Raw genomic sequence first — 288,358 nt, forward strand, 5'->3', positions numbered from 1 at the left:
CCAAGTTTCCTCCAAGTTTGTACCATAATCCATATTCTTCAGTTCCTTTCAAGTATCTCATGATTCTTTTGATTGCCATCATCTAATTTTATTTTTGTTTTGCTGAGAATCTTGCTACAATTCCTACTACAAGGGCAATGTCTAGTCTTATGTGCACTACATATTGAAATTTTCCAATCATAGATCTATACAATGTCCGATTTACTTCCTTTAATTCATTATCCTTGGTGAGTTTTAATCTAGTACACATAGGAGTCCCAATTGGTTTGCAATCTTCCATATCAAACTTTTTTAGTATCTCCTTGATGTATTTAGATTGAGTGATGTAGATGCCATTCTTATTCTATTGAATTTGAAGACCAACAAAGAATTTGACTCACCAAACATTGACATTTCAAATTCATTGTTTATTTGTTCAATTTTTTTTTTGCAAAGATCATCATTTCCTATGAATAAAGTATCATCTACAAATATTTTTGCCAAAACAATCTTATTATCTGGTCCTTCCTTTATGTAAAAACTTCTATTTTCATTAGTTCTTTGAAAACCAATTTGAATGAGATAGTTATGCAATCTTTCATACCATGCTCTAGGGGCTTATTTTAGACCATATAATGCTTTATGCAACTTGCAGACCATGTCCTTCTTGTCTGGATCAACAAAACCTTTAGGTTGCTTAATGTAAACCTCTTCCTCCAATATGCCATTGAGAAATGCTGACTTGACATCCATCTGATAAAATTTGTATCCTTTGAATGCAACATATGCAAGTAAGGTTTTGACACCTTCCAATCTTGCAATAGGAGCAAAAGTTTCTCCATAATCTACACCTTTTTCTTGAGAGTATCCTTTGCATACAAGTCTAGCTTTGTTCCTTGATACCTTACCATCTTCATTTAGTTTGTTTCTGAATACACACTTTGTTCCAATCACATTCTTGTCGTTGGGTCCAGGTATAAGAGTCCATGTTTTATTTTTCTCTATCTATTCTATCTCTTCATTCATGGCTTCAATCCAACTTTCATTGTCTAGTACATCTTTGATATTTCTAGGTTCAAAATTAGCAAGTAAACAAGTGCCTTTCAACTTACTTCTTGTTATTGTTCCTTTTGATTTACCACAAATGATCTGATCTAGTGCATGATGCTTTTTGACATACTTGGCTAATACGGGCTCTTTTCCTTTTGAATGACTTGCATTGTTACCCTTCTGTATCTCAACTTTTGGTTCTAATTCTACTTGCTCGGGCTCAGTAGATGCTAACTCAGTAGCTTCTATTTGCAGCTTGGGTTCTTGTAGCTCGGTAGATGCTAACTCGATTTGAACTTCTTGTGACTTAATTAATGAATACTCGAGAGTTGAAGATTCTTGATTAATAGGTATACTTGGTATTGTATAAGGTTCAATGTAAAAAAATCTTCTATAGTCTTTAGGTTCCTTCTTGCTTTCTTCTTTTGTTCTTTTTGCAAACTCATCAACTTTCACATGTGCACTTTCTATGACTTTGTGAGTAGATAAGTTCAAACATCTATAAGCTTTGCTTTTGCAAGAATATTTGAAAAATATTCCTTCATCACCCTTTACATCAAATTTACCTTTTCTAGATTCTTTCAAAATGTAACATTTGCTTCCAAATACTTTTAGGTAACTTACATTGGGTTTGTAGAAATACCATAATTCATAGGGTGTCTTGAATGAGTCCTTTTTCAACTATACTCAATTCAAGGTATGAACTGCAGTGTTGATAGCTTCCTTCTAGTATTTGATAGCAATGCTCTTTTCAATCATTAGGGTTCTTGCAAAATCCATTATATATCTATTCCTTCTTTCAACTATTCCATTTTTTTCAAGAGTTCCTAGTGCTCAAACCTATCTTTTGATTCTCCTTTCAATGAAAAAGTTGTTGAATTCATGTGAAATGAATTCACCACCTCTGTTAGATCTTAAGAATTTCAGTATTTTGCCCGTTTCTTTTTCAACTCTAGCCAAATACCATTTAAATTTTTTGAATGCCTCTTATTTCTCTCTTAGGTACATGACAATCACCATTCTTGAATAATCATCAACAAAAAGAATGAAATATTTTTCACCAGTATAACTTTCAATGCCAATAGGTCCACACAAATCAGTATGCACAATTTTTAGAACTTCTTCAGATTGATAGTTCTTGCTTTTGAAACTTGTTTTTCCCATTTTTCCAATTTGATAGTTTTTGCATAGACCAACCTCAATTTTCTTGATATTCGAAATGCCTCTTACTTTATTGAATTTACTTATCTTTACTAAGTTGTCAAAGTTTACATGACACAATCTTCTGTGCCATAACCAACTTTCTTCAACTTGAGCAATGAAACATGAACATTCACCAAGTTCAAGATAAAATAAGTTACCTTTTGTTTGAGTGCTTGATCCAATTAGTTTTCCTTTGTCATCCAACAATCTTGCTTTTCCATGCATGAATTCTACCTTAAATCTATTATTGAGTAGCTGTGCCACACTCAACAAATTGTGCTTTAGTCCTTCTACCCAATATGCATTATCTCACACAAGTTCCTTGGTTAGAGAGATTCTTCTTTTTCCTCTTATACAACAAGGTTCATTGTTACCAAATCTTACACTACCACCATCATATTCTTCAAAGTGTTCAAACTTAGTTTTATCACTAGTCATGTGATGAGAACAACCACTATCTATAATCCATGTATCATTTCTACTCAATGAGAAATAAGTGCCATTTCCTCATCATTGTTAGACTCATCTTTCACAGCAATGTAAACAATTTAATCTTCTTCTTCATCATCAGAATCATTAGAATCTTTAGCTATAAAACATGTTTTCTTATGTTTATCCTTGAATTATTTGAAGTCTCTTTTCCCATTGTACTTGTGACCTTTCTTCTCATCCTTGTTTTGCTTATTTGGGAATCTAGTAGCGATATGTCCAATTTCTTCACAAGAAAAATAGATTAGAGGAACCTTACCTTTGTATTTTCCTTTTCCTCTAGAATATTTCCTTGCTAGTAGAGCTTCAACCACTTCAAGATCACTATCTGAACTCTATTCAGATTCTTCATCACTATCTGATTGTAGATCCTTCATCTTTTTCCCTTTTTCTTTGAGTGAAAGCTTGGCTTCAAATGCTGATTCAACATTTTTGGCAGCTCGCACATAATTGTCAAAGTTGTCTAGCTCAAATGTAGTCAATCTTCCAACTATGGCTTCTAGATTTATCTTATGATTTGCTTCACATCTTCTTTCTTGAATTGCAGAAACTATGATTGCATAAATGGGAAGTAGAGTTCTAAGAACTTTACTTATAACTATCTCTTCCTTGATATCTCCTCCAGATGCTTTGATTGCACTGACACATGCTTTGACTCTTTCAACATATTTTGCAATGTTTTCATCCTCTCTTATCCTCATCTGATCAAATTGTCCTCTCAGATTTTTTGCTTTGGCTCTTCTTACATTATCATCTCCTCCATATATTTCTTTTAGATTTTCCCACATTTCAAAGGCAGATTTGTAGTCCTTGATGTCATCAAATTCTTCATAACTTAGAGCAGATGCTATGTCTATCATCATAATGTTGTGAGCCTTCTTTTCAGCAATATCATTAACAGATAGTGTACCAACTAGTTCTGCATATTTTTCATCAAGGTATTTTATCCCTATATCTCCAATAGAAGCTAGATGAAGTCTCATCAATCCTTGTCATGTTGAGAAGTTGTCCTTGTTAAGTCTTGGAATTTCCCTCTTATAAGACATCCTGATCTTTGGCTTAGATCCTTGAAATATTTTCTTATAAGCACCAAAAGCTCTGATACCAATTGTTGGAATTAATGATAGAGTAACTGAGAGGGGGGGTGAATCATTTACTCACAAAAATTAATCCACAAATCCCTTAGATGTCTCAGTGAACTAGTTACTGCTGATATTTGGTAAACAGATGTTGCAATTTGGTAAATTAAGCAATTACTTATCCTTAAGCATTAATACATGTAACTGAAAACAAAATGAACACAAGAGACACCAGATTTAACGTGAAAACTTAATATGGGAAAAACCACCAAGTAACTAGTCACCAATTTTTCACTCTTTTGAAGTGAGCCCTGTCAAGAGCTAACCCTATTAAAGGTTACAATGCACATTATTAGGTGTGACCTTGTTAAAGGATTTAATCACCCTATTAGGAGTGGCCTTCCTAGAGGTCTTTAGAACAATTAAATTGAACTATCACCTTATTAGAGGATTTACAAAATGGCTGTTAAACCAACTTTGTTAAGAGATTTGAAATCACTGCTACAATGGTTAGAAAGCAACAATGAATTAACCTGAGCAAGATGCAACTAAATTTGTTGGATACAAGTCTTTGGTCAGCATCATTAGATCCTCCTTAATCAAATATGACTCTACTGCTCCTTAATGATCTCTGATCATTCTTCAAATTTGCTTTCACAATAATCAATCCTCATATCAGATTTTCTTCTCATATCTCCATCCATTCATCTTTAAATTTCCAACTTGAGTTCTTACTTATACCATTCAGATTGTCAAGTCGGCTAAATTTACATGTTACATTTTATCAATAAACCATTCATCAGTCAGGTACATATATTATTCTTAAACAAATAAATGTCCTTTACTGGCTGACCCTACTTGGTAAATATTGCTTCCAAGAATTTCTAGAGTTAACCCTCTTGGCTCGGTTAACATTACAATATCTCAAAAATCCTTTGGCTACCAAGTTAGCTTGGTAAGAACTAAATCTTCCAAATTTCCTTTGATGACCGAGTTAACTCGGTAAGAGTTGTTCCTGTCATATTTTCTTTGATTACCGAGTGAGCTCGGTAAGAACCAAATTTCTTTGATTACCTTGAAAGCTTGATAATCAATTGTCTACTTGGTAGATACTGCAAACTATCTTTACTAACCTTTTGAGCTTGGTAGACACTATTATTTGCTTTGTTGACCTTCTAAGCTTGGTAGACAATGTCCTTTTCTTTGCTAACCTTCTGAGCTTGATAGACATTGTCCTTTTCTTTGTTTACCTTCTGAGCTCGGTAGACACTGTCCTTTGCCTTGCTGACCTTCTGAGCTTGGTAGACACTGTTTATTGTCTTGCTAATCTTCTGAGTTTGGTAGACACTATCTAATGATTGATATGACATTTGTGTGACATCAAAGACAACACACAATTGAACAATTGTATCCAACAATATATATATATATATATATATATATATATATATATATATATATATATATATATATAAGATCATAAATTTGATTATATAATATATCTTTTTTTTAGGTTCTTATTTTGTTTGTATTTATATATCAAAATAAAAATCTTAATATTTTTTTTTATTCTTTTCCATACTTTATTTCTCTAGAATGAGCAACTTTTTATTCTTGAATAATATATGCATATTTATACAATAGATTGAGTCGCCAATATTCCTAAATTATTTACAAATAGATTGACAACAAATTACTTTATGGTTGACAACACGCAATGATCTTGACTTCTGACTAGATATGAGAGACACATCTACAATTAGTCATTATTTACAACTCAAACTCTTTACCACATATACAACACACATAATCAAATATGGGTAAGTGCACCAAGTTTTGGTGCCAAAAGGAGGATATAAGTCGACACCTTTTTTTTGTAAGCAACAATTTTTGAACTTTGACAAGAATTTGAAGATGGCTATGCTCAAAATTTTAAGTTATGACAAAAACAAAAGTAGTAGTCCTTTGAATTTGGTTTCTAAACTACTAATTTTTTTCCAAAATGGTTTAGTTTTAAGTCCTTGAAAAAGGGGGCCATAGAAAGTGGTACTATTTATTCAGAAAAAAATATAAAATAGTACAAAGTGTGGCCCCCCTTAAAATTTTAACCCTTTTTTTTTAAATTCATTAATTGCTCTGGTCAAAACTTACCTAACATTGTGTAGTTTTACCCAAATTTTTTGGGTAATTTTATAATGTGTTTTTTTTAATGAATTTTTTAATTGGACACATCCAAAAAATATGAAATATCTGTGTGCTTCCCCTATAAATGATTGAAAACTAATCTAAAATCAAAACTTTTTTTTCAAAGTGTGTAGAATGGAGTCTAGTTTTTAAAAAACTAAGTTGTGAAATTCGATGAATGAGCTAAAATCTACAACCCAATTAGTACACATTGGTTTTTGATAGAAAATGGACATACATTCAAAAGAAATTATAGCTGAAAGGCTTAAAATAGTTCAAATAAAAAATAAATTATATGGTTATATAGCTAACACAGAGACCCACAATGTCATGTAACCTAATTTTATCGATGTTCAACCATGAGGAAACTTGAAGCAGAGAACACAAGAAAAATCAATCATATTTTGTATGTTTACAGAAAAACACATCTCAGACCAGTTTAGAGACCCCAAACCTTTGGGTTGGATAACTAAGAAAAACCAAGCCTTAGGCTTGGTAGAATCCAAAGCTTTAAATAGTGCATGTGTGCTATAGTGTGCACACACTATTTAAAGCTTTTTTTAAGTTTTAGGCCTTAATAGTGCATATGTGCTTTAGTGCATACACAATCTTGAATCCTAAATTTCAATAGAGAGGGAAGGAGAGAGGGAAAGAGGGTAGAGAATGGTAGAGAGAGAGAGAGTAGGGGATCAAAGAAGGTGGGATAGGGATGAAGAGAGATAAAGAGAGGGTAGGAGATGGGAGTGTGTGTGAGAGAGAGTAGGAGATAGGAGAGAGAGAAGGGAATGGTTGTGTAGGATTGGAGAGAAAGTAGAAAGAGAGTAAGGGATGGTAGACAAGAGAGAGAGAGAGAGTGAGTGTGTGTGTGAGAGAGAGAGAGAGAGGGATGGGATTGTATGTGTGTGAGAGAAAGTAAGGGATGGGAGAGAGAGTGGGAGGTGGTAGAGAGATAAAGTAGGGGATGGGAGAGAGAGAGTGAGAGTATGGGATGGGAGAGAGAGAGTAGAGAGTGGGAGAGAGAGAGAGTAAGAGAGAGTTGGGGTGGGAGAGAGGGATAGAAAGAGTAGGGGATGTGAGAGAGAGAGAGAGAGAGAGTAGGCATTGGGAGAGGGAGAGTGAGAGAGAGAGAACAGGGAGTGGGGGAAGAGAGATTAGTGGGTGGGAGATAGAGTAGGGGATGGGAGAGAGATTAGGGGGTGGGAGAATGAGAGAGAGAGAGAGTAGGGGATGGGAGAGAGAGTGAGAGATAGTAGGTAGTGGGAGAGGGATTGGGAGAGTGAGAGAGAGTAGCTCAAGAGAGATAGAGTAGGGGATGAGAGAGAGAGTGAGAGAGAGTAGGAAATGGGAGAGGGGGAGAGAGAGTAGGGGATGGTAGAGAGAGTGTGTGAGTGAGAGAGAAGGTAGTGGGAGAGGGAGTGATAGATGGAGAGTGAGATAGAGAGAGGGAGATAGAGCAAGGGGATGGGAGTGTGCGTGAGAGAGAGAGAGAGAGAGTAGGGGGCTAGAGAATGAGAGAGAGTAGTGGATGGGAGATAGAGAGAGTGAGAGAGAGAGAGAAGAGAGGGAGAGAGAGTAGGTAGTGGGAGAGGGAGATGGAGAGAGAGAGGGGGGATGGGTGTGTGAGAGAGAGAGAGTAGGGGATGGGAGAGGAGAGAGAGAGTGTGAGAGAGTATGGGATGGGAGAGAGAGAGTAGGTGGTGGGAGAGGGAGTGGGAGAGGGAGAGAGGGAGAGAGGGGGATGGGAGTGTGTGTAATAGAGAGAGAGTAGGGGATGGGAGATGGGAGAGAGAGTAGGGGATAGGAGAGAGAGTGAGAGAGAGTAGGGGTGGGAGAATGAGAAAGAGAAAGAGTAGGGGTTGGGAGAGAGAGAGTGAGTGAGAGTAGGTAGTGGGAGAGGGAGAGAGAGAGAGAGAGAGAGTAGGGGATGGGACAAGGGAGAGAGAGGGGGGATGGGAGTGTGTGTGTGTGTGTGTGTGTAAAATAGAGAGAGTAGGGGATGGGAGACAAAGAGTGAGAGAGAGAGAGTAGATAGTGGGAAAGCGAGAGAGGGAGAGAGAGGGGGGATCGGAGTGGAGAGAGAGTAGGGGATGGGAGGGAGAGAATGAGAGAGAGAGTAGGGGGTGGAAGAATGAGAGAGAATAGTGGGTGGGAGAGAGAGTAGGTGGTGGGAGAGGGAGTGGGAGAGGGAGAGGGAGAGAGGGTTGTGTGTGTGAGAGAGAAAGAGGGTAGGGGATGGGAGAGGAGAGAGATTAGCCCTAGAGAGAGAGAGGGGGGGAGAGGTAGTGGGAGATGGAGTGGGAGAGGGACATAGAGAGAGAAGGGGTATGGGAGAGTGTATGTGTGAGAGAGAGTAGGGGATGGGAGAGGAGAGAGAGAGAAAGAGAGAGTAGCCTAGGAGAGAGTAGGGGATGGGAGAGGAGAGAGAGAAGGAGAGAGTAGCCTAAGAGAGAGAGAGTAGGGGATGGGAGAGAGAGAGTGAGAGATAAGAGGTGGTGGGAGAGGGAGTGGGAGAGGGATGGAGAAGGAGAGAGAGAGGGAGAGAGGGGGGGATGGAAATGTGTGTAAGAGAGTAGCGGATGGGAGAGGAGAGAGAGAGTAGGGGTTGGGAGAGAGACTGAGAGAGAGTAGGGGGTGGGAGAATGAGAGAGAGAGTATGGGATGGGAGAGAGTGAGAGAGAGTAGGTGGTGGGAGAGGGAGAGGGAGAGAGAGAGAGATAGAGAGAGAGAGCGAGAGGGGGGATGGGAGTGTGTGTATGAGAGAGAGACTAGGGGATAGGAGAGGAGAGGGGAAGGAAGGAGGGGGGGGAGAGAGAGAGAGAGAGAGAGAGAGAGAGAGAGAGAGAGAAGGGGGTGGGAGAATGAGAGAGAGATAGTAAGGGATGGGAGAGTGAGAGAGAGAGTAGGTGGTGGGAGAGGGAGTGAGAGAGGGGGATAAATAGAGAGAGAGAGAGAGAGTAGGGGATGGGAGAGACAAATAGTGAGAGAGAGAAGGCGATAGGAGAGGAAGTGGGAGAGGGAAAGAAAGAGAGAGAGTGTGAGAGAGTAGGGGATGGGAGAGGAGAGAGAAAATGAGAGAGAGTAGGGAGAGACAGAGTATGGGTTGTGTGAGAGAGAGAGAGGGAGAGAGAGCAGGAGGGATAGGAGTGTGTGTGTGAGAGAGAGGGGGATGGGAGTTTGTGTGTGTATGTGTGTGTGTGAGAGAGAGAGAGAGATGGGGGGATAGGAGTGTGTGTGAGAGAGAGAGAGTAAGGGATGGGAGAGTAAGTAAGAGAGAGAGAGTAGGGGGTGGGAGAATGAGAGAGAGAAAGTAGGGGATGGGAGAGAGAGTGAGAGAGAGTAGGCTATGGGAGAGGGAGTGGGAGAGGGAGAGTGAGAGAGAGAGTGCGAGAGAGTAGGGAGAGAGAGAGAGAGAGAGTAGCAAATGGGGGAGAGAGAGTAGGTAGTAGGAGAGGGAGTTGGGGAGGGAGTGAGGGAGTGAGAGAGAGAGAGAGTAGGGGCTAGGGGAGGGTGGGATAGAGAGATAATTTTTCACATAGTGCATATGCACTATAGTACGCACACACTTTATAGTGTGTACATGCTATAGTGTGTATGCACTATATGAAAACACCCAAAAAATGGTCATAACAAAAGTTTGGGTCCCTACTCATCCATATTCTATTTTTTGTCTATTGTGTGCTTTGTTGTTTTGATAGAAAACATAGGTTTCATGCTATTGGAAGTTAGAAAACACCATATTCAATCATTAGATACACTATTTGAAGGCTTTTTGAACATTATTTCATTCTATTTGAAGCTAGCAAACACCATATTCAATCATTGGATACACTATTTGAAGGCTTTTTCAATATTCTTTATATAGAAAAGGTTAGTGCAATCTTTTTTAAATATTCTTTGTTACTATATAGAGACAAATTTGATTATAATTTGACAAGTTGTTTAATATATAGTGAATTCATTGAAAATTGTATGTTTGAATGAATTTTTATTTGGAAATGGTTAGAAATTTAAGAATTTGTTTAATATATATGATGTATTCATTGAAATAATTATAATTTGTATCTGTATTTGAATGATTTGTAATTTGAAAATTGCAACTAAATCAGATGTTTAAATAATTTGACATATAGAAATCATCATCATGCCAAGAAAAAAATCAAAAACTTAAACAATGGAAGAGAGAGAGACAGATTTGGAAATTAAAAGAGATAAAATAAAACTACTACATGAACAAAGAAAATTGCAAAGCAATAATGAAGAATTATCTATCCAAGAGGAACAAGAACCACCAATATAAAGAAACAAAGAGGAAGAATTGGAAAGACAAAGAGAATGAATGAAACTGTTATGCTCAAGAAGACAATTGAATTGTAAAGCTACACCATCTTCCAATGTTGGAGTCATATCATCATCTCATGTTGAAAAGATGCTAATTTGTACATCTAATGATGTACACACTCTATCATGTCATGTTGAAGGCACAACATCAAAATATCAAGTAGGTGATATTCCATCTTTTGCATCTTATTGCCAAGGTATGTCATTTTCGGTTCAAGTTACGCAAAACACTCAACCTTATGTTGATGTTCAAAATGTTGAGGGAATGGAAGAGATTATAAGACCTTCTACAATTCATTTTAGAAGACCAAAATATTTGATTGATATTGATACTAACATTTTGAAATCAACATATGAAAAGATTAGCAAGCATACTTGTCAAAGAAAAGTTAATCATATGAGCAGACTATTCTTTGAAAAATTAACTATTATAGGCCAATGCCTATTATTTTTTGAAATGATGAAGAATTTGAAATTTAGGCCAATCATGAAGATTCTTGGGCTAAGAACAATGGACAATTCAAATGAAAAAAGCATTGTAAAGAATCTAATGAGTGTTTATGACAAAGTGGGTTCTAAATCATAGACCAAAGATAGTAATATTTGAAGGATTTGAGCAAATATGCAGATCAAATCCACGAAACCCTTGAATACCTACATGCATAAAACCTATCATAGAGAAGAAAAATACAAGAAGAGGCAATAGTTTTCTCTAAAAACACAAAAAATGTATATTCAAATGAAGAAGAGATAATGAAATACAAAGAGATCAATACTTATAAAAGGAGATTGAAACCATAAGAGGGTAACTTAATAAGTTACTAAAGGTAACCTAAATGTGAAAGCTATTTAATAATTACTAATTAATTATTAAATAGAGAAAGCTGAAAAATGCATAAAGTGAAATCTTAAGAAAGGATAAAAGATAATTTAATAAATGAAATGAATTTATTCTTTTTCTCTAATAGCTCCCTTAAGATGACCAAAAATCTAGCTACACACAATATAGAAAGAGCAAGGAAACTACAATGCTAAAAGCAAACTTGGGTTTCAACAACAAGGCCTGATGAGATAAACAATCACAAAAAAATCTTTATGAAATAGAGAAATAGAGAAAACCTAGTAGGAAAAAATCTACTCCAAGAAGAGATATCTGAAAACCTAGTGAAGGACTGAAGAAGCCTCCAACTAGAGGAATGTTCCATAAAATAGGAACAAGGAGTGATCATGAAGAACATCACTGAAACATGTAGAAGCTGCAAATCTTTGTCAAAATAATAACTATTGACCTAAAGAACCTCCACTGAAATATAATTTGACTAGGTACAGAAGACTATAATCCACATTGAATGAAAAGGCAAACAATTAAACTTGAAAATGGAGATGGCATAGAACACCAAATCTTGAAGAGTTGATCAATCAAACCAAGGAAGGTTGCAACCAAAAGTAGGAATAAACAAAAGAGTGTCTATATGGTAGATGATCCATCTCACCAAAATGTATAGGTATCTAGCCACTGTTATCACCTAGTACATAAGATCAAATAGTGAGTACATTTCTCACTCCATTAAACCAAGCAAGCATTAGAAACAACAAAAGAACCCCAACCCCCCTCCCCCTCCATATGTAGGTATGGTGAGGTGACAAGAAATTAAGAAAGTAGACCAAAAAGAACTACAAGTCAAGGAACCACAATCAAGATGCTCAAAAGAGTACATAAGTGTGTACTGAGGTGATTAATCTCAGACACATCATGAGGCTAATTCCATGAAAGGGACACTTACTAGAGAAAGGAAGATGACAAACAAAGGAAAAAATCAACACCCCCCCCCCCCCCATTGTACTTTATAAGAGTAGTGAATGTACAATAAGGCACAAAACATAGTGAATCCCAAGAATAGAATAATCTACACAAGTGTCCTCAGATGAGACTACTTGAATTAGAAGGCAAAATAACGAAAAACAACTGAAACACAAAATATAGATGTAGCATAGCACTTTATCTTAGTGCATTTGCAAGAATGCATACAAATGATGACTAAATAGACTAGAAGAGACATAACACTGATATAAAAGATAGTACAAGTCATGACAAATCATTTGAAGTAACAAAATTGATCCCTAGACCTGAAACAACTAAGATATCCACTAGAATACAAAAATGCAGAAGACTGAATAGAATGTGCTCAGAGAAGAATCTAGAAAAACAACTAGCATCATTGGAAAGAGCTAAAAAAGAGCTTTCCAACAATATAAAGAATTCCTAAATTGGAAATTAGATGCTCAAGATATGTCCCCTAGAGTGCAAAACTAAACATCTAGATTTGACTACCAAAACAAGAAACTAAACTACATCAAAACCCAAAAATAGATGCACCAATGTCTCCATCGTAGAACCAGCATTTTGGTACATTTTTTTGATCAAAATAATACATCCATATGCTCAAGTTATAGAAAACAAGCTAATAGGGCCCATAAAAATGCAAAAAAAAATAATGATATTTTTCTTAAAAAGGTCACCCCTACACTATTGACAAAATAACAGTCGAGTGGTAGGAGGCAAGTGGTGGAAGGATCCACCATGACAGAGTTACTATGGAGCCACCGTGGCACCACTCGTAGCCAATGATAGTGAAGCCATAGTGGCCACCGAGCCACAACAATCTATGGACCACTTGTAGTTACCTCTAACTACTAGTGATTTTCCTAACTACAGTGGAAAAAATTTCAGAAAAATTATTTTTTTCTTTTTTATTTTTCACCTTGGAGTGTGTGCAAAGGTCGTATGGCCCTTCTGGGCAAAAATTTTTTTCCTCTCAGATCAACATTATCTAAAACAAACAAACTTTATATAGAAATGGGGGTTTGACACCTTCTAGATCCATCCTTGAAGTTCATTCAGCCTCAAGCTACTCCAAAAATTAGTGACCCCACTATTTTCTCAAGAAATACCCAAAAAAACTCTAGATCTATTATGTCAAACCCTCATTCTCCTTATTCTCAAAATACCAGAGAAGCTACAATAGATCTGGCTCTGATACCATGAAGGATTTGAAAAAATATACAAATCAAATCCATGAAGCCCTTGAATACCTGCATGCAAAAAACTTTTCACAAAGAAGAAAAAGACAAGAAGAGGTAAGAGTTTTCTCTAAAAACATGAAAAATTGTATATTCAGATGAAGAAGAGATAATGAAATACAAAGAGATCAATCCTTATAAAAGGAGATCGAAATCCAAAAAAGGTAGCCTAATAAGTTACTAAAGGTAATCTAAAGGTGAAAGCTAGTTAATAATTACTATTTAATTATTAAATAGAGAAAGCTAAAAAAATGCATAAAGAAAAATCTTAAGGGAGAAAAGGTAATTTAATCAATGAAACTAAATTATCCTTTTTCTCTATGAATATCACAAGATGAGTACTTACATCGACAGTAGTAAGTACCCAAATAAAGCAAGCTTGACTCATGAGAAAGACAAGAAAAATATTGAAAATTGGTAGAGATACTCTAAGGAGAGCCATGCTAAGGTGTGAGAGATTGGAAGATCCAAAAAAAAATGAGTTATGGACATTTAGAATTAGATTACTATGAAAGGATAAATAAATTAGTGAAGCTTTTAAATTATTGATCAAAGATTTTTGGACAAATAAGACATATTTCTCTTAATCAAAGAGATGTTGTAAGGAGGATTGGTAGCCAAAATTGTGACCCACATGCAAAACATTTTTTCGACTCAACTCAGACACATTTTTTTGCAAAATTTATTGGTATGTATCCTCAAATTTGAATAAGTCAAAGATTTTTTGAGATGGGTAAACCTTTTTATGTGAAGATAAATCACACACACACAACTGCTTGTTGTAGGATACATATTGAATTTTCTAACCATTTTAATGTTTTTAGGGATATATGTGTGTTTTTACATTTTAAGTTTGTTTTGTAGGATTGTGACATAAATGAGCCACCTAGATCTTCAAGGGAATTCATATCCAACATTTTATGTGAAATAGGGGATGACCAAAAATTTTACAAGACATTATGCTTGGATGGTACATGCTTATTTTGTGGTTCTTTGCAACTTTTATCAAATTGTGAACATATGGATAGTACACATACAATTGAAAATGAAATAGTAGATTAAAAAAAATATAAGAAAGTGATATATGCTCTAAAAGATGGGAAACAGGGTAAAAGATGTGATTTAGTCATCAAAAAAATTCTAGTGTATGAGTTCATGAAAATTTTTTGTGAAAAGATTATTTATGAGTATGCAAGGCATACACATAGAGTTCAATGGATGAATTTCCAATTCAAGTTATGAAAGGATATGTTTCCATTGGATACTATTATTTTAGTTGTATAATTTGTAGAGAACTACACACTATAACCACAAAATGAGGTGCAATTAAAGTATTATACTTCTCAAGAAGTTTCCATATTTGTTCACATATTATTCATGAATTCACCTACAAGTATAAAAGATGAAAGGAAGATATTGAGGGAGCACCATTTTTTATATTAGTGATGATCAATCACATTCTATAGAGTTTGTACATGGTTGTTTTCAACTATTTTATGAAGATTTGGCTAGCAGGGGTATACCATATCATCAACACATTATTTGGTCAAACTATTGCACATCTAAATTCAAGAATGCATAGATATTCTATTAGTTAATCAAGATGCACAGTTCGTCTAGAATTCAATATATGTGAAATTTCATAGAGGTTGGTGATGAAAAGGGAGAGCACGATGATGTAGGCACATGCATAAAAAGAGCCTTAGCTCATGAAGAACTAAAGTACAAAGATGGAGCAATATTGACAGATGCAAAATCCATTGTCTAGTAGTGTAATACTACAATAGCTCCAGGAAAGGAAGGTGAGTCTATAGTTTGTAAATTTTTTTGGTTGATAGATAATACTAACATTGCACCATACAAGGATTGTTGCCCAGTAACATGATCAAGTGAGTTTCACTCTTTTAGAAACTTTGATTTAGGTTCATGGAGTATCCACACACAAAAAATGGCATGCTATTATCCATCATGTGTAGAGGAAAATTAGGATGAGTGTGAGTTGACTAAATGGGTGGACAAATGGAATATATGGGTTTTGGACCCAATTGACACCTATCATCCCCTACAAGCACTAGAAATGGTAGAGATAGATTCATCCATTGAATTTGACCACTTGTCTAATCTAGTGCAACTCATTTATATATATGTAAGAATTTGGTATGGCTTTGTTACCGTGTAAGAATTTTCCTAAGGCAATAATTCAACACCAAGATCAAGAAGCTCAATAGATAGGAAAAGAGAGACTAATAATGATCAAAATGATAATGGATATCAGATAATTGGATTATTAGATATAAAATAATTGGATAATTGGATGAATACATGATAGAGGGTGCCTATATATAAAGAAAATTGATATGTCTAGAAGACACACAAGAGATAAGGATTACAACTCAACACATGTCCACCCAAGGTTGATTATCCACCATTGAGAACAAGAGTGTTTGCGATGATGAGAGGATAAGTTTACATAGGTGTATCTCATAAAGATATGTTGTAGAAACCACATGTTCTAATAAGTTGCTAACTCCTGTGTTGTTACCAAGACAACTCATATGACTATGCATATTCTTAATTAAACTTAAGTAAAATGTAATAATAATTAATTATTTACACTAACACCCCCCTTAAGTGCAACTTAGGAGAATGCACTTAAGCTCACAAAGGTAAATGCAAGCAAGATGCAATGTTGGTCCAAAATACTAGGTCATGTTAGGTACCCATGTACAAATGCAATGCAATGCAATCTCTCTAAAAATGGAGAAAGAGGAAAAACCTCATGGGAAAAACCTCCTCCAAAAAGAGATATGAAGAAATACAAGATGCATGCAAGGATGGAGTAATCAAGACCCCCTATTATGACATACATCATGCATGAACAATAATATATCCCCCATAAGAAAAAATACATGATGGTATCCCCCCATATTGAATAATCTTCTACAAGGATGTCATGAAGACAAAAAAGTATCCAATGCATGCAAACCACATTTCTCCCTTTAGGAAGAAGATGCACCAAGTATAGGTGCAAGTATACTTCCCATTGTGGTCAAGATGATGGATGAGGAATTCATACGTAGTATGCTATGGATGATACCTCTGAAGTTTTCTCATATGTTGACAAGTCTTTGATGAATGTAGATGCCACAAGCCAATTTGATGGATGCCCAAAAAAATAGGGAAAATAAGGTAACATGTCCATGTATGAAAGTGAATCAAACTCCAAAGAATCAACCTTACAAGAATATATGAGAAGAGAAGAAATGTGGCCTCCCCTCAATGATGAATGCACACCAATGAAAGAAGCTCCTTGATGACTGAAGAAGTTGCACCATGAAAATTGAATGATGTTCCTCCTTATAGGAAGAAGTGGTGCCATAGGTGTAGTAGAGAATGCTCCCCAACTAGTAGGAAGAATCCTCAAAAGATATGATATCTAAGGAAACTAGAATGCAATCTCCAAAGACTAATATGTCTCCTTTGAAGTAAAAGAGTCCTCCTCCAACTGCTAAAAAGAAGTGCTCACAATCATTTCAATCTTAAAAGAAAAATCAAATGTTTGAGGGTTAGAGTGTTCTCTCACAACAAGTGAAGAAGAATTCTCCTCAACAAAGAGAAGATGGATGTCATCAATAATGTCTCCCACATCTTCAATGTAAGACTCCACAAACAAAACTACAATGTTTGGAAGGAAGTCATCCCATGAAGCTAAAATAGGAAGACATGGTGTTTCCTACTACACTAAATCAAGAGCATCTATGGTTGGAGTTGGATCACTAGAAGTAATAGGAGCATCAGGAGCTATGATCTCAACTGGAGTGATTGGAGGTAGAATGTCCTCTAGTAATGGAGGGACTCATGGATCTTCATATGCTTTCCAAAGACACATCCAAATGTCATAAGGACTACTTGTCTTACTAAGAGAAGCAAAAGATTCCTTACTCAGACTATTATACATAAAGTGAAGAAGAAGAGAAAGATGTCCCAAATTAGTATTAGGTGAAAATTACTTCTCATATAGATAAGGAAACACTTCCTTATGTTCTCTTAGATGATCAATCATCAAATCACTCCATTTCTAATAGTTCATTTTTGTCAATTTGAATCTTAAACCAAAGTGACACTTTTGACATGACTCCATGAGATCAAATAATGTGTGTAACCCCAAAATACAAAAAAAATCAAAGAAACCCCCCAATGCATGATTTGGCACTTTATATTTAGTGCAATTATAATGGCCACTTGCTAATTTAGGGTGTAAGTGGACTTCTAATTTTGATGGTTACAACAACAAATATGAAGCTATATCAGATTCAATAAGATAAGACATAAGACATCTCAAGGATCTAATTAATTACAAGTGCCAACAGGCCAAAATGAGACCAAAATTTGAAAGTACTATGTCTACTCAAAATTACTCCAAACTAATACTAGACCTAGAAAGTAGACAAAAAATCATGCAAAAAAATAGCACCTAAATATGTGTCCAGATGAGCCCGAATGAAGCCTTTGAAGTTGTAAAAATTGGGATTGGTAATTTTCAAAAAAATTCATGAACAAAGATCACAAACAACTGCACCAATGTGTAGATCATGAAATTCTACCCCAAAAAAAAAAATTGCTTGAAAAAGGAGTTTGTATGAGGGAGATATCGTTGTTTGAAAATCACCTTTGTAATTATTTTTCCTGAATCATTGCCGTCACACCTCCAAAAATCAAATGACTATATATTTCACCACAAATGTCCAATTTTGATGAAGCAAAAGTCAATTTGGGGGTTTTTTGACCTTCTAAATGTGATGCCAATATCTGATTTGCACCAACAAGCTCCAATCTTGACCTACAAAAAAAAAAAATCTCTCCAATGGCTATGCAATGAAACTCCTATGCCTCTGATACCATGTAAAATTTTTGTATAGCTTTGATACCATGTGAGAATTTTCCTAAGGCAATAATTCAACACTAAGATCAAGAAGCTCAATAGATAGCACAAGAGAGACTAATGATGATCAAAATGATAATGGATATCAAATAATTGGATAATTAGATATGAAATAATTGGATAATTGGATGAATACATCATAGAAGGTGCCTATATATAAAGGCAATCGATATGTCTAAAAGTCACATAAGAGATAAGGATTACAACTTAGAATATGTTCACCAAAGTTGGATTATCCTCCATTGAGCATAGGAGAGTGTACAATGATGAGATTATAAGTTTACATAGGTGTATCTCATAAAGATATGTTTTAGACACCATGTGCTCTAATAAGTTGCTAACTCCTATGTTGTCACCAAGATAACTCATATGACTATACATATTCTTAAGTAAACTTAAGTAAAGTGTAATAATAATTAATTATTTACACTAACAATATTTATCTTTGTAATTTAAATTTGTAACTTTATAACTTTTATCTAAGCATTTTCTGAATTAATGACTACATTTTGTACATTTATCACTTCAGGCCATGTTTTTGTTGTTATTACACCTGAAGACAATGAAGTAGGGACATATTATTATTTTTGTCATTGTGTCCATGCCAAAAATAAATTGGATCACTCACTTATAGAGGGTGAAGGTTTAGAGTACCATATTGGTGGTTGTAATCAGCACATGGCTTAGACAATATTCTATGAAGAACCCTAACTTATGGTTATTCGAGGATTGGCAGACAGAGAGGAATATTCTTCATTATTCAAACCTTTTTGTCGCACCAAATGTCCTCTTGATAAAATATGGTGGAAAATCACATAATAAGACTCTTTGGAAAGTTCACGAGTTAGACGATGAGGTAATATTTGAGAAATTAAAATGTAGAGTAGATCCAGTTAGTTCATTAGATTCAATAGAGAGAGAGAGAGAGAGAGAGAGAGAGAGAGAGAGAGAGAGAGAGAGAGAGAGAGAGAGAGAATAGGGGATGCATGGAAGAGATGCTACTCTTGATGAGATGTCAAAGAGACACAACCCTCCAATAGGTAATAAATAGTCATTTTGAGAATCTAAAGCAAGTACATCCAATAAAGGAAAGGAACATCATTGAGGGATCTATATGCATATATGAACATTAACTAGTAAAAATATAAAGGAATATCAATATTGAGTATTGTATACAACAAATATTTTTCCAAACCAAAGGCAATAAGTCATTCATAATAGTCAGACAATTAAGAACCAGATATATATATGAACCAAATTATTCTTACATATGTATACAATATTATTAACCAAATCAGAATTAGCAAAATGATATTGCACATAATCTCCATTACAAAAACTTATGGAAGCTTTGCAATGTTAATAGTTATATTCTCTAGTCCCAAAAATGGACATTACAAATATTGCTCACTAATCCTTTACAATAGAAGATGTTTACAAAAAATGGCATGTACTTATATGAGGACATTATATATTACAAAAATCCCACACCGAAGCAGTTGGCTAGCTGCTCAAAAAATAGTAACTGAATGCAAGTGGGATCATAAAGATACTTTAATAAACTAGTATCCCCTTTACTCAAGCAAAATTTTTGGTCATCTACTTGATTGGGACATGTTTGGGAACTAAAAATCTCTTTTTAAACTCAAGTCTCCATTTAAAGGTGGCAATGAGCTTTTTTTTGTTTTGTTAAGATCATTAATATATTTTGATGAGAACTTTGAGGGATTGTTCCCAATTTGAGTATCCTGGCTTTCCAAGTCCTATAAATACAAGCCCAATGATGAATAGGCATTTCTAATTTAAACATCTGTGGTGTTGGAATGAAGTGTGTAACCAGATTCTTTACTTACTAATGAGCCAATTTGAGGCTTCACTTCACATTGCTCTGCAGATAATTCTATAGCACTTGTTACTTCTCTATCTAAACTTTTTATGTCTATGTACATGTGCACTCTTTCCCAATAGTTGTAGATTGTGTCTCTTCATTCTAAGTAATTGGCATACCTTGGATGTAGCAAGATAACCATTTTCTTCTAAAATTTCCTTTTCTCTCAAATTAATCTCTTTATTAAGCAACTTTTCTATATCCTCATCTGTATATTTAATAGATGTAGCTGCAATTTCTCTGTATATTAAGCTTTCCTACATAGGAATGAGAAGGCATGTGGATTCAAGCCAAATATTGATCACTATATTAAAAAGGTAGTTCTTGGCCATGCTACTGATGGTAATCATTTCAATCTTATTTTTAGAATAGGTACCTCATTTGTCTTTAAAGAATAATATATATGTTTTTAATGTCTTTGAAATATTTGTCACTGGTAGCCAATTTCTTATGCATAACCTTTGAATATTCATGGGGAACTAAGGTATTTGGTTAACTAACAGGTCCTAGGAATCTTAGCTAGGGTCATAGAATAGTCCAAGATGGACCCATTTGACCTAAATATGTAAAGAGCAAAAATTGCTCAAAAGTTGCAATGTTGCTCAAAAGGTTGCTTGAGCAACTTTTGCAATTTTTGCAAAAAGTTTCAAATAAAATTTTGGGAAGTTGTAACTATCCATGCTTGGGTATATGATCATGGGAAACATATTTTTGAAGGTTAGAAGGTTTCTAGTTAGATTTTCATTTTTAAGCAACTTTTACAAATTTTACGATTTTGCACAAAAAGTGCAACTTTTGTAAAGTTCACTTGATTTCACTTTTAGGACTTAGAAAAGGTTCCAAACTATTAAAAAATAAATAAAAACATCTAATCCTAGGCTATCTTAACCAAAAAATAAAAAAGACCCAATTTTTCCTAATTAGCAACTTTTGTTCATATCTTGCACAAAGTGGCCTAGGCATACATATCTTGCTCATATCTCTCTCATCATTCATCATGGGATCAAACTATCTATTCTATTAGCACCAAGTGGCTAGGTAAACCCTAGCCCTAAGATCCTCTCATTTGGTTGAGTGCTTGAACATTCTCGGGCACACCAAACTAAATCATCCCTAAGAGTCACTAAATGCCATAGGGAAATGATATTTGACATGGCATATCTCAGAGCTCATGCAAGGTATGGATGTGATTATAGGTGGTAAAACACCATGTTGTAGAGACCTAAAATGACCTCCCTCATTTTTTGGATATCTTATTCTATTCAGATTTTGTAGCCCCATCTCGGGTAATGTTGAAACTTGTAGTGTTGGCCAGTACAAAGTTGCCAACTACTGAATCTCCCTCACTGTTCATCATGGGATCAAATTGTCTATTCCATTAGATCTAGGTGGCTAGGTAAACCCTAGCCCCAATATCCTTCCATCTCATTGAGTTCTTGAAAGTTCTTGAGCACACCAAACTCAATCATTCCTAAGAGTCACTAAATGCCATAGGACAACAATCTTGAGTAATGCTAAAACTTGTAGTGTTGGCTAATACAAAGTTGTCAACTATCAAATCTCTCTCACCATTTGTCATGGGATTGAATTTCCTATTCTGCTAGCTATGGGTGGCTAGGTAAAACCTACCCCCAAGCTCCTCCTATCTTGTTGAGTTCTTGAACATTCTCAAGCATGCTAAACCAAATCATCCCGAAGAGTCACTAAATGCCACAGGGAAATTTTTTTTGATGGGGCATATCTTGGAGCTTGTGCAAGGTATGGATGTGATTCTAGGTGATATATGACCATGTTGTAGAGACCTACAATAACCTCTCTCACTTTTTGGAGATATTATTCTATTTTGATTTTGCAGCCCCATCTCAGGTGATGCTGAAACTTGTAGTGTTGGTCAATTTAAAGTTGTCAACTGTCAGATCTCTCTCACCGTTCATCATGGGATTGAACTATCTATTTTTTTAACTCCATGTGGTTGGAAAAAACCTATCCCCAAGCTCTTCCCATCCTTTTGAGTGCTCAAAAATTATTGGGCATGCCAAACCAAATCATCCCTAAGAGTCATTAAATGCCATAAGACAATAATTTTTGATGGGGCATATCTCAGAGCTCATGTGAGGTATGGATGCAATTTTGGGTAGTATAGGATCATGTTGTAGAGACTAATAATAACCTCTCTCACTTTTTGGAGATCTTATTATGTTTAGATTTTGTGGCCCCATCTCAGGTGATGCTAAAACTTGTAGTTTTAGCCAGTACAAATTTTCCAACTCTCGAATCTCTCTCACCATTCAGCATGGGATAAAACTATCTATTATGTTAGGTCTGAGTGGCTAGGTAAACCCTAGCCCCAAGCTCCTCCCATCTTATTGAGTTCTCAAACATTCTTGGGCATGCCAAACTAAATCATCCCTAACAGTCACTCAATGCCATAGGGCAATAATCTTTGACAAGGCATATCTTAAAGCTCATACAAGGTATAGATGTGATTCTAGGTTCTACAGGAGAATGTTATAGATACCTACAATAATCTCTCTCTCTTTTTGGCATTCTTATTCTATTTAGATTTTATGACCCCATCTCAGGTGATGCTAAAACATGTAGTGTTGGCCAATACAAAGTTGCCAACTATCAAATCTCTCTCACCATTTATTGTGGGATTGAACTACCTATTCCATTAGCTCTATGTGGATAGGTAAACCCTAACCCCAAGCTCCTCCCATCCCATTGATTTCTCAAACATTCTCAAGTACGCTGAACTAAATTGTCCCTAAGAGTCACTAAATGCCATAGGGCAATGATCTTTGATGAGGCATGTCTCAGAGCTTGTATGAGGTATGGATGTGATTTTGAGTGCTACAAGACTTTATTGTGGAGACCTGAAATAACTTCTCTCTATTTTTGAAGATCTTCTTCTATTTTGATTTTGTGGCTCCATCTCGAGTGATGTTGAAACTTGTAGTGTTGGCGAGTACAAAGTTGTCAATTACTGAATCTCTCTCACCGTTCATCGTGGGATCAAACTATCTATTTTATTAGCTCTGGGTGGTCAATTAAACCCTAGCCCCAAGCTCCTCCCTTTTTTTTGAGCACTTGAACATTCTCAAACACATCAAACTAAACCATCCCTAAGAGTCACTAAATGCCACAAGGCAATGATTTTTGATGGGGTATCTCTCAGATCTCGTGCAAGGTATGGATGAGATTTTGGGTGCTATAGGACCATTTTGCAAAGACCTAAAACAACCTCTCTCTCTTTTTGGAGATCTTATTCCATTTTGATTTTGCAGCCCCATCTTGGGTGATGCTAAAACATATAGTGTTCACCAGCACAAAGTTGCCAACTTTCAAATCTCTCTCACCATTCATCATGGGACCAGTTTATCTATTATGTTAGCTCTAAGTGGTTGGGTAAACCCTAACCCCAAGCTCATGCCATCCTATTGAGCACTCAAAATTTCTTGAGCATGCCAAACTAAATCATCCCTACGAGTCACTAAATGTCGTAGGGCAGTGATCTTTGACAGGGCATATCTTGAAGCTCGTGTGAGATATGAATGCAATTCCTAGTGCCATAGGACCATGTTTTGGAGACCTAAAATAACCTCTCTCTCATTTTAGAGATTGGATTCTATTTTGATTTTGTGACCCCATCTCGGGTGATGCTGAACTTGTAGTGCTAGCTAGTACAAAGTTGCCAACTACCAAATCTCTCTCACCATTCATCATGGGATCAAAATATCAATTTTATTAGCTTTGAGTGGCTAGGTAAACCTTAGTGCCAAGCTTCTCCTATCCCATTGAGCACTCAAATTTTCTTAGACACACTGAACTGAATCGTCCCTAAGAGTCACTAAATATCATAGGGTTGCTATCTTTGATGGTGGTAATTGAATATGTCATCTCATCCAATGATGGATAATCATGATAGAAAGTAATGGGGTGATCATACACCTTATTTTGAACATTTTTTTTTTATGGTAATAAGGTAATCCTTGTTTGTAAGGTCAAGAAACTTTAGGTCACCTATAAACCCAAGTTGCCTTACTCCTAACAATTTTTTATTTTTTGTTGTTTTTGTTAATAAGTTGACTCAATAAGTGTTCTAAGATTCATTACACCTTATATAGGTCCTATGTGTTACCAAAAACCACTTGGATAAGTTATAGGAAGAATTAGTGCAAAAATTGCATTTTGTAATAAAAGTTGCTGACAACTTTTTGGCAATTTTAGCATTTTTTTGAAAATATTGAAATTAACCTTGTAACCAATCAAACCAACTAGCAATTGGTTGGAATGGATGTCAAATGATGAAAATACTGTCTATGAATTTAGAGGAGGCATAAGGTGTTGGTGATTACTAAGTTCTTTTTATATGGCAAGGAATCATTGTTGATGTTAAACTTGTATATAGGATCATTGAGTTATTGTCAAATATCATTACTTCTTGTTTAGAATAGAAAACTCATACATTTTTAGAATGAAACACCACTTTAGTTGCATGTTATCACTGAATGGAGTCAGTGGAAGATGTTAAGGATCTCTTGGTTGTCTTAATAGTTATTTCATGGATTTGAAACATAATCACTTCCCTTTGTGAAGAGTTGTCTAAAAATTAGCAAATTACATGTTGTTGCAAAGAAAATATAGTCATAGTATGTTGGAAGATTGTTTTCACTCATAGGATGTTGAATATTCTCTTGGAAGGATGGAATAGATGAAAAAGTGAAGTTTGTGAGATAGTTATTAGGTGTTCCTTGAAATGTCTAATGTGTTAGTTTGAAACAAGAAGTTGATTATGATCCATTTCTCAAATTTTCTCATTTTTCCCTTTTTGATTCCCAAGTCTTGAATAGGGAAGTGATTCAGTAGTTTTGTGAAGTTGGGTAAAAGTTTGTTCAACATTATAACCAATTTGGAAATTCTTTGAAGACACTTAGGAAGGTGTGAAATGTAGTTTTCCTTAAAAGTGTTCTTGCTAGGAATCCACTAGCTTTTGGTGTGAGCACTCTCCATCATTTTGGATGCAAATTACATTAAAATGAAATACATGAAATGTACTTAAAATATAAATAAGAAAAATAAGATATATATTATGATAACCAATAATGTCATATTTCTAATAATTTCATCCATCAAATATATGTCATACGTCAAATATAAAATTTCATATGTACATCAAATGTATATCAAATATGTCCATTAACATAAAATCCAACATATATGTCCACCAATGCCTATATATGTGTTTCTATCCCTATATCATGTCCTTTCCATTGGGGGAAGGAAACAAATCCCTAGAGGTCTTTGGTTATTGTGTGGAGGGAGATAATGGGGATGATGGGGTCTTCCTCACACGCTTGCTCATCCCCTTGTTTAGGCTCTTCTCTAACTAAAGCTAATACAAACAAAGTAGATATGAAACAATAATTATTATACATTAAAATTAAATATATGTACACACAAAATTAATTAATTTCTTACCACCATCAAATAGTCATTCTATATGTCCACCTCAAAGGCTCATAGGTGATTGGGTGTAATAAGGCCCTACAAAAATTCAATCAATATAATCACTTATAAATAAAATTTGAAATTTCAATGCTAGCTATTATAAAAAATAGTTAAAACTAAGAAAATTATTTCATACTTTGGTCAATGGCTCTAAACTAGCCATCGCTGCAGCAACTCCATGATCAATGGACTGACAAAGATGAGGAGGAATCTCAGATGTCAATAACTGCATGTCATATAATACAATTTACATATAACTTGAAACATGAAACCAATATAATCAAATGAATTAAATTAATATGAAACAAATGTACTTCTATGAAGCTCATATCATGTCTAGACCCAGAGTCCCTTGTGAATGTCGATGGTCCAATAGAGAACTGATGCACATAGATTAAAAAAATTGTTAATCCTTCATATGACTACTTAATAAATATATGTATTAGTTTAAATAATTAAATCAATACATACCTCTTCACTCATCAAAAAAATGTTAAATGGGGTCAGAGAATTTGTACTAGGATCATCAACACTCTTACCCTAAATTTTGAACAATGTCAATACATGCTAATTAATTATTCATTCACTATACATACAACATGTGATCAAATTAGTTTATTAGGGTGTCAATTCCAAATGTGTCACTCAAGAACTCATTAGTGACTAGCCCATCATCCATACTATCTCCAACATGACTGCCAAATGTGCATAAGGATCTACATGATGTGCACATGTGACTGCGACACACAGAAGGCTCCTCCTCAACTAATGGACTAGTGCAATAAATGAGGGTCTACATTAAAGCATTGATAGTCCCTACAGTGCTGGTCTCTACATGTTCTTTCACAACTGAAGGAATAATCACATGCTCACCCATGGCTTGACAACAAGCACCCTAACTACATTAGGGTCATGACATGACCCCAACCTCTCAAATGATGACCCCCCACCTATACCCTTAGATTCTAGTAGATCAAAATAATTGGGGATCTCCCCAAGGAAAAATTCACAATACAATTTCTTTAAGAAATACATTGGAACCTCATGATTATTGCAAGAAGGGGCATCAAAGACCATTGACCATCTTTACCAAAAGTTATTTCTAATATCATCATGTATGTACCAATGGATGGGGATCCTTTTAGTTGTATGTTTAATAGTTTCTTGTTCTCAAGGATTTTTAAGCAATGCACAAATGCTAGCTTTTGCTATTTTCTTTTTTTTTACATCTTTATAGGATAATTTTTTTAGATAATATCTTCTTTATTCATCTCTCTTAACACACAAAATATCCAACTAGCCAGCAATAGTAGCTACATGGGTCATAATAGACTCAAGCGAGGATGTCAATTTTGCTCTCATAGGATTGGTTTTTTCCACAAGCTTTCAACCTACCAATGAGTGCTTCTAATTAAATTTTTCCTCTTTTTATTTCATTCATTATATTGTTTTGGGTGCCAAGAGGAGATCTTCTAATCAGTGGAGGTTGCAGAATTTATTTCTCTTCTTATGTAGGGTTTTGATTTTCACCTTGTGGAGGGTTTTATTTGGATCTTGTGAAGGGTTCACATTTTGATTTTGTTGATTCGGCTAGGGATTTGGTGGTTCACTATTCACATTTCTTGATAAGAAACTAATTGCATTCTAAATAAATAAATAAAATTAAAGCAAAACTTTAAAAACCTACAAAACAATGTAAAAACTTACAAAAAAATGCAAAAACAAGAGTAGAAAACATACTACATGATCTTGATCTTGATCTTTAGTGATGAGGAGGCATTTTGAGGAGACGGGTGACAAAATTCTTCAATTTTTGCAACCCATGTGCACACTGTTGAGGAGAAAGAATGTAATAACAAAATTAAATGAAACGAGTTGTGGGTTTGCAGCCCATATATAAAAATTTAAAACGTCAAAAAGTGCGTGCATGTTATATTGTGTACATGCTATAGTACATATGCACTTTTAGAATTTAAAAAATTGATTTTGTGTGTCATTTTTTTGGCACAACAACTTGGTGCACTTACCCATATAATTTATTCACTAAATTTGGAACATTAAGTCAACACTTCTTTTCTCATCTCATATCTCACACATTCTTTCTTCTACACTCTTCACAACTACTTCAAATTCACACTTTCTCTTGACATTAGCAATATTCCTTCATATTAAATACACTCTTATTCATAGCCACATTGTTTCTTACTTCATGTTCTTCAGATTTCTCTATTTTTGAAAATAGGCCCTTAACTATTTATGTGGTATATATAAAAGAGAATGTGACTTTTCAAATTTTAGAAGTCAAATCATTTAATCGCACTTCATAAAGTCAATAATAAGTTTTCTTATCCTTTATGGTATTCCACAGTTCATATAAATTCCAATAGTTATCACTATCCAAAGATTATCTTTATAGTTATTGCCAAGGCTGGCACATAAATGGTGATTAAACTTTTTAGCCGAAGATAATAAGATGCTTTCATTTATTTCTTTGACAATATTATTTCCAATTTTCATAGTAAAACATTATCTAAGTTTACCCTGTAACTCCCTAATGTGAATGTTGGCACTATGGCACATTTCTACTACCTAGACATAAGGCTTCATAGGTTTTTATGTAAGAGAATGTGCTAGTATCAACACTTTAAGTGTTGGAATTATTGTTTCTCTAGAGTAACATACCACTTGATGTGTTTTGGAAAGAGTTGAATATTTATGTGCTAGATATGTTTTGCAGACTGATGAAATGATTGTTAACAACAATATTTTATTGATGTCTTCTAGCCTTAGCTGATGACAATGCAAGAAAATGCATTGTCTTCTAGGTGGCTTGCACTGCATTAAAAGAGTTACACATTAAGCAAGATCTCTTTTAATTTGAAATAGATTAGTGTCAAACAATCTATATAATAAGTTCCTAAAATGGTAGGGGATCACATCACATTTGAGACAATTTTGAGTTTTACAAATCTTATTTGTTTTTCAAAAAAGTACACTTGGAAGCATTTCAAGCTTTCCTTGTAACATATCAATTCAAAGCCCATGTGTCCATGTTCAAAATAACTTCTAATCTTTTCTTTGAAATGGAGAGATGCTTGGTAACATCCCATCTCTAGAAGATCTAAGTATTTTCATGCTACTCCATTCTTTGATAGTTTTAAATGGCCTTTCTTAGTGTTGGAGTTGTTATCAATAGTCTATGCTTTCTTAATCGCTCTCATGGAGAGTTCCTTTTCTATTGGACATTCCATAACGATTTTTATTTTAGGTTTTGGTACACTTTAGAGTGCAAATATGTGCATACAAGTCTTAATTTTTTTTGAAGAGATATAATAGAGTTTCCATTAGTTTCCTATGAGGAGTCTAAGAAGGATCCAAGAAAACACAATTATGCATGGCAACATGAGGACACACCTATGGTAATGGCTTCTAGAACATGTGAAAATTACTATTGTAGCCACTGATTATTAATCTCCTATCATAAATGATTATTAAATTGCTGAAAATAAATTCTTAGCTAATATCAAAAAATAACTCAACTACAACTTCACTTATAAAATATAGAAAGAAATTCACAACACAAAGAACACAATATTTTTGGACAAATTATCCTTGGAAAAACCCCTAAGGGAAAACCAGTTCTACAAATGAGGAAATTATATTAACTTTAGCAAATCAAGAGATACAAAATTCCTTGCCTCTCACTGGAAGAAATTAGACAACCTCCTAATTTCTCCTACTGATATTCCTTCCTCGTTATCCCCAATGCTATCATTGTGCCCTTGGTAACACTACAAGACTATTTTCTATCACTGCAAACTCATCTGCTAACACTACAAATGCTTCTACAAACTTCTTTCTTATTCTTCCAAATGCCCCCAAACCTCCTTTTATACTACTCCTATTGGAAGACAAATGGCCAAGATTGATTCATAATTGATGGTCGAGATTAAAACTACTTAACAACCCTAACCAAGTTGGTTTCTAGTTGCTTCCAAAAGTGGTCAATTAATTAACAAATATTAGTCCCTAATCTAACAAATTAGTTAGAAAAAAAATTACTTGCTAATTAACTACATATGGATGAACATCTACCAAAGCTACCAAAACTAACACTCCCTCTTAGTGAGGAAGTTGTTCTGCATGACACCTAACTTATCTTTGAAGAAGATGAATTTCACCTTCCCTAATGCCTTAGTTAGAATGTCTACTACCTGCTCCTCTACACATATTGAAAAACACCCTATTGTACATGATGTCCAATGAAGTGATAACTGATGTCTATATGTTTAGACCTATCATGAAATACTAGATTTTTAGATAATGTTACGCAACTCTAATTATCACAGTGTATCATAGTAGTCTCAACCTTATGATCAAACAACACTACTAACAACTTTCAAATCCATATAGCTTCACATGTCACCATGCTAGCTGCTATGTATTCTACTTCTACTAAACTCAAAGCCATAGACTTTTGGTACCTATTAAACCAAGATACAACTCCTGATCCCAAACTGAAACAACAACCTAAAGTGCTCCTTTTTTCTATTGTACTTCTTGCCCAATCTGTGTTAGTATAGCCCATCAACCTAATACCTTCACCTCATACATATCTAATCCCATACTCAACTATAACATGCAAGTAACATAGTTAATGCTTGGCTATTGTCCAATGCACTATCTTTGGTTTAACCATGAACTGACTAAGTGAGTTCACTGTAAAAGCAATAGCTGGCCTATTTTTGACCTAGTACATAAGTGAACCAATCAACAACCTATATAAAGTTGGATCTACATCCTTTTCCTTAGATGTATTTACCTTCCTCCAATTCATGATCATGGGTGTAGACATGGCTTTGCAATCCTCCATCCTAAATCTCTTCAAGATTTCAATGCAATATTTCCCTTCACCAAGAAAAATCTCTCCACCTGTCTGCCACACCTCCATGCCTAGAAAGTAGTGCATAAGTCCTCAATTCTTCATCTCAAACTCTTTTGCAAGGTCCCTCTTGCAATCCTCTATGAGGCCTAGTGCACCTGTAAGAAAAGGTCATCTACATAAGGAATAAGAATGGGAAATTCACCCCCAACCATCAAGTGGTAGAGGTTAGCATCTGCTTCACTCTTCACAAAGCCCATTTCCTACAAGTATGTATCAATGCACTCATACCATGCTCTGGGAGCCTGCTTGAGTCTATACAATGCTCTCTTCAATCTACACATGTGGGTTTCTTTGTTGTGTGCTAAAAAGCCTTCTAGTTGCTCAATGTATACCTCCTCCTTTAACTCATCATTAAGGAATGTAGTCTTGAGATCTATTTGATGGATCTGCCATCCCATCTATGATGCTAATGAGATCACAACTCATATAGAAGTATACATCACCACTGGAGGAAATGTCTCTTCATAGTCTATTCCCTCCTTCTAAGAAAACCCCTTAGCCACAAACCTTGCCTTGTATTTCTTGATGTTACCATCTGCACTATGCTTTATCTTATAGATCCAACATGATCCAACTACTACTCTATCTATTGGTCTAGGCAATACCTCCCACACATCATTCTACATAATTGAGTTATACTTCTCAACCATAGCATCTTGCCATACCTAATGTCATGTAGCTTCCTAATAGCTAGAAGGTTCACTATCTACCAATTGACTAACTAATGCCACATAGTCATTGAACTTGGTTGGTTGTCTCTGCTCTCTAGTACTCCTTCTAGGAGCTCCCAAAAACTCCTAAGTATTCCTTTGTGTCTCTTGAATATTATGGTTCATGTTGCCAATTATAGAGGATGAAATATCAACCTCTAAGTCTTCTAGATGCATTTCTTGTTGCACCTGTTGCTCCATTCTTTGTGAAACTTCACCACCTGAGCCTACACTTGTATTGGTTATTGTACTTGTGCTTTGCTACCCTTGACTAGGCCTTAGAGCTTTTATTGGCTGCTCACTTTGATCATCTACTAGAAAATCTCTAGACCTTCTAAATGCCTTGTCCTCCATGAACTTGACATCATGTCTAATAATAGTTTTTCTGATCTCAGGGATAAAAATCATATATGCCTTTGAGGTTTCACTATACCCAACAAAGTACCCCCTCTCCACAGTCTGATCTAACTTGGTTTGTGTATGATAATATGCCAAACTCCCAAATATTTTGAAATGGATAACATCGGGCTTCTTACCTATGAAAGCTTCCTCTGGTGTCATCTTCCCTAGTGCCTTGTGTGGAACCCTATTCTAAATGTAGACTATTGTACTACACGTTACTTCCATAAGTAGCAGGGCATATCCTGGTCATGTAGCATGGATCTTGCCACTTTTGATATAGAATGGATCTTCCTCTCAACAACTTCATTCTATTGTGGATTGTAAGGAATAGTCCACTCTCTCTTGATTCCTTCTCTGGTACACAACTCCTAGAAGTTATTTCCTTTGTACTCGCCTCCATTGACTAATCGAAGAACCTTTATCTTCCTTTCTATTGAGTTCTCCACAAGAGCCTTAACCTCTTGGAACTGACTAAAAACTTCATCCTTGGTCTTCAAGAAGTATATCCAGGTCTTCTTGGAGAAATCATCAATAAAAGTACCATAGTACTCATATCCTCTGAGAGATTTTGTAGAGATCAGTCCACATACATCTGAATGTACTACATCAAAAACACCTTCAAATTTGGTGTCACTTCTTGGAAAAGATTCTTTTACAAATTTCTCCAACATACATCCCTTACATACATCATCATGCTCTATACTCACTTCTGGAACACCTACACCATCTTAGGAAGCAATTTGAGTGCTCCATGATGAATATGGCCCATTCTCCTATGCCATAGCCCTCCAAGATCTCTAGGATTACTACTTCTCATGAGTTCCTTAGGAGTATCAAACTACAACCTATAAAGGTGACCACTCCTAACTCCAATAGTTATGGGTGATTTCCAATCCTTGTGCTTAATCAACACATGTATTCCTCTAAAGAGTACATTATACCCCCATCCTAATAAATAGATATAGAAATCAAATTCATACCTAAGCCTGGCACATGAAATACATCATGAAATGGAATTATCTTTCCATTCTCCCTCTGAAACTAAACAATCTCTTTCCCAACTAAGTTGAGTTTAGACAAGTTTCCCATAGAAATATGGATATTGGCGTTCTCCTCCTTATAACTGGAGAAGCACTCTCTAACTCCTATCATATGAAATGATGCCCCACTATCCATATACTAGATAGTTCTTGAGGTTGAGATCACCATACAAGCTATAAGTGTAAACTCATCTTCTAGTCTACTGGAGAGTTCTTCTGCACTTTTTGAAGCTGTTGCCTACTTCTTTTCCTTCTTCCTTTCTAGGTAATCATTGACATAGTGACCATACTTGTAACATCCAAAGCACTTGACCTTAGAAAGATCCTTCTTCTTCTTTTTACTTTGTGAATTTAATCCTTTTCTAGACCCCTTCTTTGCTTTCCCTTTCCCTGCTAGGGCAATGTTTTCTTATTCCACCTCACTTTTCTGAATCTTGTCAGCCCCATTGATAAGACTTAGCCTAAACTCCTCTTGAGTGACATCAGTCCATAGTCAATCCCAACTTGGTAAGTTATCTCATCCACTAACAACTTGAACAAAGACACTCCATTGTTTAGTAAACCCATTTAGGGCTATTCTCACTAGCTCGTCATCACTAGGGGTATCTCCAATAGCTGCTAACTTTTCCTTGACAAGTCTAAGCCTGGTGAGGTAACTTATGATGTCTTCTCACTAGTTCATCTAGGTATTCTTAAACTTCTCTTAGAGAACCATCTTCCTATTGGTGGTAGCATTCTAGTACATATTCAAAATGGTGTCCCACATCTTCTTTTCTATATCTAGCTCTGAGATATGTGGAACAATATGATCCTTGACACCATCAAGGATTATCCTCCTCACCTTGGCATCTTCCTTCTTGTATGTTGCAAGTTGTGTAGCATATGTAAGTACAACTATACCAGTGGTAAAATAATCTTTGATACCATTCTCTTCCAACAATAAAGAAAGCCAAGCCTTCTAGACACCAAAATTTGAGGCACCATCCAATTTGTCCTTATCTCTCAAACCAACTAAAGCCTTCTCAAGGGATTAAAGCAATAATAAATCTAAAGAGATCAGTCTAGGTTTTATAAACCCTTAATTTCTTTCCTAGGGAAAAGTCTTCTACCCTCAACAAAGCTCTGATACCATTTTAAAATTCCTATTGCACTCATTGATTATTGATCTCCTATCGTAAATGATTATTAAATTGTCAAAAATAAATTCCTAGCTAATATCAAAAAATAACACAACTAAAACTTCACTTATAAAATACAAAAATAAATTCACAACACAAAGAGCACAATATTGTTGGACAAATCATCCTTGGAAAAATCTCTAAGGGAAAACCAGTTCTACAAATGAGAAAATTATATTAACTTTAGAAAATCAAGAGATAAAAAATTCCTTGCCTCTCACTAGTAGAACTCAAACAACCTCATAATTTGTCCTGTTAATATTCCTCCATTGTTATCCCCAATGCTATCACTGTGCCCTTGCTAACACTGCAAGGCTATTTTCTATCACTACAAACTCATTTTCTAACATTGCAAATGCTTCTACAAACTTCTTTCTTATTCTTCCAAATGCCCCATTGACCTCCTTTTATACTACTCCTTTTGGAAAACTAACAGCCAAGATTGATTCAATGGTCAAGATTAAAACAACTTAACAACCCTAACCGAGTCAATTTCTAGTTGCTTCCAAAAGTGGTCAATTAATTAACAAATACTTTTCCCTAATCTAACAAATTAGTTAGCAAAACAATTACTTGCTAATTAACTATATATGGATGAACAGTTGTCCAAAGCTACCAAAACTAACTAAACACTCTCCATGTATTGCTTATTTTCTATTTCAAGTAAAGTCTACATGACTTTTTGAAAAATAATCCTTTAAAAAAAAAAAAATGTACCATTTTGTATCTGGATTTGCACATCTGCATTTTTATTTAGTATTGAATTTTTTGTTTGCAGTTTCATAGTGTTCGAGTTGACTCTTCATATTTTGTGCATTTTTAGTGTGTTTGAAAGAATTGTTTACAGTGTGTATTTTGTTTTGACTTTTCATTCTACATTTCTTGTTCTTATATATATTAGTGATAGATCTTCAATCTTGATTCAAAAACTATTCTAGGGGAGACGAGACGTGAGATAAAACTATATTGTTAATAAATTATAGTTCTTTTTTTAATATGTATATTTTATAGTTTAGGCTTGACAAAAGTAATGATTTCTATTTGCTAAGATAGATTATAATTAGTTGTTTTGATCATTAAATTTTATAGATATTCAGAGTTTTTGATTCGACCATTTTTAGATGGCCATAGGTTTTAAAGGAGGAAGCATTATTGTTCGCCTAGTGTTTAAGCAAATATTCAACTATTGGAGTAATTATTGGAGTACATCTACAACCATTATTTTCCTTGAAAGTAAAGAATTTTATTGTATATTTAAAAATAGGAAAAGTCATTAAAACAAGCTTATTGCTGAGCAAGAGCCTACAATCAAAAAACAAAAAAACAAACAAACAAACAAGATTATTGCCAATAAAAATAAAAAATTACATAGAACAATCAATAAAGTATCTCAAAATTCAAGAAAGATAGAGTCATGCAAGAAAAGAAACTTTGAATTAAGTTGGTTTTAAAAAATTTCAAAAGCTCTATAGTAAAAAGCAATGCATGGAATACCTTGTCCTATGATTTAGAATAGTTTTAAAATAAAAAGGTTTTATGTTTCAAAATATGTTCTAATATCAAATTTTTCTTAACAAAACTTAAGCTAATTTTATTTTTTAAGTATATTTAATAAGATTGATTAATTCATTATTAGTTAATACATATGTATTTATTAAGATGTAAATGTTTAGTTTGATTAGTCTATTAACTAATTACAATGAAATATTAAACTTGGCCATGTCCCATCTTTTTGCATCAAACTTATTTGTTAGAGCAAGTAGAAATTTAAAAAATATAACATTATAAATATCATAACAATAAATAAAAAATTAAATGTTAGTTTCTTACATGAATGGAAATTATTCAAGTTTTGATCAGTTTTATTAATTTATGGCGATCCTCCAAATCTCTGGAGTGTTGCACACCATCTCTCACTTGCAGCATGTCAGACATAAAATTAGATCCCCCTGAAATGAGTATTTTCTAGGTATGATTTTGAGTGCTGCAACAACTTTGTGATAGATACATTTTTACCATGTATGTTGTGTGTTAATGGTTTTGTTTACTATCTCTTCTATATTTTATTTTTAGTACTTGTCGGTAGGCTAAGTACTATTGTGAAAATTTTTGAATTTCATGTGTTAACTAGCAATTAACATTTTTTCATTTTGACTGTTAGAATTAATCACTTTAAAGTTTTTTTTATAATGCTTATAGCATAGATGCAAAAAAATTAACTTTATAATTTTTACAAAATATTTTTATATTATTTGATTGGATGAATCCATTTCACTCTTATATGGGCACGATTTCATAAATTTTAAAACATAATACTTTTTGAAAGAGATATTTTTTATTAATCATATTATGACTTATTAATATTTTATAATTTTAGATGTGCTAAGTTAGTTTAAATTTTGACTATGTTAGTTAAGAAATAACTAAATTGTCATTCAATTAAAAATTCTAAAGCAATAATATATACTTTTATATTATATAATATTTTAAGATATATTATTATATTTTATTATTAGAAAAATATTTATTATTTTGATATTATAATTTTTTATAATATAATATATATGCAATATAAAATATATATCAAATATATTTAAATTTAAATTTAAATTAATTATATTTTATAATTAACAATTGGTAATTATTTATATAATTATAAATAAAAAAATCTTTATTAATATATTTATAAAAATATATAACTATACTATATTCTTGATCTGGGAATATGTAGGACAAGATTCATTAGTGTTGATAAATACTCTCTCTTGATGAAGTATTTTGTCTTCTGCATCCCTTTTTTGTATTAGGCAATGACGAGAGTTTTTCTTTTCTTTGGGAGCTTTTTTGAACCAATTATTATTATTATTATTATAAATATAATATATTGCCAATATATATATATATATATATATATATATATATAATACTTTTATTACTTTAAATATTTTATATAATATAATAAATTTATTAAATTAAAATTAAATTTATATGGAAAGTAATAAGCCAAAACAATTTTATAACTATTTATGGCTCACTTGTCTTAAAATATGATAATGGAAAGCATAGAATCAATCCTTTTATCCTTTCAGAAATGACCATGGAAGAATACATTCTTTGCATATTGTCATATATCTTGATAATCAATGTTTTTATCCTTCCAATTTGTAAACTAGAAATGATTGGAGAAGGAAAACACATTGTTTGGATATTATTATGAAAGCCTTTAGTTTCAAATGATTTCTTATTACTATAGTGTAGATTACGTTATTGATTGAATTTTTTTTTGATGAATATTCCTTTTGTATTAATAATTAATATACTAAGATTACAATTCACAAAAAAGGGCTAGGGAATACAAGATCACCCTATGAGAGTTCACACGGCCAAAGCCAAAATCACATACTATTCATTAAAAAAGCATATAATGCAACCTCAGGTGGCTAAAACAATGCCTGTTGAGGGAGGTGGCTCATCATGATCATGAAAACCCCAATCATCTTTGGGATTGGGGGGTGAGGTAGGAAAATTCTAGCCATCATTGGCAGCAATAGCAAGATCAATTGCCTGGTCAGCATCTTTTATCTCTTGTTGTAGATGAAAAATTGCTAGGTCTAAGCGAGGCCATTTCCCAGAGAGCACCCATCAAGCACCAAGAGGAGGAGTCGGGGACCACCCAGTGCCACCATAGGGCAAGGAAGCTGAACGACACTTCCAACCACCATTGTCGTGGTGGTAGGAAGCCTGGGAGTGTGTGGTGTACAAATGGCAACCTGAGGAGTGGCATTGTTGGTGATGGCCTCTAGGCATTGAAGTATCCACTGAGGCATCAGGAGGAACTTTGGCAACAATGCAAGGGGCATTACTTCAATGGTTAACTAACTCCTATAGGTGAGCCACCTTCAAGGCCACTTTGTTTTGCTTGAACTTGAATCTACATAGTTACATTATTACAAATGCATGCCTTAGTGTACATAGAAACATTAATATCAAGAAAATTGTGAGTGAAAAGAACAACATTTCTATCTTTCCATAGAGTGAACAAAATCTCCATCCTAAAGGTATGCCAAATCTGAAATTTTTTTTTGAGGGATTCTAGGAAAATCACCCAAGATAGCCATGTGCTAAGAAAAGAATTCATGCCTAAATGGCTTTAAAAAGTCATGAAGCTAGTATCATTTATTTTAAGCACATCGACAAAACTAGAAGGCATGCAAGAAAGACTCTAGTTTCCCACAGAAAGGGCATGTAGGATCTAAAACCCCAATATGCTTGAGTCAAGGTCCCAAGGGAAGACCTTGGAAAGCTAGGCACCAAGAACAATGGGAAATCTTGGGTCCTATAATAGCACTCCAAATAGTGTCAAAATGCTTTCTCCATTGAGAAAGAGAAGATTACAAATGCCATCTCTAGTTGAGTGTGTCCACCATGTAAAAATGGGGAGAAAGCCATCTATAACCCAAACTTGGTTTGTAATTGGTGAAAGGAGTGACATGATACAACTTCCAATCATGCCATCAAGGTCAAACTAACTAAATACCCACTTTATGAATTAAGTGAACTAGAATTGCAAAGAGCAATAAGTCAAAAGTCTGCCGATCTAAACGAGCAAGATGGTACTTGACTTGCATATCTTCCAAAGATTTTAAACTCATGGAAACCCTAGAGAAGAGATCTTTAGGAGTCTTGATGCCTCATTTAAAAAAATGCAAAGCACTAGCACCTTGAGTCTTGGAAAGGGGGGTACCTTGGATAGAAAATAAGGGAGACCACCAAATGTTCTACTGATGCAAAGAGAGTCCATTGTGGAACTCATCACCAAACCAATGAAGCCAAGGCTTGATAGCTTCCTAAGCTTTCCATATGCTCTTAATGTCAAAAGAGCCTTGTATGATCACTAGAACCCACATGATGAGGAGGGTGTGAAAGCTAATCCCTTTCCATGCAGGCCTATTAATAGGAAATTGAAAAGAAATGCAATGTTGAACCAAAATTTTCCAAGCTTCATCACCAATGATGGCATGAATAATCCATTTGGAACATAAAGCTAGGCCCTACTTCTATATGGAAAGTAGGCCAAGGCCTCCAGACTCTTTTGGAAGACAATAAAAATCCTAAGCCACTCTATGAAAGTCATGATAATCTAAACTAGAAGCCCAGAGGAAATTACAAAGCAATCTTTCCAGATTTTGATAGGAGGCTTTAGAAGGAGTCCACAAGATGAATAATAGACATGAATAGCTACAAGAACATTCAAGGAAATCTAAAATTTTCCCACAAGAGAAAGCAGTTTCATAAGCCAATAATCAAGCTTCTTGGTAATCTTGGCAAGCACTTCATTCCAAAGATCAATAGGTGAAGCCTGAAAAGAAAAGGGAATGCCAAGAAAGTAGAAGATCTCCCTATGAGCAACCCATTTCCATTGAAATTGGCTAAGCCAAGGTGGTGCTAGCAAGAAATACTAGTGGTAGCAAAGTGTTTCATGCCATTGAATAGTAGATCGAGAGGCTTGATAAAAAGTGTCAAGGAAAATTAAGGAATCTATGATGTTTTCTTCATCCTCCAAAATAGTGAGAAAGGAATCATAAGGAAAATGACCATTGGCCAATTGGGAAGATGATTCCGGAAAAGAGATGCCACGAACCAGTCTTGAAGACATGAAGTAGGCTAGCCAATAGCCAAACCCTTAAGCAACAAGAACATAAAGCACCAGAGCTAGAGGGCAACCTTGCCTGACGGAATGAAAAAGCCCAAAGGCATTAGATTGGGAATTATTGATAGTTAGCATCACCAAAGAGCATTTCCACATACTATAAGAAATTGGGACCAAAACTGCGAGCCTGGAGCATAGCCAAGATAAAAGGCTACTGAATGCGATTATAGGCTTTAGCAAAATAATCTTAATAAAAATAGCCAGCTATTTGGACTTACGAGCCCTCTCCATTCCTTCCAAGACAACAATAATGTTTTCAAGAATGTATTTGGACTTGATAAAGCCAGTTTGCTTAGGTCGTACAATTAAAGACAAAAGGTGGTGAATTTTAAGAGAAATTTCCTTGGCAATAATCTTATAAGAAACATTCAAAAGGGTAATGGGCCTCTAATTGAAAATATCCTTAGGATCCCTTGCTTTAGGTATGAATTTGATATTTCCTTTATTGATAATAGCTCCTAAGATTTTAGAATGATAGGATTCAAGATAAACTTTGTGTAGATTAGGCCCAATATGCTCCCAGAGGTGGTTGTAAAATTCACAAGGAAACCCATCACACCTAGGGGATTTATCATCAGCCATAGAGTAAACTACCTCCTTAAGGTCCAAAGCATAAGAAGTTTCTCACAAAAAGCAAATTGCTCAATTTCTAGGTAGTTTGGAGCAACAGATATACACTTTCTGAGAGCTTCCTCCTGAGAAATCGAATTTCCCTACAAGGAAAAAACATTCTCATAGTGATGAAAAAATGCCTATAGGATGTTAGGGAGACTGGAGAGAATAGAAGTGCCATGCTTGATTTTTTTCAATCACATGATTGGTATGAGGGCCTCAATTTGGGCTTCTCAAGTGGAAAATTTTGGCAAGCTAGATTTGTAAATCCACATCAAAGGGATTAAGGGTGAGAGCCTCAGAAACGTTTTTGAGCATAAACAAAGTGGAGTCATAAGACCGCTTTCTAAAAAATGCCAACAGCCACCCATAGATGCACAAAAAGTAAGTAGTTCTAGTAATGGCACCATTCCACCATTAGATCCACCCTATCTAAGAATGTAGAGGTGGCTCTAGATTCTAGACATGTAAGATATGAGCAATGATGGAAGCATGCATTAGCACAAACATGTTGAGGAAGAATTGCTACTTGACAACTTTCTGCATAGTTGTTTTCCATTAAAAAAACCAAAATAAATGGGATAGTGGTCAGATAACATCACATCTAGTAGAGGAATCATAGGTAAATCATGATCCTTAGAAAAGGAGAAAAAATATTGCATAGTAATAATGGCATGATCGAGACCCTTTAAAATGCAATCAGGTCCAACTCAAAAGTTGGACCACATGTGTCAAACCCCACTATGCTGGCAGTGGTTAGTATTAGAATAAAAAAGGCCCAATTTATTGCACATGTAGTACTAGGATTCCCTTTCCCTAGCTTTCCAATGAAAGGGAAAATGTCATCTTTTTTAGAGGCCACTTCAACCATATTAAAGTCACCACACATAACCCAAGTAGCTGGAAAAAAATTGTCAGCCATCCAGGCCCACATCTAGGATCTTTCCAGAGCATCATTGGAAGCATAAACATTAATGATTCCAAAAGAATGATTGTTAATGGAAAGAAACAGCCAAATAATTCTATGCATGGGGTCAAAACCATACAAAATAGTAGTAGAATGAAGACGAGGTGATAGGAGAGTAACTACACCACCTCTCCCAGCTTCGCGTTGAGAGGAAAACATAATGTCATCTAGCCAAATGATGCGACATGCAGAGGAAAACATGAAACCAAAAATCTTAACTTCTTGCATATAGAGAAAACCTAAATTGCTATGTCTATGACAGTTGTCCCAAACATAGTACTTTCTGGAGAGGTCTATAAGAGATTGTACATTCCATGATAGAAAATTCATGTCCATATCGTCGTCACACTCAAAAGAGGAATAGATATTCTTTAAGAAGGTAGAATGCTTGTTAAAGTTAGAAGGAAAATCTTCTAGACTAATGGCCTAAGGTTTCATGTCTAGTTTCTCTACATGTTCAGAAGGACTACGAGAATGCCTCACATTCTAAAGTGCAATGGAAGAAGTAGCAAGACGGGTTCAAACTAGAGTCGAGGCATTAGCCTTGGTGGCTACCTTAATCCCCTGTGGGCCCATAGGGTTTGAAACATGCAAAACCCTCAAGTTGGGTTCTAAATAAACCACTTGCATTCCTAAGCTAGTTGGGGTTTGTGCTCCTGTAGAAATAGGAGGAACTGCAATCACTACCACATATGACTATTTAGGAGCCAAAGGAATCATGGGAACCTAACCTTTCACTTGCACCCAACAATGACCCATTCTTCTTTCTTTCCTTCGGCTAGCTTGGTAGGGGCTCTTTTAGGTGGAGATTTCACCCTAGGCATAGCCAAAGGGCAATCCCTGATCTTGTGTTCCACTGATTGGCACCTATAGCATGTGTTGGGAAGGCTCAAATAAAGCACCTTTTGAGAGAAGGTTTGAACCCCCACCTAGATTTCCACAGAATCCTTAAGATCCTTGGAAAGATCCACTTTGATGCAAATGTGTCTCTAAGGGTGGGTGTTAAAAAATTTCTCATGTTCCTTTGTGATGATTTTGTTAAGGGTGTTGGAAATGGACTTAATAAAAGGCCAACATGGCAAGGGTAAACCTAGGAATTCAACCCACACAAGAACCCTAAGCTTTTTGTCATGAGAGACTATGAAGTCTCACGAGTATTTTGAAACACAAGCAGGGAAGAACATGTAGACCAAAGACCATTGTTAAAAATCATGTCTACTTGTGACGAGTTGGTGAAGCAAAATTAAAAAAAAACTTTGGTATGGTTTTGCACAACATCAAAGTAGACTCCATGAAGAGTCCAGCTCTTGTTAACCCATTCTTAGAGCATAGCTTTAGGAGGAGTCCTACCCACAAAATACCATATAAGGTATGTTGTTGTAACCAATCACAAGTAGCATCAAATTCTTGTAAAGGAAGGATAATATCAGGATTACCTCATGAAAAATTTTTGGGATGAATTTCTAGGGTGTTTGTTCTGAGGAGGCACCATGGAAATCTGAAGCAATAGTGTGAATGCCAATAACAACTGGGTCACCACTAGCTAGGGCCATTATAACCTAGCCCAAAAGCTCCTGTAGTAAATGTGGTGTGACAAGTGGAAGCCACAGAAGGAGAGCTCAAAGAGAGAGTTGTATGCAAGAAAATTGAAAGTTTGCATGAAACCCTAGCAGAGTGAAAAAATTGAACCCTATGATTGGATTATTATTTGAGCCTATTTGGTTCATTAATTTTGTTACATCAAGTAATAATAATCCAACACATATAATTTTGTAAATTAGTTGTATAAAAAGTTATGAAGTTAGTTGTCAATTTAAGGCTGATGTATTTTAACAAATTAGAGTATTATTACATGTATTGTATCTTGAATATTGTAATTTACAAATTAATTTTCTTCCACTCAATTAACAATATTATATATACATATATTATATAATCTTTTAAGAAATACTATTATATATTAGTATTATAAAAATGATATATAATATTTTTATTAATTTAAATATTCTATAGAGTATAATAGATTAATTAAAAGAAAATTAAATTTTTACTAAAACTGTGGCAAGTACTAAGTCATTATATGGCACTTGTTAATATGTTGCTACAAGAAAAAAATTGAATGAAGTCTATATAGTTTCATTATTTGAAAACATATTGAGTATGTTTGTTCAAGTATTGTCAATGCCATCATACAACATGGAAAACCTTAAACCTAAACACTTGTACTAAACATTTGTGTGCATTATAGTCCATTCTTCAAATTCAACACACATTCTTTGTAATACATGTTCCACTAATCATAAGTAATGTAATCATATGGATGAATGAAAATGGATAGAATAATAAATATGAACCTGATGTTTTTTACTCTGATTGATTCTAGAGAACATAATCTAAAAGCAATAATGGTTTTTGCATTACAGTCCATTCCTCAAATTCAAAACACATTCTTTGTAATATATGTTTCACTAACCATAAGCAATGTAATAATATGGATGAATGAAAATAGCTAGAATAATAAATTTTAACCTGATGCTTTTTACGCCTGTTGATTCTAAAAGCATAATTTGAAAGTAGGAGCATAATATAATTATTTTAGTTTCAACATGCCAATGTTGACAAAGGATATATGCAATGCTTCTATCACTAAAAAGTTTTAGGCACCCAGTATTGTGTAACAACAAGCAATTACATTTGTATAATGAATAGTGTATGTTAAATGAAGATGAGAACCATAAAATTTTGACTAAACATATGTTTCCATAGCTTTCTGAGGTAACCCCTCTATAACATACCTATTTAAGTCATCAAACCATGCACCAAACAACTATTACATCCGTTGATTATAGAAAATTATAAAATGGGTTGTCTCTTCAAACAGAAATCCAAATAAAACATAGAGTTGGTGTTTATCTTTCTTAACTACAATTGGCTAGATTGGTTAGGTTTGCTAACAACATTGGAAACAAAGTGACTAATCAGGTTGGTTAGATTATCAGATTTTGTTTATAAAAACTATTATTATCATAATAGTCCTTTGAATTATCATAACAACTCTATAATCTTAGATAGATTGTGGCTTCTCCTCTTTTCCTACCTTCATTCCAAATAATTTACAATTCACTTCTAATGTTTAATCAAATAAAATAGCATTGTTGCATCATTCATCTTATTTGGAAACTATAACCACGTCATTGCTAATGAAGTTCTTTCTCTTGTCAAGATTAATTATCATTTCAATTCTTCTTTATTCATTCACTTAAATTCTTTCAACTATTTGAACTATTTTGGGGCTTTTTCACTATATTTTCTCAATACACATATTCACTGGAGTTTATTATTTAAGAAGTGAAGTCAACTATTTTTTTGATCATCAAATGGAAATGCATAAAGCATTATAACTAAAGGGAAATGAGAGCACCCAAAAAATTTATCTAAGATTAGTATGCACATCCTATATGCAATAGTTCATTGAATAACTTCTAATAAGAAAATACAAGTGTATACTACTATGCCATAAAAGTGGAAACAGACATAGTTGATTTCCCACGATTATAACCTTAATGGAAAATAATTGCAATTTACCGATGTAAATAAATTTCAGCAGCATTATGACATCCAAATTATTATTCTACAATCATAGAACTAGAAGAATGAGATGGACTAGAGAACACATATATACATGAGGAAAACCTTTCCAAGTAAAAATCCCACCCTCCAAACCATCAAGCTAATGTATTATTTAGTGACAAGTTACGATACATTTTCAGCGTTCACATGGAGATTTACATCTTGCTCCATTCAAGAGAAAATCTAACAGCATAACCTTGTGCAAATAACTTCTCATCTCTCTCTTTTATTCTCTACAACAATGCTTGTACTTATAGAGTTTTCATGCAAGAGGAAATAGTTTCTAAAGTGTCTACATTCAATGCATCTACAAATTATTTTACAAACTTCCTTATGCACAACTCTTGCATAAAAACAAAGCATAAGAGAATAAATCACCAAAAAAAAAAAGATTTCTATTTTTCTACTCCAAGTCTTTTCTTGTGGAAGAATTTAGCTTCATTTAGCAACTTTTCAAGAAAGAAAAAATAAAGCAATAAATTGTGGTAAGGTTGAGTCACCTTATCCCAAAAATATCCCACTTGATGAAGACCTTACAAGATTCAAACTAATGAAACTATATCATCACAACCATTCATGAAACCACATAAATCATAACATATGCTATCGTGCTCCAACTAGAAACATGTCCAAATAACACAAGCATAAGATCCATGTGATAAAAAAGGCTATGCACACTGCCACCACTCCATTGTGCTCATGAGCTACATAGAAGAATAAAAAACATCAACTTCTTAGCCCAAAAAAACTGTGAAGTCATCCTCTAGAAAACAAGATAAAATGTCAACTAGAACAACAACCAAACTGATTGGTCCAATCCAACTGATAAACCCATGAGATTGAAAATAGCATCCATAGTAAATGCTAACCCATCCAATCACCCATACCTCAAAGGTATCCTACACAAGAAAACTCATGCTAGCAATATAACCAACCTATAAACTACAATCTAAAGCTTTTTATGCAAACTAATCGATGAAGATCAAACACATACAAGAAATCTCACTACATGGGTAACCATGTAGTACCAAAGACCATCCACAAAGATATACAAATCTTGTAGCAAAAACACTACAAGAAACATCTCTTTTGTCCATTCTCCACAACTCTCCCATGTTCTCCACATCCAACAAAGAAGAGAGATAAAGAAACCACCTTGTCATCACAAAAAAAATGAAGTACAAGTGATAACAAATGACCACAAAAGAGTAACCAACATAGCTCCAACAGATCTCAAAAAAAATGTTATGTGAACCAAAGAAAGAAACTACAAATCATAAGCATGTAGGATGTCCTTCTACAGACACTTCTAAATGTCAACTGTGCCAACTATGATCTCCTTCACAACCCCAAGAGAAAAGCTACAACAACATCTAGAACTGTTCAACCTCAAGAGATCAAACATAACATGATATCATAAATCTACATGGATGTAAGCCTCTCAAAGATGATCAAACAACTCCATTCCCATTTCAAAAAATCAAGCCACTACCATCTCCTATTGTCATCATAAATGAAATTACACCTCAAGAAGGTAATCATGTTATCCATCTCTCACAATGAATCTTCCAGAACCATCTAACTACAACTCAAGATCCATGAATATGAAAGAAAAGATAAAGCACCTAAAAGTAACATTGGGCAATACCTCTGAAGTGATAAACTACCGAGTAGACCAAGAGTAGGGAATAAGAATGCTCCTCCAAGATATGCAAGTCATTGTGTGCCTTATCCAAGAACAATCTCCCCATAGGTCTCTATATAACTCACGCCCAACAAAGGTGTAGGCTCCTCGGACTTTCTATTGAAATCTCATCCAGAGTATACATATCAACAACATATCTATCATCTCAAGAGAACTCTAGCCTCACCTTAGTCTCCAAGTATCCACAAGCACCTGTAATCAATCACTCCATGCAAAACTCCACTGCAACATAACACTGTCATGAAGTATCAAGCAAATGATTAAAGTACTCAATACGAAGAAACTAAACCAAGATAAATGTCAAAGCTCCAACCATGGAATTAGGAACATAAACATGACATCATGATCTAAACCATCTCCTCCAAAGAGATAGCATGCTTCATGTGATCATATCAAATAACTGTATCATGTCACAACTCTAAATTGGTAATAAAGAGAGAACCATGACATAATAGACACCATGATAAAATTTCAAATAAAAGCATAAACAACATCTCTACCAAGGACCCCTTGAATCCTAAAGATGTCAACATCTTCAATCACATGAAGATACCATCTCCAACTAGTGAACTAACAAATGTGAAGGACCCTTCTACAACAACAAGATCTAAGGCATCCTCCAACATCTACAACACTAGAGAAGATCATCCATCACCATATGATGGAAAATATAGCCACTGCTAAAGCTCCCACTGAAGCGTGATACCAATCTCTCCAAGCATATGCCACACCATCCTCCAAATCTAAAAATCATCTAGGCCCACACATCACACTGGGTGAAACCAAGATCTCCACACGAAGGAAATTCCCCAAGCTTTAGGACTCCATAACTGACTATCCAAGTACTCAAATATCATCCATCCTCACATCCCAAATCAACCACACAAATGCACAAGTGACCACAAACAAGGCCATCTAACAAGTCTGTACCAACACTAAATCAAATCTAGTGGATATACAGTCCACATCCAAATTATCCCACTACAATTAAATGGGTGGCCTACCTATCTAACGACATAACTTGTAGATCCAATCATTGAAACATGCAAACCCACTATCATTTTAGTGACATTTATAAATCAGATCAAAGAGAATAATCATGTAGACAACATGACTCAACACTAGATCAAGCACAAATTTGATTTGCTAATCATGTCCAGATTGAGCACCATAGTCCAGGAATCCAACAAAGCATCACCACAAAAATGTTGAGTAACTAATCACGTACCAACATCTCCATGCAGAGAAAGAAGAACACCTCCTCTCACCATGCACAAAAAATGCATGCATGTAGAACTACAACTATCTCATCTGGTACCAATCTAAAGGAACAAGAGTCCAGAAAATAACTCCTCAGTAGATCCACAAAAAACTACAAGTTTTTATTTCAGCATGCAAAACCTGCAAAAATATTTTGTTTAAGAACACCCATGCACATCCACACCCACTTCTCATCTGGAAGACTCAAAGTATAAATAAAATACCAAACAATTGAACCTAGAATAATGGATTATCATAGATGAACATTACCATAGTTTTTTTAAAGAAAATCTATAAAACCCTTAGATCCAACAGACAAGAATCCAAGCCATGCATGTATAAACATCCAAGAGGAGAACATAGTATTGGAACTCCAAGCCCACTTGTAGACCAATCCCACAACCACTACTAGTATATGCATCTGAGAGAGATAGGATATCTAGAAGCTTTCGAATCATCCAATGATCAACTATATAGCCTCTATGCATTCCAAGTAACAAAAGAGACACCTTCAATTACCAATGCATCAATAGTTATTCTATTGTCAACCAAGAGCTCTAGATCAATGTCATTTCAACATGACCAACTTTATTTTCTCTGTCTTCACCATCCTTCAAGAAATGTCCACTATCTCCTGAAAGAATAAATCAATTGCAAGACTTCCACTCATCAAAATATTAATTATCAGTCAATTTCTTCAAAACAAACTTCTTCAAGCTCTGCAAGCTAAGAAATATTAATAGATGAAATACCTAGTACTAGAAACTTTGTGAATCCTCACATGCAACAACATGCAATTCACAAAATTGAGCTTTGATACCAATTGAAGGGAAATGAGAGCACCCTAGAAAGTCATCTGAGATCAGTATGCATATCCTATATGCAATAGTTCATTGAACAACTTCTAATAAGAAAATACAAGTGCATACTATTATGCCATAAAAGTGGAAATAGACATAGTTGATTTCCCACAATTAAAACCTTAAAGGAAAGTGATTGCAATTTATTGATCTAAATAAATTTGAATAGCATTATAACATCCAGATTATTATTCTACAATCATAGAATTAGAAGAATGAGACAGAATAGAGAACACAAATATACGTGGGGAAAACCTTTCCAGGTAAAAACCCCATCCTCCAAACCATCAAGCTAATGTATTATTCAGCAACAAGTTACAATACATTTTCAGCCTTCACATGGAGATTTACATCTTGCTCCATTCTAGAGAAAATATTGCAGCATAAACCTTGTGCAAATAACTTCTCATCTCTCTCTTTTATTCTCTACAACAATGCTTGTACTTATAGAGTTTTCATGCAAGAGGAAATAGTTTCTAAAGCATCTACATTCAACGCATCTAAAAAGTATTTTAGAAACTTGCTTATGCACAACCCTTGCATAAAAACAAAGCATAAGAGAATAGATCACCAAAAAATAAAAGCTTTATGTTTTTCTACTCCAAGTCTTTTCTTGTGGAAGAATCTAGCTTCATTTAGCAACTTTCCAAGAAAGCCCAAATAAAGAAATAAATTGTGGTAAGGTTGAGTCACCTTATCCCAACAATAACATCCTTTAATATTGGCTTGTTATCATTTTTCCTTATGATGACACAATCTTCAACCATGGTCTATGATAATCATCTTGTTTTTGTATTTTTCAAAATCTCCTTCAATCACTTATCGCAGCCTTCACACCTTAATTAATATTTTATGTCATTTGAACTTATCATACATATTGTTGCTTCTTATCATGTGGACACAGAATATATATGTTCTATCATGCTTTATGACATGGCATAGGTGACTCACATCACTAGCTTATAAACATATTTATTTATTTATAGGTTTAGATATGCAAAGTTTCCTGCCATCAATTATATCCCTGTTTCTTGTAAATTAATATCATTGAATAATATGAAAAACTTTTCAATCCACACCCAAATCATATTGATAATATTTATCTTATTCAAGACCATCATGCCTTTGTAAACTTGGTTCAGTATTCAATCTCTGGATGTGGAGAAAGTGGATCTAAATCTCCACATTTAAATCTTCTAGTCATTTATGTAACACATATGTCTTTGGCAATGATAATTTCTTCACTACTTTTAGTGATCATATTATCATATCATAGGTAGGAATAATCTTATGCCTTCATTTTGACATCAATGAAAATATTTCTATTACATTTTACAAGCTCCCTTTCATAAAGTCATCACAATAATATCTATCCTACCCTTAATTTTTAAAGGTCCTTTACATGAAAATAACAATAATTTGATTTAGGAGAAATATCCCAAAACATTGTCCCTTCTTTAATTATATGGCACTCTTAGTAGCATGATATGAATTTGTATCATAATTCACTAGATACTTAGATAAATATCTCTTGACTAGGAATGCATTATTCATTTTTCATATAGCATTTTTAGCATCTAACAAAAAATAAATTAAACCCAATTATATATGTAAAACTTTATTTTGTTTAATACAATAACATCACCATAGTTGAGCTCTCGCTAGGTTATTTATTACATTAAATATTTTTCTTATTGTAGTTTTTGGACTACATGACAATCCACTCTTCCTATACCAAATAAAATTAAATGAAATGTACACAACTACTCCCAAACAAATCTCATATTACTTTACACAATCACATTGAGACTACTTTGAATTGAACAAAGATCTACAAATATAACTCAATTTGTTTGCATGAACTAAAAGCTATCAATAGGTTCTTTTATAATAAATAAACTTATCACACTAATTACTCCAACATTTTTATTTTATTTTAGAAGGCTTTACTAAAGAAAAGCACCTACTACCTATCGAGCTCTATCGAGCCACTATGGAGGTTTTTGCTAAGAGTTATCATCAAGTACATTCCCCTTGACATGAGATTCAACCACCTCTGCACTCATCATTTCATGCTTCTCAACCATTTCAGGTATGGGGTGATGATTTCAATCTCTTTTTTCCTATATTCATCTATTAATGAGGATATCAATGACTATAGGGAGAAGCACATAGGTAATCCATTTCCATGAGGGGCTTTTGTTATTAATTTATGAATTTTTTAAGGCTAGGACTTTGTGGAAATAAATTAAGAATAGGAAGGTGGGAAAGGAGAGTAAAGATGAGTCAGGAAAGGATTATACCCCATCTAAGGACAGCCAAGAGATGCATTCAGATACAAAGGAGGATACCACCCCTCAGCACAAAAATGGGAAAATGAGAATAAAAATGGATAAAAAGAAGAATACTGATCCTAAATAGGGCATTGAGTTTTTGTCTAATAGAGACTACAATGAGAGGGTGGAGGGCATGGATACAAAGCATGACAGTGTTCATGGGGAGCAAGATACCAATCTCAAGAAGGAGGAAAATGAGAAGAGGATAGGTGGAAAAAGAAACATTACTATTAACATACCTACCAACAGAGAGGAGGATTATGCAAGCAAGCCTTTTTAGAGGTTGAAAAGAGGGAGATATATTGAATCCAAGGAGGAAAGGCAAGAGGAGGGGAAAGATAGCAATGAGGAAGATGAGAAGTAGGGGAGTGGGGAAGAGGAGCAAGATTTTCAGGAATTTGGGTCCAGTCACTATACATGTATGATTTTAGGCAAAGATAGGAATGTGGTTTGGAAGAATTTCAATAATGTTTTTGTGAGGATGGGGCTCAAGAGAGAGATGATTAAAACTCTGGTTAAGGAAAATAAGGAGGGAAAAATACAAATGGAGTTAATTAACCCTACCCTTATTATTTTGAGTGACAACACAAAGGAAAACCCTTAGATGGATGTGCTTAACAATGTAAAAAATAGTGTGATTGATAGTTATTGAACCACTAAATGGACTTACCATGAAATCTAGGAGCTTAAATACAAAGTGGGTAGATTGGAGAGGCATAATTGCAGCATTCAGAATAGGAAAATCGAGGAGGAAAAGGATATGGAAAAGAGTGGAGGAAGTAAAGAGTAGAGTTCAAAACATGGAGGGCACTTTGTAGAAAATTGCTAAGCAAAGCTATAACATTCTTAAAGTGTCTAGAATGACAGCATTAAGGTTCTCATAAACAAAATTAAAGAGCATAGGGTTAGTAAGGACAATGACCAATCTTTCAACAACAACCAAGATAAGTCTCCTAAGGATGGATCGAGGAAGAGAACCATATCCAACACAAAGAAAAAGGACATCCAAAAACCTAATAAAGATCTTTCAGACTTGAAAGAGGTAGCTAGAAGAATGTTTGAGCTAGACATTCAAGCTGCAGAAATCCTTAGAGAAATTGTTTGAGTTGTTCTCCTATTTTTTGCGTAATTGCTTGAGAAATATTAATGTAGATAGGGTGTCATAGTCACATGCATTCTTTATTATTTAATTAGGTCTTCAAAGTCTTTAAAGGTTTCTTTAAAAACCATCAAATGTATTTTTAGTCTCCATGATCATAGTAAACAAAAGAAAAAATCATCATAATTATTTAGAAGACCAACATGTAGAAGGTTTGAATATTATTAAAAATGATCAATCATTTTATTATAAAAAATCTTGTATAATGGACTTCTCATTATATTTACTTTCTTCTAAACTTTCATATTGACATTTTATAAAAATACTCATATTCCCAGGGAATGGAATAGTGTTGCTGATTGTTTGGCAAAGTGGGCTTCTGACCATATGTGTAATTGGAACTTTGTTGATAAGACTCAATTTCTGATGGGCTTGTCCCATCAACTTGATCACTTGATTGATCTTGACAAGGTTGTCTGATGCCCTTTCTCTATTTGTACTTGTTTCTCTTTCAGCTTGAATAAATTTTCACTCCTCCTTTATTTCAAAAAAATGAACCCTTATCTTATTCAACCCATATTAGTCAATTTCCTCCTATAGTTTTAGAGGAAACATATACAATAATCCCATGCCATTATATATCTAGCATTTTTAGTTGACCTATAAGTGCACTATTTATCATCCATTAAAACACTGTTTTGACCAATTTGTTACGTTGATATTTCTAAGTTTGTCATGGCATACAAAAAAAAATAATTGAACAACTAAAATGTAAAATATTTATCAATTAAATACTTTTAAATGGGGCAAACGAATCCATTAATTGATTATTATGATTTTTAAATAGAGCAAACAAGAACATCTTTAAATGGATTTGTTGTTCAAAAGTTACTAGATTATATTGTTCATTTAAACTAATTTTGTTTGTTTAACTTAATCATAATTTTGTTTGCCCATTGCTTTCATAACCTTACAAACTTTTTTGTACTAAACTTACAATATGTAATGAAATGGAAAAATATATTTGCAAATTGATAGGTACGTGAGAGAAGTTAGGGGATTTTGCAAGAAGAGGGCTAATGTTGTATATCTTGTTGATTTAGGATGTGGCTATGTTCGTTACAAAATGTACAATTGATCAAATTTCAAAAAATTAAAAAATGGTAGTTTTTTTGAAAATTTCACCATTTTTTCTTCATAATGTGTATATTTCGTAATCTAAAATAACAAAAAGAAAATTGAAAAAAATCACTATATTTTCACTAATCTGTTAAAAATCGTTTCAATTTTTTTTATCTTTAGTATTTTTTATCCAGAGATTAGACATTAGCCAATGTCATTGATTTATGTAAAAGAGAAAATATAATGATTTTGGAGGAAGGGAACAAGAACGGCATACATAACACAAATATCCATTGGAGACACATAACACGAATATCCAGTAAAGAGTTCCAGAATGGCTTACATGATGTTATAAATAGCATTCTTGTAGGCAGTTTCATATACACAGCCACCAAGGTCTTCAAGTATTTTGGTTCATTCACTCATTCTTTTATATTCTAATCTATTTCATTTCCCTACAATCGATTAAGAGTAGTAACAAGATTTTCCATTTTCAAAGAAATGCCCAATGTTGTTAAAAAAAGTCGAAGACATCAATGTCGAATAACTATTCCTGTGGGAGATTAAATAAAAATAATAATAAAAACAAGAGTTCTTTTAGGTGGGAGCCTGCTTATAGAAAGTAGGAGGATCATATAGTGGGTAAGTAATCGGGCAACAAATACTAGAATATGATTTTTATTTTTATTTATTTTTCGGTATGTTCTTGCAATTAAGATAGAATGGAGTAATTATTGGTATGTTTGCTAAGGACTAGGTTGTTATGGATTAATATTTTGTATGGTTATTGGTTACCAAGTTTCTTTGGTGGAGTTGTAGTATTTAATGTTTCTCTTGTCAATTTGTAAGATTATGGTAATGTATCCCAGTTTATTGTAAAAATTAAATTATTTAAATTTTAAAAAAAATTAAGATAAAATCTAATTTATTTAGGAAAATGAGAGGAGCATTAGTTGAAGAAAAATCTACTATGACTATTTTGGAGTGCCTCCTTTCCTTCAACTATGTTTGGAAATTGCCCCTTCCCTTGCTAGGGGGAAAGGGCTCCCCCTACCCCTACTATATTTCTAATAAATGAGAGGTGGACAACAAATTGTCAAACTTTTACTTCAGTAAAATTTTAATAAATTATAATTTCATATATATATATATATATATAAAAGATGAACTCAACAATTTCATTTCTATTAGACCTAGATTTCTTTGTGTAATCACCAGAAAATGGTCATTTAGACTATTAGCCCCTTTTCTAACATTTTTGCTAAATTTATTAAATTTATCATTTTCATCAAACCTTCAAAAATTAACTTATTTGATTTTATTCCTATAGTTTGACCACTATGTCCTAAGTTGCTAGTTAATTAAAAGGAACATGTCCCCCTTTAATTAAATAAAAGACACCATTCCCCACTTATCCTAAGTTGTGCACACATAAAGTATTATTCCTACTTTAAAAATAAAATAAAAGACTTTTTTGTCTCACATGGAGCATACAAGTCAACTCTTCATTACGATTGGTGGAAATGTTTGTGCGCATGGATTGCTCCACTTTCATCCTCCACACTTGATTAGATCCATCTTGCCTCATGATCTCCACCATCCATTATTCTTTAAAAGGGAGAACTCTCTCCTTACTTCACAATCCTCTCATGTTTGTACTAACATTATGTTGCAGGAATTCTAGATACTATTTGGAGCTTTCAGAGATCTTATGGCTTCACTTCTCATTTGCATTGCACATTAGTTTAATGTCATACTTGCATTAGTGTAGGTTTCCTTTTTACTTTAGTTTTATAGGAACAATCTCATTTCTTGTTAGCTAGTTTGCATTTCTTACATTCTATTTACCATAGTTTCATTTTACATAGCATCTCATATCATAGAGTTTCTTGGACATGTGCACTCTTTCTCTCATCTTTGAATCTCTCATTTCATGGTGCACCTTACAAGGGGTTGCATAACTATGCTTATTTAAGAGCCAAACTATTTATTTTTGGACCCTTTGAATGTCTTAATTAGAGAGTTCTAAGATAGCATCTAAGCTTCTCAATTCACGAGATCCCTTGGATAGAAGGATCTGGAGAAGTGCAAATTTTTTAGTGCACATTTTTGGCACCCACAGTGGGCAAAACAACCTTGCTTTTCCTTCATTCTTGCATTTTTGTCATATTTATTCTTGTTGTTCTAAGTTTTTTATTTATTTTGTAGATGAAACTATCATGCGATACCTTTCCACTATTGTGCAATAGTTTCTCCTGCTATCGTGTGATATTTTGTTAGTGTTGTATGATACTTTCTGCACTAGAATGCAAAACTTTATCGATAAAAGTATCATGCACCTCTATACATTATGTCACATGTGTTAGTTATGCAGTCAATCGTATGTAGTGACACAGAGTATCACATGAGCAGGAACTATCACCTCGTTATCTATAGTGAAGTGTTGTATGATACTTTTGTAGCTATAAGTATCACCCAACTAGTCTTGGTTAGCTAACTCAAGTTCTAGTTTGCATTTTTTGGTTTTAGGGCTTCTCATTTCTAGTTTTTGGTTTCTTGATAGTCTGATTAGTGGACTTGTAGTGCTTATTTCATATTTTCTAACCCCTTTTGAAGCCTTAACTTGGTTTTTGGGTAGGAACTACCTATTTTCTTGCCAAAAATCCTAAAAGAATGCATGTCAAAGAATTTTATTTGCTAAAAGGGGCTACTAATCTTTGTTGTAGGGCTTCCCAAAAGCAAGAAAAACAAACCAAAATCTTTTGTGCATTTGATTTCATTTTTATGTGCAACATCTACTAGTTGTTTCATTTCTTTAGACACATAAAGCTCACAAGTAGGGGTTCTTTGTTGGTACAAGACTATGCTCTTCACCCTTTGGGTGAATCATAATTCTTGACCTTTCATTGGATCAAAAAAAGTGAGTAAGGTACTCCAATTTTTATTTGTTTTAATTTATATGTTTGGCATGTTTGGGGGAAGCACAAAGGAATAGGAGTATACGCTCTTCACCTTGTAAGGTAAATAAAAAATTTTGACTTCTTTGGTGTGGATCCATTTTGTTTCAATCTCTTAGTGAGATTTTAACCTTTAGAGGGCTTGCTAATGGTGGAAAGATACCAATAGGAATGACCCAAAGTGGGAATGTCATGAAGGGTGCTCCCCTTAATATCATAAACACATAATAGAAATAAAGAAACAACAACAATTGCAAAAACAAAATATGGGCTTCTTATTATTATCACCAATGTGGAATACATAATTCATAATTAAAATATGCTAACGCACATGGGCACCTTCATTATAGTAATTTGCAAGAAAATGTTGTGAACTATCTGTTAGAGTAATTATTTGTTTGCACTTATTAATTAAATCACTTTGATTTAATTAATTAAGTTTCCTATTAATCTAGTTTGCTTAAGCTATCTTGTAGGTGCATATAATTAATATTTTATTAATTATATTGTGCAACCTAGCATTTTTAGGCTTTAGGTTACCCTTTTTAGGGTTTTGATCTCCTTTTATAAGGATTGATCTCCTTTGTATTCAATTATCTTTTCCATTTCTGAAAATACATTAGGTTTGCCTCCTCTTGTCTTTTTCTTCTGTGACAGGTTTTTGCATGCAGGGATTCGAAGGCTTTGTGGATTTGATTGGCTTATTTGCTCAAATCCTACATGGTATCAGAGCCAGATCTGCTGTAGCTTGTTCGATGTTTCAAGAAATAGGGAGAACAAGGGTTTGGCAGATTAGATCTGGTGTTTTTTCGAGCTTTTTCTGAGAAAACAGGGGGTCACTAATTTTCAGAGCAGTTTGAGGCCAAACAGACCTCACGGATGGATTCAGAAGGCGTCAAAACCCCCATTTTGATATAAAATTTGTCCGATTTGGACAACATTGATCTAGGGGGCAATTTTTTTTGCCGTATAGGGCCGTACGGCCTCCTGCATGTGGATCGAGGCAGAAAAATTATAAAAATTGCAAAAAAAATTCAATTGCGGCATTTTTTGGCTGCAGCGGTCAATTAACCGTAGTGGAGCCACTAGCGGTCATCGTTGTGATCACCGCTGATGGCCACCGCTAGCGGTTACCGGCCCGTAGCGGCTCCACCGGTGGCCACCGCCAGTGGCTCTGCCCAGCAGCGGCCCTCCACCCTCCCACCGCCCGGCCATCGCTCCACCGGCGGTGGTGATTTTTTTAAATTATTTTTTTATTAAAAATAAATAAATTTTTCATGCATTTCAGAGGGCCTGGTGGTTTTTTCTCCGTAACTTGAGCATACGGATGTATTTTTTCGATTTGAAAAATGCACCAGAAAGCTGGTTCCGAGATGGAGATATTAGTACAGGCTTTTTTGAGTTTTCATGCAGTTTGGTTGCCTGTTTTGGCAGTCAAAGCTGAATGTTCTATTTTGCACTCCGGGAGGTGTATCTTGAGCATCTGATCTCCAATTTTGGACTTCTTTATATCGCTGGAAAGCTCTTTCTGTGCTCTTTCTAGTGATGCTAGTTGTTGTTCCAGATTCTATTTCAAGCACATCCTATTCAGTCTTTTGCATTTTAGCATTCTGGTGGATATCCTGTTTGTTTTAGGTCCGAGAATCAATTTTGTTGCTTCAGTTGCTTCGTTTTGGGCTCTACCTTCTGTTGTTTCAGCCTTTGTCTTTTCTGATCATTGTTGATATTCATTGTAAGTATTTTTATGCAACGCACTAAGATAAAGTGCCACTCTTGCGTTTTGGGATCCTTTTCATCATTGTGATTCATTGTACTCGCACTATTTTATAAAGTGCCATGGGGGGGATAGTTGTTTGCTGCTTATAGGCCCTCTCTCTCTTTTGTCTCATGTAGTGTCGATGACACGTGCCTTTATTGGTGTCTGTACCTCACTCTCGATGTATCTAGTTCCTGTGTTGGAGGAGATTTTTTTGGCCCACCTTTTCAGCTACCTGTCACCTCACCTACCTTAAGGGGAGGTTATATTATTGTTCTATGCTTCTTTGGTTGATGGTTCGTTGGTGTGAGCTATGTATTTAGTACCTGATCCTACATACTAGGCAATTGCAGTAGCTAGCTACCTATGCATTTCGGTGAGATGGATCATCTACCATATAGACACGCTCAGTTCGTGCCTTCTATTTCCATGGAGGTTCTATAGATCAACATTTTGACAGAGTTTTGTGGTTCTTCATGCTTCAATGATTCTCTTCTGATCTCTTTGTTCCTTCTTCTAGAACATTCTTTGCTATCTCTTTTTGGAGTAGGGTTTTTCCCATGTGGTTTTCTCTATTTCCCCTCTTTATAGAGATTTTGTTGTAATTGGGTACCTGATCTGGCCTTGTTGCCGGGACCCAATTCTCTTTCATAGCTGTGCTAGGTTAGCTTCCTCCCAAGCTTCGCTTAAGGGGGGGTGTTAGAGTAATTATTTGTTTGCACTTATTAATTAAATCACTTTGATTTAATTAATTAAATTTCCTATTACTCTAGTTTGCTTGAGCTATCTTCTAGGTGCATATAATTAATATTTTATTAATTATATTGTGCAACCTAGCATTTTTAGGCTTTAGGTTACCATTTTTAGGGTTTTGATCTCCTTTTATAAGGATTGATCTCCTTTGTATTCAATTATCTTTTCCATTTTTGAAAATACATTAGCATATTTTTCAGAGCAAAACCCTTTGCCTCCTCTTGTCTTTTTCTTCTGTGACAGGTTTTTGCATGCAGGGATTCGAAGGCTTTGTGGATTTGATTGGCTTATTTGCTCAAATCCTACACTATCACCCAGAGATGTCCTAGAAAATGTTTGGGCATTTCTAAAATAGATAATTTTATGCCATCCAGGAAGGTTCTAAACACTCAAACTTAATACCTATGGCTGAGAGACCCTAATAATACATATACAGTCAACCAAATACATTTTTGACATTTATTTTGGACATTTTGGTTGGCCCAACTTTAGAAGACCATAACTCTCAAATCGTTGCTCCAACTGGCTATTATAGCCACTTTTCAAAAAACTTGGCTATTGATCTACAAGCAAAAATGGGTGCAAGTGCCCATTTATCAAGTTTTTGGGCCTCATCAAGGCCTCCAACAATGAGCCTAAATTTTATATATCAAAATTACAAATAAAAAATCCACAATAAATCCATGAATACACATGATATGGCACTAAGACTAAAATGGTAAGCTGATATATCTAAGATGAATATTCACCTCTAAATTAGGACATTTTGAACCTGTATGATTGAGTTTTTAAGTAGCGAGCCTCCATAGACAAGAACTCTACATTAAGGCAACCCTTATTCAAACAACTGAAATGAAATATTTTTGGGTGATGCAAGATTGCTCTTACACCTAGGATGTGTTGGTGTTTTTCAACTACTAAACAACAAAATGCTCAATACCAAGATAATGACACTCACAAAATATAAGGATTAGCTAAATACCATTAACAATTATGTGTGATACTTACCTAGATCCAACTTCAACAAAACCAAGATTGGTTTTCTACTTTTTAGGGACCGTAAAACCAAGGTGGGGATAGCTAAGGGATGGAAGAGTTTTCAGTACAATATACACACAAGTTTACTTGTCCCATAACACTTCACTACAGCACACATCCCCCAACAACAAATTTGGTCACAATTCTCCTCAGGTTTGAAAATATTTTTGACAATAGTAGCTAAGTATGATTCAGAGATCAAATGCAAATGAGTGCATACCAACATTAATAATCTTCAAATAGTGAAATAAAATTCATTATGAATTTAAACCTAATGCTTATCTATGACCTTTCCATTTGCAAATTGAATTAATTAGATCAATGCCTTATCCATGGGGATTCAAAGTTTATTCAATTCCAAGATCTGATTGATTGCATTACAACCAATACTATCAATAGCTCTCACTAAAAATCTCATACTTACTATCATCCTTTCTACTACCATGACAATCCTATCAACATCACTAAAGCATTTACTTAATTCATTGAATTAAAAGCAATAATGAATTGACATACAATTTGATTTAATTGCATTTAATTTCATAAGCTTTTTCTTCTACAACTTCAAAATAGCCAAATAATAGAATTGGAGACAAGATTCAGCAAGAACATAAATGGGGATAGTCCATTCTTTTCATTAATTTTATTTGAAAATTGTATACAATTGGATAAGACTCAGAATGACTCAAGAAAAAACATCTAAGAACTACCAAAATGATGTATTCTCATAAAATTTGCAAAGAAAACATCTCATAAAGTATACATCAAGAATATTGGACTGAACAAGCTCAGTAAAAACTAACAGAAACAATAATTCAGACCCTCTCTCTAGCCCTAGAATCTCACTTATATAGTAGGAGATGCAACAAGCTTTAGGCATAGAGAACTAATAGCTATCCTTTTGACAAAAGATATTTACACTTTGTAGCTATCACAAAAGGACAAAATTGTGTGTAACAAAAAACTTTACATCAAAATATTCTTTTAGGTGGGCCACTTTTCTGTTACACTTCCCAAACTGTGAAATTAATGATTTTTTCTTTTGTTATTCTAATTCTTTGGAGTACGTGGCTATCAGACTTGCTAGTGATGTGACCTATTCTAGTACCTACAGGTTAACCTCAACTTGAGGGTTCTCACTATCTTCATCATGAACTGTTAAGGTAATAGTTACCTCTACATCCTCATCTACCCCATAATCTTTTGCCACCTATTTTGAAGACACAAATTCCTCTTTCCGGAAATAGTGTCATTAGGCCAATCAAAATTCAAGATTTCCCTCTGCACTTTTATTACAAAATTCCCAACTATTTCTATTTCAACAAGGTCCTTTCTAATAACATTGTAAAATATTTTTACTTTGACTAGCTCTTCATTGGTCATTGCCCATAGTATATGCCCCTTTTCATTTACAACATTATTCATTCTTTGGCATAATAGTTCATCTAATTCCTTTCTCCATTCTTCTTTTTCTTTTATTTTATCAACCTTTTAAAGAGCACTGGAAAAAAGCTCAAACTTAATTTTTAGCTATGTACTTGGAAAGACAAATTGTTATTCTTTTCTAAATAAAAAACTCATTTCTCATCAAAGTCCTTCAGCTTCCTAAGTATATCAAAAATCTTTTCTATTTAATGACATGGCAATTGGATGACAGATATGCACATAACAGTAATATCATAATTCATTTCACTCCATTTATGTATAGTGGGTCTCAATTTTTCTTCATCTACTTTTATTTCATCTCATATATTTATAATTCTTGCCAACTGGTCATAAAATGTTGGCCATTCAATTTTATCTACCAAGTACAAAATTGCTTGCCTAAGCTTTTCTTCATACTGGTTATTCAATTCTACATGCATTTCCCATAATTTGTTTTTCTCATTTTCAAATTCTTCTATAGTATAGAATTTAGGCCTTTGTGGGGTGTCTAGTATTTCAACAATAGGAGTGGATTTAAATGGCTCAATTGGTGGCTGAGGATATACAATTCTTGTCTTACTGGATTCTCCCATCTTCCTTTTTCCAAGTTGTTTATCCATTTGGGATATTTGATTTTCTAGTAATTGTATCTTTTTTCCTCTATTCTCATACGCCTTTAGTACTTCTTCAAACTTGGCATTTAGTTCTAAGAATCTACTTTGTTCTTTTCTAGACACCACATCCCCAAACTCTAGCATTTCTTTAGCCATTCTAGTAATCTGTTGACTACCCACTTCATCAGCCCTATTTACTATAAGAGTGCCAGTATGTTCTACACTATAAATTTCTTGTATTCTAGTCTTATTCCTCTTTTCAATTGACCAAATAACCAAGGCTTGATGATCATTACTAAACTTTATTCCCCTATGTGCTTGTAATATTTCTTCCTCTATTTTATACTACACATCTTTTTCCTTTCTAATTGAATCAAAAATCATAGCATTAGCTATGTCCCACTCTAGCAAAATTAAGACTCTTGACTCCCTAACTAACTGCCTCCTAGCCTCAGGTGTTAATTGGGCAAAATCACTCAAAAATTTTGATTTCACCTCTTCCTCAATGTCAAAATTTGGTTTTCCTGGCTATTCTTCCTTTATTTTCTTACATATCTCCTCAAAATTTCTTATATTATTTCTCCACAAAAATTGTGTAAAAGCTCTACATTTAACAAAACTCTCATCATCTATAAAATTTTGCAAGGCTTAAGCAATAATTGGATCTATCTCCTTACCTTTTATAATCAACAATAATGAAGTCCAAGGAGGGCATAGGAGACACTACTCTTAACATTTTAGTACAAGTAACAACTATATCTCCTTCCCCACCCATTTCTCTTAATTGCTCTCTTAAGGATGCTTCATCTTCTATTCAGATTGGGATTTGAGTTGGGGAATATTCTTCCACACGAGAAGAGGATCATTGTTCCAATTTCTGTCTTTTTGGTGCACTAGTGGCAGGTGGACTTTCTAGTCTTGGCCTAATGTGAGGATTAGTATGTTGTATGTTCTGAACCACAATATATCCTACCCTCTTATGTAATGTGTACTAGTCTGGAGCAACTATCATCCAGTTATTTATCCTTCTCTCCACCTCTATTGCTCTATCAAGATAGGTTTTAACATATGTAGCCTTCTTCTCATTCATAGTTTGCATCATTACAACAAAGCTATTCATTAATACATTCATTTTGGCTCCCCAATACTTCTTATCTTTCAAGGGATTTTAATCAGGGTCAAAAGCATTAATGAATTCCAAAACTTTTTTGAATAATATCCATTTTTCTTTCCTAATTTCTTGTTCCTGTAATGAAAAGATATTTCTAATAATATCTTTAGGGAAGTATACATGTGAAAATGATTTAGCTTTTTTCCTCTCCCTTAGATGGTCATAGAATCCTTCTGGATTAATATACCTTACATGGGATTCTGCCATGTGATATCTATTCAAAAATAAACTAAGGTTTTTCCATCCCTTCCTTACAAAAAAAAAATCATGAGCCAAAGTGACAAAGGGGAAGAAAGTACCTTTACCTTTACCAATCATGTCCCTTTCTTCAATAGTTCCAATCTACCATAGTAATTCTGTAATTCCTATTGTCAGAGGTACTTGGAAAGGTAGAACATGAGGTTTTCCCAAAAAACCATAATCTCTAATCACTGTAAAACATTGTATGGGATTATATCCCCCCAATTGTGATTGACCAAGAGTCCTTTTGCATGGTCTTTAGGTTTGATCAATTCTATTAGAGGCTGTGGAATTCTTGGGCTATCCCCTCTTAGGAGCAATTTGAGTTTGGATGCAAAATATCTATCAAATCTTACATAACTAGCATCCCTGGTTTCCCAAGTCATATCAACACTCCATAATTTACCTTAGAGAAAAAGGTAACTCCCTTATAGAGACATATGCGCATCAACATGGAGTACTAGCAAAAGGGTCTAATTACCTTTCCTTGAGATATTCCCACCAAACCATTATGAATCTCTTCTACAAGAAAAGTGGAAAAATCAAGAATGTTGCTCATTCCAAATTGTCATGTCTGATAATAAGAACAATGGAACCCAAGATGTATTCCTCCTCATCCATTCCAAAATTTTTGCAAAGAGTGAAGTACAAAGGTTGAGCTTTAGGATTGAAATATGTCCTCATCAATGATTCTGGGGTACTTGGTGTGACCAAGGGTAGTTACCCAATCCTAGCAATATGCTATTGTAGTGGCCCTGCTCTTAAATACATTCTCTGTGCATCATATCTTTCTTGAAGGTCATCCATGTCAATTGGCTCATGCACAACATGGTTAGGGTTAAGGTTAAAAACATCACTAATCAATTAAAGTGAAACCCTAAAGAGATTGTCTCTAGCATAGTTCTTCACAAATTTAGTGATATGGTCATACTTTTTAGCTAAATCAATCAATAGATCACCATCAAAGAAAACCCCAAGGAATACTAAATTACCAATATTAAATTCCTAGACATTACTCATAGGGGTACCTAAGTTACACTGGACAAATAATTTTTAAAACAATTCTAACCCTCCTACAGAAACCTAGGCATCTCTCAAGTAATTGGCCTTATCATAGAAACCCTCAACCACAACCAACCTAGGGTTTTTGGGAATAAAATTCCTATCTATTTCTATTTCATTTATAGAGTGTCGAAATTGTTCAAGGAAATCATCATGTACCGACCTCTTCAGATAATTAGTGTGATTGAAGAATTCCTTTCATGGAGGCATCCTTTGAGAAATTTAATTTCACACAATTCTAATTTCTTGATTTTAATGGTTACAGATTACTTACCCGCTAAATTGTCCTTATTTTTAAAAAAATTCTATAATTTACTGAAAACTTGGCATAATTTTGTGCCCTAGCTCTGAAAACCCTTGCACTCTAAAAATTCTTTACAATTGTGTGATTCAATAATGGTGAACTTACAAATTATACCAGGGCTTTAAGATCACATGGATTTCTGAACTACAGTAATTTCCTTTAGTCGTTAACTTCATGTCATGCTTCAAGTTTGAATTTCATCCGTTGATCTCATAACATCAAACAACTTTGGTTTAAAAAGAAAAACTACTTTACAACTTTAAAAATCCTGGTCATGTGTCAAACAAGTGCTTCCCCACATTATTTAAAGTTCTTATATCTTGACAATGTGGGTAAGCACCAGTGGTTGATCTACCAAAGATCAATGGTCCTAAAAATCAAGCATCTTTGAAATAAAACCTTTGATAGTGAAATCCTACTAGCATTATACATTAGCACCTTTTTCCAACCTGGCACAAGTTAGCACATTTCCATCATAATTGGTCCCACCTTGCCATGCATCAGATTGGTGCTTGCCTACATTATTTAAAGTTCATGCAACTTCATAATGTAGGTAAGCACCGACCTTTTATTTTGAATAGATCAATGATCACAAAAATTTGCATCTTTATAACATCCAGTCAACTAGTTAAACTAATAGAAATTCACCTTTTAAACCAACATGTTTTGACAAGTGCCACAATAGAGATGTCATTATTACCTTTGAAAAGGGAGGTTCCATGATGTCATCACCTGCTATGTGTCACATTGGCACTTCCCAACATTATCTAACTATCGATCACTTTCTTAAAGCGGGTAAGTGCCAGCCATTGATCTTCCAAAGATCAATGGTGGAATAATCGACATCTTTTAGATAGTGTGAAACACTAGCCATTACATTAGCATGGATCAGTTTCGTTGAGGTGCTTGCCCACATTATTTAAAGATCATGCAATTTTATCAAGCAGGAAAGTGTTTTCCATTGATCTACCAAAGATCAACGGTGGAGCAAACATACATCGTAGGGTATCAAATCAGAAACTTCAGCCAATGAATATATCACACCTATTGTACTAGTATAGAACAACTATCAGTAGCAGTGGTTTCTTTTCATAGAATGCGACACTAACATCATCATGGACACGTGTCCACAAGGTTCTTCCCCACATTATTTAAAATTCTCTCATCTTGATAATGCAGGTAAGCACCAACTGTTGATCTACCAAAGATCAATAGTGGATAAGAAACCCATCTAAGATTTGTGTGTGACATCTCACCTATCTTCACTTTGGACAGGTGTCAACATATCACTTGACCACATTACTTAAAACTTGATCAACTCTATATTGTGGTAAAGCATTGATCATTGATCTAGCACAGATCAACAGTGCATCAAAACTAAGAAAAGATTAACCCACTTGGAAAGAAATGACCAATGAGATCAAAAGTAAGTGGAATATGTTATAATTTTACAATGTGAATAGAATCCACTATCAACAAAATCTACATGTCAACACAATGCTTCCCCACATTACTTAAAGTTCTTGCAACTCCATCAAGCAGGAAAACGCCATTCGTCAATCTTACTAAGATCAATGGTTGGCACAAATTACTCATCTAAGCTTTAAAAGTTTCACTATACTACTTAGGAAACATGCCCATGGTAAAGGAAAGCTTAGAAAATAAGAGGTCAAATCGTGGAAAATAAAAATTTACTGATCTTTATGAAAAGAAAACTTAGTGTAAGAAGTATTCCCATGTTATTTGAAAATGACAACCTCTTTGAAAAATAGGGCACAAAATTGAGGGTTTTAATTTATCATTTGGGTATTTTGGAACTAGGATTTTTACTAAGAATTACCAATTTAACAAAATGGCCCTAGGTTCTTTAAAATGGGGCACAACATATGGAAAGAACAAAAGACCAGGCCAACAGGATGCTTCTGCATCAGACACCCAAGGTAATTTCAGAAGTGAGTCTCATGTATTCAGAGGTAAACCAAGATGGTTAACCTCCTCCCTTGCTAGACATGATGAATCCTCTACTAGCCCCCCTTTCTATTTGACCATGTATTCTTCATAAGTTTTGTTCCTTGTACTTTTCCCAACATGACTATCTAGTATCTCCCTAATCTCCTTTGTAGTTGAACTAGTTGTTGGAATACTCCACTACGCTTCTGCAACATCATCTCCATCACCTCCTTCATAATATGTTGTCAAATCTGATATGTATAATGCCAGTGAAATATTCAATTTAGTAGGCAACTCCACTTTATAGGCATTTCCAGAATCATGTCTTTTCACTATCTTGCATACTCCAAACTTCTTCATCTTCAACTTATTATATGTACCCACTGGAAAATACTCTTTTCTCAAATGAATCATGATTGCATCCCTAATCTAAAATTTCTTATACCTCCTTTTTACATCTATCTTAGCTTTATATTGGGTATTCATCTTTATAATGTCGTTCTTCACCTCCTCGTGGATGTCCTTCAAATGTTTAGTAAATTCTCCTACTTTAGCATTACTTATCTCTCCTTTATCCAACTATCACAATCCAAAAGCATATCTAGGACTATTCCCATATACAATGTAGAATGGTGATATACTGATACTCTTGTTGACAGAATTATTATATGAAAATTTTGCATATGGTAAAATCATATCCCATCCTTTTCGCTTGTCATCAACCAAGCATCGCACCAAATTTCCCAAACTATGATACACAACTTCTATCTTTCCATTAGTCTATGGATGATGTAATGAACTGAACTTCAACTTTATCTTTAATTTCTTCCATAATATATGTAGAAATACCCGACAAATTTGGTATCTTGATCTAAAACTATACTCTTTGGCAAACCATGTAGTCTCACCACTTCTCTAAAAAATAACTCCATCACATGAACAAAATCACTAGTCTTCTTGCAAGGAATAAAATGTGCCATCTTTCAAAACCTGTCAACCACCACAAAAATATAATCATGCCCTTGTTGAGTTCTTGGTAATCCAAGAACAAAATCCATGTTGACATCCTCCCACAGCTTCTTTGGTACAAGTAATGTCTGATACAACCACATATTCTACTTCGCTCCTTTGGCCATCTAACATACTTTGCAATTCTATACAAACTTCTTTACATCTTGTTGCAATTGTGTCCAATAATAGTTATTAGCAACCAAAGTAATGCTTTTATCTTTACCAAAGTGTCCAACCAATCCTCCACTATGCTTCTCCTTAATGAGATTCTCTCTCATTTAACTTCTTAGAATGCACAACTAACTTCCTTTGAACAACATGCCATCTTGGATTATGAAATCCAACCACTTCACCTTGTCAAGAGTAATAGGTTTTATAAAAGCCTTCCATGCTTCACCAAAATTAGGATCCTCTGGATAAAAATTATTGAGTTCCTTGAACCCACCTACCTCAATCTGCATTTTTGTCAGTAAAATTTGTCTTCTACTAAGAGCATTTGCAACTCTATTAGAATTCCTACTCCTATGTTTCAAAACAAATGTATAGCTCTACAAAAACTCAACCCACTTCAAATACCTTTAGTTTAATTCTCCTTGACTATTCCAATATTACAAAGCTTAGTGATCTATATACAAAACAAACCCCTTAGGAAAAAGATATGGTCTCCACTTCTTCAATGCCTAAACTATATCATAAAATTCTTGATCATAAACATAATAGTTTCTTTTGGCATCATCCAACTTCTAACTAAAATAAGCAATAGGTCTACCTTCTTGGCTCAAAATAGCTCCTATTGCAATACCACTAGCATCACAATCTTCTTCAAACACCTTGTTAAAATTTGGAAGTACCACTAGCATCACAATCTTCTTGGAACACCTTGTTAAAATCTGGAAGTGCAAAAATAGGATGCTCTATAACTTTCTGTTTCAACAGATTAAAACTCTTATCTACTCTTATAGTCCACTTAAATTATTTCCTATCCCCTCTCATTGTTTCTGTCAAGTGTCCACAAATATTGCTAAAACCTCTTATGATCTTTCTATAAAAAGTAGCCAGTCCATGAAAAGATCTTATCTCTATGGCACTCTTAGGATTGGGCCATTCAAAGATAGCCTTCACTTTCTCTAGATTCATTTTCAAACCTTCTACTAAGACTAAAAATCCTAGGTACACCACTCCTTCACAAAACTGTAGTTCTTTAGGTTTATCAGCAACTTTTCTTCCTCAACTTATCAAACACCTTTCAGATATGCATTAAATTCTCCTCTAATGTCTTAATAAAGATCAAAATATCATCTAGGTAAACAATGACAAACTTACATAGAAACTCCTTTAGTACCTCATTCATGAGCTACACAAAAGTGCTTGGTGCATTAGTTAGCCCAAAAGGTATGACTAACCACTTGTACATACCTTCCCTTGTCTTGAAAGAAGTCTTCCACTCATCACCTTCTCTGATGTGAATCTAATGGCATCTACTCTTCAGATCTATCTTTGTGAAATACATGGCTCTACTCAAATAGTCCATAATATCATCCATCCTTGGCAATGGAAATTTATAATTGATTTTGATCTTGTTAATAGTGTGTGAGTCTATGTACATCCTCCATTTTCCATTCTTCTTTGGTGCTAATACTTATGGTATAAAACATGGACTCAGACTCTCTTGAATCAACCCCTTCTACAATATCTCATGAACTTGTTTGTTCAACTCTTCACTTTTTGTTGGTGTTGTTCTATGTGCTACCTTGTTTGGAAAACTGGCTCCTGAAATCAAATCCATATAGTCATTGATCTTCCTCACTAGGGGTAATCCATTAGGTATATTATCTAACACAATATCAAAAAACTCTCCCAACATATCTAAAACTTTTGCAAATACCTCCTCAACTTCTTCTTTACCATCTTTTGGAATTACAAAAAAAGATGTACACTCACACTTCATACCTTGGACAAACTCCTTTCCATCAAAAAAACATATTTTTGTAGCACTACATACCTTTTCTTCTTTCTTCTTCAATGGATTCAACTTATGTTTCACTCCATCCTTGGTTAGAGTGTAGGTATTTTCTCACCTGTCATGTACAACATGCCTATAAAATTTCCATGACCTACCTAGTAACATATGGCATATGTCCATAGGTGTGATATCACAAATTATCTCATCTTGGTAGCTTCCAATCTTGAACTTCACTGAGCATTTCTCACTAACCATGACCTCGTGGTCATCTTGCACCAAAGCAATACGATATGGGCATGGTTGTTTCTTTCTCTTCAGCTTCAACTTTGTGAACATCATTTCTCACACTAGATTATTAGTACTTCCAACAATAATGATCACATCAAAATAGTTATCTTCACATCTACACCTTGTGCAAAAGAAAGTTCCTTCTTTGATCAGGTTCATTCTCACCATTTAGTGGGAAACTTCTATTAACTAGGACTTCTCCTCTTTTAGCATCTTCACAATGTGATGATTTGGCATCTTCATTAACATGTACAACTCTGGCCTATCCTTCTATTCTTTGATCTATCCGTCCTTGGCACTGGGAAAATTCAAATGTTCTATGCCCTTCTTCTCCATAGTGAAAACATTTCCCATGGAAGCCTCCTCTTCCGGATCCTTATGCTCTACCCCTTCCTCTCTGATATTTATTTTTTTTATCATGAAAATGATTAGAATTATTTCCCCTTTCACTACTACTTCTAGCCTCATCCTTGTTCTTTTGGTAACATTTTGACCTCCATAAGATCATTCACCAAATCTTCCACCGTGACCTCTTCCACTATTCTTGTTGTCAATTTTTTTGCTGAGTTTCTCCTCAACTGTTAGGAAAAACTGGCATACCTCCTCAATACTAGTCATCTGAACTAGACTTAGTTTGTCTTGAATACTTAGCCTTAACCATTAGGATAATGGGTGAATTTCTCCTTATCAACTTCTATATGGCCAATTCTAATGAGAACTTGATAGAACTCTTCAATATGCTCTTGAAAATATTTTCCCTCTTGCTTCAACCCTTGCATTTTCTTGAACAATTAAAGCTCATTATCCATGGAAATGAACAATCACTTTATTTTGGCTACCACTCGATCACATCTAGTAATTTTTTCCTTTCATATTTTGTTTTGATCCAACTAGATCTCCTCCCACTAGATCTTTGTATGACCCTTTAGTTTGGCCTTCACAAACTTGACCCTATCTGGACCTTCAATTTTATCATATTCAAAGTACTCTTCCAATTCATTGATCCAATCAATCAATTTCTCTGGGTTCAAATTTCCTGAAAATGTGGAAACATGAAACTTAGGTCTTTTTCCAATACTAGAAATGGCCTTAAAAATCTTCACCTCCTTTGTTTCAAGAACTTCCTCTACTCCATCTTGTTTCGCATTTCTTCTTCTTCTATTTCATCCTTTCTTTCATCACCTCCTATGGAAAGATTCATTCCTTTATGCATATGTTCTTGCATTGCTTGCATTTGCCTTTGGAGGGTTCTAAAATCCTCAAGTGTAACACCTTTGACTCTTACACAATGCTCTCTTCATGGTTGCATTTGTGCACTTCTACTAAAACCCTAGTGCAAACTACCTCATAATTGGTGATTTTTCTACACACTCTGCTCAAACCATGAGCCTAGTGCAAACTACCTCATAGTCAGTGATCTATCCACACACTCAAGAACTCTAGCTTTGATACCACTTGATGAAGGGTGCTCCTCTTAATACCATAAATACATAACAAAAACAAAGAAACAACAATAATTGTGGGAACAAAATATGGGCTTCTTATTATCGCTGCAAATGTGGAATTACAGAATTCATAATTATAATCTGATAACCCACATGAGTGCCTTCATTATAGTAATTTGCAAGAAAAAGCTATGAACTATCACCCATAGCTATCCTAGACAATGTTCATGCATTTATTAAATAGGAAATTTTATACTGCTCAAGAAAGTTCTAGACACTCAAACTTAATACATAGGGCTGATAGACCCTAACAATACATATAAAGTTGGCAAATACATTTTTGACATTTATTTTGAATGTTTTGGTCGGCCCAACTTTGAAAGACCATAACTCTCAAACCATTTCTTTGATTGGCTATTCTAACCACTTTTTGCAAACCTTAGCTCTTGATTTATAGGCTTGAATCGATGCAAGAACCCATCTATCAAGTTTTTAGGCCTCATCTAGGCACTTTAAGGTCTCTAACTATGAGCCTAAAGTTTACATACCAAAATTATAAACCATAAATATGAAATAAATCCATGAATACACATGAGATGGCACTGGACCTCAACTAGTAGGCTGATATATCCAATATGAATATCCACCTCTAATATTAGGATATTTTGAGCTTGTATGATTGACTTATAGTAAGTATCAAGCCCCAATAAACAAGAACTTTGCATTAAGGAAACCTTATTCAAATAACTAAAATGAAATATTTTTAGGTGATGCCAAGTTACTCTTTTACCCAAGATGCTCTTGCATCAAAATGAGTACAACCTAGCTAGTCCAACCCACTGTAATCACAAACCCCTTGACCAAGGCCAAAGCCTTGGTGGGCATAACACTTGTCTTTATCTAGTGGAAGTACTTGTGGGGTTATGAAAATTAGGGAAATACTAGATGAGAATGCTTAAGGTACACTTATATCTATGAGGTCTATTACTTATTACAAAATAAGGTGTCTTGTTATCAAGTGCAAGAGAGGTGTTGTGAACAGGGCCCTTTTAAAACACTTTAGGAATTAGAAGCTATCTTTATTATCCACTCAACATCTTGGTACAAGGATCAATGATAGTGGACTACTTAGATCACCCCAATATTTTGCACTCACCATTTGTGTCCTTTGGTCTTATTAATAACACTTTCATGACAAATCCAACATTTATTATGTGAAACCACTTTATGTGAGGTGAAGGGGCATCAAGTGTTGGCCAAGTTATTGAGTAATGAGTTGTGGTCTCTAGCTAGATCTTGTTTTATGTGTTCTTGAATTTGTTAGGCCCATGAAAATATTTGAACATACATATGACGATAGCATTCATAAGGTTTTTATTTTGAAGACCTCACATATGCTTGTATTGGAAAGTTTTCTTTGTGCCTTGTTCAATTTTTTCAAGACATGTGTTTGTAACACTTATTTTCTTCCAAAACATTACATTTTTCTACTATAAACTGGAAAACACTATGTCTAACTATCATTTGTTCAAACAAGTAAAAACTTGAGTTGAAACAAAGATATTTTTAGTACAATGTCACTAAGTATCATTTCTCTTGAGCTTGTATCACACCACTATTGTCAAAAATATCATACAATACTTCTAGATTGCCAGAAGTATCACATTTCCTCATAGATTATGTCATACTGCTATACTATAGATTGTCACACAATCTTTTAGAAACTATCATCTATGTATTGTAGGAGTTTTTGTACAATTCTTTTTGTTGCACTTCTATTACTTGGCTTTTTGTAAATTTTTCTTTGGTCTTATTGCTTGCACACTCTAGTCTTTAACTACATTCGCACTGATTAGGAGTGTTTCTACTTGGTTATCTTGTGTCTCTAGTCCATAATCTACATGTTTGGTCATGTCTTAGGCTGACAAAGATGAGGTTAGCTTCTTGAAGGAAAACATAGTAGCTTGGATCATTCACTCGTCAAAATTGGTTACCTTACTTCTTGGCTATTTTCTATTGGGTTTCTTGCCCTGTTGTTTGCTCGAGACACTAGTGTTGTAAATTTATTGGGCACTTTTGACAAGCTACTCTCTTTTTAATATTTATTTGACAAATGAATACCTTTACTATACAATTTTGATTCTCAATAGGATTTGTGCAATCCTATCACACTAAAGACTTACTCTTACATGTCAGTTGTGGCTAGGCTATAAGTTGGCCAAGGAAACCATCCCTCTTTTAGTTTTGAGAAATTGCATAGACTCCCACTAGGCATTTGCGTAAGAAAACCTTTGAGGGAGAACCAATCTTTGACAAGAAAACTTTTGAAAAATTTGTCACCCAACATGATCCTCTTAGCTACCTAGGCAATTCTTTTGATCTTCATCTCAACACTCCTAGAGCTTTGAACAACATCTCTCTCACTATGATCCAAGAAGAATGAAGCCACTATTTAGAGGATTTTTTTGTGTTTAAGAACAAGCTAGGCTCAAAAAAGAAAGGCTTGAACCTGCTAGAGATGTGGATGCTAAGGAGTCATCTATCTACATGCAGAGACTAATACTCACAACAATCAAGGCTTTGGAGATGCTCATGCATATAACTTTGAGAATTGACATACAAATACCACTTACAGTAACCCTTTTGTAAACCATCCACTTTTTGGCAATAATGGAAACAACTCACCTCCAATATATCATAGATCACACATTAATGGATATGTGCCACCACCTAGCCACTCACATCATTATTATCATGGAAGTGAGATAGATAATGAGGCTAACAATGAAGACCTCATAAAGTTTCATCAAGATGAATATCTCTTAAAAATTATGCTCAAAGATTTAGTGAAAAATGGAGATCAATACTTCACATATAGAACAAGTAGAGGTTGGAGAATACCACATGATTTTGATGTCCAACACATTATACAAAATAATTACAAAGATGGAGATCATTACATTCTAGATATTCTCTTCAAATCCAAAAAGGTGAAAAGATTCGCATCTTTTTCAATACTCTTTTACCAAGATTATAATTTGATGTTCACCTCGTTGAATTACATAGTCAAAAGTGTATACTACATCGAAGATGTTGTAATTAGGAAGGGTGATATTGTTCTCAACAAAGATAAGAATGGTAATGGTAATGGAAAAGACCAAAATAAATCATGAAACATGAACAATTATGTTTTCAACGATGGAGTTTTTGAGGTCCCTAAGATGATAGGACCCACCTTTCATTTGACCAATGCTATCTATGCCACAAAGCAATAAGAGAAAAAAAAGTCTAAGACTTCAAACAAATTCCAATCTTTTGACAAGTCTAAGAAGCCTTCTAGACCTAGATGTTCATATACTCCAATGGTTGAGTCATATGATGTGGTTTTGAAGACCTTTCTTGCCAACAATCCCATTACACTACCTCACAACTTGTGATGCTTTGATCCACCTTTGAAGCCAAATTGGTGGAAATATAATCAATTCTACAATTATCATAGAAACAAAGACCACAATACTGATAATTTCTAAAAACTCAAGGATGTCATTCAGGATGTTATTGATGAGGGAAATTTTTCCACTGATGACTTAGTTAATAATGTTGATCACAAACCTTTTAAGAAACCATTTCCTAAGTATGAAAAAGGAGAGACATCTAAAGCTAACAAAAAGGGTAATTATGCTAATATCAATTACACATATGCCAATATAAAAAATGTTATCATCATGTTGTAAGATATTGACAATATCTACATGATGGGTCCCAAGCTTGTGAGGAACCTAATTATGACACTGACAATGAAAATCTTAAAGTGGTCTTGAGAACACACAATCCCTATCAATATTTCAATAACACTAGATCTAGGGCATCCCTTAGGATGGAAGATTCCTCTTCTTATCATGGAGAGACCTTAAATGTTGTCACTGGGGGGGAATCTAAGGTTGTTCTTAAAGTGGCTAATGATCCCAAACATGCTTCCTCCTTGAAACAACTTGCTACTTCTTTCATGTCTACCTACAATCTTATGAGTCAATTACATATAATTCGTACTGATATCTCCATTTTTGAGTTGCTAGAGTTAGATCTTTTGTATAAGGAGATCCTCAAAAAGGCCTTATATATAGCTATTGTCCCTATAGACATTGATATAGACAGGTTCCAAGTTATGGTAAACTACATATATTTTCCACATTATCTTTCTAAAGAGCATGACAAATCATTGAGTCATCCCCATAAAATTTCTCTCCATACCAAAGTCCAAATTCATTGTACTCAAGTCAAATGAGTACTGATAAATAATGGTATAGGGATAAAAATTTATTCCTTTCATGTGGTCAAATAGATGGGATTATTTGAATTTGTCATTGATCCCGAGTGCAAAATTACTATTAAGGCTTATGACGAGGTTGAGAGATCTTCTAAAGGAATTATTATATTACCTTTTTGGGTTGGTCCTATAGAAATAATGTGATCTTCTAAGTGCTAGATATTATGATTTCTAATAACCTTCTATTAGTGATGCAGGAGCATCTTTGGTTGCACTTCTATCCTGCATGTTTTCAGTTTTTATTTTGCTACTAAAACTGCATTTTCTAGTTTTTTGGTGCCTATTGAAGACCATGTAACTAATTTTATATAATTAATAATGGGCTACACACATTAAGAATTGAATAGGACCTAGATTACTATCTATTTTCTAGAGCACAATGCCTAACTCCTTATGAGTTGGGAGATGTGGCAATTCTCTCATAACATCAATTTCTTGCAGTTCTGCATGACAGTTTTATGTGCTCAACTTTCAGAATGGATGCACATTTTTCCTTGATGAATCAGAATTTGTGCACTAAATAATTTGTAGAGGACCTATATATCTTCCCATATCTTTAAATGAAAGTTCTAACTCAATCAAAGCTAGGAGATATCATGATTTTCCTTAAACATCAATTTCAGGATAGTTAATTGCTTATGCAAGCCAACTTGTGTATTTAATGTTAGGTTTATTTTCATTTAATACTTACTGAGAGCTAACTTGTGGATTCTCCATGTTCTAAAATGATCTATAATCCATTTTATTTAGTATAAATAGAGTGTTTAGGATTAGAGCTAGGGCAGTGAAGAGTTTGAGAGGTAGTTTTGAAGAGGATTGTAGAGTAGAACTAGAAAGCGTGAATTTGATGTTGATCTTTGTGTATGAATGTATTTTGTATCTAGTCATAACCTAGAAGGCCTCATAGTTGGGAATGTATGTTGAATATTTGAAGAATAAATTAAATATTTTGTCTCTTCTTCCTCCTTTGGTTGTTGTTTTTTGTGTTTTCTTCTATTGTGTTAAGTCTTGCAGGGTGCTTTGGAGAGCTAGGTGTGCCATTAGCCCTAGTTTTCCCTATCCTTCCTTATGTCAAGTGGTATCAGAGCTTGTGGTTCATCCTTGTGGTGATTGGATCATGTAGAACCCTAATTTGGATTTGGTTATAGGGTGGCAGATCTATGGATTTGACCTATAACTTGCAGAGGGTTATGATCTTGCAGGAACCTGATTTGTAAAGATGGTTTGTTGCAGAGGAAATATTGATAATGCTATATTTGATCATTTGAGACAAATTACAGCTAGATTAGATGTTGTGGAGATAGCCCAAAGGAGAGGATCACATCTTGATGATGTAATTAATGATGAAGTAGTAGCACCAAACCATTATCTAGAACCTGAAGGTCTAAGGAAAATTCAAAGCCTATTGTAGAAGTTGTTCCTTACAATCGAAAACTAGATACCAATGTTGTGTTAGATTGGATCTTAGATATGGAGAAGCTCATTGAGTATGAAAACACTGCTAATAATGGAAATGTGAAGATTGTAGTTACTAGGTTGAAAGTTCATGCTTCATTATGGTGAGAGCATTTGCAAACTGATAAACAAAGGAGAGGAAAGGAGAAGATCAAAAATTGGCTGAAGATGGTGAACAAGGTAAAGAAAAAATTCCTTCCTATTGATTACCAAGTTAGATTGTTGAGAAAGATGCAAAATTTGAAGTAGAAAGACATGACTTTGAAAGAGTATACTAAGGAAATCTCTAGATTGGACATCAGATCTAGACATGTGGATGATGATGTTGAGAAAATAGCAAGGTACACATATGGATTGAGATTTGGAATTCAATATGAAATAAGTTTTCTGAAGTTGGAAAGTGTGGAAGAAGCATATCAATATGCCTTGAAATATGAGGAGATCTTGACAAAGAGGTAGAGGTGGTAGATTCTAGAGAGGTAGAGGTAGATCTTATGGAGAAGGCAGTAGATCTGATAGTTCTATACAGGATAAAGGCAAATCTAAATGGAAGAATGATGACAAAGACAAGACCAAGTGGAAAGGTGGTAGTTCATATTGAGGAGGTACTAGATCTTACCGAGGAAGAGGTAATTCTTATACTAGAGGTGGTTTTCATTGTAATTATTTCAAATGTGGTAAAGAAGGACATAGATCTTTTGAAAGTGGGCAAAATAATAGAAATGTTGTGATTCAAGAATACATTGAGAGTTCACCAAGTGGACCTAAGGCTGAAGAAATTTTTATGGTGAGAAGAACCTTATGTAATAAAGGTAATGATGAGGAACCTATCCTTAGAAGGAGTCTTTTCAAGACCAAATGTAAGATGGCTAGAAAATGTTGCAAGGTGATCATTGATAGTGGAAGTTCAAAAAATTTGGCATCAAAAGAGCTGGTTACAGAGTTGTAGTTGTAGAGGTGGAAACATCCCAAACCTTATCATGTTTCATGGATCAAAGATGAGCATAATATATTGATAAGTGACCAATTCCTTATGAAGTTCAAAATTGGACATTAATTTGATGAAGTTTTCTATGATATTATGCCCATGGATTGTTGTCATATTTTTTTGGGTAGACCTTGGCAATATGATAGATATGTTGTACATGATGGAAGATTCAATCAATATACTCTTTGGGTAAATGGGAAGAAGCAAATATTTTTACCTTTGATTGAAAGTCCAGATGAGGTCAATTGTATTGCAATAAAAGTTTTCATGGTTAATGGAAAGCAATTTGAAAAATAAGTAAAGAAGAATATAGACTATTTTTCCATAATTTCTAGAGAACTGAGTGTTGGTAGTAATGAATAAGTAACAGAAGTTGGTAATGATAGAGTGACAGCAAAAATTAAAAAATTCTTGAATGAATATAAAGATATTGTTGTTGATGATATTCCTGATGGTTTACCTCTAGTAAGAAACATAAGTCATTGTATGGATCTGATTCCTAGTGCTAGCTTTCCAAGCAAAGCACTATATAGATTCACACCTATACAGAATGAATAACTTAACAGAAAAGTGCATGAGTTGCTACAAAAAGGATATATCAGAGAAAGTTTGAGTCCATGTGATGTACCTACTATATTAGCACCTAAAAAGAATGGATAATGGAAAATGTGTACTAATTCCAGAGCTATTAACAAACTCACAGTGAAATATAGGTTTCTTGTGCCAAGGATGGATGACATAATGGATTGTTTGAGTGGAGAAAAATATTTTACCAAGATTGATTTGAAGAGTGGATATCATCATATTAGAATTAGAGAAGGTGATGAATGGAAGACTACTTTCAATACAAAAGATGGTTTGTATGAATGGTTGCTTATGCCTTTTGGTTTGACTAATGCACCTAGTACTTTTACGAAGTTGATGAATGAAGTTTTGAAAAGATTCTTAGGTAAGCTTGTGATTGTTTATTTGGATGAAATTCTGATATTCAGTAAGATTGAGGAAGAAAATCTTGAGCATATTAGACAAGTATTGGAGAGGTTGAAAGAGGAAAAGTCATTAATTAATCTAAAAAAGTGTTCTTTTTTGCAAAAGGAGATTGTGCATTTGGGATTTGTGATTTCAGCTAATGGTTTGAAGATGGATCCTGAATTTTGGAATGGCCTACACCTAAAAATGTGGTTGAGGTAAGATCATTTGATAGTTTGGCTAGTTTTTATAGAAAATTTATAAAGAATTTAAGTTTTGTTTGTAATGCTATGACTGAAACAATGAGGGGAGATAAAAAGGAATTTAAGTGGACACATGGAGCTGATAAGATTTTTGAGACTTTGAAATAAAAAGTTGTTGAATTACCTATATCAGCTTTACCTAATTTTAACAAAGCATTTCATGTTGAATGCGATGCAAGTGGTAATGCAATAGGAGCTATATTAGGTCAAGAAAGTAAACTTGTTACTTTCTTTAGTGAGAAGTTGAATGATGCTAAAAGGAAGTATTCTATGTATGATCAAAAAATTTATGCTATTGTTCAAGCTTTGAAGAAGTGGAGACATTATGTGATTCCTAAGGAGTTTGTGTTGTATACTGATCATAAAGCTTTACAATACTTGGGAAGTCAACATAAATTAAATCAAATACAAATGAAGTAGGTTGAGTACTTGTAGAGTTTTACATTTTTCATCAAGCACAAGAGTGGAGTTACTAATAGATTTGTTGATGCGTTGAGTAGAAGAAATTCTTTGTTAACTGAAATGAAGGTTGAAGTTCTTGGTTTTGATGAAATGAAAGAGTTGTATGATGTTGATCCTAATTTTTTTGAGGCATGGAGAGAGTGTAGAGTACCAAATCTGACAAATCACATAAGTAAGTATGATGAGTATTTCATTCAAGAAGGTATGTTATTCAAAGTTGTTTAGTTGTGTATTCTTAGAGGTTCTATAAGGCTTAATCTGATTAAGGAAAAGCATAGTGGTGGATTGACTGGACATTTTGGAATTGATAAGACATTGAGTTTGTTGAAAGAGAAGTATTATTGGCTACAAATGTATAAGGATGTTTAGAAATTTGTAGAGAGTTGTGGAGTTTTTCAAGTTGCAAAAGGAGTGAGTCAAAATACCATTTTGTATACACCTATTACTATTCCTAAGAAACCTTGGAGTGACATTAGTATAGGTTTTGTTCTTGGATTTCCTAAGAAAGTGAAGGGATATGATTCCATATGTGTTGTAGTTGATAGATTTTCTAAGATGGCTCATTTCATACCATGTAAGAAGACATCAGATCCTAAGCATGTTGTTAAACTTTTCTTTAAAGAGATTCTGAGATTGCATGGATTACCAAGAAGTATTATTTTTGATAGAGAGAATAAGTTTGTTGGTTATTTTTGGAAGACTTTTTGGAAGAAGATGGGTACTGAGTTGAAGTTTAGTTCTACATTACATCCATAGACAAATGGATAGACAGAGGTTGTGAATAGAAGCTTGGGTAATTTTTTGAGATGTTTAGTTGGGAATAAGCCAAGTAATTAGGAGATGGTATTGGCTAAAGCTAAATTTGCATATAATAATTCTGTGAATAGGAGTATAGGAAAGACACCTTTTGAGATTGTTACTAGAATGAAGCCTAGAGGAGTATTAGATTTGAGAGATATTTATAGTGAAGAAAAGAGAAGTGTTGTAGGAGAAGAATTTTATGATTTTATGGAGTCTTTGCATAAGGAAGTGAAGTTGAGGTTGGAATAAAGTAATCAGAAGTATAAGGAGAATGAGAAGACATAATGATTTTCAAGTTGGTGATGAGGTGATGGTTCATCTGAAGAAAGGAAGATTTCTAGTTGCAACATATAGTAAGTTGAAGATGAAGTAGTTTGGACCTTGTAAGATCTTGAAGAAATTTGACAGTGGAAATGTTTATGAAGTTGAGTTACCTAATCACATGGATATATCTCCTATATTCAATATTGCTAATTTATACAAGTATCATGAGTAAGATGATGAAGTTTCTATATCAAAGGACTATCCTAATAAGTAGATTAAAGAAGGTTAATAGATATTGGATCAAAGAATTGGTAAGAGCACAAGGGGAAAAGATTATTAGGAATATCTGGTGAAGTGGAAGAATGGACCTATGGAACATGCCTCATAGATTTCTCAATCTGAGTTGGATTTAGCTCAGGTTGTTACATATCAATGATTTAGGATAATCTCTTCCTCCAACCATAGTTGTGTGATGTATTATCATCCTAGTTTGTACTTCTATCTTGCATGTTTTTAGTTTTTATTTTGCTGCTAAAACTGGGTTCTGTTGAAACTGCACTTTCTAGTTTCTGGGTTCCTATTGCAAACCATGTAACTATTTTTCCATAATTAATAATGGGGTGTGAAATTACAAGGTTGAAGAGGGTCTTAATTACTATAATTTTTCCAAAGAAAACCTCCTAACTCCTTATGAGTTGGAAGATATGACAATTCTCCTAGAACATCAATTTCTGGCAGTTCTTCGTGATAGTTTTCCATGTTCAACTTTCAAAATGGATGCACATTTTTCTTGATGAATTAGAATTTGCACACTAAATGGTTTTTAGAGGACCTAGATATCTACCAAAAATTTGAAGCATGAGTTCTAACTCAATTAGAACCAGGAGATATCATGATTTTTCTTGGACATCGATTTTAGGACAGTTAATTGCTAATGCAGGCTGACTTGTGTATTTACTGTTAGGTTTATTTTCATTTAATACTTGTTAATAGCCAACTTGTGGCTTCTCCATGTTCTATAATGATCTATAATACATTTTTTCTAGTATCAATAGAGTGTGTAGGCCTAGAGATAGGGAAGTGAAGAGTTTGAGAGGCAGTTTTGAAGAGGATTGCAGAGTAGAACTAGAAAGTGAGGAATTTTCTATTGATCTTTGTGTATGAATGGATTTTGTATCTAGTTGTAACCCAAAAGGCCTTATATCTGGGCATGTATGTTTAATATTTGAAGAATAAATGAAAGAATTTTTTTCTTCTTCCTCCTTTGGTTGTTGTTCTTTTTGTTTGCTTCCATTGTGTTAACTCTTGCAGGGTGGTTCAGAGAGCTGGGTGTGCCATTGGCTGTAGTTTCCCCTATCCTTCCTTGCATCAATTGGAAAGACCATGAATCCATGAGATGAAGGCCATGTCATCAACCTACCATCAATGCATAAAATTTCACTTTAATGGTGCTGAGATTGTAATTTTGGAGGATAACTCTATGTCAATTAATATGATGACTATTATTGAGTCCTTAGTAACACATAATTGACTTGTGAGTGAGATCAAAGACTTAATTTTTGAGTGTGAGAAGAAGATAAAAATTATGAGTATTTTCATAGGGGAGTACACTTTACACTCTATTGTGGCACTACTTGTTTCTCCATAGTCTTATTGAAAACTAGCTAAGAAAATGAAACTAACCTCATTGGCTATGACTATCTTTGGCACCTTTGTTTAATCTTCAATTACTTTAGAAGATGAAAAGGAAGATTGATCCATTATAGATTGGATATATATAGAGGAAGAAGATAATTATAAATTCATACTCACTACCCCTATTTCTCCTAAGAGATGTGGAAAAGGCTATCAATTTTCATAGAAAAATGGGTTATCCCAGACAAGGACCTTTGAATTATAACAAGAATTCTCTTGTAGAACCTATGAGTCATAACAAGGGGAAAAAAATTCAAGATACTAAAAGCTTAGGGCATAGTGTTGATGATAAACTTTCAAGGTTTGACAAAGAAATCACTATAGGTAGCAAGTTTAAAGATGAAATTCAACCTACTGATGTTCCTTTACCACATGAGGAAGATTTTACCCCTTCTACTTACCTTCTTTAGGGGGAAGACATGTTGTTTAATGATAACATTATTAAAGCATCTACATCTAGGAACCTAAAATTTGATGAGTTGAATATTGAAGACCCTAATCAAGAATAAGTTAGAAGAAATATTTCTCACCTATGTTGTAAAGTAGGGATTAATTTGGGACATGCCTATGTTAACCAAACTAATGTCATTGTAAAGTCTCCCATGGGATCTAATGAGTTTAGTTCAAAAATTGCTTTAGTGGATCACATTAGTGCTCCTAGGATTATTCCCACTTTGTATTCCTTAGAATATTTTCTTATAGATTATGAATTGTGCATCACCAGAGATAACTCTTTCTGCATTAACAATCTTAAATCTCCCTCCTCATTATTTCTTATACACCCCAATCTCATTGATTGGTTTATACAAAATCAAAGACCTAAACTCCCATCATTCTAAAATATCGACTATGAGATGGCTTTCTATTTGAATGATGTTGAACTAGTTGTTTCTTCAACTAGTGAACCATCAATTAACATGACTAAGTTTGACATCAAGTACCTTAGTCATAAGGTAAAAATAGAAATGAAAAAGAAAAATTCAAATGGAGAAAATCACTTTGTGGCAGTGTTTGAGCCAAAAAATAGTAAAAATAAAGATGTGTCTAATGGTAAAAACCTCTTCGAGGTGCCCAAGGATGAGGTACTTGATGGTCTACCCAATTATTTCTAGGGTAGGTCATTACTTTTGATTGAAAATAGACATCCAGTGAATCTTGGTATAGAGGAATCTCACACTATCATACATTTGGATCAATCACTCTTAGGTGAAGAGAGATAACAATTCATTCAATTTATCCAAGAGGAGAAGATCAATTTTGCATGGACTTATGTTGATATCACTGGGATTGATATTGATCTTATTATGCACCATCTCTCCATAGCTCCTAGCATTAAGCTTTTTAAACATAAACTAAGGAAGTTGCACATACATGTGGCTCTACTTTTGAAAGTTCAATTAGAAAAAATGTTGAGTGCCAAATTCATTTGAGTTATTGATTATGTCGAATGGATCTCAAACATTATCTCAATTTGTAAACAAGAAAAATTTATTTTGTTTGCATTGATTTTTGAGACCTTAATAAATCTTTCCCAAAGAATTACTTTCCATGACCAAATTTTGATATGATCATGGATATGACCATAGGCTATAGAATGTACTCCCTCATGGATTTCTTCTTAGGGTATAATAATATAAATATTGCTCCCAAGGAATAGGATAAAATAACTTTTACATGTGCATGGGGAACCTTTTGTTGGAACGTCATGCATTTTGGTCTCAAAATTGTGGGTGCTACACATCAGAGGGATATGACCAATATTTTCCCTAACATGATGCATAAAAACATGTAATAATGTGTTGATGAAACCCTTGCCAAATCTAAACAAAGAAACCTCATCAATCTAACTTGAGTTTGATACTAGACTGCATGCAAAGGTTTCAACTTAAGATTAATCCCAAAAAAATGTGCTTTTGCTGTCACATATTTAAAATTGTTAGGTTACATTATATCAACAAAGAGCATAGAATTGGACCTTGAAAAGATACAAGCAATTATGGATATGCCACCTCCTAGAAATATTAGTCAATTAAGGAGTCTACAGGGATGCTTGCAATCTATTAGGAGGTTCCTTTCTCAATTGGTTGATACGGCCCAACCATTTAACAACCATATGCATAAGGGATCTACATGTGTGTGGAACAAGGAATGTGAGAACATCCTAACTTAGATGAAAGACTACTTGGCTAAGCCTCCAATTCTCATGCCTCGTATTCTTGGAAATCCCTTGATATTATACATTTTATCTACAAACACTTCTTTAGGGGCTTTGTTGGCACAACATGATGAAAATGGGAAAGAATAAGATATGTACTTCATAAGTCAAACTTTGGTTTCTTATAAGATGAATTACAATAACACACACACACACACACACACACACACACACACACACACACACACACACACACACATATGGAGATTCCCATCTTATTATTTAATTGTAAAGAGATTGTTGTTTTCATTTACTCTTTAGATGCCCAATATTCAGGAACAAAAATTGATTACAATAGTTGGGAATTTGTTACTAAGTTACTAACTTCCCTATAAATTCTTAGATACAACCCCCTTTTGTATTTATAATTTGCAATGAATTATGTTTGTTCCTAACTCTAAATTTTGTATGTTCTTAAATTGGGAAGAGGAAAGGTGAACCAAGTTAGACCTAAATAGGAACTAACTTAGATGAGAATTTCAGTCTTAGGATTAGTCAAATTTGTGGATTCACACATCTTATAAACCCACAAAGTTCAACAATTCAGCAATGAGTGCTATCTACAACTAAGCACACATCCACCAGAAGTGGGTTATCCTTCATTGTGCATGAATGTATGTGCATCAATGCGAGGATAAGTATGACAAGGTGTATCTCATATAGAGATGATGAAGACACCATGTGTTTAAAGTAGTTGCTAACTCATGTGTTGTCAACAAGACAACTCATATGAGTATGCATACTCCTAGGTGTCTAACTAATAAATAATAAAATAATGCATTAACCTATGTAAAATTAAGTAAGTGTAAATAGTAATTAATTATTTACACTCACACCCCTCTAATTGCAACTTAGGGGAATGCACTTGAGCTTACAAAAGCTATGATGGGTCCTAGCTACTAGGCCATGTTAGGTACCCATGTACAAATGCAATGAAATACATACAATGTAATGCAATGAAATTTCTCTAAAAATAGAGAAAGAGGGAAAAACTCATGGGAAAAACCCTCCCCCAAAAAGAGAGATATGTACAATAGAGAAAGATGCATGTATGGATGGAGTAATCAAGACCCCCCATTATGCATTTAAAATAGAGAATCCCTTGATAAAATCCTCCCCTTAGTGAAGGATCTCTTGATAATAAGTGTTTGAAGACAAAAGAGAATCCAATGTCTACAAACAACAATTTTCCCTTTGGGAAGAAGATACACCAAGCATAGGTGCAAGTACGCTTCTGGATAGGAATATGGGAGAGGGATCCATATGTAGTATCCTATGGATGTTGTGTCTGAATTCTACTCATATGTTGACAAGTCCTTGATGAATGTAGATTCCATAAGAAAATCTAGTGAATGCCCAAAAGAAGGTGGCATACAAGGTAACATGTCCATGTATGAAACTAAATCAACCTTCAAAGACAATGAAGCATTCTAATAGGAAGATATGGGAAGAGAAGCAATGTCACCTCCCATCAATGATGAATGTACACCTATAAAAGAAGCTCCTTGATGACTGAAGAAGCTGCACTATGAAAGCTAAATGGTGTTCCTCCTTCTAGGAAGAAATGGTGCCATAGGTGTAGTAGAGAATGCTTCCCAACTAGTAGAAAGAATCCTTAGGAGATATGATGTCTAAGGAAATTGGAATATGATCTCCAAAGACTGATATGTCTCCTTTGAAGTAAAAGAGTCCTCCTCCAACTATTGTAAAGAAGCCACAATCAAGTCAGTATCAAAAGAAAGATCAAGTGGTTGAGGGTCAAAGCATTCCCTCGCAACAAGTGAAAAAGTCTCCTCAACAAAGAGAAGATGGATTTCATCAATGATGTCTCCCACATCTTAATATAAGACTCCACAAAAAACACTACAATGTCTGGAGGAAGTCATCTCATGAAGTTGAAATAGGAAAACATGGTTTTTCCTGCTGCAATGAATTAGGAACATCTATTGTTGGAATTAGATCAGTAGAAGCAATAAGAGCATTAGGAGGTAGGATCTCATTTGGAGTTGAAGGTACCATCACTGGAGTGACTAGAGGTAGAATGTCCTTTGGAAATGGAGGAACTATTGGATCTCCATATGCTTTCCAAAGAGCCATCTAAATATCATAAGAATCATTATGTTTATCAATGACATCAAAGCAATAAGAATTGACACTTAAATAAATGACTGACATAATTATTTTGATAGGTATCTGATCATCAAAGGGCAGTTCTTTGGAACATAGAAAAGGAAATACTTCCTTATGCTCTATTCTTAGATGATCAATTATCAAAGCATTCCATTTCTAATAATTCCTCTTTGTTAACCTTGGTCTAACACCAAACCGACATGTGAAACAAAAATCCATGAGATCAATGTAGGCATCCCCCAAAATGCAAAAAATCAATGAACCCCCCCACCCCCCCTAATGTATAATTTGGTACTTTATATTCAGTGCAATTATAATAGGCCACTTGCCAATTTAGGTGTAGGTGGACTTCTAATTTTGTTGTTTACAACCTCCTTTTGAAGTTCAAATCTAGCACTTAGCAATTTTTCTTAGATGTACAACAATTTTGAAGTTTTTTCAAAGGAATACAATGCAAAAGAGGACCTATTTTTGAAAGTTGTATTTCTATTCACATAAGCTTATAATCTGATTGCAAATCTAGAAAGTAGACAAAAACTAATGCACTTTCAAAAAAAATTGAACCTGAAAATGTGTCAAGTTGAGCCTAAACTAAGAATTTGAAGTTGCAAAAATTGAGATTTATGATTTGCAAAAAAATTAGGAACATAAATCTCAAACATCCTACACTAATGTGTAGATCACAAAATTCTACTCCAAAACAAAAAAAATTTCTCAAAAAAAGGAGTCCGTATGAGGGAGATATTGCTGTTTGAAAATCACCTCTATTATTATTTTTCCTAAATCACCACTATCACACCTCCAAAAATCAAATGACTCTATATTTCACCTCAAATGTTTGATTTTGATCAAACAAAAGTCAATTTAGGGTTTCTTTGACCTTTTGAATGTGATGCCAATATTTGATTTGCACCAACAAGCTCCAATATTTACTTGCAAAAACACTCTCCTATTAGAATTAAAGGCTAATCATTTTGTGGAATTTGGGAAATAAATTGCAAATCCAAAAAATAATTGTAGATCGAAAAGGAGATGCAAATGAAAAATATAGATCTAAAAATTAAAAGCACAGATCTCAAGTGATCATACCAATTTCATAAATTAGGCCTTTAGGTTTTGATTTGCAAAAATCTTTTGCCTCATATTTGACTATAGCCTAGGGTAGACAAATTTATAGTCAAAATTCACCAAATCAACACTCTAGACATAATGGCAAGGTCTTCTTTAACTCTAAATGCTCCCAATAACTATAGATACTCTGAATCTTAATCATGGTCCTCCAAGAGGTGAAGCAAAAATGGTCTCCAATGGCTATGAAATGATGCTCCCTCGGTTCTAATACCATGTAAGAATTTGTCTTAAGGAAAAATAAAGCCAAGATCAAGAAGCACAAGACAAAGCACAATATGGAACAAATAATGTATTATCATAATGTTAGAGTAAATTATCTATTACTCTAGGTGCTTTAGCTCTCTTAGGTGCATATAATTAATATTTTATATTAATTATATTGTGCAAACCTAGCTTTTATCAAAGCCCAAGTTTCAACATTGGGAGCTCTGGATATATTTGAATGCCACTAGTTGTTAACTAGTTGAACAAAAATGAAAACTTTGAACTATCATGTGTATCTCTTTCAAACTGAAAACTTGAAACTAGGTGAACTGAAACAGAACATAAAACTGCTACTTGCATATTTTTCATACTTCAACACTTAGCTTTCAAAACTGAAAATTGAAACTTATTATGTTTGCAAAACATGTATCCTTTATCTATGTTTTAAGGTAGTATGCCTTTGTTTATCTTTGCGAGAATTGTGTCGCTCTTGTTTAGAATGTTTTAGGGGATCTATTTTAGTAGTTTTTAAAAGAGCGAATGTTGGAACAGTATGGTTTTCTGTTTACTATTAAACCAGAATCATATTGCTCTAAGTGTGTTGTAATGTTACCAGTGGAATCATATTCCCCTATAAAGGGAAAGGGTTTAATGGGACCCGCATAGTGAGTAATTTAGTTTTTCATTCTTGCAGGCTTCCAGGAGTAAGCCTAATTCTAGGGGGGGTGGATGTAGTGCCTACCCCTAGGTCACATTTTTATTATCATTCTTGAACTCTTTTAGGTCTAGTTTTATGTTGATAGTTAGCAGCATTGTTTTGAGACTATCAGATATTGTGCTATGGATTCAGTTGATATGTGATGAAATTACTTAGAGTCTACATTTCATGTATGCATGATGATTATTACATTTCTTTCAGTTATTGATGATGATTAAATTAGATGGTTTATTATCACATGTTCTTTCTTATGGATACTTACCCCATACTTGCATGTGTATGGTGTGTGTGTTTGCTTTTGTATGGTGTTTTTGATGTGGTTAAGGAAGGGAGTCATAGTCACCTACTAGTTAGGATCTACATGATGCACCACTTCCTGCCATTTCCTGTTTAGCTTAGCATTATATATATTGTATGTACATGCATGGTTTTTATGTAGTTTGTAGGTACCGGGTATCGACTTCCCTGAATTGCCAAGATGAATGCACCCTATCACATTATCTCAATGGTAAGAGAGTGGAGATAAATTCTGAATTCCAAATCCCAACCCTTTAAGCCATTTGTTCTAATTGGAAATTAGGACAAGTATCTAAGTTGAGTACCCTCTGAATGCGTCAGAAGACGTAATTCATGATATCAACCCTTTTGGTTTGATTTTGTATGTATTTTTGCTATGATGGGTTTTCATATTTTATTTTATGAGTCTTTGGTGTATTTTCTATTATTTAAGCCTAATTAAAAGATTTAATTAATGGTTTAATTTAATGAAAAATTAATATGGTATTTTAATATTTATTTTATTTAATTAATTAGGAAATTAATTAAATAAAATAATTAAATTTGAACATGAAAGTTAAAATTTTAAGGTTGGAATGTGATAATATTTATTTAAGTTAATAAATATTTTAGCAATTAAGTTTCAAAAATAAATTTAAGAGTGGAAAATATATTAAAATTATTAAAAGATTCTAGATTTCATGTGATTAAAATATAAATATATTAAGGTTAAATAAGTGGAATTATTAAAGTTAGTGCATGAGATTTAAAATTTAATAAATTAAAGAGTAAAGTAAATATTATATTAATTATTGTGCATTATTTTAATATTTGTTCACATAGGAGTTTTCAAATTCTCGAGAGTTGTCATGTAGACAACACAAGAGTTTGCACTCTAATTATGCACAAGTTGTCTACACTTAGGAGTTAGCATATTATTTGAGCACATGGTGTCTACAACCTTATGACTCATCTAGAAGGTTGGAGAAGACTCATGCTTAGTTGTCATACTTATCTTCTAGTTGTTTCTAGAGACATTCTAGATGCATCTTAGAGGCATTTAAATAGAGGCTCTCCTAGTGTGTTTGAACAAGCTTCAAAGCTTACATGCATTTGAGAAGCTCATATGCTTCTACATACTCATATGTTTCTACATGCTCCTATGCTTCTTCAAGCACTTCTAGTCACATGGGGGTTTTGGTTGGCTTGGATCTTGGAGGGATTGCGAATGTGGAGAAGGAAAGGATTTTTCTATGGACTTCTGAGGTGTGGCAAATTAGCATCAATGTCCAGGTGCACTCACGATTTTTGCTTATTCTATTTGCACTCTTTCTCTTCCTATTTTCATCATGTCGGTTATATGTGTCCGAATATACTCCATGAATGAATCTTTAATCTTGAAATTGGAATCTAGATATGTATGTTAATTTTAATCATTTGAGGAGAAAATAATAGAAAACCCTAGTTCCAATTAGGAAAGAAATTAGTTCTAAATCAGGTTTGGGTTCGAGTTAGAATCGAATTGAGAAATAGATTTAAAAAGGGTTTTAAATTTTATAATCAAATCGATTAGAAGAATTAATGGATTAATTACCCTTTTGGAGAAATTCTTAATTCGTCTAAATAGAAAGCCCTTCTTGTATAAATTAGATATATATGTTCTCTTTTTATATATACATATGAAATTTGCATACATACATACATACATGTGTGTGTGTGTGTGTGTGTGTGTGTGTGTTTTATTAAATACTATGATTCTTGATAACAAACTGTGTATATATATATACATATACATATACGTATATACATATATAAATGCATATACATATATACATATATGTATATAATTGTCTAAGAAAATGCAATGGAAAATCCTTTTAATAAAATCCGAAATTGCATTTGTTAAAACGTTTATAAAAATAAAATCGTTTAAATTGAGGAGGGGCAGGATTATCCACCCCGTACCCCCCTCTATTTCATGCACCAGTAGGTACTGTGGTCGTAGGGTACCTACATACCACAGGGTACCCGCAATGGACCATTTTTACTGTCGCATGGTGGATGTACTAGAGGGCAGCTTTAATTTGTGTTTACCGATTCATAAATCACCCAAAACTTTAGTCACACACAATATATGTCATATAATTTGGAATTTGATTAAGTTTTAGGTTGTAAGTAATATTTATTATCAAATGTTAATGTTGTTATTAACAATGTGAAAATAAATAGCAGTAAAAATCGATTTTGTTTATAAATTGATGATTATGAATATTAATGGTATTAAGTAATTTAAATTTAATTGAATATATTTAATAATATATATAGCTATCAATGGTAATATATGTTGTTATGTAATATAAAGTCATGACATAACATTAATATTTGTAAAGTTACAAATATTAATTGTTATGGTCAATATGTTGCATTGGCTAATGTTATAATCACAATAATGTTAAATATGGATTATTAATAATAATTTGATAATTATCACTAAATTGGAATAAGACATTAGTATTCATAGTGATGAATCTAGTATTATAGAATTTTCAATAAGAAAAATAATGTAAATTTTTATTGAACCACCAGTATGAGTATTAGCGAGTTGGATTATAATTGACTTTTAATATTAATTTTATATTAAATAATTAAGAGACTTTGAATTCATTTAATCTAAATATGAAGGGATTAGAAAATAGTTGACTTTTAATATTAATTATTTAATGTATATTAAATATTATTTAATATATGTATTAAATAATTAAGAGATGATAATTTATATTATGTTGATTTAAATTAAGAGACTTTAATGATATTGGATTAAGATGTACTTGACAAGAAGTCATTATTACATCGTTATAACATTGCTATGTTTTGAATTGTTATGTTACTGTTAATACGTTATGTATTATTAAACAAATTATTGATATACCTTAATAGTGTTAAGAGTTAGTCAAATATTAACCAATGAAGTTTTTGTAAGGTTTCTCTAGATCGATTAGTTGTAGAGTTTATTATTTATTAATGTTTGTTGGGTCTAGCAAATCATTAATAAATAATAGTATAATGGTCTAAATGATTATCATCAATACGAATTTGTTAAGGAAATATTAGTATTCATTAAAGAGTGATGAATGTGGTCATTATATAGATTTATTGATAAGATATAACTTGTTATTTATATTAGTGAATGGGATTATGGTTGGCCTTTAACTTACAAATTATGACTAGTTATTAATTGGGTCATTGATATGGATATGTAATTATTAATTAAATTAATTAATTAGAGTTGATTAATTTAAATAATAATTAAGTTATGTAATAGAGTTTTAATTGATATGCTAATATTGATTCTTTTAGTGAAGTTGTTAGGTATTTACATCGAAGTTGATAAGTCTTATTCTAATAACTTGAATAATGACCTTAGATATTTTAATGGTGAGATTTAGTAATATTTAATTGAGAACTATTAGAATTTTAAAAAGGTCATGGATTGTGTACCTATGTTAATTGATCATTTTAATAAAGTTGTAATCTTCTTATTTGAAAATTGATAACTGCCTCTCTTATAATTTAACGAATACCGATCCTTTGTTTATGTTGAGAAGTTGAAGTAACATTAAGGAAGAGTTAGTCAATTAGTAACATTGATCTTAGCAAATGAAGAAAATAATTTAATTCAAGGTCAAAGAAGATCAGTTTAATGAGTAAATATTTATCCTTAAGTTATTCTTAGAATATTATGGTGGAAAGAATAATGCTATCGAGGAAACAAACGGGTTGACTTGTAGGTCAAATGATTAAACTTAGACACTTGAAGTATACATGTTAACATAAAACTGATACCTCCATACTCAATTCAACTATGCAATTTTTAGTAAATCAAAACATATAATTTTGCATTGTGTTTTCTCTATGCTTCTTGTTTTCGGTTTTGGGTTGACTAGTGTTGACCAGTTATAGGATGTCTACCAGAGGCTCGAGGGGTTATGATTGTGATGGAATGTTGATGTTATTTGATCTCGATCTTTATAAACCCAACCATGGTAATGTGATGTCATGCTCTATGAGATGTTTGTATTTACTGATTGTTATTGTTCACCAGTCTTCTTGAGTAAAGCTAAGTTATTTGTATTTCAGACACTTGACTTAACCATTTTTGAGCCATCAATTAGTTTTCCTTGGATTACTTTCCAGTCACCATGACAGGACTAAAATGTTGATTTATTTCATGATGATGTCATGTTGTGACATGTTTGACTCAATCATTTTGGAGTCTTTGATCAGTATGATTTTGAGATATATTTTGGTTATTGAGAACCAATGGATACTTTTGATTATCAGTGATACCTTCAGTTGCCAATAGAGAACTATTGTGGTCATGATTATCTATGGATGCTTTTCAGATGCTCATGGAGATTTGATGCTTTTATTGTGGATATTTGATGATTCTTATTGTGGATTATCTTTTGGTATTTCTTTCCAGTTGCTTGTATAGGACTGGGGCGATTTTATGATTCCATGAGCTTAGGGTAGGTTATCTACTTGTAGTATTGGGAAGTGACTTGCAATGGGGGCTAGGGCTCTAAGTGACTACCAAGGTAACTCATTGTAAGTTTTGTTAATAAGTGAAAACATTTACACTAAATGGAGATTAAATGAAGCTAAAAAGATAATTGTTGATGTTCTCGCCCATGCTTCAAGTGCTAGTACAGACTAGGATGGGAGTAGAGAGAATGCTTGGTTGCGACCTTGCATTCCATAGTATGCCTTGTCAGTATGAGAGGATATTAATGGCCGCATAAAGATCAGTAGGGACCCATGGAGTTGTAAGCTAACTGCCAGGGTAACTTTTACATGATATATGCAATGACACTTGCCTGCTTATAGAGTAGGTTTCCTACATGTCATTGTGTGCCTTTGGAATTAGATGTTGGTTTTGTGATTGGAACCTTTGAGTTAGTATACTTTTAAGATTACTAAACTTATACAGATTTATGCTATGTGATTTGGATAGCCTATTTGGAACTTGAGATTATCTCCTCAGCGTGGTGGGAGTGGACCATTTAGGTTCCACGTGGTTGGATGGTAGTGCTTTATTACTCTTATCATTTGAGATCTGTCTAGGACAGCATGGCTAATGCATTCATTTTTAGCATCTATCTTCATGGATTATGACGGTGGACTCATATCCTTATATTGATGATTTTCATATGTTAGATGATGTTATCTTATGTTTTACTTTGCATGTTAGTAGGATGTTTTAGGAGTGACATTCCTACTATGATAATACTGATGATCTCTTTAGTGCTTTGGGATGTTACACATGGAGGGATGGCTAGGATCCATGATGATATAATGATGCTATTTACGGTTGGGAGGAACCGTGCACTTAGTTTATTATGTTTGTAATATATGATTATCTTTTATGATGAATGTTTATAACTTTTGTGATGATGTATCATGTAAGGTTTATGGTTTCATTTATGTTATTGCATCATGGATTAGAGTTAGTATGATGATGTAGTTTATTTACACACATGTATATTCTTTTATGCCTTTCATACCTTGTGACATGTACAGTGGATGATTGAGCAATTGAAAATGTAATTTGAGAATGTTGGACTTTTCATTATTATTTTATGTGGATGTAGTATTATATGGAAACATAAATAGTTATGATTAGATGTGATTCAACGTTAAGGGATCCTTAAAGAATGTAACTTGTTATGTATATCATTTTTACTTTCATTTGAATTGTTGCTATTGCTTCTTCTATCATGTGAATGATGTAGATGGATTTACTTTCATGTTTTAAAACAAAATTTGCTACCAAACTTAGGGAAACTTTAGGTTAATTCTTTGGATCTCTTGGCAGGGCATTACAGCTTTCTTTCCTTTAGGGTTTCGTTCACCTTAAAAGGCTGAACTTTTGTATTTTGTTTTCACAACTTAGAATATATTTTTTGCACTCACATTTGTGAGAACTTCTAAGCTCTACTTTTTCCATTTTCTAGCTTCTCTTCATTGCAGGATATTTGCATGCAGGTGTTCTTGAGGGTTTGTGAAGTTGGATTTCTCAACTTCTACATGGTATTAGAGCCTCCTTTCTACTTGCTCGTTTGAAGATTCTCAAAGCCACGATTCACAGTTAGAAACCCTAGCTTTTTTAAAGTTTTTTTCTTTAGAAGGGTGAAGGGTGAATTTTTGGGGCATTTTGGGCTCAAACGGATGCTGCCATTGGATTTGGAAGGTCATTTGCAATCAAAATACATAAAAAAATTGCTATTTTTGGCCTCAGGACATCTAGGAAATTTTTTTTGCCCCTCCAGAGGCCGTACAGACACATTTTTCGAGAAAAAAATTTAAAAAATTAAAAAAGGGTAGCTTTTGGGCCGCTCTACCCACCGACCACCTCGCGACCACCGGAGCACCGCTCGCGCTTGGCCCCAAATCCGCTACCGCCAGTGTGCCACCCGCGGAGCAACCTCTACCCTGTCACCACCAGCAGACCACCAACCTACCACCTCCTCTGACTGAGCCACTAGCCCAGCTCCAGCTCCACCCTTCCACCACCAACAATGCCACTATAGCTGCCACACTGGTTGACATTAGCATCTCGACTGCTGACATCACAAAATGGTCATTGACGTCACTTGCCAGTAACATTTTTTGACGAATGTTGATGTCACCTTTATGGTGGATAACATCATTTTTAGGCCATCAGATTTTTTTCCTGGTGATGTCCTAGAGATGGCCATATGGGCGTCAATTTTAAGCTCATGTCTGTAATTTTTGAAAGAGCCTACCTTTTGGAGCAGCAATCAATTTTTTCCTCATAACTTGAGCATACAAATGTATTTTTGCGATCTAAAAGAAGCACTGAAATGCTGACTCATAGATGAAGACAATAGTGCTAGTTTTGTGTGATTCTAAGCTCATTCAGGCTTCCAAATTTGGCATTGAAGTAGAGGCTTATGTTTTCCTCTTCTCTGCATCCGAATTCTAGGTTCTTTTCTCAATTTTTTTGTTTTTTCATAGTTGTTGTTTTGGTTTTGGGGGATATTTTTTATTCATTATGGGGGGGGGGAGCATTTTTTATTCTATAATTTGCTTCAGAATCACACCCTTCTACTTCTATCTTTTCTTTCTCTCAATGTCGGATCCTTCTGCGATCCGACTCACACCGCACAACTATCACACCTGGAAGACGCAGATGACTAGGCTTCTCATGTCAAGAGGCTTATGGTCCTACCTCGATGTGAACCAACTAGTTCTTACACACCCTTATGAGGTTCTTTAGCATAGAAACAAAATGGATGAAGCCATGGGACTAATTGCACTAAACATCTTTGATAGTCTACTATTTCATTTGGATGGTTTGACCACTCCATGGGCTTATTGGTTCAAATTTTAGACTTTGTTTGGCCAAGTGAATGAGTTTCAGGCACTTCAACTTGATGCAAAGTTGACTTCTTTGACACCTAACAACTTTCCCACCATTGAGGACTTCTTGATGAAGTTCAAATCTCTGCGTGCAGTTTTGCAAGGATGTGGTAGAAACAAAATAGATGATGAGTGTATTTTCTTGATACTCTTAAAGTTGTGAGGACAGTATTAGATCTTTTCTTCTACTTTCTACTCCACTATGGATGCCATAGGTAATTGACATTAGATGCCCTCTTTTGAGATTTTTTGTGACAGGTTAACTTGTAAGTAATCCAAGCTCACTTAGATGGATTCACTTACAAGTTCACCATCACAGGCATTACTTGCCAAGGATACATGAGCAGAAGCCAAAGTAGATATCTGATTCCTCTTCTCAGCACTCTACTAATTCACCCTCTTCTTCTAAGAAGAAGGAGAAAAAGAAGACTGAGACTCCTTATTGTTCCTATTGTCAGAAAGGAGCTCATAATGAGGCACATTGTTTTTAGAAGAGATTTGATGGCTATGAGAAACAGATTGCAAATTTGCAAGCCCTTCTTCAAAAGAGCTCTATTTCATCCCCATCCTCTTCTACCTCACAGGGGTCTACTTTTCGGTCTTCTTCCACCTCTTCGACATCTTCACCAAATTTTGGACAGGGTCATGCATTACGGGCTTCCATTTCCTTCCCTTCCTAGGTCCCTTTGATATTGGATTCCTGTGCTTCTCACCATATGACATCTTCTCAAGAGGTCTTCTTCTCTATTGAAGCTTCTCTGATTTCTCATATTCTCATGGGGAATAACACTGCTCTAACAGTCTGTGGGAAAGGTTTAGTTTTCATTGAGGATGGCACATTCCATGATGTATTGTATGTTCCATCTCTCTCTACAAACCTTCTCTCGATGTATCAGATTACACATAGTGGATCAAGGAAGACAGTTGAGTTCAGTGTAGATTCAGTGTACATTTAGGATAGTGCAATAGGAGGCCTTATTGCTTCAGGGATAGTTGATCATACCACCCATCTCTACACCTTCTTGCACTTTGGTCCACCATCTCCATCATTGGAGCATACTTCTTCTCTTTCATGAGAGCATCATGTGGTGCAGTCAAGACACATGAACCTTTGTATTGTTCCTAAGATCACAACACCTCATTGCATTGAAGTCTTTTCTTCTTCAAATCTATCGGACTCTCTAGCTCCACTCATCGAGCCTTCAGGAGCACTTGTTGCAGATTTCATAGAGGACGTTCATCTCCTCTTTCATGATAGTGTTAGCACCCCTACTTTGGGGATTCCTTTTCAAGATCCTCATGTCTACTCCTTTGAGCATCAATTAGGCCTTCCTATAATTCAGTGGTTTCCTTGTTCTGTGCCCTTGTTTCTTTCGCATTGGAGTTCCATTGGTTTGTTTATTTCTACAAGGACTTCATCATTCTGGGGGGGCTTTGTTGTCTCATCTCTATCTCATGGGGGGGTTGTTTATGGTTTTGAGAGAGTCTCTTAAGCCATAAAATTTTTGTTATTTTTTTAGCATGTTTGTTCTATCTCTTTTTGGAGAGGGGTTTTTCCCACTGGGTTTTCTCCTTTGTCTCTGGTTCATAGAGATTTCCTTCTATTGGGTACCTGATCAAGCCTTGTTGCCGGGACCCATTTTTCTTGCTTTCATAGCTTTGCTAGGTTAGCTTCCTCCTAAGCTTTGTTTAAGGGGGGTATTAGAGTAAATTATTTATTACTCTAGGTGCTTTAGCTCTCTTAGGTGCATATAATTAATATTTTATATTAATTATATTGTGCAAACCTAGCTTTCTTTCCTTTAGGGTTTCGTTCACCTTAAAAGGTTGAAATTTTTTATTTTGTTTTCATAACTTAGAATACATTTTTTTCTCTCACATTTTTGAGAACTTCTAAGCTCTATTTTTTCCATTTTCTAGCTTCTCGTCATTGTAGGATATTTGCATGTAGGTGTTCTTGAGGGTCTGTGAAGTTGGATTTCTCAACTTCTACACATAATATTGATATGAAAAATGAATAATGTCTAATTTTCTCAGATGATTCAATACACACTAGAAGTGCCTATATATAAAGGCCTCTAGAATGCTTCTAGAATTTCTAGGAATGAGAAAAGAGATAAGCTCAACAACTAAGCACAGGTCCACCAGAAGTGGATTATCCTCTATTGTGCATGAATGTACATGCATCAATGGGAGGATAAGTATGACAAGGTGTATCTCATATAGAGATGTTGTAGACACCATGTGCTTAAATTAGTTGCTAACTCTTGTGTTGTAGACACCATTCGCATAAAAGAGTTGCTAACTCCTGTGTTGTCAACAAGACAACTCATGAGTATGCATAGTCCTAGGTGTCTAACTAATAAATAATAAAATAATGCATTAACCTAAGTAAATTTAAGCAAAGTGTAAATAGTAATTAATTATTTATGCTAACATCTACAACATAAAGTATTTTGTACCAAAAATTAGCTGACCTTTTATTAATAATGCATTCCAATACATATAGGATTCTAAGATAAACATTTCAAAATGGGATAAATCATTTCATCTCTTTAGAATCAACAAATGGCAAGAAGTAGATTGTCAGTTACAATTCTCACAACAAAAATGCAAAAGGGTGGGATAAGTTACTTTTCCTTCTTCCTTTTTTCTAACTTTTTTTTGTAGGTTTTAGCGGCAACAATGATTGGGATCAATTCCTCATGTCTAAGAACATGGACGTTAGTGTATCTTAAAAGCCACTTAGAATGCTCCCTTCCTAGATCTTTAATGACACTTAACTACTCCTACATCTCTCACATATTCACCTGTATACACCCACTAAGCTTTTGGAGATCTAAAACTCTATTCTAAGGAGTGATAGATTTATCTATCAAAGTGTTGAGATAACTAGAGAAGTTCTTCTTCATCAAAGAAACTCCCACTAGCCCTTTTCCTTGTCCACTATTTTGATAGTTAGTATGCAGGCTCTTCAGCAACACATAATCCTTCTCTTGCTCCCTTTTTACTTTGATGTTTATTTCCTTTAGCCTATCCTATGCTACCATAATCATCTTAACCTTAAATTATAGACACTACACCCATTCAAATAGAGGCTCATCTCCCTTTGGTAGGACTTTAATTCTATTGCTTCCTTCATCTTCATCTAAATGATCATATTTAGGAGAGAGATACAATATTCACTTTTTACTCTCTCAGCTAATAAGGTGTGTCTATTAGTAGAGATATTATCTATCTCCATCTCTAACCTTAATATTGCATTTCCAAGTTGCTCAATAACTTCAACTCCTTTACACTTAATTTTCTCACTTTGGGTATGTGCAGGATCATGGTCAACCAAACTATGGCCTTAAGTGGCAGTGAAAAACTAGCAAATCAGGGTTATGTCAACTTGACACATAATTTTAAAGTGGTTTAGGGCTTTATATCAAAAATTTGTAAGAAAATAATCTGTAGGAAATTGAATGTAGTTTCTAAACTATTAGCCCTTATTTGGAGAAAAAATATTTGATTGGTCAAAAGTTTGGATTTTAATGCAGTACTACGAAAATTTTAGAGTGAAAATAAAAAGTAGATGTATGTTTGACCACCTTAATCAAAATCAAATGACAATATTTTTTAATATAATTATAGATATAAAAAGTAGACTCATGCCCGAATGTGACGCATATTTTTTGGTATTTGTATTCCAAATAAATAATTAAATATGAATTTTCTACTAAAAATTTTTTAGAAAAAAAACTCCCTTGTCTGACCACACTAACTAATTGAAAACTTTACCAAACAATTTTTTTTTTCCTTATACTAGGTGAAATATAGAATGTGACATAACTTTTGGATTTAAAAAATGTTATACCATTTGAAAGTTATAGCTATTTTTCAATCAGTATTTCAATCAATACTTTATAATCATCTTCATTGAAAATTAACTAATAAATACTTATCGAACTCAGAATTTGACAGCAATTATATCGATGGAATCTCGAGTGTTATAAAAAAACCCTTTTCATTTAATTCAATTTTAATGAAAATAACATTGTCAAATGGCTACCCGAAGTCTGAGTGTCAGTGAAACCCTTCTAAAACACATTTTTTGGGTTGACCAAATAGGCTTGGTAAATACCGAGCCTAATCAGATACCCAAAATCAAATTGGGTATATGATCTGTAATTGGATACCTGATATGAAATTGGGTATCTGATCACTACAAGATTTTCCAATTGCAATTTCGGAAGGAACTTTGAGAGGAATGATTTTGCAATTGCAATTTTAGAGGGAGGAAAATTTGAGAGGGAAACATTAGAGGGTTTTAGATGGAAATTTATTTGGGGGAAGTGTGGACATTGATATTATTATTACATATGATTATGATTATTATTATTAACTATTTTTTTTAAAGCAAAAGTGGCAAGCCACTATAATATTTTATTAAACTGATTCAATGAGGTCAACGAGGAAAGAATCAGTAAAGAAAACCTAGTATCATACCTATAATATACATAATTTATATATTTGAAAGAATAATTACAAAGGGTGAGGTTACTACCTCCCATCAATACATCAAGACCAGAGTATAAATCCATAAAAAAGTTCTATCTATTCTATACATTTAGTAGGATCATCAATATCCAAATGATATAAACAGAAAAAAGAGATCAAAAAACTAAAATACATATCCATAATATCATTCAATCATATCATCAAAACCATGAAAGAACTTACTATCAGCATCTGGTAACCCCTCCCAAACTGCCTAATTACCACCTTTTGAATAGCCATGCCCATCCTGCCAATCCCTCCTAGAATCAGAATGAGGCCCCCAGCCAGAGCATGTATTTGAAGTATTTTGGGACCAACCTAGATCAGCATTAGGCTCAAATACCGATCTCCAAGAATATTGCTCATGCAACTATAAGTTAATATTTCCCTCACTTGAACCCATGGGGTTTGACAAGTTGGAAACCTGTTGGAGATATATAAGGGCATGACCCACCTTCCTAACTCTCTCTTCCAATTGCAATCCAAGTGAGCATGAAGTAGCTTACAATGCATTCTTCATATGGATGAAGCTGCAATTTTCAATCAATATTTTGATGGCTTCAAACACAACAAAAAAATCATGTTTGTGTAGAAGCTTTGAATGTGAAAAAAAGCCACAAACTAGTGCCATACCATTCCATAAGTCATATTGCTACATAGCCAATGATAGTTTGTTACTAGCAAGGAAATGAGCTCATATTACCTTTTGGGCTAGAGAACAAAGCATCACAAGATACTGCATGAGATCCATGGCATTTGAGAGGAATATAGAAATGATTTGTGATGGATAGAAGAATAGGGGCACCAAGGGACACAGGAGCTCTTCACCAATTATGTGACATATGGCTCTTCTTACTATGCATGAATGCACAATGAACATTTGATCAAGCACCATGTCGGTAATATCACTGGACAGAACATCTTCCTTAGAAACTAGTAGTAACTAGATGCGAAAGTTCTTTGGCAAGATGGCTCAGTGTTGTTTATGGCACAAATCATAGACCAAAGCAATATCCCACCCACGATACATCTTGGATCACAATTGCAGACCAAAAAAGTGAGAATTTTTATAAGAGTGTGGTTAGAAGGTGAGATAATATGGATTACTTTCTATAGCCCATAAATTGCAGAGTGAAAAGTGTCATAAGCCATGTGATTTCACACATATTATGTCCTTGAATAAGCTGGAATTAATACCATCAACACCACACCATAATGACTCGGATATTGCCACACAAAGAAAGATTAATTCTCAACATGCAGATTGAATGTTGATAGTACAAAATGTGCCCTGAAATGACCAATTTGTATTCCTTAAGTCATGTCAACTTAAAACTTTGAAAATTCCATATGATATGTGAAATATTCAGAATTATTAATGTGAGCATGATCCAGCAATCATAACTTCCTGAATAAGATTTTTTAAAACAACATGTTTCTTAATTATGGGTAAAGGATGAAGTGATGAAACAGTAAGCCCATCACAACCAAAATTTGATAAATAATCTACAACTTGATTCCCTTCCTAGTAAGTGTGTGATATAAAAACATCCCTACATTCATCAAGAAGCCTCCAAATTTGGTTAACCATATATTTTAATTTCCAAGATAGGATATGCCTATGGATACAAGCATCAATAATGATAGAAGAATTCCCTTCTATATGCAGCCAATGGAAGTTACCTTGCTTTGCTAATATGAGACCAACTAACAAGGCGTGTGCCTTTACCATGTTGTTTGTGTTAATAGGAAAAGGGGATACTATGATTGTAATAACCTCACCAATTGAGTTTCTGATACATGCACCAAAACTTGAAGGACCTGGATTTCCTCTAGATGCACCATCAAAGTTCAACTTCCAAAACCCATTGACTAGGGGTCTCCAACTAGTATTCTTATGGATTAAGGAAGAAATGGATGAGTTACTAATTTTCCACCCATCTGGTATGAATATATGTTTCCGATTTTGGACAATTTGAGAATCCCAATGAGTAACAATTAGATTAAATTTAGTCTTTTTCAAGCTAGAATTTGTCACCTCTGAGATAGATCTTTCAATTCCATCCAAAAAAATTTCTAATGGATGACACTCCTTTCTAAAAATATGTTTATTTCATTACCACCAAATAGTCCAAACAACCACGGCTGGGATACATTTCCAAAGGTTTGCAAATAATGAGCTTTCATAAAGAACTGGCCAAGCTTGAAAAAGATCCCAAAGGTTGTTTTGTAGAGGAGTAGAATAGTTTAGTTTCTCCAAAACAAATCAACATCATTGATAAGAAAATGTGCATGTGACAAAAAGATGATCCACTATTTCTTCATGTTCATCACAAAAAACACATTTGAAAGAGGGAGCAATATGTAATTTGTTTAATCTATCACTAGTTAAAATCCTATGCTTTAGAGCTAGCCATGAGAAACAGCCTGCCTTAGGAAGCCCAACATGATTTCGATAGAATGAAAATGCCCTACAAGTAGTTTTATTCAAATCATTTTGCTCGAAAATTTTGTACCCCATTTTTATCGAATAATTGCCATCCTTGGTTGGGGCCCAGAAAATCCAGACTTAGGTTCTAGAAAAAAAGACTTGTCTAGAATTCAAAATTTCATGGAATTTGACAGATTTCTTCAGGTGAGAGTGGTAACATAGTTGGATCCTTCCAAAATAATTTTCCTAAAAATTCACAAACATATGCCACATATTGATTAAGTTGAGTTCCCCAGTGAAGTTCAAACACTTCAATAATATTCAATGAAATCCCACTATTAGAAAGGAGAATTTGACCATTCTAAGAATATTTCCAAAAGTTAATTCTAGAACCACTATTGACTTCCCAAAAAACATAGTTTACTACAATATTACGAGAAGCTATCATGAAATCCCAAATAACTGAACCTTTTGGAGGATCTAAAATAGTGAGAATTCTAGAAGTATCATTATTATCTAGATACTTTTGCTGCATGATTTTGTATCAAGTGGATTGAGATTTGTTGTACATTTGCCAAACCAGTTTCCCACCAAATGCTTCATTTCTTTTGGAAAGATCATGTATTCCTGCACCTCCAACTTGTGGAATCTGTGACATGTCTCACAATGAAATAAGCAGAATCTTGCAAGAGTCATCCATATTTCCTTTCCAAAGGAAACCATTAAGCATTTTTTTAATTTGAACCAAAAATTTGGTAGGGAGGGGTGGGGGGGCTTTAAGAATAGCAATAAAATAGTTTGGGATTGCGGCTAATACTAATTTAATCAGCAATACTCTCCTAGCCAATGACAACCATCTAACTTTCTAGGATGCAATTCTACTCTGAATACATGGAATGACCAAAGACCAATACAAAGACTTATTTGATTTTATTTGAAACCATTTTCTTTGTATTAAAAAAATAGATCTTGGATTTCTAAGCATTAATGGCTTGACCAGAAACTGCTGAATATAGATTGAGAATATAAAGAATATGTCGAGCCTCCTTAACATTTGCAAAGAGGGAATGTGTGATAGACATATTTGTACTTGAAATAAGAGCACCTTGCCATTTATTAAGCATATGTTGGTGTGAGATATTCTTGCTAAAGGCTTCAGCCATAATAATAAAAAGAGTTGGGGATAGAGGATCCCCCTGTCTAACACCTTGAGTAGAAGAAATGAAACCCACAGGTTTACCATTTATTATCACTGAAAACAAAGCACTCCAAATACAAGCCTTAATCCATTTACACCAATTTTTTGAAAAACCCATTTGGGAAAGTACTTGAAGCAAAAATTTCCAGCAGACTCTATCATATGCTTTTATCATGTCAAGTTTAATAAAAAAGTTTGAGGACTGATTTGAATTTATGGAATGGAGAACTTCATGTGCCACTAGATCCCCTTCCATAGTTTCCCTTCCCAGAAAAAATCCTCCTTGCTCTGGTGAGATAATACGAGGGATAAGATGTTGCAATCAAAGATATATAGCTTTAGTTATAATCTTTTAGGACAAATTACATAATGAGATTGGCCTAAAATCTGCAAAAGTTTGGGTATCCTTAATTTTTGGGATGATTGAAATATTGGTGGTGTTGAAATACTTAAGCATGCTTTTAGACCTTCTAGATTCTTCAAATGTTGCCAATAAGTCCCATCCAATGATATTCCAGTAGCTTTGATAAAACAAGGTAGTGAAGCCATCTGGGCCTGGGGCTTTATCTGGTGGAAAAGAAAAGACAACCTTGCAAATTTCTTGAATAGTTAAAGGTGGCATTAGCATATCATTGTCTTCGGGTGTAATCATCTTTGGAATAGAATCAAGAAGTTCATGAACTTGTGAGATAGTAGGAGAGGGCATGATATCAGGTGCAAGAAGACTCTTGAAGAATTTCACCCCTTCATTCCTAATAAGATTTTCATTAGTAAGGAGATCACCTGAAATAGCATCTTTGATATGAAATATTGAATTATTGACTCTCTCTTTTTTAGCTGATGCATGGAAAAATTTAGTATTTCTATCCCCATCTTGAAGCCATAGCTCTCAAGATTTTTGTCTCTAGTAATTTTCCTCTCTAGCATATAATTCCTCCCATTCAAGTTGTAGATTCTTCTAAGAAGTATATGTTTCTTCTTTCATACCGTTTTGAATGATCTAGTTATATAATTCATCTAATTATTTTTTGACTATAGCCTTTTGAGAAAACACATTTTTGAAGACTTGCTGATTCCAAATTCTGATTTGAGACTTGCCACATTTCAACTTCAAAGCAAATTGATGCATTTTAAATCCATCCACTGGAGCTTCATTCCACCACTATTGAACATTGTATAAAATTTTTGGGTGCCTAGTCCACATACTTTCAAATTTAAAGGATGAATGAAAATGTTTCTCACTGCATTTGTCTTTGAAGATGAGATTTAGAGATATAGGGAAATGATTAGATCTTGGCAATGTGAGAATCTCTGAAGAAATATCCAAACAGCTCAATTTCCAATCAAGAGATAAGAGAAACCTATCAAGATGAGAATTAATATGTGTAAACCAGAATCTCTTATTTGTCCATGTAAACGATCCATTTGCTAGATGAATATTTATAAGATTATTATTATCCACAAAGTAGCTAAAGTCTTGTAAATTTTTAATATGGGGAATGATACCTCCTATTTTCTCTGTTTGAGATAATAAAGCATTAAAATCACCTCCTATAACAACTTGCTACTGATTTTGATCTTGAAGAGAATGAGTGATAGATTCCCACAAAAATGCTTTATCCAGAGATGAAGAAGGTCCATAGATGTTAATCAAAATAAAAGATATGTCAAATGAAGATATATGTATCATCTACCAATTGTTATCTTGCTAAAGGAGTTGTGCATTAATTGTAAGAGGATACCAAAGAACTACTAGACCCCTAGAAGCTCCCATTCCCTAAACATGAAAAGAATTCCATTTTTTCCACTTTGCAATTGTTTTATCAAAATTACCTTGTGACAACTTGGTTTCCTACAATAAAATAACATCTACTTGCATAGAATCAATGACTTTTTTGATTCTCTACCTTTTGTCAGAGGCATTGATATCCCTGACATTACATGAATTGTTTTTCATTGTGGACAAGGAGAACACCATGTTCTCCTTGTCAATCTTTTGGTGATAGAAAAACTACTATCAAATGTTCTTTGAATACCTGCTCCAATTTCTATTTTAGTTTTAGAGCCCTTTGGTCCGCCTCTCAACTTAGGTGTTTTAGCATTGGGAACTATTGTGGATGGAGTTTGCAAGATTGATAAGGGTTGAATCTTAAGAATTTCTTGAGCTTCAATAGTAGATACATCATCCTGCAAAGATTGAACTTTCTCATGCTGATAATGAGAATCTAGAGGAATCAAATCAATAGATTTTTGCACTTGTTGTTAAATATTGGTCTCTACCCATAGAGTCTTCTACAATTAAATATTTACCTACTACACCATTGGACTGAGGTAAATGGATAAGATTTCTCTTGCTATCAGAGATCTGACTTGATATCAATTTATTACAAAATTTGAAATTCTCAAAGCAATTTATCAATCACAGTTGAAATATATTCCTTTTCATGGATACCTTCTTCTTTTACAATGCCAAAAATGATAGAAGTGGAAATTTTAGATACAATTTGATCACAAATAAGTCTCAATACAACAAGAGAAGGTTGGATGGTTAGGTACTGAGTAGGCCATATTGATAATGAGAAAATTCTATTTTGGAGAGTGATAAAATTTAATGGCTTTGGAACTAATAATTTATGAAAATCATGCAAAGTAGATGATTTTGAAATCACATCTCTAGAAGAATCCAAGATAGAAGATAGAGCATCCAGTAGAAACACTTTATTGCTCTTAGAAAACCATAATCCAGAAAATATGTTGAAAGTGAATCATATTCCTATGGTTAAATGTAAATGGGTTTTACATATTTAAACCATTGTGCATATATGTATAATCATGTTCACCTAACTTTTCTTATATATTATGAAAATAAGAAAATATATAATCCTCATCCCCTGATCTAGAATGAATGTTCTTGGGCTCCAAAGTACAACGATCATCTAGCTTATTAGTTTTTTGAGAACAATTTTTGGGACTAGAACAATGATCTAAACATACTTTTAAAACATCCACTTCACCAATTTGGCACATATTGCTAAAATGACCAAGATTAGCTTGGAATTTATTGACCACAGATGCATCCTGAATCTTAACTAACTGTGACCAACTACCCCACTTAGATATGAGAGATATAGAGGTAGGAAATGGTTTGCTCATATCAAGTAGTAGACAAACTCTAACTTCCAAGTGAGGGCATTCAAAAGGAATAAGATCATGGTATTCCAATAGTAATTAAGGAAAAGAGATCCAATACGGAAAAATTGGATAGGTATATCACCTAGATTAAAGTTTGGGATCCACAGCAAGGTATATAGTCTCATTCCATGAGAAAACCAACCCTTCTGCTTATGAACAACATCTCTCTCTTCTTTTGTGTTAAATATAGCAATAAAAAACTTGGACTCCAAATCAATGTAAAAAATATCCTTGAGGCCAGACCAAAACTCAAAATCCTAGTGCTTAATGTTAAAAAATGATAAGGAATAAGAGGAAAGCTTACCTATAAGGGCTTATTGTTGAAGAGTATCAATCAAGTTTTGGAGCATATGAGTAGGGAAACTGACATGCAATTGTGGATCATGTTTAGGGTTCTATGGAACTTGATCTGCATTGCTCTACACTTTCATTTGCCAAATCTTTTTTGGAATGAAGGGGGCTCTTGAGGGACCATTTGGAAACACTTTAGACTGCCTACCCATCTTGTCTTGGATCAAACTCTCTTGCAATTGATTAGGCAAACCGGGAGGAGTTCCCTCACAAATATCAAATATGGGTTGTTTTTCAAAAACCATGTGATTATGCCTTCTTTGTGCCAAGGATTTATGTTTTCTTTTAGATTTGTACCTCTTTCGTGGTACCTCTAATGCTTCTCTCTATGCCTCTGATGTTTTATTATTAACTATTATTATTATATATGATTATAATTAGTAACATATATATTAATATGTATGATTATTATTATTAAATATAATATAGTTATAAATATAATTATTATTAAATATATATAGTAATATTATATGACTATTATTATATATAATAATATATACGATTATTATTATTAAATCTATAATCTAGTAACATATATGATTATTATTGTTATATAATCTAATAATATATTATTCTTAAATATAATATTATCATGATGAATTTCATGACAACATATGTCCCTAGGGGCCCCTAGTGACCCCTTTCAACACATTCCCAATGGGTCCCTAGGGGTTCTAGGGCCTCAAGGGACATACGTTGTCATGAAATGTCTTGAGGGTGGCTATAGGTTAACCTATCAACCCTCTTGATGCATTGGAACCAACCAAATGCATCACTCAAGGCCCTAGGACCCTTAGGGACATATGTTTTCATGAAATGTGTCTAACCTATGACCCCTCTTGATGCATTAGAACCAACCAAATGCATCCCTAGGGGTCCTAGAGCCCCTAGGGACATATGTTGTCATGAAATGTGTCGAGAGGGATCATTGGTTAGCCTATGACCCCTTGCCATGAATTAGAACCAACCACATGTGTTGCGAGGGGTCCTAGGGCCCCTAGAGATATACGTTGTTATGAAATACATCAAGAGGGGTCATAGGTTAACCTATGACACCTCTTGATGCACTATAACCAACCACATGTGTCCCTAGGGGTCCTAGGGCCCCTAGGGACATACGTTGTCATGAAATGCATTAAGAGGGGTCATAGGTTAATCTATGACCCCTCTCAACATATTATAATGAACCAAATGTGTCCCTAGGGGTCCTAGAGCTCCTAGGGACATACATTGTAATGAAATGCATTGATAGGGATCATAGATTAACCTATGATTTCTCTCAATGCGTTATAATCAACCACATGCATCCTTGGGGTTCTAGAGCCCCTTGGGACATATATTGTCATGAAATGCATTAAGAGGGGTCATAGGTTAACCTGTGACCCCTCTTTATGCATTAGAACCAACCACATGCATCCCTAGGTGTCATGGGGCTCCTAGGGACATATTTTGTCATGAAATTCATTGAGAGGGGTCATATATTAACCTATGACCCCTCTCGACACATTAGAACCGACCACATGCATCACTAGGGGTCCTAGGGCCCCTAGGGACATATGTTGTCATCAAATTCAACACATTATAACCAACCAAATGTGCCTTTAGGGGTCCTAGGGACCATAGGGACATACATTGTCATGAATGACATCAAGAGGGTTCATAGGTTAACATATGACCCCTCTTGATGCATTAGAACTAACCATGTGTGTTTTTAGAGGTCCTAGGGCCCCTAGGGACATAAGCTATCATGAAATGTGTCGATATGAGTCATAGGCAAACCTATGACCCCTCTCCACACATTAGAACCAACCACATCTGTCTCTAGGGGTCCTAGGGCTCCTAAGGACATAGGTTGTCATGAAATGCATCAAGAGGGGTGATAGGTTAACCTATGACCCCTCTCAATGCATTAATACCAACCACATGTGTCCCTAGGGGTTCTAAGACTCCTAAAGACATACATTGTCATGAAATGCATTGAGCAGGGTCATAGGTTAACCTATGACACCTTTTGACACATTAGAACCAACCACATTTGTCCCTAGTGGTCCTAGGGTCCCTAGGGACATACATTGTCATGAAATGTGTCAAAAGTGGTCATATGTTCACCTATGACCCCTCTTAATGCATTATAACCAACCAAATGTGTCCCTAGGGGTTCTAGGGTCCCTAGGGACATACATTGTCATGAATTATGTTGAGAGGGGTCATGGGTTAACCTTTGACCCCTCTCATTGCATTAGAACCAATCGCATGCATCCCTAGGGGTCCTAAGGCCCCTAGGGACATAGCTTGTCATGAATTTTGTCAAGAGGGCTCATGGGTTAACCTATGACCCCTCTCAACACATTATAACCAACCACATGCATCCCTAGGGATCCTAGGGCCCCTAGGGACATACGTTGTCATCAAATTCATTAAGAGGGGTCATAGGTGAACCTGTGACCCCTCTCGATGCATTATAACCAACCAAATGCATCCTTAGGGGTCTTAGGGCCTGTAGGGACATACATTGTCATGAAATGCATTGAGAGGGGTCATAGGTTAACCTATGACCCCTCTCGATGCATTAGAACCAACCACATGCATCCCTAGGGCTCCTAGGGCCCCTAAGGACATACATATTCATGAAATGCATTAAGCATCGAGAGGGGTGATAGGTTCTTGATGCATTATAATTGACCAAATGTGTCCCTAGGGGTCCTAGGGCCCCTAGAGACATACATTGTCATGAATTGGATCGAGAGGAGTTAGAGGTTAACCTATGACCCTTCTTGATGCATTAGAACCAACCTATGACCCCTCTCGATGCATTGGAACCAACCAAATGCATCCCTAGGGGCCCTAGGCCCCATAGGGACATAGGATGTCATGAAATATGTTGAGAGGGGTCATAGGTTAATTGATGACCCCTCTCGATGCATTGGAACCAACCACATGCATCCCTAGGGGTCTTAGTGCCCCTAGGGACATATATTGTCATGAATTGTATCGAGAGGGGTCATATGTTAACCTATGACCCCTCTCGATGCATTAGAACCAACCACATGTGTCCCTAGGGGTCTTGGGGCACTTAATGACATAGGTTGTCATGAATTACATTGAGAGGGGTCATAGGTTTACTTATGACCCCTCTCAATGAATTAGAACCAACCATATGCATCTGTAGGGGTCCTAGGGCCCCTAGGGACATGCATTGTCATTAAATGCATTAAGAGAGGCCATAAGTTAACCTATGACCCCTCTTGATGCATTAGAACCAACCAAATGTGTCCCTAGGGGCCATAGGGCCCCTAGAGGCATAGGTTGTCATGAAATGCATCGAGAGGAGTCATATGTTAAACTATGACCCCTCTCGATACATTACAACCAACCAAATATATCCCTAGGGGTCCTAGGCTCCCTAGGTACATATGTTGTTATGAAATGCATCAAGAGGGGTCATAGATTAACCTATGACCCCTCTTGATGCATTGGAACCAACTAGATGCTTCCCTAGGGGCTGTAGGACCCCTAGGGACATAAGTTGTCATGAAATGCATCTAGAGGGGTAATAAGTTAACCTATGACCCCTCTCCATGCATTGGATCCAACCAAATGCATCCCTAGGGACTTATTTTGTCATGAAATGCATCAAGAGGGGTCATAGTTTAAGCTATGACCCCTCTCAACACATTTTAGAACCAACTAAATGGATCATAGGTCATAATAATAATATTAATAATAACAATAATAATATATGTGTATATATTTAATAATAATAATATATATTAACAACATATATAATATATTTATAGATAGTAATAATAATAATAACATATATTATATTATTACATTCAATAGTAATAGTAAAAATAATAATATAATATAATAATTTCATATATATATTAATATATATTATATATTTATAGATAATAATAATAATAATAACATATATTATTATAGTCAATAATAATATAATATAATAATCACATATATTAATAATAATCATAGGTCATAATAATATATAATGCATAACAATTATCCTAAATAATATTACTCATTATACATTCCCCTTAATTCCCTCCAAAATTTTGGCATGAATATCAAATATCTGATTTATTATTGGGTATTTGATCTTAGATCAGATACCGAATTAAATTGGCATGATTTTACCAAAATATTCTTTATGACTGTTGTAGACGCTTAAAATCGTCCCTAAAGAATATATTAATTAATTTTAATATTTTTTGTGACAATTGTAATTAATTATTAATTAATTGATTATATTGTTCACATTCTTCTACTTATTTAATTATATTAATTAATTAAATAAGTTCATTCTCTTAAGTATTTAAATTTTATTTAAATACTTCTAGCCTTAATGTGTTAAATTAATTTAACACATAACCCTCCATCTTTTCCCCTTTTAAATAAATCTTATTTATTTAAATTCCTCACATCTCATTAATTTCTCTAAACTCATGATTAAATTAAATTTCGTTTAATTTAGTCTTAAACCTACCCTAGAGCCTAGTCTACACCCATCATTTTCATCCTCTTAAGCCTAATCCCACTAATCATTCCTAATTATCTCCCTAATCCCCCTCATTAGCCTAAGGGTGTGCTCACACATGTGTGAGATGACATGCCTACACAACTTGTCTCCCACTCTTCTTCTCAAGTTTGCTCACACATGTGTGAAAAAACTTTGAATTTTTGACCATTTGCATAGCTTGCATGTCACCTTATGTGGCACTTACTTGGATGCCACCTCACCAAGCCCTCCCTCAAGCCTATAAATAGAGGCCTTGTCTCAAGCATTTGGTATCTCCCATTGTTTGCATTGTTATCATGTTGGTTTGAGATTTGAGTTTGCATTCATAGTTTGAGCTTTCATGGTAGTTTGAGTTGCATTAGTAGGGTCTCATAATGATTTTGAAGATTCATACTAACAATTTGGTAGTTGATTTGGTTTATATTATGCATTGTTAATCTAGTTTCTACATGCATTTGTAGCTTCATTTTAGCTTGCATTTTTATCATAGTTTTGCATACTTAGTTAGATCTTTCATTACATATCATCTTCATCTTTGAATGTCTTCAAGAATGACTCTCTCCATAGCCATTTCTTGAAGTGTTCTTCATATCATTTAGTCTATATTCATACTTTACTTGCATACACATTTGCACTCACTCACTCAAGAGATTCACTTATTGTTGTATTTGGGAGAGCACATCAAACACCCCCCATCTTACACACACCAACAAGGCCTCTCATGGGTGTCCTTGTTGAGTTATAGAGGTGGCTGGAAGGTTGGATTTTTTAGTTGCTTAGGGTTGCAAAACTCAAGCAAGCATTAGTTGGTATTTGGTTCTTTTCATTTTGATAAGTCTTTGATGCAATTTAAGGATTTTAAACTAGTGTTTGTTTGTTAACCCATGCTTCTTGTAGGTCACTTTTTTAGCACACATTTTGGTACGCCCGGTGAGACCCACGTCCCTGGTTTCATCTCAAAAATTTACAAACAATCTTGGTTCATTCGCAAAGCATCGCATTGTCGTCTCTGAAGGTCGCAATGTCGTCTTTGATTGTCGTTTGCGCATACTAGCATCTCCGCTAATCAGCGTCTTCACAGTGGTTTAAAAGTTTTTTGCTTTCCCGCGTAAACCATTCTGTCATCTTCATTACCAGTCTGTCATCTGCATTTTTAGTCTGTCATCTCCAAGTTTTACTTTGTCATCTACGCCTTTAGTTTTGTCATCTTGGCATTTAGTTTTTTCGTCTACGAAGTCAATTTGTCATCTACGAAAAGAATTGTCATCTGCATTGGCGACTGTAGCTATTTTGTCATCTCCGAGTTTTGGCATCTCCAATTTTCAAGTTGTCATCTGCGCCTGAAATTGCTTTTTCACCTGTCGTCTACGAGTTTCAACATCTGTGTAGTTTAGCGTCTTCGAGTTTCGTCATCTGCATGTTTTGGCATCTGCATAGTTTGGCATCTTCGAGTTTCGTCATCTGCGTGTTTTGGCATCTGCGCCTATATTCTGGCATCTCCGCGTTTTGATAGAATTGTCCAATTTTTAATGATAATTTTAGCTAACTGGTTGACTTGCAGGCTTTAACTAACGGTTTTCATGTAGAGAAGTAACCTTAAAAAATCTAAAAGCAAAAACCAATAGTGATTTTCATCACTAAAGGAGATTTGTAGTGATTTTTATCACTTAAACCTCAAAGGCTAATGAACTTGAATGGATTAAACACTTTCATTTGAATGCATGAATGTCTAGATTAACAAACATTTGGACTGTGGTGCTTAAAATTGATATGAATGCGTAGGGTAGCAAACATTTGAACTTTGGTGCTTAAAAGGGACATAAATGTTTAGGGTAGAAGACACATTTGAATTTGGTGCTTAAAAAGAATTCACACCATCTTGAATGCTTTAAAGAAAAATGGACATGTATGCCTAGGCTAAACAATATTTGGATTTGGTGCTTAAAATGGACATGTATGCCTAGGCTAGATCACATTTGGGTTTGGTACTTAAAATGAAGTCATACACTCTTGAATGCCCTAAGGTAAATTGACTTTATTTCTTACATTTTTCTTTTCATTATTTTACTTTCACATACTCACTTTACTTTTTTGTTGATGAACTCATGTTTCATTTACATTTGCGCTATTTTAAGTTGGAAAGAACCTTGCATGTTTTAATCATGTGTGTCTTCAAGTAGATAGATAATTTAAAGCTTCATTGGGAAAGAACAAGTGTGTTTTAAACCCCAAGACCACTTATGTATTCTCTCCCCTCGTGCCTTTGGGTGATCTTGGGTGCATAAGAAATCAGTGGTTTTATTTTTTATTTTTAGGAGGCCTGCTTGGGGATTTCATCACCCCTTGGGATGACCTCAACTCTCGTGTTCTAGCAGAGTATAAAAATTGGGAGGTGAATCGAAAGACACCTCTCTTGGAAGTGGAATATCACTCTTGGCTAAGCCCCAAAGAACTTTATACCTTTGGGAAGTGAAGGAGGAGATTTGGGTTACCGTCTCCCCCTGGCTGTGTGGTAGTATTTCTTTTCATCTAAATATTTGGGCCTCACATACCTTGTGTATATCGAGGACTCTCCCTAGATAAGCCTTGTTCATCCTAGAGATAGCCTTATTAGGGTTGTTGGTGTGTTCAGCGTGCTTGTTCAAACATTCAAAAAACCAAAGCCAAAACATCATTCGAGTTCTAAAATGAGTGAAATTGTGAGGTAACCTTTCATTGAGTGAGATAGGTTAAGTGAGGTCTTCTTGACTCACGGCTACTTTTGGTCATTTGTATTTTGAAATTGGTTGAGTCTAGTCACATCTTATTGCAAAGTTCTTGGGTACTTGAAATTTGAGTCTTGTTTTATTCCTGCCATGACCGATAAAGTCAACCAAGTCAAACATAAGAAAGTGAAGTTGTCCAAACCACCTATCTACAAGGAAAGGAAGAACCTAACATACGGTGACAAATAATTTCGATATGCTATCAAAGACATTCAAAAAGAAGAAGCTAAATAAGACCGTTATGATAGAATTGAATACAATGCAAAACTTCAAAACTGGTATGTTTTCCCAGGAGTGAACCCAAAGTTTTTATTTCTAGTAAACGAGGATTGAGTTAACTACATAAGTAACCACAACACTTTCATCTTCTATATCTACCTTCATCTTTCCAAACTTCTCGTCTTCCATTTTCAAATTTTCTTCTAAGGGAGCTTGAACCTTAAAACACCTTTTGACATTTCAACATTAGACCTTTCATCTATAAGCAAACATTTATCCTAATCACACTTACTTATTTGGGATCACAAGTCCATCTCTGAATAGTGAGTAATCAATTTGGTGTCCTATCTTGCTTACAAGATCACTTGGCTATCTTTGGTAGGAGAAAGATACTACTATACTCTAATCACACTTTGTTTGCTAAACCAAGGTCTTTTGTTCACACTTGGATAGTTGACCCTTTAATCACAAAAGGTCAATAGCTCTCATCCTCATTTTCTTCCACAATCTTCCACCCTTTGGTTTGGTTACTCTTGTATGGTACACACATGATCAGGAAGGTTCACATTTAATCCCCAGTCACATTTGTGGGAATCATTGAGGCAGTCAGAGATGGAGAATCCTTTTCCTCCACTCACAACTTCATTAGGGAATACAATTCCCTCTAGTTCGAACCTTGGTATACCCAACTCAACATCCACATGAGAACTAGAAGATCCCTTCCATAACACAACTTTGGGGGATGATGAAGAAGAAATATACCAAGACGAAGATCCTATTGACCCTAACGATGTACCTAATGATGTCAAGACATTCCTTGCAGACCCCTACAATGTGGAATTGATGGAAAAATCCATTAGGGCAAACAAAGCTGAGATATTCCTAAGTTTGGTCAAGGATGGTGTTAATGTTCCCCCAAGATTTGATGAGAACACTTTGTTTAGATAAATTACAAAAGGTGGTGCACCCGTGTTGCCCACTTCAAATGCAGCTCCAACTTCTAGCAAAGGGAAAGAAACCATGATGATAACTAGTGCTATGCCTACATCTAGCAAATCAACACAAACTACATTTCAATTGAGTGCAGAACATATTAAACAGATCATTAGTGCCATGCCCAATGTTACCACACATGCTAGTATTCCACAATCTACCTTGACAACTTCAACTGTGGGATGCTTAGGCATTGGAAAAGTGCCTACTTAACCAATGGCAATTTTGACACAACCAATGCATTCTACTTATTCACAAGTGTCGACCACTATGGTCAAGACATCCGTGCCAATTCCAACAACTGCATATCAATACATTGGCCAAAGTGGAGTGCCACCTCCCACTACATTTGGGACTCCCCATAATTTAGGAGGTGGATTTGTGAACACCCAACAATCACAAGTACAACCCAATCAAGATTTGGCTCAACAATTACAAGAATTGAGAAATTTGGTCCTTAACATGAACAACAAAGGGGTGAAGGATGTCTCTTTTGAGAAAATTTTTCCTTTTCCATTTGATAAGTCCATTAATATGGTGCCATTTCCAACCGGTTTTGAAATACCTAAATTTGACAAGTATACGGGAGAGACATGCCCGTCACCCATCTCAAATAATTTTCCACTTTGTGCCAACAGGTAGCCTACAGTGATGACTATCTTAAGAGACTCTTCGCACGAAGTCTTGGAGGCCCCACACTTGAGTGGTTAATGAATTTACCTAAGGGCTCCTTTACTTCATTCAATGATTTGACAAGCAAGTTTATGGCACAATACTCTTACAACATTGAACATCATGCCTCATTGAGTGACTTGTGCAACACAAAACAACGAAACGGAGAAACTTTTGCCAACTTCCTACAAAGGTGGAGACATCTTGCTAATCGCATGCCATATAAAATCGAAGATTCCCATCTTGTGGATATATTTATCAAGAACATGATACCCAAAATGTCCTTCCACATGAAAATGGCTAGCCCCGAAGATATTTCCACTTTAGTCAAAAAGGGCAAGAATATTGAAAATGGACTTTTGGAAAAAGGTACCATCAAACATTATAATTCATCATCATCCAACAATGAGTCAAACAACAATAGCAAACCCAAAGTCTGGTCCAAGAATAAGGGTGTTACACATGATGGTGTTACTGATGTCAAAAACCTTCAAGGAGGGAACAACAACAACTACCGCAATCAAAACAACAACAATTCAAATCATGACAACCAAAGCAATCAACAATCTAGAAATCAAACACAATTCTTTCCACACAACAACAACTACAACCGTGACTATGATCAAAATAGAAAGTTCACTAACTTTCGTGAACCTTTGGAGACCATCTTTCAAAAATTAGTGGATCAAAACTTGATGGTATTTCCTAACACACGTCCTTTTGATGAAAATCAACCAAAGTCAAAGTGGTATAGGGAAAACGAATACTGTAAATACCACTGTATCAAGGGACATGACACCAACAAATGTATCAAGCTCAAAGTTTTTATCCAAAATCTTGTTGATGATGGGGAAATTGAGGTGGAAGGAGGTCCCACCTCTAAAAATGCTAAATTGAAGATATTTCAAAAACCATTCCCTGATCACAATAATGATAACAACAATACCAACAATGCAAATCAAGCCTCCACATCAAATGCATCACCTTATGATTATTCCACTAACCACATATCAGGGTTTGACTCCTTATGTGGTCACATTGAAGAAGTAGACACTCATGTGAATACCCTTGTTTTACAAGAAGCTGATTTTGATGCCACCACTTGATGAGGAAGACTTACTTTGCAAGCTACCACTCCCAATAACACTAATCCCCCAATGCCACATGCACCCGCTGCGCCATCCACCTCACAAAGGCCCGCTTCTCACTATGATGTGTTGTCCTAGCTAGGTAAGACCCCTACACAAATCTCCATTATAGAGCTTCTTACCACATCACCCATCCACAAAGAGATCTTAGAGAAGGCTCTTTTAGAGTCTCATGTTCCTAAGAACATTAATGCTTCCCAATTCACTGCCATGATTGGAAACCTTGCCGCTCAACAACACCTTGTCTTCACAGATAAAGATTTTCAAGGTCCTGATCCCCACCATAATTTGTCGCTCCACATTGAATTCCTTATACATGGACATAAGATTAAAAGAGTCCTTATAGACAATGGGTCCACTTTGAACCTTTTTACATTGAAAATGATTCATTTCTTGGGACTTCTAGAAGACCTCCTAGATGTTAATAAAAGGATCACAATAAAAGCATATGATGAGAGGGAAAAAGAATCAAAAGGAGTTATCATGTTGCCTCTAAAAGTTGGACCAGCCATCATAAATATTGAATGCCATGTCCTAGACTTGGATTTTCCATATAACATCTTGCTTGGTAGACCATGGATACATACACTAAAGGCAGTCCCATCCACTTATCATCAATGCTTGAAATTTCCCCACCAAGGAAGAGAAATCAGAATCCTAGGGGATCCCACCCCTTTTGAATTTTGTAAAAGATTGGAAGGTGCACCAATAAATTTTTGTCCAATAAGTGAGTTTTCCAAAATTGTACCTAAATATCTCACAACAGTACCAGAATTAGCTAATGAGGATTCAAGCTCCCACAAGGGAAAAGAGAAGGGTTGGAGATACTAAAATTAACACCACAGGGAAGAAGGTCACTTTTGCTGATTTAGGAATGGGAGAGTATAAGTTTGAAAATGCCTTGTGTGTGGGACAACTACCACTCTCCCCTCGTTCCTTTGGAAAACCTTCTCAATTGTCACCTTCTACTAGTAAGGAAACCATGCAAGTTAGCAAGACAACATTTGAGCGTTGGGGTTCACTTAGTGATGAGCACATGGAAGATAATATCCTAGATTGGCTATATTATGATGGAAAAGATGAACCTGTAGAGTTTCCTAAGGATAAATATGTCAAGGCACCTCCCATTATTGAAAACATGGGATATCATGGTACCGGCCTTGGACCAAAAGAAGATGGAATTAGACAACCCTTAGAAGCTAATAGCTATCCTAAGGGACATGGATTGGGCTCCATTAAACCTAAGGTATCATTTGCTGACAGCTATTGTATGGTTGAACTTGATTCTTAGACTGAAGAGGAGGAATTCTTTGAAGTACCTTTCCAATACATTGAAGATGACCTAGATAATTATGTCCACACCATTACCATAAATGACCTTTCATCCATTAACCTACCCCTCACCAACCCCAACATGATAGACTAGGACCTTCAAGATACACCACCAGCTCTCGATATCTGTAAGTCTGATGAAGCAGTGATGGCACTTTTTGGCCTCAAGAATCTTCGAGATTACGAACATGAGATCTAGTACAATGAGGAAGCCTACTTTGGTAGCTAAGTCAACTCTCTTAGTCGCAAAAGTGAAAAAGAAAATAAAAATGGAAAAATAAAAGAAACATCCTCTAGTGAAAAATCTTCTAGGGCACTTTTGGATGAAGAAAAAGATAAAATAAAGGATGCATCTTCTGGTGAAAACCTCTTAGAGGTGCCAGAAGAGGGAGAGCTTGACTTTCCATTTAGATCCTTGCCACCAGAAAAGTCACCTATTTTGAATGAAGACACAATTTCAGTCAACTGGGGAACAAAGGATAGTCCACAAATCACCTACATTGTTGCTACCTTAAGTCTTCAGGAACAAAAAGCCATGACTGAATTATTGAAAAAAGGAAAAATCAATTTTGCATGGACATACAAAGACATGCCTGGCCTAGATACAGATTTGGTTGTGCATCATTTAATAGTTGATCCCAAGATTAAACCAGTAAAGTAGAAGTTGCACAAAATGCACCCTAAAGTAGCACTCCTAGTCAAAGCAGAGTTGCAAAAAATGTTAGAGGCAAAGTTCATCCGTCCTATTGACTATCCTGAGTGGGTCTCCAAAATTGTTCCTATAGGAAAAGCATCTGGGGGCATCCATGTTTGTTCAAATTTTTGAGACCTAAATCTTGCATGTCCTAAGGATGATTTTCCACTTCCTAACAGAGACATCATAGTGGATTTGACTGCTGGACATGAAATGTTGTCTTTGATGGATGGATTTTCCGGTTATAACCAAATCAAAATTGCAAAAGAGGATCAACATAAAATGGAATTCACAACCCCATGTGGAACCTTCTATTATCAAGTCATGCCTTTTGGCTTGAAAAATGCCAGTGCTACTTATCAAAATGCAATGACTACCATATTCCATGACCTTCTACATGTCATAATGGAGGACTATGTTGATGATATCCGAGGAAAATCCAAGACAAGAGAATCCCACATTGATGTCCTTACCACTATTTTTGATAGATTGGAAAAATACAAAGTGTGTCTTAATCCTAAGAAGTGTGTATTTGGGGTCAAATCAGGCAAATTGTTAGGCTACATTGTGTCAAGAAGAGGTATTGAGGTAGATCCAACAAAAGTAAAGGCCATCATGGATATGCCTCCACCTACCACATTGAAACAACTCCATAGTTTTCAAGGAAAGTTACAATCTATTAGGAGATTTGTGTCACAACTAGCAAATAAGGTCCATCCACTTCAGCATTTTCTTCGCAAGGGAAACAAGTTTCAATGGGATTGCCTATGCCAAAAAGCATTTGAAAAAATTAAGACATATTTGGCTAATCCTCTAGTTTTAGAACTTCCAGCTACAGGACGACCATTGATTCTATACATTTCAGCTACTTCAGTTGCCTTAGGAGCACTTTTGGCACAATTAGATGATAAGGGGAATGAGCAAGCCATATATTACCTCAGTCAAACACTAGTTGGCTATGAGTTAAACTACACTTTTATTGAGATAGCATGTTTGGCTGTAGTCTTTTGTACGCAAAAACTATGTCATTATATGGTTAATCATACTACATATCTCATTGCCAAGATAGATCCACTCAAATATTTGTTATCAAAAGCTGCCCTCACTGGTCGAGCAGCAAAATGGGTCTTAATTTTAAGTGAGTTTGACATTGTTTATAAGGATCGTAAGGCCATTAAAGGACAAGTAATTGCATACCAGCTTGCTGAAGCTGCTCTTCAAGGTGACCATCCCATTGTAGCCAATTTTCCAGATGACACAATTATGACCCTAGCCCCTACTACACCATGGAAATTGTTTTTTGATGGATACTTTACACAAAAGGGATCGGGGGTAGGAATTTTGTTTGTGACACCACAAGGGGATCTCATTCCTAAGTCTTATAAAATCTCATTCCCTTGCACAAAAAATATAGCTAAGTATGAAGGTTTAGTCACACGACTACGTCAAGCTATCAGATGGAATATCAAAAACCTTTTTGTCTTTGGAGACTCACAATTGGTCATTAAACAAGTCACAGATGCATACCACACCAAGGATGAGAAATTGTTGCCCTACCGCAGAATAGTTGAGGATCATAAACAACATTTTACAAAGATTGTTTTTCAGCAGATTCCAAGGGCTAATAATAAAGCAGCAGATGCCGTGGCTACTATTGCCTCTATGATTGCCATGCCAGAATATAGTCCTAAATGTGAGTTTCTCGTTGAGAATCTTTTTACTCCTGCTTATGAGAAAACTGATTTAGAGTTGGTGTGTGAGATTGTTGGTCCTGAGTCTCCATGGTACGTTGACATATTTTCCTATTTATGTCATAGAACCATTCCCATAGCCCTCACCCCAAATCAAAGCAAAACCTTCATCCACTGAACCGCCCGCTATACCATCATAGGTGATACACTTTTCAAAAAACACTTTGATGGAACCCTCCTTCGATGTCTTAGTTCAGATGAAGCCCGAACGACTTTAGAAGAGGTTCACCAAGGGATTTGTGGCACCCACTCTAGCGGCCTTATGTTAGTAAAAAATCTTCTTAGGACAGGTTACTATTGGCCCACTATGGAAGTAGATGCATATCAGTTTGTGAAAAGATGTGTTCCATGTTAGTAGCATGGTGATTTGATACATGCTCCTGCCCAAGACCTTCAGCCCACCATCACTGTATGGCCCTTTTCCCACTAGAGATTCGATCTTGTTGGTCAAGTATACCCAAATTCCTCAAATGGCCACAAGTACATTATTGCTGCCACTGAGTACTTCACAAAGTGGGTTGAGGCTATTCCATTAACCTACATCACTGAAAAATAGATTTCAAAGTTTATACTGAATTACATTATTTGTCGCTTCGGTATACCTCAAGATATCATAACTGATAATGAAACCCCTTTCAAAAACCAAGAGGTTGCCACCCTATGTAGGAAATTCAGAATCACCCAACATTTTTCCACCAGATACTACCCCAAGGCAATGGCCAAGCTAAAGCTACCAATAAAACCATTTTGAAAATCCTAAAGAAAATCGTTGATGCAGCTGGTCGTGATTGGCACATCCAAATTGTTCCCGCCCTTTGGGCCTACCATACCTCCATCTGAACCCCCACAGGAGCCACCCCATTTTCCCTTGTTTATGGTTTCGAAGCCATCTTGCCCATCAAAATTGAGCTCCCTTCCCTCATAATCTCTCTCAAGAACCTCATATCCAAAGAAGAATACTGAGTTGCTCACTTGCAAGAGCTGGCACTCCTTGATGAGAGACGACTCAATGCCCTAAACCACCTCTACATGTATCAAAATTGCCTTCAGCTTCAGTATCATAAGAAAGTCAAGCCACGAGAATTTGAAATGGGTGACTTAGTTTTGCAGCATAACATGAAGAATCTCTAGAACCATGAAAAGAAAGAAAAGTTTGAGGCAAATTGGCTAGGATCATTTATCATTACAGCCAAAAATGGTTCTGGGGCCTATCAGATTGCTACTCCAGAGGGAGATCCACTCCCTAAGCCTGTAAATATCCAGCATCTCAAGAGGTTCTATGCTTGAGCCTTTGTAGTTCTTGTACAGTGTTTATAGTCTCGAAAAAATCCAAAAAAATTAGAAAATCAGAAAAATCCAAAAAAAAATTGATAAAATGTTTCTGAAAAAAGCCCTAAAAAGCAAAAAAGATTCCTGAAAAAAGTATGGATTCATCCATTGTCTATAAGGCTCATTTTGTTTCATTCCATTCCACCATTCCACTTCCCTTGTGAAAAGTCTTATCTAGCCTTTTGCATTTCATGCATCTAATAAAAGACCTCTTTTTTGTGAGGCTCCATTTCACTTCCATCTTTTGAAAGACCTCTAGTTCGCGAGGCATTTTCTGTCGAGTGATTCTCATCCCATTATACTGAGCTTTTTTACAACAGTGACCACACTTGGACTTACACAAAATCACCATTTGAGACTTAATGCTTCAAGAAACTTGTTCGCTTCAAAGCCCTTGCCGAAAAAAAATAGTTTTATGATCATTTGACATTTCAACTTGACACACTTTCATAGGATGCATCCTTCCTATAGGTGACATTGTGACATTCACTTCTCGACCTAAGGTTCTTGGCAAGAACTGTGGATTGACTGACTACTTGGTCATGAGGTTTCTTTTTGGTTGATTTTATTTGTGTGTTAGTGATAGCCTTTTATGGTGCACCTTGATCTTCCATATTTTGGTCATACCAGAATAGCTGTCATTAACTACACATGTTTTTGTGGTATGATCTATTTTTGAGACTTTACTTCATGTGTGTCAGTTTCAGGTTATGTTAATGCATTGTGTAATGGGGGCAACGAGTTAGCACACATCCCATCAAAGATCCCTAAAAGACTTTGGGTGTGCCCAGACCTCTCTATTGCATATATGACATTTGATCCCTCATGACTATGCAAACTACACCTATTGTTCTAAAGTCTCTATGCTTTTGTATGTCTAGTCCATGCAAAAGAGTCATGTCATTTATGCTTCTATAGCATATAATGCATCAACTCATTTGCAAAATCAACTTAACGTGTGCTCTCCATATGAACACAATGAAATCTCTTGATCTCATGTAGTTAGGATGCATGTAGTCTAGGGTTTCATTTGAGTCATGCTTGAGACAAGGTCCTATTTATTTCCCCCCTCTTATGCTATGCTACTGGGTTTTTATGAGTGATAGTTATGACATATATCAATTCATTAGTTCATTTTCATTAGGTTACATTAGCTTCCCACTTTTCGCATTCATTCATTGCATTAGTATTTATTTCATTTTATGTTCATTAGACATTTTTAGTTCATTAGATTGCATTAGTTCATACATTCATTTTAGTGATCACATCTAGGGGCATATACATTGTAATCACATCTAACATATATATATCATGCATCCATAAAACAATGCATACATCTCATAATTGCCAATTAATATGCATCACACACATGTTAGGCATCATGTACATATGCATACATCATAGGAAATATCACATAGCATCACATCCTGCATCACAAGTATTAGTATCCATATTATAAATTCATACATATGCATCCATACACACAAAATCATCAACTCATGTCATGTATATATCTCAAAAAATAATGTCTATACAGTCCATATATAAATCATATAGAATTATATAATACAAAGGCATCATCAAAAATTGCTGCATCTGCACATATCTGTCAAAATATTGATCACTATATGAAACCACGTAGCCGGCTGTGAGGGCCTTGCCCCCCCTGTATCCCCCCCTCGAGGAGGTTTCTGCTATCCTATGGACTGCTCTGGTCTGGCTTTGCCCCCTGAGATCCATGAGTTGGCTCCCCTCTCAAAATCTGTTTGCTACTGGTCAGCAGGCATGACCTCTTTGTAAAGTGACCTATAATAGGCTGCCTCTCGTATGGCCTGCGTCTCTGCTCGGCTAGCTGTGAGGGCCTCCTATAACACTATGATGGCTGCCCCTAGCTATACCATCTGCATGTCTATGTCTCGCTGCCTACAGTATCCATCTAGCTGCACTTGATGGGTGGCCCACTCGGCCCATAAGGCAGTTGTCTCTGCTTGAAGCCTCTCTACCTCTACCCGATCCTCCACCACTGTCTGGGTGCCCATCCCTACAAACTCCCTAGCATCCACCCATGCCTGTAAGGCTACTAAGGTCTCTTTTGCACTATCCCCCCTGACCCTCTGCACCTACAGCTCTGCCTGTATGGCCCCCATGGTCTGCTCTAAACTATCTACTCATGTCTGTTGTACCTGTGCTACCCCCTATAGACGGGCTACCTCTATCCGCAAGCTGTCCCTCTTGGCCCTGACCATGTCAAGGTCCTCCCTTTGTCCCTACGGAGGTTCCTGCGATGGTACTTGTGCTTGTGCATGTGCCTGTGCTTGTGCCTATACCTGGGGTGCAATCTGTGGTGGCCCCTGTGCTAGTACTAGCCCTGGCCCTCTCTGTGCTCAGACTCTGCGCCTGTGCGGTCCCTCCTGTGCCCCCTAAGCTGGTGGTGGCATCATGGCTGCTTGCCCACCATCCCCTACTCCATCCCCCTCTCCCTGTGCCTGCTCTTCTGGAGGCGGTGCCCCTGGCACTGTCAGCCTGACCCGCCGGTTGGATGCCCACCACTATGTGTACGCTGGTGTCATACCTACGTCTCCCCTATCCTGGCCGTGCACCCATGGCACTTCTATCATCCCCATCCATGATGCTCAGGCCAATCGTATTGTGGTCTCGTGTCCCCATATCCGGCCATACTCATGTGACACCATAGGATATAAAAATCTATCTGGCACTGTATCCTGTACCCTGCCAAACTACCATTGCACTCGAGAGGGCATGTAGTGCATGATCACATGCATGGATTGGCCTATGATCTAGTAGTTTGTCTATGTATATGGGAGGTACATCTGATCCTCTGTGTCATCCTCACCACTTGCTACTAGTGTCTACCCCCACTGCTCTACTCTATCATATAGAGTCCACTTGAACATGATGATCTCATTTAGGCATCAACGCCAGAACCCCACAGACTTTTTCGATGTATACTAGATTGGAGGTTAGTATCTGCAAGCATATGGCTCCCTAGGCCACCTGGTCTTACACCGAGTAATCAACCATGTGACTCCAATATGCTGCCATGACCAGACCATTAGTAGTGTCAGTCCTAGTCCTACCGTGCGCTAGGCCCGATATGCACACATATGCAAATCATGATACAACTCAGCCAGGATAGTCTGTCCCCAGTAGTAGACTGCTCCATCCTCCTATAGCAGAGTGCTCAGCACTCGCGCCCACTCGATCAGCCACCCGTGTCTTGCATGATCTAGCAGCATCTGCCATATTGGTGAGGTTAGGTATACTATCAGCCTCGGTAACCTCTGCTCCAATGCACCCCTCCATGACAACCATGATCGCTAGATGGGTAATCTCTATTGTCATCGGCCAAAACACTCTCTCAAGAATGGATCTGAACCCTCTAGTACATACTCTAGGTATGCACCTCTGATCGAAACACACAAGATCTGCCACACATCTAGGAGCATGACTGAGGTCTCCCCTGTCGGTAGTTGGAAGCTCCTAGTAGGTGTGTGCCAACACTCTATGAGCATCAATAGCTGAGCTGAATGGCCCCTCAGATCTGGCCACTCGTGAACGTGCTCTAGCCTGCATAGTTGCATGTGCCCCCAGTTCGCATCTGTCAGCCTCTCTTGTATCGTCATGGTTAGAGGATAGTGCTCCCTTGACCTAAACACCACTGTATCCTCCTGCAGCATAGACATGCAGAGCATCAATTTTTCTAGCCTTTGATGTCCCTACACTAGGGCAGCTCCCATTGCCTCCCCCTAGTTTACCCTATTTGGCGTGACAACTTTTTCTCGCAGACGCCTATTGACGGAGACACTGATCGATGGAGATGTTGATCTGTGCAGACACCAATCAGCGAAGATGCCAATTCTGAGCATTCTATCATCTACGAAGATGACTAGGCATCCTTCGTCATCTCCACTGCCTTTTGTCATCTGCATAGACGACAGACTAAACCCTGTCGTCTCCATGAACTATCTTGCACTTTTGGCATCTGTGCAGATGATAGGATGTATCCTGTTGTCTCTGTGGGCGTTGAAGTCACCCAACTATCGTGTGCGCAGACGACAGTGTAGAGACTGTCGTCTCTGCTCGAACTTCCTTTTTAGCACATTTATGGTCTAATAAATGTGCCTCATCTAACCTAGTCTACCAAAACACGAAGAGAATCAAATGACTTACTAGTGGGCCCATCTCAGATGCTCGCTGGTACTCCTGCATGCGCTCACCAAGCTGCAATCGATCAATGGGGTCCATGTTCACTTTGGATGCTTTGCTTGCGGTGTGACAATGACCTTCCTTGGGCCCCTTAGAGGCTTATATAGGGTCCCTGCGAACCTTGCTTGAGCCCATGCCTTCCCTAAGCCGTGCCCATCCCCTTTCTATCCGCAAGCCATGCAAATGTTGTCATTCATTCCCCTTTTTTATTCTTTTTCCTGTTTCTTAAGACCTTTTTCGCTAAAATTGCCAAAAATTTATTTTTTGCGCAATTTTCGCGAGGGGACACCCTCCTCCTCTATTAACGCCATAGGGCTCCTTCCTTCTCTAGGGCAACCTATATTTTATTTTCTTTGATATGATATCATTTTGACATCACATCAAAGAGGGGCAAAATGTAGATGCTTAAAATCATCTCTAAAGACTATATTAATTCATTTTAATATTTTTTGTGACAATTGTAATTAATTATTAATTAATTGATTATATTATTCACATTCTTCTACTTGTTTAATTATATTAATTAATTAAATAAGTTCATTCTCTTAGGTATTTAAATTTTATTTAAATACTTCTAACCTTAATGTTTTAAATTAATTTAACACATAACCCTCCATCCTTTCCCCCTTTAAATAAATCTTACTTATTTAAATTCTCCACATCTCATTAATTCCTCTAAACTCATGATTAAATTAAATTTCATTTAATTTAGTCTTAAACCTAACCTAGAGCCTAGTCTACACCCATCATTTTCATCCTCTTAAGCCTAATCTCACTTAATCATTCTTAATTATCTCCTTAATCCCCCTCATTAGCCTAAGGGTGTGCTCACACATGTGTGAGATGGCATGCCTACACACACTTGTCTCTCACTCTTCTTCTCAAGTTTTCTTACACATGTGTGAGCAAACTTTGAATTTTTGACCATTTGCATGGCTTGCATGTCACCTTATGTGGCACTTACTTGGATGCCACCTCACCAAGCCCTCCCTCAAGCCTATAAATAGAGGCCTTGTCTCAAGCATTTGGTATCTCCCATTGTTTGCATTGTTATCATGTTGGTTTGAGATTTGAGTTTGCATTCATAGTTTGAGCTTTCATAGTAGTTTGAGTTGCATTAGTAGGGTCTCATAGTGATTTTGAAGATTCATACAAATAATTTGGTAGTTGATTTGGTTTATATTATGCATTGTTAATCTAGTTTCTACATGCATTTTTAGCTTCATTTTAGCTTGCATTTTTATCATAGTTTTGCATCCTTAGTTAGATCTTTCATTACATATCATCTTCATCTTTGAATGTCTTCAAGAATGGCTGTCTCCATAGCCATTTCTTGAAGTGTTCTTCATATGATTTAGTCTAGATTCATACTTTACTTGCATACACATTTGCACTCACTCACTCAAGAGATTCACTTATTGTTGTATTTGGGAGAGCACATCAAACACCCCCCCATCTTAACACACCAACAAGGCCTCTCATGGGTGTCCTTGTTGAGCTATAGAGGTGGCTGGAAGGTTGGATTTTTTGGTTGCTTAGGGTTGCAAAACTCAAGCAAGCATTAGTTGGTATTTGGTTCTTTTCATTTTGATAAGTCTTTGATGCAATTTAAGGATTTCAAACTAGTGTTTGTTTGTTAACCCATGCTTCTTGCAGGTCACATTTTTTAGCACACAACTGCAAACCTAACAACATCGCTTTTTGTGGGCCATTTTCATGGGTTTTGGGAAAACTCATGTTTTGGGGCCCAAACAATTGAAAAAAATTTGATAATATATCATTAGGTGTCTGACATTGTCATTTGAATTGGGAGTAGTATTTGTCAAAAGGCTAAACACAAAAGGAAGGTATCCAATGCAGACATTGTGGCATATAGGGAAAGGGACAAGGTGAATCACCAAAAGAAAAGACATGGTATGTTAAATGTGAATCAAGTTGACATTGAATTAGTTGAAGGTGAAATCATAAAGTCAGATAATGAATATGTGAAGTTGGGGAATGAAAATGTACCAATTGATAACAATAATGTTGGGATTGAAAATTTAGAGAATGAAAATTTGGAGGATGAAATGCTACTAGGTCATAATGTAAATTGCATGATTGACCATGCTAAACATGACAATGCATAGGAACCTTACATATCTCCTAATTATAATCGACATGAAGGTTCTAGAAAACCAAAATGGATAATTGAAATTGATGAAATGATTATTACAAATTTGGAAGGGAAAAAATTAGAAAGAACCATTCAATTATGGGCTTCAAGACTAAATAAGATGTTTTTTAGCAACAACACAATGGTGGAACAATGTCAACTTTTTATGCACTTATTAAAGATGCAAAAGATGAGACCTATGCTTTCCAAATTTAAGATTTTGTCAATAAAAAATTGGAAAGAAATGCCATTATTATGAAGAATCTTTTTAGTGCTCTCAATCATATTGGGAAAAATAGCAGGGAGAAGGATAAGAGAGCTGCTCGAAGGGTTATTACAACCTCTTTGGTAAGTCATCATTTGAGAAAGGGTAGATATATGAGACAAACTTGCATTGACTTGGACCTAAATCATACTGCTTTGAGAAGAGCACTTAGTAGATGAGAGAGAATTGATGATCCTCTTCAAAATGAAACATGGGATTTTGGTGGGAGACTTCAATGTTTTGAAAAGAAATTATCTGATAATGTGAAGGAAGAAATTAGACAATTTTGGCACTCTAGCTCAAGAGTATCACCTAATCTAAAGATGTGTTAAAGTTAAGAATTGGCATTAGAGACCCTATGCCACATCCTAAAAATTATTTGAAACTATGTTTTTAAAATAATTTAGAGAGAGTCATCCAAGTCTTCATATATCACAAAGGGCTTTTAAATCTTTGAAGCCATTTTATTATGTGCCGCTTAAAATTCAAAATACATGTTGTTTCAAATATCATGTTGAGTTTTGTATGCACCATGAACTATCACACTCCATCCACTCTACTATACATAGTAAAGAAACATTGGAGAATTGTGGTTCTAGTGGGCTTCCAAAATCATCAATAGACTTGCTAGATCAATTTTTATGTCGTAGAGTTGATAGTTGTTTCTTTTATAGAAATGCTTACTTAAATGAGAAGTGTTTAAAATGTGGTGGCTTATCCAAGTTTGACACATTTCCATGAGGGGTGTGAACAAGATCTTGGAAAGAAAATAGTGAAAAAAAGGTATATGAAATGGTGAAATACACATTAAAGAGTGGGGGTGATGGCTCTAGATGTGAATTGGTTGCAAAAAAAATTAGTGTGGCTAGTTTTATTTTAGATTTCAAGGCAAATCTTTTCTACAAGTATGCAAGACATAATCACAAGTCTCAGTGATTGGATCAAAAATTTAGAATATGTAAGGAGACATTTTCTATTGGCACTATTATATCAATTGTTGACTTTGCTGAGAACTACACATTACAACCTCAAAATGAGATGCAATTTCAATATTACAACTCCATTCAGATTGCTATTTTAGTCCACATAACATATAGCCATGCCCTTGATAATGCGGAAGATAATCAGAATATTATTAGAGAGTATCATTTTTATATGAGTGATGATCGATAGTGTTGGTTTTATTTTTTACAATATAGAAAAGTCCTAATATTTGGGTGAAAAATCATTTAAGTCCTTGAATTAGGAAAATTAGGGTTTCCTTTCAAGTAATTCTAAAAATTCTTTAGATTACCCTAACTATGCCCTGTTTCATGTGTTTTGTTATCCTTTTAAACTCTCAGGGTTTGTCTCTCAGTTCACCTATAAAAAAAACCCTAAGTGTGTGAGAAAGCCCTTATACCTTTGTTCTTCGTTGCTTTGGTTTTAAAATTTTCAAAAGTATTATTTCAAAAACTGTTTTAGCGGGCTTGTTCATCCTAGGGTTTTATTTATGTCAAAATACCTTTTATTCTTTATGACAAACCTTAGAGTTGTTTCAATTGCAATATTTTATCTTAAAAGGCGCCAAGTTGAAATACTTTTCTAAGCACCATTGATCTTGTTCAAATCAATGATGCCAGCATTCTCAGATTATGAAGTTGCAAGGTTTTTTAAAAATGTAGGTAAGTAGGCTTTTGCCACATGGCCAGGGTGCTGAAATCTTTAAAGGTGTTTCTGCTTTTCAAATGAAGCCATCTGATCTGTGGGAAATCAATGGACCAAATTCAAATTTGGGATATAGCAGAATATTGAAATACTAAAGGGTATCAACAAAAAATCATATTTTCTAGGCTGAGCGCTATGTTGCTATCAAAAAATTTGTAAGTTCCATCATTAGCGACATGGCGCCTTCATGAGAAATATAAGTGGTAGTATTTTTTTTAAAGGTTTTTCAGCAACCATGAAATTCCCAAGTGGCACAGTGGATGTGCAGTTTTACTACTTTGTCAGAAGAATTGATGAGGATCATCATGACCTTGCTTACCTTTATCTTACCGGCCCCAAAATTTTGAGAAGTCATCGGAAGGCGCTATGTCACTATCGATAAATCTATGTTTCTTGTCATTAGCGACATAGTGCCCAGTCGAGAAATAAAATCCGGTGGGACCCAAGCAGTGTGGTAATATAACTAAGATTATAATATGATTTTATTTGTGCCAGCAATGTAGGGTTTTCTCACATCATCAACAATTGGACCCATGCCCTATTCACAAAATATATGAGAGATTATGATCGTCAGATTAATCTTAAATCAATGATAGGCACTATGTCGCTATGGAGAGTTTCTCAAAAGTTATGATTGTGACATAGCGACAAAGGGTGCACCATGCTTTTCTAAAGTAATGCATCAAATATCATCTACATGATCAAATCAGGATCAATGATGGGCACTATCTCACTATGGCAAGGTGCTCACTCTTTATGATAGCGAGATAGCACCTAAGTGACATGTGTCCTTAGAGTTCAATAGGGTTCATTTTGAAGTGCAAATAAGGAAGGAAAGATACACATGGTGAGTTTTCATTGGTTTGATTGCCAACTTGTCAAATGGAGCGTGAGTCATTTATGCTTTATGTCCCAGGATCATAGGATTTTTTGAAAATATATGGTGTGAATTTGAATGAAGAAGGTGATGCCACCCTATGCATTAATGAGAAGTGGAAGCTTCGTATGTGAGAAAAAATAGAGTATAACATAGAAGGTCTTCTTAATCCCACCTTATGCGAACAAAGATCTTGAGCATTTCTAAGAAGAAGGAGAATGGAAGAAAGAGTTAAACGAGGTTTTTTTTGAAAGAATAAATAAAATTGTTAATGAAATAGGCTATTTGTTATGGGCGACAACAAATGAGGAGTTGGTGAAAGTGCAGTTGTTTTACAAAACTATTAGAAAAGATTTTGTTGATATTAAGGCAATTGCAACTTCTTTAATAACTGTGCAAAGAGAAGTCATGAGTTTTGATTGGCTAGATGATGCTATTTTTAATGAGTGGAAGGATCAATTTGTGTTAGAAGAGCAAGCTCATAGGCTGATGAGGCAGATGATGATGCTGAGGTAACTACCACCCCTGTAGGTGATGATGAAAACAAGGAGGATCCTAAGACAAAGAGACTGAAGGTAACTCATCACTTTCTAACTTAATGGAAACTTACTCTAAGGATGAAGAGTAAAAAGAAATTAGATCATAAACTCTTGTTTCAACAAATGAGAATATAATAGAAAAGGACCCATACAAGAATTTTTGATGTCTTTGTCTTTCTATTATCTGTAGTTTTGTCCTTTTATGATAGGTGAATGTAAGTTTCTTTTGAAGGACACCTGTCAATCATAATTTCTCTTTGCTTGTTGCAACTCATGCCTATATAAATGAGTTTTCAAGGCATTGTGATGGTTTGAAACATGTGCAAATTTTTTCTTTCAAGAAAAGTACATTACAGTCGGTCCAATAGTATGCAGGGGATTTGAGTTTGCTTCCATTGTATTTTCTAATAAGAAAATTGAAATGACAGAAATAGCAATCTATTCTGGGTATTCAATTGGTTTTCTACTGGTTATTGTATTAGTCATATGGAAAGGATAATACAAAGGGGTATTTACACTATATCTGTGTCATCAATTTCTATCTCCAGTTTATGGGTTTGTTTACTTTGAAGTAGTTTAAATAAGGTTTATTTTCCTGAATGCAGTTTGGATGGGTTGTATGTTGGTTTTATTGTTGCTTTTAATTCAAGAAATTATATAAATGCTTCAGTAAATCAGTAGGGTTTATGAGTTCATAAAAGAGATATTGCATAAGAATGGAGATAGGTGATTGCAGTTGATTAATTCTTATACAAGTTATTTGAATTAGATCTCCTGCCAATAGTCAATTTCTTTCCCAATGGATAAGGCATTGGTCCTATAAATCAGAAGTAAACAAGGATGAATTTTTCTACTGCATATCAAATCATCTTATAAAATCAAAATTATTTTCAATCCTATTCAAGAATTATAAATGCTGGTCTCAACTCATTTATATCTAATTCCTGAGTCTTAGGTAGTTGTTATTTCCAAGAATATTTGTAAATTTTATGAGAATTATGACCAGATCTACTGATAAGGGATGTGTATAATTTTGAGAGCATTAAAGAATTGAAGTGAGTTGTGTATGTATGTGAGGGTAACTGATGAGAATTAGAATGAAACTAAGATAATTTCATACACAGTTGCATCAGAATTATCCCTAGGTATACCCGCCTTGGTTTAGCAGAGCCAAAATAGTAGGAAACCATCCTTTGGTTTTGTTGAAGTTGAGTCCAAATGGGTTACTCATACAGTTGATTATAGGAATTAGCTAATCCTTAGGTTGTGTGAGTGTTATCTTCCTGGTATTGAACATTTTGTTGTTTAGTAGTTTTAAAACACCAACAAAATGGCGACTCTACTGGGGAATACATTTTATATTGTTATAAACCAGTACATTGTTTAAGATCTGTGTTCACCTTGGGTAGAGTTTGAAATAAGTGTTTTCACGTGGGTGTTTCCATGATTTTTGAGAATTATTTACATTTTTCCTAAATTCCAATAAAGTGATTGTGATCTTTCCACAAATCATTCCCATTTTGTTAGGGTGGGTGGCAACTCGAAAGTTTTTAACTAGTGTCATTATTTAGAATGTTGTTTTCTCAAATTATGGAACATAAGAAGAATACTTGAGAAAATGTGAAGAAAAACCCAGGATTTAAATTCCAAACTAATCTTCCTCCTAGGGGAAGAAAAAATTGGGTAGTGAAGAAGTCTCAGATGCATAGAAGGGACTATCCTCAAGAACAAGTGAATAGGGAAGAGAATACTCATTTTTTTGCTATGGAAAGGAAATTATCTTACCAAGGTTCAAGATCCCATCCTGAGTTATCTGGTGATGACTTCTTTAGTACTCCCAAATTAGTGTGTGTCATGTCTCCTTTTCAAATAATTAAAAAATAATAATCTTTGCAAAGGCAGGCAGGCCCAAGAAAGTGAAGTTTCGGAAAAAGGGGGTTAATATTTGGAAACCGTTGGACTAATAAATGAAAATTATTATTAAAATATGTTTCATTAACCCCTCTTGGACGCGATTTATGGTAATGCCCTCTTTTAAGGGGTTTGGAGGCATTTTGGGCTGATTCCATAACTTGATTTTTGCTCATTCTTTGTTATTCTTCAGAGGCTGCCAAACCTGTGGAGAAGGAGACCCAAGAACAGGAGTTTGCAGGTTTCTAGGGAGACCCAAGAATGGGAGTTTGAAGGTTTCCAAGAAGGCTAAAGATGGGAGTTTGAAGCCATTCCATGTGCATGCTCATACAGAGTTTGCCTTTGTGCTGAACAGTGCAGATTTGTGGGTTTTCGGGTGTGTTTTTTGTATGAGTTTGGTGTTTTCAGTTGAGTATTTCATATCAGTTTGGGTTGCTGTTATATTTCAGACTTTAAGGTATTAAAATAGATCTGAATATATGTATTGGGACGTGATTAAAATTTTGAGATAGATTATTAGTGTTTTTGTGGTGTTTCCGAGCATTTTTGTGTTAATTTCGAGAGCCCGATGAGCATAGTTTTTTTCCTACATTTGTGAGCTGTTGTGTAAAGTCTATATGGAGCTGGAAATGTCATTTTTAGGCTTTTATTCTGCTGAAATTTCTGTAAAAATGTCCATTTTTAGATTTATTAATAATTTGTGAAGTTGTGAAGCTTTTAACACTATTTTCAGCATACCCGATTTGCGGTTTCTTGAGAAATTTGGTGGATCTTTGTGATATTAGTTGTTTGATCTTGAAAATCTGATTAGAGGCATGAAATATCATGAAAAATCAGAAAAGGGAAATTTCAGTGGTATCAGAGCCATGATCTTGCCAGCCTAAGGGTTTGTAGAAGTTTGCATGTCAGTTTTGAGAACTACCCAAATTTTGCATGTCATAATTTATGGTTGCATGTTTCTTCTAATCAGCTGCATGTCAAAATTTATGGTTGCATGCTACTTCTAATCATTTCCATGTTATTTCTTGGTGAATTTGGTGGTTGTAGAAGTTTGCATGTCAGTTTTGACAACTACCCAAATCTTGCATGTCAGTTTTGACAACTACCCAGATCTTGCATGTCATAATTTGGTGGTTGCATGTTGCTTCTAATCAGTTGCATGTCAAAATCTATGGTTTCATGCTACTTCTAATCATTTGAATGTTATTTATTGGTGAATTTGGTGGTTGTAGAAGTTTTCATGTCAGTTTTGAGAACTACCCAGATCTTGAATGTCAGTTTTGACAACTACCCAGATCTTGCATGTCAGTTTTGACAACTACCCAGATCTTGCATGTCAGTTTTGACAACTACCCAAATCTTGCATGTCATTTTTGACAACTACCTAGATCTTTCATGTCATAATTTGGTGGTTTCATGTTGCTTCTAATTAGTTTCATGTCAAAATCTATGGTTGCATGCTACTTCTAATCATTTGCATGTTAGTTCTTGGTGTTTGAAGAAGTTATATCCTATTGGGGTTACACTCTACTTTATCCAAAATGGACAGGTATAGTACAGAGTCTCAGAGGACACAATCTTGGACAATTGATAGCCAGAGTCAAAATAGTAGAAAGGATGGTTATTTAGACATTCAAGATAAACTTATGAAAATAAGCCATGACATGTCTGAACAGTTGGTTGAGCACCACCGTATAATGAATGACATGTTGTTCGACCCAGCTAAGGTGGATAAGTTGACTCGATTTCTATTTGGCAAATTTTCTCACAGGACAGATAACACAATTCCCAAGAACTTGCATGATGAGTTTGAGAAACTAGCTGATAGCCAGATAGAGGTCTCAGATTCTACTTTGCCACAAGAGGTGGTGGGAAAGGATATTACACAGATTGATAGTAACGGTCAACTTGATACTCAAATTGAGACAATTTTTTATAGGTCGTCAAAGGGTGATGCCATAGGTATTCAGGATGGTATAGTTACAACAGGCAGTGACTACAGTATAGTGGGTTCAGATGATGATTATGAGGATGTTGTTGTGCAGGATGGTGAGATACCTGGTAGAGATGAGCAGACATTGAGCATTCATGACTTTGCTAAGAAAGAGTACCAGGAATAGTTAGATGCTTCATCACATGAGGTTGAGGCTGGTAATACTTCACATGATTTGTCCAGCCAGCTGAAGGTGAACAAAGATAGTATTGTGACTTCATTATCTCATCATGACAGGTATGTGGAGTTAGTTGGTATTGGTCATATTACTCAGGTGAGGAGTTTTCTTGAGTTACCAGTTGGTTCTAGTTTACGGATATGGACTCGAGATTATTATATTGGCATTTGGGATTTAGTTGACTGGAGATCTTTAACACTTTTTGGTAGCAGTGTTTGTTTGGGTGCTATCATGGATTTGATTAGTAAATTACACGGTGTTGTCTTTTCTTGTGCCAGTATCTTGTCTGATGTTGGTATTAGTTTTTATACACCAGTGTTGGGCTTTGTTCATATATATAGTCGACCATACTTGCTAGAATGTGTTGATGATATTTCATATTTGGTAGTGTGTATAGATGAGTCCTGGGATCATATTAGCATTGACGACATCCAGGAGGATGTAGTGGGCAGTTTTGAAGACTTAGTTTCCTTGGGTATAGAGGAGTTGGACAGCAATGCTAATGTTTTTGATACTTCGTATGTTGATATGAGCTTTAGATTTGATTCACAGGATATGGATGGTAATACTCTAGAGACTAGTAACTTTGAGGATACTCCTTTAGATAGTGCATCAGAGGAGGTTTGTAGGAGACAGTTAAGCCAGTGCCATCATGTGTCTAATCAGTTGAGAGTTAGTGACCGAGACATTGCTATCACTTACCAGCATTTTGATGCTGCTCGTCAATTGTTAGTAGTTTATGGATGGGGTTCTCCTACTAGTGATGAGCAGGAAGGCAGTTATCTTTCCTTGACAGAGATCCACTCTTTATGGGAGGCGATTTGGATTTTGAGACAGAATTATATGTAGTTGGTAGCCGACAAAGACTATCTTATGGAGTGGGGTAGTACAGTATATGATGCATTGTTGGCAAAGGAAGATGAGGTGAGTGAGCTTACTGAGCAGCTTGAGGTGACTTCTGAGATTCTTGAGAGTACACAGTTGGCTTTCGAGGAGTCACAGTTTCATTTGGCTAAGGTGACCATGGAGTTAGAGCAACTACAGTCTTTACCTAATTCTATACAGTCACAAGCTATGGTGTTTGGTGATCCGAGGATGTCCATGGCTGAGATTTTCAGAGACAGTGGAGATGGGGATGCATCCATCCTTGATACTAACATTGGCATATCAAGTTCATTCCCACTAGAGTTAGGTTCAGTTGAGTTGGGTGTTGTAGCAGATTGTTGTATGCCTGACATGGTGGTGGCCCCTAGTACTGATGGCACAAAGACTAGAGATGTATCAAAGATCATGTGTGATGTTGGTGAGTCGGTAGTTGGCATGGTTCCTGCTAGTAATACTACTCCCTTGGTGATATCTGCGGAGGTAGTAGTCAGTTCCAACATGGTTAATGATCAATTGCAGTTAGTTTCATCTAGATTATAGTCTGAGCCACTAACTGAGATTGGCGAATTCTATCGGCATTACACTGTGAGGTACACTCATCAATTTACCTTTGATGACCATGTTGATGAGATGATGATACAGAGATGTACTTTGGTTCCTAGTGCTTATCATCAGTTATGGGATAGTTTGATGCCTCAAGATGAGAGTTGTGATGGGCATGACATGGTGATAGGTTTTGTAGTTGATAGCTTGATAATATGTGACTTAGAGCAGGAGTTTGGGAGTGATGCTTTAGTGGGTGTTGTTATTGATTCTACTCCTTTGGCTATGACATCTCCTGACTTTGCTAGTGATTAGTCACAGTGGGTTGTATCACTTGTTCATGGTGAGCTGTTGACTGAGGTTGGTTTTTTTAATCAACATTATATTGTAGGGTATGTACATCAGTTAGCATTTGATCCTTGTTTTGAGGAGTTGATGGCAGGAAAATTTGGTTTGGATTCCATTTCTTACTCTTTATCTTGTAATGTCTTTTCACCATCAGCAGTGCATGGGAGTTATGGTTATGAGATAGTGGCCGATGATTTGTAGAGTTGTGTTGACTGTAGGAGTTGTACAGTGTGTGGATTCTCCATACTTGGTACAGTTTCATTCGAGAGCATTCACCATTGTTGCAGAGTTGGATTGTACATTCCTTATAGGCCAGTGGGATGTGTTGATGGTATTTACTGTGTTGGTAGTTTGATTTGTCCACTTTACTTGGGTTCTGATGTTCTAAGAGTTTGTATCTCATGGGTTTTTGACTATGGTAGTGGTGATTTTGGAGTTTGGTTGAGCTATAATTGTCAGTTTGATTATGGATTCCTCTTGGTCATGTTGCAGAGGATATTGCAGGAGCCTATGTTAATTGGTAGTAGTATAGTTCATGACTACATTTGGGATCCAAGTGGATTGATTGGTCTATTGTTCAGCCGTTGCTTGAGGACAAGCAATTTTTGGGAGGGGAGGACTTGTCATGTCCCCTTTTCAAATAATTAAAAAATAATAATCTTTGCTAAGGCAGGCAGGCCCAAGAAAGTGAAGTTTCAGAAAAAGGAGGTTAATCTTTGGAAACCGTTGGACTAATAAATGAAAATTATTATTAAAATATGTTTCATTAACCTCTCTTGGACATGAGTTATGGTTATGCCCTCTTTTAAGGGGTTTGGAGGCATTTTGGGCTGATTCCAGAACTTGATTTTTGCTCATTCTTTGTTATTCTTCAGAGGCTGCCAAACCTGTGGAGAAGGAGACCCAAGAATGGGAGTTTGTAGGTTTCTAGGGAGACCCAAGAATGGGAGTTTGTAGGTTTTTAGGAAGGCTAAGGATGGGAGTTTGAAGCCATTCCATGTGCATGCTCATACAGAGTTTGCCTTTGTGCTGAACAATGCAGATTTGTGGGTTTTCGGGTGTGTTTTTTGTATGAGTTTGGTGTTTTCAGTTGAGTATTTCATATCAGTTTGGTTTGCTGCTATATTTCAGACTTTAAAGTGTTAAAATAGAGCTGAATATATGTATTGGGATGTGATTAAACTTTTGAGATAGATTATTAGTATTTTTGTGGTGTTTTCGGGCACTTTTGTGTTAATTTCAGAAGCCCGATGAGCATAGTTTTTTTCCTACATTTGTGAGCTGTTGTGTAAAGTATATATGGATCTGGAAATTTCATTTTTTAGGCTGTTATGCTGCTGAAATTTCTGTAAAAAATTTCATTTTCAGATTTATTAATAGTTTGTGAAGTTGTGAAGCTTTTGGCACTATTTTCAGCATACCCGATTTGCGGTTTCTTGAGAAATTTGGTGGATCTTTGTGATATTAGTTGTTTGATCTTGAAAATCTGATTAGAGGCATGAAATATCATGCAAAATCAGAAAAGGGACATTTCAGTGTGTCAAGAGACTGTCAGGCAGCCAAGTGCACCCAATTTGGATGAGAGAAATAGTAACAATATTTTCCAATGAAGTGCAAACACTTTTCTCTCTAATGATTCTCTGGAAGAAGTGAGACCAAGACATTTGGAACCTAAAAGTTTCAATGATGAAAAAACTACTAGCTCTAACTTTACAATTCCTGATCTTGATGAGATTGAAGTCTTGAAGATGCAACTTGTTGAGCAAGAAGCCATAAATAAGAAGTTTTAGAAGGAAAGGGAAGAGAAAATCATGAAAGCCTATGAAGAGAAGAAAGATCTACTTAGGTCAATAGCTTCTCTAAAAAAGAAAAATGATATAGCAGCTAGTGCTTGGCAACCAAAAATTGTGGGATGAGTTGAACAACTTAAGAGGCAGGAGCAGAATTTGCTAGAAACTCAGAAGATGAATCTAGAGGGACCTGTAATACAACAAGTTAGAAACTATGCTACTCAAGAAGTTGATAATAACAGAGTAAAAATTGTGGAACCTGTTATAGGTGCTAAAGACAAAGGAAAATAGAAGGAGATTGGCATTAAGATCAATGAACCTGTGAAGACAACTCAGATCCATGATTCTATGTCACCTTCTAACATTGAATTAGAGAAGAGAAGAAAGGAAAGGAATGCTTTAGCTAAGAGATTGGAGATTGCAGAGAGTGAAGCTACCATAGCTGAAATGAATAATAAGATCAAATTCTTGGAAATTGCTAAGAAGCAATCTGCAACTTTTCCTAAAAATGGTGATGGATCTAATGATGCAAATTAGAATACTGTTAAGGTACCCATTTCTTCTTTACCCTCTATTTCACAAAAGGTAGATCTAAATAAGCCATCAGGTGATGCTAGCACTAGTACTACCATGCGTAATGTTAATAGAAATGTTCCCAATCAGCCCAAGATTGATTTGCCAAGAAGGCCTATTCAATTAGAAGGTTATAGGTAGATCCGTTTGAAGGAATCCATGGGTTTCCTAACCCCATCCCTCAAGAAATCAGAAAAAGGTTGCCTAAGTTTTCCAAAAACAATGCTATCACCTGTGAAGAGAATTTAAGAAGTTTCTTAGATATGATGAGTGACTATAAGGTAAAAGTTGAAGATGTCATCATGAAATTGTTTGTTCAATCATTGACTGAAGATGCTAGGGAATAGTTCAAAAGACTTCCAGAAATGTCTATTACGGATTGGAAGGATATTGAATATTTCTTCAAAGAGCAATATGCTGACAAGCAAAATTTGAGTTACATTTTGAATGAATTTAATAATATCAAGAGATTGCCTAATGAGTTTGTCATTGAATTCAACACTAGATATCAAAAGAGAATGTACAAGCTGATGTAGGCTATGTGCATTGATGACAAGGTATGTCTAATTACTTATCTAAATGCATTTGGCATATCAACTTAGGGACAAAGAACCTAGAACCTTAAGGGATGCTTTCAGAATTGCTATAAATGTAGAGAATAACTTAAGGATCTTAGGGAGGTTAGAAAGTAAAAGGGATGACCCTAGGTTGTTTGGAAATAAAGGAAACAAGAAAGAGGATAGCAAGGGTGTAGGTGGGAAGAAGAAAGAGCCTAGTGAGATAGCTCAAGTTTTAAATACTATAAAGAGTCTAAATATTCCTCAAGCAAAAGGTGATAGGAATTCCACTAAAAATAGGGCCCCTTATCAATCTAACTTTGATAGACAAAATAGGCTGCAAAATTTCCCTTACAATACCACTTGGAAGAATGGTCAGCCTATTATTCCTCCTAAGAATAACAATAGCAAGGTGACCCCAAATCCTCTAGCTAAAAACTCTATAAACTTAGTGGATGATCCTAAATTTACTATTGAACCTACATGGTGCTCTGTTTGTCAGTTACCTCATGCCCCTAAGTATTGTGCAATGAAATTATCATTTTCTAGAAATTAGAATGTAGTGGAAGAATGCCATTAACATGAAGAAAACCAAGATGATGTAGGGTGTAATATGTTTGATTCATCTTGTGAATAATCTGATTGTGAAGATTATGATAGAGATGTAAATGAACAAAGGTAATTTCAAAGTAAAATGCAACAACAAGTATTCTCTGATGAGAGTGATATTGAAGATAATTTTTGTAACATGGTGAGTACTAAAGAGGAGGTAACACTGAGAAAACCTTCCAAAGAAGAAATTGACCAAATTACTGCTAATATGATAGCTCAGGTTTAGACTAGGAGCATGGCTCAGAAAGATCAAAATAATAAGGTAGCTAGTATCTTCATAAAAGGGGCTGATCTTAAGAAGGGAGAAATTGTTAAACCTAAAGAGTCCCCTTTTGTGAAGGTTAAATTTGCAAATAAAAAATGGGAATCGAGGAAAAGGGGCAATATAGAGAATGCAGAGTGCTCAGACAATACCTCCAAGAAAAGGGATGGAAAGATGTCATAGAATATCACTGATCAAGACAAGACTTATCATAATCCATTGACCACTCTAGGTAAGCATGATGAGAAAGGAACTATGAATAATGATAACATCTCTAATTTTTCTATAGATATGTTTGCTATTTTGTCTCAGATAAATATTAAGGTTCCTTTGTCTGAGTTGCTAAGAATCCCAAAACACCGAGACAAAGCCATAGCATGTTTGGGGAACACTGAGGTAAAGGCAAGCCAATAATGCAATGAAAATCATGTTCTTAAGGAGTAGAAAAAGATAAAGATAAAGGAACAAGACACTAAAGTGGTTGTGTCTCAGATTCCCCAGATGTTTTTAGATAACTTTGTCAATGAATGCATGGGAAATGTTGAGCCATTTTTCTTAAGCATCTTAGTGAATGGTAAGACATTAAAAAATTGTATGATTGATTCTAGTGCTTCTAGCACTGTCATGCCTTATGAGATAATGAAAGAATTAGGTCTAAAAGTTGACACTACTCAAGGAAGGTGTTGTGCCATGGATAAGAGGGAGGTTACAATCATAGGCACTTTTAGCGCTCTGCCCTATAGATTGACAGCCTATCCAGACAAAGAAATCACCATGAGTGTATTGGTTGTTGACATACCACCTCAATATGGAATGTTATTGTCTACAAAATGGAGTGCTACCATGGGAGGAAGTTTACAATGTGATTTATCATTTGCTACTTTTAATATTGATGGAAATTTTGTAAAGATCAACAAAGAACCAAAAAGCATATATATGATAGTGGAGGAAGTTGAGAATGATATGACAAAGTTTGTGGATATAGATGTCAATTCATCTAGAGCTGAGGTCTTGACTCTGAAGAAAAGAAAGAAAAGATCTTAGATAGAGGTGGAAGTTGGTACAAAGACAGATAAAGGTGACTTATGGGCCATGTTCTTTGACGGTGCTTATTGCAAAGATGGAGCAGGTGCAGGTGTTTTATTAATCTCTCTTGCTGGGATAACCTACAAATTTACTTTCACATTGAATTTCCCTTGTACTAATAACATAGAAGAATATGAGCGTTTGTTGTTAGGACTTAGACTAGCTCATAAGCATGGGATAAAGTGTTTACATGTGATAGGGGATTTTGAGTTAGTTGTATCTCAGGTGAGAAATATTTGTGTCAAAGAGTAAAAGGTTAAAATAGTATAGAAATGCGGTATGGGATATGATTGAGTGCTTTGATGCATTTGGGATCATTTGGAAGGATAGATCTAACAATAAGATGGCTGATCTACTTGCAAATATAGCCATAAAACTGATGATGTTACATTTGTTGGTATATCTAAAATTGAAACTCAGGTCAAGCCCTCCTTTCCTGATAATGTCCGAAATTGGCAATTATTTGAGGATGATAAAGATATTCTAAGGTTTTTGAATTGTGAGTATATGTTATTAGGGCAAGAAATTGATTGTGCAGCATATGTAGAAAACATAGATGGAAGAGATACTATTTTTGGACAAGAAGTTGTGCAATTGAAAAACAAATAAAATACCAAAAGGTTTAGTTGTCCTGGAAACTATCTTTGACAATCATGATAGATCTCAAAAGTATACTAGTGAATATAATGCTAAAGATTTGGAGGAGATAAATTTGGGAACTAAAGAAACCCCTAAGAAGGTGTATATTGGTAAAAAATTGTCTCCTAAGATAAGACAGGGTTTGATAGGTCTGCTAGGAAAGTATAGACATGTGTTTGCATGGTCATATGATGACTTAAAGGCCTATAGGGAAGATCTATTTCAACATGAAATCCATTTGAAATTAGATGATAAGCCTTTCAGACAAAAGCAAAGGCCAATAAATCCAACCCTGGCTCCCAAAATGCAAGAACAACTGATTAAGTTGAGAGATGCTAGCATCATTAAGCCTATCAGACATTCTTCTTGGGTATCAAATCTAGTACCAGTAAGAAAGAACAATGGAGATATAAGGTTATGTGTTGATTTTAGGAATCTTAACATCTCTTTGTTAAAGGACAATTATGGTTTGCTAAATATGGAAGCAATGTTCCAAAGGGTCACTGGTTAAGAATTCATGTCCACGATGGATGGTTTTTCAGGATACAATCAAGTGGTTGTCAAAGAATCAGAACAATTTAAGACTGCCTTCACCACTCCATGGGGTACATATGTCTATGTCAGGATGCCTTTTGGGCTTACTAATGCTGGAGCTACTTTCCAAAGGGCCATGGATGTGGCTTTTGCTGATATCATTGACAAATTTATGGTTGTGTATTAGGATGACCTTACTGCCTACTCCAAGGATGAAAATGATCATTGCATGTACTTAGAGAAGGTATTTATCAAAGCCCTTAAATATGGAATATCCTTAAATCCAAGGAAATGTAATTTTGGTGTTACTGAAGGAAGACTATTAGGACACCAAGTTGGAAAGCATGGAGTGAGGATTGACCCTGAAAGGGTAGAAGCAATAGATAAGATCCAGAAACCCAAGAATGTTCAAGGTATCCAATCATTCTTTGGACAGATAAATTTTCTTAGGAGATTCGTGACAAATTTTGTAGAAGTCAGTAGGCCTATATCTAGAATGTTAAAAAAGGGATCTCAGATAAAATGGGAAGGTGAACCTAGTATTATATTTCAAAAAATTAAGCAAGCCATTAAAGATGCCCCTATTCTCAGAGCTCCTAATTATGACACACCAATGCACATATTTTCTTTTGTCTCATTTCACACTATGGCTGTAGTATTGTTACAGAAAAATGAAGAGGGTTATGAACAACCCATTGCATTCTTTAGCAAATCATTGCAAGTAGCTAAGTTAAAGTATGATATTAATGTAAAATAGGCATATGCATTGGTCAAAGGAGTTAAGGCCTTCATATGTTATTTAATGGGTGCTATAGTTATTGCTTTTGTCCCCACTACTGCTGTGAAAGACATTTTCTCACAGCAAGAAGTATCTGGCAAGAGGTGTAGATGGATAAATAGAATACAAGAATTCAACATTGATATCTAGATTACTAAATTTGTTAGAGGTCAAGGTTTAGCCAAGTTGATGGTAGAGAAAATCTAGAGGCAAATCAAATTAACCAATTGGATGATAATTGTAGAGAAGACCTCTGTGATATGGACATATCTGATTGTTACAAAGATGTAATCTATTATTTTCAAACAATGATGTCCCCACCAGAGTTAACTGATAATCAAAGGAGATCCCTTAAGTTGCATGCTATAAAATATGTTAGAGTACAAGGACAGTTATGGTGGACGAGCATGGAAGAAGTACTTTTGAAGTGTGTAGATGAAACTGAGGCTATAAGGATTTTGAAAGATATGCATGAAGTTGTGTGTGGTGGTCATTACATGGCTAAAACTACAGCCCACAAAGTCCTTAGATCTGGTTTTTGGTGTCCAACACTTTTCAAAGATGCTCATGAATTTGTTAAGACATGTGATCCTTGCCAAAGATTTAGTGGAAAGTTGAAATTTTCTAGGAATTTTCCATTAAGACCTGTAGAAGTATAGGCACCATTTCAGCAGTGGAGAATTGATTTTATAGGTGAAATTTTGAATAAGTCCAGTGGTGGACATTCATGGATTCTAGCATCAACTGATTATTTTACTAAATGGGTTGAAGCAATCCCTACCAAGAATGCTACAAGTAAAGTGGTGATCAATTCCATTTTGAACAACATTATAACTAGATTTGGTTTCCCACAGAAGATAATTACAGATAATGCTATGTGTTTCAGATCTGATGAATACAAAGAGTTTTGCAAAAAATATGGCATTACAAAATATACATCCTCACCTTATCATCCTCAAGGGAATGGTTAGGCAAAATTGAGCAATAAGAGCATATTAAAGATTATCAAAAGAATTCTAGGGGAAAACAAGAAGGCATGGGATTCAAAATTGCCACTAGCCCTATGGGCTAACAGGGTTACTGTTAAAAAAGCCACTGGTTGTGCCCCATTTGACCTGGTTTATGGTATACAGGCTAGAATTCTCCAAAATAACCTAAGGGAGATGTATAAATTCTTTCAGTTATATGAGGATGATATCATTGATGAAATGCAACTTAGACTGGATGACATCAAATAGTTAGAGGAGGCTAGAAGAGATTCCTCTATTTAGAATGCTAAGCTCCAATCACAAATGAAGCACTTATATGATAAGAGGGATTTTGAGAGAAAGTTTGAAATAGGAGATATGGTATTGATGTGGAATGCCAGGATGGAAGATAAGGGAAAACATGCAAAATTTGACCCAATCTGGCTTGGTCCATTTAACATCTGTGATAAGAATGGAGAGCATTGATATTTTTTGAGGGAATTAACTGGAGGTATTCTTGAATTGCCAGTTCATGGACAATTCTTGAAGAGGTACTTTTCTTAAAAGTATCTTTTTCCATGAACAATAATCTTAGGTTCCCTTGTACATTCTGTATTTTAGTAAATTCCTGTGAGCTTCCTTGTATAGTTTGGTTTCCTATTCTTGTGTGTTATTTTGTGCTCTCTGAAGAAGTTGTCATGTTTGTACCAAGTGTGTGGTCTTCTCTTCCATAGATTCTGAATTCTTGCATAGACTCAAGTAGTCTATCATCCCCAGATAGAGCCACTATTGGTCTAATTTTTCACAGTATAGAAAAGTCCTGATATTTGGGTGAAAAATAATTTAAGTCCTCGAATTAGGAAAATTAGGGTTTCTTTTCAAGTAATTATAAAAAAAATTAGATTACCCTAACTATGCCCTATTTCATGTGTTGTGTTATCCTTTTAAATTCTTAGGGTTTTTCTCTCAGTTCACCTATAAATAAAAAACCTAAGTGTTTGAGAAATCCCTTATACCTTTGTTTTGTGTTGCTCTAGTTTTAAAATTTTCAAAAGTATTACTTCAAAAACTATTTTGGTAGGCTTGTTCATCCTAGGGTTTTATTTATGTCAAAATACCTTTTATTCTTTATGAAAAACCTTAGAGTTGTTTCAATTGCAATATTTTATCTTAAAAGGTGCCAGGTTGAAATACTTTTTTGAGCACCATTGATCTTGTTTAAATCAACGATGCTCACATTCCTGAATTATGAAGTTGCAAGGTTTTTAAAAAATGCAAGAAAGCGAGATTTTCCCACGTGGCCGAGGCACTAAAATATTTAAAGGTGTTTCTGCATTTCAAATGAAGTTATCTAATCTATGGGAAATTAACGGACTAAATTCAAATTTGGGATATAGCAGAATATTGAAATACTAAAGGGTGTCAATAGAAAATCATATTTTCTCAGCTGGGCGCTATGTCACTATCGAGAAATTTATAAGTTCCGTTGTTAGTGACATGGCACCTTCATGAGAAATATAAGCGGCAATCTTTTTTTTGAGGTTTTCTAGCAACCATGAAATTCCCAAGTGGCATGATGGACATGTGGATTTACTACTTTGTCAGAAGCATTGATGAGGATCATCATGACCTCACTTACCTTTATCTTGCTAGCCCCAAAATTTTGAGAAGTCATTAGAAGGCACTATGTCGCTATTGATATATCTATGTTTCTCATCGTTAGCGACATAGCGCTCAGCTAGGAAATAAAATCTGATGGGAGCCAAGCAACATGGTAATAAAACTGAGATTATAATATGATTTTTTTTGTGCCAGAAATGCAGGATTTTCTCACATCATCAACAATTGGACCCATGCCCTATTCACAAAATATATGAGAGATTATGATTGTTAGATTAATCTTAAATCAATGATAGGCACTATAATCGCTATGGAGATTTTCTCAAAAGTTATGATAGCGACATAGTGACAAAGGGCCCACCATGCTTTTCTAAAGTAATGCATCAAATGTCATCTGCATGATCAAATCAGGATCAATGATGGGTGCTATCTCGCTATGGCAAGGTGCTCACTCTTTATGATAGTGAGATAGCACCTAAGTGACATGTGTCCTCAGAGTTCAGTAGGGTCCATTTCAAAGCACCAATAAGGAAGGAAAGATACACATGGTAGGTTTTCATTGGTTTGACTACCAACTTGTCAAATGGAGCGTAAGTCATTTTTTCTTTATGTCCCAGGATTGTAGGATTTTTCAGAAATCTATAGTGTGAATTTGAATGAAAAAGGTGATGCCACCCTGTGCATTAATGAGAAGTGGAAGCTTCTTATGTGAGAAAAAATAGAGTATAACATAGAAGGTCTTCTTAATCCCACCTTATGTGAACAAAGATCTCGAGCATTTTTTACTAGAAGGAGTATGGAAGAAAGAGTTGAACGAGGGTTTTTTTTTTTAAAGAATAAATAAAATTGTTAATGAAATGGGCTATTTGTTATGGGAAACAACAAATGAGGAGTTGGTAAAAGTGCAGTTGTTTTAGAAAACTATTAGAAAAGATTTTGTTGATATTAAGGCAATTGCAACTTCTTTAATAACTGGGCAAAGAGAAGTCATGAGTTTTGATTGGCCAGATGATGTTGTTTTTAATGAGTGGAAGGATTAATTTGTGTTAGAAGAGTAGGCACAATAGGGTGATGAGGTAGATGATGATGCTGAGGTAACTGCCACCCCTGCAGTTGATGATGAAAACAAGGAGGATTCTCAGGACAAAGAACAACAATAGGTGACTGAAGGTAACTCATCACTTTCTAACTTAATGGAAAATTACTCCGAGGATGAAGAGTAAAAAGAAATCAGATCATAAACTCTTGTTTCAACAAATGAGAATATAATAGAAAAGGACCCATAAAAGAACTTTTGATGTCTTTGTCTTTCTGTTATCTATAGTTTTGTCCTTTTATGGTGAATGTAAGTTTCTTTTGAAGGACACTTATCAATCACAATTTCCCTTTGCTTGTTGCAACTCATGCCTATATAAATGAGTTTTCAAGGCATTGTGATGGTTCAAAACGTGTGCAAATTTTGTCTTTCAAGAAAAGTACATTACAGTCAATCCAATAGTATGCAGAGGTTTTGAGTTTTCTTCCATTGTACTTTCTGATAAGCAAATTGAAATGACAGAAATGGCAATCTATTATAGGCATTCAATTGGTTTTCTATTGGTTATTGCATTAGTCATATGAAAAGGATAATACAAAGGGGTATTTACACTATATCTGTGTCATCAATTTCTATCTCCAGTTTATGGGTTTGTTTACTTTGAAGTCATTTAAATAAGGTTTATTTGGCTGAATGCAATCTGGATGGGTTGTATGCTAGTTTTATTGTTGCTTTTAATTCAAGCAATTATATAAATGCTTCAGTAAATCAGTAGGGTTTATGAGTTCATAAGAGGGATATTGCATAAGAATGGAGATAGGTGATTGTAGTTGATTAATTCTTATACAAGTTATTTGAATTAGATCTCCCACCAATAGTCAATTTCTTGCCCAATGGATAAGGCACTGGTCCTATAAATCATAAGTAAATAGGAATGAATTTTGCTACTGCATATCAAATAATCTTATAAAATCAAAATTATTTTCAATCCTGTTCAAGAATTATAAATGCTGGTCTCAACTCATTTATATCTAATTCCTAAGTCTTAGGTAGCTGTTATTTCCAAAAATATTTGTAAATTTTAGGAGAATTATGACCAGATCTACTGATAAGGGATGTGTATAAGTTTGAGATCATTGAAGAATTGAAGTGAGTTGTGTATGTATGTGAGGGTAACAGATGAGAATCAAAATGAAACTAAGATAATTTCATACACAGTTGCATCAGAATTATCCCTAGGTATACCCACCTTGGTTTAGCAGAGCCAAAAGAGTAGGAAACCATCCTTTGGTTTTGTTGAAGTTGAGTCCAAATGGGTTACTCATACAGCTAATTATGGGAATTATTTGATCCTTAGGTTATGTGAGTGTTATCTTTCTGGTATTGAACATTTTGTTGTTCAGTAGTTCTAAAACACCAATAGATAGATCTCAATCTCATAAGTTTGTGCAACATTATTTTGAGAATTATTTGTATTTCTTACAGGAGCATGTAATTTCTATGGATAGACATATCATTTGGTTAGATAACTGTATAGATCAATTCAAGAATTCTCACATGTTTTATTGGTTGTGTAGGATGCACACAGAGAGGGGGGTGCCTCATATTTCAAGTTTTTTTGAGTCTATCCATGGGAAAGGGAAACATGATAGAGCAGGGGCATGTGTGAAGAGAGGTCTATTAAGGAGAAATTGAAGATTTTAGGAGCAAAGCTTCTTGATGCTCATAGCATTGTTGATTGGTGTATCTTAGCATTATCACAGGGGGGAGACTCTTGATTTAGTGGTACATAGGTTCTTTTGGTTGGTTGAGGAAGGATCCATAGGTGATAGATCATATTGTTCAATAGTGAGAGACTCATCAAAAATGCATTCATTTCGGAGCTCTGATTCTAGTACATGGATCATTTGGACATGATAGCTAGCTTGCTTTTGTCCTAGTTTTTTTCATTGTGATTGGGATCATTATGAGTTGAGTGAGTGGGTGGAAACATGAGCACCACATTATTTCACTCCATTTTCTATCATACCCTCTATCAAAAATGATGGCATGGAAAGTTCAGATGAGCATAACCATCTATCAGATCTTCTTTAGCTAGGACATGTCTTTGCATTGGTTGCACCACAAAGGAATGATGAGAAATCTTATAATTGGTTAGCACATTGTGTAAGAGGTAAATAAAAGCTTGCACAACTGATCACAGATGATCATGGATTCACATATCCTACTAGTTCAGTGGTTGTCATTGGAACATGGCTGCAGACATACATGCTTAGAAGGAATGAAATTCTTGCATTTGAAGACTATCAGAAGCACAAAATAATTCTCATATATTTGCATCTTATTATATCAATAAATGTAATGTTGTTGAAGCATCAAGGAAGACCAAAAGTAAAATAATTTTTTACTATTGCTAATGTTGATCATGAAGCTCTGTTGGAGACCCTAAAACAAAGAGAGGATCCTATTGGAACACTCAACTAAGTATATTTACTTCTTATGTTGTTTTTCTTCATAATGATTCAATGTACTAATGATTATCTTGTTTAATACAATAAGGTACTAATATTTTCTATGATATTGGAATGTAGGTACATCATGAAGAGTAGCCATGCATGAAGATAAAAAGCTAAATAAGGAGCAGAATGAAGAAAAATCTATTCTATTTTTGACACTACAATTTTTGAAAATACTTTTATTGATACTACTATTTTTTACAATACTATTTTTGACACAACATTTTTTGGTAGTTGTGTATTGAAGTAATAATGATGAAACACTTGATATATTGTAAAGGTAAACTTTTTGATTTAATGTAAGAAACAAAGATGATTTTACTTAATACAATTTATGTGGTGGGACCTAAAAAAAGATGATTTTAATACATATTAACATGAAACTTGCTATCAATGAAAAATAAAATTCTATAGCATGGTGATGTTGAGGCCTAAAATAACCTATCTTATTTTTGATAGATCATATTACATTTGGATTCGGCACAATGATCTTGCCTGATGCCAAAACTTGCAGTGTGCCTTAGTTCATAGGTGCACAATAGCATAACTTTGAAACCACTAATTTCTTGGCATTGAATCATTAAAACCATTAGCTTTGGATGGGCAGGTGAATCCTAGTGACACCCTTGTTCTAGCCATGGAGACCATCCATCATCCAGGGCCAGCCCATACCAAGTAGTCTCCAAGGTGCTCTAAGTGCATTTTGAGGTCAATCTTTTGAGGGTTGTAACTCGGAGCTCATGAGGACTATTGATGAAAAGTCAAATGCTATATGATAGTGGTGTCGAGGCCTAAAATAAATAATCTCATTTGTAGAGATCATATTATGTTTGGATTCGACATAGTGATCTCGCTCGATGCCAAAACTCATAGTGCGCCTCAGTTCATAAGTGCACCACAACATAACTTTGAAACTGTTGATCTTGGCATCGAATCATCAGTGTCATTAACTCTATATGGGTGAGTAAATCCTAGTGACATCCTTGTTCTAGCCATGCAGACCCTCCATCATCCATGGCCACCCCGTACTGCATAGTCTCCAAGGTGCTCTAAGTGCATTTTAAGGACGATCTTCTGAATGTCATAACTTAGAGCTTCTGAGGGCTATCAATCAAACATTGAATTCTAAAAGATGGTGATGTTAAGGCCTAAAATAACCTATCTCATTTTTGAGAGATCGCATTTTTGTTTGGATTTGGCACAGTGATCTCACTCGTTGCCAAAACTTGCAATGTGCCTCAGTTCATAGGTGCACCACAGCATAACATTGAAATTGCTAACCTTTGCATTGAATCATCAATTCTATTAGCTTTGGATGGGAAAGTAAACCCTAGTGACACCTTTATTCTTTCCATGGAGACCATCCATCATCTGCGGCCACCTCGTACCAAGTGATTTCCAAGGTGCTCTAAGTGCATTTTGAGGTTGATCTTCTGAGGTTTGTAACTTAGAGCTAGTAAGGGCTATCAATAAAACTTCAAATTCTATAGGATGGTGATGTTAAGGCCTAAAATAACCTATCTCATTTTCAAGAGATCACATTCCATTTGGATTTGGCATAGCGATATCGCTCGATGCCAAAACTTGCAGTGTGCCTCAGTTCATAGGTGCACCATAGTGTAACTCTAAAATCACTGATCTTGGCATAAAATAATCAATGCAATTACCTTTGGATGGGTTTTTGAACCCTATTGACACCCTTTTTATAGCCATGGACACCCTCCATCATCTACAACCACCCCATACCGAGTAGTCTCCAAGGTGCTCTAAGTACATTTTGAGGTCGATCTTCCAAGGGTTGCAACTCAGAGATCATGAGGGCTATCGATGAAATTTTAAATTCTAAAAGATGTTGATGTTGAGGCCTAAAATTACCTATCTCATTTTAGAGAGATTACATTTCATTTGGATTTGGCACAGCAATCTTGCTCGATGCCAAAACTCGCAACGTGCCTCAGTTCATAGGTGCACCACAGTGTAACATTGGAATCAATTATATTGGCATCGAATCATCAATCCCATTAGTGCTATATGGGTGAGTGAACCCTAGTGACACCCTTTTCCCAACCACAAAGATCATCCATCATCTGTGGCCACCCCATACTGAGTAGTCTCCAAGGTGCTCTAAGTGCATTTCGAGGTTGATCTTCCAAGGGTTGTAACTCTGAGCTCATGAGGGCTATCAATGAAAAATAAAATTGCACAAGATAGTGATACAGAGGCATAAAATAATCTATCTCATTTTTGAGAGGTCACATTCCATTTGGATTCAGCACAATAATCTTGCTCGACACCAAAACTCATAGTGTGCCTCAGTTCATAGGTGCACTACAATGTAACTTTGAAACCACTAATATTGGCATCAAATTGTCAACACCATTAGCTCTATATGAGTGGGTGAACCCTAGTGACACTCTTTTTTCAGCCATAGAGACCATCCATCATCTACGGCTCCCCCGTACCAAGTAGTCTCCAAGGTGCTCTAAGTGCATTTCGAGGTCAATCTTCTGAGGGTCATAACTTAGAGCTCATGAGGGCTATCAATGAAACATTGAATGCTATAGGATGGTGATTCTAAGGCCTAAAATAATCAATCTCTTTCTCAAGAGATCAAATTCCATTTGGATTTGGGACAATAACCTTTCTTGGTGCCAAAACTTGTAGTGTGCCTCAATTCATAGGTGCACCGCAGTGTAACTTTCAAACTGTTGATCTTGTCATCGAATCATCAATGCCATTAGCTCTAGATGGGAGAGTGAACCCTATTGACACCCCTTTTTTAGCCATGAAAATCCACCATCATCCATGGCCACCCCGTGCCGAGTATTCTCCAGTGTGCTCTAAGTGCATTTCGAGGTTGATCTTCTAAGGTTCATAACTCAAAGCTCCTGAGGGCTATCGATGAAATGTAAAAATTTATAGGATAGTGATGTCGAGCCATAAAATAACCTATCTCATTCTTGAGAGAGCACATTTTTTTTGTATTTGGCATAGCGAGCTCGCTCGATTCCAAAACTCATAGTGTGCTTTAGTTCATAGGTGCACCATAGTGTAACTTTGAAACCACTAATTTTGGTATCGAATCATCAGTTCCATTAGCTTTGGATGGGTGGATGAACCCTATTGACACCCTTATTCTAGCCATAGAGATCATCCATCATCTATGGCCACCCCGTATTGAGTAGTCTCCAAGGTGCTCTAAGTGAATTTCAAGGTGAATCTTTCGAGGGTCATAACTTGGCGCTCATGAGGGCTATCGATGAAATGTTGAATTCTACAGAAAAGTGATGCCAAGGCCTAAAATAAAAAATCCCATTTTTGAGAGAGCACATTCCATTTGGATTTGGCACAACAATCTCACTCGATGCCAAAACTTGCAATGTGCCTCAGTTTACAGGTGCACCACAGTGTAACTTTGAAATCACTGATCTTGGCATCAAATCGTCAACATAATTAGATTTGGATGGCTAGGTGAACCCTAGTGACACCCTTGTTCTGGCCATAGAGACCCTCCATCATCCACAGCCACCATGTACAGAGTAGTCTCCAAGGTGCTCTAAGTGCATTTTGACATTGATCTTTTGAGGGTCATAACTCAGAGCTCATGAGGGCTATCGATCAAACATCAAATTCAATAGGATGGTGATGTCAAGGCTTAAAATAACCCATCTCATTTTCAAAGATCACATTCAGTTTGGATTTGGCACATCAATCTCGCTCGATGCCAAAACTCATAGTGTGCCTAAGTTCATAGGTGCACCACAGCATAAATTTGAAACCATTGATCTTGGCATCAAATTATCAGAGCCATTAGCTCCAAATGGGAAAGTGAACCCTATTGACACCCTTTTTCTAGCCATGAAGACTATCCATCGTCCATAGCCACCCTGTACCAAATAGTCTCTAAGGTGCTCTAAGTGCATTTTGAGGTTAATCTTTCGAGGGTCATAACTCTGAGCTCATGAGGGCTATTGATGAAATTTTGAATGCTATAGGACAGTGATACCAAGTCCTAAAATAACCTATCTCATTTTTGAGAGACACATTTGATTTGGATTCAGCACAATGATCTCATTTGATGCCAAAACTCATAGTGTGCCTCAGTTCATTGGTGCACCATAGCATAAATTTTAAACCACTAATCTTGGCATCAAATCACCAGTGGCATTAACTCTAGATGGGTGGGTGAACTCTAGTGACACCCTTGTTCTAGCCATGGAGACCTTCCATCATCATAGCCACCTCATACCGAGGAGTCTCCAAGGTGCTCTAAGTTTGTTTCAAAGTCGATCTTTTGAGGGTTGTAACTTAGAGCTCATGAGGGCTATTGATAACCCCTTACCAAGTTTGGTGAACTCATCTAATTAAGAATTTAAAGTTATAGAAAAAATTGCTCAAATTTGTAAATGTTGCAAAATTGCAATTTTGTAACTTTTTCTTGCAAAGTGAAAATGAGTGCAAAGAGTTAGTTAGAGGTTTGAGCATGATCATACAAGGTTGGAAACACCTATATAAGGCATGAAATGATAACATGCATTAATGAAGCTAGTTTTGTTAAGTGGATCAGTATGGGTAATCTGATCAATGTGAGAAATATATAGATGTAATTCATATGGATATGGTATTGGGGAACCATGATAAAAAGGTTTGATCCAATCAAGTCTCTTAACTTGTGGTATTTTGAGGTAATGTTGAAATTAAAAAGTTGTAGTATGAGGATAGTAACAAAGTGAAGGGCTAGCTATCAAAGATTATGAGTCTAGGAATGAGTTTGTGATTGGAAATAGAATCAGTGGTTGAGGAGTGGAGTCCTTAAGTGTGTTGAGATTATATTTGAAGCCAAGAGTTAGTTTCAAGGTTGAAGGTGGAGTTTGAAATCAGATTTGGGGTTGTGTGAACCTTGTGTAGGAGGTTAACAAGTGTGTTTATGTCATGATAGAACTTCAAATTAAACATTGCATCTGAATTTGATAATAAAGGTTGTTAAAATGTTATTCAAAAATTACTGCATTTGAATTGAATATAAAAAACATGATCAAAATTAATGATATTCCATAAACATGAACAATACACATGATCCATGATAAATTGAACAATACTAGATACTAAATTAACATGTATATCAGTGTGCACATAAATGACAAAAATGTATATCAAAATACATGTATCCATAGAAAAATTACACAAATATATATCAAATTCATGTATCCATAGACAAATTACACAAATATATATCAAAATACATAGATCCATATACAAAATGTGGCTGATCATGCCATCGAAATGTGTATAGTATCAATGTTTCTATAAATAATGTGGCATATGCCATCTCAAACTATTCATGATGCATCCTATGACAACTATGCTATCCTAGGCATTGGTGCATGATCAAAATGTAACCTCTTCATTGCACTAGGTGGATTGAATGCCTCCTACACAAACAAAAAAGGAAAACTAAAGTTGGACTACTAGATTTATATGATTCTTTGTATCTAACATTGAATTACTCAAATGCATAATGATCAATTTTTTAATGAAGATTTATACTATTAAACTTTCATAATAAATACCTCTCTCATCGACCTCCTGTGCCGGTTAGGAGTCCTCTCATATGCCCTTGGCAATGCTTGTACCTTGCTAATTGTGGCCTATGTATGTTCAAATATGTTTGTCAAATGAATCTACAACTTAAACTATAACATTATAATTCATAGCATGCTAAATTTATAACATATTTAATCAAGAATTCAAACTACAACTTAATAGTGTAGGCTCCTCCTCAAGATATAGTGGTTGCATCATCAAAGATACAAAACTCTCCTATCCAACCTCGTGTGCACTAGGAGTTTCCTATGAGATAAAAAATAGTAGTTGTTAATATCAAAAAAATCAGTTTTGAGTTTATTTATGAAGATAAGGAAAATAAAAAATTAATGATACTTATACATACAATGGGGCTTTCAGTGCGAATGGAAATGCCTAAGCATCTAGGATGCAAAATTTGCATGGGTTCATCACAAGTAGCCCTACCTTATTGAATAAAGAATGTAATTAAATTTTATTACCACAAACATTTTACAAGAATGCATCGATATTTAATCAAATAGAAACCACCTAATTACCTTTCCTTTATCAATGGGTTTTGGCTCATCCCTCACACTTTGTCCCCAAGGGATAGGTGGTACCTACAAGATATAAGAAAGATTAGAAACCATATACGCTACAGTATCAAATAGAAAAAATAATGAGAACACAACATAATGTACTATAGATCTGCCAAGGCCAAATGAAATAGCCAAGAGCATGGCATCATCAACCTATCTCAGCTCCTCCTTAGTCATCAACTAAACATGAATGAAGATCACATACATGTATAAGTCAATATGCCTTAAAAATTAAAATTACTATATTATAAAAATTAACTTTAAATCACTTATGTCATAACAAAAAAAATTGTATACATGTACTAACATAGAAGGAGTCCATGCCTCTACATGCCCCTCCTTTCTCACATCAAGGTTTGTAGCCTCTGCACATCCATCTAGTGTATCCTTGTCTAATACAAACTGATACTTAGGAAGATCACCTATGGGACCCAAACAAATATTCTTTCATGTAATGTAAGTATGAGGCATACAAACGTGTGATGAACTAGCAAATGATGAACTTGCGCTAGCATCATCAACATGGGGAGGCAGGACTAAGATATCAAAAGGCTACTCAATCTATGGATGGCTCTAATGGTCTGAGAGCTAGCCTCTATGATAATATTAGGATGTTTCACTTGAGGAGGCGGGGAGACATTAGTAAGGGGGACAAAAGTGCCAACTTTTTTCCACCGGGAAGAGGGTCTATGCTAAGGAGCTCCTCCTACACCATGTTGGGCTTCATGCTCCAATAGTTCACCTTGAGGCCCACCACAAATTCTGCATACAAATTTCTAAGGAAATAAAATGGCACCTCTAAATTTCTATGTGGAGGGATATCAAAAAAAATCCACCAATGATCCCAAAAGTTTTCACATATGGCATCATTTGTGCACCATTTAATCAATAGCTTGGGTTTTTTGTGGTCAACTGGTGAACTGATTTTTGGGTTTGCAAAAATTCCAACCAAATCATCTTTGCTTATATTGAGGGCTGCAACCTCATCATAGTCCAACCCATCATCAAACATCTCATGCATTTTTTCATGCCAACAAAGAGAAAAAATTTGGTCATTGGTAAGTGTTTCTATTTTATCCACTATGGTGTTTAACATGGATAACATAGGAGCCAATGTGGGTATAGTATTATATGTTGTTGGAAAGCCCTCAATTCAGTGAGATTTTCAAATATCAAATACTCGATTCAAGGAGGATTTTGAGGGGGTAAAGGATCATTTGGTGGATGACTTTGTAGGGGCACTAGATTGTTTGGTGGGGGGTTAGGATCAATAGTATTCCTTGCCTTAGTATCATCATTTTGGCTAGCCATACCTATTAATTCACAAAACATAATTTATATTAAAATAACCTAAATTTTAACAATTTCTATCAAAAAAAACCTAAATTCTAACAAATTCAACTAAAACTAATAAATTTATAATAAAATTTAATAAATTTATACTAAAATTGATTAAAAACAAAAAAAACATACCTATTATCATGTATTCAATTACAAAATGGATATCCGAGATTGCCAAATGCTATATCACTATCAAAACAACAACCCTCAAGTTGTATTTTTTTAAAATAAGAGTACAGTTATTGGGTATTCAATTTGATATCGGATACCTGATATTATCAGATATATGATTTTATATTAGATATCTAATAATATCAGGTATCCAATATCAAATCAAATACCTGATAAGGGTTGGGGGCTTAATTTCTAGGTTTGGTATCAAGATGGGTGGAAAAAAGTTAGAGCAGATTTTGAAATGCTTTAAAACATTTTCAAACTCTATTTTTTTCACATTACCACTTTTTGGCACATCATGATCCTACACATACCCCTCCACTCTGTACAAATTTCTTTGAAATGTTTTCCTTCTTGTAACTGAGAAATGATAGGCTAGATATCCATGACTATAGGATCACTAGTGAGAGCAACTCCAAATATGCTTGCTAGTGGGGCAAGTAGTTTCATGATGAAATGGTTAAGTTCATGGATGTTATCTTTCATTCAGACCTTAGCAAGCTTGAGGCCTTCTAAATCTTCCTTAATCACCTCATTTGTTGACTTTCATAGGCCCACCTTAGTTTCATGCATAACTTCTCCAAGGTCTAGAGATTATAAGGTGAAATCACTAGTAGTCATTACTTCAATCCTTCCCTCCTTGCTTGGTTTTACGATCTCCATAGTCAAGTGTCTAGTATTAGGATCTCATCCCAAAATTGATAGTCTTCTATTTCTTAACCTTACTCCAAGCTAATCCAAAGAAAATATCTAGTGACAAGGTTTCTTTTCTTGGAACTCCTTCCTCTATCAGCATCCTCTTTCTATCTAGGGTATTTTTAAGCAATGACTTGATACCAATTGACTTAGATGATATACCAAGCATATCTATACTAAACAGTTTCCTCTTCACTAGGGTCAATGTCTTGATGGCTAAGGAGAAAGGGTTCTTTGGAACCTAAGAGATAAGAATCAAAGTTTTTGGGCCCTTCTCTTTCTCTGTTGGCTGCTTTGTAGCTTCATTAGATTCTATGGACTCGCTCTCACTACTCCCACCATCTCCAAGGTCAACCACTTGTACTTGGGGGCTACTTGGCTTGAGTAATAGAGCATTTATAGATGGTATAGAGCTACTACTAGGGGAGAGAGCCATTGTGACTATATTATCCTTCACCTCCCCAGCTTTCTTCTTCTTCACTTTTGTATTTTTTCCAACTATTGGTAGAGAACTATCTTGGCAAGTTTTGGTAAGTGGAATGCTCTTTATAGGAGGTTGGTCACCTCCACCTAATGGTTGTGCTAGCCCTTCAGTAATAGACAAGGTCACACTTGATGAACCACTTTGGGAAGAGGAAGCCACTACTAGTTTTTGGAAAGCCTGAGAAGATGTGCCTTTTCTCTAACTTCTCTGAGCTGTGGTCCATTCAACTCATTTTTGGGTCCTCTTGTATATTTGAGCCATCATTACATCTAGCTCCTCCTTTATGTCTTCATAAGGCTCTGAGCTTATGGGAGTTCTTTTGAGCTTAGTTAGGTATATTAGATTGTGGTAACTAATCAGGGAAGTACTATACATTCTCCATAATCCCTCGATAGGGCTTAGTGCTAGGCTAGGCCCTAAGTAGGGATTTGGGGGCAATAGTCACCAATACAACTGGAGTTGTTAAGTCATGGCTGTTAGAGGGTTCGGGGGCGGAGCCCCTAAAAATAATTTTGGGCCCTTTTTTATTAGGATTTTGGGCTAATATGTAATTATTAATTATAACCCTAAAGTGTTAAAAATACTTGAATAAAAGGGCTTATGGTTAGGGATTGTTTTATTATGGGTGATGTGAAAATTGGCTTGTGGTAGTATTGAGCTATAATGGCTTGTGACAATATTGAGATGTAAGGGATTAGGGATTGTAATTAGATTGTAATCAGTGGATCATAAAAATATTGGACTTTCTATTTGGTGGACATAGCCCAGGGTTTGGGTTAACCACATTAAATCTTGGTGTCTTGTGTTCTTTTTTATGTGATCTATTATTTTTTGATATCATTTATATTTGTATGCAATTGTTATTTTTGTCTATGGTTTAATCCTAACAAGTGGTATTAGAGAGATGTTGGTTTTCAGTTATACTTTTTAGGAAAGTCTCATGATTGAGTGAGAGTGATGGAAAACAAGGGTAAGCTATGGGTTGACAAGTTTAATGGGAAAAACTTTTAGTTATGAAAGATGCAAATGGAGGACTATCTTTATCAAAAGGATTTATAGAAGCCATTGGAAGGGAAAACCAAGAATCAAGGATGTATGTCAACTAACAAATGGGATATTTTAGACAAAAAGGCACTTGGAAGAATTGGATTATGCCTGGAACCATCAATGGCATTTAATATTTAAAAATTAAAGACAACAGAGGAGTTGATGGAAACCCTAAAGAAATTATACAAAAAGCCCTCCACTTCAAACAAGGTATTTCTCATGAAGTGTTTATTTAATATGAAAATGAAAGAAGGTGGTTTTGTTGCAAATCATTTAAATGAGTTTAATACTATTACCAATTAGATATCTTCAATGAGTATTAATTTTGATGAAGAAATTCAGGCTCTCTCAATTTTGTGTTCTTTGCCTAAAAGTTGGAATGGCATGGTAATGGTTGTGAGTAATTCTATTTCTGGATCTAATACCCTAAAATATGATAATGTGATCGATATTATTTTGAGTGAGAAAACTCGTAGAAAAACCTCAGGTGAATCTACATAAGGAAGTGCTTTGAATGTACAAAGTTGAGGCAGAATGACTAAGAGAGGAAGTAATTCTAGAAATCATGGGAAATCAAGAGAAAAGTCAAAGGGGAAGAGGTCTCAATTGAGAGGACCAAATGACTACTAGTATTGTGGTAAAATAGGGCATAAAAAGAAATATTTTTGGACTTCAAACAAAAATTAAGGAGATAAACTAGATGGAGACAAGGAGGCAATGTGGTAAGTAACAAATCCAAAGAGGATACTTTGCTTATGTCTTTAGAAAGTGTTGATGATTCATGGGTTTTAGATTTTGGTGCTTCATTTCATGCTACACCTCATAGAGGTTATTTCATTGATTATGTCCAAGGGAATTTTGGACTTGTTTATTTGGGGGATAATGAACCCTATCAAATTGTTGGAAAGGGAAAAGTTAAGATTAAGTTGCAGAATGGGAATCATTGGCTACTACATGAGGTAAGACATGTTCCAAGGTTGAGTAGAAATTTAATTTTAATAGGGAAACTTGGCAATGAGTGTTGTGTAGTTACTTTTAATGATAAAAATTGGAAGGTTTCAAAAGGTTCCCTTGTAGTAGCAAAATGTGTGAAATTGGGCACCTTATATCTTTGTACAAGTCATATTGTTCCTTCTACTTTAATTGTTTTAGATAAAAATGAATTTTTTGGAACAATTTTTATAGTTGTGTAGGGAGAACAAATAACTATGTAAATTTTGATATAGCATTGTGGCACAATAGACTTGGGCACATTAGTGAGAAAGGTATGAAAGTAATTCATTCAAAGACAAAGCACATACAATTGCAATACCATTTCATTTTACCTATTTTGGATGATGGACAAATAAAGCTAAACAACATACATACAAATGGAAATCTAGTGGGTATGTTTACAAAGGTAGTAACAAGGGAGAACTTGAATTCCTCTTCTACTGCAATTGGTATTCTAGACTAAATAGGAATTAAAGCATAGCAGCATCCAGTGTAGTTTGATCTAGTAGGATCCTCATGGAGTAGTGTCATAGGTACAAGATCAGTATCCAAGTGGGAGATTTTTGTTTAGTGTGGAGCTTGATCAATCCCCAAGTGGGATATTGTTAGATTCTGGTGACTAATCAGGGAAGTATTGTACATACTACATAATCCATCAGTGGGGTTTGGGGCTAGTCTGGTCCTAGAGAAGGGGTTTGGTGATGGTAGCCCCAATATATCCAAGGTCATTAGACCTCGGTTGTCCGGGGGTTCGAGGACAAAGCCCCTTAAAAAAAAATTGGGCCCTATTTTATCAAGATTTTGGGCTGACATGTAATTATTAATTATAACCCTAGTAAACATACTTGTATAAAAGGGCTTAGGGTTGTGGATTGTTTCATTAAGGGTGATGCAAAAATTGGCTTTGGTGGTATTGAGTTATAAAGGCTTGTAGAAGTATTGAATTGTAAGGGATTATAGATTGTGATCAAGTTGTAATCTCTAGATCATAAAAATATTGGATTTTCTATTTGGTGGACATAGCTTAGGGTTTGGGTGAACCACCTTAAATCTTGGTATCTTGTGTCTTTTCTATGTAATATATTATTTTTTGATATTTTTTATATTTTCATGAAATTTTTATGTCTATCTGTGGTTTAATTGTAACAAGGTAAGTGTTACAATACATATTTTGGCCGTCATCTTCCACCCCTTCTACATCAATGTTAACTTTGTATATCTTTACTTGATCAACTATTAATCTAGCAAAGTCTTGGTTATGACTCTCAAACTCATCCTTATAGTTGTCCTAGTAATCTTTAATGGCGGTGATATATTTTATCATACTTCCTATCTGCAAAACATCCCTAGTATACCCATATGGGTTGAATGTGGGCCTCAAGACCTGGTGCATGTCTAGCTTATACTTCTTTTCAAATTCTTTCAACATGTTATTGGCATAGGATTGGGTGTCATAGTTGAAAGTCCCCACTTTCATGGGAAATTCATATCCTTTCTTCTTCAAGCTCCTACTCAAAATGTTCACTTGAAGGGCTTGCTGCACAATCTTGATCACTACAATCATGTCACTGGGATACCTTGGTAGCTTCAAGGGGAATCCATTGAAGGCTACAAGACACAAAAAAGAGAAAGATGAGAATCAATACAAATAACTCCCAAACTAGATAATAGTGGTCATGGCTTCAAGAGTAAATCTCATCTCTAGACATCCTTCTAGCTCCCTATAAATCCTTAATTTAAATGCATCATTTACTTTCACATACTCTTTATAACTATTATGTAACTGCAAGCATGGATAAAATTCATAAGACTTCAAATCATCAAGAAAACTTTCTAGTCTAGGGAGGCCTGGCCATAATTATAATGAGGCCAACATATAAAATAAGAAATAAGACATAAAGAACATATTATAAAATTTGGCTACTCCAAGAGCATTGGATAGAACTTTTTGTTACCTCTTGAGCCCAATCTATGTATTGAATGTCAGAGAAAATGACTTGTACTAAAAAGAAATATTGCTCAACAAAATTCAAGGCTTCTACCTCACCTTTCCACCTATGTAGGAGAACCAAAATATCAATAATCTCTAATTTGAGGTTGGTCCTAAACAAGGTTTTAGGAACTTTACTCTTAGCACCCCATGGTTTTTGGAACCATGTTTGCATGATTTCTTTCCTCAAAATCATCTTCTTTACAGATAACTTAGAAATGGCTCCCCCAAAGGTTAAGTTTGAGAATTCTTCGCACTCTAGCATGTGAAGGAAATTTAATATAGTTTTTCTATCATCATTGGGTAGCACAATCTGCCTTGTCTCTAGATTGTAATGATGTATGCACTTGTAAATCAGCTCTAGGGCTTGAACTACAATTAGAAAACTAGTGGCTTTAACTAACCCACATTCTCAAATTTTCTTGGTGATGGGGTGAATCCATTTAAACTTTACTCTCCTTTGAAAATCCTCCATGTCATAGAAGCAAAGAGAAGTGTCTGCAAAATTCTACAATTGGGATTTGATACTAGTCAATCCATGGAAACCTACAAACCTAGCTACATCATTTTGAAAACAAAATTTGAGTAGGAGAGATGAAAGGAATAATGAATACAATAGTCACTATTTTCAAAAAGCTATGAAAATTTAACAGGGTAGCAGTTCAAAAAAAAGTGGTAGCTCATTCAACTATTTATGTTTCTATATATTATAGCCTTGATTCATCTGTTGTTCTTTAAAACTTGCACCACACAAATGGGATTTAAGGAAATACGTGTTGAGTAGTAAATGTGAAAGCCCAATAGGCCTTTTGGGGGTCTTTTCATGTTCTGTTAAACTCATGGTATGTTTTTGTAAACACATTTCTTACTTTTCCTTTTTTTTTAAAGTTTTAGAAAGTTACCATTAGAGGACTCAGTGGGGAAATATCTACCAATTAAGATTCTGACTATAAATTCTTTTCAATAATGATTCAATTCTTTTTAATATTATTCTAACATGTTCTAAATACAACTTGTGAACCAAAATTAACAACTAACTTGATTTTTCTTTTAAATTTGGGAAATTGTCTTCATGGGTTGAAAACCCATCAAGGAGAAGATAGTTTTTGTTTCTCTAGTAATGTTTCCTTTTTTAGATAGATTTTGGACAATCAACCTTCTTAAAGTCAAAAATGTCTAAATAATTTTTTAAGACCTTTTTAAGCATTGATTAATGTTCCTTTTCATTTCAAATTGCCTTTTTGGAAAACTAACATCATGGGTCAAAAACCCTCCAAGGAGAAGTTAGATTTGAGTTTTTTGCTAAGAACAATTATGTGGGCCACAACAAATCTGAACCATATTTGGGAGTCATAATCATAAATGAAAACATTTCTTGTCTATAGGATTCCTTATTACTTGCATATTTTTTATATGTATGCATCATTTATTACCTTTCACAAGAAATCATTCTCATGGGTAGGAAACCAGCTGAGGAGAAGACATTTTCCAAATTTTTGCCAGCATAAGTTTTTCAAATAGTAAAATGTCATGAATGAATATAGAATATAGTTGATCTTTGAATGAGTAAAATGAATCTCCATTGGACTAGGCACTAATCTACCCATAAGATCACTCGACAAAATGAAAACCCACCCAACTAGGAATGAGGAGAGGGAGAAAAGGGAAAGTCTGATAGATATTTGCCTAACCTAAAAGGACTTAGATCTAGACTCAAATGAAAATAGTACTACACTCTTTTCACTTAAATACAATAACCACTTTTGTCAATTGGTTTGAAAATAATAAGTGGAGCAATAGTTGGCTCTATCTGGGGACTTGGGAAATCTATGTCTAAGCAAGGAATCCAAGATCCCAGTTTCACAAAATTAAAAGGTGGCTAAACAACAAAACTAAAGCAAGAAAAACAAGGGAAACCTAACTAGGAAAAACTAAAAGGGGAACTTAAAAAAACTATAGTATAATATAGGGGTTACCTATTTTCAATTTGAAACATGATAGAGCTTCAACTCCTAACCATCGTAGGTCAAGTGTAGTACTTCACCATCCAGATATGCTAATTTGAATGAGTTGTTATCAAAAACATGATGAATATTGAATGGGCCTTTCCATAGAGTATCAAATTTCTTCTGCATGCCCCTTGGTGCCTTTCACTTATCCCATAGGAGTACAATATCTCATACCATAAACATCTTTACATGCATCTGATGTTGCATAATTTGATCCACAATTTTTTCCCTTTCTTCTTTGAGCTTGCTTAGGTATAGGATTCTCTTCTCTAGTCCATCTTTATAGATGTCATCTTCAATAACTATCCTAATTCTACTTGTATCCAATTTCAAGGGTAAAGAAAGACTAGCTTATGTTCCATAGACTACTTCAAAAGGAGAGATGCCAATCACCCTTTTTGGGGTCACTCTATCTGCTAAAGAACCTCATGAATCTTCTTGTGCCAAGTTTTTTGATTGTTTGACAACAATTTTTAACAATGTTTATCAAGTTTTTTTTGTTGGACTTATCTTGACCATTCCCTTGAGGAAATTAGTTAGATGAGTGACTAACTATTGTGCCATACTCAAAACAAAACTTGGTAATTTCAATTGAAGAGAAGTACCTTGCATTATCCATTACTAGTTTGATGGGTACACCAAATCGTACCAATATATTCTCCTTGATGAACTTGAAAACTACTTTAGAAGTAGTTTTGCTAGTTGCTTTCACCTCCACCCATTTGGTGAAGTAGTCAGTTGTGGCAATAATGTATGTGTGACCAACTCTAGATGTTTGGTTGATAGGGCCAATGAAATCGAGACCCCATTGTTAAAAATGACTATCAGTAATCATTGATTTGAGAGGTAATTCAGCTAACTGAGGTCTACCCATGAAAATTTTACATTTTTTTCATTTCAACTTCTAGTAGTAGGCATCTTTAAACATGTTAGGCCAATAATAAAAATGTCATTGTATTTTGAAGGCAGTGACTAAGGATGAGAAATGTCCTCCACATGCTTCATCATGAAATGTTTTCAATAATCTTTCTTATTGTTTTTTATCTATGCACCTAAGAAAAGTACCATCTATAGCTCTTTTGAATAATTTATCATCCCAAATTACATATTTGGCATCTTTTATTTTGAGATCTCTTCTTTTTTTCATTTTCATCCCTTCGGGACATTCTCCATATGTTAGGAGATAAGTTATATTCTTGGTCTTGAAGACCTACAACCAAGACTAATTTTTTTGCTTTTGGCTCTTTAGTAATTATATTTTCTATAATAACCTTACATAAGGCATTACTTGTTACTATCTTAGTGGGCTCGATTTCAATGCCATATTCCTATGTTCTAGCTATTCATGTTCCTATGGTATTGCACCCTATATCTTGTTGAATTAACACACTATTTACTGCTACGTCAAGTACATGAACCACAAAATGTGAATGCAAGATATAAAATCTGAATTTTTTTAGGGATTTGACCATGACAAATGCATGTTTTTCAATTTGAGAATATTTCAACTCATGACTCTTTAGGAGAATGCTCATGACGGCAATAGGGGCTTGTATTCCTTCCTTGTTATCTTTGCATGAGGATGACTAACAAGATTTGTTTAGAAGCATAACAGTAGACCATGGAATCTAGCTTATAGTCTCGATGACATAATGTTGGAGCATTAGCAATAGCAATCTTTATATTTTGGAAGGCTTGTTTTTCCACCTCATTCTATTTAAAACATGAATTTCCCTTCATCATTTTTATAATACACTTATTGGTTTCTACAAAGTCAAGTATGAACCTTTTGAGGAAATTCACTTGTCCAAAGAATGACTTAACTCCTATTTTGATCACAAGTAGACTTAACCTTTGAATGGCCTCAATTCATTCAGGATCAATTTTGATATCTTCTTGTGATACTATATGACCAAGTAGCTTTCCCTCCATTATGCAAAAAATTGATTTCTTAGGATTAAGTGAGATTTTATGTTCTTGACACCTTTGTAACACCTTTTTCAAATCTTTTATGTGTTTTCACTTATTTGTTAGAATATGGTGAGGTCATCTAGGTATATAACAATGATTCAATCTTTTAAGTCATTAAAATATTTATTCATACACCTCTAAAATGTGACACCAATGTTGATGAGGTTGGAGGGAATTCTATAGCCTATTAATGTACTCCAAGTTGTGGTGAAATTCATCTTGTGTCGATCTTTCTCTTCCACTTCTACCTAATTGTATCTTGAGAATCCATCGAGCATGGATATTATTTCATGATGCAAGAGCATCCTATCTTGCCTTATAATCCTATACTTTTTTTCTATCTGTTAATTATTGTCAAGTTCTAGTTTCTATTTGTTACTGAGTTCCAATTGCTACAAAGTGCCAGTTGCTACTGAGTTCCAATTGCTACCAATTTTTTAGTTGCTACTGAGTTCTAGTTGTTACCAAGTGCTAGTTGCTACCAAGTTATAGTTTGCAGTTGCTATAGAGTTCTAGTTTCTAATAAGTTCTAGTTTCTATAAAGTTATCTAATGTTTGTCAAGTGTTCCTTCATTGACCAAGTTATTTGTGTTTTGGGTTCTTAGTTGGAGCCAACTGTCATATTTTATTTGTATTATTCTAGAATCTTCTATAAGCCATTTTGGAAAGTACAAGTAGAGTACTTAGGATTAGGTTAGAAAGGGAAGTGGGGGAGGTAGAACTTAGAGGATTTTGAGCTAGGTGTATATGTGTCTAGAAGTGCAAATTTGAAGCTAGATCATGAATCTAGAAGTTGTATTTTTATATTTGGTTGCAACCCAAAAGGCCTTCTGGCTAGGCATGTATGTTGATTAGTTGATGAATCAATAAAATATTTGGTTCTCTCTCTCCTTGGTGTTTCTCTTTGTCATGCACTTCTATTTTGTTTACCCTACAAGGTGGTTTGGATAGCTAGGTATGCCCTTGGCTCTAGTTATTTTCATTCCTCCTTAAGTAGGTGGTATTAGAGCTTTAGGTTCATCCTTATGGAAATTGGATCATGTAGAAACCTAAATAAATTTGGTTTTAGGGTTGCAAATTTGAGGATATGACCTATAACTTGCAACAAGTTATAATCTTGCAAGAACCTGATTTGTAAAGATGGTTTGAGGTAGAGGAAATGTTGATAATGCAATATTGGATACATTAAGACAAATTACAGCTAGATTAGATGCTATAGACATAGCCCAAAGGAGAGGAACACATCTTGATGATGTAAGTGATGATGAAGTAGTAGCACAAAATCGTAATAAAAAACCTAAAGAAGATCAAGATGAGGCAAGGTTATTGTGAGTATTATGTAGGGAAAATTCAAAGCCTATTGTAGAAGTTGTTCCTTGTGATGGAAAATTGGATGTCAATGTTGTGTTAGATTGGATCTCTAAAATGGAGAAGTTCTTTGAGTATGAAAACACTCCTAATAATAGGAAGGTGAAGATTGTAGTTACTAGAATGAAAGGACATGCCTCACTATGGTGGGAGCATTTGCAAACTGATAGACAAAGGAGAGGAAAGGAGAAGATTGGAACTTGGGTGGAGATGGTGAAAAAAGTGAAGAAAAAATTCCTTCCTACTGACTACCAAGTTAACTTCTTGAGAAAGATGCAAAATTTGAGACAACAAGACATGATTTTAAAGGAGCATACAGAGGAGTTCTATAGATTGGACATCAGATCTAGACTTGTGGATGATGATGTTGATGAAATTGCAAGATATCTAAATAGGTTGAGATTTGGAATTCAAGATGAAATAAGTTTTGTGAAATTGGAAAGTGTGGAAGAAGCATACCAATATGCCTTGAAAGCTGAGGAGATCTTAACAAAGAAGCATGAGCAAAGACAAAGAGGTAGTGGTTGTAGATTCAAGAGAGGCAAAGGTAGATCTTATGGAGAAGGTGGTAGATCTAACCATTACATGCAAGATAAGAAAAATTTGAATGAAGAATGATGAAAAAGGTAAGACCAAGTGGACAGGTGGGATTCTTATTGAGTAGGTACTAGTTCTTACTGAGAAAGAGGTAATTCTTATTCTAGAGGTGGATTTCATGGTAATTGTTTTAGATGTGGTAAACAAGGGCATAGATCCTTTGAATGTAGATCTTCTAAAAGTGGGCAAGGTAACAAAATCATGTGATTCAAGAAGACACTAAGGGTTCACCAAGTGGACCTAAAGTTAGAGAAAATTTGATGATAAGAAGAACCTTATGTAATAAGGGAAGTGATCAAGAACCTATCCTAAGGAGAGGTCTTTTCAAAACTAGATGTAAGATGATTGGAAAGTGTTGTGAGGTAATCACTGAATTTGGAAGTTCTACAAATTTAGCATCAAAAGAGTTGGTTACAAAATTATAGTTGTAGAGGCTGAAGCATCCTAAACCCGACCATGTTTCATCGATCAAAGATGATTGTAAGATATTGGTAGGTGAACAATGTATTGTGAAGTTCAAGATTGGACATTACTTTGATGAAGTTCTATGTGATATTATGCCTATGGATTGTTGTCATATTTTATCATGTAGACCTTGGTAATATGATAGATATATTATACATGATGGGAGATTGAATCAACATACTCTTTAGGTGAATGGTTTTGGGCATTCATTTTGCATGAGGTCAACGGCAGGAATCCATAGTGTAATTCCTCTCTTGAAAAGAAAATCCTTTTACGGATCCACTCCAAGGTTCAGTGTTTGTCTTGCGACATACCAAAATTTGCTTAGTAGAAGATAAATGTGAGTGTTCACAAGGAGGCCTTTGCTGGTTCTAAAACCCTTTAATCTTGGAATTGAAGTAAAATTCGTTTGCTATCTCAAAATATCACACCAAAAGAACAATATTTTTGTATTTTCTATTTTTTCAATGAATGCAATTCTAACAATGCAGCTACTATGAGGTCCTATTCTAATAGGGGGTTAGCAAAGAAAATAATGAAACTGAAAGAAAATAACATATAATCAAATAACTTGAAATTGAAATTCTTAAACGGACATGAGCTACAGAACACAACACACTGTGAGTTAAACTTTCAAAGAAATCGGTAAGAAACCAATGAAAATAGGAGTAGGGCTTCCTAGAATCCACTGATGCAATTGTTGGTGAGAATCTTTAACAAATCAAATGATGTTTCACTCTTCATCAAATTGCAAGGCCATAGAAAGTGTGCTCATGTGAGACAAAAAGCTATGTAGACACAAATCGGGTGATCTCTTCTCAAGCTCATTACATCAACGAAATTCATATATCTGTAGCAAGCACCAAAACTAAAAGATAACCAAAAAAATGCAATAAACCTTTGGCTAAATCACAATCTCATGAATAAAATCCACAAAACAATGACACATTCAGGAAAGAATAACTACACTCTGAATGCTAACACCAAAAGCATAACTTTATTGCATAATAATGGTGACCCTTGTTACATTTTACAATGGGGTATTTATAAGAAATCCTTTCCTCAATTTGTGTTGCGAGTGAGAGATATCTTGATGCAATAAAATGCTTTTAAAACATTTAAACAAACTAAATATATACAAACTGACAATCTAACTGGTGCTTAGAGGGACTCTATCCATATTTTATTCATTAATTGGATGCATGAGCCCTTTACATGTCAAAAATAATGAAAGAATGAGAGAGAAACTAGGAGGAAGCCATCAGTCAAAGTAGAAGTGCATGGAGACAAAAAAAATAGAAGCTGCCCCTTCACTAGACATGTGTCAGAGTTAACTTGTCGTCAAAATGTGCTCCCAATGTATGAAAAGTGCTATTTTTGGAACTGGCAGTCAACTATCAGTGCACCTCTAAATTGCGGAGCTACATGAAAATGTAGAGCTACAGAGTTGCAGACCTGCGGACTTGTGGATCTGTGAACTTGCGGACCCTGGAAGCTCAATTCGCCAAAAAATCAAAGTTCTCAATTTTGAAAATAGTTTTTGGATTTTGCTTAAATGAGGTTTTAGATCATGTTTTGAATATGCTCCATGCCCCTTTCTGATGATTTACACCCTCTTTATAGCCAATTACTTTCATAAACTTACACTCCCTCTGCTTCTTCAATCAAAATTCTCAAGGAACCTGCATTGAATCTTGTCCCCAATAGCTGCATAAGATGAGGAACTTGATTTTCTTTATGTGTCCAACCTATGTATCTTTTACTTTTCTCTTCTCTCCACCTGTCCAATCTTTCTTGGCAAGAAACCAAGTGATCCAAATTATCCAAGATGATCAAATGTTTGAAACGTTTTCATATTTTTTTGCAAATTTTTCTAAGCATTTTAAATGACCTTTTTGGAGGTATTTTGCTCAAAATTTTAAGTTGGAACCTTCGTCGGTCCCTAAAAATAGATAGTCAAAGGCTCACTATTTTAGGGACTGAAATTAGATCTTCACTTTTTCTTTCTAATAGTGTAAGCAGTTCTGAATTTCGAGGCCCAAGTCAAAAGTTATGACCTTGACAAGTTGAGGATGCCATTTTTACCTACAAAAGAAGCAAACATTAGTCTGTAGAGTTAACAATGCATAGTAAAGACACACTAGCTACTCAAACAAAACTAGAGGTGAATCCTAAAATTTGGCTAAGTTTGAAATCCTGAAGCCCTGAAATTTGGCTAAGTCTAGATTCCTGAAGCCTTGAAATTTCCTAGAATCTTTACCTTATCTCAAGGAGGTCTGAAACCTATCTCAAAAGATTCATCACATGTATTAAAATATATCTTAAGAATAAGAAATTAATATAAGTCAACTTATACTTTTTCTTTTCTTTTTTGAATTTTTGAATTTATTTTTTTTTGCCTTTTTGTTATTTTTTCATTTTTTTGATTTTTTTGTGATTTTTTTGAATATTTGACTCTAAAATTCTAAGGTCTAATAAAACTCTTCTTCTCCTGACTCCCAAACTATGAGTCTGGAAGTCAAAAAAAGTAGGGGGTCCCCATTCCTAGTGAGGAATGGGGCATGTGTTGTGGACACCACAACAAATGGGAAAAAGAAAATATTGCTATCTTTGATCGAAAGTCCAGATGAGGTTTATTGTAATAGTGGAAAAATTTGCATGGTCAATGGAAAACAATTTGAAAAATAAATGAAAAATAACCAAGTTTGTTTTGCTATAATTCCTAGAGGATCAAGTTTTGGTAGTAATGATTGAGTGAAAGAAGAAGCTAGTAATAAGTGAGTGATAGTAGAAATTGGTAGAAGCTGAGTACCAGCAAAAATTGAAACTTTGTTGAATGAATAGAAGGATATTGTTGTAGAAGATACTTTTGATGGTTTGCCACTAGTAAGGAGTATAATTCATTGTGTGGATCTGATTCCTAGAGCTACTTTTCCAAATAAAGCACCATATAGATTGACACCTACAGAGAATGAAGAACTTAATAAACAAGTGCATGAGTTATTATAGAAAGGTTTGATTAGAGAAATTTTGAGTTCATGTGTTGTACCTATTGTATTGGCACCTAAGAAGAATGGAGAATGGAGAATGTGTACTAATTCAAGAGTTATTAACAAGATTACAATAAAATATAGGTTTCCTATACCAAGGATGGATGATATAATGGATTGTTTAAGTGGAGTAAAGTATTTTACCAAGATTTATTTAAAGAGTGGCTATCATCAAATCATAATCAGAGAAGGTGATGAAAATAAATGCTACTTTCAAGACAAAAGATGGTTTGTATGAATGGTTGGTTATGCCTTTTGGTTTGACTAATGCACCTAGTACTCTCATGAGGTTGATGAACGAAGTTCTAAAAAGATTTTTGGGTAAGTTTGTGATTGTTATTTGGATGATATTATAATATTTATTAAGACTAAGGAAGAACATCTTGAGCATGTTAGACAATTATTGTAGAGATTGAAAGAGGAAAAGTTGATGATTAATCTGAAAAAATATTCTTTTATGTAAGAAGAGATTGTATATTTGAGATTTTTAATTTTAGATAATGGTTTGAGAATGGATCCTGAGAAGGTTAAAGCAATTTTGGAGTGCCCTACACCTAAGAATGTGGTTGAGGTAAGATCATTTCATGGTTTGGCTAGTTTTTACAAGAATTTTATAAGAAATTTTAGTTTTGTTTATAATTCTATGACTGAGACAATGAGAGGAGATAAAAAGGAATTCAAGTGGACATAGGGAGTTGATAATAGTTTTGAAACTTTAAAACAAAAGGTTGCTAAGCTACCTATATTGGCTTTACATAATTTCAATAAGGTATTTCAAGTTTAATGCAATGCTAGTGGTAGTGCAATAGGAGTTTTATTGAGTCAAGAAGGTAAACCTATTACTTTCTTTAGTGAGAAGTTGAATGATGCTAAAAGGAAGTATTCTATGTATGATCAAGAGTTTTATGCTATTGTAAAAGCCTTGAAGAAGTGGAGACATTATTTAATTCCCAAGGATTTTGTGTTGTATACTAATCATAAAGATTTATTTTACTTGAGAAGTCAACATAAACTAAATTAGAGACATATGAAGTGGATTGAGTATTTGAAGAGTTTCACATTTGTGATTAAGCATAAGAGTGGAGTTACTAACCAAGTTGTTGATGCATTGAGTAGAAGACATTCTATAATGACTAAGATGAAGGTTGGAGTTCTTAGTTTTGATGACATAAAAGAGTTGTATGATAATGATCCTAATTTTTTCGAGGCATGGAGAGAGTGCAGAGCACCAAATATAACAGATCACATAAGTAAGTATGATGAATATTTCATTTAAAAAGGTATGTTTTTCAAAGGAATTCAATTGTGTATACCTAAAATTTCTATGAGAGTTAACTTGATAAAGGAAAAACATAGTGGTGGATTGGCTAGACATTTTGGAATTGATAAGACATTGATTTTTCTGAAAGAGAAGTATTATTGGCCACAAATGTATAAGGATGTTCAAAAATTTGTGAAGAGTTGTAGAATTTTTCAAATTGCAAAAGAAGTAACTTAGAATAGTAGTTTGTATACACCTACTACTATTCTTGAGAAACCCTGGAGTGACATTAGTATAAATTTTATTCTTGGATTGCCTAAAACAGTGAAGGATTATGATTCTATATTTGTTTTTGTAGATGGATTTTCTAAAATGGTTCATTTCATACTTAGTAAGAAGACATAAGATGTTGAGCATGTTGTTGAACTTTTCTTCAAAGATATTGTAAGATTGCATGGATTACCAAATAGTATTATTTTTGACAAAGATAGTAAGTTTGTTGGTTATTTTTGGAAGACTTTGTGGAAGAAGATGGGTATTGAATTAAGGTTTAGTTCTACATTCCATCCATAGACAGATGGATAGATAGAGGTTGTGAATAGAAGCTTGTGTAATTTGTTGAGATGTTTAGTTAGAGATAAGCCAAGTAATTAGGAGATGGTATTGGCACAAGCTGAGTTTACATATAATAATCCTATAAATAGGAGTACAAGAAAAATTCCTTTTGAGATTATTACATGAATGTAGTCTAGAGGAGTATCAAATTTGAGGCATGTTACTAGTAAAGAAAAGAGAAGTGTTGCAATGGAAGAATTATATGATTTCATGGAGTCTTTGTATAAGGAAGTAAAGTTGAGGTTGGAACAAAGTAATCAAAATTATAAATAGAATGTTGATAAGTCTAGAAGACATCATATTTTTGAAGTTGGTGGTGAGGTGATGGTTCATTTGAAAAAAGGAAGATTGCATGCTATAAAATATAGTAAGCTAAGATGAAGAAGTTTGGATCTTGTAAGATTTTGAAGAAGTTTAACAATGCTAATGCTTGTGAAGTTGAGTTACCTATGACATGGGTATATCTCCTTGTTAGAAACAATAGTCCACCAAGATAATTGAGAGGGAAGGTGGGAGTGGGAGTGAATTAGTTATATGATAATTTAAACATTTATCTTCTTTAAAAAAACTTAACCATTCAACCAAAGTAAGTATCAACCATAAAAATGCACATAGACAATTACACCAGATATGTTGACTAGGGAAACCCTTGATCAAAGGGAAAACCTTGGTGGAAATAATGCCCATAAGATGATGTACTAATATAAATATTCCTTGTTACAAGATGGACCCTGTTAGGAATCTATTACAACATTTAGTACATAGAGTCCCTGTTAGGAGACTTTCAATCCTTGTTAGGAGATTCCAACCCTGTTAGGAGTTTTAGTACAATGTATGCAAGATGACCCCGCTACCCAAACATGTAATTTAAACTACAAGAAGAGCTCACTACTCAAACATGTAATTTACTATTATATTTTTCTTTCCTTTGTTCTTTCAATTGAGCTAATCACTATCAGACCTTGTAGACTATGTCAAGAACCTTAGATCCAAATATCAAACCTTAGATCACTCAGCAAAACCTTGGCAATGAAGTTTCCTTCACTTTTTTGCTGCTCTGCCCAACTTCACATTCTGCTCTCTCTCTCTCTCTCTCTCTCTCTCTCTCTCTCTCTCTCTCTCTCTCTCTCTCTATGCTTACAATCTCTTCACATCAATAAAATTCATGTCATACTTAATAAAGGAAAATGTCCTTCCTTTATATCAAGTCCTCAAAAAAATTCCTTGAGTTGACTATTAGACCTTCTCAATTAATTATTATAGGACCACATTAAGAACACGTTACACTTAGTGATAACATAAATATTTCAACTTGCACTAATGAGAAAACTTAGCCATATCATCATCAACATGTCTTCTCCATGTCTTTAAACTTGATCCTCAGAATATCAACTCTACTAAGAGATATAACAAGTTTACCAATACATGCCTTTGTAAACTCTATCTCAAAATAAACATCACCAAAACTTACATAACTTCTTCTACACTTATCATTTCTTCTTTCAATGTTAACTTCATATACTAAATAATCAAAAGTATCTCCCTTAACCTCAAATGGTTAGAATACTCAACTAGTCATCTGTACCAACTTGATCTTTTCACTATTCTTTTGTCAGATACCATAGAAAACTACTATTTTGACATCAATGACAAACTCAGTCATGAGTGTAACATATCACCATAGTAACATATCTACAATACTCCCCCATAGAAATATCATCAGTATCCATGCTTCCAACTGTGTAAACTAATATTTTAGCAATAAATACTAATCTATTTAAAGAAAACAAAGCATTAACTAACATAAGAACCATAACATATAAGATAGACAAAGTGAAAACCCTCAAATGAGAATATGAGCCATGGAATGGCTCTCCCAATGAAGATGGTCACTTGATTTAGGGATGAGTCTATTTGATAAGATTTGGGATGTATGCTCAAGCTTCAAATTTGCTTCAATGATGGGGATGGGTAATGGAAAATTGGTAGCTTTGTGAGCTCTCAATTTGGCATTATAAGGGTATGGTTTAAAGGCTTTGTTTCTAAAACTAGCATTATAACTTTAGCTTCAAGGTTGTGATGATATGGATTGGGAGGGGATCCAATTTATAGGCTAAGGGCTTGAGGGATGGAGGGCTAAGATGCAAGGAGAGATGAAAGCTTAAGGAGGGCTAGGATGCACTCAAAGGGGAGAACATGGATTGTGCTTGTTTAGAACCAACTAGGGAGTGACACATATCATAGGGTGAGTAGATGGAGGAAAGGGCAAGGATGAGTCAACAAAGGAGACTCAAGGGATAATATCTTCATAAAGACCCTCATAAATGGCTTGGAAGAGCAATGAATGGGCTTGTAAGGGTCATTATGGCTTTGTAAGAGCATTGAAGGCTTAGTGGTTGGGATATTTTGGAGGGAGTTGAGATTGTTGCCTTTTCTTGGCTTAGGAAAGTCTTAAGCTTGCTTGGGGAATGTGACAAGGTTAGGGGGGGATTAGAGATTGTTTAAGATTATATTAAGCTTTAGATATTTACAAGTGGATGGCATTTAATGAGGGTGGGTGAGTTAGTGACTAAGCTTAGTTAGTATGGGTGGATTGGGTGGATTAGGCTAAATAGAGGATTTAGGAATAGGTTAGGGGTTTATTAGATTGAGGGATTTATTTATCAAATAGAATTATTTAATAAATGGGGATTTTGGAATTAGATAGAAGAATAGGATTTAATTGATAAATGATAAGTTATTTGATTTATCAATTAGGACTATAGATGATTAATTAAATTAATCAGCTAGGGGATGGCAAAGGATTAAATAAATAGGAATTTAATTAATGATGCCTTTAGAGATAGCTAAATATTATTACCAAAGTGGTGTAATCAAATTTAGGTGTCTACACCAACAATCTCCCCTTTTGGCATTGATGTCAACATAGATGAAAAACATCTAGTTCCAAGAATACCAACAAAAAATTGTTAATGTTCAAATCCTCTTCACCAATCATTCTCCCCCATTGATATACCTCAATGTGCTTCCTAAAAAACTATCATTCCATGTTGTGCTTATGCCAATCATACTATACTCATGTTGAACTTCTCCAACTATCATGCATACTACTTTACCATGCTATTTTTCATGCCAAACATCTCCCCCATTGACAACAATATCAAATGTTTTAGAAACCAACTTTACTACATCAAACTCTGTAACAAATGATTCTTACTTAGTTCGAGTGTCAAGGCACTATTTGAAACAATATCCAACAAGTTTCATAGATGACTCTATCAATCATGGATACTCCCGCATACATGAAGCATCAACATTTAGTCCAAAAAACAATGTTACTCTATTGCATTGGACTAATGCACTCTCACATCTTCTACTCTGATGTAGGAAGGGGCATAATCCCAATCATACCTCATAAATAGTCAAAAATCTCTTTGGGAAGAGATAAATGAATACATCTATAATCTTCTCTTTAGTGATCACATAATCAAATCTAATTTCCTTTTCTGCAACTTTCTCTCTCAACATATGATACTTAATAGAAATGTGCTTGGTCTTAGAATGTAACACTAGATTCTTAGACATATTTACCATTCTTGTGTTGTTACAATGTATGACAATGGGTTCATTAATTTCTATCCTCATATCCTTCAACATCTACTTCATCTAAATGACTTGATTGCAATTATTTCTTGTTGCAACATAATCGAATTCCATTGTACTTTGTGATGTACAATCATGCTTCTTTCTTAACCAAGAAACCCATCTTCCTCCAAGAAAGAAGGCTCCATCACTGATGCTTTTTCTCTCATCCATATTGCCTGCCCAATCTACATCAATATAAGCACTTAGAGTGAAATCACTAGATCTATCATACCACAATCCAAACATAGATGTTCCTTTTCAATATCTAAATATCCTTTTGACTACTACATAATTTGCTTCTTTGGGATCAGCTTGGAATCTTCGAACAATTCCAACTGCATTCGCTATATCTGATCTTGCATGGATCAAATATTGAATCCTTTGATCATAGATCTATACTTTTTCTGCTCAATAGTAGGTGTCTCATTCTTAGAGGATAACTTGCATCCAGTTACCATAGGTGTTCCAATGGGTTTGTATGTTTCTAAACCAAACCTTTTTAGTAAATTCTTTAAGTACTTAGTCTGAGAAATAAAGATTCCTTATTTATTTTGAACAATCCTAGGAAATATTTCATCTCCCCTGTCATACTCATTTCAAATTCTTTCTTAACTTCTCACTTTCTTCATCATTTCCTCCAAATATGATGTCATCAAAAAATAATACCAAAATCATCAAACTATCATTAGTTTTTTTCCAATATAGATTATTGTCTTCCATACCTTTTCTATATCCAAGTTTTGTCAAATGTTTGTCCAAACTTTCATACCAAGTTCTGGGTGCTTGCTTCAATCCATACAATTCTTTCCTTTGTCTACATATTATGTTCTTGTCAACTATCAAAGGACATCCTTTAGGCTACTCAATATATACTTTTTATTCAGGTTCTCCATTCAAAAACATTGACTTGACATCCATCTGATATACTTTGAATTTCTTATGTACTATATAGGATAAGAATAATCTTACTAATTCTATTATAGCCACTAAAGCATAAGTCTCCTCATAATCTATCCCTTCTTACTATGAGTAACCTTTACATACCAATCTTGCTTTGTTTCTTACAACATCACCTTATTCATTCATTTTGTTTCTAAATACCCATTTAGTTCCTATCACATTCTTATATGCTAGTCTAGGAACCAATTCCAATGTCTGATTCTTTATTATCTAATCCAATTCCTCTTTAATGGCTTGTTTCCAATAATCAGCTTTACACGCTTCATCTACATTCTTGGGCTCAACTTGAGATATCAAGCATAGTTCTTCATTGACTCTACTTCTTGTCATCACACCTTTGTCTTTTCTTTTGATGATCTGCATGGATGGGTGATTTTTTATCATATTCTTTCCTAAAGTAGGAGTTGTTATGTCAACTCTTGGCTCTACTAAAGGTTCCAACCTTTGTTCCTACCTTGGCTCTCCTTCATTCTGCAAATCATTGTTAGTCTCAAGCAATACCTTATCATTCCTTGGCTTAGTAACAACATTATCATCTGAATTGTAATTAACTATTCTCTCTTGTATTCTAAATTTCTCATTAATTCTCACATTTACACTTTCCATAATAGACTTAGTTCTTTGATTATAACATCTATAAGCCTTAATTTTTAATGAATAACCAAGAAACATACCTTCATCACTTTTAGCATCAAAATTACCAATATCATCATCTCTTTCAATATAACACTTACTAACAAAAATTTTGAAATACTTAACTATAGGTTAGTGTCCAAACCATAGTTCACAAGGGGTCTTGTTTGTGTCTTTCCTAACTTGCACTATGTTCATAGTGTAGACTATTGTATTCATAACTTCTCTCCAAAACATCTCAGATACATCATTTTCTCCAAATATAGCTCTTATATCTTTTGTAAATGACTTTTTCCTTTTTTCTGCAATGTCATTCTATTAGGGGTTCTGAGAGTTGATAACTATCTTTTAATTTCATTTTCTTCACAAAACATGTTAAACTCATTTGAAGTAAATTCTCCTCCTCTATTTGATCTTAAACATTTAATCTTCCTACCAGATTCATTCTCAACCCTATTCTTGAATATCTTAAACTTATCAAATCCCTCAGATTTCTCTTTAAAAAATGCAACCCACATCATTCTAGAAACTTCATCAACTAGAATCATAAAATACCTTCTACCATAGAATCTTTTAGTTTTTGTAGGACCACTGAGATTTGTGTGTACAATATCCAACTTTTTTGTAGTGGTAAACTTCTTACTGGGAAAACAAGTTCTATTATGCTTTGCCAAAATAAACTCCTTGCAAATTGTGTTAGTAGGCTTTACAAACTTTGGCAAATCTCTAACTACAAACATTCTACTAGTATTCACAATACTGTCAAAGTTTATATGACAAAATCTCTTATGCCATAACCAACTATCATCTACCTTTGCAACTAAACATGTCATTTCAGTAGGATTCAACTAAAATACATCACCTCTAGATCTGGTTCCTATTCTAATTACCTTTCCATCTTTGTCTTTGATCATGCATGTCTTTTCACTAAACTATAGCTAATAATCTTTGACTATTAATTGTTAAACACTCAAAATATTTTTCTTTAAACCATCAACAAATTATACATCCTCAATATTAGTTTTAACATCAAGAGTTATAGATTCAATACCATTAAATTGGCAGGCTGCATTTTTTCCAACTCTGACAATTCCTCCATCCTGACTTTTGAAGTCAACAAAATTGTTCATGTCACCAGTCATATGATGTGAATAACCACTATCAATTATCCAATTAGATTTATTCTCAACTTGTGACACCAAAGCTACCTTTTTCCAAAATTTTATTTCATCATCACTAGCACTTAATGCTTGTTCATTAGAAGCATTATCTTCATTTGCATACAAACACTCTCTATCTTTTCTAGGCTTGTAATTTCCCTTATAATTTTTCTCTCTTTTAGGAAACTTAGATGCATAATGACCATATAATTCATCACAAGTCCAACATTTAAATATTTTCTTACCTCCTTTTTCTCTTTTTACCAGAAGGGCTACTCTTGTAATCTTTTTGTCATCCTCAGATCTATTGCTGCTAGATAAATCTCCTCTAGAACTAAAAGCTATCTCTATTATATTCAATTCTCTAGACTGTCTAAGCTCATTCTAAACTACTTCAAGTCTTCCAAGCAGTGACTCCTTTGTGAAATTTTGGTACAAGATATCAACAACTATCTCATATGAACTATTGACTTAAATGGTGGTGTTAGAGTCTTCAATATCTTCCATATAAGCTCGTCATCTTCTTTGGTTCCTACTTGAACTTTGATACCTACAATATTTTTTTATATTCTACCTATGCATGTTCTTATAGATTCATCTTCCATCATTTTAGCATCTTTAAATTCACAATTCCAACTTTGTAGTCTCAATTTCTTAGAGTATGCATCTCCTTCAAAACTATTTTCCAAAGCTTTCCAAATAAAATATGAAGTGGCAAGTGATTTTACCTGATTGTACTCAATTTCAAGAAGTGCAGTCAATAGTGCTTCTCTATCTCTAATGTTGCATATAAGAAGATCTCTTTCTTCCTTGGTGTAAATTTCTAAATCCTTTTCAACAATGGTTGTTTTCACTAATTTTTTCAAGATCCACTATCCTGGACCCATACACAATAGATGTGTCTTTATCTTTTCTTTCCAGCTATCATAATCTATTCCATCAAACTTCAAATTATCTTTCCTAAACATGTTCACCATGGATCTCCCAAAGTTGTTAAACTTTATCTTCAAGGATTTGATGCTCTAATACTTATTGTTAGAAACAATACTCCACTAAGATAACTGAGGAGGGGTGGGGGTGAATTAGTTATCTAATAATTAAAAAATTTATCTTCTTTAAACAAACTTAACCATTCAAGAAAAGTAAATAGTAACCATAATAAAAATGAACATGGACAATTACAATAGATATTTTGACTATGGAAATCCTTGATCAGAGGGAAAACCCTAGTGGGAATGATGCCCACAACATGATATACTAATATAAATATTTCTTGTTAGAGGATGGACCCTATTAGGAGTCTATTATAGAATTTAATACATAGAGTCCCCATTAGGAGAATTTGAATCCTTGATAGGAGATTCCAACTTTTTTAGGAGTTGTAGTAAAATGTATACAAGATGAAAACATGCAATTTGAACTACAAGAAGAGCTCACTTCTCAAACATGTAATTTACTATTATGTTCTTCTTTCCTTTGTTCTATCAACTAAACTAATCACTATCAAACCTTGTAGGCTAGGTTATGAACCTCAAATTCAAATATCAAACCTTAGATCACTCAACAAAACCTCGGCAATGAATTTTCCTTCACTTTTGCACTGCTCTAATCAACTTCACATTCTACTCTCTCTTTGTTTATAATCTCTTTGTATCAATACAATTCATGTCATACTTGATAAAGGAAGATGTCCTTCCTTTATACTAAGTCCTCAAAAAAATTCCCTATGTTAAGTGTTAGACCTTCTCAATTAATTATTATAGACCACATTAAGAACACATTACATTTAGTGATAACATAAATCTTTCACCTTGCAACTGGAATAAATTTTCATACGCATAATATTATGACAATTAAACTTAGCCACATCACCACCAACATGTCCTCTCTGTGTCTTTAACCTTGATCCTTAGACCATCAACTCTACTAAGAGATATAACAAGTTTACTAGAACATGCTTCTATAAACTCTATCTCAAAATAGACATCAGCAAAACTTACATAACTCCTTCTAGACTTACCATTTCTTCTTATGAAATTAACTTCATATACTAGATACTTAGAAGTATGTCCCATAACCTCAGGTGGTTAGAATACTCAACTAGCCATCTGTACCAAGTTGATCTTTTTATTATTCTTTTGTTAGATACCAAAGAAAACTGCTATGTTGACATCAATGAAAAACTCGGTCATGAATTTAACATATCATCATAGTAACATATCTACAATACTCCCCCATAGGAATATCATTAGCATTCATACTTCCAACACTCCTATATTTAATATTACTGATTTATATAAGTATCATGAGTCAAATGATGAGATTATTGTATCATATGATTATCTAAGAAGCAAATTAAAGAAGTTGAAAAGGTATTGAATCAAAGTGTTGGTAAGAGAACAAGAGGAAAAGATTACTATGAGTATTTGGTGAAGTGGAAGAATAGACCAATTGAATATGCTACATGGATTTCTTAATCTGACTTGGATTTGGCTCAGGCTATGATACTTTCATGATTAAGGAGAATTATTTCTTTTAACCCTACTTGTTTGATGCAGGAGCATCTTGGGTTGCCTTGTAATCCTTTACTTTTGTTCTCTCTGCTAGTTATTGCCAAGTTCCAATTTCCATTTTTTACCTAGTTCTAGTTGGTACCAAGTTCCAATTGCTAACAAGTTTCTAGTCATTACTGAGTTCTAATTGTTATTGAGTGCTAGTTGCTACCGAGTTCCAATTTCTAGTTGCTATTGAGTTTTAGTTGCTACTAAGTTCCAATTGCTACTGAGTTATCCAGTGTGTACTGAGTGTTCTTTCATTGATCGAGTTGTCTATGTTTTGGGTTCTTAGTTATAGATGAATGTTGTATTTAATTTGTATTATTCTAGAATCCTCTATAAGTCATTCTCGCAAGTATAAATAGAGTACTTAGCCATAGTTAAGAGAGGGAAGTAGGGGAGGTAGAACTTAGAGGATTTTGAGTTAGGTGTATATGTGTCTGGAAGTGTGATTTTCAAGTTGGATCATGAGTTTGGAAGTTGTATTTTTGTATTTGGCCATGACCTACTGTCATGTCCCCTTTTCAAATAATTAAAAAAAAAAAAAAAAAATCTTTGCTAAGGCAGGCAGGCCCAAGAAAGTGAAGTTTCAGAAAAAGGGGGTTAATCTTTGGAAACCATTGGACTAATAAATGAAAATTATTATTAAAATATGTTTCATTAACCTCTCTTAGACGTGAGTTACATTTATGCCCTCTTTTAAGGGGGTTTGGAGGCATTTTGGGCACATTACAGAACTTGATTTTTGCTCATTCTTTGTTATTCTTCAGAGGCTGCCAAACTTGTGGAGAAGGAGACCCAAGAACGGGAGTTTGCAGGTTTCTAGGGAGACCCAAGAATGGGAGTTTGTAGGTTTCCAGGAAGGCTAAGGATAGGAGTTTGAAGCCATTCCATGTGCATGCTCATACAGAGTTTGCCTTTGTGTTGAACAGTGTAGATTTGTGGGTTTTTGGGTGTGTTTTTTTGCATGAGTTTGGTGTTTCAGTTGAGCATTTCATATCAGTTTTGGTTGCTGCTGTATTTCAGACTTTAAGCTATTAAAATAGAGCTGAATATATGTATTAGGATGTGATTAAACTTTTGAGAGAGTTTATTAGTGTTTTTGTGGTGTTTTCGAGCATTTTTGTGTTAATTTCGGGAGCCCAATGAGCATAGTTTTTGTCCTACATTTGTGAGCTGTTGTGTAAAGGCTATATAGATTTGTAAATGTCATTTTGTAGGCTGTTATGCTGCTGAAATTTCTGTAAAAATGGCCATTTTCAGATTTATTAATAATAGGTGAAGCTGTGAAGCTTTTGGCACCATTTCTGGCATACCCAATTTGGGGTTTCTTGAGAAATTTGGAGGATCTTTGTGATATTAGTTGTTTGATCTTAAAGATCTAATTAAAGGTTGGAAATATCATACAAAATCAGAAAAGGGGACATTTCACCTACAAGGCCTTACAACTGTGCATGTATGCTAATTACTTGATGAATCAACAAAATATTTTTTTATCTCTCTCTCCTTGGTGTTTTTCTCTTCCATTTTCTTCCATTGTGTTTACTTTATGAGGTGGTTTGGATAGCTGGGTGTGCCCTGGCCCTAGTTATTTTAATTCCTCCTTGCATAATTTTAGCTCCAACCATTGTTTGTAGTAGATAATCTATGTTAGGGAAAGCATAATTATCCTTCAAAGATGTCTAGTTTAGATTTTTAAAATCTACATAGATCCTTATTTCTATGTTCTTCTTTCTAAGTGGTACTATATTGACTACCCAGGTAGAGTGATGAATAAGATAAGTGATTCTTGCCTTTAGCATCTTGTCAACTTCCTAGAATATAGCATCCACCACTTTCAAATTATAATTTATCTACTTCTATCATAAATGAATTGTATCAGGTTTGAAGGGAATATGATGTTTCATTTTCTTGCCTCTGTAGCTTTCCAAATCTTTATAACTCCAAGAAAATACAACATGATATTCTACAAAAATTTATTTGATGGCTTCCTTTTCCTTAGTTGAGCAACACTATCCAATATTGATCATTTTGGGACTTTGCATGTCTCCAATGTTCACTCCTTCATACACACTAGTAGTAGGCCCTTTTTCTATCATATTTTTCTTTATGTGGGTATCATACCTATTAAATAATTTTTCCAATGATACAAAGTAAATGATATTACCTTGCAGTTGAACTTTGTCATTTTGATCTTCTTTTCACTTCTGGTGAAGGTCTTCTTGATTGATTTCACTAGGATGATCCTCGTGTGTAGCTTTGGCATTTTCTAAAAATAGATATAGAATCTTGTCATCTTTGAACACTTTCCAAGATTCTATATTTTCAGGAACACAAGCTTTACATATAATTTCCACCTGGTACTTTTTGTCCTTGAATTCTGGGTGAGGGAGCAATAAGGAGGTGGAAATAGCTATTGAATCTTCTCTATAATTAATCTCCCTTGACACTAATTCAATCATGAATGCATCTAGCCCCTCTATTTCATCCCAAACACTATTCTTATAATTTTTCAATTTATGGTTCTTAATAGAGTATTGTCCTTTGATTTGTCACACAATGACCTCTACATCACCCTGAGCTCTTAGGATCTTTATTCCCTTTACTTTGTAGCTATTATCTCGAGTAATAGAGCTTCATATTCTGTTGTATTATTTTTATTCCCAAATTTTAGTTTGAAAGCCATGGGTTCAAGCTCTTCATTAGGAGATATCAACAGTATGCTTGCACCAAACCCAGATGAGGAACAAATTCCATCAAACTACAATGTCCATATGGAAAATGATTATTCCTCCTCACTAAGAATTTTATTTTCTGGATCTTTGACCTCTTGATTATTTGAAACATCTTCAATAAACAACATGTAGTTAATGACTTCTAATTCTTGGTAGAGAATTTGGGCTTTGGGGTAATCTGACTTATAAACTATAGATTTAGCTTTCTCTTTAGTTTCCAACTTAACCTTCTTGCTTCCTATGGGTATGACTACTTGAGACCAATCTAATTTTATTTCTCCTCCTAGATATCTACAAAATCTTTTACTTAAGACCAAGCCATAGCTTTCCATGATATCTACAACTAGGATAGTTAACAACAGTTTCTTTACCTAATAAGAGGCCAATGCTACTTGAGTATCTTTAATTTTTCCAATTAGCAAGACTTGTTTAGAATCTATAGGATAGCATCTAACATGAACTTTGGTGAGAGTGAGGCCTAGAGCTTTAGCTATGGTAGAAAGCATCACATTTTTTGATGCACCTAAAATGATTATACAATTACTTAATTTGCACCCATTGATGTATAGTGATATGTAGAATGGGTCAGGCTTTTGTCTAGAGAAGGTCACTAAGACTATGGATTCTTCTTGATCAAAAAGGTTAGATGTTAAAGGTTCATCTTTTTATTCAATGGTAACATTATGAGTCAAATTCATGTCATCTCCTTTATAGTGATCCACTAATATTTTTAACTTAGAGAGATGAGATTTTAGGTAATATTTCGGAGAGATTTGGATCTTGGAATCTTTATAAAATTGTATGAGATCAAAAGGATTCTTCTCCTTACTTGGTTGAGACATTGTGGTTCCTTGATCAATGTGACTAGTACCTAAAGAAGGGACACTATCACTTCCTAGATTATGAGTAGAAGACTAATTCTTATGTTATTGGCTCTTGGTTAATATTGTATATGAAATTCCATCAATAGTTGCATAACACTCACCTTGTTTCTCAAAGTCTAACTCAAAAAATGAATTTCTAGAGTCACCATTCGAGTACAAAATTGACTCAAAGTTAAGGGTTGTAATATTGAACTCGTTAGTGGATAATAATCTTATCATACGAGCCATTGTAGGACCACTTTCATTATCATGATCTTTGGTTAAATTAAAAACACTCATATTCCCTTTCTTAGGTGTCACTTCAATAGCCAACCTCTATTATGGGCCTACAAGTTGTGGAAACTTTCCATCAATAATCCTTCCTAACTGATTTTGGTAATTCTGTTGGTAGGAGTTATTAAATGCAGGCAGTTGCCTCTTCATATAAACTAACTCATTTGACAACTTTTGTATCATATCATCAAATGAAGTGGTATTACTGGAACTTCCTTTGGTTTGAAGTTCTTGTTTCCATTTTCCAACAAAGATCAAATCATCTTCAATTTCAACCACTTTCTTTTGCACATCTACCAAGTTTGTGGGGTGGGATCTCCTTATATCATAGTTCATATCAAGTGCCATCATGCTTACGAGGAATGTTTTCAAATTTCTAGTAATGGGTTTGTTAGCAGTAGGAATTCTACTAGTGATCTTATTGAAAGTTGCAATAAAATTCCTCATACTCATAGCAAGTTACTTTTTAATGAATGTCAATTGTGTTAATAGGATGTGCTCATCTTCTACCATTTTGAATCTCATTTTGAAAGCCATCCTCATTGTATTCTAGTATATGATTGAGTCATCACCCAAATGATAAAAACCAATCCACTGCATTCTATATCAGAGTTTCTACAAATAGCCTTATGGCTACATCTTCATGAGCTACCCCAAAGATATGAGTGGTTGTAAAAAAATATTTGATATGTTCATTAGTAGTAACTTTCCCATCACCTAAAAACTTAGGTAAATTCCTTTTCAAGGTAGATGGGAGTGGGTGATATTTTGTAAATGTTAACAAACGCATTCCTATGGCCTAGGGAGTAGCCATGATTGTCCTAGCAACTGGAGGAGTAGTTACTCCATGTAAGGCCAATACCTAGAAAGGAGTGTGTGACAAGTATTTATTTTTGGGGGTTGAACGTGGCCTACTCCTACTTTTCTTATCACCCTTTTGTCAAGGTACTTCTAGGATGGGGAAGCCAAGTTCTATAAGCTTTGCAAAAATAGGGTCTTTCCCACCTTGATCTTGGGTGCTTCTAAGAAACCTTGCTTGGTCTAGGGTGTTGAATTAATTTTTTCTCTAGGTTTCATGTTCTATTTTTCTTTCTATTCTTTGGAGTTCTCTCCTTTGAATAGCTCTTTCCAATGCTTTGGCTCTAGCTTCTTCTTCTAACACCTGGTTAGCATTTTTGTAGTGTTTTGAATTCCTCCAAAAAATGTGTTAAGGGACAAGATTATATCTTCCTAGTCATCTTGGAATCCAAGATTAGGTTGGATTACTGGGACTATATTCTCATGAGGTAACACCATCCTTCTTCATACTATAGGTCTATTTTTCTAATGACTATTTGTCTCCCCAGCAAAGTCATCAAAAATATGTTGGTATACAATTTGTTATTTTATTTTACTCTTTAGATGCCCAATATTTGTGAACAACAACTAATTACAATAGTTGGGAAGTTCTTAGTAAGTTACTAACTTCCATTAGAATTCTTAGCTACAACTCCCTTTTGTATTTATAATTTGCAATGAATTATGTTTGTTTCTAACTCTAAATAGTTTATGTTCTTAACCTGAGAACAAGAAAGGCAAACCAAATTAGGCCTAAAGAGGAACTAACTTATGAAAGAATTTGAGTATTAGGATTAGTCAAATTTGTGGATTCACACATCTTATAAACTCACAAAGTTCAACAATTCAGAAATGAGTGTTATCTACAACTAAATTGATATCAATAAGATTATAGTTCTAGGAAAGGAAATGACTAATTTGAAAGAAAAGCACAGAAAATAATCTCTCTTTAACTTCTAATAACAATACTATTATCTTTGACTCATTGTTTTGAAATAGGGGAATAAAACTCTATTCATTCCTTGACTCAATTCAAACCGAAGGAGAAACATAAAACTAATATAGAAATGAATGGAATAGAAAATGATTGATACAAAATACCCTCAATTTGTATTTGCAATATCAAGTATTTTACACCAAAAATTAGTTGACCTTTTATTAAGATTGCATTGCAGTACTTATAGGATTTTAAGATGATCATTAAAAAATGGGATAAATTAGTTCATCTCTTTAGAATTGAAAAATGGAAAGGAGTTGATTGTCAGTTACAGTTATTATAACAAAAAAGAGAAAGGGTGGGATAAGCTGCTTTGCCTTCTTCCTTTTTTCTAAATTTTATTTCTAGGCTTTAGCAAAAATAGTGATTGGGATAAATTCCTCATGGCTATGAATATGGGCATTAGTGTATCTTAAAATCCACTTGGAATGCTCCCTTGCTAAATCTTTAATGACACTCAACCTCTCTTGCATCTCTCCCATAGCCATGTGTATACAGCCACTAAATTTTTGGAGATCTGACACTCTATTTTGAGGAGTGATAGATTTATCCATTAGAGTGTTGAGATAACTAGAGAAGTTCTTCTTCATCAGAGCAAATTCAACTAGCTCTTTTCCTTCTCCACTATTCTAAGAGTCTTAATGCAAGCTCTTTAGCAACACATAATCCTTCTCTTGATCCTTTGTTACTTTGATGTCTATTTCCTTTAGCCTGTCTTGTGCTGCCAAAATCATCTGAGCCTTAAATTGTAGACTCTACAACCATTCAAATAGAATCTCATCTCCCTTTGGTAAGATATTAACTTCTACCACTTCCTCGATCTTCATCTAAATGATCAAATTTAGGAGAGAGATACAATCTTCACTTTTTACTCTCTCAGTTAATAAGGTGTGTATATTAGTAGAGATGTTGTCTTTCTCTATCTCTAGCCTTAATATTGCATTTCAAAGTTTCTCAATAACTTCAAGTCCTTCAGATTTAATTTTCTCACTCCACTCTCTGCCAATTTCACCAAAAATGTTATCTTCTTGTAACTAAGAAATGATAGATTGGATATCCATGGATTTAGGATCAATAGTGGAAGCAACTCTAGATATGCTTTCTAGTGGGGCAACTAGTTGCCTAATGAAATGGTTAAGTTCATGGATTTCAAATTTCATTTAGACTTTAACAAGCTTCAAGCCTACTAACTCTTCCTCAATCAGCTCATTTGTTGACTTCCATAGGCCCATCTTAGTGTCATTTCTATCTTCTCCAAGGTCTAGAGATTGTAAGGTGAAATTGCTAGTAGTCAAATCTTCAACCCTTCCCTCCTTGGAGGGTTTTGCAATCTCCATAGTTAGGTGTCCAGTATCAGGATCCCATCCAAGAATTGATAGACTATTTTTTTTCTTGACCTTACTCAAAGCTAATCTAGAGTAAATAGCTAAAGATAAGGTTTCTTTGTTTGGGACTCCTTCCTTTATCTACTTCCTCTTTTTATCTAGGGTGTTTTCAAGCCATGACTTAGTACCAATTACCTTAGATGTTGTACCAATCATATCTATATTGAACATTTTCCTCTTCACCAGAGTCAATGACTTGATGGATGAGGAGAAATGATTCTTTAGAGCCTAAGAAATAAGCTTCAAAGCTTTTGGGCCCTTCTCTTTCTTTTTTGGCTTCTTTGCAGCTTCATCAGATTCTATGGACTTGCTCTCGCTTCTCCCACCATCTCCAAGGTCAACCACTTGTAATTAGGGGCTGATTGTTTAGAGTAATGGAGTATTTATATATTGTATAGGGCTATTCCTAGGGGAGAGAGCCACTATTACTGTACTATCCTTCATCTCCTTAGCTTTCTTCTTGTCAACTTCTATATTTGTTCTAATTACTAGTAGAGAACCATCTTGGCAAGTTTTAGCAAGAGGAATACTCTTGTCTAGATGTTGGCTACCTCCACTTGATCCCTTGAGTAATAGATAAGGTTGCACCTGATACACCACTCTGAAAAAGAGGAAGTCACTGCTACTTTTGGGGAAGCTTGAGTAGATGTGCCTTTGCTCTAACTTCTCTAAATTGTTGACCATTGAACCCATTTTTTGGTCCTCTTGTATATTTGAGTCATCATTACATATAGCTCCTCCTTGATGTCTTTGCAAGGCTCCAAGCTTATGGGAGTTCTTTTGAGCTTATTTAGGTAGGTGTTATTATGCATATTTTGGCCATCATCTTCCACCCCTTCTAAATCAATGTTAACTTTGTATATATTTACTTCATAAACTATCAATATGGTGAAGGCTCAATTACAACTCTCAAACTCATCCTTGTGGTCAGCTTAGTAGTCTTCAATGGTCATGATATGTTTTATCAAACTTCCTATCTACAAAACATCCCTGGCATACCCATATGGGTTAGGCATGAGCCTCAAGACTTCATGTATGTCTAGCTTATACTTCTTTTCAAATGCCTTCGACATGGTCTTGGCATTGAACGTGTGTCATAGTTGAAAGTCCCCACTTTCATGGGAAATTTATATCCTTTCTTCTTCAAGATTCGACTCAAAACGTTCACTTGAATAGCTTACAACACAATCTCAATCAGCATTAGCATGTCACTAGGATATCTTGGTAGCTTCAAGGGGAACCCATCAAAGGCTACAAGATGCAAGCAAGAGAAAGATGAGAATTGAATGAAATAACTCCCAAACTAGCTAATAATAGCCATGGCTTAAGGACTGAATCTCCTTTCTAGACATCCTTGTAGTCCCTACAAATCATCATAGTAAATGCATCATTTACTTTCACATAGTCTGCATAACTATTATGTAACTATAAACATGGATACAACTAATAAGATTTCACATCATAAAGAAAACTCTCTAGTCTGGGAGGCCTAGCCATAATTGTAATGAGGCCAACATATAAATGGGGAAAGTAGACATATAGAACATGTTATAAAATTTGGCTGCTCGAAGAGAATTGGACAGAATTTTTGATTACCTCTTGAGCCCAATTTATGTATTGAGTGTCAAAGCAAATGACTTGTACTAAAAAGAAATATTTCTTAACAAAATTCAAGGCTTCTACCTCACCTTTCAACCTATGTAGGAGAACCAAAATATCAATAATCTCTAGTTTGAGGTTGGTCCCAAACAAGGTTTTAGGAACTTTACTCTTAGCACCCTGTGGTTTCTATAACCATGTCTACATGATTTGTTTTCTCTAGATCATCTTCTTTGTAGAGAACACATATATGGCTCCCCCAAAGGTAAAGTCTAAGAATTCTTCCCACTCTAGCATGTAGAGGCAATTTACTACAGTTTTCCTTTCAATTGAAATTAACATGGTGTCATTAGGCAGCAAAATTTGCCTTGTCTCTGCATTGTAATGATATATACACTTGTAAAATAGCTTTGGGGCCTAAACTGGAACTGAAAAACCAATGGCTTCAACTAGCCCACATGCTCAAAGTTTCTTAGTGATGGGGTGAATTCATTTAGACTCTACTCTCTTTTGAAAATCCTCCATGTTGTAGAAGCAAATAGAAGTGTCTATGAAATTCTGCAATTGGGATTTGATTCCAGTTAATCCGTTGAAACCTACAAACCTAGTTGCCATGATTTTGAGAACAAGATTTGAATAGAAGAGGTGAAAGGAATAATAAATGCAATAGTCACTATTTTCAAAAAGCTATCCCAGTCTAATAGAATAATAGTTCAAAGAAAAAGTGGTAGCTCATTCAACTATTTATGTTTCTATATATGATAGCCTTGATTCACCCATTGTTCTTCAAAATTTGTGCCACATGGATGGGATTTAAGGAAATACCTATTAATTAGTAAATGTGAAAACCCAAAGAACCCTTTTAGGGGTCTTTTCACTATCCTGTTGAACTTAATGGTACCTTTCCATAAACACATTTCTTACATTTCCATTTTTCTTAAGTTTTGGAAACTTACCATCAAGGTACTCCATGGGGAAATGTCTGCTAATTAAGATTCTAACTATCATTTCTTTTCCATAATGGTTTAATTTTCTTTAATATCATTCTAAAATGTTCTAAATACAACTTTTGAATCAATCTTGACCATTAACTTGATTTTTCTTTGAAATTTAGGAAATTGTCTTCATGGGTTGAAAACCTACCAAGGAGAAGACAATTTATGTTTCTCTACTAACGTTTCCTTTTTCAATCAGATTTTTGACAATCAGCCTTATTGAAGTCGCAAATGTCAAAATAAGGTATGAAAACCTTTTCGTGGACCAACTAATGTCCCTTTTCATTTCAAACTACCATTTCAGAAAACTAACTTCATAGGTCAAAAACCCACTAAGGAGAAGTTAGATTTGAGTTTTCCATCAAGAATGATTATGTGGACCACAAAAAATCTAAACCATATTTGTGAGTCATAATTGCAAATGAAAAAATTTCTTGTCTATAGGATGCCTTGTTACTTGCATTTTTTTGATACACATGCATCATTTAGTGTCTTTCACATAAAATCATCCTCATGGGTAGGAAACCTGCTAAGGAGAAGACATTTTCATAATTTCTGCTAGCATTAGTTTTTCAAATGGTAAAATGCTATGAATGGATATAGAATATTGTTGATCTTTGAATGAGTAAAATGAATCTTTAGCAGACTAGGCACTAACCTACCCATAAGATCATTCAACAAAATGAAAACCCACCTAGCTAGGAATGAGGAGAGGGAGAAAAGGGAATGTTCAATAAAGATTTTCCTAAACTAAAAGGACTTAGACCTAGACTCAAATGAAAATAAGACTATGTTCTTTTAACTTAAACACAAGAACTCACTTTTGCCAATTGGTTTGAAAACAAAAAGTGGGGCAACATTATCAATCAAATCAATAATGATTACAAAACTAAGGATGACAAGATAGTACTCTGCAAGAAATTGGTTGATGAATTAATGATCTATTTCACATTTTTTTACATTCCAACAAATTCATAGGGTAGATAACAAAGTTGTGGATTCCTTGGCATCTATCCTACAATTGCAATAACATGGGTCTCACTTTGAGTTCCCAGTGGAAGACTATGCTACCTTGTTTATGATTTCCCTAACATCAAGGTCATTTGCATTATTGTTGGTCATGATTCCTATTGCTATTTCACAATCTATTCTTACCTCCAACACCAAATAATCCTTGGCAACCTTACCCACAATAAAAAATATTAGCTTATTCATAATGCCTCACACTATACCCCTGTTTCTAGTGACTTGTATAGGAAGGGTCTAGATGGAACACTTCTTAGGTGTCTTAAAAATGACGAGTCTAAAAAGGCACTACCTAAATTCCATGATTGTATTTGTGGGTTTCACTCTAATAGTCTTGTGCTAGCTCAAAATATTCTAAGGGATGGTTATTATTGGACTACTAGCCTTTTCAATAATGGGCTTTTGATCTAGTTGGCAAGATCCACCCTATCTCTTAGAGTGGACACAAATTCATCATCATAGTTATAGAGTATTTTACCAAATGGGTTGAGGTTGTGTCTCTTTCAACTACAATAGGGAAACTTATTGCTCTATTCATTCTAAACCACATCATTTTTTAGTATGGTATTCCCTCCTCCATCATTAATGATAATGGAGGTCAATTCAAAAATAAGGACCTTAGGAAACTTTGTAAGAGATTGAAGATTGAACAAAAATGGTCTTCCACTTACTATCCCCAAGTTAATGGGAAAGCTTAAGCGTCCAATAAGACTTTGCTAAAAACTTTACACTGAACTATACACAAATTAGGGAAAGATTGGCACCTAAAAATTAATCCTACATTGTGGGCTTACCAAAAAAGTACATGCATTCCTACTGAAGCTACCTCCTTTGCACTCATTTGTGGTTTAGAGGTTTTTTTACTACTAGAAGTTGAGATTTCATCCTTAAGAGTCTCTTTGAAAGGATTGATTATAGATGAAGAATATAGAGCCATGTGCATACATCAACTTGAAATACTAGATGAATGCCACAAGGATGCTTTTGATCACATGAGAGCTTACTAGAAATGTATGTCAACAAGCTATAATAATAAATTTCATCCCTATGAATTTCAAGTCAGTGACCTTATTCTTAGAGAAAACCCATAAAAAAAGAAAAATTAGGAAAGAAAGGAGAAGTTTTAACCTAATTAGCTAGGTCCATACATTGTTACTATTGCTTTTGGATCCAGTGTGTATCATCTATCTACACTTGAGAGTGTATAACTCGCCAAGCCCATCAACATTATTCATCTAAAAAAATTCTATGCCTAAAGCTCATGTTGCTAAGCTATTTGTACATATTCTATGTTCCTAAAAAACTCCTTTAAAAATTAGAAAATCCCCTGAAAAATTTATCATCTTAATGAAAACCTAGCAATAGGCACTCTGATCTATCATCAAAAAATTCAAATCTCAAAAATACAAAAAAGATAAAAAAAGGTCTTGAAAAAATATCCTTCCAATTGGTGAAAACCTAGAAACATGCACTACTTGAGACCTTTGTACCAATGTCTATCAGTCTTTCTTTGTGCTCATTTGCTTCATTTTTGCTTGCCTAGCTTGGAACTGACTCTTGTCTAGGTCTAGGGAAGATAAATTTCTTAGCTTGTCATGGTCTCTTTATGAATATGTGTTTTCTTTAAAAACTCACCCAATAATTTTTTTTCAACACTCCCTTAACATCATGTGTTTCTTAACACTTATTAGATACCTTAGCTACAATCTAGGATGTTGCAATATTTTTCCCTGGTAGATTTGAGTCATAAAGGAAAATTCAAGTGACTTACACACACACTTAAACACTAAAACCAGTTGAGAATTGTTGACTTATTTTACTTTGTGCATTGTTTATGATGATTTATTTGCTAATTGTTCCCTCCCTAATAGTATCTCAAGGATTTCATGGACTAGAGGACTAGGGGCATGGGGCATTTTTTTCTTTTTTTTTTCTTGTGGTAATAATTTTTGGTAATAACATGTCATGAGTACCCATTCTTTTCCTATGTGGAATTTGAGATCGACAACATGTCATCCTTATATGCTTTCACAAGATAGCACTCAAGGGTTATCTTAGAACTCATGCCTTGGTACAAGTGTAATATTTTTATATTAAAAATATGGAATCTTATTGTACTAGTCATCTTGACATATATATCTTCGATTCATAGATTAGGTTCCCACATATCAATTAGATACAGATCATATTTGTATCCTCATAGCTATACTAGTGATGATTGTATGATCTTTTGATGTTCCTAATAAATCTTGATGATGAAAAGTAGGGCCTACGTATGCATCCCTTGCAATTGTACCTTTTCATAATAGCTTGCATTCTAAGGTTAGTTCTAATTTATCTTTTGCATGTTGCATATTAAGAGAGACATCTCTTTATCTTTCACAGACACGTCAACTAATTATGTTCATTTTATTTCACTTTCTTTGGATCATGCACTTCACTTATATCAATCTTATCAATCAGAAGGGCTTAATCTCATCGTCATAGTTAATCCATCCAAGAGATACATTTTCAAATTGCAAGTATAAATCATAATAGGAGAGCTAAAACATCTATGGGAGAGATATATGCATGAGTATATAAACATAAGATGGGCATGCATAAACATGAGCATACATAGAAACACAAAGACAATTGTGTAAATACACCTAAATATTCATCACATGAGCTAGAAAGAGATAAGTACACAATACTATATCAAATCTAGAATGTTATATATATATATATATATATATATATATATATATATATATATATATATATATATATATATATATATATATATATATATATATATATATATACATACATACATACATACATACATATATATGTTTGTATATGTATATAACATGAAGAATCAATACAAATACAATGTGAGAACAAAATCTAGATACGTGCCTCTCAAAATGATATATTGAATGTCACATGGACATCAAAACCTAGATCTAACCATAGACCTACAACCGACTCCTCCACTATTGGCTCACTTGTGGTGGTTATGGACAGGGTTCATGTGTCCTATTTGGGGGTTGCACTACTCCCTCTAATTTCCATACTCTCTCTAAATAGAGAGGTGCCTACTGACCTACTTACACTATAGCTATATACACTCCCTATTAATAGTCCACTTGGGCCCCCTATAGTTTTTCCTCCCTCCTTGTTTCTACTAAGCCCTCTCACAATACCCACTCACCCATTTTCATCTACTCATGCATCTAGTAATTGTTGATCTCGGATAGCTATGGTGGTACTCAACTACTGGACCATTGGAATTATTTAGAATAAGTAAGAGGGGGGGAAATTAGTTATACAAGGTCCAGATGTATAAATAAAACTTTTCAATTCTTAGTAGGCCCATATCCATAAAACCTTAACATGCATGCATCCAATAGATCATACAATACTAAAACTTTGTAGGTTATAGTCCTAGGTCAAAATAGCTTTGCAAAAATGTAAACATGAAACACCATAAGAAAATTCACACAATTTGACACAAGGATTTTATGTAGAAACCAAATTAAGGAAAAACCACTAGTAACATGCTACTAACTCTCACTCTTCTGAAGTGATGACCTATAAAAGGCCAACCCTATTAAAGGTTGCAATACACACTATTAAATGTCACCTGGTTAAAGGATTTTAATCACCCTGTTCGGAGTTGATCCGTTAGAGAACTTGAGACCATTCCATTAGAATGTCACCAGGTTGAAGGATTTAAAAATGACTATTAGGTCAACCTTAATCCAAAGGATTTTATCCACACTGGTATAATTATTAGATAGTAACAATAGAACTTAATCTGGTAAAAATTTACAAGTCAATTATAGATTACAAATCTCTATTTCAGTCCTCCATTCTACTTGGTATTCATACTCTTCATCTCTAATAGCTTGTTCACCCTTCAAGCATTTGTCCCCTTAAGCCTTCTTTCTTTCTATGTCAATTGCAATCACCTTTGTTTGGCCACTCAATGAAGTATTACGCTAGACTCCTTATCTTCCTTAGGTTCTTGCACATGACAAACTTTTCTTTTGACCAACTATCTCCATAAATAGAGAATTTACATATTTTGCTACTTAACCACAATTATCCATTTTAGGATTAGGTAGGATTCAATGAATCTACCCACTTTTCCATTTGGTTCCTCTAGAAACTTCCTTAAATTCACCTAAAAATAGTTTACCTTGAATTCTATGTCATAAGCTCATCATACTTATCTTCCACATGCTTCACATAATTCAATAAATCAAAATAGTCAACTTAGATTTATCAAGTCTTTGATTAAACATTGTTTGTTGTCACTTGACATCTATACTGTTATGTCACTCAGCCAATACTAGTTCACTGAAAAAAAATTAAAGTTCACTAATGATTGACACCAACTAAAATTTATTCATAATATACTAACATTCACTAAACTTGCACTATTTTTCATGTTTTCTTGACACTTCTTAATTTTCACTTGGCTTCTATTAATTTTTACACAGCTTGTAGTGACTACATGACAAGGCTTGGAAAAAAAATTTCTTACTTGATCTTCTTGTAGCCTTAACTTGAGTAATCTTTCATTTTCAAACTTTAAGTAGATAATCAATACACTAGTATCAATATCCTACTTGGTCTTAGTGCCTCTTTTACATACCAAATAACTCAACCTTTCTCTAGGTGTCATTGTTATCTCCTGGTTTCAAATTCTCTTCATCAATTAGCATAATGATAGATTTCAAACCAAAAAGCAATCATCCCACCAAAAGGTAGCAGGTTTGACATCATTGACAAAATAATGATTATTCCATTATAGGTTCTTCACTTCAAAAGAATCTCATATCAACAATCTCCCTCTTTGGCATTGATGGAAAACCAATACCGACAATACCAAAAAAAGAAAATAATATCTTTGAAATTTCTCCCTTTATCAGTATATGTCCTACCTCTTTATAGGGTAATGTGAGCTTTATAAGTCTCATTCAATGTATCTCTCTTATATCTCCCTCATTAGAGTGTCTCTCCCTCCTTCTCATATCTCCCTCTTTGGAAACAATGCCAAAGACTTGTCATCTCTATATGCAAATATAGTCAATTCAGGTTCTTCCTTTGTCACCTTGCATGTGAATATAAATCTTCTAATTCACTTCCTTTATTACTTTAGGTAGCACCTAAAGTAAGATACAAAACATCAAGTTGTAAGATACAACATTCAGCTCAGTTGATATAGGGAACTACTCATGCTTCTTAAGTAGCTTAGGATATGGGTATCACCACTAGTTTACCTCTAAGATATTCATGTGCATCCTTAGGTAAAGCTTTTGTAAATATATTAGTTATATATTCTTTTGTATTCACATATTCTATCCTGGCTTCTTTTTATTGAACCAATTCCCTGAAATAATGATATTTTATTGCAATGTACTTAGTCTTAGTGTGCATAACAAGGTTCTTGAAATGTTTATACCACTTGTATTTGTTGGACTAGTTCATAATAACTAAGGGGGAGTGAATCAGTTATCCAAGGTCCAAAACTTCCAATTAAACTTTTCAGTGCTTAACAAAACTCATCATATATCATCTTCTTATAAATGTTGCATGCATCCATTAGATCATTCATAACATAAACTTTTAGGTTATTGTCCTAGGTCAAAATCACTTTGCATAAATGTAAACATGAAACATAACAAAATCATTGACACATATGACACAAGAATCTTACATGGAAACCAAACTTGGGAAAAAACACCAGTAACATGCTACTAATTCTTACTCTAATGAAGTGATGCCCTATGAAAGGCCAACCTTGTTAAAGGTTACAATAAACACTATTAAATGTGACCCAATTAAAGGATTTTAATCACCTTATTAGGAGTGAGCCTTTTTAGAGGACTTTAGGCTATTCCATTAGAATGACACTTATTTAAAGGATTTAAAAATGACTATTAGGTCAACCTTAGTCCAAATGATTTTACTTAAACTAATACAATTATTAGAGAGTAACAATAAGGCTTGATCTGATAACAAAATACAACTCACTTTGTAGGTTATAGATCTATGTCCAGTCCTTCTTGGCTTCATTCACTTCATCTTTGATATATTTTTCACCTTTCAAGAATTCATCCTATTAAGTCTTTCTACTTTGCATGCCAATCATAGACTCTATAGTTTGGCCACCATATGAAACAACATCCTAGACTCCTTGTCTTTATTGGGTTCTTGCATATGCCAACTAATGTTTCATGCCTTTTATCCCCTTATAAAGAGATTTTAGATATTTTTCAACTCAACTATAATCATCCATTCCAAGGTTAGGTAGGATTCATTAAATCTAACCATCTTTCTATTTTAGCTTCCTCTAGAAACTTCCTTGAGAATCCTCTTTGAATTCATCTTAAAATGGTTCATCTTTAATTATGTGCCAAAAGCTCATCAAGCTTATCTTCCACATAGTTCACACAATCCAAGAAATCAAACTTACTAGCTCAGATTATCAAATTCATGATCTTTCTCATAATGTTGTCACTCGACATACCTTGCTTTTGATGCTTAGCACATGCTGTGTTGCTCAACATCCACTATAAAATCACTTGGTGCAAACCAAAGTTTACTAATGCTTGGCATCAATTTAACCAAAATTCAACTTTTGTTTGATCCAACTATTTTTTATCTTGGCTTACACTAACATTTCTTAGCATCTACTGTACAAATTGTTAAGCTTAATAGACTCAATCCATTTTACTTGTTCTTCTCAACTTAATCATCATATCCATCATTTTCAACCTTAAGTAGATAATCAATCCACTATGTTATCACTATCTCAATTTATCTTTTTACTTCTTTTTACATATTATAACCCAACCTTTCCTCTAGGTGCTCTTGTTATTTCATTTGATCAAATCCTCTTCATCAATCAAATAAATGATAATACTCTGATCAAATAAGAAATTATCTCTCCAACAAATAGAAGGTTTGACATCAATGACAAAACAATGATTGAAACACATTCCCATACTTGTATCAATATTTGATCAACAATCTCCCTCTTTAGCATTGATGGTGAACAATTACCAACAACAATACCAAAAATAATTCTCTCCCTTTATCAACAACTTCAACCTTCTATATAGGTTACAAAACTCAGTTTTGATCAAAAGAAATCAATTTGTCCTCTTGACTATCTTCAACTATAATTTTGCAGGATTTCTCCCTCTAACTTTCATTGATCACTACCTCTATTTGATATTTAAGGATTTGTATATTCAATGATCAATTTTTCTTTTCATTTCATTTCTCCCTCTTAGAGTATTTCTCCTTTTTTTCATTCTCTAAGAAATTTTGTTTTCTGATTTGGTAGTACTCCATTTAGCTCACTTCATTCTCCTTGTAGATCTTTCTTTGTTACTTTATCTCCCTTTTTTGGTAGTAGTTCATTCTCCCTCTTTGACAACAATGCCAAAGACTTTTCATCTTATTCATGCATATGTTTGTCAATATTAGGTTCTCCCTCTATCACCTACTTGTGACTAATCTTTGTTCCATCTCTTGATTACTTTAGGCAACCCCTAAAGTAAAGTCCACTACATCAATGTGTAACATATGTCATTCATCTCATTTGATGAAAGGAACATATCCATCTTCTTAAGTAGTTTTGGATAGGGGTATCACCCCTATTTTACCACTTAGATACTCATGAGCATCCCTAGGTAAATATTTTCTGAATATATGAGCAATCTATTATTTTGTATTCACATATTCCATCTTTACTTCTTTGTCTTGAACTAGCTCTCTTAGTAATGATACTTCATAGCTGTATTTTTAGTCTTTGTGTGCATTAATAATTTCTTAGATATATTTATAGCACTTGTATTATCATAGTAAAGGGTAATAGGTTCACTGATTTTCTCCTTCATTCCTTTGATTAGCTATTTGATCCATACAATGTTTGTGCAATTTACTAGAACAACGACATATTAAGCTTTAGTAGTAGATTGAGATATGCAATTTTGATTCTTACTAATCCAAGTAACTAGTCTCTTTCCTAAGAAAATGCTTCACCACTTGTGCTTTTTTTTTTCATCAACATCTCCAACCTAATCATTATTTGTATAGGCTCTCAATTCAAATTTCTCATTTTTCTTGTAGTATAGACCAAAATCCTCTATTCCTTTTAGATGTCTCATTATTCTTTTAATAGCCATCAAATTATTTTCCTTATGATTTATAGAGAATCTTGCAACAATCCCAATAGCTAATGCAATGTCAGCTCTACTATGCACTATATATTGCAATTTTCCAATCATAGACCTATACAAATTTTGGTTCACATCATTAGAATCATCATTCTTGGATAGTTTGTCTCTTGTCACCATAGGCATACTAATAGGATTTGAATCTTCTTATCTAAAATTTTTCAATATTTCCTTCACATATTTAGACTGATAAATGTAAATACCATATTGTAATTTATATACTTGTAAGCTAAAAAATAATTTAATTTCTCCAAACATGGACATTTCAAATTCTTGTTTCATTTGATCATAAAATGTCTTGCAAAGCACATTTTGTCATCCAAATATGATATCATCAACAAAAATTTCATCTAGTAAAATTACCATATTTAGTATTCAAGTATAAATTTTTGTTATCATCAATTCTCTCAAAACCAATTTTCACAAGATAAGTATGAAATGTTTCATACCATACTCTAGGTGCTTTCTTTAACCATATAAAGCTTTGTGCAATCTACATACTATGTTCTTTTTTTAAGAATCAATAAATCCTTCTGATTATTTAATGTAAACCTCTTCCTCTAAAATACTATTCAAAAATGTAGACTTCACATCAATTTGGTAAACTTTGAAACCTTTGTATGTAGAGTAAGAAAGAAAAGTTCTTACTACTTCCAGTCTTGCAATAGGGGAAAATGTTTCTCCATAGTCATTCCTTCTTCTTAAGAATACCCTTTGCAAACTAGCCTTGCCTTATTTCTTGTGACTTCACCATTTTCATCTAACTTGTTCCTAAACACCCACTTGATACCAATAACATTCTTATTCTCTAGTCTAGGTACAATTGACCAAGTTTCATTCATCTCTATTTTCTCAATCTCTGCTTCCATGGCTTTACTCTAGTCATCATTCTCTAGTGCATCCCTAACTGTCTTAGGTTCAAGCATGCTCAGTAGACATGTATTCTTTCTCAATTTATTTCCTATTATAGGTCTCACCTCCTTATCTCCAATAATTTGTGTAGTAGGGTGATGTCCTCTGACATACTTTGAAAATCTTGGTTCTGCTCTATTTTCTTCAATAGGTCTTCCAACTTCAGTATCACTATGAGCTTCTCTATGAGGTAATTCAACATCTCTTTCATGTGTATTTATCTCATTGTTAGAATTTATCTCATCTTCATTCTATAACTTGGCTTCTAATTGTAACTCAATTCCTCAATTTAATTCAGTATTCATTGTTTGTGACTTGGCAGTCGCTAAGACTTGTTGTTGTTAATTTTCAACTTGATTCGCAACAACATCCTCAATTATGTCATAGTAGAAGTATAATAAAAAAAGGTGTAATCTTTAAGTTCTTTTGTAGGTTCAGCTTCATGTACTTCTTTCTTGACTTATACATTGTTTAGGGTATAGACAAATGTACTTACAACCTCTCTCTAGTATTTCAAAGCAATGTTCTTCTCCATCATCAGTGTTCTAGCATTATCCATTACATATTTGTTTCTCCTTTCAGAAATCCCATTTTGTGGATGGGTTCTAGGTGCAAAAGTTTTTCTTTTGATTCCTCTATCTTTACTAAACTTCTCAAACTCATTTGATGTAAATTCCCCACCTCTATTAGATCTTGAAAATTTCAAGCTTTTGTCAGTTTCCTTTTCCACTCTAGCCAAGTACCACTTAAAAATTTGAAATGCATCATATTTTTTCTTTAAAAACATAATTGTCATCATCCTAGAATAGTCATCAACAAATAGGATAGTGTACTTGTCACCTTTATAACTTTACACATTGATTGGTCCATATTAATCAGTATGAACTAACTCAAGTGTACCTTTTGAAGTATAAGTGTTAGAGTTTTAGGTGACTATACAAAACCCCCAGGATCAAATGAAAGACCGAGATAACTTCCACAAGAGATTGGAAAGACAATTGCATAAAGATGAAAGAATGCTATTATTGATAATGGAGTTGACTGACATCCAATAGATTTATTTAAAATGTATATAATAGGCCTCCTTATATAGGAGAGGTGATAAGAGACAACGATAAGGAGAAGATAAGATATCACCCACTCAAGGTGGAATCACATGTCCATCAGAGGTGGATCATCCTCCATTATGTAGTGAAGTATGTGTAATGATGAGGATGATAATGTGATAAGTGCACTAGAGGTGGAATGAGATAACAACTATGACCAACTATAGAATAATTATCCTACACTATGTTTTTAATTGAGGTACAAACTACTATGCAATTTTCATGTCCCCTTTTCAAATAATTAAAAAATAATAATCTTTGCTAAGGCAGGCAGGCCCAAGAAAGTGAAGTTTTGGAAAAAGGGGGTTAATCTTTGGAAACCGTTGGACTAATAAATGAAAATTATTATTAAAATATGTTTCATTAACCTCTCTTGGATGTGAGTTACAGTTATGCCCTCTTTTAAGGGGTTTGGAGGCATTTTGGGGAGGGGGAGAACTTGATTTTTGCTCATTCTTTGTTATTCTTCAGAGGCTGCCAAACCTGTGGAGAAGGAGACCCAAGAACGGGAGTTTGCAAGTTTCCAGGGAGACCCAAGAATGGGAGTTTTTAGGTTTTCAGGAAGGCTAAGGATGGGAGTTTGAAGCCATTCCATGTGCATGCTCATACAGAGTTTGCCTTTGTGCTGAACAGTGTAGATTTGTGGGTTTTTGGGTGTGTTTTTTGCATGAGTTTGGTGTTTTCAGTTGAGCATTTCATATCAGTTTTGGTTGCTGCTGTATTTCAGAATTTAAGCTATTAAAATAGAGCTAAATATATTTATTGTGACATGATTAAACTTTTGACATAGTTTATTAGTGTTGTGTGGTGTTTTCAGGCATTTTTGTGTTAATTTCGGGAGCCCGATGAGCATAGTTTTTGTCCTACATTTGAGAAATATTGTGTAAAGTTTATACAGATCTGGAAATGTCATTTTGTAGGCTTTTATTCTGCTGAAATTTTTGTAAAAATGTCCACTTTCAGATTTATTAATGATTGGTGAAGCTGTGAAGCTTTTGGCACAATTTCTGGCATACCCGATTTGGGGTTTCTTGAGAAATTTGGAGGATCTTTGTGATATTAGTTGTTTGATCTTAAAGATCTGATTAAAGGTTGGAAATATCATGTAAAATCAGAAAAGGGACATTTCAGTGGTATCAGAGCCATGATCTTGCCAGCTTGAGGGTTTGTAGAAGTTTGCAGGTCAGTTTTGACAACTACCCAGATCTTGCATTTCAGTTTTGAGAACTACCCAAATCTTGCATGTCATAATTTATGATTGCATGTTCCTTCTAATCAGCTGCATGTCAAAATTTATGGTTGCATGCTACTTCTAATCATTTTCATGTTAGTTCTTGGTGAATTTGGTGGTTGTAGAAGTTTGCATTTCAGTTTTGACAAGTACCCAGATCTTGCATGTCATAATTTGGTGGTTGCATGTTGCTTCTAATCAGTTGCATGTCCAAATCTATGGTTTCATGCTACTTCTAATCATTTTCATGTTAGTTCTTGGTGAATTTTGTGGTTTTAGAAGTTTGCATGTCAGTTTTGACAACTACCCATATCTTGCATGTCATAATTTGGTGGTTGCATGTTGCTTCTAATCAGTTGCATGTCCAAATCTATGGTTGCATGCTACTTCTAATCATTTGCATGTTAGTTCTTGGTGTTTGAAGAAGTTATATCCTATTGGGGTTACACTCTACTTTATCCAGAATGGATAGGTATATTACAGAGTCTCAGAGGGAATGATCTTGGACAATTGATAGCCAGAGTCAAAATAGTAGAAAGGATGGTTATTTAGACATTCAAGATAAACTTATGAAAATAAGCCATGACATGTCTAAACAGTTGGTTGAACACCACCGTATAATGAATGACATGTTATCTGACCCAGCTAAGGTGGATAAGTTGACTGGATTTCTATTTGGCAGATTTTCTCACAGGACAGATGACACAATCCCCAAGAACTTGCACAAGGAGTTTGAGAAACTAGCTGATAGCCAGGTAGAGGTCTCAGATTCTACTCTACCACAGGAGGTGGTGGGAAAGGATATTACACAGATTGATAGTAGCGGTCAACTTGATACTCAAATTGAGACAATTGTTTACAGGTTGTCAAAGGGTGATGCCACAGGTATTCAGGATGGTATAGTTACAACAGGCAGTGACTACAGTGTAGTGGGTTCAGATGATGATTATGAGGATGTTGTTGTGCAGGATGGTGAGATACCTAGTAGAGATGAGCAAACATTCAGCATTCATGACTTTGCTAAGAAAGAGTACCAGGCACAGTTAGATGCTTCATCACATGAGGTTGAGGCAGGTAGTACTTCACATGATTTATCCTGCCAGCTGAAGGTGAGTGAAGATAGTATTTTGACTTCATTATCTCATCATGATAGGTATGTGGAGTTAGTTGGTATTGGTCATATTACTCAAGTGAGGATTTTTCTTGAGTTACCAGCTGATTCTAGTTTATAGATATGGACTCAAGATTGTTATATTAGCATTTGGGATTCAGTTGACAGGAGATCTTTAACACTTTGTGGTAGCAGTGTTTGTTTGGGTGCTATCATAGATTTGATTAGCAGATTGCACGGTGTTGTCTTTTCTTGTGCTAGCAGCTTGTCGAATGTTGGTATTAGTTTTTATACACCAATGTTGGGCTTTGTTCATATATCCAGTTGACCATACTTGCTAGAATGTGTTGATGATATTTCATATTTGGCAGTGTGTATAGATGAGTCCCAGGATCATATTGGCATTGATGACATCCAGGAGGATGCAGTGGGCAATTTTGAAGACTTAGTTTCCTTGGGTATAGAGGAGTTGGACAGCAATGCTAATGTTTTTGATACTCTGTATGTTGATATGAGTTTTAGATTTGATTCATAGGATATGGATGGTAATACTCTAGAGACTAGTAACTTTGACGATACTCCTTTAGACAGTGCATCAGAGGAGGTTTGTAGGAGACAGTCAAGCTAGTGCCATTATGTGTCTAATCAGTTGAGAGTTAGTGACCAAGACATTGCTATCACTTGCCAACATTTTGATGCTGCTCGTCAGTTGTTAGCAGTTTATGGATGGGGTTCTCCTACTAGTGATGAGCAGGAAGGCAGTTATCTTTCCTTGATAGAGTTCCACTCTTTATGGGAGGCTATCCAGATTCTGAGAGAGGATTATATGCAATTGGTAGCTGACAGAGATTATCTTATGAAGTGGGGTAGTACAGCATATGATGCATTGTTGGCCAAGGAAGATGAGGTGAGTGAGCTTACTGAGCAGCTTGTGGTGAATCCTGAGATTCTTGAGAGTACACAGTTGGCTTTCAAGGAGTCACAGTTTCATTTGGCTAAGGTGACCATGGAGTTAGAGTGACTACAGTCTTCACCTGATTCTATACAGTCACAAGCAGTGGTGTTTGGTGATCCGAGGATGTCCATGGCCGAGATTGTCAGAGACAGTGGAGATGGGGATGCATCCATTCTTGATACTAACATTGGAATATTAGGTTCATTCTCACTAGAGTTAGGTTCAGTAGAGTTGGGTGTTGTAGCAGATTTTTGTATGCCTGACATGGTGGTGGCCTCTAGTATTGATGGCACAGAGACTAGAGATTTATCAAAGATCATGTGTGATGTTGGTGAATCGGCAGTTGGCATGGTTCCTACTAGTAACACTACTCCCTTGGTGATATCTTCGGAGGTAGTAGTTAGTTCCAACATGGTTAATGATCAATTGCAGTTAGTTTCATCTGGATTACAGTCTGAGCCACTGACTGAGATTGGTGCATTCTATCGGCATTACACTGTGAGGTATGCTCATCAATTTACCTTTGATGACCATGTTGATGAGATAATGATACAGAGATGTACTTTGGTTCCTAATGCTTATCATCAGTTATGGGACAATTTGATGCCTCAAGATGAGAGTTGTGATGGGCATGACATGGTGATAGGTTCTACAGTTGACAGCTTGATAATACATGACTTAGAGCAGGAGTTTCAGAGTGATGCTTCAGCGGGTGTTGTTATTGATTCTACTCCTTTGGCTATGACATCTCCTGAGTTAGCTGGTGATCAGTCACAGTGGGTTGTATCACTTGTTCATGGTGAGTTGTTGACTAAGGTTGGTTTTTTTTATCAACATTATATTACAAGGTATGTACATCAGTTAGCATTTGATCCTTGTGTTGAGGAGTTGATGGCAAGAATATTTGGTTTGGGTTCCAATTCTTGCTATTTATCTTGTGATGGATTTTCACCATCAGGGGTGCATGGTAGTTATGGTTATGAGATAGTGGCCGATGATTTGAAAAGTTCTGTTCACTGTAGGAGTTGTACAGTGTGTGGATTCTCCATACTTGGTACAGTTTCATTCGAGAGCATTCACCATTGTTGCAGAGTTGGATTGTGCATTCCGTATAGGCCAGTGGGATGCGTTGATGGTATTTACTATGTTGGTAGTTTGATTTGTCCACTTTGCTTGGGTTTTGATGTTCTAAGAGTTTATGCCTCATGGGTTTTTGATTGTGGTAGTGGTGATTTCAGAGTTTGGTTGAGCTATAATTGTCAGTTTGATTATGGATTCCTCTTGGTCATATTGCAGAGGATATTGCAGGAGCCTGTGTTAATTGGTAGTAGTATAGTTCATGACTACATTTGGGATCCAGGTGGATTGATTGGTTTATTGTTCAACCATTGCTTGAGGACAAGCAATTTTTGGGAGGGGAGGACTTGTCATGTCCCCTTTTCAAATAATTAAAAAATAATAATCTTTGCTAAGGCAGGCAGGCCCAAGAAAGTGAAGTTTCGGAAAAAGGGGGTTAATCTTTGGAAATCGTTGGACTAATAAATGAAAATTATTATTAAAATATGTTTCATTAACCTCTCTTGGATGTGAGTTATAGTTATTCCCTCTTTTAAGGGGGTTGGAGGCATTTTGGGGAGGGGGAGAACTTGATTTTTGCTCATTCTTTGTTATTCTTCAGAGGCTGCCAAACCTGTGGAGAAGGAGACCCAAGAACGGGAGTTTGCAGGTTTCCAGGGAGACCCAAGAATGGGAGTTTTTAGGTTTCTAGGAAGGATAAGGATGGGATTTTGAAGCCATTCCATGTGGATGCTCATACAGAGTTTGCCTTTGTGCTGAACAATGTAGATTTGTGGGTTTTTGGGTGTGTTTTTTGCATGAGTTTGGTGTTTTCAGTTGAGCATTTCATATCAGTTTTGGTTGCTGCTGTATTTCAGACTTTAATCTATTAAAATAGAGCTGAATATATGTATTGGGATGTGATTAAACTTCTGAGATAGTTTATTAGTGTTGTGTGGTGTTTTCGAGCATTTTTGTGTTAATTTCGGGAGCCCGATGAGCATAGTTTTTGTCCTACATTTGAGAACTGTTGTGTAAAGGTTATATAGATCTGGAAATGTCATTTTGTAGGCTGTTATGCTGCTGAAATTTCTTTAAAAATTTCCACTTTCAGATTTATTAATAATTGGTGAAGCTGTGAAGCTTTTGGCACAATTTCTGGCATACCCGATTTGGGGTTTCTTGAGAAATTTGGAGGATCTTTGTGATATTAGTTGTTTGATCTTAAAGATCTGATTAAATGTTGGAAATATCATGTAAAATCAGAAAAGGTACATTTCAGCAATACATTATCCTAAGTAAGCTTAAGTAAGTGTAATTAATGAATATTTAATTACACCAACTCCCCCCCTTGAGTGCAACTTAGGGGAATGCATTTAAACTCACAATGCAAGATGGGTCCTAGCTACTATGCCATTTTAGGTACCCATGTATAATATGCAATGCAATACATGAAATGCAATCTCTCATAAAGTGGAGAAAGAGAGAAAACCTCATAGGGAAAACCCTCCTCCAAAAAGAGAGATGAAAACAAGATGCATGGATAGATGGAGTACTCAAGACCCCCCAAAAATTGCATATATAATGTAGATACAAAGAATGATCCCCCTATAGGAAGGAAATAAGGAGACATGATATCCCCCCCATAATGAAGAAGCTCCAATGTAGATGAAGAGTACCTAGAAACAAGAGATAATCCAATGCCTGTAAGAAACATGTCTCTCCTTAGGAAGAGATAAATACATCAAATAATAAAGAAGCCACTTCATGTAAAACATGAGGAAGGAGGAAGTAGGTTTCCATGTATGCATCTCTGAAGACTGAACAAGTGTCTCCAAGATCAAAGATTTTGTCACACCATAAAACTAACCTATGAGATATGAAAAACCAATAGCACATGAAGATTTGGGAAATCTAATCTCCAAAGAAGGTGAAGAAGTATCTGAAAGAGAAACCCCCTCAAATGTATTAACCAAATCTGCATTATGAGACTCTGTATTAACCAAATCTACAATATGACCAATTAATCAAATAAGGTGAGTTATGTGGTTGTCATTTATGGAAACATATTTTTTTTGCAATTTAGTCATGATTATTTGTGAAGGAAAATTGTCTAAGTATTACACAGTGTTACATCAGCATGACAAGATTTGTTGATAGAAAAATATTCCCTTGGAATATTCTCTTGTGTAGTTAACCAAAAATGCATGACATCATCCTCATGATGCATACTGGTGTGCATGTCTATATGATCAACCAAGCTCAAGTTACGAAGAAAATAGCAATGTAGTGATGTTACAGTCCAGAATAGAGCATGTTAGCAAAATGAGCTAAATGACTTGAATAATTGTTTTAAGTATTGATTCTTGATGAGCCAACTCTAAGGATGATATGTAAGCCAACTAAGGAAAAATTTATTAACATATTTGGTATAAATAAAGAACTTCATTTGTGAAGTTAATGGATGTTGTGGAAATGCAAGTGACAAGTAAATGCAATATTATGATATGTGATGCGAAGCAATGATATGCGAGATATGATGCAATTGATATGTGCACAATCACATTTTGTATGAAGAATTCACATTCAGAAGATTTTTGAAGTACAAAAAGTGATCCAGTATTGTATGTATATCTATTCTCTTGAAGAATTTATTGTATAGTTGCATGTTAGGGTAGTGGGCTCTTCTTGCACACATTTGTATATGATCTACCAAATCCTAATAGGCTTGAAGCAACTCCTAACAGGGTTGATGCTTCTAACAAGGCCTAGTCTCCTAATAGGTTGTTGAGACACTATACATTCTTCAAAGACTCCTAACAAGGTCAATATTCTTAATTAGATTCTTTATATAGTGAATAATCTTGTGGGTTAAATCCCCACTGGGGTTTTTCCTTGGCTAGGGTTTCCCTAGTTAACAAAATATGGTGTTATGAGCTCTCTCTATGTATGGTTGTTCATATTGTTTACCACTATTAGTTCTCTTTTTTATGTTTGTGTAAAAGTAATTAATAATATTTAGTTGTGTGTAAAAATATTGAAAATACTGATTTACCCCCCCTCTCAGTATTATCTATTTCTAACCATCGATATCAGAGCCTACTTATTCAAAAGAGTATTAACAACTTGAATAAGATCCCTATGGAAATGGAACACTTGAAGAAGAATCTTGAAGAAGCTCTTGAAAAAATTAATCTCCTACTAATGAAACAGATGGCCTAAAAGACAAATATAAAGATGCAAAAGATTACATTGGTGAACTAAAGGACAAGATAGATGTTCTAAAGTAAAAAGGACCTAGCGAACAAACCAGTGATGATGATATTGAAGATCTAAAGAAACAAAATGAGATCTTGAAACATGTGTTAAAAATATTTCAGTTCAAGCTAAGTCTTAAGAAAAATAGAAGAAAGAATGACACTAAAATAAAAGCTGAAAATGTAGATCTAAGATCCTAGTTAAGCAAGGTAACATCTAAATTGGAATCTATCAAGTTAGAGCATGCAGAATTTGAAAAATATAACACTGTTGTGAAAGGTAAGTTGGTACATACCAAACAACAACTTGAGAAATTATATACCAGTAGTGAAAAGATTGAAAAACAAATATCTATACAAAGGCCCAATTATGACAAGACTAGACTTGGATTTTTCCTTGGAAAATTCACTAAGAAATCTATTGAGAGAAAAGAACCTGATGCTCCTAAAGTCAAGAAGGATCTAAGCAAAATAGATGATACATCTAAAGACAAAGAGAATGTTACTCACTTTGAGAAATCTAAAGAATCTAATCAAGATAAGGATAACAAAAGAAAGGAATCTCATGTCTAGTGTGATGAACTTGAACATGTTGGAGACAATTGCAAAGGTAAGTCTTTCAAACCTATTTCAATTTTTTATTTTCATAATTGTCATGTATATGGACATTATGCGATAGATTGTAAGAAACCTAAATTTGATAGTAATAATGCAAATAGTTGAATGTTTAGGAATACTAACCATGTAGGAAATAGAAGAAGATCTCACAGCAATGAAAGTGGAGAAAGAAGACAAATTATTTGTTATAGATGTAACAATCTTAGACACATTGCAAGGAATTGCAGAGCACCTGATGACTAGTAGAATGAATAAAGAAGAAATGTACATGTATGCCAATTATGTAATAATTTTGGACACATAGAAAAGATCTACAAAATGGATAGAAGAGACCTAACATGAATCAAAATTAAAAAAATGAACAATACAAGAAATGATGATAGTTTGAAGAAAGATATAAAGGAGTAGACAGAAGAATTAAAGGAATCATTTGTAAAGGAAAAGGAACCTAAAAGCTCTCATATAGTTCTAGAAGATGTACCTAACAAGATAGTAAAGTCACTTATTTTCTGTGACTCATCCTAATAAAATCAAGCACTCTCAGTGAAACAGCATGTCAGTTATTAATAAATAATGTTAGAAAGAGTACAATAGGTTGCACAGTTAACCGTATGTACTAGACTGAGAGTAATCTATAGTGAAGTGAACATTTCTTAATATGATCTATATAAGGTTATATAAGAAGAATAACCTCTCTGTTATACAAAGACTGTATACTAAACTAGTGGCAGATATGCATGTAATGCAAAATACATATTGTGAAAGATTTATAGGACACAAATTGATTTGCAATCATTTATTTGTGTGAAATATTAAGTGTGAGATCAAAGAAAGATTTGATGTGTTAAAGAAATCTACAAACACATGAATTCGTTGAAAACCCTAAAATACAAAATTAAGGTATTTTTTGAATTGTTGAGTATATTTTTCAAAAATGGCAAGACAAGAAATGTTTAATGTAAGCAATAGATCTAGATATAATTTCAAGAAACACCCCTTTTGTTTCTTTTCTTGATGACCCTATTGAAGCACTTTTGCAAGTTTCAAAAAATGTTCTTCATGTCAAGGATATAAGATTTTATATTTATTGCAAAATTGAAAGCATAGGAGATATAGAGATTCATAAGGAATTGGATAAAATGTGCAACAATGATTTTTCATTAAAACTAGAATATGGATACTGAGAACAACTTAACCTAGTTAAGCATTTTTTCTATACAAACTATGAAAATCATGAATGTGTTGGCATTAAGTTATTATTGCCATTAGTGACAACACTTATCTATATTAGTATAGCTACCGAGCTCAACACTAAGTTTCCTACACTCACTGAGCTTCATAGTTTACACTAAGGTTCACAGTTTACACTGAGCTTCACAATTTACACTGGGCATCTCAATATCTACAAAGCAGTCAGACTGTGTCAGGGGAATCCAGTGTAAACCGAGCATTGGAAGTTGTAATGTTTACTGAGTGATAAAAGTAGAATTTTTACCAAGTAATGAAAGTGTAATGTTTATCGAGTGATGGAAGTGTAGTGTTTACTAAGTGAAATCAAGGTAAACAAAGGATTCAATTGTTACCGAGTAACACTACATCTACCAAGTCACCAGTGGTTACCGAGTTCAAAACTAATTCGAGTGATTAGTATGGACCAAGCCTTCACTTCTATCGAGTGCATGACGATGTTGAGTAATGCAATGGACACTAAGTATTAGAAGGTCACCAAGTTAGTTTAGTGAACCCGAGTTATTTACTATTGGGCCAACTCAGTAATGTTTTGTTCACTTGTGTTTTAGCTGATCTTGCAATTATAATTATTGGAATGATATATATGTAATGTATTATATCATTTACAATGTATGCATGAGAGTATCAAGAAATGGACATGTAATGCTTTGAGAAGAATAAAAGCGAATCAGTAGTAGAGCATAATATTTAGCAAGGTCTACAAGGAGCAGTAAAGATTCATCAGTCATAAAATTTGATCTATACTTCAAGGATCTAATTAGAAATCAAGTTTGTAAGTAGATCCACTATTTCATCCTAATAGGTGAATTAGTTTTGTAAATCCTTTAACAAGGTAGACTTAACAGTCTTTGTATAAATCTCCTAACAAAGTGCATACTTCAATGTATGTTTGTAAATCCTCTAACAAGGTGGACCCAGTAGTCCTTTGTGCTCCTAACAGGGCAGATCACCAGAAGTGGTCAATGTAAGCCTTAACAGGCCAACTTTATACTGTAGTATTGAAGTTTTGTTGGTATCATCCCCACCCCAATTTTACTTTCTATTTGGAAGGTTTCTGGGTTACCCAATCACTGTATACATGTGTTATGGATGTTTGATCTCTCATATATGCAGTAGATTAGATGAATGAATGGTGAACAGTATATAGATTAAAGTGTTGAATTGTTTTAAATTTTTGAAGTTACTGATTCACCCCTCCCCTCTCAGTAACTTATCATATCATGAATATTTCAAACAATTCATATCAGAGCTTTGTGGTTCTCAAGATAAGGTTTGACAACTTAAGCAAAGATCAAGGAAAATGGAGATATTCAAACTTGACAAAGCTATTGAAAATGAAAAGCTAGATCTGGAAATGGTTATGGCTCAACTCAAAGAAGCAAAGGAGCATCTTTCCCAATCCATGAAAAGAAGGAAGGAACTTGTAAGACAAATGAATGACCATTGGTATGTTGAACAAAAGATTGAAGACCTTTTACCATCAAGTAGTTTAGATGAAGCTAATGAGGCAATCAAGGAACTCCTAGCAAAGAATGGCTCTCTGGAGGAAGAAGTAAGAAAGTTTAAAAGAGAACAAGAAATCCAATCAATTAGGCTATGTGAAGTTTTGGAATAGAGAAACAAGGAAAATGAAGACTTGGAGGCAAGAAATAATCAATCCAATCAACATGAAGATCTTTCGGATCAACTATCTAATGTAAATGGAGAAATTATGAATTTGAGATCTAAAAATGAAAGCCTGAGGAATGATTTAATCACTGAAAGAAAAATCAATGAAAGTTTACAAAGTGACTTAAGATCTAAAAGACAAATTAATGAAAGTTTGGAAAATTACTTAATCACTGAAAAGAAAATCAATGAGAGAATGATGAAATCTTAAGTAGACATGACTCAATTAAATCAACAAAGTGAGCAGAATCTTCATAGACAAAAAGGTAAAGTTGGTCTTCGTTATAAGGAAGAAGGTGAAACCTCCAAACAAGGTGCCCAAAGGAATCAAAGACCTACTTGCAATCACTATGATAAGTTAGGTCATACATCAAACAAATTTTGGAGTAATGGAAAAGAAAAATTCAATGGAAAGTGCTACAACTGCAATTAGCATGGTCACAAAGCTAATGAATGCAAGGAAAAACAAAAATTTGAAGGCAAAAGTCACAAATACAAGAAGCATGGTCACAAGGCATTCCAATGCAGATCAAAATTATTCAGTCCAACTAAACAACTTGTTAAGGCAATCTTTGGATGGGATTACAATACCTGGTGCAAATGTCATTATTCTGGAGAATATGGACACATTGGCAAAGACTGCTCAAGGCATCACTTGAGAAAAAGAGGTACAATAGTAAGATGTTATACATGCACTAAACTTGGTCATATAGCTAAGAATTGCATGAATATAGGAAGAATAGAAGATGAAAAGAAAGCTAAAGCTAATGACATTTAGAAATAGATGAGACAACAATGGACTCCTAAATCTACTGAGCAGTTCAAATGATGGCAATGTCACTCAAGAAGTGGGTGACTCTACCATTTCCAGTTAGATTCATAAACAAGGATATGGAACTACATCTTCAAGTGATATCTCAAGTAGTTCCAAATGAAAGAAAGAAAAAGATCCAATCAGTATTTCAAATAAAAAGGGTCACAAGAAATCAATTCATACTGAGAAAGGTCAGTCACATACTCAACTAAGCTAGGTCAGGAGTAACAAAATTTTTGTTCAATCATCGAGTTGCAAGCTTCTATTGAGTAAGTGAATGGTAGCCTATCAAGCACTATGTCATCTCAGCTACTTTCATACCAAGCATTAATGACAAAAAAATTCATCAAAAAGGTAGAATTTGATTTCATTCTTCATCATTATTATAGAGCTAAGAGATTTCCAGGTGCACTCAAGAAAATTCCAAGCAATTTCAAGTGATTTTCAAGCAGAGAATTTTTTCAAAATCTTTCTTACACCTACTGAACAACGATGGAATCTGGGAGTAGTAGCAGCAGCAAGGCAAAGAAGGGTTTGGAGATGCTAGTAAAGGGTGCAGAATGGAAAGTGTCTAACTTCAAAATTGTTCCAGCCATTGTAGAATCTCTTGACCCTAATAGAGCTCAATCCCAAATTCTGCCAAAGGTACTCCTCATAAACAATATTCATACCCATTTTAAATTTTCTGTTCAAGAGATTGGAAACCTAGAAATGGAAAATGCCCTAGGAGAAATGAGTTTTGATGGCTCTTTAAAACTTGAGCATAAGCATCTAGAGACCAAAAGATTAACCCATATCTCGCATATGCCAAGAAGCTTCCAAATTAAGTGGATTAGGTACATACTTAGTCATGTTCACAATGGGCAACTATGGTTAGAGTAGTCAGTGTTAATCACCAAGAAGATGATTCATAAGATTACTGGTCTCCCCATACTTAGCAAAGTCAAAACTACCAAAACCCTAGGTTGGGAGGAGTTACAAAAGAAAACCCTTCCTAAATGGGATGGTAGAGGTTTGAAGGTTAGCATTGTATCTGATGTTAAATTAAGGTTTGGAATTCACATCATTGCCCAAAATAATTATAGCTCTAGTCATTTGAATAGTGTGCCCTGTGAGGCCATGGATTTGACATTCAAGATTGTGAAGAAAAATCTTGAATTTGACCTGTCAAAATTATTTTTGAAACAATTGAACAAGAACATGGACAACATAAGGACCTCAAAGAATAATCCTTGCAAATTTGGTTCCATGTTACCTTGTTTATTTTTCTATGTTCAAAAATTCTTTCCATCTGAAGGAATTTTTGTGTGGAGAAAAGATATTCCAATTCTATATCAAATTAATGAGTTTATTGCTAACATGGGTGAAAACTTTGGGAAGGTTATGGATAATTATTTTGAAAATTTCAAGGAAAGAATGAATAACAGGTTTCAAATTTTGCCAAAAATGGTTGAAGATTACAAAGATGATGTATGCTTCATGGTTGACTGTGATAAGGTATACATTCAGGCAATCAAACCTCAAGTTGCATGGGTGAAACCTCTTCCTTATGAGGTAAATATTGATGAAGCTAGGGACATTATTGAAGAACTAGTGAATGAGCCTATAGATCCTAAACTTCTTGCCTTTGGAACTTATGATGAAGCCAAGACTAGAATTGAGCTTGAAATCAAGCTACCCTAGGTTATAAGCAAAGGAAAGAGGAAGAAAGCCAAATTGAAAACTGCATCTAGCCCTCTTATTCTTACTACAGGTAAAGGAGAGGACGAAGATGAAGAAGAAGAAGGAAAAAAAAAAGAATCTAAAAAAGAAGAGGAACTGCCAAAGAAGAAAGGGAAGGTGTTTATCACCAAACCTAAGAAGCAGCCAACTACAGTATTCTCTAGAAGAACTAGACAAGGCAAGAAGGAAACTATACTTGTCAAGCCTCCACTTACATTTGTGGAAAGGCTAAAATAGTTAAAGATTGGAGAAGGTATCAACAATTTTAAAGCTCTCAAATATGAGACTCAGACTCTTGTAGAACAAAAGGAGATTGAAGACTTGGTATGGAAAAACTAAGAACTTGGAAATTCTCTCCTGATCAATTTGCATCACAAATTCCTACAGTACTTCTTGACAAAATAAAATTTAGATGGGAGAACATGGTACAAACTATCGAATATATATTTGACCAAAAACTAAAGCAATTAGTACCCATTCTAATAGAGGTGAAAGTCAAAAAGGAAATGAAAATCATGAAGGAAGAATGAATAAGAGATTCAATATGTGTCTTATATTATTAAAAGACATTGAATCAATTATCAAAAATGCTACAAATGTCTAGAGTGATGCATATCATCTCAAGAAGCCATTAGTTGATCCTGTTGAAATTAAGGATGATGATAGCAATGACAATGATGATTTTGATAACACTCTATCTATCACAATTACACCAGGAGAGTTGCATGCACTAATGGAAGGAAAAGAGGAAGAAGACAAGGAGGAAGAAGCAATTGAGGAAGAAAAAAATGAAGAAGATCTAGTAAAAATTGCAGAAAAAGTTATTGCATCCCTTCCTCACTCTCCACCAAAGACTGGTAAATCTACTATGGAGAAAACTTCTGCAAGTGAAATTGTGAGCACAACAATAGTCACTTCAATTTCTCAATCTTCACCAACCACCTCCTAGCTCCATGTATCCAAAATAGAAGTGCCAAGCACTTTATCTACCAAGCTACCTATCATTTCTTCAACTACCAAGTTAGCTACCCAGCTCCTTCACCATCAGTGAGTGTACCACTAAGTTCTACAATTTTGTTTTCATCAATTTCTGTAAGTTCTACAGTTTTTTTTTCATCAACATTATCTATATCCACTACAACTCCAATCAGTTCAGATACTACTATGGGTACTCTATCGAGTATGACACCATTTTTTGGAAGTGTTTCAGTTTTTGATTTGGTTAATATTTCTATTGGCATTCAATCCTTGAGTCCTATCCCAGTTTTCACTACTAGCCCTTTTATCTCCACTATCATGTCTATTCGAAAGGTCAAACTAGTAATCTTAGAAGTCAAACAAAAGCATTCATTAAAACTTCTGATGACTGGAAAGGAAATTGAAGAAGATATTGACTTAGACACGGAGATAGTAATACAAAAAATTGACTATGACACTGCTACCATTAAAGAGATTAGGTTAGCCAATCAACTCATAGAGATGAAAGCTATGCAGAAGTAGTTAAGGTCTAAAAGGGATAAGGAGTATAGAATAATTGAGAATGCAAAGGATATAATTACACAAGCTATAGGTGTTGAAGTAGATTCTACCCAACACATTTTGATTCAGTTAGAAGAGGCAGTACAGAAATTCAATAAAGATCCTTCCAGACAAGAAAAACTAATTGAAAAGGTTGAAAGGAAATTTGATGAAAAGGTGCTAGAACATATTGCTCAACATATAGAAATCAAGCAAGTTGAATTGTCCACACTTTTGGGAAATTTTGAAAATTCTTTTAATAATGCAGCATCACTTTTTGCAAAACTTTGTGATGTTTCTAGTTTTACTAAAGAAATAAAGGATAAGCTCAATAAGATTGACATTGATATGCAATCAAGTGCATCCAAGCTAAAGGTGGACTCCTCCTCAACAACCTCCCATCACACCAAAATCAGATATCTGGCAGATGTGTAGGTAGAACTATTGAGAGAGGAAGCAAGGATTTGATATACACTAATAGACATCTAGAACATGATCCTTCCTATCATGGACACAATGCAAAAACATATTTCTCATTGCAAAAAATTGGTCCAAGATCAGAACTTCTTAGTGGCTGATCACATGATTCAATTATCAACAGAAGTTCAAATTGCTCTCTTCACCTATCAAATTTTGCAGAAAACTTGGGATAGTACTTTTTCCACCATCCTTAAGGTACATCAAGATTTTCTATCTCACTTTGGTGTAGTCATATAAACTATATATGTAGTCCTTTGGCATTATTGTCAAAAAGGGGGAGAGATTCAGCATAATAAATGAGGAGAGTTATCAGTATAAGTGAAAGGGGGAGTTAGCACTCAATAGAGTTAGCATGTGTACATAAGTATCTTTTTGTATATACATTATAAGTCATCAAGAAGATATATAGAAATGTATATGTAGCAGTTCTAAAAAGATCAATTTTAAAAAACCAAAATTCAGTGAATCGGGTTATGTACATATGTTTTGGCTTATAAGTGTTTTGTCACTAATGCAAAAGGGGGAGATTGTTGGCATTAAGTTATTATTTCCATTAGTGACAACACTTATCTATATCAGTATAGCTACCGAGCTCAACACTCAGTTTCCTACACTCACCAAGCTTCATAGTTTACACCAAACATCTCAGTATCTACCAAGTAGTTAGACTGTGTCATGAGAATCCAGTGTAAAATGAGCATTGGAAGTTGCAATGTTTATTGAGGGATGAAAGTATAATGTTTACTGAGTAATTAAAGTGTAATTTTTACCGAGTGATGGAAGTGTAGTGTTTATTGAGTGAAATCAAGGTAAATGAAGGATTCAGTTGTTACCAAGTAACACTACATCTACCAAGTCACTAGTGGTTACCGAGTTTAGAACTATGTCGAGTGATTAGTATGGACTAAGCCTTCACTTCTACCAAGTGCATGATGATGCTGAGTAATGTAGTAGACACCGAGTATTAGAAGGTCACTGAGTCAATTCGATGAACCCGAGTTATTTACTATTGGGTCAACTCAGTAATGTTTTGTTCACTTGTGTTTTAGCCAACCTTGCAATTATAATTATTTATAATGATATATATGTAATGTATTATATCATTTACAATGTATGCATGAGAGTATCAAGGAATGGACATGTAATGCTTTGAGAAGAATAAAAGCAAATCAGTAGCAAAGTAGAATATTTAGCAAGGTCTACAAGGAGTAGTAAAGATTCATCAGTCACAAGAGGTGATCTATACTTCAAGAATCTAATCAAAAATCAAGTTTGTAAGTAGATCCATTGTTTCATCCTAATAGGTGAATTAGTTTTGTAAATCCTTTAATAGGGTAGACTTAACAATCTTTATATAAATCTCCTAACAGATTGCATACTTTAGTGTATGTTTGTAAATCCTCTAACAAGGTGGACCTAGTAGTCCTTTGTGCTCCTAACAGGGCAGATCACCAAAAGTGGTCAATGTAAGCCTTAACAAGCCAACTTTATACTGTAGTATTGAAGTTTTGTGGGTATCATCCCCACCCCAGTTTTACTTTCTATTTGGAAGGTTTTTGGGTTACCAAATCACTTTGTACATGAGTTATGGATGTTTGATCTCTCATATATGCAGTAGATTAGTTGATGAATGGTGAATAGTATATAAGATTAAAGTGCTGAATTGTTTTAAATTTTTGAAGTTACTGATTCAACCCTCCCCTCTCAGTAACCTATCATATCTTGAATATTTTCAACTGAATGCACAAGGATAATTCTAATCAGAATTCATAATGACCTTCTATTGTTAGAAGATTCTATCATATCTATTGATAATGACCTAATTCACAAGGTCATAAGTTTAAACAATGAAGGATGCAATCCAGTGAACTTAAATAATGTGTGCAAGTTAGTTGAAACAAATCTCAAAACATGTTTTTATGGTAGAAACATAAAGGTCAACACCATTCAAGATGATGGAGTGAGACTCATTAGTAAAACTTTGGGATACAAGTTCACCCATGGATCGAGGATAGATTCAATCCCTATAGGATTTCTTCATGTAGCTTACATGGTAGTAAAGGGTGAAGAGGTTAATCTATGTGACATTATCATTACACAATTTTTGGATAACATACGAAGAATCAAGAAGTCTAGGAGTGCAGTCTTTAGGTTTAAATCCCTGCTGACACCTATCTTTTTCTACACATCAAAGAAGTTTCCTAGTATCAAAAATTGGGATGGAAGTGAGTGCACAATGAAAACTATCACTCGTGTATAGATGTAATGCCCCACCCAGAGATCCTTGGAAACAAGGATGAAATAAAAGCCAAGAATTTTTTTTACAAGTATGAATGCACATGACAACATCATATAGGGATCATAATGATTGCAATGGAAGACTTCACCACAATCCTAGCAACCAACAGATCTCTGAATGCCACTACCAACTGACACACACAAACAAAAGCCAACAACCACCACAAAAAGATGAGGGCACAAGAAATGACCACTCATCAACAAAACACCAAGCTGGGGTAAAATACAGAATCCTGAAATTTGGCTAAGCCTGAAATCCTAAAGCCCTAAAAATTGGCTAAGTCTGGATTTCTAAAGCCCTGAAATTTCCTAAAATCTATAACTTGTCTCCGAGAGGTCTAAAACCTATCTCAAAAGATTTGTTGCATATATTAAAATATATCTTAAGTATAAAAAATTAAATATACGTCAACTTATAATTTTTTAAACCCCAAAAGACTAAAACAAAAACACGAAAACTGGATTTCAAGAGAAACTGATAGAATTCAAAATGCAACAGCATTGGGTCAAAGAACACCCAAAAGGGTAGCCAAATCAACCCTCAAAAAATTTGGAACACGACAAAAAGTGCCCACTGTTTGCTCAACTAGGTTTTTACAAAAACCTAGGTGACACTTCTTACTAAGGGAGGGTGACACTTCTCCTTAAGGCATGCGACACTCTTCCAGTGTCGTATGACATTTCTCAAGAGGGTGTGAGACACTTTAAAATCTCGTGTGACACTCTTTGAGTGTCATACAACATTTCTCAAGAAGGCGTGTGATACTTTACAGTATCATATGACACAGTTTGCATGGGCATGCAATACATTTTTAATGTCACACCATGCTGAACAAATGTCACCCAAAGAATACAAAAACACTCCCAGAAGCACAAAATACCAAAATAGAGCAAATAACCTCCACACCTAGGAGTAATGGATCCGCAAAGGCTCAAGGAATGAACACTCAAGTTCAAGAACAACACAAAACAATGAACATCTATCCATCTAAACTACAACAACAAAGAACATACTAAAATATATATCGAAGAGAACAAAAGCAACATCATAATGTATAGAAATACATCTCAAGAAAAAAACAACCAAACTAAGTATGTGGATCCTCCCATCCGTCAATAGCATCATAAGACCATCATGGGTCCTAGCCATCCCCCGTGCGTAACATCCCAAGCCACCGACCAGATCGTAGATACTATTGTAATAGGGACATCACTACTAAAACATGCAACAATATAAGCATAAGGAAACCTAACATGCTAGTGGAAAAGCATAAGATAATCCTACAGTAGATAACATCACCTATCACATGCTAAACATCAATAAGCAATAGATATGCTACTACAGAAAATTCACATCATCTAATCATATGCTAAACATCATAATATGGAAATGTGTCAAATAAACTAACATCATCTAAACATGATATCCAAGCATTCCAATGAAAGCATAAATCACAAGAAAGCATACTCCGAAACTCGAAGTACCAAGTGAAAACATCCAAAAACGGTCACACTAGGACAAAATATTGTCTCTGTACACTGATCCATAGCAGTGGTGATGGTAGCTATGCCTCCCAACCACATGGAACCCATAGGTCCACACCCGCGATGCTGATGGAGATAAAGATCCAACTACAAACACACAAAACAACATCCAAGGCTAGCATTCACGCCAGATAGTATGATGGTTGCAACCAAGAACCTAAGACAATACAAGGAGTACAGGTCCTGGTCAGACACTCAATAGGCTACTAAGTAGGGGCTGACATCATAGAGAGTCACTTGGCATCGACAAGCCCAAGCTCAGATCATGGATTTCAACTCTTCAACGGAGGGCCCCACACACACATTTTATTATCTTAAGTTTTATTACCATTCACACATTTTCTTTAATTATCACTTATTTAAAACTTCCTCTACCAAACCTATGAGACTGAGGTCACTAGGCTATGAGATAGAAGCCCCCTCCATATGCTACACTACCCTACCCATGCTCATCCTACGACAAGTGCCCGTGGGCATGCATACTCCCATCCCAACCCCAATAATCATAACTTTTGGCAAATCCATGAAAGATCGAGCCTCGCAAGTCACCCAACAAATGTACATGCATGTACTCATGTATGGTGCACCACCATCATGAAGATCATAACACAAGGACAAGAATGAGAACAAAATGCAAAACAAAACATCCAATTGAAAGCAACTCAAGAGGATAGATTCTACATGAATTCCAAAGCCAAAGAAACCATACATCATAAAATCACTCAACTTACCTCAATCTGAGAGTATAGATTCTACATGAATCCCAATGATGCAACAAGACCCAACAGTCATGAACTCACTCCACCAGCCTCAATCTGAGAGTATGGATTCTACACAAATCCTAGCATTCACAAAACAAAAAGAAAAGGTCTAAAAGAAATAATAACACAAGTATAAAATCACTCAACTAAACACAACGTCGGGAGTACGGATGCAATATGCATCCCAATGCAACATAAAAGTGTAGAAGTGGTCTAACTAATATCCAAATGGATCATCCAATTCCACGACCCACATTGTGTTGAGAAAACTTGAGAAAATAGGGCGGCATGCAAAATGAGGTAAAAATCTCAAATTTTGAAAAACTTTCAAAATTAAAACCCATTTGACCTTTGGGCAACAAAACCCCAAAAATTTAAAAATAAATGGAATCGAACATTGTATGCAAAAATGCCCAGCATAATGGCGCAAAATTCCAAACCCTCATCTTGAGAAATAGGGAAATGTTCATACCTTCCCAACTGGGTAGAACTGGCATACAAAAATGGAGGGGAACACTAGTTCTCAGCCTCCAAACAAATAGCTACCGAAAATTGAAGTAAAAATGGAGTAGAAAAAATAAAACAAGAAAGCCCTACCTCATAGCCAAAAGGGAAAAATGAAAAACTGAACCAAAAAATAAAATGCTCACAGAAGTGGCTAAAAATTGCAGCAATCCAAGGTTTCCCTGAGCTGGATCCAACAAGCCCAACCTCGCGATGATCCCACGCCTATAGCTCCCACAATGAACAAAACAATAAATCCTCATGAAGAGGATTTTGGGTTTTACTTTCCAACTTTCTAATTAAAAAGTGAGAAGTGAGGAATTAAATTCCTTTTTGGATACTTATTCTCTTTTCGAGTGAATAATCGATTAGGGCATTTAACTAGCCAATCTAGTTAAACCCCGAATCAACCCAAACAAAAATAAGCTATTCTTATAAATAGGAATTCATCTATGGAAAAGTTGCCAGAAATTAAAATAAATCAATTAAAAAGCCTGAAAACCCAAAAACACAAAAATCTCTTAACGACCTTCGTGACAATGCAAAACTCTAAATGCATAGACATGCTCACTAGTCTAATCACATAATGCAAATGAGTTCGAATTTAATAATCACCGAAAGGTTTAATTTAAACATTTAATTAAGGATATGTAAACCATATAAGGATGACATTGGCAAAATATGAATCGCAGAATCACTAACTCCATGTGCCACTGCTAGGGATATAAATCCTACACACTAAACAACACGATCAAGTGCAATTGCATATAATAACATAGCCGAAGCAATAAATGCATTAAATCACCTAATTTAACCATTTAATTAATTATATTAAAATAATCTATTTACATCACTCACATTTGCATAAAGCATAATAATGCAAGAATGAAGTAAATAACCATAGCATTAAATCTATCACATAACATAATCAGAGGTATGTCCAAATACCAAATAACCAGATATCATCATAAAACACACTATCATCTCAAAATGGCATCGTCATGCAATATGATTAACTAAACAGCATAGTACTCTAAAATCTATGATACTGGAATCAAGGTGTAACATTTGACCCTCAGGTCCTCTCAAATATAAAGCATCACAATAGAATAGATATCTCTCAAGTCAAAAATATAACAAAGTAAATGTCCATAGCACATAACCAAATAATCCCACATAAACAATCCATTTCTAATCATTAATGCATTTAATAAAGATTGATTACTCTGCATTAAAAAGGCATTTAAAACACATAAGCAAACATGGTCATAAACATGACTAACCACTGCTACAGGAACTTAGTCCAGTGTAGCATGGTAATAGAACATAGTCCAATCTCTGCACACATCTCAGGGTAATCACAGAACAACCTCATGATACCACATTGATCCTGGTAACCACTGGCACAAACCTCAGTGAACCATAAATCACATCATAATCTCAAAGATCAGTCAAAAGCATAATCAAAGCAACTGATACAGAAACATAAATCCAAACACCTCAACAATGTAGACCACTCAGGGTCACAATCCTAATCCCATCACAACAAAAGATCAACAAGGTTGCATCCATCAGGACAACTTACAAAAGTCAAATGGGAGAGGCACTACAATACAAAACCAAACCAGAAACATAAAGACAATAATATTGATAGAATGATGAATTCATTCCAAGCTAAAGTGAAGCAAAGGTATAGGATACCTCCTGTGCTAGTGGAAAAATATAAGGATGAACTATGCTTCATGGCAGAAATAGATTTCAAATATATGGAGGCATTAGTTCGTCAAGTTACGTTCATTGAACCTATGGGCTACGAAATGAGTGAGGAATTGGTTGAAGGATATACATAGATAATCCTACACTCAAAATTTGATTTTGAATGTCCTAGATGGGGGACATATACTAAGAAGATGAGAGAAGTTAAAATAAGTTAGATAATCAAGGACCTCAAGAAGAAGGTAGAAAAAGTGATTGATTCTATCTTAAAGGAATCAGGAATGACAAGACAGGAACTTGAAGAGGTAAAAGGGATAGCCATGGAAATGAAATCTAGTGGTCAAACTAAACTATTGACCCCCACACCTATTATAGTGGCTAGACCTACTAAAGAGGTCACAATTTCCTAGAAAAGTGCACAAGTACCTATAGTGCCTTATGCAATAGTTGTGTAGCAGCAACCTCAAAGACATCCAAAGAAGTCTACAAGGCTTGAAAAGACCAAACCACCTCCTAAGAAGAGAGTCAAATAGACTAAAAGTGGTCCAAGCAAGAGGAGAAGAACCCTAAAAATTAGTTCCTCTAAATCTAAAGAAGAAACTAGTGACAAACCAGTAGAACCAGCTGATTAGGAAGAAAAGACTTCAGTAGGAAGAAAGGCATGGAAACCAAAGGTAGAGAATCTTAACATGCAAATTATTAATGACAATAATTCTATACAATTAAATAAGTACTATGACCTATATAATAATATGGATAGGAGATAGCTAGAGAATGTTTTAGTCAAAAATATGATTCTAAAAGATCAAAGGTTTGATAGCATAAGAGATCAAATACCTAAAGATTTGTACCATATATTGAGAAATAGAAAAGGTAGATTAATAGATGAAGATAAGTAAATAATAATTAATATGGTGAAAAAGTTATGCATTTTAAATAATGAGGAAGAGCTAACAGAAATTCTAAAATGAATAGCACCACTATTGAGGAATAAAAAGAGATACATTCTCCTCATGGGAGGAATTTATGAAGAAGTAAATATGGAAACTAAAAAGGCTATATTCACATACGTGTCAACTATGCCAAAAGAGAGTGTGCAGCCAAAGAAGGAAGACCCTATGCCTAACGAGTGAAAGAAGAGTGCACAAATAAAGGAAACAAGTCATATTGTAGTTAATCCACCTTGCAGTTTTGAGCAACCATCTGAAACACCGATTTCAAGTGATTCATCACCTATTACCATTGGCAATGAATCTATGAAAGTGGATGACACCAAAGTAATAGTGGAAAAAACTAAGGACCCTTTTAAATATTTTGATTTCAACATTGTTGGTAATATTGTTGATTAAAGCAATTCATCTAATGAAGAAAAAGGTCAAGAACCTAAGGAATAAGATGCACCATCTGAGAAAATTGAATCTAGCACTGAAGTAGCTAGTTCAAGTGTTCCCTTATCAATAGTAGTAACACCCTCTACACCACCTTCACAAGTAGTAGTGGTCAAAGTAGCAGCAGTACAGTCAGATGAAGAAGATGAGGCTCAAAATCTCATATCTTCTTTAAGTAAATTTCTTGGAAAGAAGAAATTTGTCAAGTCTATTGAAAAGATTCTAACTTTAGTTTTGGATAGATTTGAAAAGATAGTGAGTCCTATTGACACACCTATACATATTCAATAGAAAGCGGCAATTTTGCGTAAAACTTATGATAATGAGTTTAGAACACTTACCAGTGTGGCTACAATTCAAGCACAAACTGAGTGTGATGGTAAACTTCTTACTACCATGTGTACAAACATAAGGAATGATGTAGAAACTTTGAATGTATGCATTAAAGCATTGAGATAGAGTATGGAAGAAGGGAATCAGATATATGCTAAGTGTAACCTAGCATATCTTCACCATCAATGTTTTGATGATCAAATTAAAGGGAAGATAACTGAGCTTTAAACACTCATTGATAACTTTATGAAATAGAATCAGAAGTTAGAAACCATTGAGCATATAATGCAAGCAATTCAAGATAGCATCAGGGATACTCAAGCAAAAAAGAAGAAAGTTTTGAAAAGATTCACTCTTTTGAGAGATCACTTTTCCCCATAGATTACATTGCTAAAAAAAAAGTTGGAGGAATTCTTGGCAGAAAAGTCATCATATGAAAAGTTTGTGGCTATAGATTTGAATGCAATAGAATCAGCTACATATGCTCTATGTGCACTAATCAGTGTGTCTGATGCACTGAAAGATAGTTGGAAGAACACCTTGCACAGTTAAAGACTAACTTCAGTGATTGTTTTTCCAAGTTTTGATGCAACTACCAAATTTGAAATCTTTTTCTTCTTATTGCCACCTTTGTCATTGATGTCAAAGAGGGAGAAATATGGAAAATTGTAATTGTAACAGGGAGAAATAAGGAAAAGTGTAATTGTAAATTATATAGTTATATTTTGAAGTATAATAGTAAGTTTTTCTTTAAGAAAACTTTGTATTCAAAGTTATAAGGGATGTAATCCTTTCAAAACACGAATACAATGTTTTTACTATGTTATGGTTATTTACTTTGATTGGTATGATAGTGTTAGTGAATAAATTGTCCTCCAAGAAATTACATGCAAATATAATTCTAAATGCCTGAGTAAGAAGACTAATCAGCACTAATAGTTGGATAGGTTATCATTAAATTGATAGCCTTCCTCTAAATTTATTGAGTACAAATCCCCATATATTATTTACAATGAATTAAATATGAATGCTTTTAACCAGAAAGCACAAAATGATTACAAACATCTACCCATAAACATGAAGTAGACGTAGAAACTAAGAAACTAAAAAGAAAAGAGCAGCAAGGAATAGTAGATGACACAAAGTTCACTTACCCAAATGCTACATTACAAAGAAAATGAGATCAAAGAAGTATTTTCCATCCTTTTCATAAAATGAGGAATCAGAGCTTTAGGAGATATCTTGAAGTGATAGTATAATCCAAAAATAGTGACAATGAAATGTATTTCAAAGAAAATTGAAAACAACATAAAGATTGTGATCAATGGAAGGAAAATGCATCATAATCAAAGTTTTGATACAATTATCCTCTAGTCTCACTTCTCTAAATGTAAAAGACAACAAAAGTTCTCTTATACATTTACAATCAAAAATCACTATCTAAAAGGAAAACTTAAATTCTTTCTTTAACATTACATAAACAAATCAAAATCTCTCCTATCCCTAACACATAGTTCAGAAAATAAACTTTGCCCTCTCTCACACACAAGAAATGGAACAAATCTAAAAAATTTCTCCCCTTGTTATAGCACACAGTTTGCAGTCTCTGGGAAAGAGTAGAAGTGGAACCACTTGCTTTGTTGTTGCCATTTTATTTATCTCTTCTTTTCTCCCATTCTTTTTTAGTTACACAACTGACTCTTGGAGATGTTTTATCTACCTCTCCCTTATGATTTAAAACAACATCATATATCCTACCATTGGGGAATGATAAAGGTCAAAGATAGTTATAATGTTTAATAAAACATTATAGTATTATTTTTTATTTCCTAAGTCTTCACTCATGGACATTTTCCACTTATTTAATCCCAAACATTATGGAGATTAATGAGTCAAATAGTGTACAACGTACCTAAAGATCATAATTAAAAAATTTCTATTTGAAAAGATTGCCGATTTGTGTTTAAGCTTGTTGCTCTTTGGCTTCCCATTTCCATTCACAATATGATTTTATAATTTGTCCAATATCTGAAATAATGGACCATTACTTGAATCATTGTCATTTTGTCTTACAAGCTTACCAAAGTCTATCAATCACATTGCTTTTGAGCTATGAACGATGACTGAAATATCCTTTGAAGAGGGTGGAAATGGTAGATCAATTACTTCTCCTAGAGACTCTAAAAAATGCTTTGGAAGACCAAAAGTACAATGTTTTGACCACTCTCTTAATCATTTTACATCAACATCCAGCACATAGACATGATTTGATGATGTTGTGACTACAAGCACATTTCTATTGCTTGGATGAAACCTTACTACGTAGAATCTCCAAGTTGAAAATATATATATATCTCCATAACAATTTATAGTAGCCAACCATTGCCCATCACCATTAGTATACAACTTTGTTAAAGGTGGCCTTGACAATTCCTGCTCCATGTTATAACTTGTAATGGGATCGAATGTATGCAATAATTCCAAGCTATCAACATCCACAACATGTATCTTTCTATCATTGCTTGTAATTATAAATCCTATGGAATCAGTACTAAACACCATACTCTGGGCAGCTGACAAACACTATGGTAGGTGTTTCTTCTTTAATCTCCAACTATATTCACTACCTTTAGATCCTTCCAATACATCTAACTTTAATTTATATAGATTGGGTTTAATATGATAAAAAAAGGCAATCAAATGCCCTGGTTTAGACTTTACGATACAAAAATATGCTGAGAATGTTTGCACTTTAATCTGGCCACTAACTTTAGGGACTGACCCATAGAATTGCTTAAATCTCATCATCATATTTGCATACAGTTTTGGAATGAATAAAGCCACATTCCTCAAGATAAACTTAGGCTATAAATAATGTGCACAACTTAGGGGTGATTCAATGGTGTAAATAATGTGCATATTATACTTTCTATCTATTGATATGTATTCCTTGCTCTTGCCATGACTACTTTCACACATTAATGGAGAGCTTCAACTCCACATTGCTGAGTGTGGATAATGTGATGAAATGTCAAATTTTTCCACTTGATAATCTTCATGGCTAGCAAAAGTGGCCTTCCTTATGATTAGCAGCATTCTATCAAACAATATACATGCATGTATCTCCACATAGCTTATGATCTAATCCATTATATGTAATTGTCACTACTTAGGGAGGAAACAAATATATTGTGCATGGATCTTAATTCACACTTCTACATCACCATTTTTACGATATTCCCATTCCATAGCTTGGGCTTCTGAACTATGTCTTTGTTCATACCGATACTTGGAATCTTTCTCTTATCACAAAATCCCCCTATTGAATGTCCTTGAGTTGGATGCTTGACAAAAAGCACAGTCATTAGGCTTACACCAATGGTTGCCCCAAGCTATGAGAATTAAAATTATAATCAACCATCTAGTGTAGACCACATATGTATTGGAACATATATACTTTTTCTTTAATGATTTCGGCATTATCATGAGACATATGCATATAAAAGATATAAGTGGTCATTATTAATTTTATTGACCCAAGAAAAAGATAGCTTTTCCATGTTTAACGATGTGTTGAGATTGAAAATGTGTCTTGAACTATATAAATAACACTTTTCCACAGAACTGAGGAATGATTATAGTGATACTACACATGACTATACATAGCTTAGTTCAGATATAGAGATATGCTTTGATCTATCCAAAGGATTCATTATAATGATTTTGAGTTTTTCAAACCTTAGGATTTCCATATCAAACCCAAAGTCATCATTCACAATCACATATCAAACCCAGAGTCATCATTCACAGTCACATGCTATCTCTGATACAAGTTAGCAAAAACACAATGCACTTCGGTTATTTGAGTAATTTTTTGTTTGACTTTGTTGTGGAAATTTTTGAAATTACCAGATATTTGGTTGTGAAGAATATTCTCATAAACTATGCACAAGTTTTCCTTGATAAACCCAAATTTTGAAGTTTGAACCTCCAAATTTGGCTCATTAATTTGTTAGTGTCAAGCCTTCAAACTGAATTCTGAATCTTCTCAAACTTTGAGTCTGTTTTGATCAACTCAAACTACTTTGAACTTTTTTGAGCCACTTTGAACCAAGTTCAAAGTGCTTCAAAGAGGTTCAAAACCTAAAACTAAAATTTTAAAATCTAGGTCCATATGTGTACTAATAGGGGCTCTAGCTGTGGAACTATTTTTGAATGCAAAAATAGATAACTCCAGCAATCTTTGGCTAAGGATGAGTACCTTAACCATTGGGTGGATAGGGTCACCAAGAATTGAAAACTAGGAGTTGCTTGCAAAGAGGGTGGAGGGGAGTAGGGCAAAGCAAATAATCTTAAAGACCTAAACTAAATGCAAAGCAACAGTAAGAAAAACTAAACAACACACCACAAAAAATTATTTACAAAAGACAAGCTAGCAGCCCATACCTCTGGGAATGCATTCATCCACTCATGGAAAACCATTGATAGGTTTAGAGAAATACATGCTTGTATGGAAGAGTGACTGATATGTAGAATGCACTAGCATTAGTAGACATCTTGTGACTATTACAAAGATGGATTCAACAACCACTTGCTACAGGTACTCTTTCTCCTTGGGAATACCAACTTCATCATAAAAATGGCATGCCTCCCATTCCACTTGTGTTTTCTGCAATATGGTAGGAATGAAATGTTGTGCCATAGTATGCAATTCTAATTCATCAAAATTCATGGATGTTTTAACTTGTGAAAGCCTTTTACCATTGGTGCTTGTTGAAAAAACCAAAGATTGCATAGTTTCACCCACCATATTCTCTGATAGATCTCCTTGCTTTATCACTGCTTCAGATTGCAAGCATCCCTCTAGCTATGGTATATATTCAAATGAGAAGGATTTAGAAAGTGGAATTTCATACACTTCTTCACTATCTATGGGTTTTTGTTCTTGTTGATACACCATATCATTCTGATTAGAATCAATAATAGAAAGGGCATTAGCAACTTCAGGAGTAAAGCCTTCATTTTTTGGAGAAAGGAGAGTCATTGATAATTATTTATCTAAATCATACGTAGCAAGTCTTTCCCTTGCAATTGGTACATTCAAGCTTGTCATTAGTTTTTCTAATTCAGCAACACATTCTTCATCATTTTCAATATGTGGGAAGTGAACTCCTAGCATCTTTAAAGCACTATCTTCAACCAACAAGGGTTCTTGGAAATCCTCACCATTAAAAACAACTAGATTCTAAAAAAGAGAAACATTGAGAGTGAATTTGGTTTCTTCTAGAACATGCCTCTTCTTTGTAGTTTTCTCATCAGTGTAGTGTTGCTATCCACAAAGGTATTCTTTTATTGGTGGAGTCTTTGTAGGTTTCAGACCACTAAGAATCAAGCTATCATCCAACTTGATTGCCTCATTTTGTGCATCTACCAAATTTTGCACTCTAAGGTATTTTAACCAAAACTTTCGTTCAACATCCATAACAGCAATAAAGAAGCATAACTAATTTCTTTCATTAGTTTGGTGGGCTCAAGGGATTTTACCAAAACTCTAGTTAAATATGTCAACAAACTCCCTTACAAATTCATCTTCTTTCATCTGAATTTGAAAAAGATTTACCAATAATTGATAGGAATCAATTGTGGGTTGAAATCTCTCAAGGAATCTCTCCTTAAGATTATCCCAAGTTGTGATACATCCATCTTGTAGATTCTGAAACCATTCCATGGCTTTTCCCACAAGGCTTTGAACAAACAGTCTGATGAACACATCTTCTTCCTGCACACCAAGAATAACACATGCAACAGTAATTTCTTTGATGTGATCAGTTAGATCTTGTGGTTTGTCTCCATGAAAATTAGGAAGGTATTCCCTTGATCTTTTAGGTAAGGCTGAATACCAAGCCAAGGAAAATGGTCCAATATGAGCCCCCCATGGCTAAGTTGCAACCATAGCCATAATACACATTGGAATTCCAAAATCAAAGATTCAACAAGTTTGAAACATAGAGTTTCCAATCTCCTACACACAGAGATAATTACAAAACTAAGAAAGAAAATATTAATGCTGATCTTCATTTCCTTTCCCCAGTAGAGTCACCAAAAATTTGTTAGTGAAAAAATTGTCCTCTAAGAAAATACATGCAAATATAACTCTAAATGCCCAAGTAAGAAGACTAATCAAAAGTAACATTTGGACATGTTATCATTAAATTGATAGCCTTCCTCTAAATTCATCGAGTAAGGCTCCCCGTATATGATTTACAATGAATTAAATATGAATTATTTTAATCGAAAAGCACAAAAGGATTACAAAATTCTATTCATAAACATGAAGTAGATGTAGAAACTAAGAAACTAAAAAGAAAAGAATAGCAAGGAATAGTAGATGACACAAAGTTCACTTGCCCAAATGTTACATTACAAAGCAAATGAGATCAAAGAAGTATTTTCCATCCTTTTGAGAAAATGATGAATCAAAGCTTTAGGAGATATCTTGAAGTGATAGCATAATCCAAAAATAGTGACAATGAAATGTATTTCAAAAAAAATTGAAAACAACATAAAGATTTTGATCAATGGAAGGAAAATGCATCATAATCAAAGTTTTGATACAATTATCCTCTAGTCTCCCTTCTCTAAATGTAAAAGAAAACAAAGGTCCTCTTACACATTTACAATCAAAAATCACTATCTAAAAGGAAAATTGAAACTCTTTCTTTAACATTACATTAACAAACCAAAATCTCTCCTATCCCTAACACACAGTTTAGAAAATAAAATTTTCCCTCTCTCTCTCACAAGAAATGGAACAAATCTAAAAATTTCCTCCCCCTGTTGTAACACACAATCTATAGTCTTTGAGAAAGAGTAGAAGTGGAACCACTTGCTTTGATGTTGTCAATTTATTTATCTCTTCTTTTTTCCTATCATTTTTCAGTTACACAATTGACTCTTAGAGATGTTTTATCTATCTCTCCCTTATGATTTAAAAAAACATCATATATCCTATCATTGGGGAATGATAAAGGTTGAAGACAGTTATAATGTTTAATAAAACATTATAGTATTATCTTCTCTTTCCTAAGTTTTCACTCACAGAAATTTGCCACTTATTTAATCCCAAACATTATGGAGATTAATGTGCCAAATAGTGTACAGGGTACCTAAAGGGCATAATTACCAAATTTCTATCTAGAAAGATTGTTGATTTTTGTTTAAACTTGCTGCTCTTTGGCTTCCCATTTCCATTGGAAATATGATTTTCTAATTTGTCCAATTTTTGAAATGATGGACCATTACTTGAGTCATTATCATCCTATCTTACAAGATTACCAAAGTCTATCAAACACATTGCCTTTGAGCTCTAAATGATGACTAAAGTTATCATTGAAGAGGGTGGAAACAATAGACCAATTACTTCTATTGGAGACTCTAAAAAACACTTTGGAAGACTAGAAGTATAATGTTTTGACCACTCTCTTAATTGTTTTGCATCGACATCTAGCACATAGACATGATTTCATGATGTTATGACTACAAGGACATTTCTACTACTTGGATGAAACCCTACTACCTAAGAATATCCAAGTTGAAAATATATATATCTCTGTAACAATTTATAGTAGCCAACCATTTCCCATCACCATTAGTATACAACTTTGTTATAGGTGGCATTGACAATTCCTACTCCATGTTATAACTTGTGATGGGATCGAATGTATGCAATAATTCCAAGCTATCAAATTCCACAACATGTATCTTTCTATCATTTCTTGTAATTATAAATCATGTGGAATCAGTACTAAAAACCATATTCTGGGTAGCTGACAAACATTGTGGTAGGCATTTCTTCTTTAATCTCCAACTATCTTTGCTACCTTCAGATCTTTCTAGTAAAACTAGGTTTAATTTATAAAAACTAGGTTTAATATGATTAGAAAAGGTAATCAAATGCCCTAATTCAAACTTTTTACTACAAACAATATGGTGAGAATGTTTGCACTTTAATTTGGCCATTAACTTTGGGGACTGACCCATAGAATTGCTTAAAACTCATCATCAGATTTGTGTATGGGTTTGGCATGAATAAAGCCACATTCCTCAAGATAAACTTAGGTTGTAAATAATGTGCACAACTTAGGGGTGATTTAATGGTGTAAATAATGTGCACATTACACTTTCCATTCATTGAAATATATTCCTTGCTCTTGCCGCAACTGCACTTCAACACTATGTTTTGTCTTTCCACACCACACCATCAGCCCTTCACACATTAATGGAGAGCTTCAACTCCACATCGCCAAGTTTGGATGATGTGATGAAAGGTTGGATTTTTCCACTCGATAATATTCATGGCTAGTAAAAGTGGCCTTCCTTATGATTAGTGGCATTCTGTCAAATAGTCTGCATGCATGTCTCTCCACATAGCTTATGATCTGATCCATTATATGTAATTGTTGCTACTGAAGAAGGCAAAAAATCTATTGTGCATGGATCTCAATTCATCACTTCTATATCACCATTTTTATGGGATTCCCATTCCATAGCTTGGGCTTTCAAACCATGTCTTTATTCATGTTGATACTTCACATCTTTCTCTTATCACAAAATCCCCCTATCGAATGTCCTCGAGTTGGATGCTTCACAGAAAGCATAGTCATTGGGCTTACACTGATGCTTGCCCCGAGCTATGAGAATTGAACTTATAATCAACCATCTAGTGCAGACCACATATGTATTCAAACATATATATGTTTTCTTTAATGAGTTTGGCATTATCATGAGACATATGCATATCAAAGATATAAGTGGTCATTATTAATTTTATTAACCTAGCCAAAAGATAGCTTTTCCATGTTTCACAATGTGTTGAGCTTGAAAATATTTATTGAACTGCATGAATAACACTTTTCCATAGAAGTGAGGAATGATTATAATGATACTGCACATGACTATACATAGCTTAGTTCAGATATAGAGATATGCTTTGGTCTATCCAGAGGATTCATTATAATGACCATTAGTTTTTCAAAATTTAGGATTTCCATATCAAACCCAAAGTCATCATTCACAATTACATGTTATCTCTGATACAATTGAATGTAAACACAATGCACTTCTGTTATATGAGTAATTATCTATTTGGCTTCTTTGTGGGAAATTCTGAAATTACCAGATATTTGGCTGTGAAGAATATTCTCATAAACTATGAACAGGTTTTCCTTGATAAACCCAAATTCTAAATTTTGAACCTCCAAATTTGGCTTATTAATTTGTCAATGTCGAGCCTTCAAACTAAATTCTACATCTTCTCAAACTTTGAGTCTATTTTGATCAACTCGAACCACTTCAAACTACTTTGAACTCTTTTGAACCACTTTGAACCAAGTTCAAAGTACTTCAAAGAGGTTCAAAACCTGAAACTAAAAGTTTAAAATCTCGGTCCATATGTGTACTAACAAATAGCATGTTTGAGACTTAGCCAATTTTTCAAAAATGTTGCCATCAATGCCAAAGGGGGAGATTGTTGGCAATATGACCAATCAATCAACTAATGTGAGTTATGTGGTTGTCATTTATGGAAACATATTTCTTTTGCAATTTAGTCATGATTATTTGTGAAGGAAAAAGTATTAGACAATATTACAATAGCATGACAAGATTTGTTGATAGTAGAATATTCTCTTGCAAATTAACTAGAGATTCATGATGTCATCCTAATGATGCCTACCAATACGCATGTCCATATGATCAACTGAGTTTAAGTTATGAAGAAAATAGCAATGTTATAGTGTAGAATAGAGCATGTTAGCAGAATGAGCTAAATGACTTGAATAGTTGTTTTAATTATTAATTCTTGATGAGCTAACTCTAATGATGATATGTGAGCTAACTAAGGAAGAATTTATTAATATGTTTGGTATAAATAAATAACTTCATTTACTAAGTTAATGGATATTGTAGAAATGCAAGTGACAAGTGAATGTGATATTATGATATGTGATGTGAAACAATGATATGTGAGATATGATGCAAATTGATATGTGTGCAGTCACACTTTGTATGAAGAATTAAAAATTAAAAGATTTGTAGAGTACAAAAAATGATCCAATATTATATGTATATCTTGTTGGCACTCAAAATTGCATTCCCATTTTGAGCATCCATTTGAAAATTATGGAAAGTCAAGCCCTATGAATGCCCATAATTGAATGTGCACTTGGCTGTCCATTTGAGATCCTTAAGATGTTCAATGTCTCTAAAACTTTTCATTTAGTTTTCCTAAGCCTTCCATGATGATAATTTGTCATTCTGAGTTATATGACAAAGTCTTATTTTCAACAAAATCCTAAATCTACTTTCTACCCCATTTAATATGCAGAATTCAGTCAAGAACCTTTTCTTTATACAAATCAACCATGTCCTTTGAAATCCTTTAGCCCCTTCTCTTTTTCTTGCTCAGGGCATCCTCTTTTAAACATTAGGAAAACTTGAAATAATGTTTTGATTAAATCTGTTTTAAGTTTAAGGTAATCAGGGTTTACACATTTTTAAATCCAAAAAGTTGCTTTTCAAACTTACCATGCAAGTCTCGATGATCATAGATCTTGTTCAAATCAACAGACCACGCATTTTCACATTTTCAAAATGCGAGGCCATTACAAAATATGGGGAAGCGCAAAGAGGGCACGTAGCACAGTTTGATTATGTGGGTCCAAGATTTTTTAGAAGATTGACTCACCGTTGATCTTGGTTAAGATCACCAGATGCCGCTTGCCCGCAAGATGAAGATGAGCATGATTTAAATAAAGTGGGCAAGCGCATAAGTGACATTTGTCCCTTATGAAGACACAAGGAGATGTTTGTACGAGTGTAGAAGACAAGTTATGAACATCATAGATCTATGTGAGATCGACGAATGAGGCATACTCGCATTTTCAAGATGAGAGGCAGATAAATATTGCGGGCATACCACTTTGTGACGCGTGGCATAGTAGGACCAAAATGCGAGGAAGTAATGATGTCATGGGCACCGAAGTCTTGAATGTCGCGATCAGGCTTGTTAGAACACATGCAGTAAAAGGTATTTTCTCATTGGTCAGGCTCATTTTGATGGGATGCCTATTATTGAAATTCTGAATCACCGTCGCTCTAAGCCAGCATCAAGCGCCAGCATTTGCCCGCATTGTTTTATCTCCGTATGATTTTATAATGCGGGTAAAAGGATTGTGGACACGTATCACAAATTAACCAAATCATGCCATTCTGAAGTGTCATGTGTTTTGTGATAACGAAACAGTGCAATAGTTATTCAAGAAATTTTTCATCAACCATCAATCTTCTTTGGATCGATGATGGGCGTTGGCCTACTATATCAACATGCTCGCAAGATAAAAAGTGCAAGAGTGCACAAGCCTGACATGTGGGGTGTAGTCAGGTCATTGATTCAATTCAAATCTACGGTTCTTGTGCATTTGCATTTCTTAAAAGAAAGAAGCACCCACTAAAAGATAAATTGCACACATGGCTAATTTTGATTGGGTTATTTCGGACCAGCTTGCCTAGTGGATTTTGAAGCCGTCATGCTCACAGTTTCAACTTATAAGATCTTCAAGATCGATGGTGCATATTTTACTATTGAAGGTGGTATCATTATGCATATTAATGAGACATGAAAACCTTCGCGTGTGAAAGTAAAGAATAGGGTGTAACAAGTGAGATTTTCCCAGTATCAAACTTGTGCAAGTACAAATTCCTGAGTCATCTCTGAACGAAAAAAATTACTCCTGGGATTGAGATAAATTTGGCACGAGTGTCAAGTAGTTGGCTCAAGGATAAAATGTAGAAGTTACAGGGATAAAAGAAAAGGCTTCAGGTAAATTTGTAAACCATAGCCTCTGCATTTTTCAGTCCTGGTGATTTATTCAAAAGATGTTTCTAAAGATTTCACTAAGTCTGAGGGTATGGATAGTGAAAGGATTTTTTGTTAAGAGTAGTTGGTTCTAGGACACTGATACTTTGAAAAATGATTTATTTATTTTTAGAGGATGGTTCAGAAAAGGAAAATGGTTAGCTTCGTATGCCTGTGTATGGTTTTTTGATAGAGGAAAGCTAGTAATCAGGTGTAGTAGTCAAGTCACCAAGGTGGTAAGAGGAACAAGGAGCAGACTTTGTAAGCTAACAACCTTTTCAGTAGAAACATCATCTTTTAAAAAAAAATTCAAAGCATCTTAGTTTGATGCCAGGGTAGCAGAAATATTTGAGACCCTGTGCATACTTTTGGAAGAGGGTGAAGAAGATTTTATACCCTGGGGTATAATCTTTTTCACTTTTTGTGCGTGTCCCCCCTTTTTGTGTCAGAAGATGGCAAATTTTGGCAAGAAGTTGGTTAAGGAAGAAGATGTGGCTGGGGATCAGAGCATCCCTATTTTGTTATTTTTAATAACCACATTGTTTTCCAGCTTCTGTACTGCATGCTAAGTAATGATTCTATTATTTCTAAAGCCTGGCATGATCAGTAAAGAGTGGGAGGTAAAGATGATTCTCATTCAGTAGTCATCTTGAGAAAACCCATGGACCTAGGTTGGTGCATAGTTTTCAGAGTTGGTGGTCTTAGCAATTGCGCATACAACAGATCAGTGGTAGAGCCGAATCAGCAAAAAGTGATAACAGAAAAGGAGCTTACAGGAGAATATTTGATCTACATGATGTTTTGTTAATCATTTTTCTTCTTTCTTCCATTACAAACTTGTGATATCTTTTGTAAAGGACACTTGTCAATTCTCTATGCCTAAAGCTTGTTTCATCTCACAATATTTAAGTGAGATCCCAAGGCTAGAGAAAAAGGGAGGGTTGGGGGGGACGGTGGGGGGGTTTGGTTTTCTATTCTTCCAGTTCTTAGAGCTCTGCTCAGGCTGTGAAAACCACATACCCAGCATGTCTTATATGAACAGCATATGGATTTCATAGATAGTTCTGATACAATAGTGTGATCTTGTATCTTGTTTTATGCATTCCTAATGTACTTATTTCAAGGAGATAAATACAATGCGCAAAAAGTTTTGAATTTTAATATAATTCTGTCTCCTTTCTTATTGAGTTCGTAATGTTATATGTTCAAGAACAAAGATCTTGAACCTATTTGCAATTGTCGGGTTGTATGTTTGAAGTTGCTTGCCTTTAACTCAAGGAGTCATAGAATTGCTTGTGGTTTCAGACAAGGTTGCAATTTCAATTAAGAAGGATGTGAGAAAGTATGGAGTTATATTGGATATTGTTGTCTAATTCATAAGATGAACAAACTGAACATGAATGTCTTAATGTATTACATATGTTGATTGATATTCAAGGATGCATAATTCTGGAGTGTAGGATTGCCCTAATGGATAAGGCACTGGTCATTTGTAGGATCATTAAAGTTTTTGTTGTATATTGAACATGCTATCTTTTCTCCATATAAATCAGTCTTTTTCCCTTCATTTTGAAGTGGACACAAAAGTTTTAAACCCTCACTCAGTTTATGAATAATATCAGTTTGCACCTAGCTATTGTAGAATCTATGTTGTTTCATAAACCACTAGGAGAAATAAGGGTCTCTATCTGCTTTGTATTAGATTAAGTGTAATCTTTGATAACTAGTACCATATAAGGAATCTATAGGTTCACCGACCTAATTTTTGCAGAGCCTAAAGTGCAAAAGGAGTATAGCCTTATAGTTGGCCTGGTGTCTGAATGGATGTGTTAATAATGGGAGTTAGTTTCCCCTAGATACGTTTTGTTCTCATCAAGGTAATTGGAAATGGGTAACATTTTCAAACACCAAAAAAATGGTGACTCTGCTAGGGAGTCATGAAGAAATTCATTGATAAATGGACAAAGATCTCTGGTGTAATATATTTCAGTCCAAAAATTTGCATACTCAATTTTGTATGCAAGGTTTCATGTTTCCCAGTCAAGAATGTGTTCTTTCACTTTATTAAGGGTGTAATGTTCCAAGGTTGTGTGTGAGTTTTCAAATACCTGTTATAAATTCTGGACTAGCTTGTCATCTTCTGCAAGCTAGGAAAATCTTTTCTCATTTAATGAGTGGTGACTCTAAAGTATATCTCTGCACCAGTGTAATTTGTGAAGTGAAAGGTATTGTGAAATTTGCAACAGTTGGAATGCAGATTTGAAGAAGTTATCTTAGGCCCTTGGCAGTGGTTGAAAGAAAAGGGTGATGTTGTGCAAGTGTTACTAAATCAAGCATGATTTGTATCTATTGTTCTTTATAGCATTGAAGAAGTTTCAAGCATCACGGTTAAGGTATTTTCCTCTTTCTTGAATTTCTTTTTCAAGAAAGTAAGTTATATGAAAGTTTTCTCCATCAAGTGATTTTAAGGACTACGTAGGAGAAATGTTTTATGTATCTCAACATGTTCTGTGAAGGATTGTTTCAGAAAGTGTATTTACATCTTGGAATATGTTTGGAGATTTGATTTGGTAAATAAAGTTTTTAGATATACTGCAAGTCTTAAATTTAGAAAGATATTTGGTGAAGTTGTTAGTTTGCAAGAGATGGCAAATTTCTATTCACCTAGTATGCAGTCCATTGACCAAAATCGTAGATCCTTTTCTACCAAGAGATACATGCCATTATGTTTTGATGGTATCTATGGTTTCCCTAATGTCATCCTTGATGATATTAGAAAGCATTTGTCTAAATTCAATGGAAACCATAATGTTTCAGCTAGTCAGCATGTTCAAGTTTTTAGTGACTTGATGGATGACTATGAGATTCCCCATGAAGATGTGCACATGAAATTATTTGTTCAGACTCTAGAAGGTGATGCTAGAGATTGGTTTTCATTCTTACCAGCATGTTCAATTTCATCTTGTGATGAATTGATGATAGCCTTCATGATGCAATTCGGGGAAAGAGTAAGCATCTCTGATTATTTTGATAAGTTTTTGAAAATTCAAATCAAGAATGGTGAGTTAGTTCCTAAATTCAATATCAGATTTGCAAATATTTTAAATGAAATTCTTGAAAGTTACAAACCGGATGATCAAATGTGTTTAGTGGTTTATCTTGGTGCATTTGATAAAAAGATGAACTATCTGTTGAGAGATAAGGAACCTAGAACTTTGCATCAGGCGTTCATGATAGCAATAGAGATTGAGAATAACATAAAATTTGGCTTAACTCAGTGTCACTTCTCTAGAAATGTTTGTCGGAAAGATGAGGTGCAAAGAGCAAATCAATGTCATATAGAATGTCTAATTTCAGATCAGCAAATAAGCACTCCTGTTATTGTAAATAGTTTTGTTGAAGATTCAGAAATAAAAACATGGGAACATGACATCTCTTTGTTACAAAAAGGAAATGATTGCATTCGTGTTGAATTGAATGCACATGTTTATGGTATTACAACAGTGAATGATAGAATTGACTCATTTGATGAGTTATCCAAGCAAGATATAAATCCAGTCATTCATTTTCCCATTGATGATTCACATTGTGTTGAAAACATAATGAATCAGAAAGAGGAAAGGTATTTATCTCAGTATCAGGATGAAGAACCTGGAAGTGATGCATCAAGTGATAAAGATGAAATTGCTGGTCCAACATATTGTGAAGAAGCATTACGTGAAGACAATGGGGACACTTTTTTCTCAGGTCAAGAAGAGAATTGTGATAGTACATATGTGAATCAGATGCTGATTGGGAAGAAGAGAGCAATGACAGAAGTGAGTGTTCTCTTGCTAGTAAAGGTATGAGTACTATTTCTAAATCTGAACGTGAGTTTCCATTTCAAGATTGTGTAAATCAGTTTGAGATTAAAAGTTATGAAGAAAATGTGTCTACACAATATGAAGACAAAGAGGTTATCTATAAGGACGTATTACCTAATTGTGTAGAATAGTGTCTTGAGGATGAATGTAGTGATGATCAATAAGTGATTGATCCTAAGATTAATGCATCAACACCTATTGATAAGATAAATGATGATTTGCTTGCAAGACATTTGAATCACCTATATGGAGACAATGAAAGTAACTTTGATTTGTATTCTACATGCTTCATTGACAGAGTGGATGTTGAGTCTTCATATGATTCTGATTTTTCTTCTTCATATGCTGAAAGTGTCCATGACAATGATGTTAGAGATGGTTTTAAAGTTTTCACTAATCCGTTATATGGTGAGGAGTTTAACATTGATCAGCACATCACTTGTCCTAATGTCTACAAAGGCGCTTTGCATGGAATTATCAATCCTCTTTTTGAAGAACACATGAAAAATTCAGATTTAGTTGAGAATGAGTTTGATGATGATACCTTGTCTCACTGCTATAGGAGATTAGAATGTTATGTTTCTAAGTTTGATAGTGAAACTAATGATTATGCTACATCTAAAGAGGTAAATGACAAGATGTTTGATGAAGTTGTTTTTGAAAATCAATATGCACCTTGCAATGAGATTTATGAGGAACTCTCTGATGTGAAGACTAATCTATTTGCTGATTGTGAAGAACCATTTGAAGATTATGGATTAGTTTCAGATTATGATGTGGATGACATATGTGAATATCAGTTAGATTGTTCATTTGATTCCTATCCGGTTATGCAAAGGGATACACATTTTGAAGGTATGAATGGTCTTTTTCCCCAAGTTGAATATGAAGCCTTCATATTCAAGAATGATAGCATGCATGAGTCATTAAATAAAGAGAATTTTCAGTTTTAGTTTGATATGTTTAAGCATGCTGATCAGTATCTTCATAATGAGCTAACAGTTGAAGATGAAATAAGTTTTTATATGCATTATGAAAATAAGAGTGATGATTTTGTTTTGCCAAGAGATTTTTTATATAATGATAATATGATTGGTCAAACTAATGGGAGAAGAAACTTTAGTTTACCTCATGAAAGTTCAGATGAGAATCATGTTTATGACAGAGGTAAAAAAATTTGTTGAAGTTCAGTGGCCCGGGGTCATCGTTTGTAAATAGTAGAAGTAGTTGTTTCCTTGCTTTCAATAAGCTGTTCAAGAGAAGTTTTGTTGTTTCAGGTATGTGGTCTGCTTCTCCCAGAGATCTGGAATCTTACCATGCCCACAAGGGACATGTTTCCCTAGACAGAGCCACTATTGGCTCTCAAAATTGCATTCCCATTTTGAGCATCCATTTGAAAATTATGGAAAGTCAAGCCCTATGAATGTCCATAATTGAATGTGCACTCAGCTGTCCATTTGAGATCCTTAAGATGTTCAATGTCTCTGACACTTTTCATTTAGTTTGCCTAAGCCTTCCATGATGATAATTTGTCATTCTGAGTTATATGACAAAGTCTTATTTTGAACAAAATCCTAAATCTACTTTCTACCCCATTTAATATGCAGAATTCAGTCAAGAACCTTTTCTTTATACAAATCCACCATATCCTTTGAAATCCTTTAGCCCCTTCTCTTTTTCTTGCTCAGGGCATCCTCTTTTAAACCTTAGGAAAACTTGAAATAATCTTTTAATTAAATTTGTTTTAAGTTTAAGGTAATCAAGGTTTACACATTTTTAAATCCAAAAATTTTCTTTTCAAACTTACCATGCAAGTCTTGGCGATCGTAGATCTTGTTCAAATCAACGGACCACGCATTCCCACATTTTCAAAATGCGAGGCTGTTACAAAATGCGGGGAAGTGCAAAGAGGGCATGTAGCACAGTCTGATTACGTGGGTCCAAGATTTTTTAGAAGATTGACTAACCATTGATCTTGGTTAAGATCACCGGATGCTGCTTTCCCACAAGATGAAGATGAGCATGATTTAAATAAAGCGAGCAAGCGCATAAGTGACATCTGTCCATTATGAAGACACAAGGAGATGTCCGTATGAGCACAGAAGACAAGTTATGAACATCGTAGATCTATGTGAGATCGATGAATGAGGCATACCCGCATTTTCAAGATGAGAGGCAGATAAATATTTCGGGCGTGCCACTTTGTGACGCGTGCCACAGTAGGACCAAAATGTGAGGAAGTAATGATGTCATGGGCACCAAAGTCTTGAATGCCATGGTCAGGCTTGTCAGAACACATGTAGTAAAAGGTATTTTCTCATTGGTCAGGATCATTGTGATGGGCTGCCTATTATTGAAATTCTGAATCACCGTTGATCTAAGCCAGCATCAAGGGCCAGCGTTTGCCCGCATTGTTTTATCTCCGTATGATTTTATAATGCAAGTAAAAGGATTGTGGACACGTATCGCAAATTAACCAAATCATGCCATTCTGAAGTGTCACGTGTTTTTTGATAACGGAACAGTGCAATAGTTATTCAGGATATTTTTCATCAACCATCAATCTTCTTTGGATCAACGATGGGCATTGGCCCGCTATATCAACATGCTCGCAAGATAAAAAGTGTGAGAGTGCGCAAGCTTGACATGTGGGGCATACTCAGGCAATTGATTCAATTCAGATCTTTTGTTCTCGCATGTTTGCATTTCTTAAAAGCAAGAAGCGCCCACTAAAGATAAATTGCACACATGGCTAATTTTGATTGGGTTATTTCGAACTAGCTTGCCTAGTGGATTTCGAAGTTGTCATGCTCATAGTTTCAACTTATAAGATCTTCAAGATCACATATTTTACTATTGAAGGTGGTATCATTATGCATATTAATGAGACATGAAAACCTTCGCGTGTGAAAGTAAAGAACAGGGTGTAACAAGTGAGATTTTCCCAGTATCAAACTTGTGCGAGTACAAATTCCTGAGTCATCTCTGAACGAAAAAAATTACTGCTGGGATTGAGATAAATTTGGCATGAGTGTCAAGTAGTTGGCTCAAGGATAAAATGCAGAAGTTACAGGGATAAAAGAAAAGGCTTCAAGTAAATTTGTATAACATAGTCTCTGCATTTTTCAGTCCTGGTGATTTATTCAAAAGATGTTTCTAAAGATTTCACTAAGTCTGAGGGTATGGATAGTGGAAGGATTGTTCGTTAAGAGTAGTTGGTTCTAGGACATTGATACTTTGAAAAATGATTTATTTATTTTTAGAGGATGGTTCAGAAAAGGAAAATGGTTAGCTTCGTATGCCTGTTTATGGTTTTTTGATAGAGGAAAGCTAGTAATCAGGTGTAGTATTCAAGTCACCAAGGTGGTAAGAGGAACAAGGAGTAGACTTTGTAAGCTAACAACCTTTTCAGTAGAAACATCATCTTTTAAACAAATTTTCAAAGCATCTTAGTTTGATGTCAGGGTAGCAAAAATATTTGAGACCCTGTGCATAGTTTTGGAAGAGGGTGAAGAAGATTTTATACACTGGGGTATAGTCTTTTTCACTTTTTGTGTGTGTCCCCCCTTTTTGTGTCAGAAGATGGCAAATTTTGGCAAGAAGTTGGTTAAGGAAGCAGATGTGGCTGGGGATCAGAGCATCCCTATTTTTTTATTGTGGTTATTTTTAATAACCACATTGTTTTCCAGCTTCTGTACTACATGCTAAGTAATGATTCTATTATTTCTAAAGCCTGGCATGATCAATAAAGAGTGGGAGGTAAAGATGATTCTCATTCTGATGGTGACACAACCCAACAACAGAATGGACACAATAGAAAAGGGAAATTATATTAACTGAGAAGATAAGCTAGTACAAACAGTGTAGAGAAAATAAACTTCAAAACATGCCCTACGGGCTTACAATACCATAAATCTGGAGAATATTTCTCCTTTTAGCACCTCCTCTCAAGCTCCAATCCGAACTGCCTTTTACAATGCAAGAAATTTCCTTAAATAGACCCCTAAGGGTTAAGGACTAGGAGTACATTCTAGAAAGTGCTAGTTGGCATCCACCAAAAAAATAGAAGGTTCCAAAAGCTACGTTAGAAGTCGGTGCAAATCTAGAAGAATCCAAAAACGGTAGCCGAACTTCCAGGAGGCATAACTTTTGAACCGTAGCTCCGATTGACAAACCGTTTACATTTTCGAAAAGCTCTCAAAGTGCTCTATAGACCTGTGGACAAGCTTTGCTCATCCCCCATTTTTTGACCCTTTTTGAGGTCATTTAATGCCCCAAACCTAACTTTGAAGCATTCTTAGGAGGTCTCCAAAACCCAAAAAATTGCAATAACTTTCAAGCCGTGGGGCCTATTGACCTTATTCTTTTTTTGGAATGCTCTAAATCATGATTACATTCATCTAGCCAATTCACAGCTTCTAGTTTACCAAAATGATGGCCCAAATACATGCTCCTATTTTTTCAAGATTTTCAAACATACTGATAGTTGAACTATGAGAGTTGGAACCTTTATATGAGCCAAATGGGTATCCAAAAATGTAAAGACATGAAACAGAAACTAAGTCTAAGTACATTTTTTTGGGTGACACAGGATTGCCCTTATACCTCTGGATGCTCCTGCATCAAACACCTAAGGTAGATTGAAAAGTGACCCTGTCACTTTATCGATGGTAGAGGAAATCCCAAATGGGAAACCTCAGCTGCTGAAATCCAAGTTGAGTCCTCGATCGATCGTCCTTTCCATTTGACCAAATACTCTTCATACTACCTGTTTCTAGTACTCCTACCCAAATGATGATCTAAAATGTCTTCTATCTCCTCCTTCTTAGAAGCAGGAATTGGACATGGCTCTAAAACCAGCTCCTCATCTACACCATCATCATGATACTCTGTTAAATCTGCAACATTGAAAATGGGAGAAATGTGAATACCATCTGGCAGCTCCACCTCATATGCATTTCCTGAGTTATGTTTCTTCAAAACTTTGTAGGGGCCAAATTTCTCCATTTTCAGCTTGTTGTAAGTACCAAATGGAAATATTTCTTTTCATAAGTACACCATGACTAGATCCCCTACTTGGAATTCCTTATGTCTTCTCCTTTGATCAGCCCTAGCTTTATACTCTTGATTCATCTTGATAATGTGTGCTTGAACCTCCTCATGTAGACGCTTGATGTGTTCAAAAAATTCCTCAGCTTCAGCACTTGTCCTCTCCCCTTGTTCTATCTTCCTCAATTCTGGTGCAGTCCTTGGGCTATTCCCATATACAATTTGAAATGGTGATTTTCCAGTACTCCTATTTACAGAGTTATTATAAGCAAACTCTGCCTGTGGTAGAATCAAATCCCATCCCTTGGGCTTATCTCCAACTAAACATCTCAACAAATTGCCCAGACTTTTATTTACCACTTCTGTTTGGCCATCAGTCTGTGGGTGATGTGTGGAACTGAATTTCAAGTCCGTTCTCAACTTCTTCCACAATGTCCTCCAGAAATACCCCACAAATTTAGTATCTCGGTCAGAAACTATACTCCTTGGAAGACCATGTAGTCTTACCAACTCTTTGAAAAATAAGTCTGCAATATGGACAGCATCATGAGTTTTGTGGCATGGAATGAAATGTGCCATTTTGGAGAACCTATCAACCACCACAAATACTCAGTCATTACCCCTTTGTGTCCTTGTCAATCCAAGAACAAAATCCATACTTATGTCCTCCCATGGCCTTGATGGAATAGGCAATGGCTGATATAGGCCGGTATTTTGACTAAACCCCTTTTGCAACTTGACAAACCTGGCAACTCTGTACAAACTTCTTCACATCCTGTGTAATTTGAGGTCAAAAATAATGTTCTCTAAGAATGGCAATGGTGTTATCCCGACCAAAATTTCATGCCATCCCTCCACTGTGTTTCTCCTTAATCAGATTCTCACTCATGGAACTCCTTGGAATGCACAATTGACTACCTTTGAACAACATGCCATCCTGAATCAAATAGTCTAACCACTTGGTTCTATCTACAACAACAGGTTCTTTACAAGCTTTCCATGCTTCAGCAAAATTAGGATCCTTGGGGTACAAATTCTTGAGTTCATCAAACCCAACTACTTCAACCTGTATTGTTGTAAGCAACAGCTGTCTCCTACTTAATGCATCTGCAACCCTGTTAGATTTTCCACTTCTATGCATCAACACAAATGTATAACTCTGCAAGAATTCTACCCACTTCATATGCCTCTAATTCAATTTACCTTGGCTATTTAGGTACTGTAATGCCTGATGATCAGTATACAAAACAAATTCCTTTGGCAATAAATAATGCCTCCATTTCTTTAAGGCCTGAACTATTGCATAGAACTCTTGATCATAAACAGAATACTTCTTCTTTGCATCATTCAATTTTTCACTAAAATATGCAATAGGCTTACCTTCTTGGCTTAATACAGCCCCAATAGCGCTACCACTAGCATCACAATCCACCTGGAATACTTTTCTAAAATTTGGAAGTGCCAACACAGGCTGTTCAGTCACCTTCTTCTTCAGCAATTCAAAACTTCTCACAGCTGCTGCAATCCATTTGAACTCTTTTCTATCCCCTCTTATTGTATCAGTTAGAGGTGCACATATGCCACTGAAATTCTTAATAAACTTCCTGTAAAAACTAACCAGACCATGAAATGATCTTACCTCAGTAGCAGACCTTGGAGTAGGCCATTCCAAGATGGCTTTTACCTTCTCTGGATCCATTTTGAGACCTTCAGGTGATATAACAAATCCCAAATAGACTAACTCCCTTTTTGCAAAGACACACTTCTTTAGATTAATTAACATTTTCTCTTCCCTTAGCCTTTCAAGGACACTACGAATATGCAGTAAATGTTCTTCCAAAGTCTTGCTGAAAATTAAAATATCATCCAAATAGACAATAACAAATTTTCCCAAGAACTTCTTAAGTACCTCATTCATGAGCCGCATGAAGGTGCTTGGGGCATTCGTCAATCCAAAGGGCATGACTAACCACTCATAAAGACCCTCCTTGGTCTTGAAGGATGTTTTCCACTCATCTTCTTCTTGAATCCGTATCTGATGATAGCCACTCTTCAGATCTATCTTTGTGAAGTACTGATCTCCACTCAAGCAGTCCATAAGATCATCCATCCTTGGTAAAGGAAATTGGTACTTGATAGTTATCCTATTTATAGCTTGAGAATCTGTACACATCCTCCACTCTCCATCCTTCTTTGGTGCAAGTACTGCAAGTACTACACATGGACTCAGGCTCTCTTGAATCAAGCCCTTCCTCAATAGCTCCTGAACCTGTCTATTTAGCTCCTCTATTTCAGTAGGAGTCATCTTGTGAGCAGCCTTGTTAGGCAAACTAGCTCCTAGAATCAGATCTATCTGATGACTGATTTTCCTTACTAGTGGCAATCCATCTGGAACATTATCAGAGATAATATCTACAAATTCCCCTAGTAAATCTGAAACTTCAAATGGTATTTCACTACTACCTTCTTTATCTTTCCTAGGAATCAAAGCATAGCACATACGCTGATGTTTCATGCCATCTAAAAACTTCCTTCCATCAACAAGACAAATCCTAGCACTACTACATACCTTTTCACCTTCCTTTTTCATGGGCTTCAATTTGTGGCGAACTCCATCCTTTGTTAGAGAGTATGTGTTTGCATGTCCATCATGTATTGCATGTCTATCAAACTGCCATGGTCTACCCAACAATAGATGGCAAACATCCATCAAAATAACATCACAGAGAACTTCATCATGGTAACTCCCAATTTTGAATTTTACTAAACATTGTTCACTTACTAGGACCTTATGATCATATTTTACCCAAGAAATCTGATAGGTATGGGGATGTTTCTCCCTCTTGAGCTTCAGCTTAGAGACCATCTCTTCTGATACCAAGTTATCAGTGCTACCACCATCAATGATCACATCACAACATTTATCCTCACACTTGAATCTGGTACGAAACAAACTCCTCCGTTGTCCTAGTTCATTCTCACCACTTAGTAGGACTCTTTCATTTACCAAGGTCTCTCCTCTTTTTGCATCCTCTTAATGTGATGATTGTGCATCCTCATCCACATGAGCAACCCTAGCTTGGCCCTCATCTCTCCTATCTGTCCTTCCTTATCATTGAGCGCATTCAAAGGCACAATGACCTTCTTCATTGCAAGGGAAACAAGTACCACGGAAGCCTCCTCTTCCTTGTCCACATCCTCTACCTCTTCCTCTTTGATTTCCAAAGTCTTGATCACGGGAGCGGTTGAAACCCTCATTCCTCTGGTTCCTACTAGTACCCTCATCTTCATTTTTCTTTTGAATTTCATTGCGGCCTCCAGATGATCTACCGCTTCCCCTTCCTCCTTGACCGTGCCCTCTTTGTCTTCCTTCAAACCTTTTACTTAGCTTCTCTTCAACTCATAGGGCAAACTGGTATGCTTCTTCAACGCTGGTCATTCTTACCAGACTTAATTCCTCCTGGATGCTAGGTCACAACCCACTGATATAATGAGCAACCTTCTCCTTATTTTCTTCTGCATGCCCCGCTCTAATCAAGAGTCAGTAAAACTCCTCTGTATATTCTTGGACTAATCTTCCTGCTTGCTTTAACCCATGCATCTTCTTAAACAGATCAAGCTCGTAGTCCATACGAATGAACTGCTTCTTCAATTTGTCCACCATGCGATCCCATCTTGTGATCTTCTCCTTTCCTCTTCTAAGTCTTTTCAGTTGAATCTCTTGCCACCAGATTTTGGCATGGCCTTTCAGTTTGGCCTTTGCAAACTTAACCCTATCTGGGTCCCTTATATCCTCATACTCAAAGTATTCTTCCAGTTCATTGATCCAATAGATCAACTCATCTAGTTTCAAATTTCCCAAAAATATACCCACTTCAATTGTAGGTCTTTTCCCAAACTTAGTAATGGCCCTAAAAAGCCTTTCCTCTACAGGATTCAAAACTTCCCCGTCAACTTCCATTACTTCCTCTTCATTGTCATCCTCACTATTGTCATCTGCAGCAACATTTGCTCCTCTATGAAGCTCCTCTTGCAATGCTTGTACCTGTCTCTGGAGGGCTCTAACCTCCTTAGGGTCAATATCTCTAGCCCTTCCACCACGCTCACTTCATAGAGGCATCTTCTAACTCGAACCCACAATCACATAGTCCTGGTGCAAACTGCCTCACAATCGGCGCTCTGTCTACACACTCAGGAAAACCCGCTCTGATACCACTTGATGGTGACACAACCCAACAATAGAATGGACACAATAGAAAAGGGAAATTATATTAACTGAGAAGATAAGCTAGTACAAATAGTGCAGAGAAAATAAACTTCAAAACATGCCCTACAGGCTTACAATAGCATAAATCTGGAGAATATTTCTCCTTTTAGCACCTCCTCTCAAGCTCCAATCCGAACTGCCTTTTACAATGCCAGAAATCTCCTTAAATAGACCCTGAAGGGTTAAGGACTAGGAGTATATTCTAGAAAGTGCTAGTAGGCATCCACCAACAAAATAGAAGGTTCCAAAACCTGCGTTAGAAGTCGGTGCAAATCTAGAAGAATCCAAAAACGGTAGCCGAACTTCCAGGAGGCATAACTTTTGAACCGTAGCTCCGATTGACAAACCGTTTACATTTTCGGAAAGCTCTCGAAGCACTCTATAGCCCTATGAATGAGATTTTCTCGTCTCCCATTTTTTGACCCTTTTTGAGGTCATTTAATGCCCCAAACCTAACTTTGAAGCATTCTTAGGAGGTCTCCAAAACTCAAAAAATTGCAATAACTTTCAAACCGTGGGGCCTATTGACCTGATTCTTTTTCTGGAATGCTCTAATTCATGATTACATTCATCTGACCAATTCACACCTTCTAGTTTACTGAAATGATGGCCCAAATACATGCTCCTATTTTTTTGGGATTTTCAAACGCACTGATAGTTGAACTATGAGAGTTGGAACCTTTATTTGAGCCAAATGGGTATCCAAAAATGTAAAGACATGAAATAGAAACTAAGTCTAAGTACATTTTTTTGGGTGACACAGGATTGCCCTTATACCTTTGGATGCTCCTGCATCACATTCAGTAGTCATCTTGACAAAACCCACAGGCCTAGGTTGGTGTGTAGTTTTTAGAGTTGGCGGTCTTAGAAATTGCGCATACAACAAATCAGTGGTAGAGCCGAATCAGCAAAAAGTGATAATAGAAAAGGAGCTTACAGAAGAATATTTGATCTACATGATGTTCTATTAATCATTTTTCTTCTTTCTTTCGTTACAAACTTGTGATATCTTTTGTAAAGGACACTTGTCAGTTCTCTATGCCTGAAGCTTGTTGCATCTCACAGTATTTAAGTGAGATCCCAAGGGTAGAGAAAAAGGGGGGGTTGGGGGGGGTTTTGGTTTTCTATTCTTCCAGTTCTTAGAGCTCTGCTCAGGCTGTGAAAGCCACATACCCAGCATGTCTTGTATGAACAGCATATGGATTTCATAGATAGTTCTGATACAATAGTGTGATCTTGTATCTTTTTTTATGCATTCCTAATGTACTTATTTCAAGGAGATAAATACAATGCGTAGAAGGTTTTGAATTTCAATATAATTCTATCTCCTTTCTTATTAAGTTTGTAATGTTATATGTTCAAGAACAAAGATCTTGAACCTATTTGCAATTGTCGGGTTGTATGTTTGAAGTTGCTTGCCTTTAACTCAAGGAGTCATATAATTGCTTGTGGTTTTAGACAAGGTTGCAATTTCAATTAAGAATGATGTGAGAAAGTATGGAGTTATATTGGATATTGTTGTCTAATTCATAAGATGAACAAACTGAACATGAATGTCTTAACGTATGATATATGTTGATTGATATTCAAGGATGCATAATTCTGGAGTGTAGGATTGCCCTAATGGATAAGGCACTAGTCGTTTGTAGGATCATTAAATTTTTTTTTGTATATTGAACATGCTATCTTTTCTCCATATAAATCAATCTTTTTCCCTTCATGTTGAAGTGGACACAAAAGTTTTAAACCCTCACTCAGTTTACAAATAATATCGATTTTCACCTAGCTATTGTAGAATCTATGTTGTTTCATAAACCACTAGGAGAAATAAGGGTTTCTATCTCCTTTGTATTAGATTAAGTGTAAGCTTTGATAACTGGTACCATATAAGGAATCTATAGGTTCACCCACCTAGGTTTTGCAGAGCCTGAAGTCCAGAAGGAGTATAGCCTTATAGTTGGCCTGGTGTCTGAATGGATGTGTTAATAATGGGATCTAGCTACCCGTAGATACGTTTTGTTCTCATCAAGGTAATTGGAAATGGGTAACATTTTCAAACACCAACATATCTATTCTCTTTAAGAACTTATTGTATAGTTTCATGTTAGGGCAGTGGACTCTTCTTGCACACATTTGTATATGATCTACCAACTCCTAATAGGGTTAAGGCTTCTAACAAGGCCTAGTCTCCTAACGGGGATTTGAGACACTATACATTCTTCATAGACTCCTAACAAGGTCAATATCCTTAACTAAGCTCTTTATATGGTGAATCATCTTGTGGGTTCCATCCCCACTGGGATTTTCCCTTGGCCATGGTTTCCTTAGTTAAAAAAAAATATGGTGTTATGAGCTCTCTCTGTGTATGGTTGTTCATATTTTTTTGCACTATTGGTTCTCTTTTTTATGCTTGTGAAAAAGTAATTAATAATATTCAATTATGGGTAAAAATATTGAAAATATTAATTCACCCCCCCCACCCTCCTTAGTATTATCTATTTCTAAGAATCCAATATCCAAAGAAGGTGAAGAAGTATCTAGAAGAGAAATCCCCTCAAATGTATTAACCAAATCCACATTATGAGACTTGTCTGAAGGAGCATTTAGGAATTCATCCCACATTACAAGACCTAAAGCATAGATCATCCAACTGAATAGTAGAACTTGTGTCTAAATAAGTAGGAGGTGAAGGAGTAGGAAGTTCAACACTTGTCTCAAGAACAAAATGATTCAAGTGTCCAATGTTCTCTCACATGAATTATTCACCCTTGATAAAGGGTTAGGTACATCATGAATATCATCATCATTATCAACAAAATATGCAAAATAATACAAGCATGATGTATGATCAACAACTCCCATAGCTATGACATCTCTAGTCTCCATGTCCCTAATATAGACATAATAAGGAGTGAACTCAACAATTTTACCTTGTGCCCCATGAGTAATTTGGTAAATGGAAAGGAGGTTAGTGGTCAAAGATGGTACATAAAGAACATCATTACATGTACCCTCTCCCATAGGAATAGAACCTTTCCCAAAAACCTTGATGTATGTATTATTACCCATCAATATAAGTGGAGAAGCACAAGGCTCAATAGAAGAAAACATATCCATAGAAGATTCCATATGAGGTGATTCATCCAAATCAAGAAGCCATTTACCTTTCTCAGGAAGTGTGGAAGCAATGACTGCTTGTCCTTTATCTTTAGATGATGATATCGATGTAGAAGCTACCCAATGTTGAGAAGAAGGAGAAGACACTAATGAGGGCAACTAGATATTGTTATTTTCAAGAATGTGAGTGAGTTCATCAATCTTCGTATGGAAACATTTATGCTCATCATGTCCTAACTTTTTGCAATAAGCACATTTATATCTCTTTTTTCTAGATGTTTCCTCTTTTGAAGAGAACTTGGATTTAATATTATGTTGTGAAGGAAAGTCATCACCTTTTTCATATTTCTTAGGATCCTTGTGTTTTGTGCTTCCCTTTCTTTTGGGAGCTTTTGGAGAGGAGCCATTTGCGACCAATGCTTGATACTTGGAAGGCTTCAATTGACCCATGTGTGCTAGCTTTGCTTTTTTCCTTGTGAATTGAGCTACAAATTCATCATGAGAAGACATTTTGTATGCACTATCAAGAGCACCCATAGTAGCATAGAATATGGAAACAAAGATTGAATATCAAGACCTAGCTTGGAATCATCTTTAGTAATGCCACAATTAGAAAGCTCCAATCTAATGGAATTGAACTTAGAGAAAAAATCTTGAATATTGTCAAAATTGCATGGACATAGACCTATAAGCTTATTCTCTAATTTGAATTTTCTTATTCTATCAAGTTTACCAAAGATTCCTTCCAATGTAGTCCAGACATCATGAGGATGTGTGTAGGATGCAATATGATATAGGAAATCATGAGAGATGGTAGATCTAAGAGATCCATGTGCTTTATCCCTTCTATCAAATCATTTCTTTCTTTCTACAACACCTGTAGCTAGTTCTAGATCCTATCCAAGAATCATTCTAAACAATCCAATACTCATCAACTGATTAGAAACTCCTTGTTTCCATTCATGATAGTTATAGGGAGTGAGTAATGGAAATTTTAAAAAATCCATAATGAAACGAAATGATGACTTAAATAAGTTGATAACTCCTTCAAATTACTGATTAATTTAAGAAAAATGAAACCCAAGTATTCACCAAGTGCAAATGTAGCCAAAAAAATCCCTATTTCTAAAAGTAATATGTCAACTCCAAATTAGTAAAATCTAATTAAAAATCTAGAAAGTAGAGGAAAAATCATTCACTTTCAAAAAAAAATTGCACCTAGAAATGTTACCAAATGTGACCAAAGAAAGCCTTGAAAGTTGCAAAAATTGGGATTTGCAATTTTCAGCAAAATCTAGAGAAAAATATCCAAAATAACCCACACCACTATATATATTGTGAAATTCTACCCCAAAACAAAACAAATTACTTTGAAAAAGTAGTCTGAATGAGGGAGATATCACTATTTGAAAATTACCTCTAAAATTATTTTTTCTGAATCATCACCACCACACCTTCAAAAATCAAATGGCTCTAGATTTTGCCTCAGATGTCTAATTTTGATGGAAAAAACATTGATTTAGATGTTTTTGGACCTCCTCTATATGGTACCAACCTCTAATTTTCACCAACAAGCTCCTATTTTTGCCTGCAATAGAAGGTCACAAAATATGACTCTTGAAATCTCCTCCAAATTGTGATGTCCAAATTGCCAAATGTTGCACCAACAATGAGTCAAGCCAATATTGCACTTCTTGAGAAGAGGTCTTCACACCATGAGAGCTTTGATACCATGTTAGACTCTTAGGTGACTCTATAACACCCCTAGGATCAAATGAAAGACCAAGATAACTTCCTATTGGCAAACAGATTTATCTTTTAAATAAAGCAAAGAATGAAAGAATCTATGCCCAAGTTCACAAGACAAATAAAATTTTATGACAGTTGAAGAATCTATACACTCACAATTTCTCTCTAAATTTTGGTAAGGTTCATCTTCCTTATTGGATTTTCAATCCAAACTACTTTTCAAATCAGAATTACTTTTAACCTATAAGTAATAATGCTTCCCATTTATTCTTGGATAAGAGGAATAATCTAATCAACAACTTTAAATAAATACAAATACATATAAAAGAAAGAGCACACAACTTCTCTATTAACCACCTTCTAGAAAAAAAAATGGATTTACTACATATTCACCATACAAAAGGAATATCTAGCACACAAGGAATCTCAACCATTCAATACTGATTCAATACTAAATCAATAATGAATGAATCCAAACCATTCATCTTTGAATATTTAACCATTTCCTTTTGAAAAGAACAATACTATTCAATTATGGTGCTAGAAAAACTTAGAAACTTTGCATAATCATAAAATTTTAGATGAGATGGTCACAGCATGATATCTATCAAAAACTCCCAACCCCTAACACCATTGAGTCTCAAACTTAAAAAAAAAGCTATCTGAGAATCTCCCTGAAAACCTGATTCTTGGATAGTTACAAGTAGTTGTGAAAACTAACATGAAATTTGGTATGCAAACCCAAAATTTAATATTTAAAAACCATAAAACTAAAAAAAAAATAGAGAAATTAAAGAAGAGAACATTAAACAACCACCTAGTGTTCAAGTGGCTTCCTCTTCTTCCTCATCTTCAACATCCTCAGCCTCACCTTGCCCATGTGCTAACTTCCATATCATAAATGCATTCATGAATTCAATCATGGAAATCATGTTTGGATTCTTGATGCTTTGTAGGTAGTTCTTCCATATGTCCTTTTCCAATTTCATTTTTTTCACAATGTCCAAGTAACTGGGAAGTCGCAGACTGCAAATCCTTGACATCACTTCACTTTTAGCCACCTTAGGGAAGTCAAAGGATGTAGATAATTTTTTTATTTCACATACTTCATTTTTTCTTCATGTTGCTTGACCAAGATCTCCACATCAAAGTCTCCTTCTTTAAGAGGACTAGCAAAATGTGAACCAATGGACTAGAAGTCTTTACCTTTTTGCTCCAGTAGTGTCTTGAAATCCCTTTCACATGATTGTATTCTTAAAATCATGAAAGTATAGTTATAAACCCTCCAGGCTATGTTTTTCCTTAGAACCTAAATTAGCCCTACATCTACATGTTGCAATGGGTTCTCTTGGAGGAATTTTTTTGGTCCAAAATCTTCTACTTCCACTAATTGAGAAACCATGGCTGATAGTTTCTCAACTTCTATTTTCCAAGCTCTAGATTGAACATGGGATTCATCAAGTGCAATTCTAGCTAGAGAAACAATCACAAGAAAATTTTACATGAGCTTGGCAACTTGACATGTTACTAAATTAATCCAACTAGACACCACAGACTTCATCATTTTTCCTTTTTTCAAATTCTCCAATAGTTTTTGAATTTTAGGGGCATTGGAATCAAAAGAAATTTGTGATTGATTAATTTATAAGAATTGATCTTTGTCCTTTCAGTGAGTTTATATATTTAGCCATAGCATTATTTTCAGCTTTTTGTCTTTTATTCTCAATTGTGTCTTTCTATGATTGCAGCACAATTTGTTTTGTGGACACCTCTACCAAGTTTTCCTTAGCCTCATGATTTATTACCCCCAAATCTATACATGTAACTTCAAAGTTACCTAGGTCCAGATTGTCAGCTCCCTCTTTTTGATTGTAGGTGACTACCTCTACTATGCTCCTTCCAATAGAACTATCAAAGGTTATCCTAGTTGTGTTTTTTTTTTCTTTTAGGTTTAGGAGCCTTATTAGTGTATTTACTCACAATATCATCAATAGAAAAAGAAACTAGAACTTGATTCATTTTCCTATTGACTGAGGCCACAAGCCAATTAGGATTGATTGCATCCTATTGTGATTCACTAACCTTCTCTAGGATGGTTACAGGCTGCAACCTTGGAGGAGATGAACCCATCATTATTTGAACCCTGTAGCTATTACTAATGATCTCTCCACCTTGAGTCTTGTCTTGTTCACTATTAACCTGAACTACTTGTTGAAAACTTATCGATACCAACATTTTGGTTTTCTTCCTTGAATGAGTTGGCTGCACAAGAGGAGGATTATGAATCTTTTTCATAGAGATTCTTAATGACCTTCTGCTACCTGTAATTTTAAGATCAATGTTAGAAACAGGAAGAACCTGGACATTAGCACGTGTTTCCTTTTTTAATTTCAACCAAGACTTTTTCTTTTTAATCACATTTGCTATTTTTTCAAGAATACCATCCTCTTCTTTGGAATCCCAATCTATAACATGGTCTACTGGTTCAATTTCTTTTGAAACTAGAATGCTTGTCCCATCCTCTTCTATGTATGTAATATCTATACCCAATTTTAATTGAAATAGGAGAATTTGAGAAATGGTGAACCTAGATAATTCTCTTCTCTTCACCTCTAACTCATTAGTATAGTCCTCCCAATAATCTTCCATAATGGGTACATGAATAGTGTTCACTTAAGTATCAAATAAGCTATGAATGATTCCTTTATTATCAAAGTTTGGCCTAGCTTGACAAGAACCAAAATCAAATTTAACCATATCAGAGCTTATATGCTTTGCATCTTCCATGCTCCCACATGTTAATCTGTCTAGTTTGAGTGGAAAAATAACATCACAAGCCTCTTTGACTAAGAATCTATTTATCATAGTGACTAGTTGATGTGCCACTTCTACCAAGATGAAACAATCAAAGAAAAATCATGGTAGATGAATAGGCTCTTCATCAAAACCTCTCACTCTCAAATAATTGAACCTTAGGAATTGAATGTAAGAACGACCAAAAGATTGGATGAGCCTTTGAGACTCAGGTGACAATCTGTGTCATAGGGAACTTTTCATATCAAAACATAATCTTCTAGAAAAGGCATCATGAACCTTTCTAAAATTTTCCAAAACCTTATCTTTGTGCAATGAAGGACAATAGTTATATATGGTGATACTCTTAGTCTAGGATTCATGTGGAAAATATTGAAAATCTTGAGTAGTGGCTAGCATGTACATTAAATAAGATGACATGAAAAATTCCTTTTTCAAACTTAAGGCACCTTTCAATTGATCTCTAAGAGGACTAGCTATTAACTCAGCCAATCTAGAAATTGTGAGCCTTTTAACACAATTTGAATGTAGAAGTACATCCAATTTTGTAAAATACAGACATCAAGGGAGCCACAAATTCTATTTAAAAGAACTATTATATATTGAACCTAGGTAATCATTAGGAATTTCTTCAAAGTTTTGAGCAATCTTGAACCCCATTTATAGAAAGATTCAGTCAAACTTTTTGCTATGAGATTCTTATAACAACTGGTTTTTTCAATAAATCTAGCCACACACAGGGTTGGGCTAAAGTCAACAAATTTTTGTTCCTCCCAATGGAACAAGCTAGACACAATATCCCTAATAATATTCAACAAAACACTTCCATCTTTTCTTAGTAAAGTTTCCTTCAACACATTATACATATGTGTGCATTCTTGAATCAATTTAGGATAGGGGTAAGCTGGCAGGAAAGTGGAGCCCATGAGCAAGTTCATATCCAACATTTTGGTAGAGAAAGGTTTCACTCGTCTTTCACACAATCTTTTAGAAACACGTTCCAAGTCTACCCCTAGAAAATCTATATCAACTATTATGGAGACCTACGTTGCAAACTATGAGTGTTCCCAAATAGATGTAATATAGACTTCATGATTTACAAGCTCTATTCCGAACACAAAAGTAAGGGAATAACCACAAATATGATTCATTCAACAAGCAGGATAAAAATAATCAAAAGATGGAAGAATTACCTAGAGAACAATGACTGTTTCAAATTATGGAAGAAGGTTGGTTTTCTCTATTTTTCTTGTGACTACTTATTTTGAGCAAGAAAATAAATTTAATGTCTTTCTTTTAAAGGAGAAAAATTTATTTTAGATGCAATTTGAAAAGGAGGAAACAATCATTAATTGCATAGAGGATAGAAGTAACTTTGGCATGCCATGAAGGAAAGATGACAGGGTAGAATGGGTACTAGCATTAAATTAGGGGGGCAAGTACTTTGAAATTATTACCCTTCTTTTCACGTGTGAAAACTTTATTTTTGCACCTTTAAACAAAACTCTGGCACAAACATTAATGACAATTTTACTTCATTCATTAATTGTTTGTAGTAGCTTTTTAGATCATGATATCACCTATGACCATGTTGGTGATGACAAGGAAATCAGATGTTGTACATCTCATGTACCATGTATGAGTGTGGCTTACCAAGTGGGTCCATCAAGGGATATTGCCTCGAGAAACAAACAAATCTTTGAACTCATGAAGTAGTTCTTTTTGTACAAAAGGCTCAACGTGACTTAGTGCTCTTTGAACTTGGTACAAGGAATACAAAAGGTTCAAAGGGTACAAGAAAATCTATCTACTACATCAAGAAGGCTTCCAAACCAAAACAAAGTGATGTTTCAAAATAAATTGCTTTGGGTTTAAAATCTACGAAAAAGGAGGACTTGGTCAACAATTTAGCTTGAGGAAAAGATTAGCCAAAAAAAAAGTGAGGTAAATATATAAATGTTAGAACAACTTCATTTTTGGGTTTGACCTCTTGACAAAGCCAATGGTTCAAACCAAAATTGTGAGAACAAGAGTGAACCACAGTTAAAGAATAAAAATGGTAAGTCTGAAAAACATGAACTAAAACTTCCATAAGAGATTAGCAAGACAATTGCATGAACATGCAAGAATGCTATTATTGATAATGGACTTGATAGACATCCAATGGATTTATTTAAAATGTACATAATAGGCCTCCTTATATAGGAAAGGTGATAAGAGACAATGATAAGGAGAAGATAAGCTATCACCCACACAAGGTGGAATCACATGTCCACCAAAGGTAGATCATCCTCCATTATGAAATTAGGCATGTGCAATGATGAGGATGATAATGTAATAAGTGCACTAAGTTTGGTATGAGATAACAATTATGACCACCTAGAGTGGAATTCTCCTACACCATGTCTTTAATTGAGGTGCAAACTCCTAAGTGTCTCAATCACAAACTACTATGCAATGGGTTATCCCAAGTAAGCTTATGTAAGTGTAATTAATAAATATTTAATTACACCAATATTAAGTTTTACTTTTAAAACTTGACTTAGTCATCTTTCCTAACTGATACTATTTACATACAACACTTTTTGGTTTCTTAAACCTTTTACTTTCTTCATCTTACTAATACTGACCAGATTTTCAAATTAACATGACATAGCCTTTTGTGTCATAGCAACACATCATCAAACCATACCACTAGACAAGTAGCATCATTCATATCAAATAGAATATATTACCTCTAGTCTAATCACCAATGCCAATTAAATCTCCATTAGCATCATAAATCTTGGCTTGTCTTCTTTCAAATTCAACCTTACAACCAACACTATTCAATTGTGAATCACTCAACAAATTATAATTTAATCCTTCAACATAGTAAGTATTATCACAAATGATCTTATCTGTCAACTTAATTGATCCTTTTCCTTTAATAAGACAAGTGCATCATTCCCAAATCAAACACTATTTCCATCATAATGCACAAGGGAATTGAACTTACTTTTATCTCTAGTCATGTGGTTGGAACATCCTCTATCAATGATCCATTTGTCACTCTTATTCACATAAGATACAAGTGTAGTTATCTCATCTTCATTAGATTCATCTTTTACTGCAACATAGACAACTTCATCCTCATGATCATCAAATTCTTTATTCGATTCTTCTTCAGCAACATAACATTATTTCTTTCCATTGTCCTTGTAGTCTTTGTTGTTCTCATCTCTTCTTTTGAATTTGTCTCCACTTCTGTTGTTATTCTTTTATGGACATCTAGCAGCAATATGACCAACTTCATTGCAATTAAAACATATTATAGGCATCTTACCTTTTTTTCCCTTTGCCTTTGTGAAATCTCCTAGCCAAAAATGCTTCAAGCTGATCAACATCTTCCTCATCTATATCACTATCACTAAAAACATATTTTACCTTTTTCTTCTTCTTCACACTAGATAATTTTAGTGACAACTTAGCTTTAAAAGTAGATTCAACATTTTCATATTTCAAATTATCAAAATTAGAGAGTTAAAAAGTGGTAAGCCTACGTACCAAACCTTCAAGATTTAGATCATTGTCAGGTACACATCTCATCTCTTGTATAGCAAAAACTCTAATAACATAGATGGATAGAAATTTCCTCAATACTTCACTCAATATAGTATCATCATCAATCTTACTAGCATATCCTCTTATGGAATTCACAATTTCTTTATTGTAAAATAATAATGAGCAATATTCTCACCTTCTTCCATTCTCATATCATCAAACTTACCTCTGAGACTTTTAGATTTGGCTCTCAAAACAATTTTGTCTCCTCCGCAGATGGTCTAAAGAGCATCCCACATCTTTTTTGCATTGTCAAAATTTTGTATGTCATCAAACTTAGAGTAACTTAGGGAAAATCTAATCTACAACATTTCTTGATTGTGTTCTTTCTTCTTTTTTAGATCTTTAGCAGAGAGGGCTCCATCAAAGTCATCATGTTCAATAGAAATGGTATTTTATGCATGATCTCAAAATCCTCTTAGTTGTATCTTCATCAAACTTTTCCATGCAAGAAAGTTTTCTTTGTTAAGCTTGGGTACCTCTCTCTTAGAAATTTTGATCTTTGACTTATATTACCTTGAAACTATCTCTCATAAGAAACTAGGCTTTGATACCAAATGTTGGAATAGTTTACAATAACTGGGGTGGGGGGTGCTTGGCAAATACTTTTCTTACTTGATCTTCTTCTAGTCTTAACACAAGTAATTTTTAATTTCAGACTTTAAGTAGATAAAAAATAAACTATAGTATCTATGTCTTACTTGGTCTTAGTGCCTCTTTTACATACCAAATAACTCAATCTTTCTCTAGGTGCTATTGTCATCTCATATTTTCAAATCCTCTTCGTCAATCAACTAAATGATAGCTTTCAGACCAAAATGAAACTATCCCACTAGTAGGTGGTAGGTTTGACATCATTGACAAAATAATGATTTTTCCATTACAAGTTCTTCACTTCAAAATAATCTCATATCAACAATCTCCCTCTTTGGCATTGATGGAAAACCAATACCAACAACAATACCAAAAAGAAAATAATATATTTGAAATTTCTCCCTCTATTAGTATATTTCCTTCCTCTTTATAGGGTAATGTAAGCTTTATAATCTCCTTCAATGTATCTCTCTTACATCTCCCTCATTAGAGTATCTCTCCCTCTTTCAAATATTTAGGTATTTATCGCCCTCTTTCTCATATCTCCCTCCTCATATCTCCCTCTTTGAAAATAATTCCAAAGACTTGTCACCATTATATGTAGATATAGTCAATTTAGGTTCTCCCTCTATCACCTTGCATCTGACTATAAGTCTTCTAATTTAGGTCCTTCATTACTTTAGGCAGCACCAAAAGTAAGATCCAAAACATGAAGTTGTAAGATACAACATTCAGCTCAATTGATGCAGGGAACTACTCATGATTCTTAAGTAGCTTTGGATAGGGGTATCACCCCTAGTTTACCTCAACTATATTCATGTTCATCCTTAGGTAAATATTTTGTGAATATATCAATTATATAGTCTTTTGTATTCACATATTCCATCCATACTTCTTTTTATTAAAACAATTCCCTCAAGTAATGATACTTTATTGCAATGTGCTTAGTCTTTGTGTGCATCACAAGGTTCTTTATATGTTTATACCACTTGTATTTGTTAGCATAGTTTATAATAACTAAGAGGGGGGATGAATCAATTATCCAAGGTCCAAAACTCCCAATTAAAATTTTGAGTGCTTAACAAAAATCATGCATATATAATCTTCTTATAAACCTTGCATGCATCCATTAGATCATTCATAACATAAACTTGTATACAAAGATTTTATATCAAAACCCACTTTGGGAAAAAAAACACCACTAACATGCTACTAATTCTCACTCTTCTGAAGTGATGCCTTCTGAAAGGCCAACCCTATTAAAGGTTATAATACACATTGTTAAATGTAACCCAATTAAAGGATTTCAATCACCCTATTAGGAGTGAGCCTTGTTAGAGGAATTTAGGCCATTCCATTAGAATGCCACTTATTTAAAGGATTTACAAATGACTATTAGGTTAACCTTAATCCAAAGGATTTTACCTAAACTAATACATTTATTAGAGAGTAATAGTATGACTTGATCTGATACCAAAATACAACTCACTTTGAATATTACAGATATCTATTCAATCCTCCATTCACTTCAACTTTGATAGATTGTTCACCCTTCAAGCATTCATCCTCTTAAGTCTTTCTACTTTGCATGCCAATCATAGACTCTATAGTTTGGCCACCATATGAAACAAAACCCTAGACTCCTTGTCTTTCTTGGGTTCTCACACATGCCAATTATTGTTTCATGTCTTATATCCCCTTATAAAGTGATTTTAGATATTTTCCTACTCAACTACAACTATCCATTCTAGGGTTAGGTAGGATTTGTTGAATCTAACCATCTTTTTGTTTTAGCTTCCTCAAGAAACTTCCTTAAGAATCCTCTTTGAATTCATCTCAAAATAGTTCATCTTTAAATCTATACCAGTAGCTCATCAAGCTTATCTTCCATATAGTTCACAAAATCCAAGAAATCAAACTTGCCAACTGAAATTCATAATCTTTCTCATAATGTTGTCACTTGGCATTAGCTTGCTTATGATGCTCAGCACATACTACATTTCTCAGTATCCACTATCAAATCACTCGGCACAAACTAGAGTTTATTGATGCTTAGCATCAATTAAACTTCACTTGGCATCCACTAAGTTCCACTTAGCTTGACATTGTCTATAATTCACTCAGCATACACTAAAATTCAACTTTTCTTAGCTCCAATTGATTTTCTACTCGACTTACACTAACATTGCTCGACATTGATTGTATAGATTATTAATCTTAGAAGACTCAATTCATTTTACTTGTTCTTCTAAACTTAATCAGTATATCCATCCTTTTCAACCTTAAGTAGATAACCAATCCACTATGTTATCACCATCTCAAGTGATCTTTATACTTCATTTTACATATCATAACTCAACCTTTCCTCCAGGTGCTCTTTTTACCTTATTTAATCAAATCATATTCATCAATCAAACAAATGACAGTACTCTGATCAACTAAGCAATTGTCTCTCTAGTAAATAGCAGGTTCGACATTAGTGACAAAACAATGATTGAAACACATTCTCATACTTGTATCAATCATTGATCAACAATATTATCAGAACAAAGTAACATAGGTTTGATGATTTCCTCCTTCATATCTTTGAGTATCTATTTGATCCATACCACATTTGTACAATTTACTATAGTAGCCACATATTTAGCTTTATTAGTAGATTGAGATGTACAATTTTGTTTCTTACTAGTCCAAGTGACAAATCTATTTCCTAAGAAAAATGCTCCACCACTTGTGCTCTTTCTATCATCAATGTTTCCAGCCCAATTAGCATCTGTATAGGCTCTTAGCTCTAATTTTTTATTTTTCTTGTAGAATAGACCATAATCTTCAATTCCTTTTAGATATCTCATAATTCTCTTTACAACCATCAAATGATTCTGCTTAGGATTTACAAAAAATCTTATAACAATCCCAACAGCTAATGTAATGTCAAGTCTGCTATGTATTACATATTACAACTTTCCAATCATAGGCCTATACAATGTTTGAATTACATCAGTAGAATCATCATTCTTTGACAATTTGTGTCCTGTCACCATAGGAGTATTAACTAGTTTTAAATCCACTAGACCAAAAGTTTTCAATATTCCCTTCACATATTTAGACTGAGTGATGCATATACCATATTTCATCTAATATACTTTCAAACCAACAAAGAAATTGATCTCTCCAAACATAGACATCTCAAATTCTTTCTTCATTTCATTTGCAAAAGCTTTACATAATGCATCTTCACCTCCAAATATGATATCATCAACAAAAAAATATAGTAGTAAAATAGGTTTACCTCCTTATGTCTTCAATTATAGATTTTTGTTATCATCAATTTTCTCAAAACCAATCTTGATAAGATAATTGTGAAGCCTTTCATACCATGCTCCTGGGGCTTTCTTTAAACCATAAAAGGCTTTGTATAGTCTACACACCATATTCTTGTTGTGTAGATCATAAAATCATTTAGGTTGTTCTATGTAAATCTCTTCTTCTAATATACCATTCAAAAATGTTGACTTCACATCCATTTGTTAAACTTCAAAACCTTTGTATGCAGAGTAAGCAAGAAGTGCTCTAACTCATTCCAATCTAGCAACTGGGACAAATGTTTCTCCATAGTCTATTCCTTCTTCTTGTTCATACCCCTTGAAAATTAATCCTTCCTTATTTCTTGTGACTTCACCATTCTCATCTAACTTGTTTCTATACACACACTTAGTTCTAATCACATTCTTATTTTCTAGTCTAGGACCTAGAGTCTATGTCTTGTTCTTCTCAATTTGAACAATCTGTTCTTTCATGGCTTTACTTTAGTCCTCATTCACTAATGTATCTTTCACTATCTTAGGCTCATGCATTCTCAACAAACATGTATCACTTCTCAACCTATTCCTTGTCATTTTTCTAGCTTCTTTATCTCCAATATTTTGTTCACTAGGGTGATGTCTTCTAACATACTTTGACAATCTTGGTTCTACTCTTCTTTCTTCAAATGGGTCTATCTACTTCAGAATCACTATGTACTTCTCAATATGGTAGATCGGCATTCCTTTCATGTATACTTATCTCATAATCATAATGTACCTTAGCATCTATCTATAGCTTAGCTCCTTAAGGCAACTCAATTCCTAAATGCAACTCAACATTTATTGTATGTGACTTAGTAGTGACTAAAACTTATTGTTGATTTACAAATTTGTTTACAGCACCTTCATCAATAGGCATAGCTTCATAAAAATATATAAAGGATGTGTGCTCTTTAGGTTCCTTCATAGGTTTAGCTTCATGTACCTTTGTATATTCACCAAACTTCACATTTTCACTTTCCACAATTTTCTTAGTACTAGTATTCAAACATGTATAAGTTTTACTTCTTGTGGAATAGACAAGAAATATACATTCTTCACTTTTAGCATCTAGTTTACCATTCTTAAAATCCTTAAGAATGTAGTACTTGCTTCCAAATACCTTAAAATATTTTACATTGGGTGAGTATCCATATAAGAGTTCAAAAGGTGTTGAATGAGTACCTTTCTTGACTTGTGCATGGTTCAAGGTATGAACAATTGTACTTACAACTTCTCTCCAATATTTCAAAGAAACATTCTTCTCCATCATGATTGTTCTAGCACAGTCTGTTACAGATCTATTCCTCCTTTCAAAAATCTCATTTTGTGGAGGGATCCTTGGTGCAAGAGTTTGTCTCTTGATTCCTCTATCATTACAAAACATATCAAACTCATTTCATGTGAATTCTCCACCTTTGTTAGATCTCAAACATTTCAAGATTTTTCCTATCTCCTTTTCAACTCTATCTAAGTACCACTTAAACATTTGGAAAGCATCACATTTTTGTTTTAGAAACATAATTGTCATCATTCTAGAATAATCATCAACAATAGGATAATGTACTTGTCACCTTTGTAGCTTTTCACATCAATTGGTCCACACAAATTAGTGTGAACTAATTCCAAAATTTCTTTAGAGGTGTGAGTCTTATTTTTAAAACTAGATTTTTTCATATTGCCAAACTACAATTATTTGCAAAGTATATTGTCGGGTTTCTTTAGTTTAGGAAAATCTCTAACTCTTTTCATGTTACTAATATTGACTGAGTTATCAAAGTTAACATTACATAACCTCTTGTGACATAGCCATATATCATCAAATTTCACAACAAGACAAGTAAGATTATTCATGTCAAGATAAAATAGATTACCTCTATTCTGAACACCTTTTCCAACTAGTTTTCATCAGTGTGATAGATCTTTTCTATCTTTTTCTTAAACTCAACTTTTCAACTTGATCTATTTATTCATGACACACTCAACAAGATATAGTTGAGTCCTTCTACATAATAATCATTTTCACACATGATCTTTCCTATGAGTTTGATAGATCCTTTATCTTTTATTAGATAGGGTGCATTATTACCAAATCTTACATTATTTCTATTGTAATAATAAATGGTAATGAACTTACTTTTATCTCTAGTAATGTGAGGTGAACACCCACTATCAATGATCCATCTATCACTCTTTTTTACATAAGATACTAGTGTAGTTGTCTCATCATCATCGGAACCATCCTTCATTTCAATATACAACACTTCATCATCATGATCATCAAATCCATCTTTAGTTTCCTCTTCAGCAATGTAGCAAGACTTCTTTCCTTTATCTTTATAATCTTTGTTATCCTTGTCTCTTCTACTTCTATATTTGTCTCCACTGTCTAAACATCTATCAGCAATATAACCAATCTCATTATAGTTAACTTTGCCTCTATGAGATCTCCTTACCAGCAATGCTTCAAGTTGTTCTACATCCTCCTCATCTATATTACTATCACTAGAAACATATCTGGCCTTTTTCTTTTTCTCGTTAGGTTCCTTTAATGAAAGTTTAGCTTTCAAAGAAGATTCAACATTTTTAGTTTTGAAATTATCAAAATTAGTTCAAAAGGATTAATCCTACACATCAGACCTTCAAGGCTTAGATTTCTACCAAGTATACATCTTAGTTCTTATATGGTAGAAACTCTAATAGCATAGATGGGAAGTAATGTTCTTAGTACTTTTATTATTATAGTCTCATCATCAATGATACCATTAGCTCCTCTAATAGCATTAACAATATCTTTTATTCTAGAGCAATATTGAACAATATTCTTACCTTCTTACATTCTCATGCCATCAAACTTCCCTCTTAGACTTTTAGATTTGGATCTCAAAACATTTCTATCAGCTCCATAAATTATTTATAAAGCATCCCACATCTTCTTTGCACTATCATAATCCTTGACATCATCAAACTCAAAGTAACTTAGGATACAGGTAATCTCCAACATTTCCTAATTGTGTTCTTTCTTCTTTTTTATATCATCAATAGTTAGGGCTTCAATAGGATCAATACGCTGAATGGTGATGGTAGAGTGTGCATGGTATTCAAGACCTCCTACACGTAGCTTCATAAAACTTTGCCATGCAAGAAATTTTTCCTTGTTAAGCTTGGGTACCTCTCTTTTAGACATCTCTAATCTTTTGCTTTCAGTACATTCAAACTGATCCTCTCAAGTACTATGGCTATCATACCAACTGCTAGAAATATTTAGAATAACTAAGAGGGGGGTGATAAAGTTATCCAAGGTCCAAATGTATAAATAAAACTTTTCAATGCTTAGTAGACCCATATCCATAAAAACTTAATCTGCATGCATCCATTAGATTATACAATACTTAAACTTTGTAGGTTACCATCCTAGGTCAAAACAACTTTGTAGAAATGTAAACATGAAACACCATAAGAACATTCACACAATTTGACACAAGGATTTTATGTGGAAACCCAATTTGGGAAAAACAACTTGTAACATGCTACTAATTCTAGCTCTTCTGAAGTGATGCCTTATGAAAGGCCAACCCTACAAAAGGTTACAAAACACATTGTTAAATGTGACTTGGTTAAAGGATTTCAATCAACCTATTAGGAGTGAGCCTTGTTAGAGGACTTTAGACCATTCCATTAGAATGTCATCCGGTTAAAGGATTTACAAATGACTATTAGGTCAACCTTAATGCAAAGGATTTTATCCATACTGGTATACTTATTAGAAAGTAACAGTAGGACTTGATCTGATAAAAACTTACAACTTAATTTTATTATAGAAATTTGTTTTAGTCCTCCATTTTACTTGGCATTCATACTCTTCAACTCATATAACTTTTTCACCCTTCAATCATTCATCCCCTTAAGCCTTCTTTCTTTGTATGCCAACTACAATCACCTCTTTTTAGCTACTGAATGAAACAATACCCTAGACTCCTTGTCTTCATTAGGTTCTAGCACATGATAATCTTTACTTTTGATCAACTATCTTTATAAATAGATTATTTAGGTCTTTTTTCGCTAAACCACAATCATCCATTTTAGGATTATGTTGGATTAGGTAGGATTCAATGAATCTACCCACTTTTCCATTTGGTTCCTCTAGAAACTTCCTTTATAATCTTTGTTGAATTCACCTCAAAATAGTTTACCTTAAAATTCTATGCCACCAACTGTTCATAGTTATCTTCCACACTCTTCACATAATTCAAGAAATTAAAATAGTTAGCTTAGATTCATCAAATATTCAATCTAAAGTTGTTTGTTGTCAATTGGCATCTATACTATTTACTCAACCAACACTAATTCACTTAGCTCAGCACTAGCTCAAATTTACTTGGCATATACTAACATTCACTTGACTTGCACTATTTTTCATCTTTTCTCTACACCTTTATATTTTTGCCTAGCTTCTACTAATTTTTGCTCAGCTTGCACTGACTACTCAGCAAGGCTTGGTAGACACTTTTCTTGCTTGGTCTTCTTCCAATCTTAACTTCAGTAATCTTTCATTTTACACTTTAAGTAGATAAATAATTCACTATAGTATCAATATCTTACTTGTTCTTAGTGCTTATTTAACATACCAAATAACTCAACCTTTATCTAGGTGTTATTGTTATCTCCACTTTTCAAATCCTCTTCATCAATCAACTAAATGATAACTTTTAGACCAAAAATAAATTATCCCACCAACAGGTAGTAGGTTTAACATCATTGAAAAAATAATGATTGTTCCATTATAAGTTCTTCACTTCAAAAAAGTCTCATATCAACAATCTCCCTCTTTGTCATTGATGAAAAACTAATACAAGTAACAATACCAAAAAGAAAATAATATCTTTGAAATTTCTCCCTATATTAGTATATGTGCTTCCTCTTTATAGGGTAATGTAAGCTTTATCAATCTCCCTTAATGTATCTGTCTTATATCTCCCTCATTATAGTATCTCTCCATATTTCTAATATTTAGTTACTTATCTCCCTCTTTGACAATAATGCCAAATACTTGTCATCTCTTATGCATATATAGTCAATTAAGGTTCTCCTTGTGTCACCTTGCATGTGATAATAATCTTGTAATTTAGCTCCTTCTTTACTCTAGGTAAAACCTAAAGTAAGATCCATTATATCAAGTTGTAAGATACAACATTCAAATCAATTTATGTAGTGCACTACTCATGCTTCTTAAGTAGCTCTAGATAAGTATATCACCCCTATTTTTTACCTCTAAGATATTCATGTGCATCCTTAGTTAAATCTTTTTTGAATATATCAATTATATATTCTTTTGTATTCACATATTTCATCCTCACTTCTTTTTATTGAACCAACTCTCTTAAGTAATGATATGTTATTCCAATGTGCTTAGTCTTTCTATGCATCACAAGGTTCTTTGATATGTTTAGAGAACTTTTATTATCACAATAAAGTACCATAGGTTGAGTGATTTTCTCCTTCATAATGTTGAGTAGTTCTTTGATCCATACCACATTTGTACAATTTACTGTAGTAGCCATATATTCATCTTTAGTAGTAGATTAAGATATACAGTTTTGTTTCTTCTTGGTCCAAGTGACCAAACTCTTTCTTAAGAAAAATACTCCACCACTTGTGCTATTTCTATCATTAATGTTTCTAGCCCAATCAGCATCTGTATAGGCTCTTAACTCAAATTTTTTATTTTCCTTGTAGTATAGACCAGTGTCTTATGTTACTTTTAGAGATCTCATAATTCTTTTAACAATAATCAAATGAATCTCCTTAGGATTTACAAAAAATATTGTAACAATCCAAATAGTTAATGCAATGTTAGGTCTTCTATTTACTACATATTGTAACTTGCCAATCATAGACCTTTACAATGTTTGATTCTCATCAACATAATCATCATTCTTTGACAGTTTGTGTCCTATCACCATAAGAGTACTAACTAGTTTTTTTCCTCTAAACTATTTTTTTTCAATATTTCCTTCACATACTTAGACTGAATGATGTATATACCATATTTCATCTGATATGCTTGTAAACCAACAAAGAACTTTATCTCTCCAAACATAGACATCTCAAATTATTTCTTCATTTCATTTGCAAATAGTTTACCTAATGCATCTTGACCTCCAAATATGATATCATCAACAAAAAATTCATCTTGTAAAATACCATTATCTCCTTCTCTCTTGAAGTACAAATTGTTTTTATCATTAGTCTTCTCAAAACTAAACTTCACAAGATAACTGTAAAGCCTTTCATACCATGCTCTTGGAGCTTGCTTTAAACCATATAAAGCTTTGTGTAGTCTACATACCATGTTCTTTTTATTTGGATCAACAAATCCTTCAAGTTGTTCTATGTAAACCTCTTCTTCTAATATACCATTTAGAAATGTTGACTTTGCATTCATTTGATAAACTCTGAAACCTTTGTATGTACAGCAAGCAAGTAGTGTTCTTACTTCTTCTAATCTAACAACTAGGGAAAATATTTCTCAATAGTCTATTCCTTCTTCTTTTACATACCCCTTTCAAACTAATCTTTCTTTAGTTCTTGTGAATTCACCATTATCATCTAACTTGTTTCTATACACTCACTTGGTTCTAATCACATTCTTGTATTTTGGTCTACAAACTAGAGTCCATGTCTTGTTCTTCTCAATTTGATCAATCCCTTATTTCATGGATTTACTCTAGTCCCCATCCTCTAATGCATCTTTCATTTTCTTAGGCCCATGCATGCTCAAAAAACTTGTATTGCTTCTTAGCCTATTCCTTGTTATTGGTCTAGCTTCTTTATCTCCAATAATTTGTTCAATAGGGTGATGTCTTCTGACATACGTTCAAAATCTTGGTTCTTTTCTTATTTCTTCAATGGGTCTACCTATTTCAAAATCATTATGCACTTCTATATCATGTAGATCAGCATCCTTCCATGTATACTTATCTCAAAATTAGAATGTACCCTAGCTTTTGTCTGTAATTTAGCTCCTGAAGGAAACATTGGGTGAGTATCTATACCATAATTAAAAAGGTGTTAAATGAGTACCTTTCTTAACTTGTACATGGTTCAAGGTATAGACAACTATACTTTAGGGATTTTTTTAGTGGCAATTATTTGCCAATTGGTGAATATATCCCAATCGGGCTATAGAAATTGGCAAAAAAAACACCATATACTAGTTGACCGGTTCGCCCAAATTTTATAAAATACTCATATAGTGGTTGGAATGGTCACCACTATTATTACATAATTTCAGTTTGGTAATCGGGTTCTTCACCCATATTTCTCTTTAATTTTTACTCTTATTCGCCACAGAATTAATTGAGTGTCTCTTTCAACGATCATCATTCGTCAAATTCCCATTTTCCTATGTGAAATTTTTATTTGTCCTAGGACCAAATTTTTCATGCATCACACACAATGGGGTCCCAAATTCCCGCCCTATTGACCCACTCGATTACTTGAAAGTATGCGAGGTTCACCAAATATTAGTTCTTATCATATGTAATGGTTAGCCCATTCGCCAAAATGAAAATGGTTTATTTGTAGTTGTCTATTTAAGATATATGAGTCTCATTATTGAAACATGCCAAAAGAAGGAGCCTTCTTCATAGTATTACAATTAGTAGAGAACCGAAATGACTATGACTACAAGTCCATAGCATTTTATTACAGCCTTAATTTGATGGAGATGTCACGGTCAAATTTAAATAGGAAGAGGAGTAGGATTAATGAATGTGGAGATGTCCAAGAGAGGCCAATGAAATGTGGAAATATATCTTTCTACTTTGGCAGGGCTAGACGCAATAGTGTTGGTCAAAGTAAGGAAGGTACATCATCAGAGGAGCCTGTACAATCTCAACCTACACAGGAGTCCATTCAAGAAATTGGGGAGCCTAATAAATCTGTTGAGCTTTGTTCATTTTGTATTGGTAATAATAATAAGATATCTTTCAGCTTATTATATATAGTTATAGATAAACTAAAATGCAATGGTATTGGTAGCTATCGATAAAAAACTATCAAAAATTGGCTATACAATTTGGGAAGTGATGTGTGGTTAGTGGTAGCATACTAGTGAGAGAATGTTGCTATCACTGACATGGCATTTAATTCTTTCCAGGTACACTGTACTCCGTAGATAACTTACCTTGATACATGTCAACATTCTGGTGACTACCTCAACAATTCTTCTTCCTTCAAGAAATGTTGGCCGAAATTAAACCTTAGCCATTGATCTTGGATCATCAGATGGTCTGAGTTCTCAAATAATACATTTAACATAATTAGAGTGGTAGTGGCAAAGATTATGCTTCCATAATGTACAGTCAAACAACCACGTCTTTAAACCATCACTTGCCACTTGCCACTTACCACTTGCCAATAATTTATGTAAGTTGGTATGTTAGGTTAGGCTACTTATTTCCCATCTTTTGAAAATAGCCATACCAACTATAACTTTTTGAAAACCATTCACCATAACAAATAAATTAATTCAACTATTTAGGAAATAATATCGTCATTTTTTTATAAAAAAGGTATCGGTTATTAAAATATTTGCCAACCAATATCCATATTTCAAAATATAATTCTCCATCAATATTAATAATTTTATTAAAAATAAAAATTATAATCGGCATTATTTTATAAAAATTGTCTAAACTATTAAAAAATTTGCCACCAAATATCCATCGATTGATACATAATTTGCCAACACTATTATTTATTTTTTTCACCCAAATGACATGTGATTCACCACAATTTTATAAATTTTGGTGGGGGAGGGGTTGTTCCTTAAAGTTATCCCTGCTATACTTATAGCTTCTCTTCAGTATTTCAAAGCAACATTCTTCTCCATCATGAGTTTTCTAGCATAGTCCATTACATGTCTATTCCTCCTTTCAAAAATCTCATTTGTTGGAGGGGTCTTAGGTGTAGAAGTATTTCTCTTGATTCCTCTATCATTATAGAATCTTGCAAAATCATTTCATGTGAATTCTCCACCTTTGTTCAATCTTAGACATTTCAAGCTATTGTGTGTCTCATTTTCAACTCTAGCTAAGTACCACTTAAACATTTGGAAAGCATCAAATTTCTATTTGACAAACATAACTACCATCATCCTAGAATAACCATCAATAAATAGGATAATTTACTTATCGCCTTTGTAGCTTTGCACATCAATTGGTCCACATAATTCATTATTAACTAATTCCATAATTTCTTTAAAGGTGTGAGTATTAATTTTAAAACTAGATTTTTTCATCTTGCCTAACTGAATTGTTTGAAAATCATATTGTCAGGTTTCTTAAATTTAGGAAAACCTATGACTCTTTTCATGTAACTGATATTGACTAAGTTATCAAGGTTAACATGACATAACCTCTTGTGTCATAGCCACACACCACCACCATAATTTTCTCCTCTTTTGATATACTCTAGTTGTGTATCCAAGATGGTCAAATGAGGGAACAAATGTCTCCTCATCTCCTAGGCATAGCCTAGCAATACACCCACATTTGAAACTCTCAAGAGATAATCCCATAACTCCCTCTGCAATCCATGTGTCTCATGCAAATCTTCTTCCTATTCTAACATTGGTAACCATTCCAAATCCTCCTCCCCTTAAAACCTGGTGTGTTTTGTGGTTTCTATCAAGACCCTTTGCCTCTAGCCAAATTGTCTTTATACGCACATAATAAAAAAATGCTCCACAATCCCTATCTTATGGCCTACTAATGGTTGGCACTTGAACATGTACCCTAACTTATTGTTACCTCTAGAAAGCCCTCACACTCTTTATAAGATCTCCATGTAATGTTTGATAGCTCATTGAATAGCCACTGATAGTATGTGACATCTTCAGTACGTGGTTACAAAAAAAAGTTCTAGTACCTATAGATATAAGGGTATGATGTCTCCTAGGGCTATACACATGGTCAGATCATTGCTATGTGGTTACATGCGTAAATCTGTCTTAACAATGCATCATATGCTCATGTCCTCCCAATGTAGTATATAATCTCATGAAGATCATGGTACATATCAGCCAAGATGGTCAATCGCCATGTCATCCATCATGACCTCCCTATTAGATTCATCACCAACCTCCCCCATTCATGTGGGAAGCCCTTATAGCTTCTTTCTATGACTAATTCCTATGCTACTAAGGATCATATTATGCACACTGCTAGGTATTGATCCCTATACTCGACTATTTGTCTCTCCTAGGTCAAATTCTTATCTACGATGGTCACATCTTCAAACTATACCTATAGCACCACCCTCCCCTCTATTGCACCCTAATAATAATATAATAGTGACACACAAAGCTCATGTAAGCCCTTGTTAGTACCTAATGTGGTCACACATTTAAAACCTCAAGTTCAAAATTTTTGAACCACTTCAAACTGAAGTTCGAAGTAGTTCAAAGTGCTTCAAAGTAGTTCAAATGGGTTCAAAATGTAGATTGGTTAGAAAGTTCAAAATTCTATCCCAATGCATTCACCAGGTTTAGTTTGTTAGTTCCATGACTTCAAGAAAGTGCAGAGGTGCAGATTAAGATGAAGTTCAAGTGCAGTGGTTTGAAGTGTTTCAGAAGTTCAAGGTGGCTCATTGGTTCAATTTGCAAATTTAGATCCTGGCTTAAATTGTCAATTTCAACCTTTCAATATAGAAGTTTAGAGATCATTATTTTCAAGTTTAGATGGTTGTTCTAGAATGTGCAGTATTATTGTCAAAACCTCGTGTGCTATGATTCAAAAGTTTATAAATATGGAGGTGGTAGTTTAAATTCAAAAGAACACATTTTGAGCATCTAATAATAAAAATATAGAGCTCAAGTCAAGCTCCTACAAGATCATTCACCTATGGAAGAATATTTTCAACAGGGCATCATGACTATATCTGAGGTGGCTTGGATTTCATCATAAGGAAGTATGTTGAAAGCCATAGTTTAACATAAAGCAAATCAATATTCATCACCTTCAGCTCATAGATATAGGGGTCCATAATGATAATTGGGTATACTAAGTAGATGTGGTTAACATAAAAGAATATGGGTGTAACTCAATGATTATTGTAGATGTTTATGTTCCACCAAGAATATTTTTGACCCACATTACATCTATATGTGAGACTCCCAAGTTACTGATGGTAATTAGATGCATGAGGAGAACTCACAAGGAAAAACTAATGGCCTGAACTTAGCCATGGTGGAGGAAAATTTTTCATTATGTGGAAACAAAAACCTTTTCAGCTATTGATTTAAATAAATACAATGTGACATCAGTATCATCGTGTGCCACATGGAAAATCAAGGAGAGAAGCTTGCTTTTTGGATCAAGTTCAGCAAGTTAGATTTTTTGACATATAGACCCTCAAATAGAGATCTGTAACTTTTTACTCAAGCATTATTTTCAAAATATCCTTGGTGAGAATGTGTAGAACTAGGGTTTGGATAACATATCCAAAATTCAGTAAGATCCAATAGTGGGATAAATAGTTATGCCTCCCACACCGAGACCCATTTTTTCTGACAGAGTTATTTTGAATCTGCCTAGAATCAAAAGTATTTTCATATTGGAATAATATAATAATGTGCTACTTGTCCAAGTCTCATTTAATATGTCAAATTATTCTTATAAAATGTTTACATCAATGTTTTATAAGGTTATCAAAACATAAATGAGAGAAAAAAAGATGTGAAGGGAGCAACCACAAAGAGAGCCAATTTCAAGATTCAGTTAGGAAACTGAAAAGCCACAAGAAAGAACAGGTTAAATATTCCAACATCAAAAACAACAAGGGTTCCACTTCTTTCTGTAGGGGAGACTTTGGTGTTGCAGTATAGGAGAGTTTTGGCTAAGAGTTCTACTTTTTCCTTACAGGAGATTTTATGCTACTGCAAAGGGGAGGGTAGAATGGTTAGAGTTTTAGATAGGCATATATTGTAATGATAGTAATTGGTAGATATGATATGGGTGTTTTAGTTTTTGAATGACTTTGTGCATATAGAGATTTGATGTCTATATATGTATCTTCTTGAATATGGCTTAAAAACCTTGTGTTTAGGCATGTTAAGTCAGTATTACTTTGTGAATCCTGATTTATCAATTCTAGATATCTGGTTACTATCTTTACTGTAGATTAGTGTTATTATTCATTTATGTAGATTAGTTAAAGCATCTCTTTGATGTTAGAAATAATATATACCTCATAATCTAAGAATCTGTGAGAGATCCTTTCATACTTTTAGGTAAAAGTGCAGGATATTTAAATTCATTGAATAGCTCACATGGGGAGCTGTACCCGATAAAAATTTAGAGGAAGGTTATCAATCCATGATAACCTATCCAACTATTGGTGTTAGTTTTTCCTTTCACTTGGCCATTCAGGGTCAGATTTGCATGTATTTTCTCGAAGGACAATTTGTTCACTAACAGATTTTTTGGCGACTCCGCTGCGAAAATGAAAAATAGATCATTGCCTAACATTGTTTCCTCAGTTTTATGGTTATCTCTGCATGCAGGAGATTGGTGGCTCTATGGAAGAAGAATACCTAGTAGCCTTCATTATATATGAAGAAATCTTGAAAGATTGGATTCTAGCAAAGGATGGAGATACCTCTGAAACCTTCATCTTTATCCCACCTTTTAAAGACAATCCCATCAAGGAAGTTATGAAAGAAGTAGCAAAGCAAGTAAGCTGGCTGAAATCTTTTTATGGTGCCATCCTCATAAAGAAGAGACCCCAAGTGCAAGATCTAGAAAAAGAAGGACATGCATGTCAAAAAGATGAAATAGCTGAAGTGGAACACAAGCAGGGGAAAGATCTTGAAGGAGAACAAACTAGAAGTCGACAAGATGATGAATATCTAGATGCTCTTTAGCTACACGTGATTCCCATCTCCACATCACATCTAGTGAGTCATGAGGTTGAGGTAGAGACTTCAGATTGCCCATCCTTATTTTCTTTTGATAAAAATTTTAGTTGTACACAGACAAAGGATGATGCCTCTTTTCAATTTGTTTCTATGACTATGGAGACTTGTATAAAATCTTTTCCTATGACTGCATGCCATGAGGATAATTCATCTTTTGATACCCAAGAAGTGAATAAAAGTTTTGATTTCCATCTTATGTGCCAAAATGAAAGTATGGACAACATTGCAGTGGTAGGGAATCAATTAGAGGAGGTAAATGATGAAGTTATGCAAGACAACAAGAGTATATTATGCTCACCTATAGAAATCATGGAAGATTTCAGCAAAGAACCATGTTCAAAGAATGACAGTCCATTGAAGATAGTTATACATGGAAAAAAATTTACAGCCAAGGGTCATGCTGATCGTTGTTCACCTGAAGATTTGGTTGGAACATTTTCTATTCATGCCATGTTTGAAAATAAGTCTTTTAATGTCATGATGGATTGTGAAGTTATTAGCTTTGTGGATATGAATGTTGAGCACAAACCTTCCCCAAAATATTTTCATTTTAGAAATAATGCAGAAAAAAATCCTATTAATACTTTTGATGTTAAAGAAGGTGCCTCTAGATTTTTCTCTACATGTTTTGAAAGTTTCAGTTTTAAGAGTGACAATGGTCACCTTGTTTTAGAGGCTTTTAGTTACAAGGAATTAGACAATTTTCCACTGAAATTTCAGTCTTTTACCTTTGATATTGATCACCTCTCTTTGAATAGCCTCCTTGATGAAAGGACTCAAGATAAGATGCAGCCTAAAGATGAAATTTCCATTTCTATGAAAGATGAAGGTGCTGAAATCAATAATCAGTTTGTAGATTTACCAACTGAAGCATGGAGAAGAACGTTACTTAATCAAGAAGAAGAAACCATAAACACACTCTTGTCACCACTCAAGTCGGACCATTTCTTTGATGATGCCTCAAGTACTTGTTTAGATCAATTTGAGGATGAAGTATTCATTGATAATTTTCCTTTTCATTCATCTATACATGGCTTTACTGATTTGGACTACAGAAGAAATGCTGGAACATGTGATGGCATTTTGGAAAAAGAAAGAGATGGAGTTTGTGGCATATTGGATGACAATTTAGTTCTTGAAAGAGATCCAGAGAATAGATACTCAAAGGCTAATCCTATGTTGGATGAGGCATCACTATGGCTACAAGTTGATCATGACCATGTGCAAGAGCTAAATCTTCATGACAGCATTTCCAGGTGTTGCATATCATCTTTTAGTGAGCTTCCTAAACTTTATGCTTTTCAGCCTGGAGTGGAATCTACACTTGGAGATGTAAAGGATCAAATCTCAAGTGAAGGAGAGTATTATGATGAGCTATGGCTATTTGGAAAGGATTTTTGGATCAGCATGTGTATTTACATTGCCAGTTCAAAGTTTGGCATTGAAAGAGTCATCAACAAGCAATGGTTTGAAGTTGTTCCCTTAAGGTATGATTTGCTAATCCAAAAGGGCTCCTACTTCTCCCAACTGGTAAATGGATTTGCATAGCTTATTCTTTCTTTTTGTTCTCTTGGTAAGTTTTCTTCCTACCTTTGTAAATATTGTAAATAAGTTTTTGTTGTGCATAGTGGTAGTTGGAATAATGTGCAAGCCTCGTGTTTTCTGGTAGCTTAGGTGTTGGTCGTTGGTTTTATTTGTTGGTTTTTCCCTGCTCCCCTCCACACTCTCTGCAAGTAGCTCCCAGTCTTCTCTTCTTGTTGACTCTATTTTCCCTCAGATAAGGCACTACTCTTCTCTCAGAGATTGTTGGAGTTCTCTTCTTTTGCATCAAAATCAGTCCCGCAGTCAGAGCCCCTGTTAGTACCTAATGTGGTCACACATTTAAAACCTCAAGTTCAGAGTTTTTGAATCACTTCGAACTAAAGTTCAAAGTAGTTCAAAGTGCTTCAAAGAAGTTCAAATGGGTTCACAATGTAGATTGGTTAGAAAGTTCAAAATTCTATCCCAATGCATTCACCAGGTTTAGTTAGTTAGATCCATGACTTCAGGAAAGTGCAGAGGTGCGGATTAAGATGACGTTCAAGTGTGCTGGTTCAAAGTGTTTCAGAAGTTCAAGATAGTTCATTGGTTCAATTTGTAGATTCAGATCCTGGCTTAAATTTTCAAGTTCAACCTTTCAGTATAGAAGTTCAGAGATCATTATTTTCAAGTTTAGATGGTTGTTCTAGAATGTGCAAGATTATTGTCAAAACCTCGTGTGCTATGATTCAAAAGTTTGTAAATATGGAGGTGGTAGTTTAAATTCAAAAGAACACATTTTGAGCATCTAATAATAAAAATATAGAGCTCAATTCAAGCTCCTGCAAGATCACTCACCTATGGCAGAATATGTTCAACAAGGCATCATGACTATATCTGAGGTGGCTTGGATTTCATCATAAGGAAGTATGTTGAAAGCCATAGTTTAACATAAAGCAAATCAATATTCATTACCTTCAGCTCATAGATATAGGGGTCCATAATGATAATTGGGTATACTAAGTAGATGTGGTTAACATAAAAGAGTATGGGTGTAACTCAATGATTATTGTAGATGTTTATGTTCCACCAAGAATATTTTTGACCCACATTACATCTATATGTGAGACTCCCAAGTTACTGACAGTAATTAGATGCATGAGGAGAATTCACAAGGCAAAACTAATGGCCTGAACTCAGCCATGGTGGAGGAACATTTTTCATTATGTGGAAACAAAAACCTTGTCAGCTATTGATTTAAATAAATACAATGTGACATCAGTATCATCGTGTGCCACATGGAAAATCAAGGAGAGAAGCTTGCTTTTTGGATCAAGTTCAGCAAGTCGGATTTTCTGACATATAGACACTCAAATAGAGATTTGTAACTTTTGACTTGGTCATTATTTTCAAAATCTCCTTGGTGAGTTTGTGGAGCACTAGGGTCTCGATAACATATCCAAAATTCAGCAAGATCCAACGGTGGGATAAATAGTTATGCCTCCCACACCGAGACCCATTTTTTCTGACAAAGTTATTTCGAATCCGCCCAGAATCAAAAGTATTTTCATATTGTAATAATATAATAATGTGCCACTTGTCCAAGTCTCATTTAATATGTCAAATTATTCTTATAAAACATTTACATCAATGTTTTATAAGGTTATCAAAACATAAATGAGAGAAAAAATGATGCGAACGGGAGCAACCACAAAGAGAGCCAATTTCAAGATTCAGTTAGGAAACTAAAAAGCCACAAGAAAGAACAGGTTAAATATGCCAACATCAAAGACAACAGGGTTTCCACTTCTTTTCTGTAGGGGAGACTTTGGTGCTGCAGTACAGCAGAGTTTGGGCTGAGAGTTTTGCTTTTTCCTTATAGGAGATTTTATGCTGCTGCAAAGGGGAGGGTAGAATGTTTAGAGTTTTAGATAGATAGATATTGTAATGACAATAATTGGTAGATATGATATGGGTGTTTTAGTTTTTGCATGACTTTGTGCATACAGAGATTTGATGTCTATATATGTATCTTCTTAAATATGGCTTAGAAACCTTGTGTTCAGGCATGTTAAGTCAGTATTACTTTGTGAATCCTGATTTATCGATTCTAGATATCTGGTTACTGTCTTTACTATAGATTAGTGTTATTATTCATTTCTGTAGATTAGTTAAAGATCTCTTTTTTGTTAGAAATAATCTTTACCTCACGATCTAAGAATCTGTGAGAGATCATTTCATACTTTCAGGTAAAAGTGCAGGATATTTAAATTCATTGAATATCGCACACGGACAGCTATACCCGATAAAAATTCAAAGGAAGGTTATCAATCCATGATAACCTATCCAACTATTGGTGTTAGTTTGTCCTTTCACTTGGGCATTTAGGGTCAGGTTTGCATGTATTTTCCCGAAGGACAATCTGTTCACTAACAGCCCTTATGAACAAGAGACAACATAAAGAATAATAGACATATTCATTACACTTACTAGATCCATATAACAAGGTACTCATAGGATGTGATACACATCCTCAAGTGTGATCATGGCCTTTCCAATGGGAAAATGAAATATGGTATGCTCATTGTGCCATGTCTCTACCAAAGTAGTCAAGAGGCCATGGTTGGACCAAATATGGGGCAACTCTAATAGCCACTTGAATCTCATGGTTATTGTGGTCCTCCTTTGATCATCATCCAGATGGTGCACCAATCTCAACCCTACTACCTCAAATGCCCTAAATTGGAAACACCATTTGCAAAA

Source organism: Cupressus sempervirens, chromosome 11, assembly GCF_028749045.1.
Source record: "Cupressus sempervirens isolate cs-2001-9-10 chromosome 11, ASM2874904v1, whole genome shotgun sequence".
Classification (NCBI taxonomy): domain Eukaryota; kingdom Viridiplantae; phylum Streptophyta; class Pinopsida; order Cupressales; family Cupressaceae; genus Cupressus; species Cupressus sempervirens.